At 32.9% G+C, this 234187-nt stretch overlaps 3 protein-coding genes, 2 long non-coding RNA genes and 1 pseudogene across 8 annotated transcripts; 1 reads left to right on the top strand and 5 right to left on the bottom strand.

The window, feature by feature from the left end:
• Positions 1-15422: 15422 nt before the first annotated feature.
• On the bottom strand, positions 15423-18857 carry LOC143233274 (uncharacterized). Its single transcript, XR_013018078.1, has 4 exons — positions 18704-18857; positions 17424-17479; positions 16511-16622; positions 15423-15530 (listed from the first exon to the last, which is right to left on the bottom strand). It is a non-coding gene; the product is annotated as an uncharacterized LOC143233274 (long non-coding RNA).
• Positions 18858-23318: 4461 nt separating this feature from the next.
• Positions 23319-48320, bottom strand: LOC143234805 (uncharacterized). 3 transcript variants are annotated; one of them, XM_076472448.1, is made up of 7 exons: positions 48236-48320; positions 39134-39189; positions 37490-37740; positions 30431-30622; positions 27950-28021; positions 27479-27541; positions 23332-23418 (listed from the first exon to the last, which is right to left on the bottom strand). In XM_076472448.1, the coding sequence occupies exons 2-6, from the start codon at positions 39174-39176 to the stop codon at positions 27530-27532; spliced, it is 570 nt and encodes a 189-aa protein (XP_076328563.1). In that variant the 5' UTR covers positions 39177-39189; positions 48236-48320; the 3' UTR covers positions 23332-23418; positions 27479-27529. The 3 variants fall into 3 exon arrangements, with proteins under 3 accessions (XP_076328562.1, XP_076328563.1, XP_076328561.1); XM_076472446.1 differs by having other exon boundaries at positions 37101-37740; positions 48236-48293; XM_076472447.1 differs by lacking the exon at positions 27479-27541 and having other exon boundaries at positions 23319-23418; positions 37101-37740; positions 48236-48293.
• A 50386-nt stretch (positions 48321-98706) lies between these two features.
• On the bottom strand, positions 98707-106634 carry LOC143234799 (eukaryotic translation initiation factor 3 subunit F-like). Its single transcript, XM_076472433.1, has 8 exons — positions 106449-106634; positions 105006-105076; positions 103896-103975; positions 101688-101825; positions 100843-100937; positions 100357-100493; positions 99980-100093; positions 98707-98820 (listed from the first exon to the last, which is right to left on the bottom strand). The coding sequence occupies exons 1-8, from the start codon at positions 106555-106557 to the stop codon at positions 98743-98745; spliced, it is 822 nt and encodes a 273-aa protein (XP_076328548.1). The 5' UTR covers positions 106558-106634; the 3' UTR covers positions 98707-98742.
• Positions 99700-99945, top strand: LOC143234800 (uncharacterized). The gene is made up of 2 exons (XR_013018805.1): positions 99700-99764; positions 99876-99945. It is a non-coding gene; the product is annotated as an uncharacterized LOC143234800 (long non-coding RNA).
• A 9902-nt stretch (positions 106635-116536) lies between the features above and the next one.
• On the bottom strand, positions 116537-214410 carry LOC143235811 (piezo-type mechanosensitive ion channel component 2-like; annotated as a pseudogene). The gene is made up of 30 exons (XR_013019376.1): positions 214263-214410; positions 213083-213232; positions 212037-212233; positions 211685-211833; positions 193651-193824; positions 192550-192686; positions 190832-191048; positions 188791-188992; positions 179493-179591; positions 178669-178825; positions 176511-176696; positions 175371-175428; positions 173649-173754; positions 172533-172704; positions 170308-170474; positions 168454-168584; positions 166425-166547; positions 158940-159069; positions 155903-156060; positions 153530-153594; positions 152901-152966; positions 151211-151472; positions 146381-146557; positions 132519-132591; positions 132011-132203; positions 131624-131788; positions 129629-130446; positions 120805-121036; positions 119501-119768; positions 116537-118881 (listed from the first exon to the last, which is right to left on the bottom strand). The product of XR_013019376.1 is annotated as a piezo-type mechanosensitive ion channel component 2-like (transcript).
• On the bottom strand, positions 132564-146617 carry LOC143234797 (piezo-type mechanosensitive ion channel component-like). The gene is made up of 7 exons (XM_076472432.1): positions 146381-146617; positions 140259-140384; positions 139297-139429; positions 137736-137775; positions 135720-135858; positions 135100-135147; positions 132564-132867 (listed from the first exon to the last, which is right to left on the bottom strand). Exons 2-7 carry the CDS (start codon positions 140292-140294, stop codon positions 132757-132759), a joined length of 507 nt encoding a protein of 168 aa, XP_076328547.1. The 5' UTR covers positions 140295-140384; positions 146381-146617; the 3' UTR covers positions 132564-132756.
• Positions 214411-234187: the final 19777 nt, after the last annotated feature.

Raw genomic sequence — 234187 nt, 5'->3', positions numbered from 1 at the left:
ATAATAGTAGCAAAGTTCTAGACAGAAAGTGATGATAATAATAGTAGCAAAGTTCTAGACAGAAAGTGATGATAATAATAGTAACAAAGTTCTATACAGAGACAGAAAGTGATGATAATAATAGTAACAAAGTTCTATCAAAGTGATGATAATAATAGTAACAAAGTTCTAGACAGAAAGTGATGATAATAATAGTAGCAAAGTTCTAGACAGAAAGTGATGATAATAATAGTAACAAAGTTCTAGACAGAAAGTGATGATAATAATAGTAAACCAAAGTTCTAGACAGAAAGTGATGATAATAATAGTAACAACAGAAGTGATGATAATAATAGTAGCAAAGTTCTAGACAAAAGTTCTAATAATAGACAGAAAGTGATGATAATAATAGTAACAAAGTTCTAGACAGAAAGTGATGATAATAATAGTAGCAAAGTTCTAGACAGAAAGTGATGATAATAATAGTAGCAAAGTTCTAGACAGAAAGTGATGATAATAATAGTAGCAAAGTTCTAGACAGAAAGTGATGATAATAATAGTACCAAAGTTCTAGACAGAAAGTGATGATAATAATAGAAACAAAGTTCTAGACAGAAAGTGATGATAATAATAGTAGACAAAGTTCTAGACAGAAAGTGATGATAATAATAGTAGCAAAGTTCTAGACAGAAAGTGATGATAATAATAGTAGCAAAGTTCTAGACAGAAAGTGATGATAATAATAGTAACAAAGTTCTAGACAGAAAGTGATGATAATAATAGTAGCAAAGTTCTAGACAGAAAGTGATGATAATAATAGCAAAGTTCTAGACAGAAAGTGATGATAATAATAGTAACAAAGTTCTAGACAGAAAGTGATGATAATAATAGTAGCAAAGTTCTAGACAGAAAGTGATGATAATAATAGTAGCAAAGTTCTAGACAGAAAGTGATGATAATAATAGTAGCAAAGTTCTAGACAGAAAGTGATGATAATAATAGTAGCAAAGTTCTAGACAGAAAGTGATGATAATAATAGTAACAAAGTTCTAGACAGAAAGTGATGATAATAATAGTAACAAAGTTCTAGACAGAAAGTGATGATAATAATAGTAACAAAGTTCTAGACAGAAAGTGATGATAATAATAGTATAAAGTTCTAGACAGAAAGTGATGATAATAATAGAAAGTTCTAGACAGAAAGTGATAATAATAGTAGCAAAGTTCTAGACAGAAAGTGATGATAATAATAGTAAACAAAGTTCTAGACAGAAAGTGATGATAATAATAGAAGCAAAGTTCTAGACAGAAAGTGATGATAATAATAGTAGCAAAGTTCTAGACAGAAAGTGATGATAATAATAGTAGCAAAGTTCTAGACAGAAAGTGATGATAATAATAGAAACAAAGTTCTAGACAGAAAGTGATGATAATAATAGTAACAAAGTTCTAGACAGAAAGTGATGATAATAATAGTAGCAAAGTTCTAGACAGAAAGTGATGATAATAATAGTAACAAAGTTCTAGACAGAAAGTGATGATAATAATAGTAGCAAAGTTCTAGACAGAAAGTGATGATAATAATAGTAGCAAAGTTCTAGACAGAAAGTGATGATAATAATAGTAGCAAAGTTCTAGACAGAAAGTGATGATAATAATAGTAGCAAAGTTCTAGACAGAAAGTGATGATAATAATAGTAGCAAAGTTCTAGACAGAAAGTGATGATAATAATAGAAAATAATAGCAAAGTTCTAGACAGAAAGTGATGATAATAATAGTAGCAAAGTTCTAGACAGAAAGTGATGATAATAATAGTAGCAAAGTTCTAGACAGAAAGTGATGATAATAATAGTAACAAAGTTCTAGACAGAAAGTGATGATAATAATAGTAGCAAAGTTCTAGACAGAAAGTGATGATAATAATAGTAGCAAAGTTCTAGACAGAAAGTGATGATAATAATAGTAGCAAAGTTCTGATGATAATAATAGTAGCAAAGTTCTAGACAGAAAGTGATGATAATAATAGTAACAAAGTTCTAGACAGAAAGTGATGATAATAATAGTAGCAAAGTTCTAGACAGAAAGTGATGATAATAATAGTAGCAAAGTTCTAGACAGAAAGTGATGATAATAATAGTAGCAAAGTTCTAGACAGAAAGTGATGATAATAATAGTAGCAAAGTTCTAGACAGAAAGTGATGATAATAATAGTAACAAAGTTCTAGACAGAAAGTGATGATAATAATAGTAACAAAGTTCTAGACAGAAAGTGATGATAATAATAGTAACAAAGTTCTAGACAGAAAGTGATGATAATAATAGTAGCAAAGTTCCAGACAGAAAGTGATGATAATAATAGTAGCAAAGTTCTAGACAGACAGAAAGTGATGATAATAATAGTAGCAAAGTTCTAGACAGAAAGTGATGATAATAATAGTAGTTCTCAGACAAAGTTCTAGACAGAAAGTGATGATAATAATAGTAGCAAAGTTCTAGACAGAAAGTGATGATAATAATAGTAGCAAAGTTCTAGACAGAAAGTGATGATAATAATAGTAACAAAGTTCTAGACAGAAAGTGATGATAATAATAGTAGCAAAAAGTTCTAGACAGAAAGTGATGATAATAATAGTAGCAAAAGTTCTAGACAGAAAGTGATGATAATAATAGTAACAAAGTTCTAGACAGAAAGTGATGATAATAATAGTAACAAAGTTCTAGACAGAAAGTGATGATAATAATAGTAGCAAAGTTCTAGACAGAAAGTGATGATAATAATAGTAACAAAGTTCTAGACAGAAAGTGATGATAATAATAGTAACAAAGTTCTAGACAGAAAGTGATGATAATAATAGTAGCAAAGTTCTAGACAGAAAGTGATGATAATAATAGTAACAAAGTTCTAGACAGAAAGTGATGATAATAATAGTAACAAAGTTCTAGACAGAAAGTGATGATAATAATAGTAGACAAAGTTCTAGTACAGAAAGTGATGATAATAATAGTAGCAAAGTTCTAGACAGAAAGTGATGATAATAATAGTAGCAAAGTTCTAGACAGAAAGTGATGATAATAATAGTAGCAAAGTTCTAGACAGAAAGTGATGATAATAATAGTAGCAAAGTTCTAGACAGAAAGTGATGATAATAATAGTAGCAAAGTTCTAGACAGAAAGTGATGATAATAATAGTAACAAAGTTCTAGACAGAAAGTGATGATAATAATAGTAACAAAGTTCTAGACAGAAAGTGATGATAATAATAGTGATGATAATAATAGCAACAAAGTTCTAGCAAAGTTCTAGACAGAAAGTGATGATAATAATAGTAACAAAGTTCTAGACAGAAAGTGATGATAATAATAGACAAAGTTCTAGACAGAAAGTGATGATAATAATAGTAGCAAAGTTCTAGACAGAAAGTGATGATAATAATAGTAACAAAGTTCTAGACAGAAAGTGATGATAATAATAGTAGCAAAGTTCTAGACAGAAAGTGATGATAATAATAGTAGCAAAGTTCTAGACAGAAAGTGATGATAATAATAGTAACAAAGTTCTATACAGAAAGTGATGATAATAATAGTAACAAAGTTCTAGACAGAAAGTGATGATAATAATAGTAACAAAGTTCTAGACAGAAAGTGATGATAATAATAGTAGCAAAGTTCTAGACAGAAAGTGATGATAATAATAGTAGCAAAGTTCTAGACAGAAAGTGATGATAATAATAGTAGCAAAGTTCTAGACAGAAAGTGATGATAATAATAGTAGCAAAGTTCTAGACAGAAAGTGATGATAATAATAGTAGCAAAGTTCTAGACAGAAAGTGATGATAATAATAGTAACAAAGTTCTATACAGAAAGTGATGATAATAATAGTAACAAAGTTCTAGACAGAAAGTGATGATAATAATAGTAACAAAGTTCTAGACAGAAAGTGATGATAATAATAGAAAAAGTTCTATACAGAAAGTGATGATAATAATAGTAACAAAGTTCTAGACAGAAAGTGATGATAATAATAGTAACAGTTCTAGACAGAAAGTGATGATATAATAGTAACAAAGTTCTAGACAGAAAGTGATGATAATAATAGTAGCAAAGTTCTAGACAGAAAGTGATGATAATAATAGTAACAAAGTTCTAGACAGAAAGTGATGATAATAATAGTAACAAAGTTCTAGACAGAAAGTGATGATAATAATAGTAACAAAGTTCTAGACAGAAAGTGATGATAATAATAGTAACAAAGTTCTAGACAGAAAGTGATGATAATAATAGTAACAAAGTTCTAGACAGAAAGTGATGATAATAATAGTAACAAAGTTCTAGACAGAAAGTGATGATAATAATAGTAGCAAAGTTCTAGACAGAAAGTGATGATAATAATAGTAACAAAGTTCTAGACAGAAAGTGATGATAATAATAGTAGCAAAGTTCTAGACAGAAAGTGATGATAATAATAGTAACAAAGTTCTAGACAGAAAGTGATGATAATAATAGAAACAAAGTTCCAGACAGAAAGTGATGATAATAATAGTAACAAAGTTCTAGACAGAAAGTGATGATAATAATAGTAAACAAAGTTCTAGACAGAAAGTGATGATAATAATAGTAACAAAGTTCTAGACAGAAAGTGATGATAATAATAGTAACAAAGTTCTAGACAGAAAGTGATGATAATAATAGTAGACAAAGTTCTAGACAGAAAGTGATGATAATAATAGTAAACAAAGTTCTAGACAGAAAGTGATGATAATAATAGTAACAAAGTTCTAGACAGAAAGTGATGATAATAATAGAAAGTGAATAATAATAGTAGCAAAGTTCTAGACAGAAAGTGATGATAATAATAGTAGCAAAGTTCTAGACAGAAAGTGATGATAATAATAGTAACAAAGTTCTAGACAGAAAGTGATGATAATAATAGTAACAAAGTTCTAGACAGAAAGTGATGATAATAATAGTAAACAAAGTTCTAGACAGAAAGTGATGATAATAATAGTAACAAAGTTCTAGACAGAAAGTGATGATAATAATAGTAACAAAGTTCTATACAGAAAGTGATGATAATAATAGTTCTAGACAAAGTTCTAATAATAGTAACAGAAAGTGATGATAATAATAGTAACAAAGTTCTAGACAGAAAGTGATGATAATAATAGTAACAAAGTTCTAGACAGAAAGTGATGATAATAATAGTAACAAAGTTCTAGACAGAAAGTGATGATAATAATAGTAGCAAAGTTCTAGACAGAAAGTGATGATAATAATAGTAGCAAAGTTCTAGACAGAAAGTGATGATAATAATAGTAACAAAGTTCTAGACAGAAAGTGATGATAATAATAGTAAACAAAGTTCTAGACAGAAAGTGATGATAATAATAGTAACAAAGTTCTAGACAGAAAGTGATGATAATAATAGTAACAAAGTTCTAGACAGAAAGTGATGATAATAATAGTAACAAAGTTCTAGACAGAAAGTGATGATAATAATAGTATGATAATAATAGTAACAAAGTTCTAGACAGAAAGTGATGATAATAATAGTAGCAAAGTTCTAGACAGAAAGTGATGATAATAATAGTAACAAAGTTCTAGACAGAAAGTGATGATAATAATAGTAACAAAGTTCTAGACAGAAAGTGATGATAATAATAGTAGCAAAGTTCTAGACAGAAAGTGATGATAATAATAGTAGCAAAGTTCTAGACAGAAAGTGATGATAATAATAGTAACAAAGTTCTAGACAGAAAGTGATGATAATAATAGTAACAAAGTTCTAGACAGAAAGTGATGATAATAATAGTAACAAAGTTCTAGACAGAAAGTGATGATAATAATAGTAACAAAGTTCTAGACAGAAAGTGATGATAATAATAGAAACAAAGTTCTAGACAGAAAGTGATGATAATAATAGTAACAAAGTTCTAGACAGAAAGTGATGATAATAATAGTAACAAAGTTCTAGACAGAAAGTGATGATAATAATAGTAACAAAGTTCTAGACAGAAAGTGATGATAATAATAGTAACAAAAGTTCTAGACAGAAAGTGATGATAATAATAGAAACAAAGTTCTAGACAGAAAGTGATGATAATAATAGTAACAAAGTTCTAGACAGAAAGTGATGATAATAATAGTAACAAAGTTCTAGACAGAAAGTGATGATAATAATAGTAACAAAGTTCTAGACAGAAAGTGATGATAATAATAGTAACAAAGTTCTAGACAGAAAGTGATGATAATAATAGTAACAAAGTTCTAGACAGAAAGTGATGATAATAATAGTAACAAAGTTCTAGACAGAAAGTGATGATAATAATAGTAACAAAGTTCTAGACAGAAAGTGATGATAATAATAGTAACAAAGTTCTAGACAGAAAGTGATGATAATAATAGTAACAAAGTTCTAGACAGAAAGTGATGATAATAATAGTAGCAAAGTTCTAGACAGAAAGTGATGATAATAATAGTAACAAAGTTCTAGACAGAAAGTGATGATAATAATAGTAACAAAGTTCTAGATACAGAAAGTGATGATAATAATAGTAGCAAAGTTCTAGACAGAAAGTGATGATAATAATAGTAACAAAGTTCTAGACAGAAAGTGATGATAATAATAGTAACAAAGTTCTAGACAGAAAGTGATGATAATAATAGTAACAAAGTTCTAGACAGAAAGTGATGATAATAATAGTAACAAAGTTCTAGACAGAAAGTGATGATAATAATAGTAACAAAGTTCTAGACAGAAAGTGATGATAATAATAGTAACAAAGTTCTAGACAGAAAGTGATGATAATAATAGTAACAAAGTTCTAGACAGAAAGTGATGATAATAATAGTAACAAAGTTCTAGACAGAAAGTGATGATAATAATAGTAACAAAGTTCTAGACAGAAAGTGATGATAATAATAGAAAGTTCAAAAAGTTCTAATAGACAGAAAGTGATGATAATAATAGTAACAAAGTTCTAGACAGAAAGTGATGATAATAATAGTAACAAAGTTCTAGACAGAAAGTGATGATAATAATAGTAACAAAGTTCTAGACAGAAAGTGATGATAATAATAGTAACAAAGTTCTAGACAGAAAGTGATGATAATAATAGTAACAAAGTTCTAGACAGAAAGTGATGATAATAATAGTAACAAAGTTCTAGACAGAAAGTGATGATAATAATAGTAGCAAAGTTCTATACAGAAAGTGATGATAATAATAGTAACAAAGTTCTAGACAGAAAGTGATGATAATAATAGTAACAAAGTTCTAGACAGAAAGTGATGATAATAATAGTAACAAAGTTCTAGACAGAAAGTGATGATAATAATAGTAACAAAGTTCTAGACAGAAAGTGATGATAATAATAGTAGCAAAGTTCTAGACAGAAAGTGATGATAATAATAGAAACAAAGTTCTAGACAGAAAGTGATGATAATAATAGTAACAAAGTTCTATACAGAAAGTGATGATAATAATAGTAACAAAGTTCTAGACAGAAAGTGATGATAATAATAGTAGCAAAGTTCTATACAGAAAGTGATGATAATAATAGTAGCAAAGTTCTAGACAGTGATGATAATAATAGTAGCAAAGTTCTAGACAGAAAGTGATGATAATAATAGTAGCAAAGTTCTAGACAGAAAGTGATGATAATAATAGTAACAAAGTTCTAGAAAGTGATGATAATAATAGAAAGTGATGATAATAATAGTAGCAAAGTTCTAGACAGAAAGTGATGATAATAATAGAAGCAAAGTTCTAGACAGAAAGTGATGATAATAATAGTAAACAAAGTTCTAGACAGAAAGTGATGATAATAATAGTAAAAAGTTCTAGACAGAAAGTGATGATAATAATAGTAAACAAAGTTCTAGACAGAAAGTGATGATAATAATAGTAGCAAAGTTCTAGACAGAAAGTGATGATAATAATAGTTCTAGACAAAAGTTCTATACAGAAAGTGATGATAATAATAGTAACAAAGTTCTAGACAGAAAGTGATGATAATAATAGTAACAAAGTTCTAGACAGAAAGTGATGATAATAATAGTAACAAAGTTCTAGACAGAAAGTGATGATAATAATAGTAACAAGTTCTAGACAGAAAGTGATGATAATAATAGAAACAAAGTTCTAGACAGAAAGTGATGATAATAATAGAAACAAAGTTCTAGACAGAAAGTGATGATAATAATAGTAACAAAGTTCTAGACAGAAAGTGATGATAATAATAGTAACAAAGTTCTAGACAGAAAGTGATGATAATAATAGTAAAGTTCTAACAGAAAGTGATGATAATAATAGTAACAAAGTTCTAGACAGAAAGTGATGATAATAATAGTAACAAAGTTCTAGACAGAAAGTGATGATAATAATAGTAACAAAGTTCTAGACAGAAAGTGATGATAATAATAGTAACAAAGTTCTAGACAGAAAGTGATGATAATAATAGTAACAAAGTTCTAGACAGAAAGTGATGATAATAATAGTAACAAAGTTCTAGACAGAAAGTGATGATAATAATAGTAGCAAAGTTCTAGACAGAAAGTGATGATAATAATAGTAACAAAGTTCTAGACAGAAAGTGATGATAATAATAGTAGCAAAGTTCTAGACAGAAAGTGATGATAATAATAGTAACAAAGTTCTAAAGTTCAAAGTTCTAGACAGAAAGTGACAGAGAAGAAAGTGATGATAATAATAGTAAACAAAGTTCTAGAAAGTGATGATAATAATAGTAACAAAGTTCTAGACAGAAAGTGATGATAATAATAGTAGCAAAGTTCTAGACAGAAAGTGATGATAATAATAGTAACAAAGTTCTAGACAGAAAGTGATGATAATAATAGTGAGCAAAGTTCTAGACAGAAAGTGATGATAATAATAGGTTCTAAAGTTCTAGACAGAAAGTGATGATAATAATAGAAACAAAGTTCTAGACAGAAAGTGATGATAATAATAGTAGCAAAGTTCTAGACAGAAAGTGATGATAATAATAGTAACAAAGTTCTAGACAGAAAGTGATGATAATAATAGTAACAAAGTTCTAGACAGAAAGTGATGATAATAATAGTAACAAAGTTCTAGACAGAAAGTGATGATAATAATAGTAACAAAGTTCTAGACAGAAAGTGATGATAATAATAGTGATGATAAAAGTTCTAGACAGAAAGTGATGATAATAATAGAAGACAAAAGTTGATAATAATAGAAAGTGATGATAATAATAGAAACAAAGTTCTAGACAGAAAGTGATGATAATAATAGTAACAAAGTTCTAGACAGAAAGTGATGATAATAATAGAAACAAAGTTCTAGACAGAAAGTGATGATAATAATAGAAACAAAGTTCTATACAGAAAGTGATGATAATAATAGTAACAAAGTTCTAGACAGAAAGTGATGATAATAATAGAAACAAAGTTCTATACAGAAAGTGATGATAATAATAGTAACAAAGTTCTAGACAGAAAGTGATGATAATAATAGTAACAAAGTTCTAGACAGAAAGTGATGATAATAATAGTAGCAAAGTTCTAGACAGAAAGTGATGATAATAATAGTAACAAAGTTCTAGACAGAAAGTGATGATAATAATAGTAACAAAGTTCTAGACAGAAAGTGATGATAATAATAGAAACAAAGTTCTAGACAGAAAGTGATGATAATAATAGTAACAAAGTTCTATACAGAAAGTGATGATAATAATAGTAGCAAAGTTCTAGACAGAAAGTGATGATAATAATAGTAACAAAGTTCTAGACAGAAAGTGATGATAATAATAGAAACAAAGTTCTAGACAGAAAGTGATGATAATAATAGTAACAAAGTTCTAGACAGAAAGTGATGATAATAATAGTAACAAAGTTCTATACAGAAAGTGATGATAATAATAGTAGCAAAGTTCTAGACAGAAAGTGATGATAATAATAGAAGCAAAGTTCTAGACAGAAAGTGATGATAATAATAGTAACAAAGTTCTAGACAGAAAGTGATGATAATAATAGTAAAGTTCAAAGTTCTAGACAGAAAGTGATGATAATAATAGTAGCAAAGTTCTAGACAGAAAGTGATGATAATAATAGTAACAAAGTTCTAGACAGAAAGTGATGATAATAATAGTAACAAAGTTCTAGACAGAAAGTGATGATAATAATAGTAGCAAAGTTCTAGACAGAAAGTGATGATAATAATAGTAACAAAGTTCTAGACAGAAAGTGATGATAATAATAGTAGCAAAGTTCTAGACAGAAAGTGATGATAATAATAGAAGCAAAGTTCTAGACAGAAAGTGATGATAATAATAGAAACAAAGTTCTAGACAGAAAGTGATGATAATAATAGTAGCAAAGTTCTAGACAGAAAGTGATGATAATAATAGAAGCAAAGTTCTAGACAGAAAGTGATGATAATAATAGTAACAAAGTTCTAGACAGAAAGTGATGATAATAATAGTAAAAAGTTCTAGACAGAAAGTGATGATAATAATAGAAACAAAGTTCTAGACAGAAAGTGATGATAATAATAGTAACAAAGTTCTAGACAGAAAGTGATGATAATAATAGTAACAAAGTTCTAGACAGAAAGTGATGATAATAATAGGAAAAAGTTCTAGACAGAAAGTGATGATAATAATAGTAACAAAGTTCTAGACAGAAAGTGATGATAATAATAGAAACAAAGTTCTAGACAGAAAGTGATGATAATAATAGAAACAAAGTTCTATACAGAAAGTGATGATAATAATAGTAACAAAGTTCTAGACAGAAAGTGATGATAATAATAGAAACAAAGTTCTATACAGAAAGTGATGATAATAATAGTAACAAAGTTCTAGACAGAAAGTGATAATAATAATAGTAACAAAGTTCTAGACAGAAAGTGATGATAATAATAGTAGCAAAGTTCTAGACAGAAAGTGATGATAATAATAGTAACAAAGTTCTAGACAGAAAGTGATGATAATAATAGTAACAAAGTTCTAGACAGAAAGTAATAATAGTAGCAAAGTTCTAGACAGAAAGTGATGATAATAATAGTAAACAAAGTTCTAGACAGAAAGTGATGATAATAATAGTAACAAAGTTCTAGACAGAAAGTGATGATAATAATAGTAACAAAGTTCTAGACAGAAAGTGATGATAATAATAGAAACAAAGTTCTAGACAGAAAGTGATGATAATAATAGAAACAAAGTTCTAGACAGAAAGTGATGATAATAATAGTAACAAAGTTCTAGACAGAAAGTGATGATAATAATAGAAACAAAGTTCTAAACAGAAAGTGATGATAATAATAGTGATGATAATAATAGTAACAAAGTTCTAATAATAGACAGAAAAAGTGATGATAATAATAGTAGCAAAGTTCTAGACAGAAAGTGACGATAATAATAGTAGCAAAGTTCTATACAGAAAGTGATGATAATAATAGTAACAAAGTTCTATACAGAAAGTGATGATAATAATAGTAGCAAAGTTCTAGACAGAAAGTGACGATAATAATAGAAGCAAAGTTCTAGACAGAAAGTGGTGATAATAATATAAGCAAAGTTCCAGACACAAAGTGATGATAATAATAGGAAAGTTCTAGACAGAAAGTGATGATAATAATAGAAACAAAGTTCTAGACAGAAAGTGATGATAATAATAGTAGCAAAGTTCTAGACAGAAAGTGATGATAATAATAGTAACAAAGTTCTATACAGAAAGTGATGATAATAATAGTAACAAAGTTCTAGACAGAAAGTGATGATAATAATAGTAGCAAAGTTCTAGACAGAAAGTGATGATAATAATAGTAACAAAGTTCTAGACAGAAAGTGATGATAATAATAGGAAAGTTCTAGACAGAAAGTGATGATAATAATAGAAACAAAGTTCTAGACAGAAAGTGATGATAATAATAGAAACAAAGTTCTATACAGAAAGTGATGATAATAATAGTAACAAAGTTCTAGACAGAAAGTGATGATAATAATAGAAACAAAGTTCTATACAGAAAGTGATGATAATAATAGTAACAAAGTTCTAGACAGAAAGTGATGATAATAATAGAAACAAAGTTCTATACAGAAAGTGATGATAATAATAGTAACAAAGTTCTAGACAGAAAGTGATGATAATAATAGTAACAAAGTTCTAGACAGAAAGTGATGATAATAATAGTAGCAAAGTTCTATACAGAAAGTGATGATAATAATAGTAACAAAGTTCTAGACAGAAAGTGATGATAATAATAGTAGCAAAGTTCTAGACAGAAAGTGATGATAATAATAGTAACAAAGTTCTATACAGAAAGTGATGATAATAATAGTAGCAAAGTTCTAGACAGAAAGTGATGATAATAATAGAAACAAAGTTCTAGACAGAAAGTGATGATAATAATAGAAACAAAGTTCTATACAGAAAGTGATGATAATAATAGTAACAAAGTTCTAGACAGAAAGTGACGATAATAATAGTAGCAAAGTTCTATACAGAAAGTGGTGATAATAATAGTAGCAAAGTTCTAGACAGAAAGTGACGATAATAATAGTAGCAAAGTTCTAGACAAAAGTGGTGATAATAATAGAAACAAAGTTCTAAACACAAAGTGATGATAATAATAGTAGCAAAGTTCTAGACAGAAAGTGACGATAATAATAGAAGCAAAGTTCTAGACAGAAAGTGGTGATAATAATATAAGCAAAGTTCCAGACACAAAGTGATGATAATAATAGGAAAGTTCTAGACAGAAAGTGATGATAATAATAGAAACAAAGTTCTAGACAGAAAGTGATGATAATAATAGTAGCAAAGTTCTAGACAGAAAGTGATGATAATAATAGTAACAAAGTTCTATACAGAAAGTGATGATAATAATAGTAACAAAGTTCTAGACAGAAAGTGATGATAATAATAGTAGCAAAGTTCTAGACAGAAAGTGATGATAATAATAGTAACAAAGTTCTAGACAGAAAGTGATGATAATAATAGGAAAGTTCTAGACAGAAAGTGATGATAATAATAGAAACAAAGTTCTAGACAGAAAGTGATGATAATAATAGAAACAAAGTTCTATACAGAAAGTGATGATAATAATAGTAACAAAGTTCTAGACAGAAAGTGATGATAATAATAGAAACAAAGTTCTAGACAGAAAGTGATGATAATAATAGAAACAAAGTTCTATACAGAAAGTGATGATAATAATAGTAACAAAGTTCTAGACAGAAAGTGATGATAATAATAGAAACAAAGTTCTATACAGAAAGTGATGATAATAATAGTAACAAAGTTCTAGACAGAAAGTGATGATAATAATAGTAACAAAGTTCTAGACAGAAAGTGATGATAATAATAGTAGCAAAGTTCTATACAGAAAGTGTTGATAATAATAGTAACAAAGTTCTAGACAGAAAGTGATGATAATAATAGTAGCAAAGTTCTAGACAGAAAGTGATGATAATAATAGAAACAAAGTTCTAGACAGAAAGTGATGATAATAATAGTAACAAAGTTCTATACAGAAAGTGATGATAATAATAGTAGCAAAGTTCTAGACAGAAAGTGATGATAATAATAGAAACAAAGTTCTAGACAGAAAGTGATGATAATAATAGAAACAAAGTTCTATACAGAAAGTGATGATAATAATAGTAACAAAGTTCTAGACAGAAAGTGACGATAATAATAGTAGCAAAGTTCTATACAGAAAGTGGTGATAATAATAGTAGCAAAGTTCTAAACACAAAGTGATGATAATAATAGTAGCAAAGTTCTAGACAGAAAGTGATGATAATAATAGTAGCAAAGTTCTAAACAGAAAGTGATGATAATAATAGTAGCAAAGTTCTAGACAGAAAGTGATGATAATAATAGTAGCAAAGTTCTAGACAGAAAGTGATGATAATAATAGTAACAAAGTTCTAGACAGAAAGTGATGATAATAATAGTAGCAAAGTTCTAGACAGAAAGTGATGATAATAATAGTAGCAAAGTTCTAGACAGAAAGTGATGATAATAATAGAAACAAAGTTCTAAACACAAAGTGATGATAATAATAGTAGCAAAGTTCTAGACAGAAAGTGATGATAATAATAGAAAGAAAGTTCTAAACACAAAGTGATGATAATAATAGTAGCAAAGTTCTAAACACAAAGTGATGATAATAATAGTAGCAAAGTTCTATACAGAAAGTGATGATAGTAATAGTAGCAAAGTTCTAGACAGAAAGTGATGATAATAATAGAAACAAAGTTCTAAACACAAAGTGATGATAATAATAGTAGCAAAGTTCTAGACAGAAAGTGGTGATAATAATAGAAAGAAAGTTCCAGACACAAAGTGATGATAATAATAGTGGCAAAGTTCTAAACACAAAGTGATGATAATAATAGTAGCAAAGTTCTAGACAGAAAGTGATGATAATAATAGTAGCAAAGTTCTAGACAGAAAGTGAGGATTATAATAGTAGCAAAGTTCTAGACAGAAAGTGGTGATAATAATAGAAAGAAAGTTCTAAACACAAAGTGATGATAATAATAGTAGCAAAGTTCTAAACACAAAGTGATGATAATAATAGTAGCAAAGTTCTAGATAGAAAGTGATGATAATAATAGTAACAAAGTTCTAGACAGAAAGTGATGATAATAATAGTAGCAAAGTTCTAGACAGAAAGTGGTGATTATAATAGTAAGAAAGTTCTAGACAGAAAGTGACGATAATAATAGAAGCAAAGTTCCAGACACAAAGTGATGATAATAATAGTAACAAAGTTCTAGACAGAAAGTGACGATAATAATAGAAGCAAAGTTCCAGACAGAAAGTGATGGTAATAATAGAAGCAAAGTTCCAGATAGAAAGGGTAAATAATAACAATTTAAAACTGATGATAAAAAGTTGCATGAATAGAACTATATAAATATTAAGAAACACAACGTGTTCTATTTTGCAAGTTTTAACCAATAAATAAACATTTTTCCTCACTTTTTATCTAAACTCTAATGTAGTCTGTGTGTTTGGAGGCCAGGCATGGCCAAGTGGGTTAAGACGTTCGACTCGTAATCTGAGGGTTGCGGATTCGAATCCCCGTCGCACCAAACATGCTCGCTTTTTCAGCCATGGGGGTCTTGTAATGTGACGGTCAATCCCCCTATTCTTTGATAAAAGAGTAGCCCAAGAGTTGGCGGTAGGTGGTGATGCCTAGCAGCCTTCCCTCTAGTCTTACACAGCTATATAAGGGCCGGCTAGGACAGATAGCCCTTGTGTAGCTTTGCGTAAAATTCCAAAAACAAACAAACTGTCTGTTTATCAATCTATATGCTTTCAGAAACACATATAATATGTGTGAAAGGGATACATTTCATGATACTGAATAATTATCAGTAAAGGTTTCTACATTTCCGCCGCTAGAGGAGACTATTATAATTATAATTCAATTGAGTGAGCTTACCTGAAGTAAAAGGGCGTGGCATACAAGACAAGAAGAGCGGTCAACAAAGATACGACACAGCTTATCGTTATGGAAGGCCCCAGCTCTTGGTTTTCAGCCCGGTGTTCCTGGAGCATGGTGTACAAAACCGTTCGTTACTATCAACTTCATTGAGTGTGTATAACTTATATAATTAGTTGTGACAGTTGTCTTTCGTTTGAGCGAAACAAATTCATAATTTTCGTTTTGTTCATTTACAACGTTCTAAGAAAATATTACACTGTACCTGCAGAATAGTGTAAGTAGCGTAGAAGACAACCTCCTTCTGGTAAGATATTAGTTGATAAGGGTTAATTAATTTACATAATATAACGATTTCATATTCTTGTTCATACGGTTTAATTAACTTATCATGAAAGTGTTTCATATTCTTGTTGATAGGGTTTAATTAATTTATCTGGAAAGGGTTTCATATTCTTGTTGATACGGTTTAATTAATTTATCAGGAAAGGATTTCATATTCTTGTTGATACGGTATAATTAATTTACCAAGAAAGGGTTTCATAATTTAAGAGATTCGGTTTAATTAGTTTACCACGAAATGGTTTTATGTTCTATAGATAGCCCAATTGATTCAATATTTTTTGTCGTGGTACAAGTCTGCCTCAGAGCTCGAGTTTAGCGTTAAGTGTCGTCAGGCCATTCTGGGGACGACAGATAAGATAGTTAAAACTGAACAAGAACCCAAAGTTTGTGGGTTTGGGTTTATTGATATTAATATATTTGTACACTAATATTAGAATTAGAACTAAACCTGAAACATCTACCTTTTATTAAACTTCCTTTTATATTTGCGAGTTTGTTTATAATTATTTCTTCTAAGGCTCCGTAACCTGTGATCGTTAACGTATATTATTATTTATTTTAATACTTAGTGAATGTTAACGTATATTATTGTACAAATAATAGAAATAAAACATGAATGTTTTTTCGTTGATTTTCAGATAGAAATGTGAAGAATGTGATAGAGAAGTGGAGAAGACAACAAAAGAAAACTAAAAATATTTAAAAATTAATTTGATTTGTGAATTCTAAGAAAGATCCGTACCGTGAATGGTTGTTTTCTGGCCACAACAGCAATTACAGAGTTTCTGGAACACGAACAAATGACATCTGTTCCTTTTCGTTCTTTAATCCAGCATATTCCAGTAATCCAGTTGCTATAGAAACATCTTTGTTAGAGATCTAGGTCTAACATTGACGACGACAGACAAATCGTGATGAACATAGCTACATCTGATTACATTTGTTAGTTATGTAACACTGTAACTTAATGATTTTTAGTTGGTAATGGATTTGTAATGAAGATAACTGAAACTGTTTTGTCTTTCTCCGTTATCAAGTTTCGGTGTTAATCAACTTCCGTTTCAACGTAGTAAACAAGAGAAATATTTTAAGGTGTTTGTTGTGTAGAAACAAACAGTGTGTGGAAACAAGGAGCGTTTTAGGAAACTGTGTTATGTATACAAAGAAACTTGTATATATATATAGGGGCTGCCGTAACACATTGAATTATATGGATAAACAGTTCATTAGGGCGTAAAATTGTGAATGTTATATCAAAAATACAGTTAGGTTTAACAACGAGAAAGGGTTTAAACAAATTGACTTTGTTTTGATATACATCGATTTACACACTGACTTAAATATAGAAGTAACAAGAGGTTTAACACATTATTCGTCATTGTAACGAGAAACCAGAAGAAAAAAATAATTTGTAACCGGTACATTTCTCGGCCTTGAACAATTTAAGATATGAAAAATTTTAGTCATTACTAAACAAGTAATATATAAACTCAACTGTATTAAACAAAAAACCTAAACAATAAATTAAGTTGAAATTTCTAAAAAGGACAGTTACGTATTACTTCAGTTCATTTACAAATAAACAAGTTATAAGATTCTGAACACAACGTTTGTAATACAAAACAGTTGGGATTTAGAAACAGATCAAATCTTACCTTGTGCCATTTGAAATCGATTCACATGCAATTTTAAACCCTTCTGGGATTTCTAGCTATAAGAAATAAAATATGCCCAAGTCAACTTGGAAACAATAACACCTTTATCGTAAGAGTAAACAAACTAACTGGAAACAATAGCACCTTTGTTGTAACAGTAAAAAACAAACTACAAACAATAACACTTATATTGTAACAGCAACCAATCTTACTACAAACAATAACATCTTTATTGTAACAGTAACCAATCTGACTCTTGAAATCCCTCTTGATTATTTACTTTAAATTAGAGGCGAAATGTTAAAAATAACATTTTAAATATTTACTCTGTATGTGACACGTCACTACTCAGGATGTCTTTCGTTTAATACTGTGACTGATCATTTGGGTCGGATGTGATAATAGACCAAAAAAAATCTTAAATCCAATTTTTATGAAGTACAAAATGTTTAATGTTACTGGTGAAGAAATAAAACCACGTAGTGTGAACAGTAATCCGGATATTCGGGATAATGACACAACAAACTTGTCGTTTGTTGATAGCGTCAGCGGCGTATGGACGAAAATAAAATATATTTCTACACGTTTCTAATTCAAAATACACAATAGAGTCAATTTGGAATATGTTGGAAAAAACATTTACAGTGTAGTGTGATTTTATTATTAATATTAGGCTTATCGGTTTCATTACTTCGCCATCTTCAGGCGATGGATGCTTTTATACAAAAATAAAAGTTGATTTCAGAACAAGACTTAATACACACACACAGCTTCTTCAGAATTTATGTTTTTTTTTACCAAAAACAGAAATGCTTTCTTAGGTGGCGCTTTCTGTGAAGAAGTACGTTTTAGAATTTCGACAAAACAAACCTTATTTTAGTTCCTGATGACGAGAAACCCACTTAAAATAAAAATGTATCTCAGAACGGCTGGTATGGGTATTAACACGTTTATTAATAAAGCAGAGAACAATGTTTTAAACTTCTTAAGTGATCTTCAAGTTAACAAACCTTATTTTAAGTCTTTACAAGACATGGTTATTTGTAAGTAACGTTTTCAACTTCATATAATCTGATTCAATTTGAAAAACAAAATCCCAGTTGTTGTTTTGTCCAGTTTACAAAAAGTGTTCTTTTAACTTACTAATTTTCTTAGTCACATAATTGGTAGTATTAAAGATGATTCATGTACCAAAATATTTTGAAAGGAAATATTAACTCACCACATTCAAAAATAAGTATAAATAATATTTAAGATAATGAAACAGAAGCGGTACGAACGTCATGGACTTTGAAATGAATATCATGTTCTATTTCTCCTTTCCTGGTGCTGCCCTCTGACGACAATGATGTTATGACAAGGTCACTCTTGACCAAAACATCTGCACGATTTAAAAGTTTCCCAGGCTGTTTAACCCTTATCACACATACTTTAAGTAAATAGGAATTATCTACAAGAAAGTAAAAATAACACATTTTTTCAGACGATTCATAAAGAAAATTGTATTCAAAATATGTTTTTATGTTAGGCCTAACTATTCTATCGTGAGAAGATATACGATAAAGTAACTCATTCCTACTTTCTTAATTAAACCATACCACTATTTTACTCTGTCAGAGTAATATTTGAAATATATTTTTCTATTAGTCCTAACTATTAAACTACAGCTTGAATAATAATAAAAAGTACAATAGAAAGAAAGCAAGTAAACAGGATATCGCTCGCTATGGAAACACGATAAATTAGAACCGACGCTGTATCATTTCGAATAGAAAGAATGTTGACCAGGATATCAATAACTATCGAAGCAAACAACAAAATAATAATATATGTCATCACGCACTGATAAAAATGAATTTATACAACAGGGTGTTTTGTTTAAAATATGTTTTTATTTTACAAACTAATTACGCAACAGACAGCGACTGTGGAAGAAGAACAGAAGATAAATCTGTAATCTTCTACATCATCAGCTATCTTCACATTTTTAGAAATGTGTAGACACTTGACACAAGCTACATTATCAAACGATTACTAGTTGGGAGTAAAACCTACCTACAAATAAGTGTAATAACTTGAAGGATTTGTTAACTTTAGCAAGCGGTGCGAAAGACCATTTTATCTGGTTTATTACGACTGACTGTTTCTGTAACTTTACCATTCAACAGTGGACGTCTGAAACAGAGTGCAAAGCATTTTCTCAGTTCTATGTTGGTTAACACAGGTGTACCACATGTTCTTCTGATAACCTTAACATAGTAGGTTTCTCTGGCGAGTTAAAATTTTCTACTACGTCAGTCAGGAATTCATAACTCTGATAGACCAGACATGTTGGCTTTGATTAAAGTTGTTCCGGATTTGAATTCAGAGCGAATTAGTTTCGTAACACAGCGAATGAAAAATAAACAGGGAATAAAATCTCGACCAGCGCTTTCTACTCAACAACAAACAGATTGTCATGACTTTAAAACCTTATGACTGGAAAATTCTTTAACGTATACTTGACAGTAAAACGACCCTCGCAATATCAGTTTCACTTCAAGTTAATAGAAATACAAATATATGAAGTGGATATAACTGAAACCTAATGACAGTCGCAAGGTAGCCAAATTAATTATTATGTTTTGCGTAAAACTGTAATATTGAATTATTTTCTGTGAAAGAACAGAATTACCAAGAAAACAGGAGAATCCCACAAGTTTCGGGGATGTTCGTTGGTGATATACGATGTTATGAAAAAACAATTTGGTCAGGCTCACTTATTTAACACTTACTATTACAAGTTTACAAAACACGGCTTTCTAGTTTCAATATGTGGAGAGAGTTTGTACTGTTATTACTGGAAACAGTGAATCTTAAAACTTACAGTCACATTTGACTGGCAGCTAAAACACACCATTTAAAATACGTTTTACAGTATTTTAGTGTGAAAATATGTAAATGATTTGAACAAAGTTCGAAGTTAGCTCCAAGAAACAGAAATAAAACAAGCGAAGTATTCACATTTTCCTCCCACTGGTTAACCGTAGAGTTCGTGTCTACAATATGTCACCGAAAGGATAAATGTGACTGTTGGTCGAATCCCACTACTTGGAGTAACCCAGTAGATGACGCTGACTGGTTGAGCGATATTCAATAATGAATCATTCCCTAACGGCAAGTTTGAAGGCTCATGACGTTAAAAATCGATTAAATCAAATAAAAAGCATGTTTACAAACGACAACATTAACATTATCTACAACATTATCTAAAACATTATCTGCATTATGTAAAACATTATCTAAAACATTATCTGCAACATTATCTAAAACATTATCTACATTATGTAAAACATTATCTGCATTATGTAAAACATTATCTACAACATTATCTAAAACATTATCTACATTATGTAAAACATTATCTGCATTATGTAAAACATTATCTACAACATTATCTAAAACATTATCTACATTATGTAAAACATTATCTGCATTATGTAAAACATTATCTACAACATTATCTAAAACATTATCTGCATTATGTAAAACATTATCTACAAAATTATCTAAAACATTATCTGCAACAATATCTAAAACATTATCTACATTATCTAAAACATTATCTACATTATGTAAAACATTATCTACAACATTATCTAAAACATTATCTGCAACAATATCTAAAACATTATCTACATTATGCAAAACATTATCTACAACATTATCTAAAACATTATCTGCAACAATATCTAAAACATTATCTACATTATCTAAAACATTATCTGCAACATTATCTAAAACATTATCTACATTATGTAAAACATTATCTACAACATTATCTAAAACATTATCTGCAACAATATCTAAACCATTATCTACATTATCTAAAACATTATCTACATTATGTAAAACATTATCTAAAACATTATCTGCAACATTATCTACATTATGTAAAACATTATCTACAACATTATCTAAAACATTATCTGCAACAATATCTAAAACATTATCTACATTATCTAAAACATTATCTACATTATGTAAAACATTATCTAAAACATTATCTGCATTATGTAAATACATTATCTACAACATTATCTAAAACATTATCTGCAACAATATCTAAAACATTATCTACATTATGTAAAACATTATCTATAACATTATCTAAAACATTATCTGCATTATGTAAAACATTATCTACAACATTATCTAAAACATTATCTGCAACATTATCTAAAACATTATCTGCATTATGTAAAACATTATCTACAACATTATCTAAAACATTATCTGCAAACAATATCTAAAACATTATCTACATTATGTAAAACATTATCTATAACATTATCTAAAACATTATCTGCATTATGTAAAACATTATCTACAACATTATCTACATTATGTAAAACATTATCTAAAACATTATCTACATTATGTAAAACATTATCTGCAACATTATCTAAAACATTATCTGCATTATGTAAAACATTATCTACAACATTATCTAAAACATTATCTACATTATGTAAAACAATATCTAAAACATTATCTACAACATTATCTAAAACATTATCTACATTATGTAAAACATTATCTAAAACATTATCTACATTATGTAAAACATTATCTGCATTATGTAAAACATTATCTACAACATTATCTAAAACATTATCTGCAACAATATCTAAAACATTATCTACATTATGTAAAACATTATCTATAACATTATCTAAAACATTATCTACATTATCTAAAACATTATCTACATTATGTAAAACATTATCTAAAACATTATCTGCATTATGTAAAACATTATCTACAACATTATCTAAAACATTATCTGCAACAATATCTAAAACATTATCTACATTATGTAAAACATTATCTACATTATGTAAAACATTATCTACAACATTATCTAAAACATTACCTACATTATGTAAAACATTATCTAAAACATTATCTGCAACATTATCTACATTATGTAAAACATTATCTACAACATTATCTAAAACATTATCTACATTATCTAAAACATTATCTAAAACATTATCTGCAACATTATCTAAAACATTATCTGCAACAATATCTAAAAAATTATCTACATTATGTAAAACATTATCTAAAACATTATCTACAACATTATCTACATTATGTAAAACATTATCTAAAACATTATCTGCAACAATATCTAAAACATTACATTATGTAAAACATTATCTACAACATTATCTACATTATGTAAAACATTATCTAAAAACATTATCTGCAACAATATCTAAAACATTACATTATGTAAAACATTATCTACAACATTATCTACATTATGTAAAACATTATCTAAAACATTATCTGCAACAATATCTAAAACATTACATTATGTAAAACATTATCTACAACATTATCTACATTATGTAAAACATTATCTAAAATATTATCTGCAACAATATCTAAAACATTACATTATGTAAAACATTATCTACAACATTATCTACATTATGTAAAACATTATCTAAAACATTATCTGCAACAATATCTAAAACATTATCTAAAACATTATCTGCAACAATATCTAAAACATTACATTATGTAAAACATTATCTACAACATTATCTACATTATGTAAAACATTATCTAAAACATTATCTGCAACAATATCTAAAACATTACATTATGTAAAACATTATCTACATTATGTAAAACATTATCTACAACATTATCTACATTATGTAAAACATTATCTACAACATTATCTACATTATGTAAAACATTATCTACAACATTATCTAAAACATTATCTACAACATTATCTACATTATGTAAAACATTATCTAAAACATTATCTGCAACATTATCTACATTATGTAAAACATTATCTACAACATTATCTAAAACAACAAATGAACTTTCCGATAATAACAACCTTGTGGAACGAAAATCTCGTCTTCTAAGTATGATGAATTCGTTCTTGATGGATCGCCTTCCGTCTTTCGAGCTGTTGCTACAAGTTCTGTGAAGGAAGAAACATGATTTCATGAAACTCGGTAATTAAGATGGAATTCAATCTACTAATGAATATCTGTCATTATCTTACATCTAAACATTTCTAATAATTATTACTATAACTTATTATCTCAGGATTTGAGATAATTAAACTTGTTTTTCGGAACCCAAATAGAAATTAATCATTTTTCCAATTATTTTTTTCCAGACCGTAATTAAAAATATATATTTTCCCTAATTCGTGCACGTTGTATAATTCCACAAGTTAAAAGGAATGGACCTATTTCTACGTAAATAACGCTTTATAACATTGTTCTCAAACAACAACTACACAAATGGTATGATTTAAATATATCTTTATAAAGTTGTTTGATATCTCTAGCTGTTTGGTGAATGATACGAGCCAGTTTTACTCAAACTAAACAGAGGAACTTACGTGTAGCCTCAAACATCGAGTTTTCCAAAGTCAACCAAGGGGTCAAAGGTTATTTCCTTTTTATTGTTTTAATAACAAGAACAGGGACTCACATTATCGTGTTGGTCATTACCAAAAGTCCTCCAGTCGAACGAAAGATCCGTGTGGGTAACAAAGATACCGTTACATAATGCCTCCAGGTGTCATCACGGTATGTCTGTTGACTTACAACGCTAGAAACCGAGTTTCGATACTCGTGGGGAGCAGAGCACATATAACCCATTCGGTACTCGTGGGGAGCAGAGCACATATAACCCTTTCGATACTCGTGGGGAGCAGAGCACATATAACCCATTCGATACTCGTGGGGAGCAGAGCACATATAACCCATTCGATACTCGTAGGGAGCAGAGAACATATAACCCATTCGATACTCGTGGGAAGCAGAGCACATATAACCCATTCGATACTCGTAGGGAGCAGAGAACATATAACCCATTCGATACTCGTGGGAAGCAGAGCACATATAACCCATTCGATACTCGTGGGGAGCAGAACACATATAACCCATTCGATACTCGTGGGGAGCAGAGCACATATAACCCATTCGATACTCATGGGGAGCAGAGCACATATAACCCATTCGATACTCGTGGGGAGCAGAGCACATATAACCCATTCGATACTCGTGGGGAGCAGAGCACATATAACCCATTCGATACTCGTAAGGAGCAGAGCACATATAACCATTTTGTATCTTCTGGCTTAACTTTCAACGAAACTTTTTCATCATACCAACGGTTCGTATGCTACGGCTATAAACAGTGAAAGGAGGGCGGTCTACACTCCTGTTTATATTGTGACTCTTTAAGGCTACAAACAGTGAAAGGAGGGCGGTCTACACTCCTGTTTATATTGTGACTCTTTAAGGCTACAAACAGTGAAAGGAGGGCGGTCTACACTCCTGTTTATATTGTTACTCTTTAAGGCTACAAACAGTGAAAGGAGGGCGGTCTACACTCCTGTTTATATTGTGACTCATTAAGGCTATAAACAGTGAAAGGAGGGCGGTCTACACTCATGTTTATATTGTGACTCTTTAAGGCTATAAACAGTGAAAGGAGGGCGGTCTACACTCCTGTTTATATTGTGACTCTTTAAGGCTATAAACAGTGAAAGGAGGGCGGTCTACACTCCTGTTTATATTGTGACTCTTTAAGGCTATAAACAGTGAAAGGAGGGCGGTCTACACTCCTGTTTATATTGTGACTCTTAAGGCTATAAACAGTGAAAGGAGGGCGGTCTACACCCTGTTTATATTGTGACTCTTTAAGGCTATAAACAGTGAAAGGAGGGCGGTCTACACTCCTGTTTATATTGTGACTCTTTAAGGCTACAAACAGTGAAAGGAGGGCGGTCTACACTCCTGTTTATATTGTGACTCTTTAAGGCTACAAACAGTGAAAGGAGGGCGGTCTACACTCCTGTTTATATTGTGACTCTTTAAGGCTATAAACAGTGAAAGGAGGGCGGTCTACACTCCTGTTTATATTGTGACTCTTTAAGGCTATAAACAGTGAAAGGAGGGCGGTCTACACCCTGTTTATATTGTGACTTTTAAGGCTACAAACAGTGAAAGGAGGGCGGTCTACACTCCTGTTTATATTGTGACTCTTTAAGGCTACAAACAGTGAAAGGAGGGCGGTCTACACCCTGTTTATATTGTGACTCTTTAAGGCTACAAACAGTGAAAGGAGGGCGGTCTACACTCCTGTTTATATTGTGACTCTTTAAGGCTACAAACAGTGAAAGGAGGGCGGTCTACACTCCTGTTTATATTGTGACTCTTTAAGGCTACAAACAGTGAAAGGAGGGCGGTCTACACCCTGTTTATATTGTTACTCTTTAAGGCTACAAACAGTGAAAGGAGGGCGGTCTACACCCTGTTTATATTGTGACTCTTTAAGGCTACAGACAGTGAAAGGAGGGCGGTCTACACCCTGTTTATATTGTGACTCTTAAGGCTACAAACAGTGAAAGGAGGGCGGTCTACACCCTGTTTATATTGTGACTCTTTAAGGCTACAAACAGTGAAAGGAGGGCGGTCTACACCCTGTTTATATTGTGACTCTTTAAGGCTACAAACAGTGAAAGAGGGCGGTCTACACCCTGTTTATATTGTGACTCTTTAAGGCTATAAACAGTGAAAGGAGGGCGGTCTACACCCTGTTTATATTGTGACTCTTTAAGGCTATAAACAGTGAAAGGAGGGCGGTCTACACCCTGTTTATATTGTGACTCTTTAAGGCTATAAACAGTGAAAGGAGGGCGGTCTACACTCTTTAAGGCTATAAACAGTGAAAGGAGGGCGGTCGGTCTCTTTACTACAGTGAAAGGAGGGCGGTCTGTTTATATTGTGACTCTTTAAGGCTATAAACAGTGAAAGGAGGGCGGTCTACACTCCTGTTTATATTGTGACTCTTTAAGGCTATAAACAGTGAAAGGAGGGCGGTCTACACTCCTGTTTATATTGTGACTCTTAAGGCTACAAACAGTGAAAGGAGGGCGGTCTACACCCTGTTTATATTGTGACTCTTAAGGCTACAAACAGTGAAAGGAGGGCGGTCTACACCCTGTTTATATTGTGACTCTTTAAGGCTACAACAGTGAAAGGAGGGCGGTCTACACCCTGTTTATATTGTGACTCTTTAAGGCTACAAACAGTGAAAGGAGGGCGGTCTACACTCCTGTTTATATTGTGACTCTTTAAGGCTACAAACAGTGAAAGGAGGGCGGTCTACACCCTGTTTATATTGTGACTCTTTAAGGCTACAAACAGTGAAAGGAGGGCGGTCTACACTCCTGTTTATATTGTGACTCTTTAAGGCTACAAACAGTGAAAGGAGGGCGGTCTACACCCTGTTTATATTGTGACTCTTTAAGGCTACAAACAGTGAAAGGAGGGCGGTCTACACTCCTGTTTATATTGTGACTCTTTAAGGCTACAAACAGTGAAAGGAGGGCGGTCTACACTCCTGTTTATATTGTGACTCTTTAAGGCTACAAACAGTGAAAGGAGGGCGGTCTACACTCCTGTTAAAATTGTGACTCTTTAAGGCTACAGGCAGTGAAAGAGGGCGATCTACACTCCTGTTTATATTGTGACTCTTTAAGGCTACAAACAGTGAAAGGAGGGCGGTCTACACTCCTGTTTAAGTTGTGACTCTTTAAGGCTGCAGACAGTGAAAGAGGGCGATCTACACTCCTGTTTATATTGTGACTCTTTAAGGCTACAGACATTGAAAGGAGGACAGTCTACACCCCTGTTTATATTATGGCTCTTTAAGGCTACAGACAGTGAAAGGAGGACAGTCTACACTCCTGTTTATATGTTACTCTTTAAGGCTACAGACAGTGAAAGAGGGCGGTCTACACTTCTGTTTATATTGTGACTCTTTAAGGTAACCAGAATAAAATGGGTTTGATGACAGCAGACGCTGGTTATTTTATTTTTCGATGTTAGTGTTGAAACAAAACAACAAAGTAAGAAACTTGAGTTCAACTGTGAGATTTCATTTATTCGGCAACTGTTCTAGTGTCTTTATAAAGATGCATAGTCCTGTAGAAACAGAAGCCAACTCTATAAACTCACCAACTGTAGAAGAAATGAAAGTGAGACGACAAGAGGTGCTGCTGTATGCCTTCACAATCCGAGCTGAGAATTCAGATAAACTTTCAACAAGGTGTACAAACGTTTCCTTCAGTTGAGTCTTGAAATAAGCCAACAGTAAAATCAGAAATTATAAACATGAACTGTTTAACCATATATCGCTAATACACAAAGTACATTCAACAACCGAAACATACTATATCTATCTGTTTAACCATATATCGCTACTACGCGAAGTACACTCAACAACCTAAACAGGCTATATCTATCTGTTTAACCATATACCATTACTACATGAAGTACATTCTATAACCTACATATGCTATATATCTCTGAACAAATGTGTACCATCATTAGGTGAATGTATACATTTGAGCATATGCTGCAACTACTGTACTCACCAGATAGTCTGTGGACGTTCTGTTTAAATCATGTGATTCATATACTACTCACCTGAGTGTCAGAGTTGACAGAAATTGACGAGTTTTGATTGGTCAGAAGTTTGTCGGTGCTACTCAGTACAACCTAAGACAGAAAAATTTGGAATAATTACAATAAATTACGTTGTGGAATTTAACTGGTATCAAATGCTTAAATTATACGTAAAAATAATACATATTTTCAGGTGTTTAAATAACATTGAAAGTAGAATTTAAGTAAAAAAAAAAACAATGTTACCAACCCTACTACTATAATCCATTACATCAGTTGGTACCGTGTATACTGAACCAACCCTTCTTCTATAATCCATTACTACTTTAATATAAACCTGCCTTAGCAACTAATACATAACGGTCATTTTGTTGTAAACCTTTTCCACTAGGTGGCGATTTAATAATGTTATAAAGCTTCTTCACTAGGTGGTTTCAGATTAAGTAATTGCGTTTTGCGTTTCCCTTATAGCAAAGCCACATCGGGCTATCTGCTGAGTCCACTGAGAGGAATCGAACCCCTGATTGTAGTGTTGTAAATCCAAAAACTTACCACTGTACAAGCGAGGGACTCAGATTAGGTAATAGGTAACTAAGGTGATCTCAAGTAGTTCTCAGATTAGGTGATAGGTAACTAAGCTGATCTCAAGTAGTTTTAAATACACATTCTATGTAACTTGCATTAGGTAATACGAGGTCTGTTCAAAAAATACGCGGACTGACGTCATAAAACAAAATGTACTTTATTTGGAAGTTACAGGTCTGGGACCCCTTCAAAGTACTCTCCTCCCCAACGCACACACTTATCCCGACGGTGTTTCCACTTGTTGAAACAATCCTGGTACGCTTCTTTTGTAATGTCCTCCAGCTCCTTCGTCGCATTTGCCTTAATCTCGGGAATCATCTCAAATCTTCTTCCTTTCAAGGGTCTTTGGGGAACAAGAAAAAATCGCAAGAAGCAAGGTCAGGTGAGCAGGGGGGGTGGGGAAGAACAGTGATCGAGTGTTTGGCCAAAAACTCACGAGTTCTGAGGGCTGAATTTCGCAGCAACGCGGTGCATCTTCAATTGTTCGGTCAAAATCTCGTAACAAGATCCAACTGATATCCCACATTCTTCAGCAAGCTCCCTGACAGTCAGACGTCGATTTGCCCGCACCAGGGTGTTGATTTTGTCGACGTGTGGGTCGTCAGTTGACGTGGAAGGACGTCCAGGACGCTCATCATCTTCAATGGACTGTCGACCATCCTTAAAACGTTCATGCCACTTGAAACATGCCGTACGCTTCATAGCAACATCACCGTAAGCCGTGTTAAGCATAGCAAAAGTTTCAGTCGCATATTTTCCAAGTTTAACACAAAATTTCACAGCAAGTCGTTGCTGCTTCAGGTCATTCATTCTGAAATTCGCCAAACGAAAAAATCGCACTTCACTTAAAACCGCGTAGCTAATACACAAATGAAGATATCTGCAATCGGGAAATGGCGTCGTAATCAGCTGATCTGTGCGAACCTAGCGACACCAAGCGGATTCCCCTGTAACTAACTGGAGCCGCACAATTCAAACAGTCCGCGTATTTTTTGAACAGACCTCGTACTTTTTAAATCGCTCTGAATGTTAACTGATAAGATATTTATAACTCCGGCATGGCCAAGCGTGTTGCGACTCGTAATCTGAGGTTATAGGGTTGGCATCCCCGTCGCGCCAAACATGCTCGCCCTTTCAGCAGTGTGGTCGTTATAAAGTAACGGTCAATCCCACTATTCGTTGGTAAAAGAGTAGCCCAAGAGTTGGCGGTGGGTAGTGATGACTAGCTGCCTTCCCTCTATTCTTAAACTGCTAAATTAGGGACGGCTAGCACAGATAGCCCTCGAGTAGCTTTGTGCGAAATTCAAAAAACAAACAAACTTTTTTATTTTAACTTGGGTGAGCAGTCACCTTCACACAACTGTCTGCAGGCAGTGAAGGGTGATATAGATGTAACATATTGTTATGTTCATATGACCTCATATGAAGTTATGATTGTCATAGTAAATACCCATTACAGATCAAAACAAACTAAGCCTATCGTAATATTACATCCCACGTCAAGCTAAGCCTAAATAATAGATTATTTTCAATCTATAGGCCACATTAAAATGTGTTTATATCCAAGGCGTTAAAGGCCTGGCATGGCCTAGCGCGTTAAGGCGTGCGCTTCGTAATCTGAGGGTCGCGGGTTCGCGCCCGAGTCGCGCCAAACATGCTCGCCCTCCCAGCCGTGGGGCGTTATAATGAGACGATCAATCCCACTATTCGTTGGTAAAGAGTAGCCCAAGAGTTGGCGGTGGGTGGTGATGACTAGCTGCCTTCCATCTAGTCTTACACTACTAAATTAGGGACGGCTAGCACAGATAGCACTCGAGTAGCTTTGTGCGAAATTCAAAACAAACAAACAAACCAAGACGTTAAAGCTTTGAAAATCTTAAAATCTAAAATAGCGTTTGTTAAATTATTTATTTTTACCTTGATGTATTCCTCGTCCAAGTAGCTGTTGGAAACAAGCTCAACATTAGCTTTCATGATATCAGATATCATACATATGGCGTCCAAACGATCCAGGAGACTGTATATTTTTTGGAATTTTAAAATAATTGATAACTCTTCCATCACTTGACGCAGTCCGTCAAATAATCTTTCCACCAGATGATAGTCAAGCTGGTAAAAAACAATAAACAAAATATATTTAAATTTTTGGACTTCAGGTTAAGCATAAATAAATTAGATAGACACCTATTGATAGACTACTGTTAAATAGTCAACTATAGAAACAAAACTGACCGAATAATCAGTGATTTTTTGCATATAAAAACTGACCGAACATTTGTCGAGAAAATCTGTAGAAGAAGAATACCGAAGAAGCGTTTCAGAAAATGACAGAAAACCACAGCATTTCACTAGATAACGAAGTAGTCTCTTCGTTCACTTGAACATGTACCATGAGCTAAATAACGACCCTATTAATTAATCAGACTATAATCTGAATTTTCATGGAAGTGGCTATATGTCTTTCATAGCGCACCTAAATAGAATGTGTGAAGTCTTGAGTATGAGGCTAGGCCCAATACGATAATGACAAAATATATGTATTTCTCAACAAAACAGAACAACCCAGGGTAAGACAAGTACAATACAGAATAACACAAGCACAAAACATAATAACACAGGATGAGACGAGTACAACACAGAATAACACAGGACAAGACTAGTACAATATACAGTACACCCCTTCTAATTAGTGGGTTTAGGTATTTCAACCACACTCATTTCTAACAGGTGCATAAAATCAAGCATACTGACATGTAATCTCCATAGACAAACATTGGCAGTAAAATGGTTTATACCGAAGAGCTCAGTGACTTTCAACGTGGCACTGTCATAGGATGTCACCTTTCGAACAAGTTAGTTCATCAACATTTTGCCCTGCTAGAGCTGACCCGATCAACTGAAAGTACTGTTATTGTAAAGTGGAAACGTCAAGGAGCAACAACAGCTCAGCTACGAAGCGGTAGGCCACACAAGCTCACAAAACTGGACCACCGAGTGCTAAAGCGCGTAGCACGTAAAAACGTCTGTCCACAGTTGCAACACTCACCATCGAGTTTCAAACTGTCTTTGAAAGCAACGTCAGCACAAGAACTGTTCGTTGGTAGCTTCATGAAATGGGTTTCCATGGCCGAGTAGCCACAGACAAGCCTAAAATCACCATGAGCATTGCCAAGCATCAGCTGGAGTGGTATAAAGCACACCGCCATTGGACTCTCTAGCAGTGGAAACGCGTTCTTCGGAATGATAAATCACGCTTCACTATCTGGCAGTCTGAGGGACGAATCTGGGTTTGGCAGAAGGCAAGATAACGCTACCTGCCTGAATACATATGCCAACTGTAAAGTTTGGCGGAGGAGGAATAATTGTTTAGGGTTGTTTTTCATGTTTTGGGCTGGGCTCTTTAGTTCCGGTGAAGGAAAATCTTAATGCTTCAACATACAATGACATTTTGTGGCAACAGTTTGGGAAAGGCTCATTTTTGTTTCAGCACGCCAATATCTCCTGTGCACAAAGCGAGATCCATAGAGACTGTGCAGACCAGTCAAGTTCTTCTACACCAACCTCGGTAAACCATATCTCTATGGACCTCGCTTTGTGCACAGAACCGTGACCTTAACCCCATCGAACACCTTTCGGATGAATTGGAATGCCGACCGAGAGCCAGGCCTTCTCGCCCAACTTCAGTACTCAACCTCACTAATGCTCTTGTGGCTGAATAGGAGCGAATCACCGCAGCCATGTTCCAAAGTCAAGTGAAAAGTGGAAGAGTGGAAGATATTATAGCAAGAAAGCTGGACCAACTCCATATTAATGCCCACGGTTGTGGAATTAGATGTTCAACAAGCATATGTGGGTGTAATGGTCGGGTGTCCACATACTTATGGCCATGTAGTGTAGAATAATACAAGAATAATACAATATAGAACGACACAGGACAAGATTAGTAACATATAGAATAACACAAGACAAGACTAGTAAGATATAGAACAACACAAGGCAAGACTAGTAAGATATAGAACAACACAGGACAAGATTAGTAACACATAGAACAACACAAGACAGGACTAGTAAGATATAGAACAACACAAGGCAAGACTAGTAAGATATAGAACAACACAGGATAAGATTAGTAACATATAGAACAACACAAGACAAGACTAGTAAGATATAGAACAACACAAGACAAGACTAGTACAATACAGAACAATACAAAACAAGACTAGTACAATATAGAACAGAAAACAAGACTAGTACAATACAGAACAACACAAAAAGACAAGACTACTACAATACAGAACAACACAAGACAAGACTAGTACAATACAGAACAGCACAAGACAAGACTACTACAATATTCAATAACACAGGACCAGCACAATACAGAAAAACACAGGACAAGACTAGTACAATGTAGAATAACACAGAACAAGACTAGTACAATACAGAAAAACACAGGACAAGACTAATACAATACAGAACATCACAGGATAAGACTAGTACAATACAGAATAACACAGGACAAGACTGGTACAATGCAGAATAACACAGGACAAGACTAGTACAATAAAGAAAAACACAGGACAAGACTAGTACAATACAGAACATCACAGGATAAGACTAGTACAATAAAGAAAAACACAGGACAAGACTAGTACAATAAAGAAAAACACAGGGCAAGACTAGTACAATACAGAACATTACAGGAAAAGACTAGTACAATACAGAAAAACAAAGTACAAGACTAGTACAATACAGAACATCACAGGATAAGACTAGTACAATATAGAATAACACAGGACAAAACTATTACAATTCAGAATAACACAGGACAAGACTAGTACAATACAGAACATCACAGGATAAGACTAGTACAATAAAGAAAAACACAGGACAATACTAGTACAATGCAGAATAACACAGGACAAGACTAGTACAATAAAGAAAAACACAGGGCAAGACTAATACAATACAGAACATCACAGGATAAGACTAGTACAATAAAGAAAAACACAGGGCAAGACTAGTACAATATAGGATAACACAGAATAGTACAAGTAAAGTATATAATAAGTATATTTAGATACAACAAAAAGACACAACTATTGCTATTGCGACAGAACAGTTTTATTGTTTGTTGATACCGTGTAAGAATATATGTTTCACACGAAATAATCCACATCTTTTTAATAAAAAAAATTAGTTAGTAATATATTACTGATAAAACAGAACTTATCGATGTAATAGTAAAATAGTATTTAGTGCTCCATTTGTCAGCAAAAGAAAACAAGTAACGTACAACGAAATTAGTCAAGACTTTGAACTTAAACACGGTTAAGGAAGGCTTATAAAAACAACAGCTAGAAGGCAAAATCGAATAATACAATACTAAGTAGAAAAATGAAAAAAAGATTAGCATACAGACCTGCTGGGATAAGAAAATGTAGGTGTTTATTTTCGATGTATCAATAAACAAACGTTTTGTTCGTTTGAAGCTAAGCTTCGCAAAGGACTATCTGTGCTCTGCCCATACAATACAAAATAACAAATACAATACAGAATAACAAAATATAAGACAATTTCTTGTGTTGTATGATTCTTTGTTTGTAGTTTAGCACAAAGGACTACCTATGCTCTGCCCCTACAATACAGAATAACAAAAGATAAGACAATTTCTTGTGTTGTATGATTGTTTGTTTGTAGTTTAGCACAAAGGACTACCTATGCTCTGCCCCTACAATACAGAATAACAAAAGATAAGACAATTTCTTGTGTTGTATGATTGTTTGTTTGTAGTTTAGCACAAAGGACTACCTATGCTCTGCCCCTACAATACAGAATAACAAAAGATAAGACAATTTCTTGTGTTGTATGATTGTTTGTTTGTAGTTTAGCACAAAGGACTACCTATGCTCTGCCCCTACAATACAGAATAACAAAAGATAAGACAATTTATTGTGTTGCATGATTCTTTGTTTGTAGTTAAGCACAAAGGACTACCTGTGCTCTGCCCCTATAATACAAAATAACAAATAAAATACAGAATAACAAAAGACAATTTATTGTGTTGCATGATTCTTTGTTTGTAGTTAAGCAAAAAGCAACACAAAGGGTTATCTGTGCTCTGCCCACCACAGGTATCAAAACTCGGTTTCTAGCGGTGTAACACTGGGGGTCTTTGTAGTACATCCGTCGATATAACGCTGTGGGGGTGGGTATAAACAAACGACTATTTAAATGTATGAAAATATAGAATTATGTTTGGATTAGCACGATTTAAATAACATGGCGGTTATCAAGATAAATCATTTAACGCTTGTTGTAAGCGTAAAATGTAGTATTGTTAAAGCTAGAACGCACTAGTGATTATTGAAATATTTCTATTGTTACCATGTTCTATTTCCATATTAAATTTATTACATAACAATGAACGTCATATTGTTAAAAAAACATATAAATACCAGTTTAACTTAAGGGCAATTTTTCGTCTTTCTATCAGCTTGTTGACTTCATGTTAATTATGTGTTAGAACGAAAGTTAAAATTGCTCTAACAGTTTTTAACTTTTTATTTTACTGTATTGAAAATGACATTTTGTTGAGAACATGGCAGCTTGAAATAGAGTCATGTGAAAAAGTTAGGACACCCTATCAAAGCCTGTGTATTTGTGTAACAATACTGAGAAATATAACTAAACAATTAAAACTGAAGAAAAGACTTTTCAAGATCTTCTGTAAAATGTAATTCTACAAAAATGCATATTCTAACTGAGGAAAAAGTTAGGACACCCTTTCCCCTAATAGCTAGTGTTACCCCCCTTGGCTGAAATAACTGCAATGGGACGCTTCTTGTAGCCATCTACCAGTCTCTGACATTGGTTTGAAGAACCTTTGCCCCACTTCTCAATGCAGAATTCTGTCAGCTGTAAGATGTTTGAGGGGTTACATGTACAGCCCGTTTCAAGTCACCCCACAGCAACTCAATGAGATTAAGATCTGGGCTTTGACTCGGCCATTCCAGGACTCTCCATTTCTTAGTATTCAGCCAGTCCTTGGTGGATTTACTGGCATGTTTTGGGTCATTGTCGTGTTGCAGGGTCCAGTTCCGCTTCAGCTTTAATCTTCGTACAGATGAACTCACATGATTCTCAATACACACAGTACACCCTCTGATACACAGTAGAATTCATGGTGGATTCTATGATTGTGAGCTGTCCAAGTCCTGCTGCAACAAAGCAGCCCCAAACCATGACACTTCCACCTCCATGCTTTACAGTTGGTATGAGATTCTTTTCCTGAAATGTTGTATTTGGAGAGCAAAGGTTTCTTCCTTGCACACCTCCCATGCAAGTTAAACTTGTGCAATCTCTTTCTGATTCCAGAGGCATGCACTTCCACATCAACAGTAGCCAGAGCCTGCTGTATGTCTTGTGATGAATGATATGTTAGGGTGTTTGGAGACCTTTTTTAGCATCTTGCGATCTGCTCTCGGGGTGAACTTGCTTGGACAACCAGACCTGGGCATGTTGGCAGTTGTTTGGAAAGCCCTCCACTTGTTGACTATTTTGCGAACAGTGGAATGGATGGTTTCAAAATATTTTGGGAATTTTTTTAAATCCCTTACCAGACTCATAAGCTGCTACAATTTTCTTTCTGAAGGCCTCAGACAGCTCTTTTGCTCTCACCATGATGCTCACTCTCACTTCAACAGTCAGGGGCACACCAAACTAAATGTCTGAGGTTTAAATAGGGCAAGCCCCATTCAAAATGCTGAGTAACGATCTTCTAATCATGTGCACCTGGTGTGATACACCTGTGTGTGAATTGAGCCATTTTAAGTGGGAATAAATATGGGGGTGTCCTTACTTTTTCCTCAGTTAGAATATACATTTTTGTAAAATTACAAGTCTTTTCTTCAGTTTTTAATTGTTTAGTTATATTCCTATAATTTCTCAGAATTATTGAAATTGAGATTAAATATCCATATATCCAAAAATGTTACACAAATACACAAGCTTTCATAGGGTGTCCTAACTTGTTCACATGACTGTATTAGAAACACATTCATTGATTTGTATTAGAGACGTTTAATTGATCAAGCTGAAAACTATCCGGTACAAGTAGTACACAAAAGTTAATTATAGAGACTGGGGTAAAGATTCTGTGTAAACTATTGAATGTTTCAACTAAATTTATACAATCGATATCTTAGTACAATTAATGTGCTTATCATTGGAGACTGTGAGAATCACCAAACACAACGCCAGATAAGATGGTATCTGAGACATAACACAGGGACTATTTGTATATAGCAAACCAATGTTGTACTGATAAACCAGTGTAAAGGCAACTAGCCAATAACACATCAACTTTCGTTTAGCAAGCGTAACTAGTATAATCCACTCTTTTCTCCAATTCTGATAAATAATCAGTATAGCCCACCCATTTCTGATAATTGACCTGTACATCCCACTCACTTCTCCAGTTCTGATAACTGACCAGTATAACTTACCCATTTCTCCAGCTCTGTTAACCAGTACCAATGTATTTAGTCATATTATATTAACGGTATAGATATTTCATAACGCTTACCAATTTCTTCAGTTCAAACAACTTTATAAAACGACAGTCATATAATTCGGAAAGTCCCCACTGTCCATTTGCAAAACACGTTCTATAAGCACTGCCTACGTAACCGACTGGACAAGGGGCTAAAACCACAGTTCCAACTACTGCCGAATTCCACACTATCTTACTGTCTTCTATTTCTTCACACGAAAGACGACTAAAATTTTGGGTCTCTGTTGAGTTCTGTAGGCTTTTATTTATAATACTGTGTTTTTCCTTTAAGAGCATTCCATTTTGAGAAATTGATATGTTGTTCACATTAAAAAAATGATCTTGCATGTGACCGAGACGAGAATTATCTGTCTTACTATGCCCCCAAATTTTATTCTTTTATCTCTAGGCTTAGTGGTTACCGGAAGTACAACAGTGACCTCAGGCGTGTTCGTAATCCAATCTTGGCCAAACGATTGTCGAAGTGTATTATCGTGTTGTATTAGCGATCCGTCAACTGTCTGTGTCTCGTACTGCTTGGGTTTGGTTGCTAGGAGAAACTTTCTTAGCCTGACATGTTCTTCAAACTTATGTAGGTTTCTTTGATCTTTCGCATCGGGTAGGAATATTTGTTCTGTTTTGTACTGGTGACTCGTAACGATGACTAGAAAGTCTGTATAGGAAAAAAAAAAAATTGTTTCAATTACTACAAAATACCCTATAAGCAAAGCAGAATCCAAGTCAGTAGGTTAAAGACTAAAATTGTGTAAAGCACATTTTGGTTTAGGGCAAAAAATAATGAAATAATAAAAGAAAAGGAAATTGGAAGTCGTATAACGAAAAAAAAAATATTCATTTATTTTGTTAAAACGCGTTTATGGGATGAGAAAATGATCTAAATATAAGCCAAGCTAATTAATAACTGACATGTAAGATATTAAACTAATTAGATTTCTGCCGCTAGAAAATGTCATCATTGCTAGGCCTAAAGTGTAGCATGGTATCCCATACTCATAATTAATATTTGTACGCAGACTCAAGTGGTAATTAAACTTCGTAAACAGCATTTCTTAGAGAGAGAAACTGGTGTAATAAATGTGACCATACATGTTGCTATTCACCCTTATGCACAAATAATATTTTAATAAATTATTCAAACTCGTTCACCCAAGGTTACAGAATAGGTCGTCTATATGTATTATTCAAGACCATCTGAATTTACCCGAAAGAACACTGTTCCGTAAAATTAATGTCAATATGAAGTTCTCTGTGCCTTTATTCAGAAAGAACATTTTGGTTGTTTTTCCTTAAAGGTAAATTTTATTCTCTAATGATATACTAACGTTTGTTTTCTTTAATGTATACTATAGTTAACTACGTGAATTTCGATTTAAATAATATATATATATAATCGTCCTTTATTTTGAGCTGATATACTAGAGAAGAGGCACCTAATTGATAGTACCTGCCGCCAACTCTTTGGCTAGTATTGTAGGTATCCAGAAGTAAGAAGCACGATTTTACAACAGCGGAAATCAAAACATACATGGTGTTCGGAAAGTCACTGTGCAGTTTTGTAATCATATTTTATTCAGTCTATTTCAAGCCAGCAACTGATAGCGGTGTTTAAAAACAAAATAAAAAGTATCCAAGCCTGTATTGATACCAACGGGGGTCATTCATATTTACCTCCTGTATTCTATATTGAAACATGTCTGTTAATAAATATATAAGTGCACAGTGACTTTCCGAACACCCTGTACATTTCAGGTTCATAGTCAAGCACGCTATCCACTAAGTTACGTCCAACCAAGATGGGGAATATTTTAAACATCTATTACAGTATTATGTGCTATATTATTCTAAGATTACAGACTTTCACTTGTAACCTAAATTACAATAGCCGTTTCACTGCTCTAGTCTAAAATCAACACGTACCATAATAACATTCTCCTAATACAAGTTTCCTCCACCCTACCCCTTACAGTACATATATAAATCCTGGAACGTATTATAAACTGTCTTCACTACAAGCGAATGTTAAGATATTTAGAAATACTACTTACAACCAAACAAATGGCACCTTTTCAATGTCTCCCAAGTTGTCATCTCTCTCTATCACCTGTAAAAACAGTAAACATATCATTTTACCAGAATAGTGTCTTTTCTAACGTTATTCTGTGTGGTTTTAACTCAATGACTTTTTTATCCTGAAAACTAATTGCTTTCGGTTGTATCTGTCTTAAGACTGAAACAATGACATGCACGACATATGGGCTGAGATAAAATGGCCTGTATTTTAAAGTGTAGCTCCAGCTGCAGTACTTATGTTGATATCTTAAGAGAACTATGGAACACCATGGAGACATGGGTCAGAAGGTCCATTAGTGTTATATCACTCGGTCTGGTCTAGATTAGAAACATTGCACACAAGGTGGAGAGAGATACATCTCAAACATTATTGAAAGTATTCACTTCTTGGATGTAATAATGAAAAATAGGGATTTACAGAGTTTAGGTTTATGAAAAGAAATGAGTTGTTGCTTATTAGTAAAAGGACAATTCATGAAGTTAGTAATAAAAAAAGAAACGTCCGATTGAAAAAGACAAGTGAAGCTTCTACAGATGTTTGAAAACGTATTGATAAAAGCAGGTTATGTGACAACCGATATAACATAATGTTCAGGGATCTATTGGTCCATCTAAGCTATTCCATCCTCTTAACTAAACTAAAGCTGCAGTCTTGACCAGAATGCTTGCCTAGTTTGTAACGTATAGGATCGTTACTATTAAAATGAAACACAAATATACTTAGTGCTGTCAAACATCTACACACGCAATTCATATAACGAGAAAGGTTTTTATGAACATCATGAACGATTTAATAAAAGTCAACAATTTTATCAGATACCTAGAGAAAGGTGTGTAATTCAGCATTTCATCCACTGTAATGTCTTCCTGGTCAAGAAAATTATGTACAATATATGTGTAATTCAGCATTTCATCCACTGTAATGTCCTCCTGGTCAAGAAAATTCTGTACAATATATGCGCTCTGAAAAGTGACATTTCAATCTTGGAACGAAATTATTGTTGAACCTTATTCTAGCATATGGTAGAAGTACCATTTCCGTGTGATACCTGTAGGAGGTACAGTGTGCATCGACATTTTCTTGTAGAATATGAAAACTAGTTTCTTCAACCACTGTGAATAATACCCAAACATGTACTGCACCACCTCCTGCGAGTTTTCTGTGAAAAGACAAACAAACAGTTTTTCCTAATCTATTTTTAAGGAAATTGATGAACACGAATCCTACCACCAACTTTAACAAACCGGAAGCAGGACTCATCTGAAAAGTGTCCTAACTGTAAGCTGGCATACTGTCTTGCCAAAATAGCACGATGACGGCGATAAATTCTGGTTATTATCGATTTGCGGATAGCTCTTCCAGTAAAGTATCCTTTTCAGTTCTTCTGGATACCCTGGAATTAATGTGTTCATGCAATTCCTGTCGATATATACTCTTCAAAAAAATAAACGCAAAAGGCAAAATTTGAGACAAATTGTTAACAAGTTTATTCCGGGTAGTTCTGTATGACATGTGTGAAACTTTGCACATTCATTGCTGAACATCCAAAGTCTGCAAAGGCGAAGTCCACGCTCACTAGTTGAAGTTTAACGTCACTCAACGTCAATAACGAGTATGCCCCCCGTGAGCATCAATAACTGCTTAGCATCTCCTGCCCATGGAAGCGATGAGATGACGAATCACATCCTATGGAATGGCTGTCCACTCAGCCTGCAAAGCTGCTGCAAGCTGAGGTAGAATCTGCGGTTGAGGTTGTCGCCGTCTCAGACGTCGATCCAACACGTCCCAAAGATGTTTGATGGGGTTTAAATCTGGTGATCTGGAGGGCCAGGGAAGAACGTTGATGTTGTGGTGTCTCAAGAAGACAGTGGTGAGTCGGGCTGTGTGAGGACGGGCGTTGTCATGTTGAAAAACGTCGTTGACGTTCATCATGATTGGTTGCACATGGAGCCTAAGAATCTCGTCGACGGTTGCTTACGGTCTGATCGGAAATCCTACGCAGCCCTGGTATGATTAAGGCAGTAGACGTCGCAGTGGTGGTCCTATCCCGAAGGTGACGTAACCGGATGTAGCGATCTTGTGCGGGCGTGGTCACACGAGGTCTGCCAGATCATGGACGGTCACAAGTTGATGGTGACGATTCCATAGCCTTTTGATGGTGCTTGGGTGGACATTCACAGCTCTGGCAACATCTGATCGAGATTCGCCTGCTTCCAAGCGACCAATGGCGTTGTTGCGTTGTGCGTCAGTCAGTCTTGGCGTAACTGTATTGCGTGTCGGTGGCTTAACACTGAGCTATAAAAACCGAGAACCCGTCACTTTTATAGGGATTTTGCACATGTTGCACTTGCAGAACATGCAGATCCCTCAAACTAATTTATTGGACACGAATGCGTTTTGGCGAAAAATCCGATATTTTCCTCCGTTTTCAAAGTGCACAACTTTTATTGTCATTGTCAATTTGGTCTGACAATTAGTGCCTTAATACGTGTAACATCACATACTCTGAGCTTGTAACGTTATTACATATATTTCTCTTTAAAATAACAAAAATATCCCTTTTGCGTTTCTTTTTTTGAAGAGTATATTTTGAAATACCTCTTTCGATCTTGATGTCTTAACTTGATAAAAATACGGTTATCTGGGACAGCTTGAACAAAGCGTTGGTTTCTTTTAAAATAGATTATTCCAGAAATACACCCTTTTATGTAAAATATGTGTTTGACAAATAACTACTCAGAACTATTTATAGCGACCAGAATATTTATACAAGTACAGTTTGAAGGTTTGTTAATAAATGACTGTATATCAGTATAGTTTGAAGGTTTGTTAATAAATGACTGTATAAGTATAGTTTGAAGGCTTGTTAATAAATGACTGTATATAAGTATAGTTTGAAGGTTTGTTAATAAATGACTGTATAAGTATAGTTTGAAGGTTTGTTAATAAATGACTGTATATAAGTTTAGTTTGAAGGTTTGTCAATAAATGACTGTATATAAGTATAGTTTGAAAATTTGTTAATAAATGACTGTATATCAGTATAGTTTGAAGGTTTGTTAATAAATGACTGTATATAAGTATAGTTTGAAGGTTTGTTAATAAATGACTGTATATAAGTATAGTTTGAAGGTTTGTTAATAAATGACTGTATATAAGTATAGTTTGAAGGTTTGTTAATAAATGACTGTATAAGTATAGTTTGAAGGTTTGTTAATAAATGACTGTATATAAGTATAGTTTGAAGGTTTGTTAATAAATGACTGTATATAAGTATAGTTTGAAGGTTTGTTAATAAATGACTGTATATAAGTATAGTTTGAATGTTTGTTAATAAATGACTGTATATCAGTATAGTTTGAAGGTTTGTTAATAAATGACTGTATATCAGTATAGTTTGAAGGTTTGTTAATAAATGACTGTATATAAGTATAGTTTGAAGGTTTGTTAATAAATGACTGTATATAAGTATAGTTTGAAGGTTTGTTAATAAATGACTGTATATAAGTATAGTTTGAAGGTTTGTTAATAAATGACTGTATATAAGTATAGTTTGAAGGTTTGTTAATAAATGACTGTATATAGGTATAGTTTGAAGGTTTGTTAATAAATGACTGTATATAGGTATAGTTTGAAGGTTTGTTAATAAATGACTGTATATAAGTATAGTTTGAAGGTTTGTTAATAAATGACTGTATATCAGTATAGTTTGAAGGTTTGTTAATAAATGACTGTATATAAGTATAGTTTGAAGGTTTGTTAATAAATGACTGTATATCAGTATAGTTTGAAGGTTTGTTAATAAATGACTGTATATAAGTATAGTTTGAAGGTTTGTTAATAAATGACTGTATATAAGTATAGTTTGAAGGTTTGTTAATAAATGACTGTATATCAGTATAGTTTGAAGGTTTGTTAATAAATGAATGTATATCAGTATAGTTTGAAGGTTTCTTAATAAATGACTGTATATAAGTATAGTTTGAAGGTATGTTAATAAATGACTGTATATAAGTATAGTTTGAAGGTTTGTTAATAAATGACTGTATATCAGTATAGTTTGAAGGTTTCTTAATAAATGACTGTATATAAGTATAGTTTGAAGGTATGTTAATAAATGACTGTATATAAGTATAGTTTGAAGGTTTGTTAATAAATGACTGTATATAAGTATAGTTTGAAGGTTTGTTAATAAATGACTGTATATAAGTATAGTTTGAAGGTTTGTTAATAAATGACTGTATAAGTATAGTTTGAAGGTTTGTTAATAAATGACTGTATATAAGTATAGTTTGAAGGTTTGTTAATAAATGACTGTATAAGTATAGTTTGAAGGTTCGTTAATAAATGACTGTATATAAGTATAGTTTGAAGGTTTGTTAATAAATGACTGTATATAAGTATAGTTTGAAGGTTTGTTAATAAATGACTGTATATAAGTATAGTTTGAAGGTTTGTTAATAAATGGCTGTATATAAGTATAGTTTGAAGGTTTGTTAATAAATGACTGTATATCAGTATAGTTTGAAGGTTTATTAATAAATGACTGTATGTAAGTATAGTTTGTTTAAACTGTCATTATATTAAATATTTTAATGATAGTACACTGGGCTCTCACAAAACACAAGATTTACATATATATGTTACTAGCTATTAGTAACCAATATTCATGGTGTGTAACTCAACATAACAAACAGAACTACACACGTATAGGTCAGTATGTTGTAAAGTAAGAAGAGTTTCTAATTATTACCATTTTTGCTAACCACTGCTTCATCATCCTTAAGTTTGAGGTTTTACTTACATATACTAAAACTAGTATATTATTAGTCTATGACGAAAAGTGGATTTATATAATAAAATGAGAGAACTGATTTGTAACTGAAGATTTCGGTATATTTCATTATCTTTCTATAAAGTGTAAATGAAAGTTAATTCATGTTATCTAAACAATTCCCAAATTCACATGAAGAAATATCTGTTTTTAATCAATTGATTTATAACTAGAGATCTTTTAAGATTATAATTACAAAGTTTACCAGTAATGTTCATTTGTGAAATTGTATTTGATGCTTTGGTAAACTGATACGTTAAAACAGTATTGTGTACATAGTTAAGTTTTGTACTGATGTCTTAGGAAACACTGTAACATTATTTCCGAAACCTGTCACTTTAGAAAAATTATTTTCTGAATCTCAAGGATCAATGAACAAATATAACATGTAATTATTAATATTTAAGTAAAATATAGACTGTTTCTTGTAGTCTAATGAGTTTGAACTTCTGACAGAGCTTACCAACAACAGAAAACCAATTATGTTACAATTCAAGTACATAATTCATCGTATAATGAAATCACAAATCTCATACATTTCACATGTTGATGTAGTGTTTTTGGTCTAAGTAGAAATCGAAATACTAAAAGTAGAATTAAATCTATTACAACCAACTTATCTTTCCTTATGAAAATTATTGTAAACTACATTTTCTGACTGATAGTGTCTTAAATAGTTCGTAGTAACAACACATTAACTGTAACAAATAATTTACTTGACTGTATAAATATTTCCTGTTTTATTCTTTGCTCGTGTGTGACTGCATGAGAGAGGACAACATTCATAACGAAAGATAAATACTAATCTTTAAATGATAAAGGATGGACTTAGAAAGCTGGGTTGGTATAAACCATTCGTTGATAATTAGTGTAGATCTTGTGAACTGCTTGACCCATTTAACTTGAGTAATTAATAACATCAGCGACAACCATCTTCGTTATTATTAACTTGGCAAGCTTTATCTCCTAATCATCAATTTCTCGTTCGTCATGTGGTTCGGACAGTTAAAAACACCCACGAGCTAGTCATGACGTGAAAACGTAGGTCATCTCTATGTGAACATCTGAACCAAAGGCGATAATTTGAAGAGAAGACAAGAAAAAATCCTATAACAATGGTTTTAAACTTAGAATTTAATGAATATCTTTCGAATAAAACCAAATATGAGTAATTTCAGTGTATCAGAAAATGGCTGGTGTGTTACAAAAGTAAACATCTGTGTCTTAACTGTTCAATACTTACATCAAAGTACTGGTGGTCTATAATAAATAGTAGAATTGATCATATTAAGAAGTCGTATCCGAAAGAACCAGTGATATTTCTTTACAAGTTATGGTTCTACATTTTTATATTATCTGTTTAATTTAAAAGGAAAAAACTCATAAAAAGAAGTGATATTGTACAGTACATATAGGGCTTTTAAAAACTATACATACAGTGTGAGAACATACACAAAATTTAGTTTGAAAACTATATAAACCACACACAGCACGAAAACAAACACAAAGCTTAGTTTTATAAACTATTTAAAACTATCCACACAGCTAAAACGCAAACAGAAAGTCTAGATTTAAAAACTAAAACATTTATTCTTGCCATATTAGCCCATCTAAGAATGTGACAGAATTAATATAAATACAAACATTAATACATGTTTTTAGAAGTTGTCCAAACGATATTGTACTGATAACATACTTTCTGTAAAGGGAAGTTTGGTCTCCACCACAAAGGTTTGTGTACTATAAAGTGAAGAAATATTCTATTCAAATGTTCTAACACAAAATATTTTATAAAACTGATATTAGTAACTACAAAAGCCACCACTAGAGTCGCCAACAATTGCCACACCCATTTGTTACAACCTTTCATTTATAAATTACAAATTATCTCTTTCATGTTTCACACCACATTATTTGTAACCTGTAGAAAGCCAGTGTTTCATTCTGCCAAATAATGTATTACATTACGTTGTTTTCTGTGTAAAAACGTTTCTACTTTGCATCCAGTTTGAAAATTTTTCTCATTTAAATCATATCGAGAAAGTTGACCGAATTTTTAAAAAAGTCCTGTCCTATCGTTACAAGTCATAACGAATTATGATAGTTTTAAGACGTTGTTTTATTTGTATTTCTTATTATTCAGTGTTTTCATGTGTATTAATTAATTAAATAAAAAACATTTAATGTAATATTACTATTACTACATAAAAGTAGGGTTAATTTTCATTGACGGGATATACATAGGTACTTTATTTGTTTCTAACAATCCTACTATACTTAACTACTTACTCAAAATACTACCATTATATCTGATTATCTACTGAACATAATATCGTTATAAGTTACCACTTACTAAACGTACATCACTGAAGGTTATGTCAGTACCAAATAAATACGAACTTAAGTCGATCGTAGAAAAATAACTTGTCAGGAAGCACCCCCTACTCTCAAATAAACCCAAGATGGTAGTAGTAATTAGTACATACTTCAGATAAACTCACAGTAGCAAATATTCATTCAAGATCAGTGGTTAATATGTGTAGTGTCGGTATATTAGAACCAGTCTCAGTTACTGGAGTAGTTATGTTGGAACCAGTTTTATTTACTGGTGTAGATATGTCAGAACTTTTCTTGGTTACTAGTGTTGATATGTCAACACTTTTTGCTTATTAAAGTAGATATGTTAGAACAAGTCTTAGTTACTGGAGTAGATATGTCAGAACCAGTATTAGTTACTGGTGTAGTTACGTCAGAACCAGTATTAGTTACTGGTGTAGATATGTCAGAACCAGTATTAGTTACTGGTGTAGTTATGTTAGAACAAGTATTAGTTACTGGTGTAGATATGTCAGAACTAGTATTAGTTACTGGTGTAGTTATGTCAGAACCAGTATCAGTTACTGGTGTAGATATGTCAGAACCAGTATTAGTTACTGGTGTAGATATGTCAGAACTAGTATTAGTTACTGGTGTAGTTATGTCAGAACTAGTATTAGTTACTGGTGTAGATATGTCAGAACCAGTATTAGTTACTGGTGTAGTTATGTCAGAACCAGTATCAGTTACTGGTGTAGATATGTCAGAACCAGTATTAGTTACTGGTGTAGTAATGTCAGAACCAGTATTAGTTAGTGGTGTAGTTATGTTAGAACCAGTATTAGTTACTGGTGTAGATATGTCAGAACTAGTATTAGTTACTGGTGTAGTTATGTCAGAACTAGTATTAGTTACTGGTGTAGATATGTCAGAACCAGTATTAGTTACTGGTGTAGTTACGTCAGAACCAGTATTAGTTACTGGTGTAGATATGTCAGAACCAGTATTAGTTACTGGTGTAGTTATGTTAGAACAAGTATTAGTTACTGGTGTAGATATGTCAGAACTAGTATTAGTTACTGGTGTAGTTATGTCAGAACCAGTATTAGTTACTGGTGTATTTACGTTAGAACCAGTATTAGTTACTGGTGTAGATATGTCAGAACCAGTATTAGTTACTGGTGTAGTTATGTCAGAACCAGTATTAGTTACTGGTGTAGATATGTCAGAACTAGTATTAGTTACTGGTGTAGTTATGTCAGAACCAGTATTAGTTACTGGTGTAGTTATGTCAGAACCAGTATTAGTTACTGGTGTATTTACGTTAGAACCAGTATTAGTTACTGGTGTAGATATGTCAGAACCAGTATTAGTTACTGGTGTAGTTATGTCAGAACCAGTATTAGTTACTGGTGTAGATATGTCAGAACTAGTATTAGTTACTGGTGTAGTTATGTCAGAACCAGTATTAGTTACTGGTGTAGTTATGTCAGAACCAGTATTAGTTAATGGTGTATTTACGTCAGAACCAGTATTAGTTACTGGTGTAGATATGTCAGAACCAGCATTAGTTACTAGTGTGCCTGTGCTAGAATAAGTTTATGTAACCAGAATTTGTGTCAGAACCAGTTTTATATTTCATGATTAACCAATGACATAGACTGGTTCTTTGCTATCAGAGGGAGACTTGTCTAATGTTTGACACTACAATAACTTTACCAATATAAACATTGTCAACTAATTTCGTGTAACGATAGATTGAAGCGCATTCCTAACAGACAAAAATGGTAAGTTTTAATGTTTGCCATGTACCTAGATGTTTATATAACAGGTTTTATAACCCCGATGTATGGAGCTAATTTTGTACATTATTAGACTGATAAGATAGTATCGAGATTAACCCTAATATAAAGCATGTAAACTTACCAGATGAATTTGAACAAATTGCGGCGAGCCGATGACGTCTGCTGTCAGTTAGGGTGTGAGCAGCTGGAGGTCTCGTGGCCGTTCCATGCAGGTTGCGTCGTGGACGTGCGCACGATTTGACGCCTGACTGAAGAACACGCCTTGTTAACCCCATTATTACTATTGATCAGGTTGCGATCCCGTGTCTTGGTATTGGAAACAAATACTACGAACCTGTTTATTGTTAATCTTAACTACGGTGTTGGCATTTTGGTCATGATACCAACGTCATATCTAAATAATAAAATATTACAATGCAGAAACTACTGGTTGATTGACCTGAACAGTTATCACGGTATGCTTATTAAACATGTAAGTTCCTCTAATATATATAATGATGTGTGGCCTTTGTCATGACAAAAATGTTCTATATATACACACATGCAGTATCTTATATTCTCATGTATAAAAAGTTTCTGAGTCTGCAGTCTCATAACGCTAATATTTTTCACTCGATACCCGGGGTGGACACATTACAAATAGCACATTGTGCAAATTTACACTTAACAGTAATCAAACACATTCTCTTAAACAATTTTATCAAAATATTTACAATCTAGTAATACCAGCGTTCTAGAAGAACATTCTAATTAGAACTATCACCATCCAGCTGGATATGTGGTAGTTTAAGGTGTTAAAAAGTCCCTTACTAATAAGTACCAGAGTTTAACACTTGGAAGTTTGAGATTTTGAAAAGTGACTTACTAATAAGTACTAGAATTAATCACTTGGTAGTTTGAGGTGTTAAAAAGTCCTTTACTAATAAGTACTAGTGTTTAACATTTGGTAGTTTGAGGTGTTAAAAAGTCCTTTACTAATAAGTACTAGTGTTTAAGACTTAGTAGTTTGAGGTGTTAAAAAGTCCTTACTAATAAGTACCAGAGTTTAACACTTGGTAGTTTGAGGTGTTAAAAAGTCCTTTACTAATAAGTACTAGTGTTTAAGACTTAGTAGTTTGAGGTGTTAAAAAGTGACTTACTAACAAGTACTAGTGTTTAACACTTGGTAGTTTGAGATGTTGAAAAGTCCCTTACTAATAAGTACTAGAGTTTAACATTTGGTAGTTTGAGGTGTTAAAAAGTGACTTACTAACAAGTACTAGAGTTTAACACTTGGTAGTTTGAGGTGTTGAAAAGTGACTTACTAACAAGTACTAGAGTTTAAGACTTAGTAGTTTGAGGTGTTAAAAAGTGACTTACTAATAAGTACTAGAGTTTAACACTTGGTAGTTTGAGATGTTGAAAAGTCCCTTACTAATAAGTACTAGAGTTTAACACTTGGTAGTTTGAGGTGTTAAAAAGTGACTTACTAATAAGTACTAGAGTTTAACACTTGGTAGTTTGAGATGTTGAAAAGTCCCTTACTAATAAGTACTAGAGTTTAACATTTGGTAGTTTGAGGTGTTAAAAGTGACTTACTAACAAGTACTAGAGTTTAACACTTGGTAGTTTGAGGTGTTAAAAAGTCCTTTACTAATAAGTACTAGTGTTTAAGACTTAGTAGTTTGAGGTGTTAAAAAGTCCTTTACTAATAAGTACTAGAGTTTAACACTTGGTAGTTTGAGGTGTTAAAAAGTCCTTTACTAATAAGTACTAGTGTTTAACACTTGGAAGTTTGAGATTTTGAAAAGTCCCTTACTAATAAGTACTAGATTTTAACACTTAGTAGTTTGAGGTGTTAAAAAGTGACTTACTAATAAGTACTAGAGTTTAACACTTGGTAGTTTGAGATGTTGAAAAGTCCCTTACTAATAAGTACTAGAGTTTAACATTTGGTAGTTTGAGGTGTTAAAAAGTGACTTACTAACAAGTACTAGAGTTTAACACTTGGTAGTTTGAGGTGTTGAAAAGTGACTTACTAACAAGTACTAGAGTTTAACATTTGGTAGTTTAAGGTGTTAAAAAGTGATTTACTAACAAGTACTAGAGTTTAAGACTTAGTAGTTTGGAGTGTGAAAAAGTCCCTCACTAATAACAGAGGTCTCGGGATCGAACTGAAGCCGAAGAATTAATAAAATTGGCATCATCAAAACAAAATCTGGCTTCTAACGTGTGGTCTTTCCAAGAACGTGAGGGAAAGTTTTCGAATGGGAGTGAGGTAAAATGTAGTATTTTAAGTTGTCAAGTAATGTCTTACTGGCATTTGGAGAGGTCAGAACAAAGGAAATGAATATTAGTAATTTATTAACAAAAGTCCGTGTAGATCATTAGCTGGCCGGGCATGGCCAAGCGTGTTAAGGCTTTCGACTCGTAATCAGAGGGTCGCGGATCGAATCCCGGTCGCATCAAACATGCTCGCCCTTTCAGGCGTGTGGGCGTTATAATTTGACGGTCAATCTCACTATTCGTTTGTAAAATAGTAGCCCAAGAGTTGACAGTGAGTGGTGATGACTAGCTGGCTTCCCTCTAGTCTTACACTACCAAATTAGGGATGGCTAGCGCAGAGAGCTTTCGAGTAGTTTTGCGCGAAATTCAAAACAAACAAACAAGATCATTAGCTTTCTTAAATATTGTTAACTGATCACTTTGTTAAACTCTCTTATTAAAACTAGACACTGGTAGTTTTATAATTAGTCATTTCGTTAAGGTGGTTTAATAACTGACCACTCTGTTAAGGTTGTTTGTTAAAGTATTACCTCTTCATTGTGGTAGTTTGGTAACTGATCAATGTCAAGTTAATTTTCTAACTATTTAAATTTTAAGGTAGTTTCGTATCTGATGATTTCATTAGCATATTTCCCCTCGGTGGACTCAGCAGATAGCCCGAAGTTGATAGCTCCACCAGTTTGAGATTTTAACATCAGGTCCCTTAGAATAAATAAAGGAAATGTCAGCTTCCCAGAAGTGAGGACTTTTTGAAGCCCTCTGCCGGTCTAATATAGAACTTGTGAAAAGAACAAACAGAAGAGTTATTTTGTAGTTCTACAAGTATTATGGTGAATGTGAGACGGGTAAAAAAACAACATAAAAATTTAATACATTACGTTTGAACTTGTAATTCTTGTAAATTACTTAAGCATTCAGGGTAAGGTTCAGCGAAAGTTATGTGTGTGTTCCAGAGGTCAGAGTTTCTTTAAATCAACTAAACATTACAGATATACACCACTCTATGTATTGTTATAATATCAACTCTACAGATGTACATGTAACATCTTATTTATTATTACAAACTAAACATTACAGATATACACCACTCTATGTATTGTGGTAATATATATTATAATTTTTTTATAAACCAAAACAAAACACATTAAAATTAAATAAAACACGTTGCATCTTTAAAGAAGATCCTGGTGTGAAATCTACAACGTGGTATTATAAAGTGTATCATTTATAACTGATGTTAAAACCTTCATATATAATTTTACACATAAAATATTGATTGATTTACAGATTACTAAAATTACTCATCAATTTATAAGCAATAATATTTTTCTTTGTAAAAACTTAAGACTTACTGTCAGTTATAAACATGAAGTTTCAATTGGTACATTAATATTATAAGTTTTTTAAGTAATTTAAATGTAGATGTTAATAATTTATCTTGTGAATGTGACAATAGTTTATTGGTTGATACTTTTCATAAACATATTATTACTGGTAATTTAGATATTATAAAATATTACATGAAATAATAAGAAATAAACTAAATACTGAATAGGAACAAAATATAATAATAGTAATATTCTAAAATATTGATGAATATATTTTAAAACTTTATTATATTACAGTTTATCCATCTAGATGGTTTATAGAACGGAAATTAGGTATACTTATAAAATAAAATAAAAATAAAATTTGTACTATTAGGAAAAATACATCGATTGAAAACTATGCAAATCCAGAAATTTTTAATTTAACTTGCAGATATATTGATGATGCAATTAGCATAAATAATGGTATTAACACCATTTATCCAAAAGAATTAGAAATTAAAAATACTTCAATATATAATACAAAAGTACATTATATAAATTTACAAGTTAAAGTAATTGATAAAAAGGAAACAATATAAATATTTTTGATAAAAGAAAATATTTTGATTTTCCAATTTATTATTTACCCTCCTTACATAGTAATGTTCCATACCAATCTGTTATAAACATTATAACTTAACAATTATTCAGATATTCTACAGTTTGTAATAAATTACAATATTTTATTAATATTGTTGAAATACTGATACGAAAATTAATAGTTATTGGATTTAATAAAGAAATGTTAGATTAAATTATTCTATAATATATACAAAAATGTATTTAATAAAAACAAAAAAATAAGGCCCGGCATGGCCAAGCGTGCGACTCGTAATCTGAGGGTCGCGGGTTTGCATCCCTGTCGCGCCAAACATGCTCGCCCTTTCAGCCGTGGGGGCGTTATAATGTGACATTCAATCCCACTATTCGTTGGTAAAACAGTAGCCCAAGAGTTGGCGGTGGTTGGTGATGACTAGCTGCCTTCCCTCTAGTCTTACACTACTAAATTAGGGACGGCTAGCACAGATAGCTGTAGAGTAGCTTTGTGCGAAATTCTAAAACAAACAAACAAAAAAAATAAAAATTAGAGAAATTTTACTAAAACTTACTAATAATTATTTTTAGTTTAAAATAAGGTCATCGAACAACTTGGCACTACTTTATGTGGATGTATACCTTGTGTTGCATATAAAAACACGTCAGTCACGGTAAACTTAGTACACTAATATGGTTTAATGTTGTGTTAATTAGTGTCTCTACCATAGTGGGGGAGGGATGCTGCCTCCAGATCAACTGTCTGGAGGCAGTGAAGGAAGACATAGATCAACTGTCTGGAGGCAGTGAAGGGGGACACAGATCAACTGTCTGGAGGCAGTGAAGGGGGACACAGATCAACTGTCTGGAGGCAGTGAAGGGGGACACAGATCAACTGTCTGGAGGCAGTGAAGGGGGACATAGCTGTGGCACATCTCGCTTTCCTAATTTCTGTTTTCCTCATGTGTGACTAGAGAATTGGAGGTTAAGACTGATAGACGGTGTGTCCTCACCGCAATGTGAGTCCAACTTCCATAGTCACCTCCATATCCTAGGATACATTTTATAATCCCACATTGTAGCTTGTACCATAGGATCTTTTTTCAAAATGCGGTGCATTTTGTTTATTTTTCTAACTTTAATATGTTATTTATTTTGTGTTTTTAAAAAGTTGTGGTTATAATATAATTAATCGGAGGCTTGGATTTCCTGTTTCTAAACACAATTTTTCTGCATGATTTTGTTTACTTAACTTCATGTAAATGTAATTATTTAATTTCACTAGCGTGTGTGATTATATTATATCTTAATCATTGTTGAAATCTAAACGTTACAGATGTACACCACTCCATACATTATTATAATATAAACACTGCAAATATTGTTACAAACTAAGAGTTACAGATGTACACCACTCCATACATTATTATAATATAAACACTGCAAATATTGTTACAAACTAAGAGTTACAGATGTACACCACTCCATACATTATTATAATATAAACACTGCAAATATTGTTACAGATGTGCACCACTCCATACATTATTATAATATTTTAAAACAAAAGTTTAATTATTTATAGCTCGTAACAAATGTTTGTTATTTGTTTATTAGTAGCTACTTGTTTTTAATTGTGATAGATACACCCGAGGAGTGCTGGTACCGTGGTACTTGAACAATGTTTCAAGCTACGAGGATATGTAGGAAAAACCAAAACCAAACCAGGTCACTTTTGAACAACTGTAAAACGGGCATCGTCAATAAAATATAATAAACAACAGTTTTATATGAAACGGCCTCTAGTTCAGTTCATGTACTAGAAAATTAACATTCTGAAATTTGTGTTTATTCTCTTGTCTTAGCTTTTACATTCTTACTGCTGAGATACCACGCACAAAATTATAGTAAGTGACGCTGAAGCAAGTATGTATGACAGATAACGCAGGAAGTAAACATTTATCTGAGTAACAAAGCTTTAGTCGATAACGTGTGACACCAAGGTAATTAACTTGAATTTAACAACACATGCCGCTGAAATTGCAGAATTTGACATAAAACAACTGGGTTTTGTCTAACAACACATGACACGAAAATAAATTGGTTTTGATTGTTCTTTCATACCTCACTGAAACTGACGTCTTGCACGTTCAGAGAACACTGGTTCGAGACAAGACTCTTTACGTATTTGTTTTATCTTTAGCTAACTGATGTATCAATGTTTTATGAAAGTCTTTGAACAAGCATACTTAACAATATGTCTATATTTATTATTTAAGTTTAACTGACCGATGTTATTTCTTTTAGTGTTGAAAGTAAGTTCGAATATCGTTCGTTTCATTTGTTTTTAGTGTTTTACATTTATGTAGGCTATCTCACGGGTGCGGGCTATCTCGTAGCTACATAGGCTGAAACAGTTTGAGTACCACTTGGTAGTTAGCGTTCTGGACTGTGGATCCGTGGTTTGGGTCCCTAAAACAAATTTGTGTTGCACAAGTTAGTGTCATGGATGTGTTTTAAGATAGGGAGTCAAATCGTATTATTCATTTAAAGTAACCCATAAGTTGTGGGTGGATAATTTTATGGGCCGTTTTCCCTCCAGGTTATCACTTACATTATGACAGATAGCCTTCAAGTTGTTTTGCTCGAACTTCAAAAAAACAAATGGTTGAATGTTTTTCGAAGGTATTAGAAAACGTCAATAACATAAGTTGATGAATAAAATGTTCTAATCGTAACAGGTTTGTTTTTATCCCTGTCGATTTCTGATTTTATGTTGTTGAAATTAACTGTTTTTTTACAGATAACTATATTACTTAAGAACTGTGATTAAGTTGAAAGGAATTCCTGTGTTTTAAAGCATTATTTGATGGTATTACATTTTGACTTTAAGAACTCAGAATTTAGTAAAAACTTCTTGTAATATGAATGTCTACATAACTAGCAGTAAAAACATGAACACAAGGTAAACATTAGTGGAAGAGTACTTTCGTGTGTGTGTTTAGTAATACAAAGATTTGTATTGCTTTGTTACCTCAGTATTGCTCTAGTAATAAAATAACGTATAAACTGCCATGCAATAAACAAACCTTTATATAACTAGTGTTCAGGTATTAGTTTATAGGTTAAACATACTTTAGTAACTGGTTGTTTACAATAACTTATAGTTATGTGCAACCAGAATTCCTTTATGTATTTGAGTAATACTAAAATATTATATAACCTTTAAAGTTTAAAATGTAAAAATAAATTTACTTCTCATAGATGTGGAAATTAGTGCTGTTAATAAATTAAAGTGGAATTTCTAGACTGCAAATGGTTATGTTAATACACTAATGACAATTATTATTGTAAATTAGAGACTTGTCGTGCTTATAACACATTGAAACATGAAACACTATATTGAAGGTGTAGCGAAACTTGTGCTTATAACACATTGAAACATGAAACACTATACTGAAGGTGTAGCGAAACTTGTGCTTATAACACATTGAAACATGAAACACTATATTGAAGGTGTAGCGAAACTTGTGCTTATAACACATTCAAACATGAAACACTATACTGAAGGTGTAGCGAAACTTGTGCTTATAACACATTGAAACATGAAACATTATATTGAAGGTGTAGCGAAACTTGTGCTTATAACACATTCAAACATGAAACACTATATTGAAGGTGTAGCGAAACTTGTGCTTATAACACATTCAAACATGAAACACTATACTGAAGGTGTAGCGAAACTTGTGCTTATAACACATTGAAACATGAAACATTATATTGAAGGTGTAGCGAAACTTGTGCTTATAACACATTCAAACATGAAACACTATATTGAAGGTGTAGCGAAACTTGTGCTTATAACACATTGAAACATGAAACACTATACTGAAGGTGTAGCGAAACTTGTGCTTATAACACATTGAAACATGAAACATTATATTGAAGGTGTAGCGAAACTTGTGCTTATAACACATTGAAACATGAAACACTATATTGAAGGTGTAGCGAAACTTGTGCTTATAACGCATTCAAACATGAAACATTATATTGAAGGTGTAGCGAAACTTGTGCTTATAACACATTGAAACATGAAACACTATATTGAAGGTGTAGCGAAACTTGTGCTTATAACACATTGAAACATGAAACACTATATTGAAGGTGTAGCGAAACTTGTGTTTATAACACATTGAAACATAACACTATATTGAAGGTGTAGCGAAACTTGTGTTTATAACACATTGAAACATAACACTATATTGAAGGTGTAGCGAAACTTGTGTTTAAATATCGTTCTAATTTTTGCAATATAAAAGCTCAAAATACAGTACAAGTTTATAAACTTGTAGGAGATTGTAAGCCATATTTAATTAATAGTAAATGAACTGTTAAGTTTTAAAATGTTCCACATAAGGTTTTCAAACAACATTCGACCTACTGGTTGATCTTAGTTGTTCCAACACCTAATCTTAAATAAATAAATAAAAATGTTAAATCGTATAGTTATCAAGCTTTCTCATAAAATTAATTAAACTTATTGGCTCCACAACATCCAAAGACAATCCCTTCTAGAGGCCAAGAACCCTGTGATAAAAATAAAACTATCTTTGCTGAAGATCACTCGTACTCCTGGTCCTATTATTCTGTGTTAAATATGGGAAAAGATGATACATCAGCATCATAAATTCTCTTCACAATCGTAAACACTTCAATCAGATATTCTGTAAGATATTCTTCATTTTTCAATTTGGGAAATAATCCACCTCTACTCGTTCGGCAGCCATCCCTGGCACCATTATAGTAACCCTTCTCTGAACCGTATCTAACAATCTTGTGTCTTTTCTAAGGTAAGGAGCCCAAGACTGAATACAATATTGTAAATGTGGCCTAAATTATAATATCGTTAGATTTCTACTCGATATTTCTGTAGATACAGCCTAACAACAGCACACTACTTGGATGGTTTTATAAATTTTCTACTCGATATTTCTGTAGATACAGCCTAACAACAGCACACTACTTGGATGGTTTTATAGATTTTCTACTCGATATTTCTGTAGATACAGCCTAACAACTGCACACTACTTGGATGGTTTTATAGATTTTCTACTCGATATTTCTGTAGATACAGCCTAACAACTGCACACTACATGGATAGTTTTATAGATTTTTTACTCGATATTTCTGTAGATACAGCCTAACAACAGCACACTACTTGGATGGTTTTATAGATTTTCTACTCGATATTTCTGTAGATACAGCCTAACAACAGCACACTACTTGGATGGTTTTATAGATTTTCTACTCGATATTTCTGTAGATACAGCCTAACAACAGCACACTACTTGGATGGTTTTATAGATTTTCTACTCGATATTTCTGTATATACAGCCTAATAACTGCACACTACTTGGATGGTTTTATAGATTTTTTACTCGATATTTCTGTAGATACAGCCTAACAACTGCACACTACATGGATGGTTTTATAGATTTTCTACTCGATATTTCTGTAGATACAGCCTAACAACAGCACACTACTTGGATGGTTTTATAGATTTTCTACTCGATATTTCTGTAGATACAGCCTAACAACAGCACACTACATGGATGGTTTTATAGATTTTCTACTCGATATTTCTGTAGATACAGCCTAACAACAGCACACTACTTGGATGGTTTTATAGATTTTCTACTCGATATTTCTATAGATACAGCCTAACAACAGCACAGTACTTGAATGGTTTTATAGATTTTCTACTCGATATTTCTGTAGATACAGCCTAACAACTGCACACTACTTGGATGGTATTATAGATTTTCTACTCGATATTTCTGAAGATACAGCCTAACAACTGCACACTACTTGGATGATTTTATAGACTGAAACTATTGCACCTTTCTTTCACAAAACTAACATTATTCACATTTATAATTTACTTGTAATTCAAATTATGATAATCCACTGCCATTATCTTACAATTATTATAACTAAAACCCATCTATAATTTATTTCTCCAAATAAAAAAAAAATCTAAATCCTTTTGTAAATCAGTAGCATTCTTTTCACAGCTAACAACAATCAAGACTAATATCATCAGTACATCTTATGTATTGACCATTCCTTCATCTGTCATTGATGTAAATCAGTAGCAACCTCTTCGCAGCTAACAACAATCAAGACTAATATCATCAGTACATCTAATATATTGGCTATTTCTTCATCTGTCATTGATGTAAATCAGTAGCATTCTCTTCAAGCTAACAACATTCAAGACTAATATCATCAGTACATCTAATGTATTGACCATTCCTTCATCTGTCATTGATGTAAATCAGTAGAATCCTCTTCACAGCTAACAACAATCAAGACTAATATCATAAGCACATCTAATGTATTGACCATTCTTTCATCTGTCATTGATGTAAATCAGTAGCACCCTCTTCACAGCTAACAACAATCAAAACTAATATCATCAGTACATCTAAGGTATTGACCATTCCTTCATCTGTCATTGATGTAAATCAGTAGCATCCTCTTCACAGCTAACAACAATCAAGACTTTAATATCATCACTACATCTAATGTATTGACCATTCCTTGATCTGTCATTGATGTAAATAAAAAGGACCAAAGGTCTTAAGACTGAGTCCTGATGTACCCCAGTTGTGACATTTAATCTTGTTTGACTGAACTCCACTTGTTACAACCCTGTGCTTTATTACATCCAGCTATCTTTGTATCCAATTAACTGGCATATCCCTTACATATGCAGAGAAATTTTTACAAGCCTTTTATATGATATCTTGTTAAATGCTTTCTAATAATCCAGATACACCAGATCTGCACCTTTACCCTCACCTACATAATTAGTTACCTTTTGAAAGCATATTTAAAGATTTATAAAGCAAAATTTTTCCTCAGTGAAATTATTTTGGCTGTCCAATAAAATTGTAAACTTTGTTAAATAACTTTCCAAAACTTCTTATAAACGACCTTCCAAAACTTTTTCCTGATGCAGGACTAATGGATCTATAATTCCTTAGAAAGAGGAGTTCCATTATGTTAATTTTCATCCCCTGGTACCTGCTTCTATTAAAAACAAAGAATAGGAGTATGTGGCTCACGTCTCCAATATTTAATCTGCTTCAAAACTGTTGTGAGAAATACAATCTGAACCAGGAACATTATAGTTTTTAAACTTCCCAATTTTTTTTTTTTCTGATGCACTCGGAATTAATGCTGTCATCTTGTTTGATCTGATTTCCATCTATCAACTGTTTAAGATATGGACTATTACTTAAATATTCGTTAGTAAAAACTGAAAATTTAATAACACAACCATCTCAGTCATCAGTTGATAACCTTTCTTTATCATCCTTGACGGTTCTTACCCTCATTTTAACGTTTTGTTTACCCTTAATGTAAGTAAAAAAAACCTTACTGTTATTGTTTAAATTATCAGCCAACCTTTTCTCATACATCCTTCTTGATGTCCTAATTTCATGTTTTATTAGTTTTTTAAATCTACAATATTCCTAATCTTCTGTCATATCAGTCATTATAATGTTTTTTTAAGTTTATGATGCTTTTCTTTAATGTTATCGCATAAACTCCGAGTGATCCAAACTGGTTATTTACTAACATCCAGCATTTTTTTTTATAACAAATATATTTACTTTGAATATTTAAAATTTATCTTTAAACTGTTTCCACATGTAATCAGTGTTTTCAGATAATACAGCTGTCCAAATCACAACAGATTACTCTGGTGATATATCTTCAAATTTTCTTTTTTGAAATTTGTAACCAAAGTATCACTTTCTTATCTCCATGTGTATCAGATCATCAAACTTGACAGTAATGATGAATTACATCCACATGTTTCTCACTTTCTACTCTCTGTATCATTTGTAGTTAACAATAAATATAAAATAACCTTGTTTTTAGAAGGTTATTTGAATAAGTGGTGAGGAAACCTATCTTAAAATGTTTCAAAAAAACCTTTTTACTATCATGGTTTGACTCTTAAGAGTTTCCCAATCTAAATGTCTGAAATTAAAATCATCAATAATTTTTATTTCGTTTACAACTGAAATCTTAATTTAATTATAAAGTTTCTCACTAATTTCATCAGTATCATTTGGTGGTCTGTAACAAATTCCCACTAAAAGCCTTTTCCCTTTAGGTCCAGTAAAAAGAAACCCAAATGGATTCAATGTCCTTGCTGTTATCTTTGACATCCTCATCTTCAACAAGATGTAACTCACATTGTGCATGTAAAGTAACTTGTACTCTACTCTATCCATATTAAATATTTCCATGTATTTCAAAGACATTTCTGTCATCAAAATCATCTACATTTAACTGTGTTTCAAGGTATTCTTATTATATCAAAATCCCACATCCCTACCAGTTCCCTAAAGTTGTCTATTTTATTTCATGTATCATTATAATACAGTTAAGCCTATCTTTATATAACTACTTCAATACTGATTTCGTATATTAAAGTCTCTGTCTCTTATTCTTTTTACATTTAGTTAGTCCTAGTCTAAAACTTCCCTTAAAGTTAAGTTAATAGCTTTAGCAAAACAAGCCATCCTGTACCCTGTTTAAATATAAACAATCCATTCCAGAAAGCTCCTTTCTTTTAGTAAATGGATCTTACAAGTCCAACCAGCCTACTGCTCATCCTTACATACCAGTATAAACTTAGCATGTGATGTACTTCTAGCTTCATCCATACAGTTAATTCTGGACAGTATTTATAATAAAATTAAGTTATGGTCTTTATCTTTAAATGCCTTTTATCAACTACTTGTAATTTATTAATTAGCTCATCTGACTTACCTTTATCATTATGCACCACATCTCTGCTAGCCCTCTTATCTTTTTATTCTGTCAGTCATATCCTAAATAATGTTTATAAACTTAATTCGTATTAAGTGTTTCTAAACTGACTGTCATCCGTTTAACTTGTTCCACTGAAAAGTTTTAGATGCGGTCTTTACATGCTCAAACTCGGAGTCTGAGGGTTAATAGTTCTAAGCCCACTGTTGTAAAAACGTACTTCGTAGGTACGTTATAAGAGTCACTGTTTAGAAAACACTAGCCGAATAGTCGGCAGTAAGTTGTATTAAGTTCTTAAGTAATAGCTAGAGTATCAAAGATTATATATATATATATATTGATGTTAACTGAGACAGAATCCTTTGTTAAAACATGACTGTCTTAATCCACCACATTTTATCCTTTCGGTATATTTACCTACGTATATCGACTCTTCCCAGTTCACATTCCGCACATTGTTACCTTCAGCACAATTCCATATATTCACAGTCCAAGTCTCATTAAGCAAAATAATGGAACATTGAGTTCTGGAAAATACACTCGCAGAAAGATAAGTGATATTAAATAATAACTGACAAAAGGTATTACACAACAAGAACTACACAACGATGTAGTCCAATTCTACCGTGTTTCTCCGATAATAAGACCTACCCATAAAATAAGACCTAGTGTGATTTTTGGGGATAGTTTTAATATAAGCCCTACCCTTAAAATAAACCCTAGTTAACAGTGGCAGGAAGAGAAAAGAAATAAAAAAAAATAATTTATTAATTAGTTTAATAGTTAGTTAATTAGTTTGTTTAAGTATTGATCAAATTGAGTTTCTGAATGTTTTTCGTAATTTCTATTTATTTAGAGGTCTTATAATTTTTACTTTGTAACTTCATTTTTTTAATATATCAAAATAAGACATCCCCCGAAAATAAGACCTAGTGTCATATTTTGGAGTGAAAATTAATATAAGCCCTGTCTTATTTTCGGAGAAACACGGTACTTCGTGTACACTAACTGTACGTTATTGTAAACCAGTCACTGGAGTTCGTTTAACCTGTAAACTACTTCCTGCACACTAACTATGACGTTTGCTTATTACATAGTGGTTTATAGAAATTCTATAAAACATTAAGACTTCATTTCTGGATTGTTTTCAGGTTATTCTTCTTGGCTTATTTTTCCTTTTAAAGTGAAGAACATGAAATGATTCCATGTAGGATTCTGATGTTTAAACATTTTTCGAGGTCTCATATCGATGTAAAACGCTTGAAACCCACTGCCTCCAAACGAAGATACAGTGGACTTCATTAACCCTGTAGAGCAAAGAACAGTGATATAAATTCGAACACTAGAATAAATGCATGGTTGAAACATTTTTTCTTTGTTTTTCTATAACTTGAAACGATGCTTTGGGTACGGCTAACCTGGCTGGATTACGTTGTTGTAATCGAGGGACTGTCCGTAAGTTTGTATCCTCATAACTATAAAAAATATGGGTTTTGATACCCGTGGCGGGCAGAGTATTTTGTAGCTTTGTGGTTAATAATACACACAACATTATTGGATGTTTGATTATCTGGTAAAAGAAAGATAACTCATCTCTCTAGTAAGGTCCTTACTCATACGAAGTTCGCCCCTTGGTTCGATAACGAACTTAGTCGTGCGGCACCGAAGGAAATTACGAACTGATGGAGTTCTTGATAAGGTTCTCCATGAGTGGGAGCCCTAATCATGCGTGGTGAAAGCATGACAAATTACTTGTCCGTGTGACCCGCCCACGTGCCAAAATAACTTTCTAGACAACTAGTTTACTTTGATTGCAGCTAAATATCACCTTCTCGCACTGTCAAAGAGAAGGAAAAGTTGCACAGCAACGTCTGACGTTGCTATAAGAAATGTTTGAGATTCTGTTAAACTCTTCCTAAGTTGTTTCTTACTGTGAAATTATAGTTTTTTACTACGTTACAGTTTATTCGTTTCTAAGCACAATGGTTTAACTGGGCTCTCTTCACTGCGGGAAGTTAAGTCTCCAGTCTTAGTGAATAAGGGCCCGGCATGGCCTAGCGCATTAAGGCGTGCGCTTCGTAATCTGAGGGTCGCGGGTTCGCGCCCGAGTCGTGCCAAACATGCTCGCCCTCCCAGCCGTGGGGGCGTTATAATGTAACCGTCAATCCCACTATTCGTTGGTAAAAGAGTAGCCCAAGAGTTGGCGGTGGGTGGTGATGACTAGCTGCCTTCCCTCTAGTCTTACACTGCTAAATTAGGGACGGCTAGCACAGATAGCCCTCGAGTAGCTTTGTGCGAAATTCCAAAAAAAAAAAAAAAAAAAACAACTTAGTGAATAAGTTCGTAAACTTGCTGATAAACCACTAGAGACACTAAACTTCAGATAATTAGCAGAGGATTTCTGTGGGTTGAGGTGTTTTATTCGCAACTGAGTTTCTTTAATAAGAAAAAGACTTTACAGAGCCAAAACTAACCCGTTTAGCAATTAACTTAATAGTTACAAAAGCAGTTAAAAATCAAATTTATCCTGTTCATATATATATAAAAAAATGCTATGTAAAGTTGTTCATAAACTTAACAGAACCATTTCAAATGTTCTTAGGCTTAAACTAATATAGGCTTCATGACCCCTCGCTACCCCAAAGTGCACAGTGAGTTTTCCGCTAATAGGAGGCAAAGGATTGTTCTGGATGTTCGCTGTAACGGTACTTAAAAACTGTTCTATTTTTAACAAAATAAATTACAGGCATAACTTAAAAACTAGAATCTCAATTGCATAGAACTTGGAAACTAATTTCAAGCAAACAAATAAGCTAAGAGTTTAAAGTGGGCATAACTTACAAATCAGAGTTCCAGTACAAACTGGAGGTCTGGAACGGACATAATTTACACTTTCAATAATAATTGGTACATGTGTAGACGTTTTTCTAGCTTTTTCAACATAACTAATGTTAAGACTAGTTAGACGACTGTGACCAGTTTGTGTTAAGTCTTAAGGGTTCTCAGAATTTGTTTTGTTTGTTTGTTTTTTGAATTTTGCAACAAAGCTACTCGAGAGCTATCTGTGCTAGCCGTCCCTAATTTAGCAGTGTAAGAATAGAGGGAAGGCAGCTAGTCATCACCACCCACCGCCAACTCTTGGGCTACTCTTTTACCAACGAAGAGTGGGATTGACCGTCACATTATAACGCCCCCATGGCTGAAAGGGCGAGCATGTTTGGCGCGACTGGGAGGTCCTAAGGGAAACAAGTTGGTGTTTTTACTTACTAGATGTGAAGACCTGTCAAACACACTAGTAATTCATCATAAAAAATGAACTGAACTGTGAAACAACTAATCACGTGTATTGTTTCCTTTTCATCACATTTATATCTGCACAAAACAAATAGCGTTATTACTTTCAGAAACAACGTTGTACTATAGGATAGGAAAGATCTAACTAAACCAGGCTCGAATACGTTTTATCTCAAAACCGTTTCACTATAGAAGATTAAAGATCTTTATGAACTGAGCTCGAACTGTGTTATCTAAACCGTTTCACTATAGAAGATTAAAGATCTTTATGAACTGAGCTCGAACTGTGTTATCTAAAAAAGAAACATTTATAATAAAGAAAATTAAAAATCTAACTGAACTAGGCTTGAACCATTTTCTTTAAGAAACAATGTTCTATACTATAGATTATTAAAAAATCTAACTGAACTAGGCTTGAACGACATTATTTGAAACGTGTCAGGTCACTTACATCATACATAGCATCTTAAATCGTTCTCTGTAACTGTTTTCATGAATTATTTTGGCAGATCATAGTCTGTGTTATTTGTATAAATATTTATTTGTTGAGAGGCTCAGTCATTTCCATGCTGTAATGAATTGTCTTCAAAGCATTAACGACAATAACTTAGTCGTCTACATTACATCTCTTTACATAGGGATCAAAGTATTTCTGTTTCATTCTGCATCGCAAGTGGGAGGTTCCTCAGGCAATACCAGGTTAGGATGTGTATCCTTCGAGTATATGAATAAAATGTACTTATTTTGTACGCCTGTGGAATAATCAGTCAAAGAAACGTGTGAAGCTAGGGTGGAACCTCTATTTAACGTGTTTATCACTCTTTGTATTAACAAAATTAGCCTTATCTGCTTTCGAAAAAATAAGTAATAAAAACAAACAGTAAAACGTGTGTTTTCAATCCGCAATAAAAGTGGACATAATTGGACTCTACAAATCTACATTTGTTTTAAGCTCTTCTGTTAAAGATACGTGTTTCGAAACCCATCTATTGAAATAAGTATAAATGTTGTGTTACATCACTACATTCCACAACGTATAGCTAAACACCTCTTGTTACATCAAATCCCACTATTTTAAATCTTCATTTGACCACCAATTTCGTGCTTCATTGTCATAGCGACTAATTAAATTTTTATTAACCATTATAACAGGGCTGTTAGTAAGTAACACAGTAAACTGAAATGTTACTGGTGGTTCGAGCTCCCGTATTAGTTGTGGTTGTAGCTTCTAAACGACACTAAGAAAGGAATAAGATATTCTGTATTCCAAGAGAACCAAATGTTATAAAACATAATTTCGGTGTTTTGTCATCAAGTTTAATAGGTGTTCCTGTTCTGATAACATTACACGAGCTTTAACTTGATAACAGACGAGACCCGAATCTTTACAAGAACAACCTGTTATTTAGACGTGTTAAAAGACCTTTGATATATTGTTTAGACAGAGTATTCATGATGAAACTTTGTAGAATGGACGGCAACCGCCTGTTGTGGAGACACAAGTGTAGAGGACGACATTTCGAAAATCTTTCGTCTTCAAGTCAGTGTATGTGTTATTTCTTGGTAGGTATTTGGGTTAAGTTGTTATTTTGCTACCCGAAGGTGGGCAGAAAATAATCCGGGGCGATCAGAAACTCCTGTTTCTCTTCGCCCCACACGTGGCAGGAGTTAATGTAGCACATAATTTGAAACTTATTAACTGAACTGCAGTAACACTTAGTTACTGAACTAGAGTGGTGATAGTACATTAGCTTGGTTATCGTTGACAGTTTTATGATCTGTGATGATAGAAGAGAAAACTATATTTAAAAACTACTGGTATGAGTAGAGTAAGCACTATGTAGAGGAACGAACAACGTTTCGACCTTCTTCGGTCATCGTCAAGTTCACAAAGAAAGAAAGAGTTACTGACAACACCATTTCAAAAACACTTTATTCCTGCCTACACAAGACTGACTCACGCACATCACAAATATACGACATCCCCAAACCTCATAAACCAGATTGTCCATTATGACCAATAATGTCTACATACGAATCGTTTAATTTCAATCTTGGTAAATACATAGCATGGGCATTCTCCAAATATGTAACATCAGCCAGCTCATTCATCAAAGACTTTTAATTTCAAGTCTAATCTAAATCAACTTAATCATAAAGCCTTAATGGCCAGTTTCAATGTTATATCATTCTTTACAGAAGTTCCAACCACTGAAGCCTGCAAGATAGCCTTAGAACTCTATATTCGAGACCCTAACCCAACTATAGACATTCCCAGCAACCAATTAGCAACCCTCATAGAATTCACCACGATAAAGACAAACTTCATGTTGAACAACCACAACTATATACAAACAAATGGACTCAGCATGGGCAACACAGTATCACCAGTTCTAGCCAATATTTGTATGACACAAGTTGAAACAAAAGCAATTAACACAGCATTACATCCACTACTATACTGGTACAGATATGTAGATGACACGGTTGCGGGATTCAAATCTACAGAACACATACTTAATTTTTTCAATCACATTAACTCTATACATCCCAACATTAACTTCACATGTGAACAGGAAGAAAGCAATCAAATATCATTCTTAACTTCAAAATTACAAGAACCAATACACAATTTAAAACGGGAATCCAGCGAAAGATCACCCATACTGGACTATACATTCCTTAGGACTCAGCAAATAAAACAAAACAAAAACTCAACATACTAAGAAACCAAATAAACACAGCCATAAAACTATGCTCACCTGATAAAATTAACAACGAATTAGACAAAATAAAGCAATACTTCATCAACATCAATAAGTTTCCTCCACAAAGTGTATAAAACATTATACGCACACACCTAGACAAACAGCAAAATGAACTAAAAATAAATATATCCTACGATTTAAAAAAAGAAATCACGGAACCATATGCTGCTGCATACCATATATTCCCGACATCAGCAGAAAAATAACCAACATTTAGCAAAAACTAGTAACAAAATATGACATTCCTGTTAATACCAAATTTATTTAAAAACCAGGCACAAAACTGAGGTCTATACTATATAAAAACTACACTGACAAACACCACACCAACATTATTTATAAAATACAATGTGATAACTGCCACGACTTCTATATTGGAGAAACAAGTAGAAACATGGAAACTAAAGAACACAAAAAGTCACCTTCCCATGTTTTCGAACACTGCAAATCAAATAAACACATCATAACCATAGAAAACATCCAAATACTAAATAAAGAAACAATTAAAGAAGCCTAAAATAAACCAACACAAAGGAACACCTTTATACCAATATTAATAAATATATCCAACTTTAAGCACGCCCTCTACATTCTTACGCTCAGTTACACAACCACCTTGAAACATATGGTCAGCTACCGGTCAGTAACCCTTTCATTCTTTATGAACCTGACGATGTTCGCTTCTCTACTGGTGCTATCTCCACCGATACCAGCCGTTTTTAGATATATAAGGTTTATGATATCTTTGAGGCGCGTCGGTCGAAGCTGTGAAAATGGTCGGCGAGTTGGAAAGTGTATGAAGAGTCAGACGAGTATCTGCAGTTTACAATCTCTCGAAAATATCTGTTGGTCGCAGTGGAAAGAGCGGGGAGAAGCAAAGTCAGCACAGTTAACACACATGTTCACGAAAATTTCGATACTTAAAGACGGGCCTCTTTTCAGGGCTGGGATCAATAGAGCCAATGAAACTGAAATGTTGCTGTGAGTGCCCCGAGAAAACCCACTTTCACTGGTAGGGCGCTGAATAATCTACCCTACCAGTGCCCAATACTGAAAGCTAAATGACGTATATGATTAGATACTTGTTTTCATTCAGGGCGTGAATCAAGTTGTAAGGAGAGAGGTATCACTGCCATGTTCGCAGGGTGGCGACTGGTGCTGGAAGTTACTTTGTTAACTGATTACAGTTACTTGCTCTCTTGTAGTATTGTGATGCTAAGAAAACTAGTCTCCTTGACGGCTGGGATGTTGATTACTTTACGAGATAAGCAATCGGTGTGTATGCAGGGGGACGCTAGGCGAGATAAGTAATCGGTGTGTATGCAGGGGGACGCTAGGCGAGATAAGTAATCGGTGTGTATGCAGGGGGACGCTAGGCGAGATAAGTAATCGCTGTGTATGCAGGGGGACGCTAGGCGAGATAAGTAATCGGTGTGTATGCAGGGGGACGCTAGGCGAGACAAGTAATCGGTGTGTATGCAGGGGGACGCTAGGCGAGACAAGTAATCGATGTGTATGCAGGGGACGCTAGGCAAGTCGAATGGTGAGATTCTGGGCTTCTTGCAGTTTTTTTTATATGTTTAAAGGACGCGTTTGCTGTAATCGTGTTTCCGTATTCTATGATGGGGCGAATGTGTACCTTGTAAATGTTTAGGATAGTTTGGGCTCTGCAGCCCTTGACAATGCTACTGATTCTTCTTAAGTAGAAGATTTGTTTGTAAACTTTTGTGAGAATGTTTTTGAAGTGGTGTTAGTTTTCTGTTGAATGTGATGTCTAGAAATGTTATTGTGAGGGAAAACTAAAGCAATTTAGTCATCATTTTAACCTTGACTTTGAAATGGATTTGTTTTTCCTGGTGATTTTACGTTTAAAGATTATGGCCTGAATTTTGGTTACGTTGAATGCTACCCGCCAGGTGTTGCACCAGGCAGTTATACTATTAAGGGTGGTTTGAACTTTCGAGGTCACTGTTCCAGGCTAGTACAGCGATATGTCTGTGGATTTACAACGATAAAATCAGGGGTTCGATTCCACTCAGTGGGCGCACCAGCTAGTCTCATGTAGTTTCACGTTTCTCACTTGCACCAATGGGCTTCAAGTGTGGAAACAAGTTCATGATGAAGTTACCACCCGATCTACAAGACTACAGCTAACAGTTTCCACGTATACCACCAACATAGTTCATCAGTTTTGTTTTTTTGTTTTGTTTTCTTCTTCTTCTTTGTTTGTTTTGTTTCTCTTTCTACCCAGCTACTTCCGGGCACGGTCTGGGTAGATTATTCGGCGCCCAGGCCGTGAAAGTGGGTTTTCTCGGGGTACTCTCTGGCATCGGACCTGTAGGTCCCAGCCTCATTCTGAAAAGGGCCGTTTAGCCAGTCAAGGGTATCTAATCAATCACAGTAAAGTTCAAAAATCAATTCGCCAGCCGCCAGTGTACTCCGTCCTCGAGCCAAGGTCTGGCTCACTTCACTTTCGCTGCTTTCGTCCAGTTCTCCCGTCCTTCCTCTCACTCACAAATACACCACTCCATTTTTTGAAATGTTAAAAATAAAAGTAAAAACCCCACGGATATTTTAAAACATTTCTCATGTAAAGGGACGAAGAGGAACTACAAAGTTCCTGAACACCCCAGTTGGAGAGAGAACTCTTCTGATTTCTCTCTCTCTAAACTGAACCCCTGCCACGTTAGTTTAGTTTAGTTTCGAGGTCACTAGCACGGGTTCACGTGACGTGCTCTATAGTGATATATCGTCGGCAAATTGAGATGCATAGGTATACGTTAATTTCGGGAACTGAATGTTATTAACAAACATGACATATAAAAGGGGCTGAGTGCAGATCCTTGGGGAACACCTGCCGAGAGGTGAACCGTGTGAGATGTTGCATTGTTTATTTTTTTAGCTGTTCTGTTATCTAGGAAGCTTGAGATCCCTCCTGTTAAGGTTGACGGGAGTTCTTGAGGCCATACTGAATCGAAGGCTTGTCTCATGTCTAGAAATAAGCTCACCGTGGTGTAGTTTTCATTAAAGCTCTGTATGATTCTGTTAACCTAACTAAGTGATCAGCGGTATCTCTCTACGAGAGGCGTTTCGTGTTTCAGAAAGTAACCATATGATACGCGCGGTTAGTAGTTTTTCCCAGTAATTTACCTATAATGTTGTTAAGACTGATAGGTCTATAATCTTTTGAATGCTGGGGTTGTTTTTGGTATGATTTTTATTATTGCGGTTCTACACTGAGATGAGTAATACTCTGAATACAGTGTTTGTTTGTTTGTTTTGGAATTTCGCACAAAGCAACTCGAGGGCTATCTGTGCTAGCCGTCCCTAATTTAGCAGTGTAAGACTAGAGGGAAGGCAGCTAGTCATCACCACCCACCGCCAACTCTTGGGCTACTCTTTTACCAACGAATAGTGGGATTGACCGTGACATTATAACGCCCCCACGGCTGGGAGGGCGAGCATGTTTTGGCGCGACTCGGGCGCGAACCCGCGACCCTCAGATTACGAAGCTAGCGCCTTAACGCGCTAGGCCATGCCAGGCCCTCTGAGTACAGTGAGAGGTTAAATAAGGCTACTAGACGATAAGTGAGGTTTTTGAAGAATGATGTTACGTATGCCATCTTACCCTGGGGCAGTATTTTGATAGCCTGATTTCCGCGTGTGTTATTGGTTTAATTAGTAGCTGGATGTCGGTAAGAAGTTCATTGTTTGCGCATGGTTGGGAGCATGGGAAGTCGTTACAAAATAAGTTTTGTATTATTTTTGATAAAGTTTTAAATTGTGCAAAAACGGTTATTGTCGAAGAGTGGCGAGTTCGGAGTGGTGAATACCTGTTTGTAGTATTCGGCTAGTAAGTTGACTTTTTCGAGGTCAGATGTTGCTGTACTGTTGTTCCAGTTCTAGGATAGGTATACTGTTGTTGTGATAGGTATACTGTTGTTTGTGTTATCACTGCACATATTTTTGAATTTTCTCCAGAATGTGGCGGGGTATATGTGTGAATTGTCCAGTGATGCACATAGCTCAGACCAGTTGTGTTCTTTTTGTTAGCATGAGTCACGATATCTGGTAAATTGTGTGTTTCGGAAGAAGTTCCAGTCAGTGGCGGAGAAATAGAAAATTCTGGGCGGGTTGATCATTGTTTGAGTGCAGATACAGTGGATGAATATAGATATGGGGTTGTGATCGCCACCTATGTTATTATGCACTCTGAAATTCTGTATTGAAGGGGATATGCTTGTTGTGTATAAAGTAAGGTCTAGGATGTCCTAACTCCCATCATAGTGTATATGGGTTGGGGTATTGTTGTTGCCTCCTAACTCCCATCATAGTGTATATGGGTTGGGGTATTGTTGTTGCCTCCTAACTCCCATCATAGTGTATATGGGTTGGGGTATTGTTGTTGCCTCCTAACTCCCATCATAGTGTATATGGGTTGGGGTATTGTTGTTGCCTCCTAACTCCCATCATAGTGTATATGGGTTGGGGTATTGTTGTTGCCTCCTAACTCCCATCATAGTGTATATGGGTTGGGGTATTGTTGTTGCCCAGAATAAGATTATGATCGGAGATAAAGTTATTGGGAATATAGCCCTTCTTGTTAATTCTACAGTTGAAATTGCGGTGTTTGGAATTAAAGTCACCTACAATTGCATGTGGTACCAGTTTCTTAGTTGAAGAAATAAATTTCCATCTGGTATGGTTGAAGGGGAGGTATGAATTGCGAGAATAGCTATTTTCATTCTATTTGGTTGTTGTATTATTCCTGAGATATGTTCGTTGGTTGAGTTAAGGTTAGTATTTGGGAATGATACGCTGAATGTTGTAATGTGTAGCACGGCGATACATCTACAATTAAGACCTTTAGGTTTAGAAACACAGTTGTAGCCTGACAGGCTGTTATTATTACTATTATTGTTAATTAATGTTTCACTTATAATTACTACATCGATATTTTCTTATTTACATAATTCAAACAATTCATACGAGGGCTGTTTAAAAAATACGCGGACTGACGTCATAAAACAAAATGTACTTTATTTAGAAGTTACAGGTCTGGGACCCCTTCAAAGTACTCTCCTCCCCAACGCACACACTTATCCCGACGGTGTTTCCACTTGTTGAAACAGTCCTGGTACGCTTCTTTGTAATGTCCTCCAGCTCCTTCGTCGCATTTGCCTTAATCTCGGGAATCGTCTCAAATCTTCTTCGTTTCAAGGATCTTTTGAGTTTGAGGAACAAGAAAAAATCGCAAGGAGCAAGGTCAGGTGAGTAGGGGGGGGGGAAGAATAGTGATCGAGTGTTTGGCCAAAAACTCACGAGTTCTGAGGCACAAATTTCGCAGCAACACGGTGCATCTTCAATCTTTCGGTCAAAATCTCGTAACAAGATCCAACTGATATCCCACACTCTTCAGCAAGCTCCCTGACAGTCAGACGTCGATTTGCCCGCACCAGAGTGTTGATTTTTCGACGTGTGGGTCGTCAGTTGACGTGGAAGGACGTCCAGGACGCTCATCATCTTCAATAGACTGTCGACCATCCTTAAAACGTTCATGCCACTTGAAACATGCCGTACGCTTCATAGCAACATCACCGTAAGCCGTGTTAAGCATAGCAAAAGTTTCAGTCGCAGATTTTCCAAGTTTAACACAAAATTTCACAGCAAGTCGTTACTCCTTCAGGTCATTCATTCTGAAATCCGCCAAACGCAAAAAAAATGCACTTCACTTAAAACCGCGTAGCTAATACACAAATGAAGATATCTGCAATCGGGAAATGGCGTCGTAATCAGCTGATCTGTGCGAACCTAGCGACACCAAGCGGATTCCCCTGTAACCAACTGGAGCCGCACAATTCAAACAGTCCGCGTATTTTTTGAACAGACCTCATACTTTTTAAATCGCTCTGAATGTTAACTGATAAGATATTTATAACTCCGGCATGGCCAAGCGTGTTGCGACTCGTAATCTGAGGTTATAGGGTTGGCATCCCCGTCGCGCCAAACATGCGCCATCCAAAAACCTCGCTACCAATCTAACAAGCGGCAAAATGATTGTTTTTGTTTGTTTTTCGAATTTCGCACAAAGCTACTCGAGGGCTGTATGTGCTAGCCGTTCCTAATTTAGTAGTGTAAGAATAGAGGGAAGGCAGCTAGTCATCACCATCCACCGCCAACTCTTGGGCTACTCTTTTACCAACGAATAGTAGGATTGACCGTCACATTATTACGCCCCCACGGCTGAAAGGACGAGCATGCTTGGCGCGACGGAGATAAGAACTCAGATTACGAGTCGCACGCCTCAACACGCTTGGCCATGCCGGGCCAAAATAAGAAAAATAAACATAAAAAGATGTAAAAATAAAATAAATAGATAGTGATATTAAATCCCAACACTTTGATATTCCACAGAAGGAACATTAAACTTCCAAGATACTCTGACTTTTAAAACTTGTCTTCCCTTTCCTGAGTACCGAAATAATCTAGTCCTAAAGATGTAGCTGTAAATGGCCTACTCCTAAAACTAATGCTAAAGCTCGACACAGATTTCTAGGTTTAATATAAAAATATTAGTTATTTTTCTTGCAGCATGGAGTTTCTAATATCGAAGATTATAAGTGTCTGCTTCCATTAAGAAAATATTCTACTCTCCAATCCGAGTTCTTAAAGTGCTCTTTCTTAAGAACAGGTAATAAAAGCAATAACTTGTTTAATTTTGATTCCATATACACTACTAAAACCTAACCCTCTCAATTCGAACTGTAAAGGTTGACCACAAAAATGGACTATCGTCATAGAGTTATAAATAGAGAGAAGGTTCTGGTTGCGCGACCATGTGTCTACATAGGTCGTCGACGCCGTTGACAGATAATTGCCAACTTCTCAAACAATGCACGAGAGCTGCGCTTGTTTTAATTATACAAATAAGCGTAAAAGGCCTCGGAATTTTTTTTCCATAAGTAAGTATTCACATTTATGAATGTTTCTTTCAAAATGAAGGCTTTGAAGCTCGAATAATTGCAAACTGTCGTCTGCTTTGCGTCTGTCAAGGCCCAAAGAACCAAATTGTATCTTAATGTATTAATTTCTACTAGATTTGCTGGACTATACACTGTTGGCCTAATTGAGATATTGGACGCCAGAATTGAGCTTGATATGGTACTGATTTAAACTGAAGTATTATATGTACCAGTATTTAGGTATGAATAAGCGATCAAGCAGCCAAATCATGAATGGTAAAGGTTGCTGGTGAAAATTAGGCGCAGACTAAACACGTTTTTGGTCACAATGTTGTTGTTTCTTCTCCGATTTTAAAATTTGAAAAAAAAAAGGTTTTAGATAAACGTAGAGGAAAGATGTCGGAAAATGTGACCTCAAAATCAGTTACAGTACAATTCCATTTTTAGGTTCACTACTGATGAAGCAGTTCGTCAACAATGTAATGCAAGTCGTGAAGGATTTGAGCCATCGAGGATTCACAGGGTGCGCAGTGAACACTTTCTGACAAAAGATTATATAAGAGATATAAAACCACTTGATAATACTATCAATACTTATTAATATTTGTTGAAAAAAAAACTCGTATTTATATCTTTGAAAAATACAATCAGCGACTTTATAACCTTTGTAAAATACATAATAATGACTGCCTATGTTTGTTACTGTTTATAGAACATGTATATTTAATCTCGGGTCTGTTTAAAAAATGAGATAACAAACTATCAGTGGCTTTATTTGTGAAAACATGCTGCAATCGCAAAACCCCCAGCCGTGGGGGTGTATAATGTGACGGTCAATCCCACTATTCGTTGGTAAAAGAGTAGCCCAAGAGTTGGCGGTGGGTGGTGATGACTAGCTGCCTTCCCTCTAGTCTTACACTGCTAAATTAGGGACGGCTAGCACAGATAGCCCTCGAGTAGCTTTGTGCGAAATTCCCAAACAAACAAACAAACAAACAAAATCGCAAAACTTAAAAAATAAAGTTTTAATTTATTTCCAGGAGTGCACCCAAGAGAAATAAACGATGACATCTTGAAGTATGAACTAGCACTTCTGGCATTGTCTACCATTTTAATAAGTCATCATTGACGTAAGCAAGTCGTATGAACACAAAGTAGACCACTTCAAAGAAAACGAGTCCCTGAAATCAAGGAAACGTGCCCAGTACCTGCCAAGAGGCCCGGCATGGCCAGGTGGTTAAGGCATTCGACTCGTAATCCGAGAATCGCGGGTTCAAATCTCCGTCACACCAAACATGCTCGATCTTTCAGCCGTGGGGGTGTTATAATGGTACGGTCAATCCCACTATTCGTTGGTAAAAGAGTAGCTCAAGAGTTAAAGGTGGGTGGTGATGACTAGCTGCCTTACCTCTAGTCTTACACTACTAAATTAGGGACGGCTAACGCAGATAGCCCTCGTGTAGCTTTGCGCGAAATTCATATTGTTCAACTGACTCAGTGGTAGATCAGCTCGAAGCAGCGAAGGACAAGCTATGAAAAATACAAACCGATTTGAGAGTATGCAACAAAAAGTAAAAACTGAATCTAATCACAAAGTTTCTACAAATCCTAAAAGAAAAGAATGTTCTAACTAAAGCGCAAGTTGATTTGATGTCACTAAACTTCAGTGATAAAAAACTATTGATCTTACTGAGAACGAATTGAAGGCACGTGAGACTGATCCCAAGGGAATGCGTTACTCGTACGTAAATAAAGACTAAAGTTTTACGGAATTAGGTACGTTGTGATGTCCACCGGCCGTTATTAGACAATAAGGTCAGCAATTTGCTTCATGCACGCAGACATTTTTAGTCAATCATATAGTTTTCTTAGGAAATTCTTGCCCGCTTCGAAACTCGCATGTGCTAGTGTATTGGTGAGTTTGTTCACGTTTTGAAACTCCCATTACGTCACAGTCTGTGATTGGTCAATGTACGAGAGTGTTCTCTTTCTGTTTATAACTCTCTGACTACCGCTAATCAAGCATATATAAAACGCACAGTGAGTCGGACATGAACAATCATTACTACAAAAAAATAAACAGCCACGTAACAAATAACATAAAATTATATAAACCACACTTTCCAGTCAACATTCAAAACAGCAACACTAACAATACATATGACTACAATACCCAACTACTCTCTAAAACAATCACACTAAATGAACTTGAACAAGCAATCCAAAATTCAAAAAACAAAGCACCGAGAAATGATGGAATACAAACAATATTTCTCAAAAAAAAGGCACTCCAAAATTATTTGACCACCTATTAGCAAAATTTAATTTATCTCTATACTCTGGATACATCCCAGTTTCTTAGAAGCAAGTTAATATTTTTATATTCCACAAAGAAGGAAAACCAGCCAATAAGCCAAACAGTTATCGACCGATCAGCCTGACCAGCTGTGTAGGCAAAATTCTTGAAAGAATAGTAAGTAACAGATTCTCCACATTTTTGGAGATTAATTCAAAATTACCTGAGGAACAAAACGGATTTAGAAGATATAGACAAACAACAGATCACTTAATTAGGTTAATTGAAACAATAATAAACAGCTTTAATAAAAAAGAATGTACTGTCGCCTGCTTCCTCGATATCGAGAAAACATTCAACACTATATGGTACAATGCTCTACGGTTCCGTACGAATGAAGTGGGACTACAGCGAGAAATTATTAGCTGGTTATCTAACCTTTAGGAAAAGAGAAAATGTAAAGTAAACGTAGAAGCTGGCGTCCCTCCAGGAGGGGTGGTTAGCCCTATTCTCTTCATCATGTATGTGAATAATATGCCACTTAAAGACCCAAACCATGGATACACGTCTCAAATTGCTGGTGATGTAGCAATTTGGAAAAGTGCCCCTACACCAGAAATAGCAGCCACTAACTTACAAACTCAACTAAAGAGATTATGTGAATATTGCGAAAAATATAGAATCAATATAAATACAGCGAAGACGCAATTAGTAATATTTTCAAAATCTGCGAAATATCAAAAAAGTTCAACCCCAAATCTTCATGAACAGAGTTTGGTTTGGTTTTTGGAATTTCGCACAAAGCTACTCGAGGGCTATCTGTGCTAGCCGTCCCTAATGTAGCAGTGTAAGACTAGAGGGAAGGCAGCTAGTCATCACCACCCACCGCCAACTCTTGGGCTACTCTTTTACCAACGAATAGTGGGATTGACCGTCACATTATAACGCCCCCACGGCTGGGAGGGCGAGCATGTTTCGCGCGACGCGGGCGCGAACCCGCGACCCTCGGACTACGAGGCGCACGCCTTAACACGCTTGGCCATGCCAGGCACATGAAAAGAGAGCTCCTCCAGACTGCTACATCTGCAAAATTTTTAGGATTAATATATGATTCGAAACTTACATGGATAAAACATGTAAATAACGTAAAAACTAAAATTTGGCGAAGAATAAACTATGCTAGGAGTCTAACCGGTAAAAAACTACGGAACAACACCAGAAAACATCATTAAAATATACAAGTCATACGTTACACCTGTAATAGACTATGCAGATCCTGCATGGATCAATGTAAGTGTAAAACAATTTCAAACCAAACTCCAAACATTACAGAATACACTAATTACATCATCATACAGAATACCTAAAACCACTTCTTCAAAGTTCATGCATAATTACTCAAACACACAAACAATACCAGATAGACTTCTACATGGTACAATAAAATATTTTGATAAAAATTGGCGAAAAAATGAGTTGTTATGTGAACTAGACAGGTATTGCATATATGATGAAGAGAGACCTAAACACCTCTCCCCGTTAAATTTGTACATCAGATCATTAAGATAAAATCATATGAAATAATAATAACAGTAGTATTAGAATATAGATAAAATAAAACAGGCCACCTACCTTCTAGACTTATTAATTTAAATAATAATAATAAAAAATCAAGAACAATGTAAATGGACATAGTACTGAAAAGGACCAGACTAAACTTATGGTATCACTCCAGCCATTCATTATATAATTAAAATATATTAATCTGGCCACTTCAACAAAATAATGGAAGGAGGAAGAGGTCTAGTGTACCTAATCCTCCTGGGTATACAAATATATATAAACCCAAATACCTAGAGAAAGAGATCGAAACGCTTTGAGTGATTTCTCAACAACTAAAATATCAACAAGTTTAAATGAATGTTATCGCGGCACGTGCCCCCAACCAAAACGTTCATCCTCGTATCCGCTCCCAACTAAAGCCAAGAAGTGTGGAAAAATCAAGTATTTCCCAGATTTTGTATGGGAATGTTGTCATGGCGACAACAAAAGTTTTGAAAATTTATAAAACGTACTACAATACAGAACTTCTGAGGGGCACTTCAACAGGCCTTCTATTTTTCCGTATTCAGCTAAATCCAGTTTATTCTTTAAGTCTTCAATAGGTAGTAATCGACAAGAGAAACTCAGTGCACGGCTCTTATCGAGAAATTATATATTTAAAGAGAAGCAATAAATTTATATGAGAAGTGACGTGTGTACCAACTGTTTCATACAATAGGTAGTCGTGTACTTGGCGGAGGAAACTTGTATACCTCCACCAATAATGCTGGTCTTTCTGGTTAAGACTAAAGAAGTCCTTGTATTAGGTAGTTATACGGAGTTTTATAGTTCTGTCTCTGTAACAAGCTTTGGTATTTTTCTAACACATTTTATGGTCTTTTTAACGATTTTCTTGTCACCAATAGAAACAGTTCGTGTTAGCAGCTCCATTTAAAATTCCAGGTTCATATAACAGTTACCAGTTAGTTCTGCATAAAATATAAACTTCTTTAACATAAACCAGTTTTATTTCCTTGCGCCAACTACTTGAATGAGATTATTTAAATTATCCTTTCTGCTGACATTGGATTAATTAATGAGAAATCCAACGTTTCTGACGATGAGCGAAAAAGATCGAAACGTTGTTCGCTCCTCTACGCAAAATATTTTCTCAACCCAAAAGAGCTGTTTTTACATATATATTCTTCATCTAGAGTTGTATCTAGAGTTCACTTAACTAAATTATTAATTTTCTCTAATATATTTGTTATACACACTGCTGGCCAAAATCTTAAGGCCAATGGATATAAAGAAAAAATATGCATTTTGCGTTGTTAGACTCAACCACTTATTTGAGTAGAGCTTTGGAAGATGAAAATGGGAAAAGGAAAAATAAAAAATAAACTTTTTTAGCATTTAATAGGAAAAATGTGAACACTATGAAATTAGCCTAAATACTAGCTCGTCAAAAGTTTAAGACCATACTGAGATGAAGCAATAATCGGTAAACACGTAACGAAATTTGGTCATTTGTGTTCAAGCATTAGCGTTGTCAACATGTCCCACTGACATCTTCTGTGTTATATTGAGCGAAAATATGGTAAAGGCTAAAAAGCTGACAGAGTAAGAAAGTGGAAGAATTGTCTAGCTACAAAAGCAAGGTCTCTCTCAACGTGCCATCGCTGCTGAGATTGGGCGTAGTAAAACTGCTGTTGGATTTTTCTTAAAAGACCTTGAGGGATACGGAACGAAAATTTCAAGTGGTCAGCCCAAGAAAATGTCGTTGGCGTTGAGCAGGAGGATTTGACGGGTTGTCCAGCAAGACACCAGCCGATTGTCGAACCAGATTAAGGTCCTTACGAACGCAGTATGCAGCTCAAGAACAAAAAGAGGGCATCTACGAGAGAAAGGCTTTACAAACCGTAAACATCTTCAAAGGCCATTCCTTCTTCCACACCACAAAACAGCTAGGTTAAACTTTGCTACATGACACAGTGGAGGGGGTTCTCATCATGATCTGGGGTGCTTTCTCCTTTTATGGAACAATGGAGCTTCAGGTTATACAGGGACGTCAAAAAACAGCTGACTACATTGGCATGTGGGAGAGAGCATCCTTATTGACTGAATGCCCTCGCTTGTGTGGAAATGACTGGATCTTTCAGCAGGACAACGCTGCAATCCACAATGCCAACAGGACAAAGGACTTTTTCATGGCGAATAATGTGATTCTTTTGGACCATCCAGCATGTTCGCCCAAACTGAACCCAACTGAAAATGTTTGAGGGTGAATGGCAAGGGAAGTCTATAGAAATTGACGTCAATTCCAAACAGTGCATGATCTTCATGAAGCCATCTTCATCACTTGGAATAACATTCCAACCATCCTTCTACAAACGCTTATATCGACCATGCCAAAGTGAATGGTGCACTTATTCGCAATGACGGCTGTGCAACTCACTACTGAGATCTCTTGTTGGGCATTTCCTACTCTGTTTAGGACTTCTTTTTGGTATGGTCTTAAACTTTTGACCAGCTGGTATTTAGGCTAATTTCATAGTGTTCACATTTTCCCTAATAAATGCTAAAAAGTTCTTTATTTTTATTTTTCCTTTTCTTATTTTCATCTTCCGAAGCTCTACTCAAGTAAGTGGTTAATTCTAACAACGCAAAATGCATATTTTTTCTTTATATTCATTGACCTTAAGAGTTTGGCCAGCAGTGCATATAACGTCTCCTAGTCATCGAAGTGGCATCTTTTTGATAGTTGGGAACTAAAAGCCAAATCTTAAACATTATTCTTTCTCTTTAAGTAGTAACGTTGATTAAATATATCTACATTAAACAAAATCCTTTTCTTTATTTCCTTTAGTGTCTTCAGTTTCTTCGTAAAAAAACAACAACAAAAAACAAACTGGATCCCGTAGTTGCTGAAAATAAACTGTTTGTTAAACTTCGTGCCGTCCTTAAATTAGAAATGACAGAGTAGAGGGGAGGCAACTGAATAGTCGACTCCAACTCTTTAAGTACAAAAAGTGGGATTATATGTTATATTATTATGCTCCCATAGGTGACGTTATTTGAGCCGAGAAATTATCAAATTCGTAAAAGAAGCAAATTACCAGAAAAGGGCTGAGAATTTTCAATATGAGCGACAGTTCATGCTCTTAGCAGGCAGTTTAGACGTTCGACTATGAACATCTGCAATTTGTATGTCCCAGTGGCTAAAAACATAGTTTCGATACCCGTGATGGGCAGAGCCCAGGTAGCTCCTTGTATAGCATTAATTCTAAACAAACATACAATTTTGAACACATGACGACAGAAGATAGAAACAGTCAGAAGCCTCAACGTATGTACAACTAAACCTGTCTGTCCCAGCTTAAAAACACCACCTGAAAAAGATCGGCATATTATCGAACTGCTACCCTTTTCACCTTTAACCCAACCACACCCAAACAAAACTGGAAAGTTGCCGTAATTTACTAACTGAAATAACTCGTGTGTAATTAAAGTCATGAGACCTTAGACCCCAAAAGCAGTTAATATCTTACGGTTTACAAGAAGTATGAATAATTTATAATTTACTCTAATTTTGTTAAAAACTAATCTAAATCATAGTAAGTTTAAACAGTTACTGCTAAATAAAATTGTTTACTTATCAAATTATCCACAAAAATAATTAACGTTCCATCTTTTAACCCCCCGCACGCACTTCACTCACTTTATTTCTATAGAATAATGTGTAAAATATTAACACTATCTGTTATTATGCCCTCAATTTTCCTTTAAAAAATATTTTCTGTGTCAAGAACTTTATTTTCAGTAAAACTTACGATTGTTTCAGCCTTAATTTGAAATTTTTTTAAATTTTATTTTCCTTTAATTTCAATAGAAAGATGCCCTTAGTGTACGATTCTGAAAATGTTCCTTAAATTTCAATAGAGAATTGATATTCTTTCGTTAAAATTTTCACACTATAATCCCTAACATGTATTCACATTTTCACCAAGCTTCAATTTTTACTATTTTCTCAAGACACAGAAAAGAAGGGGATTTAGAACTAAGAATTTAACCATAATCGCTTGATCCACGAGACCGTAACATATTTCTGTTAAATGCACTCCAACTTTTCAACTGTTACTACTCTGATTAGTAGCGTTTTTGTTTTTTTTACTTCTAAACAAGATGTTTTTCGTTAATGTGATAATATCGCGATCTTACGTTTCTTTACGAACAAACTATAGAATATTTATTCATTTTACAATATGTATTTTGTTTTTCTATGTTTCAAAAATTGTATTTTCACCAAACTACTAAGGTCGTAGTCTTTATAAATTTTTAAATAATTTGATTTTTCCTGATATTTAAATACCCTTGGTGTACAATTCTCAAAATAGATATCCTTTCACAAAAATTCCCAAGCTTCGATTTTTTTCCAAACTATATTATAGAAAACAACTTTAAAAAATAAGATCATTTTACCAAAATCACTAAATTTAAGATACCATAACGTCTTTTTGCCAAACGCACTCCAAACTTCCAGTTGTTATTACTCTGTTTAGCTAAGGTTTTGTTTTAACTTTAAATAATTTACTGTCTTTTCTTAATCAAGCACTATATTTCTAATCACTAGGTTTCTCCTGCAGGTATAGAAAATTGTTAAAGTTTCTCAATGCTGTTTTATCGGCTCTTCTGAATGTTTTTGGAATAACAGCTGCTGTAAAAATGCTGCTCATTCCTATTTTTAACGTAAAACACTTCACTGAGGGATCTTATAGATCTCAAAACCAGAGTGGGCCTTTTACTTGTTGACAAATCAATCGCTACTCGCAGTATCATAACATTAAATGTACGTGTAAAAATAGAAACAACGATAGTTGGTACACTTCATTCAGTATTTCCAGATGTTGTTTACTTAGTAGCTCCTTCTATTGGTAATTAAATGAATAATAAACGTAACTGAAGGTAGTTATTATCAGAACCCTATGTTTGACTATTTCCACCAGGTTGCATCACATTTTTGCTATATATAAAAGATGGTGTTCACTGAAGATGCTCTGTTTGGACTAACTTTCAACAACGTAAGTTTAGAGTGTTTGGCCAAAAACTCACGAGTTCTGAGGCACAAATTTCGCAGCAACACGGTGCATCTTCAATCTTTCGGTCAAAATCTCGTAACAAGTTCCAACTGATATCCCACACTCTTCAGCAAGCTCCCTGACAGTCAGACGTCGATTTGCCCGCACCAGGGTGTTGATTTTTCGACGTGTGGGTCGTCAGTTGACGTGGAAGGACGTCCAGGACGCTCATCATCTTCAATAGACTATCGACCATCCTTAAAACGTTCATGCCACTTGAAACATGCCGTACGCTTCATAGCAACATCACCGTAAGCCGTGTTAAGCATAGCAAAAGTTTCAGTCGCAGATTTTCCAAGTTTAACACAAAATTTCACAGCAAGTCGTTACTCCTTCAGGTCATTCATTCTGAAATCCGCCAAACGCAAAAAAAATGCACTTCACTTAAAACCGCGTAGCTAATACACAAATGAAGATATCTGCAATCGGGAAATGGCGTCGTAATCAGCTGATCTGTGCGAACCTAGCGACACCAAGCGGATTCCCCTGTAACCAACTGGAGCCGCACAATTCAAATAGTCCGCGTATTTTTTGAACAGACCTCATACTTTTTAAATCGCTCTGAATGTTAACTGATAAGATATTTATAACTCCGGCATGGCCAAGCGTGTTGCGACTCGTAATCTGAGGTTATAGGGTTGGCATCCCCGTCGCGCCAAACATGCTCGCCCTTTCAGCAGTGTGGTCGTTATAAAGTTACGATCAATCCCACTATTCGTTGGTAAAAGAGTAGCCCAAGAGTTGGCGGTGGGTAGTGATGACTAGCTGCCTTCCCTCTATTCTTACACTGCTAAATTAGGGACGGCTAGCACAGATAGCCCTCGAGTAGCTTTGTGCGAAATTCGAAAAACAAACAAAAAACAATCATTTTGCCGCTTGTTAGATTGGTAGCGAGGTTTTTGGATGGCGTACGAGTATATCTGTTGTGTGTGTGTACTTTGTTCGCTATTATAACCCCAACCCATGCCACATCAGAACTGTTTCATACAGTTTTGGTTTATTTGTTGTTGATAAATAAGAGTTTTAAACTACAACTCAATTCTTCTCTCCGCTTTCTAACATTCAAACGAAATATTTCTTTTATAGACACGTAAATAGCGGTAAGTTATCTGATTACTTATTCATGGGATTGAAATACCCCAATTATGAAACGAAATACTATAGTTTACAGGCACGTTTATAATTATATATATATATATATATATATTATATTATAACACATTAACATTAAATAAAATAAGCTGAATATCTTTAAAAACCAACCTGTGGTACAAGCTACAACGTGAGATTATAAAATGTATCCTAGGATATGGAGGTGACTGCGGAAATAGGACCAACATTGCAGTGGGGACACATCGTCTGTCAGTCTTAACCCCCAATTCGCTAGTCTCACATGAGAAAATTAAAAGAGTGAGATGTGGGTACTCAAGCCCACAATATGTTACATCTATATCACCCTTCACTGCCTGCAGACAGTTGTGTGAAGGTGACTGCTCACCCAAGTTAAAATAAGAAAGTTTGTTTGTTTTTTGAATTTCGCACAAAGCTACTCGAGGGCTGTATGTGCTAGCCGTTCCTAATTTAGTAGTGTAAGAATAGAGGGAAGGCAGCTAGTCATCACCATCCACCGCCAACTCTTGGGCTACTCTTTTACCAACGAATAGTAGGATTGACCGTAACATTATTACGCCCCCCACGGCTGAAAGGACGAGCATGTTTGGCGCGACGGGGATAAGAACTCAGATTACGAGTCGCACGCCTCAACACGCTTGGCCATGCCGGGCCAAAATAAGAAAAATAAACATAAAAAGATGTAAAAATAAAATAAATAGATAGTGATATTAAATCCCAACACTTTGATATTCCACAGAAGGAACATTAAACTTCCAAGATACTCTGACTTTTAAAACTTGTCTTCCCTTTCCTGAGTACCGAAATAATCTAGTCCTAAAGATGTAGCTGTAAATGGCCTACTCCTAAAACTAATGCTAAAGCTCGACACAGATTTCTAGGTTTAATATAAAAATATTAGTTATTTTTCTTGCAGCATGGAGTTTCTAATATCGAAGATTATAAGTGTCTGCTTCCATTAAGAAAATATTCTACTCTCCAATCCGAGTTCTTAAAGTGCTCTTTCTTAAGAACAGGTAATAAAAGCAATAACTTGTTTAATTTTGATTCCATATACACTACTAAAACCTAACCCTCTCAATTCGAACTGTAAAGGTTGACCACAAAAATGGACTATCGTCATAGAGTTATAAATAGAGAGAAGGCTCTGGTTGCGCGACCATGTGTCTACATAGGTCGTCGACGCCGTTGACAGATAATTGCCAACTTCTCAAACAATGCACGAGAGCTGCGCTTGTTTTAATTATACAAATAAGCGTAAAAAGGCCTCGGGAATTTTTTTCCATAAGTAAGTATTCACATTTATGAATGTTTCTTTCAAAATGAAGGCTTTGAAGCTCGAATAATTGCAAACTGTCGTCTGCTTTGCGTCTGTCAAGGCCCAAAGAACCAAATTGTATCTTAATGTATTAATTTCTACTAGATTTGCTGGACTATACACTGTTGGCCTAATTGAGATATTGGACGCCAGAATTGAGCTTGATATGGTACTGATTTAAACTGAAGTATTATATGTACCAGTATTTAGGTATGAATAAGCGATCAAGCAGCCAAATCATGAATGGTAAAGGTTGCTGGTGAAAATTAGGCGCAGACTAAACACGTTTTTGGTCACAATGTTGTTGTTTCTTCTCCGATTTTAAAATTTGAAAAAAAAAAGGTTTTAGATAAACGTAGAGGAAAGATGTCGGAAAATGTGACCTCAAAATCAGTTACAGTACAATTCCATTTTTAGGTTCACTACTGATGAAGCAGTTCGTCAACAATGTAATGCAAGTCGTGAAGGATTTGAGCCATCGAGGATTCACAGGGTGCGCAGTGAACACTTTCTGACAAAAGATTATATAAGAGATATAAAACCACTTGGATAATACTATCAATACTTATTAATATTTGTTGAAAAAAAAAACTCGTATTTATATCTTTGAAAAATACAATCAGCGACTTTATAACCTTTGTAAAATACATAATAATGACTGCCTATGTTTGTTACTGTTTATAGAACATGTATATTTAATCTCGGGTCTGTTTAAAAAATGAGATAACAAACTATCAGTGGCTTTATTTGTGAAAACATGCTGCAATCGCAAAACCCCCAGCCGTGGGGGTGTATAATGTGACGGTCAATCCCACTATTCGTTGGTAAAAGAGTAGCCCAAGAGTTGGCGGTGGGTGGTGATGACTAGCTGCCTTCCCTCTAGTCTTACACTGCTAAATTAGGGACGGCTAGCACAGATAGCCCTCGAGTAGCTTTGTGCGAAATTCCCAAACAAACAAACAAACAAACAAAATCGCAAAACTTAAAAAATAAAGTTTTAATTTATTTCCAGGAGTGCACCCAAGAGAAATAAACGATGACATCTTGAAGTATGAACTAGCACTTCTGGCAATGTCTACCATTTTAATAAGTCATCATTGACGTAAGCAAGTCGTATGAACACAAAGTAGACCACTTCAAAGAAAACGAGTCCCTGAAATCAAGGAAACGTGCCCAGTACCTGCCAAGAGGCCCGGCATGGCCAGGTGGTTAAGGCATTCGACTCGTAATCCGAGAATCGCGGGTTCAAATCTCCGTCACACCAAACATGCTCGATCTTTCAGCCGTGGGGGGTGTTATAATGGTACGGTCAATCCCACTATTCGTTGTTTAAAGAGTAGCTCAAGAGTTAAAGGTGGGTGGTGATGACTAGCTGCCTTACCTCTAGTCTTACACTACTAAATTAGGGACGGCTAACGCAGATAGCCCTCGTGTAGCTTTGCGCGAAATTCATATTGTTCAACTGACTCAGTGGTAGATCAGCTCGAAGCAGCGAAGGACAAGCTATGAAAAATACAAACCGATTTGAGAGTATGCAACAAAAAGTAAAAACTGAATCTAATCACAAAGTTTCTACAAATCCTAAAAGAAAAGAATGTTCTAACTAAAGCGCAAGTTGATTTGATGTCACTAAACTTCAGTGATAAAAACTATTGATCTTACTGAGAACGAATTGAAGGCACGTGAGACTGATCCCAAGGGAATGCGTTACTCGTACATAAATAAAGACTAAAGTTTTACGGAATTAGGTACGTTGTGATGTCCACCGGCCGTTATTAGACAATAAGGTCAGCAATTTGCTTCATGCACGCAGACATTTTTAGTCAATCATATAGTTTTCTTAGGAAATTCTTGCCCGCTTCGAAACTCGCATGTGCTAGTGTATTGGTGAGTTTGTTCACGTTTTGAAACTCCCATTACGTCACAGTCTGTGATTGGTCAATGTACGAGAGTGTTCTCTTTCTGTTTATAACTCTCTGACTACCGCTAATCAAGCATATATAAAACGCACAGTGAGTCGGACATGAACAATCATTACTACAAAAAAATAAACAGCCACGTAACAAATAACATAAAATTATATAAACCACACTTTCCAGTCAACATTCAAAACAGCAACACTAACAATACATATGACTACAATACCCAACTACTCTCTAAAACAATCACACTAAATGAACTTGAACAAGCAATCCAAAATTCAAAAAACAAAGCACCGAGAAATGATGGAATACAAACAATATTTCTCAAAAAAGGCACTCCAAAATTATTTGACCACCTATTAGCAAAATTTAATTTATCTCTATACTCTGGATACATCCCAGTTTCTTAGAAGCAAGTTAATATTTTTATATTCCACAAAGAAGGAAAACCAGCCAATAAGCCAAACAGTTATCGACCGATCAGCCTGACCAGCTGTGTAGGCAAAATTCTTGAAAGAATAGTAAGTAACAGATTCTCCACATTTTTGGAGATTAATTCAAAATTACCTGAGGAACAAAACGGATTTAGAAAATATAGACAAACAACAGATCACTTAATTAGGTTAATTGAAACAATAATAAACAGCTTTAATAAAAAAGAATGTACTGTCGCCTGCTTCCTCGATATCGAGAAAACATTCAACACTATATGGTACAATGCTCTACGGTTCCGTACGAATGAAGTGGGACTACAGCGAGAAATTATTAGCTGGTTATCTAACCTTTAGGAAAAGAGAAAATGTAAAGTAAACGTAGAAGCTGGCGTCCCTCCAGGAGGGGTGGTTAGCCCTATTCTCTTCATCATGTATGTGAATAATATGCCACTTAAAGACCCAAACCATGGATACACGTCTCAAATTGCTGGTGATGTAGCAATTTGGAAAAGTGCCCCTACACCAGAAATAGCAGCCACTAACTTACAAACTCAACTAAATAGATTATGTGAATATTGCGAAAAATATAGAATCAATATAAATACAGCGAAGACGCAATTAGTAATATTTTCAAAATCTGCGAAATATCAAAAAGTTCAACCCCAAATCTTCATGAACAGAGTTTGGTTTGGTTTTGAATTTCGCACAAAGCTACTCGAGGGCTATCTGTGCTAGCCGTCCCTAATGTAGCAGTGTAAGACTAGAGGGAAGGCAGCTAGTCATCACCACCCACCGCCAACTCTTGGGCTACTCTTTTACCAACGAATAGTGGGATTGACTGTCACATTATAACGCCCCCACGGCTGGGAGGGCGAGCATGTTTCGCGCGACGCGGGCGCGAACCCGCGACCCTCGGACTACGAGGCGCACGCCTTAACACGCTTGGCCATGCCAGGCACATGAAAAGAGAGCTCCTCCAGACTGCTACATCTGCAAAATTTTTAGGATTAATATATGATTCGAAACTTACATGGATAAAACATGTAAATAACGTAAAAACTAAAATTTGGCGAAGAATAAACTATGCTAGGAGTCTAACCGGTAAAAACTACGGAACAACACCAGAAAACATCATTAAAATATACAAGTCATACGTTACACCTGTAATAGACTATGCAGATCCTGCATGGATCAATGTAAGTGTAAAACAATTTCAAACCAAACTCCAAACATTACAGAATACACTAATTACATCATCATACAGAATACCTAAAACCACTTCTTCAAAGTTCATGCATAATTACTCAAACACACAAACAATACCAGATAGACTTCTACATGGTACAATAAAATATTTTGATAAAAATTGGCGAAAAAATGAGTTGTTATGTGAACTAGACAGGTATTGCATATATGATGAAGAGAGACCTAAACACCTCTCCCCGTTAAATTTGTACATCAGATCATTAAGATAAAATCATATGAAATAATAATAACAGTAGTATTAGAATATAGATAAAATAAAACAGGCCACCTACCTTCTAGACTTATTAATTTAAATAATAATAATAAAAAAATCAAGAACAATGTAAATGGACATAGTACTGAAAAGGACCAGACTAAACTTATGGTATCACTCCAGCCATTCATTATATAATTAAAATATATTAATCTGGCCACTTCAACAAAATAATGGAAGGAGGAAGAGGTCTAGTGTACCTAATCCTCCTGGGTATACAAATATATATAAACCCAAATACCTAGAGAAAGAGATCGAAACGCTTTGAGTGATTTCTCAACAACTAAAATATCAACAAGTTTAAATGAATGTTATCGCGGCACGTGCCCCCAACCAAAACGTTCATCCTCGTATCCGCTCCCAACTAAAGCCAAGAAGTGTGGAAAAATCAAGTATTTCCCAGATTTTGTATGGGAATGTTGTCATGGCGACAACAAAAGTTTTGAAAATTTATAAAACGTACTATAATACAGAACTTCTGAGGGGCACTTCAACAGGCCTTCTATTTTTCCGTATTCAGTTAAATCCAGTTTATTCTTTAAGTCTTCAATAGGTAGTAATCGACAAGAGAAACTCAGTGCACGGCTCTTATCGAGAAATTATATATTTAAAGAGAAGCAATAAATTTATATGAGAAGTGACGTGTGTACCAACTGTTTCATACAATAGATAGTCGTGTACTTGGCGGAGGAAACTTGCATACCTCCACCAATAATGCTGGTCTTTCTGGTTAAGACTAAAGAAGTCCTTGTATTAGGTAGTTATACGGAGTTTTATAGTTCTGTCTCTGTAACAAGCTTTGGTATTTTTCTAACACATTTTATGGTCTTTTTAACGATTTTCTTGTCACCAATAGAAACAGTTCGTGTTAGCAGCTCCATTTAAAATTCCAGGTTCATATAACAGTTACCAGTTAGTTCTGCATAAAATATAAACTTCTTTAACATAAACCAGTTTTATTTCCTTGCGCCAACTACTTGAATGAGATTATTTAAATTATCCTTTCTGCTGACATTGGATTAATTAATGAGAAATCCAACGTTTCTGACGATGAGCGAAAAAGATCGAAACGTTGTTCGCTCCTCTACGCAAAATATTTTCTCAACCCAAAAGAGCTGTTTTTACATATATATTCTTCATCTAGAGTTGTATCTAGAGTTCATTTAACTAAATTACTATTAATTTTCTCTAATATATTTGTTATATACACTGCTGGCCAAAATCTTAAGGCCAATGAATATAAAGAAAAAATATGCATTTTGCGTTGTTAGACTCAACCACTTATTTGAGTAGAGCTTTGGAAGATGAAAATGGGAAAAGGAAAAATAAAAAATAAACTTTTTTAGCATTTAATAGGAAAAATGTGAACACTATGAAATTAACCTAAATACTAGCTCGTCAAAAGTTTAAGACCATACTGAGATGAAGCAATAATCGGTAAACACGTAACGAAATTTGGTCATTTGTGTTCAAGCATTAGCGTTGTCAACATGTCCCACTGACATCTTCTGTGTTATATTGGGCGAAAATATGGTAAAGGCTAAAAAGCTGACAGAGTAAGAATGTGGAAGAATTGTCTAGCTACAAAAGCAAGGTCTCTCTCAACGTGCCATCGCTGCTGAGATTGGGCGTAGTAAAACTGCTGTTGGATTTTTCTTAAAAGACCTTGAGGGATACGGAACGAAAATTTCAAGTGGTCAGCCCAAGAAAATGTCGTTGGCGTTGAGCAGGAGGATTCGACGGGTTGTCCAGCAAGACACCAGCCGATTGTCGAACCAGATTAAGGTCCTTACGAACGCAGTATGCAGCTCAAGAACAAAAAGAGGGCATCTACGAGAGAAAGGCTTTACAAACCGTAAACATCTTCAAAGGCCATTCCTTCTTCCACACCACAAAACAGCTAGGTTAAACTTTGCTACATGACACAGTGGAGGGGGTTCCATCATGATCTGGGGTGCTTTCTCCTTTTATGGAACAATGGAGCTTCAGGTTATACAGGGACGTCAAACAACAGCTGACTACATTGGCATGTGGGAGAGAGCATCCTTATTGACTGAATGCCCTCGCTTGTGTGGAAATGACTGGATCTTTCAGCAGGACAACGCTGCAATCCACAATGCCAACAGGACAAAGGACTTTTTCATGGCGAATAATGTGATTCTTTTGGACCATCCAGCATGTTCGCCCAAACTGAACCCAACTGAAAATGTTTGAGGGTGAATGGCAAGGGAAGTCTATAGAAATTGACGTCAATTCCAAACAGTACATGATCTTCATGAAGCCATCTTCATCACTTGGAATAACATTCCAACCATCCTTCTACAAACGCTTATATCGACCATGCCAAAGTGAATGGTGCACTTATTCGCAATGACGGCTGTGCAACTCACTACTGAGATCTCTTGTTGGGCATTTCCTACTCTGTTTAGGACTTCTTTTTGGTATGGTCTTAAACTTTTGACCAGCTGGTATTTAGGCTAATTTCATAGTGTTCACATTTTCCCTAATAAATGCTAAAAAGTTCTTTATTTTTATTTTTCCTTTTCTTATTTTCATCTTCCGAAGCTCTACTCAAGTAAGTGGTTAAATCTAACAACGCAAAATGCATATTTTTTTTTATATTCATTGACCTTAAGAGTTTGGCCAGCAGTGCATATAACGTCTCCTAGTCATCGAAGTGGCATCTTTTTGATAGTTGGGAACTAAAAGCCAAATCTTAAACATTATTCTTTCCCTTTAAGTAGTAACGTTGATTAAATATATCTACATTAAACAAAATCCTTTTCTTTATTTCCTTTAGTGTCTTCAGTTTCTTCGTAAAAAACAAAAAAAAAACAAACTGGATCCCGTAGTTGCTGAAAATAAACTGTTTGTTAAACTTCGTGCCGTCCTTAAATTAGAAATGACAGAGTAGAGGGGAGGCAACTGAATAGTCGACTCCAACTCTTTAAATACAAAAAGTGGGATTATATGTTATATTATTATGCTTCCATAGGTGACGTTATTTGAGCCGAGAAATTATCAAATTCGTAAAAGAAGCAAATTACCAGAAAAGGGCTGAGAATTTTCAATATGAGCGACAGTTCATGCTCTTAGCAGGCAGTTTAGACGTTCGACTATGAACATCTGCAATTTGTATGTCCCAGTGGCTAAAACATAGTTTCGATACCCGTGATGGGCAGAGCCCAGGTAGCTCATTGTATAGCATTAATTCTAAACAAACATACAATTTTGAACACCTGACGACAGAAGATAGAAACAGTCAGAAACCTCAACGTATGTACAACTAAACCTGTCTGTCCCAGCTTAAAAACACCACCTGAAAAAGATCGGCATATTATCGAACTGCTACCCTTTTCACCTTTAACCCAACCACACCCAAACAAAACTGGAAAGTTGCCGTAATTTACTAACTGAAATAACTCGTGTGTAATTAAAGTCATGAGACCTTAGACCCCAAAAGCAGTTAATATCTTACGGTTTACAAGAAGTATGAATAATTTATAATTTACTCTAATTTTGTTAAAAACTAATCTAAATCATAGTAAATTTAAACAGTTACTGCTAAATAAAATTGTTTAGTTATCAAATTATCCACAAAAATAATTAACGTTCCATCTTTTAACCCCCCGCACGCACTTCACTCACTTTATTTCTATAGAATAATGTGTAAAATATTAACACTATCTGTTATTATGCCCTCAATTTTCCTTTAAAAAATATTTTCTGTGTCAAGAACTTTATTTTCAGTAAAACTTACGATTGTTTCAGCCTTAATTTGAAATTTTTTTAAATTTTACTTTCCTTTAATTTCAATAGAAAGATGCCCTTAGTGTACGATTCTGAAAATGTTCCTTAAATTGCAATAGAAAATTGATATTCTTTCGTTAAAATTTTCACACTATAATCCCTAACATGTATTCACATTTTCACCAAGCTTCAATTTTTACTATTTTCTCAAGACACAGAAAAGAAGGGGATTTAGAACTAAGAATTTAACCATAATCGCTTGATCCACGAGACCGTAACATATTTCTGTTAAATGCACTCCAACTTTTCAACTGTTACTACTCTGATTAGTAGCGTTTTTTGTTTTTTTTACTTCTAAACAAGATGTTTTTCGTTAATGTGATAATATCGCGATCTTACGTTTCTTTACGAACAAACTATAGAATATTTATTCATTTTTACAATATGTATTTTGTTTTTTCTATGTTTCAAAAACTCGTATTTTCACCAAACTACTAAGGTCGGTGTCTTTATAAATTTTTAAATAATTTGATTTTTCCTGATGTTTAAATACCCTTGGTGTACAATTCTCAAAATAAATATCCTTTCACAAAAATTCCCAAGCTTCGATTTTTTTCCAAACTATATTATAGAAAACAACTTTAAAAAATAAGATCATTTTACCAAAATCACTAAATTTAAGATACCATAACGTCTTTTTGCCAAACGCACTCCAAACTTCCAGTTGTTATTACTCTGTTTAGCTAAGGTTTTTGTTTTTAACTTTAAATAATTTACTGTCTTTTCTTAATCAAGCACTATATTTCTAATTACTAGGTTTCTCCTGCAGGTATAGAAAATTGTTAAAGTTTCTCAATGCTGTTTTATCGGCTCTTCTGAATGTTTTTGGAATAGCAGCTGCTGTAAAAATGCTGCTCCTTCCTATTTTTAACGTAAAACACTTCACTGAGGGATTTTATAGATCTCAAAACCAGAGTGGGCCTTTTACTTGTTGACAAAACAATCGCTACTCGCAGTATCATAACATTAAATGTACGTGTAAAAATAGAAACAACGATAGTTGGTACACTTCATTCAGTATTTCCAGATGTTGTTTACTTAGTAGCTCCTTCTATTGGTAATTAAATGAATAATAAACGTAACTGAAGGTAGTTATTATAAGAACCCTATGTCTGACTATTTCCACCAGGTTGCATCACATTTTTGCCATATATAAAAGATGGTGTTCACTGAAGATGCTCTGTTTAGACTAACTTTCAACAACGTAAGTTTAGAAATTTTTTAACAGTTGAGCCTTTTAGATGATAAAAATGTTTCATCTCAGTAGGATATTTATATCAATACGTAGCTGAAAACTAAGATTTGAATGGATCTGGAGTTGCACTGGAAGACAATAAACATAAACCCTTGGAAGCATGCTACATTGGGCTAAATGTACTGCTAATAACGTAACCACCAGACTTACTGTAGGTGTTAAATCCCATCGAGACTCGCGTTACTCATTCATGCATCACATGGTATTTCAAACTCTTCATTCAATCAAGTCTTACTTGTTACTAAATGAACTAATGGTCAAATTTTAAAATTTTCAAACTTGTTTTCCCACTTCATAACTCACTTTGGAAATAAAAAAGACAATATGTCCTCTACATTATCTCTATTCTAGTTCACTGTAGCTTCAAATAATTTAATCTTAAGTGGAGTAAATTAGATTTGTACTTGACTCATAACAAAAACAGGGATGACCCTAATACTGTGACGAAATATACCTCGATATAGTTGTTACAAACCAGACAGTTAAATGTGTGAAATAGTTGGACTTTTATGAACGTTTCTTTAGTATGTGCAAAACAAGGGTATCAAATTGTGGATCTCAAACTTATCTCTCTCAATTATCACAGAGCCGTTGCAAAACTTTGAAAGTAGCCCCTTGCATTGTAACATCTCATTTTTTTAATTAACTATATAAATAATGGTCTACGTTTCACATTTACTTGGCACGTCCCAGTTACTTTATATTCACTTGAATGTGTCATGTGTTCTGTGGAATTTACTAATCTCGTCCTTTATATGAGTGACATAGATAGACTTGTCTTACTGATAATGCTCGACTTCTTTAACTGTTTCAGCACGAAGCTTCACAATGGTACATCCAGACTGCTTGCACCAAGATGTTAGAGAATGTCTTTGTGCAACTGACTGCAACATAAAGTGAAAGAGTGGTTTCTTTTTAGTAGGAAACCTCGAGACACAGTATGACTTGGTACTTTCCGAGATTATTCGCAGATTTTCAACTCTATCTGGTACACAACTACAAAGGTATATGTACTTCTGATGCTCCAAAAACCAATTTATTAAAACCTTCATTAAAACTTCACAGCGGTTCCTCTTGTGAAATCAGTTAGAACATTCCTCTAAGAACATTTTAGCTGTTACTTTTTAAAATAAACAAATTTTTTCACAATAGAAAATTTATGAAAACAAATCGAATCATTAAGATGGTAATGTGACAACTTTGGACTAGCTCTGTTTGGTACATTTTCAGTAAAACAAAACTAAACTGTCTTTAATAACGTCAACAGTTCCTCTTGTGAAATCAGTTAGAACATTCCTCTAAGAACATTTTAGCTGTTACTTTTAAAATAAACAAATTTTTTCACAATAGAAAATTTATGAAAACAAATCAATCATTAAGATGGTAATGTGACAACTTTGGACTAGCTCTGTTTGGTACATTTTCAATAAAACAAAAACTAAACTGTCTTTAATAACGTCAAACAGTGATCACTGAGGAGAAAATGTTTTAATCCAAGGTTAAGCACGACTAAAAATCAACAATAAGAACTTGGACTTGAAATGATGGACAAGTTGTTTTTAGTTAAGAATAGTAAAAAATAATAAAGTAATAATTCATACACTGTGTTAATACTTAAATGTGTTACCAGGGGCTTGCTTATTAGGTCCTGAATAGCCACACTTAACTGTTCTTTTACACTGGATGTGAAAACCGCGTATTGGCTTTCCCACTTTACATTTTTTGGCACAAAGTACAATAAAAATCACGTTTAATTTCTGTCTTCTGGTTATTCTTTCTTTTTTAGCTAAAGCCAATCCTACTGGTGTGGTGTTTGGACTGTATGATACAGATAGATGGAAAAAATGTTGTCATGGGATTTAGTAAATCCACTTAATGATTACTTGGTCCAAACAGAACAAAGTAAACAGAATAGAAACATTTTAAATCTTATTCCTGGGCAGAACATGTTATTTCCCAATTACTTTTGCCTAAAGTAAATGGAAAAGACATTTTTTCTTCAACCTTTGCTTTTGTCAGCTGGGTCATGAGATTTTCAAATTTACCCATTTTCCAGAACATTCCAGGTAGATTGTACTGAGTAGCTGATAGAGAATTTTCTCAAACTTTCTAGAATGTTGCACAATTTAGGGAAATTTCTAAAACTTTCCATAGTAATTCATATACAGGGGCTCACCACTCACCAGTTCAGTTCTTGTTGCCTAAGTGACCATAAACCTATCTGATTTTATCAGAGATGGCATCAAGAAGCTGCAAGCATTATCCACATGCATTCTGCTATGTACGTGACCAATTTATCATGACAAGAGCAAAAAGGTACTCTGTCAGCATCTGATAAAATGTGTGAAACCTACAAGGCATATTTCGGCATGCCTGTTGGGGATCAAGACAAACCCTGGGTACCTAATTTTGCGAGCACTGCAAAACAACTCTAGAAGGTAAGATGGACAATTTTTGCTCGCTTGAATAGTAAGTTTTTTATATGATAGAAATTTCAGACCTGTCCAAATTTCACTTTATTTCCAATAGTATAGAAAAGATATCAAAATATTTTGCATGAACCTCTTCCACATTAGTTGTGAATGAAATACATTATTTCTTCATAATTTTATTTTGCCTTTTTGCAGGATGGTAGAAAGGAGAAAGAGATCCCTGAAGTTTGTTATCCCAAGAATTTGACATAAACCCACTGACCACTTAAGCAACTGCTACTTCTGCAAGTTGGATCCTTCCAAACATTGAGATGGCAAGAATACATCTATCATGGATCAGGACCTTCCATCATTCATCGCCCCAGTGCCACACTCTCCTGAGCTCCCTATACCCACTCTGCCAGAGAGAAAGCAGCCATCCTCGGAAGAGAGCAGCAAATCAGAAGAGGAGGTAGATGTTGGAGATCCAGATTACAATTTCAGAGGTGCAGCTGCTGAGAGAAACCTATACTACCCCCACCAAAGAGACTTCAATGGCTTGATCAGAGATCTTGGTCTAATAAAGTTGAAGGCCAAGCTTTTGACAACTAGGCTCAAGGAGTGGGATTTGTTAGATGAAAGTGTGCAAGTCACAAGTCAGAGGAAGCATCATCAACATTTTTCAAGTTTCTTCACACGTCAGGATGGGCTCTGCTTCTGCCACGACGTATCCAGTCTGTGTGAGGCAACTGGAAGGGCCTGTAACCCGAATGAGTGGCATCTCTTCATTGATAGCTCATCCAGAAGCCTCAAAGCTGTGCTGCTCCATAATGGGAATAAGTATCTATCTCTTCCCCTGGCTCATTTGGTGCACCTTGAAGACCAAGGCAAGTGCTCCCACCAAGATATATAGGACTTTGAACGCTGCTACCAAGGAGCATATAACGAAAACATGATGGGAAACTATATTTGGGGGCTGATATGTGAAAGTGATTTACGTCACAGTCGCAAATCTACTCACTTCTAAACATTTTTATATAACTTTAGTATAAATACATCTAAATCTTGATTTACTTACATAGGGTTTGAATAAAACAACAAATGAAAGTGTGCAGATTTGCCCGTGTTCACACAGAAAATAGGTTAATTTCTAAATTTCATTATCCAGGTCACAGATAATGACCTGTGCAAAGTTTGAAGGGAATAATGGCCATTTTATGTAGTTTTACAACAAACACTATTGAGACATAACACACTATCCAGGAACAAAATGTGTGTTACATAGTATGATAGACATTACATAGTGTTATTTAAGTTACATTTATATGATACAACCTTAAAAGTAATCTTTCTTCTTCCAATCAGACTGAAGTTTGTTATATTGAAAGACAGTATGCAGTAGCAGGATTTAATATACACATGCTTTAACTAAAATTTCATTCAATTAGGTAAATAAAACATTGAAAGTAAGATGTAGGAAGTGGATGTGGTAGACTAACTAAGTCCTGAAATAAGCATTTACTCTATCAAAGTTAAGGGTGATGTACTCCTGTTAGAAAATGATAATTAAACTGTACTTATGGAACCCTATTTTATTCAATATAGAGTTGTAGAGGAAATGGTCAACTTACCATCAATAACAATGGCTAATACTAAATTTACAGCTAATAAAACATCACGATGTTACTACTTGTGAAGGTGGCTTGCTTCATGACCTGAAGGTTTGGTATTGTGGGAAACTAATGTTTAAATAAAGTAAGACTTACTACATTAAAAGTGAACAATCGGGTAATTTTATTCTGTATTTTACACATATGTAAGTTTTTCATGAAGGCTCAGCTGGGTTTTGGTCAGTTGAGATAAATACAGTACCATCAACAGATCCTACAAGAGAAAAGTAAAAATGACAAAAGGTTTTACAACATATCCATTAAACCAGTGGTTCCCAACTTTTCCTTCCAAAGAAAGGTCAGCTACTTCCAAAATCACACAGACTGCTCTTCACAGTATTACCTTTTGAAACTAATTTTATTATGAACTAGCATAATTCATTGACTTTACTTTCAAAAGCATATATTTCTTTCAATCAACTTGTAACCTCTTTATGGACTGTTGGTTGGAAACCACAACATCAGCTAATATCACAACACACAAAAAAAGCATTTCTATAAGACCCAACAAAAAATTACTTAACTGTAACTTCCTAATCAGTGAAATCATAGGGATTTTAAACCACATTCTCTGTACATACACAACTTTGTTAAACTAAAATAACAAGTACCATTAATACTCCAGTTACTAGTGGGATAGTTTATGTCCATTACACCAAAAATCCATGTCCTCATGTTTTAGTCAGTTTCTTACAGTGACTAACTCAAAACAAAATAAAATAGAGTCCTACCTTTAGTGAACAGTAATAAAACAACACAACATAGAGTCCAACTGTAATGACTAGTAAAACTGCAAACAAACAACACAACATACAGAGCTCAATAGTGATAATTTATCTAAACCTGCTATTTTGGTAATGACTCGAAAGAGTTAAGATATTTGTATTGTGTATAAAAGTAGGTTTAACAATTATTTTTCATATCTGCCAACAAATTACAACCTTTTCTAGATACACCGCTCTCCTGAAGTATTAATTAAAAGAACGGCTACCTTCAGGTTTATGGAGGTGTTAGTTAAGGAACGTCGTTACCTTCATGTTTACGGAGGTGTTAGTTAAGGAACGTCGTTACCTTCATGTTTATGGAGGTGTTGGTTAAGGAATGTCTTTACCTTCATGTTTATGGAGGTGGAATGTCTTTACCTTCATGTTTATGGAGGTGGAATGTCTTTACCTTCATGTTTATGGAGGTGTTGGTTAAGGAATGTCGTTACCTTCATGTTTATGGAGGTGTTGGTTAAGGAATGTCGTTACCTTCATGTTTATGGAGGTGTTGGTTAAGGAATGTCGTTACCTTCATGTTTATGGAGGTGTTGGTTAAGGAACGCCGTTACCTTCATGTTTACAGAGGTGTTAGTTAAGTAACGTCGTTACCTTCATGTTTGAGTTCAACATCTCTTGAAATTCCTCTGGATTCATCTGAGGGACACTCTGTACCATGTCCATTAGAGCTCTTCCAACACAGTTATCACCCTGAGTTCTTCCTGTCTGTATAAATATAAAACCAAACTTAACAGAACGCAAGTACATGGTTAAGTAACCATAGCTTTTATGAGGAAATCAACTTGTAGAATTAATTTGTGCATGTTAAATGATGCATTATGACAGGGAAATAGTAAGACAGCATTTACCGTATAACCTTACAAATATTTATTAATTTTATCAAAACCACAAAAAGAAAACTACACAATATTTGAAAGATACATATCTCCATATTCCTTTATGAGCTGAGAAATAATCATAAAACTTACCAAGACATCATCTACATATCCAATGACAACATCTAAGAGTTCTTGGGTGTTCCGGGTTGATCCACAAATCTGATCAAAGTCAGACTTGCATTCAACACTCCTCTGTTTGTTGAACTTTGTTCCCTGGCACACTTTCACTGATGGAATATATAACTCTTAGTGTGGAATATCTTTTAACTTCAACAAGCAACATATGTACATGCTGGGTTATGAAAACACCAATGTTATTAAATAAAATACGTTTTGTTTTCCCACATCACTTTACAGTATTACATTGTGACTTTGTGTTAAATGTGTATAAGAAAAGGTTTTGATCAGGTAAAATAAAACTTACAATTTAATTTTGTAATTAATTCATTCATCTTTAAGTTTTAGTTTCTATATAATTAAAATATTCACTAGCCTCTCATCTTCAGTAAATTATTTTTTTCATGTGTTATAATTTCACTGTCACTAAAAATAAAACTGCTAGAAAACAGAACTTACATGAAACCATCTCAGGTTCATAACCAATAATTTCAAGCTTACAAGGTGAAAACATTGTTCCTGTATGTTCCTTTCCTGGCACTCCAAATGTAATACTGGAATAAAAATATGTCAAATTATTATATATAATTCTAAGTCTGGCCAATCAAAGAACCTATGCAAACATATAATTTTTTACAACCAGCACGAGCTATATTCTAAACCAATATGTCTATTTCTAATAAATATCATAGACTGAAAATGTTTTGTTTTCACATTCCAAGTATGTAAAAAAAGCATTTATAATTTGCCATTTGTTTAGCATAAATCCCTTTCAGTTGGTTCAAAAAGTCTGAGGTAGATTGGACAATTATTGACACACTAATCTGTTCAATGTGCAGTAAAAGATTTACCGTATAAATCTGCGACTTTCAAATAACCATTCACATCTCTTTATCTAATAAATGTTACATCTTACACACTACATTTATCCACATTTAATGTGAAATACAGACTAGTAAAACTAATGATGTATTAAAGACAAACATCTGTAACCTACGTGATTATTAAAGACAGACAAACATCTGTGATAATCATTCTTCATTCTTTGACCGACTTCTGGCAATCAAGACGTATCCAATACACTGTGTACAGTTAATATTCACCAGAATGATTATTAAAGAGAGACAAACATCCGTGACCTACGTGATTAAAGACAGACAAACATACATAACCTACGTGATTATTAAAGACAGACAAACATCTGTGATAATCATTCTTCATTCCTTGACTGACTTCTGGCAATCAAGACGTATCCAACACACTGTGTACAGTTAATATTCACCAGAATTAACATTATACTGTACCTGGTGTACGGTTTGATGCTAAGGTGGCCCTCAGTCAAACAGGTGTCAACAGTCAGATGAATTGGGTTGTTAGCTTCTCTGCTGTAGTAGTCATGAATTAACACTGAGTGTTCTGTGACATCAGGGCCTGTAGCATACCTGGAGAGAAATAACATAGGAATACATTTAACAAATCTCTAAATACTAATGTTATTCCTCAAAATTGTTCACTAACCAGTTACAATTCAATGATATGATAATGTTATTCCTTAAAAGTGTTCATTAACCAGCTGCGATTAAATATTATAACAATGTTATTCCTTAAAAGTGTTCATTAACCAGCTGCGATTAAATATTATAACAATGTTATTCCTTAAGTGTTCACTAACCAGCTGCGATTAAATATTATAACAATGTTATTCCTTAAGTGTTCACTAACCAGCTGCGATTAAATATTATAACAATGTTATTCCTTAAGTGTTCACTAACCGGCTACAATTAAACATAATGTTATTCCTTCACTGTTCACTAACCAGCTACAATTAAACATAATGTTATTCCTTCAGTGTTCAATAACCAGCTACAATTAAATGATATTATAACAAGCTATATACTTATAGGTGTATCACACCTGAGTAACATGTTCACTTAAAGAACTTTGATGACTTTCACTGATTTCACTTAAACCGTATATAACTTAAGCTATATATGACTATTGGGTTAAAGCAATTGAACATAACAGTTTAACATTGAAGCCTCATGATTATTTGCTAAGTATGGTTGACCATAGTTATTTAGAAATTAGTATGTAAACATTTACTGTTCCTGAAAACGTGAAAAAACACTGTGGTTAAGTATATGGGAGAAACTTGCATAGCTACCACGATACTATAACCCTTGCTGAACTGTTATTCAGCTACCATAATACTATAACCCTTGCTGAACTGTTATTCAGCTACCATAATACTTTAACCCTTGCTCTACTGTGTGTGTTTGTCAATCACATATCTTGATTTTTAATTTTGTCATGGTAGAAATACTTACCTAAATAGCATGAAACCTAGGACCAACTTAAGTAATATATGATTTACACTTAATTCTATCATACATTGATGGGTTTTAAATTACAGAACTGATTTGAAAAATCATAAAATAAGTCTGTAGTAATTTTTCTAAATATTAAAGAAATTATTCAACAAACAATTCTCTAATTTTATATACAAAATATTTTTAAGAACATACAAATTTTGATCATCAAGTCATTACACAAACAATATTAGTGATTATGAATTGAAGTTTTTCCGAGCTAAATGTGATCTAAACACATCATTGTTCTAAACCATGGTTATCATGATCTAATGTAACTACATATATCAGTTTCAGGAAGTCACTGGCTAGTGATCTAAATACATCATTGTTCTAAACCATGGTTATCATGATCTAATGTAACTACATACATCAGTTTCAGGAAGTCACTGGCTAGTGATCTAAATACATCATTGTTCTAAACCATGGTTATCATGATCTAATGTAACTACATACATCAGTTTCAGGAAGTCACTGGCTAGTGATCTAAACACATCATTGTTCTAAACCATGGTTATCATGATCTAATGTAACTACATATATCACTGGCTAGTGATCTAAACACATCAAAAAACTTATATGCAAATGAGCCGTTTTTGCATATAAATTTCTCAACAAGTGGGTTTCTCGACTCTCACATCAAAAAACTCTTTCTTCTGTTATTTTCAATTGAAAATCCAAAAAGTCTTTCATTTCAGTGCAGATCACATAAGATGTCAGAAAAAGTGAACACTCAACTTGATGAAATGTTGTTATAAATAAAAGTTTATAAACAAATAAAACAAAAGTAACTTCTAGATTTTGTTAAAATATTGTAAAGAATTTCCTTTATCATTTTGTATTGTTTAATTTTTTTACAGGAAATGTTTTTATGCTACAAGTTGAGGTAGGCTTAAGTAAGTCATTTTACACCTGACCATATCATAAAAAAAAAGTTTTCATTAGGCCTAAGTTACTGCTTGAATGACCAAAGAATCACTGAAAACATAGATAAATGAATACAAAACAAGTTTAAAAAATTATTACTTATATAAAACATAACCTTCTGAGATAATTAGTAAGTTTTCAGTTCTGTCATAACATTAGATTGCTAAAACCTCAATAAAATTAAAGTGTTATTTATACAAGTGAAAACATACTAACCATCCAACAATCACTTCACTGGGATTAACTCTTCGATGAAATTCAAACATATCCTTAGCAAACTCCATATTAATGGCTACCTTAAAACAGATGATATAATATGTAACTAAAGGATCCGTAGAAAAACAAACTGACATAAATTACGTAAACATGAAAAACTACCATTCTGCAAGATCCAAAATACTGTTTAATATTAACCCCAAGAAAAAATATTACCATAGAATATTTCTCAGAACTCATTTACAAAACATGAGATATTTACAGAACTTCTACCATCCACATTAACAAGAACAGTCAACTATTCATACTTACAGACTGATAAAAGTTTCTTAAAATGTAACAACAGAAAGAGAAAACACACATCTTACACAAAAAGGTTGTATGTTTTGTGCAAGGTCACACTAAAGCTATCCATTGTTAATTATGAAGTAATAAAGTAGAACAAAAGCAGATAGTCAATGGAACCCACCACAAAGCTTCACTACTCCAACCATATCATATGTATCATATATCCATGGGCTCAAAATGCAGAGCACAAAGATGCTGCAACATGATATGAACCACAAACCTTCAGGTCTTCAATCCAACCCACTGACAACAGTCATATTCAGGTAAAAAATAAATGGTTGGTTTTTAAACAACCTCTATTGTGATTATCATTTTGTTAGATAAATTACAATTTTTATATAAAAACAGCTACAATTTAGAACAGTCTAAAACTAATGCAAAGAAAGAACACCAAAATTAATAGGTAGAATAAATGTTTAAAACTAAATAAATAATTTGTAAAGTTAATAAAACCCCATAATGAACCAAAGTTTTGAAAAAAGTTCAAACTTGATAACCAAAATAAAAATATTAATTTCCAATACTATTGTTAAATTCATTATCCTAAATTATCAGAAATGAAATAAATTCTATTATCAATAGTGAAATCTATACTTGCACAAAAATAAAAAAGACCCTAATAGATTACTTAACCTAATAAACATTCACTGAATTTTAACATTTCAAGTTATCTGTTTTCCTCCTAATGTATTCCTACGAGGACTAAAATTTAAATCAAAAATATGATGCAACAGATTGTTGCTAGCCTCCTGGTGGACTTACTTCATCTTCCAGCTCATTATGTGGCACACAGAAGCAGTTTGTTACCTCTACTGCTCCTTTCTCTTGTATGCCTAAACACAATATGAAACTAATTAACAAATGTATCTCTTACAATATTAGTCAACTAACATTCTATTAATACTTAGTACACGTTATTCATTTAACAAAACTTATCTCTTACAATATTAGTTAACTAACATTCTATTAATACTTAGTACACGTTATTCATTTAACAAAACATATCTCTTACAATATTAGTCAACTAACATTCTATTAATACTTAGTACACATTATTCATTTAACAAAACATATCTCTTACAATATTAGTTAACTAACATTCTATTAATACTTAGTACACATTATTCATTTAACAAAACATATCTCTTACAATATTAGTCAACTAACATTCTATTAATACTTAGTACACATTATTCATTTAACAAAACATATCTCTTACAATATTAGTTAACTAACATTCTATTAATACTTAGTACACGTTATTCATTTAACAAAACTTATCTCTTACAATATTAGTTAACTAACATTCTATTAATACTTAGTACACGTTATTCATTTAACAAAACATATCTCTTACAATATTAGTCAACTAACATTCTATTAATACTTAGTACACATTATTCATTTAACAAAACATATCTCTTACAATATTAGTCAACTAACATTCTATTAATACTTAGTACATGTCATTCATTTAACAAACATATCTCTTACAATATTAGTCAACTAACATTCTATTAATACTTATTACATGTTATTCATTTAACAAACATTTCACATTTTGTATTACAATTTTGACAAATTTTATTTTCATAAACCAAAACTGTGCCTGTTATTTGTATTCTCAAGATGAGTAATATGGGTATTAAATTAAAATAAAGCACAGAACAACATTTCGAACTTCTCGGGTCATCTTTAGCTTAACAAATAGGCCTTAAATCTCATCATCAAGAATTACTGTGTCTGTTATTATTAGCACAAATGTTCACCATTTACAAGCTTTCAAATGCACAATTAATCTAGATACCTAATATAAATGTAGGGCTATATATACAAGAGACAGTACGCGAACTTTGAACAACCTCCTTGTAAGTGACATTTGTTAGTTCTTTTAAAATAACTTTTTGGAAATTGTAGATTTTTCCGAACTTCAGGATCATGTTCTAAAATCAAATAAATGTTACTTCTAGCTAGTATAAGAGAAACTGGAATACGTTATGATTTATACTTATAGCACAAAAATCTTAACTTAGATTTAACACACCTCAGCAGATATACAAGTATCGTAACAAACGTTATTGGTAAAAACAGTTTAAAGCCTACTTTAAGTTCTGTTACAAGCCATATTGGTGGCGGTGCGACAGTTCAGTTATAAATATTGTTAGTCTATCTATTTCTTTTAATGTAAATATTTACACTCCCTACCTAGTAAAGTTCCAATTACACGATTAGCACCTTCGTGTCTTCTTTCGTAAGAATCGACAATGCTAAAGAGGACAACAGGATGAACTTTAACAAGTAAATTCGGAGACATTTTCACAATGTGTGTGAGAGATAGCGTTGTAATTGCAACGTGCAACTCAGCGTCTCCCTACACTCAATAATTTCTAGATTCTGGCGTTTTGTATAAAATTCTTGAAAAATTCTCTAGCTATTATGAGTTATTAAAATACATTTTTAATAGTTTTAAAACATTTCTTTTCAGTTTTACGACTAGTAGTATTAGTTAAATTAATTTTGTTAATTTTTAACATAAAACATAAAAAGGTGATTAAAACAACTGAAGAAAAGTATCACATGCTATTATTAGCAAAGATAAAGTAAAATATTTAAATCGCAAATTGTGACGTGCTTTTAATTCTAGTCCTAGTTGTAGCTGTTCAGAATACGTACTTTTATGTTAAATTAAATGAATTTTAGTGCCAATAGAGACCCGGCATGGCCAAGCGCGTAAGGCGTGCGACTCGTAATCTGAGGGTCGCGGGTTCGCATCCCCGTCGCGCCAAACATGCTCGCCCTTTCAGCCGTGGGTGCGTTATAATGTGACGGTCAATCCCACTTTCGTTGGTAAAGAGTAGCCCAAGAGTTGGCGGTGGGTGGTGATGACTAGCTGCCTTCCCTCTAGTCTTACACTACAAAATTAGGGACGGCTAGTACAGATAGCCCTCGAGTAGCTTTGTGCGAAATTCCAAAACAAACAAACAAAAGTGCCAATAAAAGTGAGTTTATTCTAATATCTATATATATACAGGGTCATTATAAAGTCCTTTTGCAGTTTTGAATTTACATAACTTAAATTCTTTACACGATAAAGTCAACCTGTAAAGACCATTGAGAAGCGTGATGCATTTGTTTTATCATGATTTAGCATTAAATTGGTTATTATTTTTATTTTATTAATGTGTTTATTATTTTATTTGCAGAAATAGGATTGACCCACAGCATCAATAGAAGAGAAAGTGAACCGTGTTTTGTGGTTAGCCAAGCTAAAATCTGTCATAGTCGTCCAAAGATGAATTAGAACCAATTACAATAGAAATGCACCACACACGAATTCCATAACTAACTGAATGAATAAGTTCAAAGACAAAGGTTCTGTCAGTGATAACCCACGATCTGGAAGGCCAAGTGTAAGTGAGGAACATGAAGCAGCTGTAGAACATCCTTCATTCAAATTCCACGGAAATCTGTAAAACTGGCATATTTGGTATTTCAGACTCAACAGTGCGTAAAATTCTCAGAACGAAACTAACAGATGGATTGGCCACTCTTCTGGCCACCAGGTCAGCAGATTTGTTTTATGGAGACACGTAAAGACTAGTGTTTATTCAACAAAACCTTACTCCTTAGATGATCTGTGGACTAGGATAACCAACGTGATTCGGGATATTACTGAAATTCAACTGCAAAACGTATTTGTAGAACTTCGGAATCGCATCAAGGTTTTTATACGTAACGATGGTGGACATGTTGAAAATTAAACTCTCAAGAATAAATCTGAGTAAAATGTAATAAATTATTTCATTAACCATTTTTATACATTAATTTTATCATTATAGAACTGAAGTTATAAAAATTTAAAACTACACAAGGACTTTATAATGACCCTGCATACTTTGCATTCTCAAAGGACATGCAAAAAATATCGCTAAACCGTAAATCATAGTTCATCTTTAATATTAATTTCATTTGCAATCTTATATGCGCGAAACATTATTTGTTATTTTACGTCATATCAAAATTGCTGTGAAAACAAATTCATTCATAAAAATAAAACAATAAGTCAACATATTCTCCATATTGTATGTTCAAGTTAAACAGATTTTTCTTAGAGCGATAGAATCGTTCAGCGGAATAATATAGGATTCAACAAGATATTTGTTACAAAACATACTGTTTCTAGGTCTGACATCGTAGTTTGATGTTATGGATCATGAAATCGAAATCCGTCACGAAACATGCTCGCACTTTCAGACGTAGGGCGTTATAATGTGTTAGTAAATTCTAGTGTTCATTTTTAATGAGAACTCTAAAACCGGCGATGGTGAAGAGGCGTAACCAAAGGGGCCCATTTCAACTGAAAATCTTTGCATATTTATCACATATTATTTTTCAGGTTTATATTTAATAAACTCGTTTTGCATCATTTAATTAAAAAACAACAACAATAAACTGTATAAATCAGGGGTCGGATTCTACTCGTAGACACACAGATAGCCAATGTGGCTTTGCTATCAGAAAACAAATAGGCCTTCTTTCTATATAATTTTACTAGCTAATTAATGAATCGGCCCGGCATGGCCAAGCGTGTTAAGGCATGCGACTCCTAATCTGAGGGTTGCGGGTTCGCATCCCCGTCGCGCCAAACATGCTCGCCCTTTCAGCCGTGGGGGCGTTATAATGTGACGGTCAATCCTACTGTTCGTTGATAAAAGCATAGCCCAAGAGTTGGCGGTGGGTGGTGATGACTAGCTGCCTTCCCTCTAGTCTTACACTGCTAAATTAGGGATGGTTAGCGCAGATAGCCCTCGAGTAGCGTTGCGCGAAATTTATACACAAATTAATGAATCTTGATTAATTTTATGTGTCTCATGTTTTTATCATCTATTTTCAAGTCTGTTAGCGTGGACTGTGTTAAGATACCTGGATATACTTTGTTCAGAGCCAAATACTCATGTTCTTTCCTTTTTTCAGCAATCATAATGTCATCAACTAATTCAGCTTAGCTCAGCATGAAAATAGTTATAATTACTTCGATTATTTCTATATGTAGTTTGGAGAAACGTAGAGTATCACTTTAAAAGAAAATGTTAAACACAGTTACGACAGAAAGTGTTCGTACCCCTCCGTCTCGAGTGGTTTTTTGATCATAACTTAAAAAGTATCACGAGTAAGCTAATAGAAGTATGGTATGATATATTATAAATATTATACTAACACATATCTACATAAATTTTTATGTAAATTAAACGACAAATAAATCGTTTATAAACAAATAACCAAAAATAGGAGGAGCAGAAAGTGTTCGTACAGTTCAGAACGTGTGAAAAAACTGTTATTCCCGTTAAAATTTTGTTTAGTTTGGCGAATAAACTGCATTATACCATTTAAAAACTAGACACTTGGTTCATAATTATTGGAATTTAGCCAGCAAAACATCCGGCAATTTAGCGCCATCTCCGTCATTATCTGCTTGGTCATCATGGCGAACAGGAAACAACTGTCTAGTAATTTAAAAAACCGAATTTTTGTAAAATACAAGTCTTGTGTGTCTCTTTTCGGTACACAACTTAATGTGCCGAAATATATTGTTCAAAGCATAATTGCTAAGTTTAAGCTTACAGGATCAACTGCTAACCTCCCTCGTTCCGAACGCCCCACCAAAAGTCCAGAGAGAACCAAGAGGAAGGTTCTCAGAGAAGTTAGTAAGAACCCTCATTTAACACGTAATGACATACAGAAACTGGTAAGGGAAACTGGGGTTGAAGTAAGCACCTCTACAGTTAGTAACATGTTATGCTCTTCTGGGTTCAAAGCATGCCGTCCTCGTAGAACTCCATATTTAAAGACTGTTCATTTAGAAGCACGATTGAGGTATGCAGGAAAGCATGTAAATAAACCCTTTACCTATTGAAAGAGTATTCTTTAGTCAGACGAGACTAAAATCGAGCTTTTCGACCACAATTAAGTTCGCTATATTTTCGTAAGAAATGGGAAGGAAATCTTCCAAAGAACACCGTCCCTACAGTTAAATACGGAGGTGGCTCGATCATGCTATGGGGTTTCTTCAGCTCTTCTGGTGTAGGCAGCCTTCACCGCGTCAACTGAATCATGAAAAAAGAAGAGTACATTGATATATTAGGCACTTATATCAAGAATGATGCTTGGAACTTGCAGCTTGGGCGTCGTTGGATCTTCCAGCATGACAATGATTCTAAGCACACATCGAAATATGTGCAATTCTGATTGCAGAGGAACCATATAAGCGTTCTGGAGTGGCCACTGCAGTCACCTGATCTCAACCCAATTGAAAGCGTTTGGCATGAGTTGAAGACCAGGGTTCATCAGCGTCATCTGAAACACTTGCAAGAGTTGGAGGCCTTCTGTACAGAAGAATGGAAGAAAATACCAGTTGATTACTGTCAAACGATCATGGAGAGCTATGAGGAGAGATTGCACCAAGTTATTCACCTGATAGGCTACACAATTGACCATTAAAGTACACACACGAACACTTTCTGCTCCTCCTATGTTTGATTATTTGTTTATAAACAGTTTATTTGTCGTTCAATTTATATAAAAAATTATCTAGATGTGTGTTGGTATGATATGTATAATATACTACACTTTCATTATCCTAATCGTGACACTTTTTAAGTTATAAGGAAAAAACTACTCACAACGCAGGGGTACGAACATTTTCTGTCGTAACAGTAATTTGAGCAATTCTGTTAATCATAACTTTCAAGTACAGTTTTGTAACTGGGAAAGAAGAATTAATTAAATCTCTTGATATGTGTAGAATCTTCAAAGATAACTGATGTGTATAATTTTGATATACAAATAAATCACTAATCATATAGTGTGACCATGTTTTTAAACTTAAAAGTACTGAATATTTTTGTTTCTCAAAATTTGTAGCCCATATACTAGATGAATTGACATATTTTAATAAAAGTTAAGAAAATGACGTTTACACTCCAAATAGGTATAAAAGAATATACTTTTATATTTATCTAGAGTGTAGATGTAATATTTTCTTAATTTTTACTAAAATTACTGAACTTCCTTTAAAAGCTCTTTTTATTTAATGCTAGAGCCAAAGTGGTTATACATGCCTTTTAGAAGGTCTTCAAGATTAATCATAGCTTACAGTGATGGAAATGCCCCACATCATATACCAATGATACCCAGATGCTACTCTGGTAGGAAGGACCAAAGAATCTGCTTTGGTTTTGGTGTGGTATAGCCCTATAAAGTGAACTGTTAATCACAACTATATAAGAAAATTGCCAATTCTCTGCAACTGTCAGGAGATTCATGAGGGTTATAGTAGCTATGCAAAGACAGGTAGTAAGAGACAATTTTGTAGAGCTAAGCTGGGTTCTAAATCCTTCTAGGCTTGTCCTCAATAATAAAAACAACTTTTATCAAAACTAGATCTCTGAAGACTCTTAGCAGTGTTAATTGTGTATTCCCTTACGTAATGTGTAACATTCCAAATGGTACCAGACAATAAAGAAAAATAAGAATACGAAATCTGATATTACTCCCACTTATGCATCTGTGACATCAGATCATCTCTTTAATTTCAGCCTTGTGGTACATGCTTCTTTACCTTCATAGTTATGTACTTAACAAGGAAGTTCCACCTGTTTTGATTTTTAGGGGGTTTTTTTGTGAGCACTTTTCATTGTAAACAAGATATTTCATGCTAAAGTCTGAGTATAAACTCTTCTTCTTGGTACTGACTTTCTTTGTGATTCACACTGTACATTGTAGTGTAGATGTAGTATTGTGAAAATTTATCAGTTTGGAATATCAGAGTTTGGTAGTTTTCCTTCTGTCTAGTATTTAAGTTTTATTTGAGTTAAAAATTTTGAATTTACCAGAATCTTTCTTCAGTGAAAACAAAACAACAAACTAAATATATATACTTTTATTCTTAGCTCAGTTTTCTAGATAATCTGATTTCTGGATCTAAGCTTTTGGCTTCTTCCTTTTAGTTCTTGTATCGATCAGTCTTGATTTTATCTTGTAAAGTTTCATCCATACGCCCATCTATATGTTTAAGTTGGCTTTATGCACATGCTGTTTGTAATCCATAACTTATTTTTATAAGAATTTTCACCATGTTTCACTCAGAAGATGGCTACCATCAGGAGTTCTTAAAGATTGTGATGTCAAGAAAAAACATTAATGTCATAGCTTGCGAGGCCCACGGAGTTGAATGTTGATGTCCACGAAATGATTTTAAAAATAGAACAGTATCACTGTTAAACTAATAAACATATTGGTGTAATCTCTCTTTATACAGATGTTGGAACATCAAAACTTTTTAAATAGAAGTGTTTTTAACTTTGTTGATGTTTAGGTATAGAAAATGTTATGTTACATCAGCTATGGTTTTAACACATACACTGGGACTCTTCTGGTGACTTCATTCAACATTATAACAACTTTCATTAACTATTTTCATTAATCCAACTGGCTGATGTGGATTTATGTTTTTGGCACAAAAGTTATCCATTAACATACTTCAACAGGAAGCCTAGAAATATTTTAGTGTTTTCTGAGTTAAAATTTTAAAATGTTCACATTTCTTCACTGTGTTAGAATATCATTTTCTCTTACTATATCACAATACCATGTTCAGACTCCAAACCCTGAAGTATATACTTTAAATCTATATCTATGATGAGATAATGTAGTTGTAAACCATGTTTTGAAACACTTGTACTGTTGTTTGGAGAGGAGGAGGTTTGACATAGCATATTTGGTGTGGAATAGTTAAACACTTGTACTGTTGTTTGGTGAGAAGGAGGTTTGACATAGCATATTTGGTGTGGAATAGTGAAAAGAACCTATTTGAAAGCTTATGAAATTATTTAAGAAGTACAAAAGATAAACTAAGTTAAAGTATATAGATTACTGAGTAAGTGTTTTCAGTATATTGTGCATTATTGAGTTTTGCTTATTTAGTATGTTACAATAAATATAATGATGTAATCACTGAGTCTAGATTTCAACAAAGGAACAAGAGAATTAGAAAGTGAAATTATTGTATATGCATTTTCTGTGTTTTATGCCTGTCATTGAAATCAGATGCAGAGCCTGTATTAAAAGAAATAAAACTCTTTTGTTATCATTACATATGTGGACTTGACATTCTTCTCTTTAGTCAATAGTGCAACTTCCTAGCAACAGAAACTATGACAACATGCATTGAGTGTTACACCATGTATTTGTGGCCAATAACAAAAACTAAAATTAGTCAACTAGATTTATGCAAAAAAATTTTATTTATTACTTGTTCTCTACAACATCTTGTAATAATAGATTTCAAACTTTGAAACACTCCAGAATATCTACATTTCCAAATTCCTAATTCTACAGTTTTGTAACTTAGTGATTTAAAATATTATAGAATAGATTATTGTTAAGCCTAGGAAACATTACTGTGGAAACCGTATTTGCACTACTCTAGTGGCACCGTGCATTCTTCCATAATTGCTATACATTTCTGATAACTCAGATATTTGATACTAATGAATTAATGTCAGTACACAGAGTGTAGATAACTTAGATGTTTGATACTAATAAGCTAATGTCAGTACACAGACTGTAGATAACTCAGGTGTTTGATACAAATAAGCTAATGTCAATACACAGAGTGTAGATAACTCAGGTGTTTGATGATAATGAACTAATGTCAGTACACAGAGTGTAGATAACTCAGGTGTTTAATACAAATAAGCTAATGTCAGTACACAGAGTGTAGATAACTCAGGTGTTTGATGATAATGAACTAATGTCAGTACACAGAGTGTAGATAACTCAGGTGTTTAATACAAATAAGCTAATGTCAGTACACAGAGTGTAGATAACTCAGGTGTTTGATGATAATGAACTAATGTTAGTACACAGAGTGTAGATAACTCAGGTGTTTGATGATAATGAACTAATGTTAGTACACAGAGTGTAGATAACTCAGGTGTTTGATGATAATGAAATAATGTTAGTACACAGAGTGTAGATAACTCAGGTGTTTAATACAAATAAGCTAATGTCAGTACACAGAGTGTAGATAACTCAGGTGTTTGATGATAATGAACTAATGTCAGTACACAGAGTGTAGATAACTCAGGTGTTTGATGATAATGAACTAATGTCAGTACACAGAGTGTAGATAACTCAGGTGTTTGATGATAATGAACTAATGTCAGTACACAGAGTGTAGATAACTCAGGTGTTTGATGATAATGAACTAATGTCAATACACAGAGTGTAGATAACTCAGGTGTTTGATGATAATGAACTAATGTCAGTACACAGAGTGTAGATAACTCAGGTGTTTGATGATAATGAACTAATGTCAGTACACAGAGTGTAGATAACTCAGGTGTTTGATGATAATGAACTAATGTTAGTACACAGAGTGTAGATAACTCAGGTGTTTGATGATAATGAACTAATGTCAGTACACAGAATGTAGATAACTCAGGTGTTTGAATCAAGTAAGCTAATGTCAATACACAGAGTGTAGATAACTCAGGTGTTTGATGATAATGAACTAATGTCAGTACACAGAGTGTAGATAACTTAGATGTTTGATACTAATGAACTAATGTCAGTACACAGAATGTAGATAACTCAGGTGTTTGAATCAAGTAAGCTAATGTCAATACACAGAGTGTAGATAACTCAGGTGTTTGATACTAATGAACTAATGTCAGTACACAGAATGTAGATAACTCAGGTGTTTGAATCAAGTAAGCTAATGTCAATACACAGAGTGTAGATAACTCAGGTGTTTGATGATAATGAACTAATGTTAGTACACTGAATGTAGATAACTCAGGTGTTTGATACAAATAAGCTAATGTCAATACACAGAGTGTAGATAACTCAGATGTTTGATACTAATGAACTAATGTCAGTACACAGAGTGTAGATAACTCAGGTGTTTGATACAAATAAGCTAATGTCAATACACAGAGTGTAGATAACTCAAGTGTTTGATACTAATGAACTAATGTCAGTACACAGAACAAAACTAGCCATATAATGCATAGACTTAAGGAAATGTAATGTATCACTTCATATTCATAGCTTTAAAAGCCCATATTAATCCTAGAATACATCATATAGCAACATATAAAATTATTGCTTGCTACTGACAGTTTGGTAGTGAAGTAAAGACGGAGTCATGTGTTACATAATACAGTACTCTACTATTTGTGGAGAGGTGATGCATGATGGTTTGAATGAGAAACGTGTTGGAACTTTGGATTCCAACACTGGGATGATGAAGGCTTGTGGCAAATGTTCACAAACAGAGGACAGTACAGAATGAGAAGAGCCAATCTTGAAAGTGAAATGTGAGTACTGTGTGAGAAACATTGTCTCTATACAAGATCTATGTCACAAACAGAGGGCAGTACAAAATGGGAAGAGCCAATCTTGCAAGTGGAAAGTGAGTACTGTGTGAGAAACATTGTCTCTATACAAGATCTATGTCACAAACAGAGGGCAGTGCAAAATGAGAAGAGCCAATCTTGCAAGTGGAAGGTGAGTACTGTGTGAGAAACATTGTCTCTATAAAAGATCTATGTTACAAACAGAGGGCAGTGCAAAATGCAAAGAACCAATCTTGCAAGTGGAAGGTGAGTACTGTGTGAGAAACATTGTCTCTATACAAGATCTATGTTACAAACAGAGGGCAGTACAAAATGAGAAGAACCAATCTTGCAAGTGGAAGGTGAGTATTGTGTGAGAAACATTGTCTCTATACAAGATCTATGTCACAAACAGAGGGCAGTGCAAAATGAGAAGAGCCAATCTTGCAAGTGGAAGGTGAGTACTGTGTGAGAAACATTGTCTCTATACAAGATCTATGTCACAAACAGAAGGCAGTACAAAATGAGAAGAGCCAATCTTGCAAGTGGAAGGTGAGTACTGTGTGAGAAACATTGTCTCTATACAGGATCTATGTCACAAACAGAGGGCAGTACAAAATGAGAAGAATCAATCTTGCAAGTGGAAGGTGAGTATTGTGTGAGAAACATTGTCTCTATACAAGATCTATGTCACAAACAGAGGGCAGTGCAAAATGAGAAGAGCCAATCTTGCAAGTGGAAAGTGAGTACTGTGTGAGAAACATTGTCTCTATACAAGATCTATGTCACAAACAGAGGGCAGTGCAAAATGAGAAGAGCCAATCTTGCAAGTGGAAGGTGAGTACTGTGTGAGAAACATTGTCTCTATACAAGATCTATGTTACAAACAGAGGGCAGTGCAAAATGCAAAGAACCAATCTTGCAAGTGGAAGGTGAGTACTGTGTGAGAAACATTGTCTCTATACAAGATCTATGTTACAAACAGAGGGCAGTACAAAATGAGAAGAACCAATCTTGCAAGTGGAAGGTGAGTATTGTGTGAGAAACATTGTCTCTATACAAGATCTATGTCACAAACAGAGGGCAGTGCAAAATGAGAAGAGCCAATCTTGCAAGTGGAAGGTGAGTACTGTGTGAGAAACATTGTCTCTATACAAGATCTATGTCACAAACAGAGGACAGTACAAAATGAGAAGAGCCAATCTTGCAAGTGGAAGGTGAGTACTGTGTGAGAAACATTGTCTCTATACAGGATCTATGTCACAAACAGAGGGCAGTACAAAATGAGAAGAACCAATCTTGCAAGTGGAAGGTGAGTACTGTGTGAGAAACATTGTCTCTATACAAGATCTATGTCACAAACAGAGGGCAGTGCAAAATGAGAAGAGCCAATCTTGCAAGTGGAAAGTGAGTACTGTGTGAGAAACATTGTCTCTATACAAGATCTATGTTACAAACAGAGGGCAGTGCAAAATGCAAAGAACCAATCTTGCAAGTGGAAGGTGAGTACTGTGTGAGAAACATTGTCTCTATACAAGATCTATGTTACAAACAGAGGGCAGTGCAAAATGCAAAGAACCAATCTTGCAATTGGAAGGTGAGTACTGTGTGAGAAACATTGTCTCTACACAAGATCTATGTTACTGTAGTGAAGTTCCTTCTTAATTAAAAAGGTTTTTTATTTCTCTACCTTTGATCTATTAAATTTGATGGATGGATTTCTCAACAGCATTGAAAGCTACAAAACCAAGTATCTACAAAGTAAACTGATAACATAGGACAAATCAGGACTAAAGTGTTGACAGTACAAGTACAGAGAACTAGTCAGGACTTAAATGTAGACAGACAAATTAGAGAAGTAGTCAAAACATAAGTATAGACTGTAATAATACAGAGAGAACTAGTCAGGACTTAAGTTTAGACAGTACAAATACAGAGAACGAGTCAGTGTAGATAGTACAAATTCAGAGAATTAGTCAGAACTTAATGGTAGACTGTATAAATACAGAGAACTAGTCAGGACTTAAGTGTAGATAGTATAAATATAGAGAACTACTCAGTGTAGACAGTACAAGTACAGAGAACTTGTCAGGACTTAAGTGTAGACAGACAAATTAGAGAAGTAGTCAAGACTTAAATATAGACTGTAATAGTACAGAGAGAACTAGTCAGGACTTAAGTTTAGATAGTACAAATACAGAGAACTAGTCAGGACTTAAGTTTAGATAGTACAAATACAGAGAACTAGTCAGGACTTAAATGTAGATAGTACAAATATAGAGAACTAGTCAGTGTAGACAGTACGAATACAGAGTCATTGTCCACCATGATAAAAATTTAGATTTGTTTCCTTTTATATAGATTTAACATGCTGATACAATCTCATCAGCTAACTTAATCCAATAAGTTTGTTTGTTCCAAGCTGATCCATAGATCGATTCCATAGATAAACTCCAAGTGAAAAGCACAAAAACTGCATTATTTATAAAGTTGTCTAAGTAGGTGTACATAGTGCAGAAGTTAACAAGCATTGAGACATGTCTTGACATTCCAAGAACCATGTAGTAACTTTTAGTTGATTATACTTTAAGTTATCCAAAAACAGAAGTATAAAAACCATTTTCTCTTTACTTTCTTTCTTTCCAAAAAAAAGGTTAACAAATACATAATTAGGCTTCAATTAAGTTTGACTCGAGTGTTAATCAGATATTAAGTCAACAACTGGAAATTGTGTTGTAAGTAAATACAAGGTTATCAATGTACAAATATGGAGGTTCACAAACTGGATTTCTGAGGAACATATATCAGATATGTTACAAAAAAACTCTGCTTTTAGTCTTCTACTAAAATCTATGAAATATTTAAATGAATTTAATTTGAAGAAGCTATTACCAGAACTATTTATTAGTATCTTTATTTTAAACACTAAGAAACTATTTTTCCAAAATATTTTCTATATCCTACCAAGCATTCTCTTTACCTGTTAGGTATTTTTCAGTATAGAGGATAATTATACACTTAAGTAAGTTACTTTAGACAGAATTATGTAATGTTCTTCTCTCTAAACAAATTAAACTATGCTTTTCCAGAGACAGCTGAGTTGAATACATTTGGAGAATCGTGTTCAAGTGACAACTGTGCTCATTATATGAAAGGATGAACTTCAAGTGATTGAGAAAATGAAATGAAACTTTTCCAGGCAGCATGGCTCACCTTCTGTTATTCTGTGCAGTTGAGAACTGTATATAGAGAATCAAAAAGTACTGGAAACAATTTTGAAAATACCACAAACAGATGAAGAACAGCAGCTACTGAAATATTTGTTTTAATTTTTCATCATGATCAAAATATGCATTATTACTCAGTTAAAGTATTTGTAATCTTCATTACAGAAATAATAAGGTTTGAAATTGTGGCAAAATGAAAAATAAAATGGACACTTCTGTTTACAAATAATAATAAACTGTAAAAAAATTGATTCTAGATTAGATGTAAGGAATAATAAAAGTTAAAACATCAATGTTAATTATCAGAAATAATAAATTATAGAAAAATAAAGTTAGGAGAGAGAGAAATAATTAAAGCATCAGAGTCATATATTAAAAGTAATGAACTTTAGGATATGATGGTTAAATATCAAAGTTAATATTACATCCAAGAAATGGTAAAATTTAAAATATTAAGAGTATATTTCAGAAACATTGAGCTTTATAAATGTTTATAGGACAAAAACAAGCAGCTTTACAACATTATGATTAGAGGTTCTTGATAGTGAAAACATCACTTAAATGTTCAGATTAAATGAGTTGTTAACAGTTCTAATAATTTTAAGGCCTCTGATTAAAGTGTTTGACTTACGTTAATTTGGACCTGGGTTAAGTTGTGGATACCGTGTCCATGCTATTAAGTTTTCAGGAGATCTGTACAAGAAGAGCAACTTTGCATAAAGATCCTCCTCCAGTGAAAACTCTCGACTCTCACGAACAAGATAGATGTCGAGACAGAGTTGAAGGACACGGTCCACGTAAGGCATGTCACTATATATGATCTTGAAGCTGGTGCCTGTCACAGCACCACGAACTACTCTAGACACCACCAACACAAGGTTGTGTACATTCCAACAATCCTAGAACAAAATAATTTCTAAATGAAGTCATAAAGAATAATTATAGAGCTTTAGAGTGAATGTTTAACCATCTATAGCTGTTTTCTCATAATTCTACTGATTATTCAAAGAACACTGCATGTGGATGGTTGCACAGTAACAGTAACCATAAGCTGTGTTTATTTCATTCATGATTCACAACTAACACTGCTCTTTTTAACGTATATTTTAAGGTTCCTCTGCGAGCAGAATGAACTGGCAATTGACAAAATGGAAGTCTAACTGGTTGTCAAGCTAATTTACCTAATTTATACTTCAAGAACAATATATAAATAAAACATGGGGACAACTAAGCTAAGTGTGGTCCACCATACTGGACAGAGATGACTTCCAACAAGGTACTCAGAAGACACTTGTTTTCACCATACAAACAATCACTGCCAATAGCACTTTAACCAACTTAGGTTTACTGAATAAATTATCTTTGAATTAATGTGAAGATTTATAATCAAGAAAATCTAGCTAAGTTTTAAAACAAGAAATTAAGAAACTATTATGGCTAAAAACAAAACAGAATACACTAGGTTCATTTGATTAATGTAATTCCATAGAGTTCAGTAACTGTAAGAACACAATAGTGGATATTGATGGCTTCACAAAACTCTTAAGTCACATACTAGATTTATACTATTTATAACACCAACAAAATACAAAGTTTATATACCTAACACATTTACACTACTCACCACAAAATATCACAACAGAAATTGAGCATCTAAAAAATTAAGATAATTAATTTTTTTAGAAACTTTTTATTATTAAAACATAACAAAAGTAAATATGTAATTTAAGTTTGTTTGTTATCAAGTACAAAACTACACCCCACAAGTATCAAAACCTGGTTTCTGGTGGTGTAAGTCTGTGAACATATCACTGTGATACTGGAGGAATGTAGTTCAGGGTTCTTGAAGGAGTTTGTTACATTACAGTCATTTAGATTTGTTTTCAGAATTTGGAAATTCACTACAATATAAAACTTGTTTGTTAGAAATCATACCCATATCCTGAAAGAGCAGAGAGCTCTGAGGGAAAAATCTTTTCACTGAAAGCAATCAGCTGCAAGTACTGGCAGTTTCTTGGTGAGAGAAATGAGTAAGGATAGCCACTATTGGAGCACTGTTCCTGTACCTCCCACCACCGTGATTCAACACTAAGGTTACCAAATGATACGTGTCTGAGACGTAGGGAGAGATTTCTGTAAAGCTTCTCATCTGTATCAGGCTGGAGTTCTGAAAGTAATATCATTATCTGTATCAGGCTGGTGTTCTGAAAGTAATATCTTTATCTGTATCAGGCTGGTGTTCTGAAAGTAATATCATTATCTGTATCAGGATGGTGAAGTAATATCATTATCTGTATCAGTCTGGAGTTCTGAAAATAATATCATTATCTGTATCAGTTTGGAGTTCTGAAAGTAATATCTTTATCTGTATCAGGCTGGTGTTCTGAAAGTAATATCATTATCTGTATCAGGCTGGAGTTCAGAAAGTAATATCATTATCTGTATCAGGCTGTAATATCATTTCACACAGATACACATCTTATTTTACATGTAACATATATATACACACTTTATTTTATCTCTCAGAACATGTTCTTGATTAATGAAATGCCTTGAGTTAGAAGTGTAACACAATAATACAAAAAACATTATTTCATGTCTGTACAGATTGTTCTAGTATAACTTCTTTTGTTGCACATACGTTTGAACAAAGTTATAATTTTCATATCATCAGTCACAGGCCTCAACTTTACTTAAATGCAAAGTAGTTATTGTTATGGCTACAACAAAGGTTATTACAAATACAAAAAATACTTAGACCTGAGCTGTACCCATTGTAATCAATACAATAACAAATATTACCAGTACAATCAACATTTATACCTGAGCCATATCCATTGTAATGGATACAGTTTATTATCAGTACAAACAACATTTAGACCTGAGCTGTACCCATTGTAATGGATATAATAAAAATTATTACCAGTATAAAAAAAACATTTAAACTTGAGCTGTATCCATCGTAATGGATACAATAAAGGCTATTGCCAGTATAAACAACATTTAGACCTGACTTGTACCCACTGTAATGCATACAATACAGGTTATTACCAGTACAAACAACATTTAGACCTATTGTAATGAATACATGTTATTACCAGTACAAACAACAATTAAGCTTGAGCTGTACCCATTGTAATGGATATAATACAGGTTATTACCAGTACAAACAACATTTAAGCTTGAGCTGTACCCGTTGTAATGGATACAATACATGTTATTACCAGTACAAACAACAATTAAGCTTGAGCTGTACCCATTGTAATGGATATAATACAGGTTATTACCAGTACAAACAACATTTAAGCTTGAGCTGTACCCATTGTAATGAATACAATACATGTTATTACCAGTACAAACAACATTTAGACCTATTGTAATTAATACAATACATGTTATTACCAGTACAAACAACACTTAGACCTGAGCCTTACTCATTGCTACAGTTACAATAAAGGTAATAATAAGTACAAACAATACTTAGACCTGAGCCTTACTCATTGCTACAGTTACAATAAAGGTAATAATAAGTACAAACAATACTTAGACCTGAGCCTTACTCATTGCTACAGTTACAATAAAGGTAATAATAAGTACAAACAACACTTAGACCTGAGCCTTACTCATTGCTACAGTTACAATAAAGGTAATAATAAGTATAAACAACACTTAGATCTGAGCCTTACTCATTGCTACAGTTACAATAAAGGTAATAATAAGTATAAACAACACTTAGACCTGAGCCTTACTCATTGCTACAGTTACAATAAAGGTAATAATAAGTACAAACAATACTTAGACCTGAGCCTTACTCATTGCTACAGTTACAATAAAGGTAATAATAAGTATAAACAACACTTAGACCTGAGCCTTACTCATTGCTACAGTTACAATAAAGGTAATAATAAGTACAAACAACACTTAGATCTGAGCCTTACTCATTGTAATGAATACAATACATGTTATTACCAGTACAAACAACACTTAGATCTGAGCCTTACTCATTGCTACAGTTACAATAAAGGTAATAATAAGTATAAACAACACTTAGACCTGAGCCTTACTCATTGCTACAGTTACAATAAAGGTAATAATAAGTACAAACAATACTTAGATCTGAGCCTTACTCATTGCTACAGTTACAATAAAGGTAATAATAAGTATAAACAACACTTAGACCTGAGCCTTACTCATTGCTACAGTTACAATAAAGGTAATAATAAGTACAAACAATACTTAGACCTGAGCCTTACTCATTGCTACAGTTACAATAAAGGTAATAATAAGTACAAACAATACTTAGACCTGAGCCTTACTCATTGCTACAGTTACAATAAAGGTAATAATAAGTATAAACAACACTTAGACCTGAGCCTTACTCATTGCTACAGTTACAATAAAGGTAATAATAAGTACAAACAACACTTAGATCTGAGCCTTACTCATTGCTACAGTTACAATAAAGGTAATAATAAGTACAAACAATACTTAGACCTGAGCCTTACTCATTGCTACAGTTACAATAAAGGTAATAATAAGTATAAACAACACTTAGACCTGAGCCTTACTCATTGCTACAGTTACAATAAAGGTAATAATAAGTACAAACAATACTTAGACCTGAGCCTTACTCATTGCTACAGTTACAATAAAGGTAATAATAAGTACAAACAATACTTAGACCTGAGCCTTACTCATTGCTACAGTTACAATAAAGGTAATAATAAGTACAAACAACACTTAGACCTGAGCCTTACTCATTGCTACAGTTACAATAAAGGTAATAATAAGTACAAACAACACTTAGATCTGAGCCTTACTCATTGTAATGAATACAATACAGACCTGTTATTACCAGTACAAACAACACTTAGATCTGAGCCTTACTCATTGCTACAGTTACAATAAAGGTAATAATAAGTATAAACAACACTTAGACCTGAGCCTTACTCATTGCTACAGTTACAATAAAGGTAATAATAAGTACAAACAATACTTAGACCTGAGCCTTACTCATTGCTACAGTTACAATAAAGGTAATAATAAGTACAAACAATACTTAGACCTGAGCCTTACTCATTGCTACAGTTACAATAAAGGTAATAATAAGTACAAACAATACTTAGACCTGAGCCTTACTCATTGCTACAGTTACAATAAAGGTAATAATAAGTACAAACAATACTTAGACCTGAGCCTTACTCATTGCTACAGTTACAATAAAGGTAATAATAAGTATAAACAACACTTAGACCTGAGCCTTACTCATTGCTACAGTTACAATAAAGGTAATAATAAGTACAAACAACACTTAGATCTGAGCCTTACTCATTGCTACAGTTACAATAAAGGTAATAATAAGTACAAACAATACTTAGACCTGAGCCTTACTCATTGCTACAGTTACAATAAAGGTAAAAATAAGTATAAACAACACTTAGACCTGAGCCTTACTCATTGCTACAGTTACAATAAAGGTAATAATAAGTACAAACAATACTTAGACCTGAGCCTTACTCATTGCTACAGTTACAATAAAGGTAATAATAAGTACAAACAACACTTAGACCTGAGCCTTACTCATTGCTACAGTTACAATAAAGGTAATAATAAGTACAAACAATGCTTAGACCTGAGCCTTACTCATTGCTACAGTTACAATAAAGGTAATAATAAGTACAAACAACACTTAGATCTGAGCCTTACTCATTGCTACAGTTACAATAAAGGTAATAATAAGTACAAACAATACTTAGACCTGAGCCTTACTCATTGCTACAGTTACAATAAAGGTAATAATAAGTACAAACAATACTTAGACCTGAGCCTTACTCATTGCTACAGTTACAATAAAGGTAATAATAAGTATAAACAACACTTAGACCTGAGCCTTACTCATTGCTACAGTTACAATAAAGGTAATAATAAGTATAAACAACACTTAGACCTGAGCCTTACTCATTGCTACAGTTACAATAAAGGTAATAATAAGTACAAACAATACTTAGACCTGAGCCTTACTCATTGCTACAGTTACAATAAAGGTAATAATAAGTACAAACAACACTTAGATCTGAGCCTTACTCATTGCTACAGTTACAATAAAGGTAATAATAAGTACAAACAATACTTAGACCTGAGCCTTACTCATTGCTACAGTTACAATAAAGGTAATAATAAGTACAAACAACACTTAGACCTGAGCCTTACTCATTGTAATGAATACAATACATGTTATTACCAGTACAAACAACACTTAGATCTGAGCCTTACTCATTGCTACAGTTACAATAAAGGTAATAATAAGTATAAACAACACTTAGACCTGAGCCTTACTCATTGCTACAGTTACAATAAAGGTAATAATAAGTACAAACAATACTTAGACCTGAGCCTTACTCATTGCTACAGTTACAATAAAGGTAAAAATAAGTATAAACAACACTTAGACCTGAGCCTTACTCATTGCTACAGTTACAATAAAGGTAATAATAAGTACAAACAATACTTAGATCTGAGCCTTACTCATTGTAATGAATACAATACATGTTATTACCAGTACAAACAACACTTAGATCTGAGCCTTACTCATTGCTACAGTTACAATAAAGGTAATAATAAGTATAAACAACACTTAGACCTGAGCCTTACTCATTGCTACAGTTACAATAAAGGTAATAATAAGTACAAACAATACTTAGATCTGAGCCTTACTCATTGCTACAGTTACAATAAAGGTAATAATAAGTATAAACAACACTTAGACCTGAGCCTTACTCATTGCTACAGTTACAATAAAGGTAATAATAAGTACAAACAATACTTAGATCTGAGCCTTACTCATTGCTACAGTTACAATAAAGGTAATAATAAGTACAAACAATACTTAGACCTGAGCCTTACTCATTGCTACAGTTACAATAAAGGTAATAATAAGTACAAACAACACTTAGATCTGAGCCTTACTCATTGCTACAGTTACAATAAAGGTAATAATAAGTATAAACAACACTTAGACCTGAGCCTTACTCATTGCTACAGTTACAATAAAGGTAATAATAAGTACAAACAACACTTAGACCTGAGCCTTACTCATTGCTACAGTTACAATAAAGGTAATAATAAGTACAAACAACACTTAGATCTGAGCCTTACTCATTGCTACAGTTACAATAAAGGTAATAATAAGTATAAACAACACTTAGACCTGAGCCTTACTCATTGCTACAGTTACAATAAAGGTAATAATAAGTACAAACAACACTTAGACCTGAGCCTTACTCATTGCTACAGTTACAATAAAGGTAATAATAAGTACAAACAATACTTAGATCTGAGCATTACTCATTGCTACAGTTACAATAAAGGTAATAATAAGTACAAACAATACTTAGACCTGAGCCTTACTCATTGCTACAGTTACAATAAAGGTAATAATAAGTACAAACAATACTTAGACCTGAGCCTTACTCATTGCTACAGTTACAATAAAGGTAATAATAAGTATAAACAACACTTAGACCTGAGCCTTACTCATTGCTACAGTTACAATAAAGGTAATAATAAGTACAAACAACACTTAGACCTGAGCCTTACTCATTGCTACAGTTACAATAAAGGTAATAATAAGTACAAACAATACTTAGATCTGAGCCTTACTCATTGCTACAGTTACAATAAAGGTAATAATAAGTACAAACAATACTTAGACCTGAGCCTTACTCATTGCTACAGTTACAATAAAGGTAATAATAAGTATAAACAACACTTAGACCTGAGCCTTACTCATTGCTACAGTTACAATAAAGGTAATAATAAGTACAAACAACACTTAGACCTGAGCCTTACTCATTGCTACAGTTACAATAAAGGTAATAATAAGTACAAACAATACTTAGACCTGAGCCTTACTCATTGCTACAGTTACAATAAAGGTAATAATAAGTACAAACAATACTTAGACCTGAGCCTTACTCATTGCTACAGTTACAATAAAGGTAATAATAAGTACAAACAACACTTAGATCTGGAGTTGACTTGTGTAATGTTAAAGCTATACACTAAAAGTTAGTATCAATAATGAATATCGTCCATCAAGATAGTGGTTCATAATAGGATTCACCCTGAACAAATGAGAAAAAACATCCTAAAAAAGCAGACTTATTCTTGAAACAACACTCAAGACCTATTATCTCAGTGCTTAAGGCTGCTAACATTTTGATAATAGCTAACAAAAATTGATTTTATAATAGACACAATTTGTCAATTTGTTCTTCATATCATTCTTATTTCCCTTGAGAAACTTTACAAACCTACTAAGAAAACTCCTTTGCAGACCATAGGACAACTTCTGTGATGATTATTGAAAAAATGGAAGAAAGAGGTTTTCAGTTTTTATCATCACTATTGGCTAAGTTTCTTTTCCAAAAACCAAATTCTTCAGCAAAGATGGCTAGGTATACTATGCAAAATTCTATTTACAGCTATTAAACTTCTGTGAAGGTTGTAGGGTTATTTGTGAGTTAAATCTCGAAAATTAAGATTTCATAGAATCTTTCAAAGTCCTTCTTTACTATAAACATAAACTCTTTAAAGCAACTCAAGCTTTGTTATAATAGTGAGAAACACTTAATTTTATTAGAATATACAATGTGTACATTTATAACAGTGCTTCCATGATTGGTTATAGTTTTTATAAACTGCTTAAGATAAAATGGCTAAGAATATTTTACTGAAACTCAAACAGTAGTAATGAGCGCAGTATTGAGTACATCATAGGGTAGTTTTAAAATTAATTTCAGCTCCTTCATTTTCTTACCTGTAAGAATGTCACTTTTTCCATTCAAAAAATCAGAACGGTGTTAGATACATTAACACAGCCCATTAATTAGAAACTGCCACTTTGATGATTCATCAGTTCTCGAAACTGCTGTTCTTCATTATATCTTGGGTTCACTGTTGTACTTTGTTTCTACTTGGGTTTTTGTAATTGTTTCATTGAGTTTTCTAACAGTAGGTAATTACCATAGTAGATTTCTATACTTTTGTGGGTAGCGATTTATTCTACTGATTTTCATAATTTGATAAAATTGTGAGTTTGTATTTTATTATTATTATTCATATTTTTGTTTCACAAGCCTACAGATATAATGTATGAAGCCTAACATTTACAGATATAGTGTATGAAGCCTAACTTACTTAAAAATGTGATTATTTTTCATTGGATGTTGATTTGCATGGCTATCAATACACAAAATGTGATGTTGTTGTGACTAGCTTTCTTTGTAGAGGACACTCATTAAACATGTGTTCATAAGAAACCTCAGGCAAAAGGCCAGTTTTCTCCGTAAATAATAGATGGGTAGAATAAAAGCCAGTTCAGCAGTAACTGGTAAAAAAACCTGTACAATTCAACTCAATACATATGTACGTATATAGTTTAAAATTTATTCTCCATAAGTGGGAATAAAAAACTTAAGAAATATGAGAAATAGAAATATTTAATTTAAACAGATAATATGGATTGTGAATAACATCAGAAATAAGATAAACCTAAATTGAAAGATTATATTTACAAGCCTACAGCTAGGGACTCTTAAATAAGTAAACAAATCAAGATGGAAATAATGTCTTCTTTATTTTATCAAGCTAGAATCCATATTTAATTATCTTATACTCACATTACTTGTTAAGTATTTAAAATGTTTCAATTCTTCTAAAATGAATAAGTACTGAAGACATAGAATCAAATTATCTTGTACTCACATGACTTGTTAAGTATTTCAAATATTTTCATTCTACTAAAACTGATAAGTACTGAAGACATAGAATCAAAGTATCTTGTACTCACATGATTTGTTAAGTATTTCAAATATTTTAATTCTACTAAAATTGATAAGTACTATAGGCATGGATTCCAATTATCTTGTACTCACATGACTTGTTAAGTATTTCAAATGAAAAATATTTGATAAAAATGACTGTAATGAAACATAACTAAATTATTGAGAATTACAGCTTTGTTTTACATATATATGTAAACTACTCACTTAGTGATGTCGAGAAAACCCACTTGTAGAGAAATATAAGTTTTACATATAATAAAACTACTCACTCAGTGATGTCGAGAAAACCCACTTGTAGAGAAATATAAGTTTTACATATATATTAAACTACTCACTCAGTGACATCGAGAAAACTCACTTGTAGAGAAATATAAGTTTTACATATAATAAAACTACTCACTCAGTGATGTCGAGAAAACCCACTTGTAGAGAAATATAAGTTTTACATATATATTCAACTACTCACTCAGTGATGTCAAGAAAACCCACTTGTAGAGAAATATGTATTAAACTACTTACTATTTCATAGAATTATAGAAGTAACATTAAAAGTTGTAACAGTTGATCAAAAGTGTTTGGAAGAAAATCATCCATTAACTTTTATAATGAATTAATCACACACATTGCTGGCTTTTATATTTGATTTCAATATATATAAATCAATATAAATTAACATGCAATTCTAATAAACTGTCTAATTAAACTGGGTTCATCAACCAATCTCAAGTTATTTAAACATTGGTAAATATTATGTTTTTTGGGTATTATGAAAACCTAAAACCATACAATCAATTCTTCTGAGAAGGTACTTATATCTATGTACAATTTTAAGTTGTGTTAACTGTTGAATTCATTGTTTTACAGGTATTAAAGTTTTAAAAATCTGAAAGTAATTGCAAATTGTTTCAACTCACCACTGCTACTGACTAAATCTTTGATAAGAGAAGGTTGACCTCGACCAGGAACTTTCAAGTACTTGGGGAACAGATATGGAAATTTTATTTCATGAACGTCATTCCCACTATTCAGCACATCGGCCAGCTTCTCTCGGAGCTCTCGATGTTCGATATTATCCAATTTAATAATATGTTCATTATGGACAGTCTTCTCTATGTCTGAAGCCTTTGATTCTCTGGAAAATGACCAAGATAGCTTCACGTTCAATTCAGTTTCATTAGACAACAATTCAGCAATTAGAGCAGACTGACTAGGAGGGCTGATGCTCCACACTGAAGTGGAATTTCCATTTAGTTCAATCAACGTAACATCTTTGACATCATAGTTGGCAAGAAAAGACTGAGCAGATGAATCTGATCGGTAGTAATACAACATTTTGTCCCAGTCATTCTTTGTAAAAGGCTTGAGTGAACTTCGCTGGGCACTCATTTTAAAAATGGGTTCATAGCCTTCAACAGTAATCTCCACTGTACAATCATATGGAGTATTTGGCAACCTCACAGTGTTGCCTAGGGCAAACAGCAGCAAAGGAAACCAGATGATTAGAATAATAAGGAACAGTAGCAGGCCTCCGACACCATACTTAATTAAGGCAGCACGATTAACTCCCCGTGGGGTGGGGTATTCAGCTTCCACTCGACGGATACACTTCAAGAGATAAATGTTTGTGAAAATATCTTCCATCTTCAACCAGTTACTCACATTCAAGCTGGTGTCTGTCCAAATCCAGTCCATCAGTGAGCGCAATTCATAAAGAAAGGGAATCATCATGTAACTGGAAACATATTTAAAGATAGACTTACAAAATATTTAATGTTATTAAAATGTTACTTAAAAATATTTAATGTTATTAAAATGTACTTAAAATATTTAATGTTATTAAAATGTTACTTAAAAATATTTAATGTCATTAAAAAGTTACTTAAAAATATTTAATGTTATTAAAATGTACTTAAAATATTTAATGTTATTAAAATGTACTTAAAATATTTAATGTTATTAAAAAGTTACTTCTTTCTTTCAAAACTTCTTTAAACATGAATCACATGTACTTCAGATTTCACAATGTGCTGTTTCATCATCAATATTTTACCAACATTCGTTCTAATACAGTTTTCATTTAACAATCTGTCATCAGAAGTAAATAGTTTGTTAAATTCAACAAGGTATAATAACAATCTATAACTACTCTATCTATAATATAGATATCTGTACATGTGATATCTGACAGGTTTTATGTATTTATAACTACTCTATCTGTAATATGTATATCACTACAAGTGATATCTAACAGGTTTTCTGTATTTATAACTACTGTATCTATAATATATATATATCACTACAAGTGATATCTAACAGGTTTTATGTATTTATAACTACTGTATCTGTAATATATATATCACTACAAGTGATATCTAACAGGTTTTATGTATTTATAACTACTGTATCTGTAATATGTATATCTGTACATGTGATATCTAACAGGTTTTCTGTATTTATAACTACTGTATCTGTAATATGTATATCTGTACATGTGATATCTAACAGGTTTTCTGTATTTATAACTACTGTATCTGTAATATGTATATCAGTACAAGTGATATCTAACAGGTTTTCTGTATTTATAACTACTGTATCTGTAATATGTATATCAGTACAAGTGATATCTAACAGGTTTTCTGTATTTATAACTACTCTATCTGTATTTATAACTACTCTATCTGTAATGTGTTTATCAGTGCATGATCCACAACATAACTTGTTTTATGTTTAAGACTCATGGAGAGAAGTAATACATACAGCGATTTTGTCAATTATGTTCTCTCCCAACAATAACAATAAACAAATGCATCACCATATCTAAAGTTGTACAAAATTAACAACTTTGTAATATAAACACACAGCTAAAAAAAATGTTCCAAAGAAAACAGGGGTTTCAAGTGAATATTTACCCTTTGAATAGGAAGTAATTAATGTAGTTGTATTCCTTGCAGAAGAGAATTCCAAGAATCCGTGTTGGATAACCAGATCGAATCTGATAAGCTGACAGCAAGAGATAGATGCACTTGATGAAGTACCACAGTTTTGGAGGTAGTCTAGCAGGACTTGTGAATTCTCTGTAGAAATGAAAAAAACAGAATGGAAGTGACTGAAAGCAATGAAACATTAAGATAACTCAGTTTAGCTATTATAGCTTTTAATCCATTATGAATAACTTTAATAAAACAACAGATAAAATGTTGGTGTTGAACTTTTATAAAATAAAAACTACAGATTTTTAACACAATTTAATAAACAAAATTTAATAACTTGATAAAAAGTTAAAATGTGGTACACACCTCTCAGTTACCGCTGGTAGAATGAAGAACATCCACATGTGGACAACAAACACGAGGATAATCTGAAATATGAGTTTTCCCAAGATACACTTACGAAGGTAGAGAGCTCGATCAATCACAATCAGAGCAAACTGAGCAATTAACATTATCAGGAAAGGAACAGGAACCTGGAAATATTGAACAATATTTAAAACTTACTTCTTAAAGATGAGTTTTCCCAAGATACACTTACGAAGGTAGAGAGCTCGATCAATCACAATCAGAGCAAACTGAGCAATTAACATTATCAGGAAAGGAACAGGAACCTGGGGATATTGAACAATATTTAAAACTTACTTCTTAAAGATGAGTTTTCCCAAGATACACTTACGAAGGTAGAGAGCTCGATCAATCACAATCAGAGCAAACTGAGCAATTAACATTATCAGGAAAGGAACAGGAACCTGGGGATATTGAACAATATTTAAAACTTACTTCTTAAAGATGAGTTTTCCCAAGATACACTTACGAAGGTAGAGAGCTCGATCAATCACAATCAGAGCAAACTGAGCAATTAACATTATCAGGAAAGGAACAGGAACCTGGAGATATTGAACAATATTTAAAACTTACTTCTTAAAGATGAGTTTTCCCAAGATACACTTACGAAGGTAGAGAGCTCGATCAATCACAATCAGAGCAAACTGAGCAATTAACATTATCAGGAAAGGAACAGGAACCTGGGGATATTGAACAATATTTAAAACTTACTTCTTAAAGATGAGTTTTCCCAAGATACACTTACAAAGGTAGAGAGCTCGATCAATCACAATCAGAGCAAACTGAGCTATTAACATTATCAGGAAAGGAACAGGAACCTGGAGATATTGAACAATATTTAAAACTTACTTCTTAAAGATGATTTTATCATGAATAGCGAACACTTAACATTATCAGGGAAAGATAATAGCTTAGAATGTTTACACGTATTGTATCATGAAGAGAATATCCTAGAAGAGACTGAACCCAGTCAAGTTGATGTTAGATAATAGCTTAGAATGTTTACATGTATTGTATCATGAAGAGAATCTCTTAGAAGAGACTGAACCCAGGCAAGTTGATGTTAGACTAGCAACTCACATGATGTATAGGATCTCTTACAATAGAATAAACTAAATCACATTAAAGTTAAATTATAAACTCACATGATTTCTAATGTACTTACAATATGCATTAAAATAGACTGAAATGATTCAAGTTTTTTTTAGAACACAAAAAGACAGGTTGGCTGTACCTTGTTTTCCTCAACATATAGCAATAAACATAATAGGTATTTTGCACTTTGTTTTCTTCAACATATAACACTAAACAGGATAGGTTGACACACCTCGTTTTCTTCAACATATAGCAATAAACATAATAGGTATTTTGCACTTTGTTTTCTTCAACATATAACACTAAACAGGATAGGTTGGCATACCTTGTTTTCTTCAACATATAGCAATAAACATAATAGGTATTTTGCACTTTGTTTTCTTCAACATATAACACTAAACAGGACAGGTTGGCTGTACCTCGTTTTCTTCAACATATAGCAATAAACATAATAGGTATTTTGCACTTTGTTTTCTTCAACATATAACACTAAACAGGATAGGTTGACATACCTTGTTTTCTTCAACATGTAACAATAAACATAATAGGTATTTTGCACCTTGTTTTCCTCAACATATAACACTAAACAGGATAGGTTGGCATACCTTGTTTTCTTCAACATATAGCAATAAACATAATAGGTATTTTGCACTTTGTTTTCCTCAACATATAACACTAAACAGGATAGGTTGGCATACCTTGTTTTCTTCAACATATAGCAATAAACATAATAGGTATTTTGCACTTTGTTTTCTTCAACATATAACACTAAACAGGATAGGTTGGCATACCTTGTTTTCTTCAACATATAGCAATAAACATAATAGGTATTTTGCACTTTGTTTTCTTCAACATATAACACTAAACAGGATAGGTTGGCATACCTTGTTTTCTTCAACATATAACAATAAACATAATAGGTATTTTGCACTTTGTTTTCCTCAACATATAACACTAAACAGGATAGGTTGACACACCTCGTTTTCTTCAACATATAGCAATAAACATAATAGGTATTTTGCACTTTGTTTTCTTCAACATATAACAATAAACATAATAGGTATTTTGCACCTTGTTTTCTTCAACATATAACAATAAACATAATAGGTATTTTGCACTTTGTTTTCTTCAACATATAACACTAAACAGGATAGGTTGGCATACCTTGTTTTCTTCAACATATAACAATAAACATAATAGGTATTTTGCACTTTGTTTTCTTCAACATATAACAATAAACATAATAGGTATTTTGCACTTTGTTTTCTTCAACATATAACACTAAACAGGATAGGTTGGCATACCTTGTTTTCTTCAACATATAACAATAAACATAATAGGTATTTTGCACTTTGTTTTCTTCAACATATAACACTAAACAGGATAGGTTGGCATACCTTGTTTTCTTCAACATATAACAATAAACATAATAGGTATTTTGCACTTTGTTTTCTTCAACATATAACACTAAACAGAATAGGTTGACATACCTTGTTTTCTTCAACATATAACGATAAACATAATAGGTATTTTGCACTTTATTTTCTTCAACATATAACACTAAACGGGATAGGTTGACATACCTTGTTTTCTTCAACATATAACAATAAATATAATAAGTATTTTGCACTTTATTTTCTTCAACATATAACACTAAACGGGATAGGTTGACATACCTCGTTTTCATCAACATGTAGCAATAAACATAATAGGTATTTTGCACTTTGTTTTCCTCAACATATAACACTAAACAGGATAGGTTGACATACCTTGTTTTCTTCAACATATAACAATAAACATAATAGGTATTTTGCACTTTGTTTTCTTCAACATATAACACTACACAGGATAGGTTGACATACCTTGTTTTCTTCGACATGTAGCAATAAACATAACAGGTATTTTGCACTTTGTTTTCCTCAACATATAACACTAAACAGGATAGGTTGGCATACCTTGTTTTCTTCGACATATGAAGCAACACCTCCATCAGCTCTATCAGTCTAGACATAACAAATATAAAGAAATTTTCTAATTTATTAAACAGTTATGAATTAGGTATGCAAGGAAAACTGAATTTTTATTATAACATGTTTAGTTTCATAAACACTCTTTATTTATAATTCTCAAGGTTTCAATAAGATAAACAGTTAATCTGAAATTTTTCACCACCTGAAGACTGTAATTTAAATATAGCTTTTGTAGATGCTACATTTCAACTATAAGAATGATAAAAACAGCCCTGTTTACATCTACGTAATCATTTAATTTAAAACTTATTACTGACGTATAAAATATTTATTTCAATTTAATAATTAATCCTTGTTTTATTATGAGGCTTATAATTTGAAAAATGTTTTATGCAATTTTTCCAGTTACTAATTAAATGTAACAAGAAATTCTTACTTCTGTCAGGTTAGTCTGTTTATGTACAAAGATAACTCTTCCATTAAAACTTTCTACTGTTTTCAATATTTTGTATAATGTCTAAATATCAACAGGTTTGTTAGATAAATAGTCAAGTTAGCATGCCCCCCAAAAAATGTACATAAACTGTGAGGCTGTTTGTACTTACACCAAATGCCCAGTATCCAAACACAACTATTAAGAAGTTGACAAATTCACAGAGAAACATAAGTGCATATACATCCACAGTTACCCGATACTCTGGACTCAGCAGGTTCACAAAAAACTTTCTGAAAAGCCCTCTACAACTGTAAAATTAAAAAAAAAGCTTTTATTGAAGGAAATAACTGAACCTGTTTGTATAAATACCTTTAACAGATAATTTCTACTTGAAAACAACTGCAAGCTACTTCAATATATTCTTGTAACATTTTCTTTTTTTTCAGAAAATTCGTTTAGATTATTTGCCAAAACAAATATTCAAACTCAACAAAAACATTTTGTTTCCTCTTCTATGGGTATTTCACATACTAACTTAATATGCACTGAAACATTGATCTAGCTTACAAAAACATTTTGTTTCCTCTACTATGGGTATTACACATACTAACTTAATATGCACTGAAACATAGATCTAGCTTACAAAAACATTTTGTTTCCTCTACTATGGGTATTACACATACTAACTTAATATGCACTGAAACATAGATCTAGCTTACAAAAACATTTTGTTTCCTCTACTATGGGTATTACACATACTAACTTAATATGTACTGAAACATAGATCTAGCTTACAAAAACATTTTGTTTCCTCTACTATGGGTATTACACATACTAACTTAATGTGCACTGAAACATAGATCTAGCTTACAAAAACATTTTGTTTCCTCTACTATGGGTATTACACATACTAACTTAATGTGCACTGAAACATAGATCTAGCTTACAAAAACATTTTGTTTCCTCTACTATGGGTATTTTACATACTAACTTAATATGCACTGAAACATTGATCTAGCTTACAAAAACATTTTGTTTCCTCTACTATGGGTATTTCACATACTAACTTAATATGTACTGAAACATAGATCTAGGTTACAAAAACATTTTGTTTCCTCTACTATGGGTATTTTACATACTAACTTAATATACACTGAAACATAGATCTAGCTTACAAAAACATTTTGTTTCCTCTACTATGGGTATTTCACATACTAACTTAATATGCACTGAAACATAGATCTAGCTTACAAAAACATTTTGTTTCCTCTACTATGGGTATTACACATACTAACTTAATATGTACTGAAACATAGATCTAGCTTACAAAAACAGTTTGTTTCCTCTACTATGGGTATTACACATACTAACTTAATATGTACTGAAACATAGATCTAGCTTACAAAATCATTTTGTTTCCTCTACTATGGGTATTTTACATACTAACTTAATATGCACTGAAACATAGATCTAGCTTACAAAAACATTTTGTTTCCTCTACTATGGGTATTTTACATACTAACTTAATATGCACTGAAACATTGATCTAGCTTACAAAATCATACCAAAAAAGCATTTACTTTCTAATTTGCTCTTGTAATCACCAAGACATAAACTCAGAATCTGCAAATTGACTAACTGGCTGAAAGTAACAGACAAAGTGATAAATGTATTAACTCAATAGTTAATAATAAATCAATTAAAGTGTAAGTTGGATTTTATACTGTTCAAACCGTTTAAAAAGTTTGGTCTAAATTTAAGATGTTAAGTCACATCAGTCATGTTACATTAACTCTCCCTCCAAACATTCAATGATACAAACCTCTAGAAATATCTAGATTAAAAACAACAACAAAGCTTCAACATAATAAAATAAATAGGTAATGATAGCTTTTCTGTGTAGTAAGAAAACATCTTACTGCATATCTGAAAACATTTTACATCAAAATAAATTTCAGTATTAAACTTGTAAATAAGATGTGACTAGACAAATCATACTAACAAATAAGTTATGAAATAAGTTTCATAAGTTGTATGAAAACTACATAACATTAAAGGTTCCCCATTTTTATTATTCAAGTATAAATAGTTTATTCAAACAAACTCTGCTAAACCCCCTTACCAGAACACAATTATACAAACCATTTGTTAATAGTATAAAAGAATTTAAGCTAAGAGAACTCACAAATTTGAAGATGTTTTTCTATCTTCTGATTTTTGTTCATCTAGAATCAAAAAGTAATATTTTAGTTGGAGATACAGTGTCTTCCAAAACTATAGTTATAACTAAGTTAAGAACAATTCTTGTTAAACCTATTCAACAAGACATGTAACATGAAATTCTGTTTATGTATGCAGTTAAATAAGTGAGTACTTGTGAATAAACATTTATACCAACAAGTATATTTGCAACTGTGCACTTATCAAATTAATCAATTTATTTTAGAGAACACCTGACCATTTTGTTTAATAGAAATGTGAACTGACCATTTTGTTTAATAGAAATGTGAACTGACCATTTTGTTTAATAGAAATGTAAACTGACCATTTTGTTTAATAGAAATGTAAACTGACCATTTTGTTTAATAGAAATGTAAACTGACTATTTTGTTTAATAGAAATGTGAACTGACTATTTTGTTTAATAGAAATGTGAACTGACCATTTTGTTTAATAGAAATGTGAACTGACTATTTTGTTTAATAGAAATGTGAACTGACCATTTTGTTTAATAGAAATGTGAACTGACCATTTTGTTTAATAGAAATGTAAACTGACAATTTTGTTTAATAGAAATGTGAACTGATTATTTTGTTTAATAGAAATGTGAACTGACCATTTTGTTTAATAGAAAATGAACTGACCATTCTGTTTAATAGAAATAATAAAATCATCATTAATGTCTACTATCAACTAATAATAATTTAGATACTGTCAATAACAGACACAATTAACTACAAAACTTTCTGTTAAGATATCATCAGCCACAAATCTCTTGGTTAAGACACCATCATCCACAAATTTTTTGATTAAGCCACCATCATCCATAAACTTCCTAGTTAAGACAACATCAGCCATGAATTTCCTAGCTAAAACACTATCATCCACAAACATCCTGGCTGGCATGCAACTGTCCACAAACCTTTTGATTAAGACACCATCATCCACGAATTTCCTAGTTAAAACACTATCATTGGCAAATATCCTGGTTAATACACAATTGTCCACAAGCCTTATGATTATTACACCATCGCCCACAAACCTTTTGGTTAAAACAACATCATCCATAAACTTCCTGGTTAAGACACCATAAGGTAAAATCCTACTGGTTAAGACACCATTGTCTACAAACTTCCTGACTAAGACATCGTCAGCCACAAACCTTCTGATTCAGAAAGCATGAGCCATAAACCTCCTGGTTAAGACACCATCAATCACAAGCATCCTGGCTAAGACACAATCAGGTGTAAACCTTCTAGCTAAGACACTATCAGCCACAAACCTTCTGACTAAGGCACCATCAGCCACAAACCTTCTGGCTAAGTCACCATCAGCCAAAACCTCCTAGTTAAAACATCATCATCTAAGAAACTTTCACTAAGAGGTAATATAAACAACAAATGTTTACCCTAAGGCAGTGTCAACTACTAAACTGCTTCTTCATGGCAGCATCAAGTACATTTTGCTTCAAGAACTTTGAATTATAAGTCTTCCTGACATGTTGTAAAAGAAGTTATTAATAATTACCTGGCTTACATACGTCACCATACTGATTAATGGACCCTAAAAGATCTTCACTGTCTTGACTTCTACCTGTTTCATCAGTCTTTCTGTCTGTTGCTTCTTGTTGCATCGCTTTCTGGCCTTCTACACAAACAAGCTGTTGGAAATTAATTACATATAGCTTTAGAGATGGACAAATGCATGTGATATTACATCATTAGTAGTTCAACTGTAACACTAACTTGTAAATAATGTAAAACAATAAACATGTGAGATGTGTCTTTCACCATTTGCCTTAACAGTATAACTCTTGAGATTGAACTAACTTAAGGTTGATAACATTATACCATAATTACTAACATGGAATTTACATCAACTATTTACCACAATTATAATAACACACTTTGTCTTTTAACACTTAAGTTAAGGTATGTTATTATTTATTTAGCTCATTGTTTAAACCTTTCATGTTGTGGTTAATAAGTAGCAGCATAAGAAAAATGCTTTTCATTACGAGAAAACATTTCACATTGAGAAGTATGGAGTGTATAACGTTAAATGTTCAAATGTTTTGTTTGTTTGATGTTAAACAAAAGATGCACAATAGGCTATCTTTGCTGTGCCCATCATCTCAAACATCAGGACCTGATGTTTAATATCATAAAGCCTCAGACTTAACACCGAGTGTCTAGGGGGAATAAGTGTAAAATAAAACGTTAAGGAATGAAACTACAATCCACGACTTTTGTGAGAGAGCACACAACTTGTCCTAACATAATGTATAATTCACTTGTCAGTTGTCTTACAGTATGTACCATAAGAGGCCTGAAATCCAACATTTACCACTTTCTTGAACACTTTTCATTTAACATATTAATATCTTCTTGACCTAAACCCTTTGACAACTTTATTATTTATATTTCAATAATCAATAAAATTGAAATCTGGAATTACTAAAACAGAACATATAAAAGTGCAAAACATACCAACCAGTCTCTGTCTGACTCAGGTCTGTCTGCCATCAGTTCCGAAGATAAAACATTAGATTTCTCATCCAAGACTTCTCTAGAAGAACTCTGAGCATTCTCTTCATCTTTCCACAATCCTAAACTCTAGATATCACAATCAATGTGCTAGGTTCCTTATGAAACACAGCTTTTATCTTTCCAAAACTGTTCTCACTTCTCACACAATAAAGAACATTTTACTAACATATGCCACATAATTCATACCCTGTGTTCTTCTCACACCATTAACAACATTTTAGTAACATATATGTCACATAATTAATACTCTGTGTTCTTCTCACACAATAAAGAACATTTTACTAATATATGCCACATAATTTATACCCTGTGTTCTTCTCACACCATAAACAACATTTTAGTAACGTATATGTCACATAATTAATACTCTGTGTTCTTCTCACACCATTAACAACATTTTAGTAACATATATGTCACATAATTAATACTCTGTGTTCTTCTCACACCATTAACAACATTTTAGTAACATATATGTCACATAATTTATACCCTGTGTTCTTCTCACACCATTAACAACATTTTAGTAACATATATGTCACATAATTAATACCCTGTGTTCTTCTCACACCATTAACAACATTTTAGTAACATATATGTCACATAATTAATACTCTGTGTTCTTCTCACACCATTAACAACATTTTAGTAACATATATGTCACATAATTAATACTCTGTGTTCTTCTCACATCATAAAAAACATTTTACCAAGATATATGTGACATAATTAATACACAGTACTCTTCTCACACCCTAAAGAACGTTTAATTACCATACAAGGTCTGTTGTTGTTGTTTCACTGTGTCGGTATTTGGGTATTGATGTTGTTAAATACCCAGGAGGGTCTGGTACATTTGACCTCTTCCTCCCTCCCGAACGATTATAGCGTCTGTCTTTAGGTGTTTTTTTTTTTTTTATTTATTTATTTATTTTTTTTTTTAAGCTTTGGGCCAGAGTAATAGAATGACATCATACGCAGGCCCATTTCAGGGCTCAGTCCATGCATGGACGAACAAGAATTTTTTTTTGTTTTTTTTTCCTTCATTTCTTTTTTTTTTTGGTATTTTCATATATATTTTTTTTCTCCTTTTTCTTCATAGAGAGAATGCTACTACTACTTGTAGTAACACACACACAAAAAAGAAAGTAATTATAATAATTGTTATTCAATAATTGAATGATAATTCAATAGGAGAGAAAAAAAATGATTACAAAAAAACGAAAAAAGAAAATAATAATTATAATAATAAAAGAAACAAGGACTAAGTGTCTAGTGCATAGTGGCCAGCTTGTGTTACATTTCTTAAATATATGTTAAAAGGGGAGAGGTATTTAGGACCATTTACATCATGTACGTGATATCTGTCGAGATCACACATTAAGTCATTTTTATGCCAATTCTTATTGAAATATTTTACAGAATTATGCAAGAGATATTCAGATATTGTGTCTATGTTTGCATACTTGTGCATGAATGTGGTTGAGGTGCTACGTGGTACTTTATATGCTGAAGTTAGTACTGAATTTTGTATACGTTGAAGCTTCTGTACATGTGTGGGTGCTATGTTAATCCAGGCAGGTGATGCATATTCTATTGTTGGTCTAATGTACGTTTTGTAGATTTTAAGTATGTTGTCTGGTGATGTTCCTTGGATTTTACCTGAAAGACTTCTTGCATAGTTTGCTCTTTTCCAGATTTGTATCAGTACATTTTTAATATGTGGTAGCCACGTAATTTTGAGTCATAGGTTAGACCTAGAAATTTAGCAGAAGTAGCAGTCAGTAAAAGTGATCCATTCATATAGAGTTTTGGTGGATCTTTTTTCAGCTTATTCAGTCTGCTGAATACTATGACTTGGGTTTTTGGAATATTGATTTTGATTCTGTATTTCTGGCAGTATTCTTCGATGTTATTTAGGACTGGTTGTAGGTTCGTTGCTGCTATTGACGGAGTGGGGGCACTTTTCCAGACTGCTACATCGTCAGCGAACTGTGATGCATAACCTAAATTTAGGTCCGACAGAGGCATATTACTCACGTAAATGATAAATAATATAGGGCTAACAACCCCTCCCTGCGGGACTCCTGCTTCGGGTGAAAAGGACCCTGAGTGGGCCCCATTTACATTTACTTTACACATTCTGTTATCCAGGAAGTTGGACAGCCAGCGAATAGTTTCCTGGGGTAATGCCATTTCAAGCAATCTATGTCGTAAGCCGTTATGCCACACTGTGTCAAATGCTTTCTCAATGTCGAGAAAGCAAGCTACAGTGCATTCTTTTTTGTTGAAGCTGTCGGTAATTGATTCTGTAAGTCGAATCAGGTGGTCTGTAGTTTGGCGGTTTTTTTCGAAATCCGTTTTGAATTTCTGGTTATTTTGAATTTTCTTCTAAGTAAACTGACAGACGATTACTAATTATCCTCTCTAATACTTTGCCAATACAACTGGTTAAGCTAATCGGGCGGTAGTTGTTTGGTTTATTCGCTGGCTTTCCTTCTTTCTGGAACATTAATATTATTGCTTCCTTCCAAGAAACGGGGATATATCCAGCTGATAGTGAGAGATTAAATAACGCTGTTAGGTGTTCATATAATCTCTGAGTGCCTTGTTTTATGAGGATAGCTTGAATACCATCTTCTCCAGGGGCTTTGTTTTTTGTGTTGTTAATAGCAGTTACGACTTATGTTACAGTGATATGTTTTATCAGATGATGAGTGCTCCAGTCTTTTGTTTTTTCTTGGTGTGTAATAGTGTTGACTGGAAATTTAGGTGTAAAAATGCTTCTGTTTTGATCAATAAAGTTTGTGACTGTATTATAAAAGTATCTGTTCATGTCTGGTTCATGATGTGTCTTGAACGTGTTTTCTAGGTGTTTTTTAAATATCTCGGCTTTTTCTGTGTTAGTGTATGCTGTTTCTCCATCCAGTTCCAGTGGTGGATATACTGTGTTTGTTGTTCCTGTATTTGTAAATCTTTTCAAGTGTGTCCAGAATTGTTTAGGATCAGTTTTGTGATTTAGATCGGAACAGAAGATGTCCCAGTTTTCTTGTTTCTGTTGTCTGATTAAGTTTCGTATTTTATTCCTTATTGTGTTTATCTGAGTTTTAAGTGTGGGGTTGCGATTTTATATGTACTGTCTGCGGAGTATACGTCTGTTTTTAATTAAGTGTAATATGTCTTTATGTGGTTGCCACGAATGAGTTGTTGTGAAGTGTTTTTGTTTCGGTATCGAACTGTTGGCTGCATGTTTTAGACACTCAGAGATGATATGACAGTATGCATCTATATCTGATGCGTCCGCGGCAAAATGTAGTACTTCGGGAGGTAAGGTTTCATTTAATATAGTTTGAAAAACTGGCCAATTAGCTTTTTTGTAGTTCAGTTGGTCTCTCACTATGATTTTATTTAAGTGGGGGGTGAGATTGAAGATACACCAAACTGGGAGGTGGTCACTATCTATATCGTGACCAACATGAAAATTTACGAATTTGCGACTCATATTTGACGAACACAGGCATAGGTCCAGTATTTCACTGGTGCCGTGTGCGTACGAGATATGTGTCGGTGTTGCATCGTTTAATAAAGTCATGTTTGATTCATCCAAAAATTGAAAAAGTAAATTGCCATTTGCGTTTGTACTACGACAGTTGAATGCTATATGTTTACTGTTTAGGTCGCTGATAATAATAAGATTACAGTTGCTATTATACAATATATTCAATAGATTTACATCTAACACTGTACTAGGCGAGCAGTAGATGCCCGCCACAGTAACGTCTGTATGATTTTGCGTTTTTACATTAATAATTATAGATTCATTACTGGAAGAGATAGTAAGTTCCTGAACTATAAGTTCAGTCTTATACAATAATAAAAGACCTCTGTTTGGGTCTCTATTATCCTTCCTGTCATGTCTAATAATGGAGTAGCCGTTTAGTTTAAATCCATGGTAGTTGTATAAGAGAGTTTCACTAATTATAATTACATCAGGTTTTATGGAGCTTGTTGTATCTTCAATATCATGTTTCTTGGAAGCAAGAGCACCCTGGATATTGATGTGTAGAACTGTGAAGTTATCCATGTTTAGTAGAGTTTATGATAGAGGTTAAAATTTGCGCCAGGAATTTGTGTATGTTTTTCAAAATGATTTTAACTATTATGTCTGTGAGACTGTCTGTTCAAAAAATACGCGGACTGTTTGAATTGCGCGGCTCCAGTTGGTTCCATGGGAATCCGCTTGGTGTCGCTAGGTTCGCACAGATCAGCTGATTACGACGCCATTTCCCGATTTCTTCATTTGTGTATTAGCTACGCGGTTTTAAGTGAAGTGCGATTTTTTCGTTTGGCAGATTTCAGAATGAATGACCTGAAGGAGCAACGACTTGCTGTGAAATTTTGTGTTAAACTTGGAAAATCTGCGACTGAAACTTTTGCTATGCTTAACACGGTTTACGGTGATGTTGCTATGAAGTGTACGGCATGTTTCAAGTGGCATGAACGTTTTAAGGATGGTCGACAGTCCATTGAAGATGATAAGCGTCCTAGACGTCCTTCCACGTCAACTGACGACCCACACGTCGACAAAATCAACACCCTGGTGCGGGAAAATCGACGTCTGACTGTCAGGGAGCTTGCTGAGGTGTGTGGGATATCAGTTGGATCTTGTTACGAGATTTTGACCGAAAAATTGAAGATGCACCGCGTTGCTGCGAAATTTGTGCCTCAGAACTCGTGAGTTTTTGGCCAAACACTCGATCACTGTTCTTCCCCATCCCCCTACTCATCTGACCTTGCTCCTTGCAATATGTTCTTGTTCCCCAAACTCAAAAGACCCTTAAAAGGAAGAAGATTTGAGACGATTCCCGAGATTAAGGCAAATGCGACGAAGGAGCTGGAGGACATTACAAAAGAAGCATACCAGGACTGTTTCAACAAGTGGAAACACCGTTGGGATAAGTGTGTGCGTTGGGGAGGAGAGTACTTTGAAGGGGTCCCAGACCTGTAACTTCTAAATAAAGTACATTTTGTTTTATGATGTCAGTCCGCGTATTTTTTGAACAGCCCTTGTATACGTCCATAATTCATATGCTGTACTCTACTCACACCATAAACATTTTACTGACATATATGACACATAATTAATATCCAATACATTTCTCACAACCTAGACAATATTTTACTAACATATATTTGTCATATAATTCATAACCTGTGTTCTTCTCATACCACAAACAACATTTTACTAACATATATGTCACATAATTAATACACAGTACTCTTTTCTTGGCCTAAACAACACTTTCTCAAAGAAAAGCTGTAAGCAGAATAAAATTTATTAATTATTTACTAAATAAAAAAAATTAAAACTTACATTTGAGAGAACTTGACATTTATTTTAACATTTTTTTTACATATTTTCAGAAGATATTGAAATATGCTCATAAAAGTAAGACAACTGTTTTAAATCACTTAGAGTAGGATGTATTTACATTAATAATTTCTTAATGAATCTTTAATTATGCCAAGATTACTTGAAATTTTTATCTTTAATTATCCTGAAAAATAAATTTTTTACAGCTCACATGAAGCATCTTGTTCCAAATTGGAGTTGTAACTTATATCACCTGAATTTTTAGCATCGTAACTGAATAAGTTCTGTTTGTTTTTGAGTTTCATGCAAAAGTGCACAAGGACTCTCTGTGCTAATTCCTAACTTAGCAGCACAAGACTAGAGGGAAGACAGATAGTTATCACTACCAACGTTTGAGCTACTCTTTTTCAAACAAAAAGTGGGATTGACCATGACATCATAATGCCCCCAAGGCTGCAAGAGCAACCATATTTGTTGTGATTGGGATTGGAACCCGTGACACTGAGATTATGAGTTAAGTGCCTTAACCACTTGGCCTGACCCGAATATTTCACATGTATAAAACAGGTAGTAACTGAGCCTGATCATTTCAAAATACCCTCACACTGTACCTCACTGAGATATTACTGATGAGTATTTAAATTATAAAATGTAGGGTATTTTTGGATTAAAATTAGTAGTGGATATTTACCTTTAACACAAAACGATGGAAGAAAACTACAAGAAGAAGGGCCAAATCATACACTGCATAGTTGTTTTTCTTTTCAATGCCCAAAATTCTTGGTGCCCAGAAAGGAGCATTGACATGAGTTTCTACGTTCCAAGGGAAAAAGTCAAACTGGAACAGGTATTTGATGAGTACCACAACCTAAACAGTAAAAAGTCAAACTGGAACAGGTATTTGATGAGTACCACAACCTAAACAGTAAAAAGTCGAACTGGAACAGGTATTTGATGAGTACCACAACCTAAACAGTAAAAAGTCAAACTGGAACAGGTATTTGATGAGTACCACAACCTAAACAGTAAAAAAGTCAAACTGGAACAGGTATTTGATGAGTACCACAACCTAAACAGTAAAAGTCAAACTGGAACAGGTATTTGATGAGTACCACAACCTAAACAGTAAAAAGTCAAACTGGAACAGGTATTTGATGAGTACCACAACCTAAACAGTAAAAAGTCAAACTGGAACAGGTATTTGATGAGTACCACAACCTAAACAGTAAAAAGTCAAACTGGAACAGGTATTTGATGAGTACCACAACCTAAACAGTAAAAGTCAAACTGGAACAGGTATTTGATGAGTACCACAACCTAAACAGTAAAAAAGTCAAACTGGAACAGGTATTTGATGAGTACCACAACCTAAACAGTAAAAGTCAAACTGGAACAGGTATTTGATGAGTACCACAACCTAAACAGTAAAAGTCAAACTGGAACAGGTATTTGATGAGTACCACAACCTAAACAGTAAAAAGTTAAACTGGAACAGGTATTTGATGAGTACCACAACCTAAACAGTAAAAAGTCAAACTGGAACAGGTATTTGATGAGTACCACAACCTAAACAGTAAAAAGTCAAACTGGAACAGGTATTTGATGAGTACCACAACCTAAACAGTAAAAAGTCAAACTGGAACAGGTATTTGATGAGTACCACAACCTAAACAGTAAAAGTCAAACTGGAACAGGTATTTGATGAGTACCACAACCTAAACAGTAAAAAAGTCAAACTGGAACAGGTATTTGATGAGTACCACAACCTAAACAGTAAAAGTCAAACTGGAACAGGTATTTGATGAGTACCACAACCTAAACAGTAAAAAGTCAAACTGGAACAGGTATTTGATGAGTACCACAACCTAAACAGTAAAAAGTTAAATCTGTAATACAGCTAAGACACAACATTTTGGCAATGTAAAATAACATAATACACAAGTCATTTGTGGCTGCTATATGCACCTCTTAAGATAAGCACACTGTTTGGCACTACCCATCATGTTTAACTTAGAGTGACATAACACTACCCAATGTACTTTCTAACTTGTTTCACTGTTATATTAAACCTACTCTGACATAATATTATCCACTGTACTGTTGGACTCACTTCATTGTTATATTAAACCCACTATGACATAACACCACCCTGTGTACTGTCAGACTCACTTCATTGTTATATTAAACCTACTCTGACATAACACCACCCAATGTATTGTCTCACTCACTTCATTGTTATATTAAACCTACTCTGACATAACACCACCAAATGTACTGTCTGACCTACTTCATTGTTATATTAAACCTACTCTGACATAACACCACCCAATGTATTGTCTTACTCACTTCATTGTTATATTAAACCTACTCTGACATAACACCACCCAATGTATTGTCTCACTCACTTCATTGTTATATTAAACCTACTCTGACATAACACCACCAAATGTACTGTCTGACCTACTTCATTGTTATATTAAACCTACTCCGACATAACACCACCCAATGTATTGTCTGACCTACTTAATTGTTATATTAAACCTACTCTGACATAAAACCACCCAATGTATTGTCTCACTCACTTCATTGTTATATTAAACCTACTCTGACATAATACCACCAAATGTACTGTCTGACCTACTTCATTGTTATATTAAACCTACTCTGACATAACACCACCAAATGTACTGTCTGACCTAGTTCATTGTTATATTAAACCTACTCTGACATAACACCACCCAATGTACTGTCTGACCTACTTCATTGTTATATTAAACCTACTCTGACATAACACCACCCAATGTACTGTCTGACCTACTTCATTGTTATATTAAACCTACTCTAACATAACACCACCAAATGTACTGTCTGACCTACTTCATTGTTATATTAAACCTACTCTGACATAAAACCACCAATGTATTGTCTTACTCACTTCATTGTTATATTAAACCTACTCTGACATAACACCACCCAATGTATTGTCTTACTCACTTCATTGTTATATTAAACCTACTCTGACATAACACCACCAAATGTACTGTCTGACCTACTTCATTGTTATATTAAACCTACTCTGACATAACACCACCCAATGTATTGTCTTACCCACTTCATTGTTATATTAAACCTACTCTAACATAAAACTACCAAATATACTTTCTAACTTGCTTCACTGTTATATTAAACCTATAAACCTACTCTGACATAATATTATCACATGTACTGTTGGATTAACTTTATTGTTATATTAAACCTACTCCGACATAACACCATCCAATGTACTGTCTCATTCACTTCATTGTTATATTAAACCTAATCTAACATAACACTACCCAATGTATTGTGAGACTCATTTTATTGTTATATTAAACCTATAAACCTACTCTGGCATAATATTATCCAATGTACTGTCTCATTCACTTCATTGTTATATTAAACCTACTCTAACATAACACTACCCAATGTATTGTCAGACTCACTTCATTGTTATATTAAACCTATAAATCTACTCTGGCATAATATTATCCAATGTACTGTCTCATTCACTTCATTGTTATATTAAACCTACTCTGGCATAATATTATTCACTGTACTGTTGGACTCACTTCATTGTTATATTAAACCTATAAGCCTACTCCGACATAACACCATCCAATGTACTGTCTCATTCACTTCATTGTTATATTAAACCCACTATGACATAACACCACCCTGTGTACTGTCTGACCTACTTCATTGTTATATTAAACCTACTCTGGCATAATATTATCCACTGTACTGTTGGATTAACTTCATTGTTATATTAAACCTACTCTGGCATAACACCACCCAATATATTGTCTCACTCACTTCATTGTTATATTAAACCTACTCTGACATAACACCACCAAATGTACTGTCTGACCTACTTCATTGTTATATTAAACCTACTCTGACATAACACCACCAAATGTATTGTCTTACTCACTTCATTGTTATATTAAACCTACTCTAACATAACACCACCAAATGTACTGTCTGACCTACTTCATTGTTATATTAAACCTACTCTGACATAAAACCACCAATGTATTGTCTTACTCATTTCATTGTTATATTAAACCTACTCTGACATAACACCACCCAATGTATTGTCTCACTCACTTCATTGTTATATTAAACCTACTCTGACATAACACCACCAAATGTACTGTCTGACCTACTTCATTGTTATATTAAACCTACTCTGACATAACACCACCCAATGTATTGTCTTACTCACTTCATTGTTATATTAAACCTACTCTAACATAAAACTACCAAGTATACTTTCTAACTTGCTTCTCTGTTATATTAAACCTATAAACCTACTCTGACATAATATTATCACATGTACTGTTGGATTAACTTCATTGTTATATTAAACCTACTCTGACATAACACCACCCAATGTACTGTCTGACCTACTTCATTGTTATATTAAACCTACTCTGACATAACACCACCCAATATATTGTCTCACTCACTTCATTGTTATATTAAACCTACTCTGACATAACACCACCAAATGTACTGTCTGACCTACTTCATTGTTATATTAAACCTACTCTGACATAACACCACCCAATGTATTGTCTTACTCACTTCATTGTTATATTAAACCTACTCTAACATAAAACTACCAAATATACTTTCTAACTTGCTTCACTGTTATATTAAACCTATAAACCTACTCTGACATAATATTATCACATGTACTGTTGGATTAACTTTATTGTTATATTAAACCTACTCTGACATAACACCATCCAATGTACTGTCTCATTCACTTCATTGTTATATTAAACCTACTCTAACATAACACTACTCAATGTATTGTCAGACTCACTTCATTGTTATATTAAACCTATAAACCTACTCTGGCATAATATTATCCAATGTACTGTCTCATTCACTTCATTGTTATATTAAACCTACTCTGGCATAATATTATCCACTGTACTGTTGGACTCACTTCATTGTTATATTAAACCTATAAACCTACTCCGACATAACACTATCCAATGTACTGTCTCATTCACTTCATTGTTATATTAAACCCACTATGACATAACACCACCCTGTGTACTGTCTGACCTACTTCATTGTTATATTAAACCTACTCTGGCATAATATTATCCACTGTACTGTTGGACTCACTTCATTGTTATATTAAACCTATAAACCTACTCCGACATAACACCATCCAATGTACTGTCTCATTCACTTCATTGTTATATTAAACCCACTATGACATAATACCACCCTGTGTACTGTCTGACTCACTTCATAGTTACATTAAACATACTCTTACATAATATCATTTAGCATACTGTCTGACTCACTTCATATTTATGTTAAACCTATTCTGACATAATACATGCATATTGCAGCTATTCACTCTCACATCACACTTCTTAATTTAAGTAACGGTTATAATGCAAAAGTTCTACCTTAGTATAAGTAATGACAGTAATCCAAAAGGTCATGTAAGGGTTACCTCAGTATAAGTAATGATGGTAATCCAAAAGGTCTTGGAAGGCCTTGGAACAGATAAGGTTCCCCAAAGAAAGACCATAATGGGCAATGGTAGAGACAACAAACTTGCAGATTTCAGTTGATTGATTACAATAATGAAATAACACAACACGTCAGAATGAGAGACAATAGCATAGTAACATGCTACCAGGAAACGCAAAATAGTTGGTTGGTTCTTCTCAAAATCTCTCTTTATAGCATCTAATGTACTGAATCGCCCAGGGCTGAAATAAAAGTTAACATGAAAGACAAGTTTATCGTTTAAAATAAAACATGTTATAGTGTAAGAATTAATACATGCAATTCTATTTCCCTTATGAAGAATGTTTTGTTTTTTAGTTTATTCTTATCTTTATTAATCAGGAAATTACTTATTATGTTACATTCTCAATGTTCTTATGTGTCTTATCTTTCAGTACAAGTATTATGTAAAAAAAGATGTGTATTCTGAAAAAAGAAACAATTATATGTTTTAATGACGTGAAAACTGTAAACAGATATACTCTACTCTTTGTATAAGGCTACATTGAGTAATAGTGTTTGTTGGAATGTTTCTGTTTATTTTATATATATTCTAATTACATAGACTACTATACACAGTTAGTTTATGGATTTAAGACTGGCTTCTTTGGAAGAGTTAGTCCAGTCCTAAATCCATAATTCTGTTTTACTTGTAATGTTTTGAATAAGAAAACCAGTTTGAATATTTAGGTTTTAATCTTCGTGGGGAACTTGCAGTGTTCAGAACTTAATTAATTAGCTCCACTAGATATAAGGAAGTTGAAAACATTGGATCTTCCAGGTAAAAAGCTACATCTTAAATATTAAGAAGAAAAATAAACAAAAGTTCCTAAATCTTACTGTGCATCATAAGCAGATTAGGTGTAAATACTACAAATTCTTAAGATGGTTCTTCAAATTTATGCAATAAATGTCATTTTTAATATGGCATTATATGCTAAACCCATGTTTAATGTACTTAATTTATATTTTGTCAACAGTAATACCTTACTGAAGAGTAGGTATTACTGATCATCAACAATAATACCTACCTTATAGTAAGTCCTTTACAGTTAAACTACAATAATACCTACCTTTTAGTAAGACCTTTACTGTTCTTCAACAGTAATACCTTCCTTTTAGTAAGACCTTTACTGTTATTCAAGAGTAATACCTACCTTTTAGTAAGACCTTTACTGTTCTTCAACAGTAATACCTTCCTTTTAGTAAGACCTTTACTGTTATTCAAGAGTAATACCTACCTTTTAGTAGGACCTTTACTGTTCTTCAACACTAATACCTTCCTTTAGTAAGACCTTTACTGTTTTTCAACAGTAACACCTACCTTTCAATAAAACCTTTATTGTTCATCAACAGTAATTCCCACCTTTTAGTAAGGTCTTTACTGTTCATCAGAAATAATACTTCTTAATAAGGCATTAACTGTTCATTAACAGCAATACCTACCATTTAGTAAGACCTTTACTGTTCTTCAACAATAATACCTACCTTTCTGTAAGGTCTTTACTGTTTTTCAACAGTAATACCTATTTTACAGTAAGACATATCTTTTAGTAAGACCTTTACTGTTCTTCAACAGTAATACCCATCTTTTAGTAATACCTTTATTGTTCTTCAACAGTAAAACCTACCTTTTATTAAAGTCTTTACTATTCATGTAAAGGTCAATCCAAATTATAGCTGTTTCTTTACATGTTCTAAATAAGAAATACAAAAAACAAATTGTTTCAGAATACACTAATTCCATATTCAATGACATCTGAAAATTATGTTAAAAAGAATCATTATTAACTGAATCCATAATAGTTTATTTATTTAAGAAAAGTGATAAATAGAAGGTTAAAACAGTTGAGTTTTAAGAAGATAAATTTGAATAATTTTAGCTCTGAAGAGTTTTTTGAATTGATAAGTGTGAAATATTCTTTGATGTAGAGTTCAAGTGGTGAAGATCCTATAGTAATGACAAATAAATTATTAAATGAAATATTGTGACCAGTTTCAGAATATGAGTGGATGAGTGGCTGTGTTTAATTAACTGAAGGTCTTCCAGACCAATATACAGACTCATTAAAAACTCACTTCGATACCATTATAAAATACGTAAAATTCTACATTCAGGGCTGATGAATAAATATACATGTAGTGATTGTAAGGTCAAGTACATGGGCAAAACAAAATGTCATTTGAAAACTAGAGTTGGTGAACTTATAGGAGTACCCAACAGAAAGAGACATATAAACATGTTTTGAAAGATACCTACTCTAATACATTAGGTTCTTTCAATTCTGGTTTTTTCAAGCTTCCATTTCGTTGTCTCTTCTGATGCTACAAATAAATAAAACATTAACTCTTTAGAAAACCTTTTAAGTGGTAGACAATTATCCATATTCAACAATCTAATGATCCTGAGACCAAAACGTTAAAAATGTAAAGACCCTGAAGACTAAGACATTAAAAATGTAATGTTCCTGAAGACCAAAACGTTAACAATGTGATGTTCCTAAAGACCAAAACGCGAACAAGGTAATGTACCTGAAGACCAAAGCGTCAACAATGTAATGTTCCTGAAGACCAAAGCATTAACAATATAATGTTTCTGAAAACCAAGACACAAATAATGTATTATTCCTGAAGTACAAAACATTAACAATGTAATATTCCTAAAGACCAAATAATTAACAATGTAATATTTCTGAAGACCAAAACGTTAAGAATGTGATGTTTCTAAAGACCAAATCATTAAGAATTTAATGTTTCTGAAAACCAAAACGTTAAGAATGTAATGTTCCTGAACACCAAAACGTTAAGAATGTAATGTTCCTGAACACCAAAACGTTAAAAATGTGATGTTTCTGAAAACCAAATCGTTAAGAATGTAATGTTCCTGAACACCAAAACGTTAAGAATGTGATGTTTCTAAAGACCAAATCATTAAGAATTTAATGTTTCTGAAAACCAAAACGTTAAGAATGTAATGTTCCTGAACACCAAAACGTTAAAAATGTGATGTTTCTGAAAACCAAATCGTTAAGAATGTAATGTTCCTGAACACCAAAACGTTAAGAATGTGATGTTTCTAAAGACCAAATCATTAAGAATTTAATGTTTCTGAAAACCAAAAAGTTAAGAATGTAATGTTCCTGAACACCAAAATGTTAAGAATGTAATGTTACTGAAGACTAAAACATTTAGAATATAATGTTCATGAAGATCAAAGCTTAACAATTTAAGGTTCCTGAAGTCCAAATATTAAAAAGTAATGTTTCTGAAGACAAAAACTTTAAAAATGTGATGTTCCTTAAGACCAAAATTTAAAAATGTGATGTTCCTGAAGACCAAAACAGTAAAAATATAATGTTCCCGAATACCAAACTTTACAAATGTAATGTTCCTGCAGATCAAAACTTTAATAATGTAATGTTCTGATGACCAAAACATTCTGAATGTATTGTTAGTGAAGATCAAAACAATAAGAATGCAATGTTTGTGAAGACAAAAACATTAGGAATGAAATGTTCCTGAAGATCAAAACATTGAAAATGTAATGTTACTGAAGATTAAAGCATTAACACTTAAAATGTTGCTGAAGATCAAACATACACAACTTAATGTTTCTGAAGAAGAAAACGTTAAAAACGTAACGTTCTTGAAAAACATAACATCAACAAGGTAATGTTCCGGAAGACAAAAAGGTGAACATTGTAATGATGTTGAAGACCAAACCTTTAACAATGTGACATTCCTGAAGACCAAAACATTGATAAAGTTCCTGAAGACCAAAACATTAAGGGTGCAATGTTCTTGAAGACCAAAACATTAAAAATATAATGTTCCCAAATACCAAAAATTTACAAGGTAACATTCCTGAAGAACAAAACGTTAAAAATATAATTTTCCTTAAGACCAAAACATTAAGAATGGAATGTTCCTAAAGACAAAAGCACTAAGCATCTAATATTACTGAACAATAAAACATTTAGAATGTAATGTTACTGAAGACTAAACTATTGACAATGTAATCTTGCTGAAGATCAAACGAAAACAATGTAATGTTCTTTAAGACAAAAAAAATAACAAAGTAATGTTCCTGAACACCACAACATTAAGAATGTAATAATCCTAAAGAGAAAATATATTAAGAACGTAATGTTCCTGAAGTCAAGTACATTAACAATGTAATGTTCCTGAAGACCAAACGTGAACAATTTAATGTTCCTGAAGACCAAAACTTTAAAAATGATGTTCCTGAAGACCAATAACTTAAGAATGTAATGTTTGTGAAAACCAAAACCTTAAAAATGTAACATTCTCAAGATCAAAAAGTTAAATATAATGTTCCAAAACATTAAGAATGTTTAATATTAAACATTTTAGAAGATATACTTTTGAGTCAGTGGTAAAAGAATACAAAAAACAATAACCATCAATCACGTATTAAGTTCTACTATATATATATATGTATATGTATGTGTGTGGAAACATTTTTAAAAATACAAAACCAAAAACCATTAATCGTGTATTAAATTCTACTATATATATATTTATGTGTGTGTGGAAACATTCTTGAAAACGTACATGCATATTAAGTGTATCAATAATTATAGAGCAATTTAACCTTATTACAGAAACTCACCTCTTTTTTCAAATATTTTTTTTTAAGAGAAAGTTTATAGGCAACATAGCGATAATCCTTAGAAATATGGTTGAGTTTGGCAGTGGCACTAATTAACAGAGACAGGAGAAAGGCAATTCCAAATTCCACCCATCCACCAATTCTCTCTAAGATACTTTCTACGTCAAAAGACATTAGGTGTTAGAATATTATATGAGTTGCAATAACATAAACTAATTACAAATACTTAAATTTATTAATTAAAATAATAAGTCCTAACACTATGTTAAAACATTAGACACCATGCTTCTATATAATAATGGTCAGGTTTTATAGGGAAAGACTTTTTATTGTAGGTGTCTGTTAACCTTGTTGGCAATACATTTTAAGAAGAAATGGAAATCACCTAATACACATGTTCAAATATAATATATTTAAAACAAATAAAAAGTGTATGTACAAAAGTGTTTACACTAATGTTTATCATATTTGTAACCAGTTTTAAATAATTGTCTCTTTTCAATTATCATCCACAGAGAAACATTAGAAACTCTCTGATAATATAAAAATTCTTCTCTAACTCTGTTACTACAATACAAGTTGTGAAACTCATTTTTAAAATCACTTATGTATGCTCTATATGGCTAAGCACACAGTCATGCAGCCTAACTTCACTTTTCTCACTTTTATTTTACTCTTACTACAATGTATGTATTTCCCAACTAAGGCCTAAAACATTATAGAAAAAACAAGAATTTATGAAGTAAAAATACACATTTACAAATTGAGAAAGTCTGTATAACATCAATCAACAACAACTGAACAATGCAACAAGTTATTTATAAACATTTATGTAATCAAACCTACAATAAAGTAGCAATTCTAAACAAAGACTAAATTCAACATCTATGCTTTATAACTATGTTAATTATAACTCTCTTATTAAATTTAAAAGAAACAGTCATGTATGTCTAACACTAATGTTGTTGCTGCTAAAATATACCAGAACTATAAATTCTAATAACAAACTAATTTTTATTCTACTTAATGGGTAAAACATTTTACCCAACTTTGGTGTTAGACATACATGACTGTTTCTTTTAAATTTAATAACAAGCTAATTTTTATTCTACTCAATAAGTAAAACACTTTTCCTGCATCTAAAATTTCTTGCATTATAAAAATGAAACAGCTATGGTAAAAACAGTAGCACAAATCTATCGTGTTTAGGAAGTTGATTGTTGAACATTTTTTTAAAATACAATATGTGCAATGTTGTAAATTTTTATATCTGTAAATAATGTACTCATTTTCAGTATGTGTATATTGAATAAAGTCAAGTGTGTGGGAAAAGTAAACTTATAAAAAGATTTATCTTAGTTTCTTGAAACTAATTATATGGCATAATTTACTATAGATCACTCATATAAATATAAAACTGTTTAATGCCTGTTACTTAGACACTTAGTGTATCAAAGACAACATATCTTCAACAAAGAAACTAATAATTTCTTCAAAACTATTACTCGACAACTTCTGTTTCATAACCTTGCCTTGTAATGTTACTTCTAGAGAAACTACTACTTAATAACTTCTGTTTCATAACCTTGCCTTGTAATGTTACTTCTAGAGAAACTACTACTTAATAACTTCTGTTTCATAACCTTGCCTTGTGATGTTACTTCTAGAGAAACTACTACTTAATAACTTCTGTTTCATAACCTTACCTTGTAATGTTACTTCTAGAGAAACTACTACTTAATAACTTCTGTTTCATAACCTTGCCTTGTAATGTTACTTCTAGAGAAACTACTACTTAATAACTTCTGTTTCATAACCTTGCCTTGTGATGTTACTTCTAGAGAAACTACTACTTAATAACTTCTGTTTCATAACCTTACCTTGTAATGTTACTTCTAGAGAAACTACTACTTAATAACTTCTGTTTCATAACCTTGCCTTGTAATGTTACTTCTAGAGAAACTACTACTTAATAACTTCTGTTTCATAACCTTGCCTTGTAATGTTACTTCTAGAGAAACTACTACTTAATAACTTCTGTTTCATAACCTTGCCTTGTAATGTTACTTCTAGAGAACTACTACTTAATAACTTCTGTTTCATAACCTTGCCTTGTAATGTTACTTCTAGAGAAACTACTACTTAATAACTTCTGTTTTATAACCTTGCCTTGTAATGTTACTTCTAGAGAAACTACTACTTAATAACTTCTGTTTCATAACCTTGCCTTGTAATGTTACTTCTAGAGAAACTACTACTTAATAACTTCTGTTTTATAGCCTTGCCTTGTAATGTTACTTCTAGAGAAACTACTACTTAATAACTTCTGTTTTATAGCCTTGCCTTGTAATGTTACTCCATGATAAACTATTTTTGACAACTTGTTTTTCATTACCTTACCTTTTAGTGTTACTTCATCATAAACTATTACTTGATAACTTCAGTTTTATTACCTTACCTTGTAATGATACTTCGTTAAAAATTATTACTTGACAACTTCTGTTTTATAACCTTACCTTGTAATGGTACTTCTTTATAAATTATTACTTGTCAACTTTGGCTTTCTAACTTTACCTTGTAATGTTACTTCTTTATAAATTATTGCTAGACAACAATATTTTTTATATCCTTATCTTCTAATAGTACTTCTTCATAAATTATTACTTGACAACTTCTGTTTTATAACCTTCCCTTGTAATGTTACTTTATGATATACTATTTTTGACAACCTGTGTTTCATTACCTTACCTTGTAATGTTACGTCTTGATAAACTATTCCTTAAAAACTTCTGTTTTATTACCCTACCTTGTAATGTTAATTTTCCTTAAACTATTACTTGAGAAATTCTGTTTTATAATCTTATCTCTAATGTTACATCTTAAACAAATGTTACTTGACAACTTCTCTTCTGAAACCTAACCTTGTAATATTAGATCTTCATAAACTATTACTTGAGAAATTCTGTTTTATAATTTTACCTTGTAATGTTACTTCTTGATAAAAAAATAATAGATAACTTCAGTTTTATAAGCTTACCATGTACAGGTATCTCCATCTGTACTTGTCTTTTGAGACTAATGGTATTTATTCCACTATTCTGTGTTAATTGATGTTCCATATCTTCTGGGGATGACAGATGCAAATGAAGTTGAGAAACTGGTTGGGTCTGTTAGAGGAAGATGTGATTGGAATTGATGTTTCAGAACATTAGAGTTCCAGGTGAAATGAGAAGATGATCTTCAAAATGTTATATACACAAAATATATCACTAAAATATGACTTAAGCACAATGAAACAACCAATAATACAATGTTATATATACAAAATATATCACTAAAATATGACTTAAGCACAATGAAACAACCAATAATACAATGTTATATATACAAAATATATCACTAAAATATGACTTAAGCACAATGAAACAACCAATAATACAATGTTATATATACAAAATATATCACTAAAATATGACTTAAGCACAATGAAACAACCAATAATACAATGTTATATATACAAAATATATCACTAAAATATGACTTAAGCACAACGAAACAACCAATAATACAATGTTATATACACAAAATATATCACTAAAATATGACTTAAGCACAACAAAACAACCAATAATACAATGTTATATACACAAAATATATCACTAAAATATGACTTAAGCACAATGAAACAACCAATAATACAATGTTATATATACAAAATATATCACTAAAATATGACTTAAGCACAACGAAACAACCAATAATACAATGTTATATACACAAAATATATCACTAAAATATGACTTAAGCACAATGAAACAACCAATAATACAATGTTATATATACAAAATATATCACTAAAATATGACTTAAGCACAATGAAACAACCAATAATACAATGTTATATATACAAAATATATCACTAAAATATGACTTAAGCACAATGAAACAACCAATAATACAATGTTATATATACAAAATATATCACTAAAATATGACTTAAGCACAACGAAACAACCAATAATACAATGTTATATATACAAAATATATCACTAAAATATGACTTAAGCACAACGAAACAACCAATAATACAATGTTATATATACAAAATATATCACTAAAATATGACTTAAGCACAACGAAACAACCAATAATACATTGTTATATACACAAAATATATCACTAAAATATGACTTAAGCACAATGAAACAACCAATAATACATTGTTATATACACAAAATATATCACTAAAATATGACTTAAGCACAATGAAACAACCAATAATACAATGTTATATATGCAAAATATATCACTAAAATATGACTTAAGCACAATGAAACAACCAATAATACAATGTTATATATACAAAATATATCACTAAAATATAACTTAAGCACAATGAAACAACCAATAATACAATGTTATATATACAAAGCAGATCACTAAAATATTTTTGGTTACTAAGGTAACAACAATTAATACAATGTGAATTATACAAAGTAGATCACTGAAATATGATGGAGACATGAATGTAACAATGAATAATACAATATTATATATATATATATATACAGTAAATCATTAAAATATTACTTAGATATTCATGTAAACACAAATAACACAATGTTATATTCTCAAAGTAGATCAGTAAAATATTCCTTAGACACTCATTTAACAAAAAATAATAATATGTTAAATATACAAAGTAGATCACTGAAATATTACTTAGATACACATTTAACTGCAAATAATATAACATTATATTAACAAAGTAGATCAGTAAAATATTACTAAAAGACTCATGTAACAGCAAATAATACAATATTAAATATATAAAGCAGATGAGTAAAATATTACTTGTACACTAAGGAAACGACTAATACTATAATTTTATATACACCAAGTAGATTAGTAAAATATTACTTAAATACTCATGTAACAACAAAGAATACAATATTAAACATACAAAGTCATATTTTTGTGATCTACTTTTTTATTTAACATGGTATTGTGTTTTGTTACAATTTAGTAATAGCTTTGTGATCAGCTTTCTACATTTAACATTGTATTATTTGTTGTTACATGAGTATTTAAGTAATATTTTACTTAAAAGTAAAATGTCAAAGTAGATCACTAAAATATTACTTAATTACTCATGTAACAACAAATAATACAATGTTAAATATACAAAGTGGATCACTAAAATATTACTTAATTACTCATGTAACAACAAATAATTGTTTGTTTGTTTTTTGGAATTTCGCACAAAGCAACTCGAGGGCTATCTGTGCTAGCCGTCCCTAATTTAGCAGTGTAAGACTAGAGGGAAGGCAGCTAGTCATCACCACCCACTGCCAACTCTTGGGCTACTCTTTTACCAAAGAATAGTGGGATTGACTGTAACATTATAACGCCCCGACGGCTGGGAGGGCGAGCATGTTTGGCACGAGTCGGGCGTGAACCCGCGACCCTCAGATTACAAAGCGCACACCTTAACAAGCTAGGCCATGCCAGGCCCAAAAACAAATAATACAATATTAAATATACAAAGTGGATCACAAAATTATTACTTAATTACTCACATAACAACAAATAATACAATATTAAATATACAAAGTGAATCACAAAATTATTACTTAATTACTCACATAACAACAAATAATACAATGTTAAATATACAAAGTGGATCACTAAAATATTACTTAACTACTCATGTAACAATAAATAATACAATATTAAATATAGAAAGTGAATCACTAAAATATTACTTAATTACTCATGTCACAACAAATAATACAATGTTAAATATACAAAAAGGATCAATAAATAAGACTTAGACATTCATGTAAGAACAATAATACAATATTAAATATACAAAGTAGATCACTAAATAATTTCTTAAACAGTCGTCTAACAACAAATAATACAATGTTAAATATACAAAGTAGGTCAATAAAATATTACTTAAATACTCATGTAACAACAAATAATATAATGTTAAATATACAAAGTGGATCACTAAAATATTACTTAAATACTCATGTAACAACAAATAATACAATGTTAAATAAACAAAGTGGATCAATAAATATGACTTAGACATTCATGTATCAACAAATAATACAACACTGAATATAAAACGCAGAACACTAAAATATTATTTAGATACTAGGGTAACAACAAATAATACAATGCTGTATATAAAAAGTAGATCACTAAATTACTACATAAACACTCATGTAACAACAAATAATACAACGTTAAATATATAAATCAGATGAGTAAAATATTAGTTATACACTAACATAACAACTAATACTACAATTTTATATACACCCAATAGATCACTAAAATATTACTAAAATACTCATGTAACAACAAACAATACAAAGTTAAATAAATAAGTAGATCACTAAAATATTACTTAGATATTCATGTACCAACAAATAATACAACGGTGAATATACAAAGCAGATCACTAAAATATTACTTAGATACTAGGGTAACAGCAAATAATACAACGCTGTATATAAAAAGTAGACGACTAAAATACTACATAAACACTCATGTAACAACAAATACTACAATGTTAAATATACAAAGTAGATGTCCAAAATATTAGTTAAATACTCGTGTAACAACAAATTACACTATGTTACATATAGAAAGTACATCACTACAATATTACATAGATACTCATGAAACAAATAATACAATGCTTAATAAATAGTGAAAAAGCTGTAGTCTTGACTTAAGCCTTTTTTGTCTGTTCTTTATTAATCACTACTCTTATACAGGTCATTTATTGTGGTTTAATTTAGAGCATGGATATAAAAACATTAAAATTATGGAATAAAATAACGTGATCTATACATTTCTTTCTAAAGGGTAATTATTTGTTTTTACAAAATGACTAAAACTAATTTTAAAACCTAGTCTATTAATGTATTATGAAATAAACAGTAATAACTTTTGTATATATGTGCATTTCTTACAAAAAATGACAGCATTTAGTACTTTAATTCACATTACTTACAAAGTGAACAAAAACAAACATTTTAAGATTTGATATACATGCTTTTGCCAAAGGTAATAATGATAATAAAAATAATGAATCTTGCTTAACTAGGTTAACAGTAACCAAAATTACTTAACTATGTTAACTATGAAAAACCTACTTAATGATGTTAACACTACAACAAACTTAGTTAACTAGGCTATGAATAATCGAACTTTTTTAATTTAGTTAAACTAAGTTTCTTAGTTTAAGTAGGTTTCTTATCAAGGAAACAATAATAATACTTTTATTGGTTTAAATCCATATTAAAATCTTTATTAAAATGAAATAATGAAAACCTACTATACAGAAAGTGTATTTGTTGGCCAAGTATTACATATATATATTTGTTTTCTTTTTTATGATCACCAATTTTATGTTTACATTAGTTAAGAAAATACATTCTGTTCCAACAGTCTTGCATATATGTATGTGTTCTCCTGATACTAAATATTCTAATATACCTCAGCTAGTCCAACAGTCGGGCACATATACACATATTCTAATACACCTCAGCTAGTGCAGCAGTGTGGCACATATACACATATTCTAATACACCTCAGCTAGTGCAGCAGTCTGGCACATATACACATATTCTAATACACCTCAGCTAGTGCAGCAGTCTGGCACATATACACATATTCTAATACACCTCAGCTAGTGCAGCAGTCTGGCACATATACACATATTCTAATACACCTCAGCTAGTGCAGCAGTCTGGCACATATACACATATTCTAATACACCTCAGCTAGTGCAGCAGTCTGGCACATATACACATATTCTAATACACCTCAGCTAGTGCAGCAGTCTGGCACGTATGCATATATGCCTCATATTCTTATACACCCTTGCTAGTCAAACTATCTGGCACATATATACATATACCACATATTCTAATACACCTTAACTAGTCCAACAGTCTGGCACATACACACATGTACTACATATTCTAATACACCTCAGCAAGTCCAATAATCTGGCACATTTTCACATATACCACATATTCTAATACTTCTCAGCTAATACCTTAAGTGAAACTGTGTTAGAAATACTGGCTAACAAAACATTACCAGAGCTAGAAACCCACAGTAATATTAGTTCCTCACAAAGACACCCTCACACGTTTTTGAAGGTTGGTTGATGGTTAGTCATGTTGGCATCATATTTGTTGTTGGCACCTTAGTTTATCTAGTTTTTGTTGTGGCTAATCCTCTTTTTCTTGCTGTTCTTACTATTTAGTTGATTGATGTTGCGTTGTACGAGTCCACAAATGTCTGGTTGAATGCAGCAGAACAGTTAATAGTTTAGATTCACTTTTTGTTTCTGCAAGTCATTTAGTTCTTTATATTTCGAGTTTAACATAACTTTCAGTAGTTTTTTCTGTAAATTATGGATAATGTTTTTTACACTGATTAAAATTTTTGAATAGTTTTATCTTCACAAAATTAGATATTAGTTTTTCCTTTAGGCATTGTTGGATGTAATAAATGTCATTTCTTCTGTTGATAATATTTTGGTTTATGTTTCTTGGTTTCATTAGATTCGCATGAGCGTGTATGGTTAACGAAGGCATAATGTGGGTAAGTTCAGGTATGATGGAGATTAAACAGATAACAGAGTAAACAAAGAAACACTACAGATAAACAGATAACACAGCACACAAAGAAACACTATAGACTTACACTTCTCATATAATTGCCATGGTGAAGTAATTTGTGATGATAAGAAACACAAAAAAAATTAATTAGAAACTGTTGGCTAAAAAAGCATTACCAGAGATAGAACTCCACAATAATATTAGTTCCTTCTGTTAGAAACTGTTGGCTAACAAAACATTACCAGAGATAGAATTCCACAATAATATTAGTTCCTTCTGTTAGAAACTGTTGGCTAACAAAACATTACCAGAGATAGAACTCCACAATAATATTAGTTCCTTCTGTTAGAAACTGTTGGCTAACAAAACATTACCAGAGATAGAATTCCACAATAATATTAGTTCCTTCTGTTAGAAACTGTTGGCTAACAAAACATTACCAGAGATAGAACTCCACAATAATATTAGTTCCTTCTGTTAGAAACTGTTGGCTAACAAAACATTACCAGAGATAGAACTCCACAATAATATTAGTTCCTTCTGTTAGAAACTGTTGGCTAACAAAACATTACCAGAGATAGAATTCCACAATAATATTAGTTCCTTCTGTTAGAAACTGTTGGCTAACAAAACATTACCAGAGATAGAACTCCACAATAATATTAGTTCCTTCTGTTAGAAACTGTTGGCTAACAAAACATTACCAGAGATAGAACTCCACAATAATATTAGTTCCTTCTGTTAGAAACTGTTGGCTAACAAAACATTACCAGAGATAGAACTCCACAATAATATTAGTTCCTTCTGTTAGAAACTGTTGGCTAACAAAACATTACCAGAGATAGAACTCCACAATAATATTAGTTCCTTCTGTTAGAAACTGTTGGCTAACAAAACATTACCAGAGATAGAATTCCACAATAATATTAGTTCCTTCTGTTAGAAACTGTTGGCTAACAAAACATTACCAGAGATAGAACTCCACAATAATATTAGTTCCTTCTGTTAGAAACTGTTGGCTAACAAAACATTACCAGAGATAGAACTCCACAATAATATTAGTTCCTTCTGTTAGAAACTGTTGGCTAACAAAACATTACCAGAGATAGAACTCCACAATAATATTAGTTCCTTCTGTTAGAAACTGTTGGCTAACAAAACATTACCAGAGATAGAACTCCACAATAATATTAGTTCCTTCTGTTAGAAACTGTTGGCTAACAAAACATTACCAGAGATAGAACTCCACAATAATATTAGTTCCTTCTGTTAGAAACTGTTGGCTAACAAAACATTACCAGAGATAGAACTCCACAATAATATTAGTTCCTTCTGTTAGAAACTGTTGGCTAACAAAACATTACCAGAGATAGAATTCCACAATAATATTAGTTCCTTCTGTTAGAAACTGTTGGCTAACAAAACATTACCAGAGATAGAACTCCACAATAATATTAGTTCCTTCTGTTAGAAACTGTTGGCTAACAAAACATTACCAGAGATAGAACTCCACAATAATATTAGTTCCTTCTGTTAGAAACTGTTGGCTAACAAAACATTACCAGAGATAGAACTCCACAATAATATTAGTTCCTTCTGTTAGAAACTGTTGGCTAACAAAACATTACCAGAGATAGAACTCCACAATAATATTAGTTCCTTCTGTTAGAAACTGTTGGCTAACAAAACATTACCAGAGATAGAACTCCACAATAATATTAGTTCCTTCTGTTAGAAACTGTTGGCTAACAAAACATTACCAGAGATAGAACTCCACAATAATATTAGTTCCTTCTGTTAGAAACTGTTGGCTAACAAAACATTACCAGAGATGGAACACCACATTAATATTAACTAAACAAACACACCTGAGAAAATCCTGAAGCAGTGGAGTTATTTTCAATGGACTGGTGGTCCTCAAAATCACTAGAACTTTTTTTAACTTCATCCACATCTCGTTCATGATTATTCCTCAACGTCTGACTCAACAACTGAAAGTAAGATGTTCATTTGTAGAAGAGCAAAATAATAATAGGTCTTCATGAAATTAGAGAAAAGATGTTAATAATTTTATTTCAAATAATTATATCTACTTAGTAGCGAGGAGTTGTGCTATAATATGTAGCAAACAACTGGGTTTTCACAAGCCTCTACATGTTGTCCACACTTGACAATTGTGAAACATAATTGCCAAGGTGATTTTCACACTACATCAACACTCCCTTTCACTGAATTTCACTGGTAATAAATTATTGTTTTTGAAGGTGGTAGTAAGTGCTGTAAAAAGCCTTTTTTACTTTGAACAGTTAATAGTAAGTGACAAATGGAAGGTCTACCAAGGTAAAATTTGTTTTAACAGATTACTATGGAAACAACATTGATAGACCTATTCAACACTATTCAAAAACAAAGCTTTTTTAAGCGTATTTTATTTGTTTTCATCCAAAATGCAACAACAAACTTTTAAAAAATATTCTTTGTAACCAGTGATATATGATAGAATATCCATAATACACTTTTACAATATCTTCTCAACACTATTGTTGGAAATAGCCTCTAGTTCTAGATTTCTTTAGTTCTATGAAAAACTAGCTCAAGAAATTGGGTATAGTTTGAACTTCTAACATCAGTGTACATGAAAACATCATCCCATATTCATTCTGTTACTCTTATTGCAAACTAGACCAGGAAATAGGACTGTATCTTGAACTTCCATCATCAACCTTTGAGAAATCGTTAGTCCAGGAAATGAACTGTATACTAGGAATGCATCACCAACCTATATGAAAAATTTAGCCCACAAGACTGTATGTCATTCTAAATTCTACCAATAAAACAATAATTAAAAAGTAAGTAATAAACTTATTAGCTGATGAAAATGTCTTCAATATTAATCTTTGGTTTTTCTCTACAATGTAGTGGTATATGATCATATATACTGTTACTCTAGCAAATGATGGATATCTTATATTACAACCTCAAGTGTCTACTCTTCAACCTTATATCTCAGCTTGGGACTCAGTTTTGATTTCATCACAATCTTAGGTGTTTAGTATACAACCTTGTATCTAATCTTGGGACACAGTTTAAATTTCAACACAATAGTAAGTGTTTAGTATTCAACGTTTTATCTAATCTTAGGACTCAGTTTAGATTTCAACACAATTCTAGGAGGTTAGTCTTCTACTTTTTATCTGATCTTAGAACTCATTTTCGATTTCAACGCAATTGTAGGTGGTTAGGCTTTAATAATTTTTTGATCTTGGGACTCAGTTTTGATTTTATCACAATCTTAGATGTTTAGTCTTCAACTTTTTATCTAATCTTGGGGCTCGGTTTTGATTTCAACACAAGCTTAAGTGTTAATAATCTTTGTCTGTCTTTGATTTTAAGAAGATTACAACTTGTGTTTACTGGTAAGATACATACATTTTGTTGCAGAAAAAGCACACAAAAAATCTGTTAGCTGCTGGAGATAAAACTTTAAATTATTCTGATATTAAATATATACATATTCTGTATGTAGAAGATTATGGTTCTCTGTTGCCTGTAGAAGATTATACCTCTCTAGGTTCTACAAAGAAGTTAAATGAAAAAAAAATTGATGTTAGAAAACATCGATGCTGTGAAGAATGTAAAATAAAAAGTTACCAGAAAAGGAGGCTTTAGCGCTAATAAAGTAAGTTGCAAGAAGAATAGATACAAGGCTGTGAGAGAAGGTAATGTGATTGATGATCAGTTATACAGTTGTTATCAATATATGATGCAAATATTGTAAGAAAATAAAAAGAATGTTAAAAGAAGATGATGCAAACAAGTAAAAAGGATGCATGTGTAATTCACTGTCATGTTTATAGTTAACAAAGACACTATAGTACATCTAACAAATAGGTTTACAGCATTCAGGCCTTTCTTCTTCACTTCAGGATCTTCATCTTCATCTTCATTAGTCTTAGAAGATAACAGTTCTAAATCTAAATCTTCATCATTCACATCTTCGAGCATGTAATAGTCTCCAGCCCGGATAGCTAATGTTAAAACAGAGACATTACAATGTAGATTTATTTATTTTAAAGTAAACTGTTTTCAATTGTCGAAAAAAGGAAACAAACAAGACAACAAATAAATAAAAACTTTTAAATTTCAAAATATATGTAATGGCATACATTATAATTGTTTATTAGGGTGTGTGCAGTAAAACTTGTGTAAGTCTGAGAAATAACATTATAAACTATCTGTACTAAGTAGAATGAGAAAACAACAAATGCAAATTTGTACATCAAACATGTAGTAAAGCTCATAAGTTACAAGGGAGAACGAAAAACAGCAACAGACTATTGAAGTCCTTGAGTTGAAAACAACAACACTAACTTAGGTAGAACAATATCAACATAACATTATTGCATCTCCTACTTGTTAGTCCTTTAGGTTAATTAAACAAAAACAGTAACTTAAGTGATAACAATATCAACAGTACATTACTGAATCTCTTACTTATTAGATCTTCACTTGAATAAAACAACATTAACTTAAGTAAACCAATATTAACATTACATTACTGAATCTCTTACTTATTAGATCTTCACTTGAATAAAACAACATTAACTTAAGTAAACCAATATCAACATTACATTACTGAATCTCTTACTTATTAGATCTTCACTTGAATAAAACAACATTAACTTAAGTCTTCAAATAAAACAACATATCAACATTACATTACTGAATCTCTTACTTATTAGATCTTCACTTGAATAAAACAACATTAACTTAAGTAAACCAATATCAACATTACATTACTGAATCTCTTACTTATTAGTCCTTGAATAACTCAACAACAGCAGCTTAAGTAAAAACAATATCAACATTACGTTAATGAATCTCTTACGTATTAGACCTTGGGTTGAATAAAACAACAACAGCAGCTTAAGTAAAAACAATATCAATATAGATCTAGTTAATTATCAATAAAGTCTGTTTTATAATACACTTGTAAACTTAGTTACTTATCAATAAAGTCTGTTTTATAATACACTTGTAAACTTAGTTCATTATCAATAAATCTTGTTTTGTATTACAATTATAATTCTAGTTGATTATCAGTAGAGTTTCATTAATATTACACATAATTCTAACTGATTATCAATAAAGTCTGTCTTGTATTACAAATATAATACTAGTTGAAATAAAGTAAGTTTTATAATACACTTATAAACTTAGTTCATTATCAATACAGTCTGTTTTATAATACACTTATAAACTTAGTTCATTATCAATAAAGTCTGTTTTATAATACACTTATAAACTTAGTTCATTATCAATAAATCTTGTTTTGTATTACAATTATAATCCTAGTTGATTATCAGTAAAGTCTGTTTTATATAACACTTATAATTCTAGTTGATTATCAGTAAAGTCTGTTTTATATAACACTTATAATTCTAGTTGATTATCAGTAAAGTCTGTTTTGTATTACAATTATAATCCTAGTTGATTATCAGTAAAGTCTGTTTTATATAGCACTTATAATTCTAGTTGATTATCAATAAATCTTGTTTTATAATACAATTATAATCCTAGTTGATTATCAGTAAAGTCTGATTTATATTACAATTATAATTTTAGTTCATTATCAATGAAGTGTTTTTTATATTACATTTATAAATTTAGTTGATATCAATAAAGGCTGTTTTATATAAACATTTATAATTCCAGTTCATTATTCATAAACGCTATTTTGTTGTGATGTACCTTGAAAATGACTTTCTGGTTCCTTGTATTGTCCTCTTGCCTTCTGTTGATTTGCCCGAGATAAAATCTTGTCCATCTTCTTTTTGATCTTTTCCATGATTTCACTCTGAGCTGCATGTTGTTTATGGACCTCCTTTATCTTGTTTTCATTGATGAGTATAGCTCCTCTGTTATATGATACACATACAAATTAGATAGTAAACAAATCAATATAAAGGCAGTTGAAATTAAAGTAATTCGTTTAAAGTGTATGATATAATTATATAATTAAATACTGTTTGTCAGTACTGGCACAGTACTCGTTCTGGTGGGATCTTTGAAGCAGGAGGATGACATGCAAGGGGGAATAATGAAATTAGAAAATGGAAAAGCAAGAGATTTTAGATTTAATAACTCCCCTTAAGAATGTCTGAAAGTTTCACTGGTATCAGAGACTGAGAAAATTTAAATTATCAACAAACATACACAAGCCTCTTCAAAGTACATTACATGATAGATGTTAACATTTTCCTTATAGAGATGAGTTACTTAAACACATTAATAAATAGCATCTCGAAAAAGCGTTTCTTAGTATACAAACTTAATGTAGCTTTTAACTTACCTACAAATGAACCTTGATCCAAAGTTAAAAATGATTTTGTTTCATTACTTTGAAGAGAGAGAGTAACTGAGAATAAATATTTTTGCTGAATGTCCAAATTAAACAAACACTTAAAGATACAAGCATGATAGTCAAACTATGGGAGAAATTTTAGTAACATTGTAAAATACACTGTCAAAATTATATATAATGTACACCAGACAACCAAGCTCAGTAGTAATTATGCAGTATTCATTAAAAACATTGATCACCAGACAAACCAAGTTGAGTAATAATTTTGCAGTATTCATTATAAACAATGTACACTAGACAAACCAAGTTCAGTAATAATTTTGTAGTATTCATTATAAACTAGATCACAAACGTTTAATGTAATTTTAATGTTTAGACAAGTGCAGACATAGGTTTACAGTTTAGAAAAAAACATATAATAGTGTAATCTTAAAAAGTACTTTCTTCTGTATACTTTACTTCCAAACAAAAGCAGTTTCATTTCACACCTGTTAGGTATTTAATTTCATATTGAAGTTGTTACCTGTTAGGTTTGTGAGTTCTTATGGTATTTGTCAACAGCTAGGTTTTAAGATATTATTGTATATTGTTAATATTTTTAGGTTAATTATCTGTAGGTATTATTTAAATTCTTAGGTTATTTAAGTATTTGTCATCTGTAGGTTATTTAAGTTCCTATGGTATTTGTCATCTATTAGGTTATTTACTTTCTTTTGGTACTTGTCATCTGTTATTTAATTTCTTATTGTATTTGTTATCTGTTAGGTTATTCACTTTCTTTTGGTATTTATCATCTGTTGGGTTTTTTAATTTTTTATTGTATTTGTTGTCAGTTAGATCATTGAAGTTCTTATTGTATTTATCATCTTTTAGGTTATTTAATTTCTTACAGCATTTTTCATCTCTCAGATTACTTAAGTCTTTTTGTATTTGTCATCTTTCATGTTATTTATTTTATTATTATATTTGTAATCTGTTATTTGATTTAACTTCCTATTGTGTTTGTCATCTGTTAGGTTATTTAAGTTCTTATCATATTTGTCATTTCTTAGGTTATTTAATTTCTTATGGTGTTTGTCATCTATTAGGTTATTTAATTTATTATATTTGTTGTCTGCAAGGTAATTTCATTTCTTATGGTATTTCTCATATGTTACATTATGTAATTTCATATTGTATTTGACATCTATTAGATTATTTAAGATCTTATTGTATTTGTGATATGTTAGGTTATTTAATTTATTTTACCTTTTCTCATTTGTTATAATATTTAAGTTCTTTTTTATTGTGGTCTGTTACGTTGTTTAATTTCTTATAGTCTTTGTCATCTGTGCAGTTATTTAATTTTTAAGGTATTTCTCATATGTTAGATTATTTACTTTCTTATGGTATTTGTCATCTCTTGTGCTATTTTAATTCTTATTGTATTTGTCTGATGTTAGAGTATTTATTTGCTACTGGATTTTTTATCTGTTATATTATTTAAGTTCTTATTGTATTTCTCACCTCTTAGGTTGTTTAATTTCATATGGAAATTGCTATCTGTTTGGTTATTAAATTTTTTGTGGCATTTGTCATCTGTTATAGTCTTACAAATGTTAGTACAACCTACCTTGATGCAAGTAATTTTTGAACTTCAGTTTCCACCACAAGGTGTTGAAAGTAGTAACTGCAGAATATTCGCTTCTGTAGAAGCAAGAATACAAAGCATATCCCATCCCAAAGTAGTCCAGCCTCATCAACAGGTGCAGTACACCCATCATTTCGTACTACATTGTTGGTATCTAGAAATATAACAGCCTACATATTGAGCTGTGAAAATTTATTACTGATATTACAAAATAATAAATTACAAAATAATGTATGTGCTAAGAGTAAAAACAAAAACGAAACACAACTTATTATTCTTTGTTACAAAAAAATTCACTTCACTAGTCCAACAGACAGAAACTCCACATCTTAATTTATGAAACAGTAAATACTATATTCTATGTTACATCTACAGAAACTCCAGCTAATAATTTATAAAACACTAAATGCTACAAAATATATTACATCCCCAGAAGCTCCAGCTAGTAATTTATAAAATACTAAATGCTATATTGTATGTTACATACCCAGGAGCTCCAGCCAGTAATTTATAAAACAGTAAATGCTACATTGTATGTTACATCCCCAGGAGCTCCATATAATAATTTATAAACCATTAAATGCTACATTGTGTGTTAAATCCCCAGGAACTCCAGGTATTAATTTATAAAACAGTAAATACTACATTTTATGTTACATCTAGAAACTCCAGATAATAATTTATAAACCATTAAATGCTACATTGTGTGTTAAATCCCCAGGAACTCCAGCTATTAATTTATAAAACAGTAAATACTCCATTGTATGTTACATCTAGAAACACCAGATAATAATTTATAAAACAGTAAATGCTATATTGTATGTTACATCCCCATGAGGTCCAGCTAGTAATTTATAAAACTCTAAAGGCTATATTGTATGTTACGTCATCCCCAGGAACTCCAACAAGTAATTTATTAAACACTAAATGCTATATTGTATGTTACATCCCCAGGGCTTCCAGCTAATAATTTGTTTGTTCCAGTTAATTATGTGTCCTGTCTGGCATATGTGGTGAAGTTTCAGTAACTGTATACTTTCATTGAGAGGATGTTTGAATTGTTTTTCTTTTGTACATGTTACATGTTCTGTCTCTTACCTGATTTTGAGTCAATACTCAATTTCTTTATACAAACAATTCCAAGAAGCTGGACTAGCCAACATAAATTCTTATAGAGACTGGAGAGAAACACACAACTAATCACCTGTAGAACAAATACTAAAATATTAACACTGTCTTGTTAAGACTAGAACAGAAAATACATTTTCAAGTTGCACAAAATAGATTGTTAGTTTTAATGGACCACAATTTCCTGTTGAATGAAAAGAAGACAATGTTTCAGTACAGGAGACCATAACTTATCTCTTATTCTTTCAGCAGGAAGCAGTAGTCCACTAAAGTTTTCATATAAACTATATTTTGCAAAAATCAAAACACGTTGAAGAGATATTTGTTTAGTAACCTAGAGAGGATAATACAGCTATCACATTCCACATAACCTTATTAACATGCACCGAGCTAGTAGAAGGAAATACAACTACCATAGTGCTCCAGTAAAGATATATTAACTAACTGCTCTAAAGAATTTGAGTACATTATTCTAAAATGATTTGAATTATACAAGTTAGCAAGTCACATTGGAAATATTCCTGATATAAAGTGAAATGACTGCCTTTGAGAAGTGTATGCAACAGCACTTTTCACAATGTACAATTATCATACACGACTAGTACTAGTACCAGTGACTTTGCTGTCACACAAAATTAATTTTCGGAGGCAATATTTAACTTATATTACTAAGTGTTTACAGCATCAATGAATTACAGCTGATAAATTTTCTATTATATTAATATCTAATACACTGTTGTTAAATATCAAAAAACAATCTATGTGTTTGTATATGACAAATATTTTATTTTTAAAAATTAATGAAGTTTTGACAGTTACAAACCAAGGTATTCAGCTAACCATGATATAAACATACATACAACTACTAAAAGTTTTTCTTTCTGACTGAAACTTCTAGAATATTATGTTAACTTTCTATTTAAATGGATATTTAATAATAATATTAAGCACTGCAGACAATGGCTCAGTGCAGGTAAACTGGCTAAAGCACAGCCCAAAATGGACCTCCATCCGAGGTCTTGTCAAGTGTTTGGTGGGATATTGTTGGTGTGATCCACTTTGAGTTGTTGCCACTCAATGTAACAATTACATCAGCTTTCTATTGTCAACAGTTAGAGAGCTTGAATGTTGCACTGAAAGAAAAGAAGCCTGCTTTAATCAATTACAAACATGCTGTGTTACAGCAAGATAATACACAATTCCATACAGCAAGGATCACATCTGCAAAGACTGGGAAAAACTTCCACATCCTGCTTATTCTCCAGACCATGCACCATCTGGTTATCATCTATTCCAAAGTTTGCAGAACTATCTTGATGGAAAAGAGCTTGGAGCACATAAAGATATCAAGACTACCCTCTCTACATTCTTTTCCTCTTAACCCCAAAAGTTTTATAAAAGTGGCATTCTGCAGCTTGTGAATCATTAGCAGAAAGTAATTAATAATGAAGGAACATACATTATTGATTAAATAACATTAAAAGCATTTGAAATCCTTTCTCATTTTCTGAACCTAGAATCAGACATTACTTAAGAGACAATCTGATACTTTTAGTTTTAGAACATCAATTATTGTTGGCATGGATAACTCTGAAAAACATAATATTTTTGTTATAATAAATACACAGTGTAAAAGAAAATACATCATAAAGGATAATGTAAATCTCAATCTAAAATATAATATAAAATTACCTCCAAAATGGATTTGAGAAAGATGACAATAACATTATATGCTAGTAAACAATTCCATCTGAAAAACAAAAGAGCAAGAAAAGCATTTAACAACTCTATGATGGAAAATAACCAATCATTGTTCTTCTAGTTTAATAACTAGATGCTAGAAAGTAATCACTCATTGTCATTCTGTTTTAACAACTTCATGATAGAATGTGTGTCTATCATATGCTACCAAACAGGTATATGATAACATATGCTACCAAACCAGTACATTCTAACATATACACCACAGAAATAAATTTTGCGTAAATTTTATTTAACATTTAATTTTGAATGTATATTATAGAACTCTTCATTTATAGATCAAACCTCACACACACATAAAATATATCCAGAGTTAGAATATAACATATGAAAAAAAAGTATGCATAGCCTATCAAATAAAATTTAATGTGTAAAAAACTCACATAATAATAATTATATGTAAAATAAGATTAAACTAAAGTTAGTTTTCTTTGGGTAATTTGATACATAGAAGGGGATCTTTTTACCCTTTATATATTATATTGTTGTTTTTTTCTGTAGTAGTATCTTTCATACATCAATGTAAATCATATCACATTAATAAATGTAAATGAATATTAAAACAAATTAAACATAATATTACATACCACTTATCCTTCAAATTCCAATATTTGACAGGGGATGATAGATGATGGAGGAGAAGTTAAGATAGGCTTATAATGTTTGTGTACAAGATTATATAAATATTTTCCATAACAACACCATATTTCTTCTTGCCAATGAAGGACAAAAATTATACATGAAGAAGTACTGAATTAAAACAGGTTCAAATTTTACAGTAAAAAAATCAAATTTAAGTTTTGATGTTGTTTTCAAAAATTCACAAAATATATTTTACCAATTAAAAATAATTTGGAAAACAGAAACACAGAGGATAGGGTTTTATTCTGAAAATTTGGAAAACAGAAACACAGAGAATAGGGTTTTATTCTGAAAATTTGGAAAACAGAAACACAGAGAACAGGGTTTTATTGTGAAAAATCTGTCATTGACATCTAACACTGTTAATATGTTAATAATATAAAAGTATTTGGAAGCTATCATACAGTTCTAGCAAAATCAGAAACTTACATCCTGAGAAGGGTTTTTAATGGCTTTAAATAAAATTCATTTCCGTTCCAAAGAAACAAGAAGCAGCCAACTACATAGCCCATTCCAAAAAGACTAACTCTGCTGGTCCCAGCAAGAAAAACCACTGAAAGTGTGATCCAGTAAAATGAGAAGAAAAACAGCACCTTTAACATATCCAAATATGACCTGTAAAGTTAAGATAACCACTTTGGTCATTCTTGTCAAAGTTTACTGTCTGTAAAGTTAAGATAACCACTTTGATTATTTTTGTTAATTTTTACTGTATGTAAAGTTAAGACGACCACTTTGGTAATTCTTGTAAATGTTTATTATCTGTAAAGTTAAGAAAATACTTTGATACTTCTTGACAAAGTTTACTGTCTCTAAAGATTAGATAACAACTTTGTTAATTCTTGTCAAGGTTTAATATCTGTAAAGTTAAAATAACACTTTGGCAATTCTGGTCAACTATTACTATATATAAAGAACAGATAACACTTTGATAATTCTTGTCAAAGTTTACTCTCTTAAAGTTAAGATATCCACTTTGGTAATTCTTGTCAAAGTTTACCACCTGTAAAGTTACAATAACCACTTTGGTAGTTCTTCTAAAACTTTGCAATCTGTAAAGTTAAGATATCATTTTGGTAATTCTTGTAAAAGTTTACTATCTCTGAAGTTAAGATAAGACTTTGGAAATACTTGTCACATTTTATTGTCTGTAAAGTTAAAATAACACTTTGGTAATTCTTCTCAAATTTTACTGTTTATAAAGATAACATAACATTTTGGTAATTTTGTGAATGTTTACTATCTGTAAAGTTAAGATAACACTTTGGTAATTTATCTGAATGTTTAATACATATAAAGTTAAGATAACACTTTGGTAATTCTTGTTAAAGTTTTCTATCTGTAAAGTTAAGATATCACTGACAATTTTTGTCAAAGTTTATTGTGTCTAAAGTTCAGATAACAACTTTGTTAAATCTTGTCAAAATTTACTATCTGTGAAGTTAAGAAAACACTTTGGTAATACTTGTCAAAGTTTACTATCTGTAAAGTTAAGATAACACTTTAGTAATTCTTTTCAACGTTTACTCTCTTAAAGTTAAGATAGCCACTTTGGTAATTATTATCAAAGTTTACTATCTGTAAAGTTAGGATAACAGCTTTGGTAATTCTTGTCAAAGTTTACTATCTGTAAAGTTAGGATAACACTTTGGTAATTCTTGTCAAAGTTTATTATTTGTAAAGTTAAGGTAGCCACTTTGATAATACTTTTCAACGTTTACCGTCTGTAAATATAAGATAACACTTTGATAATTCTTGTGAATTTTTAATATCTGTTAAAATAAAATAACACTTTGGTAATTCATGTCAATGTTTGCTATCTGTAATGTTGAGATACCACTTTGATAGTTCTTGTCATCTTTACTTTCCGTAAAGAAAAGATAACCACTTTGGCAATTCATGTCAATGTTTACTATCTGCCAATGAGATAATATAACTTATTACAAGTATCTGCCACTGAGAAAATATAACTTATTATGAGTATCTGCCACTGAGGTAACAGAACTTATTGTATGTTTCTGCCATTGAGATAACATATCTTTTTATGTATATCTGCCACTAAGAAAATATAGCTTATTACGAGTATTTGCCTCTGAGATAACATAAAACTAGAAACTAACCTTTTAACTAGTAGCAAATGTTTGTCATTTATTTAAAATAATACTTTAAAAGTATTGTTGAAAATGTAAAAACAGTTAGTGAGACTGGTGTAATTAAAAACTTTTATGAATTTCCTATAAACATAATGTTTACTTAATATATTTTAATGCTATTAAAATGTACATATATTTTAGTAAAAATAATACCATTTCCTAATAAGAAGTAAAAATAATGATTAGATACAAAAGCCCATTATGCTACTTATGGTAACAATGAAATGAAATTTGATTAAACATAATATTAAATTTCCAGTAAAATAAATATATTTAAGGATTGGTTCCTAGTAATAACTTTTTGGATAAACTATCTACCATATTTCTTCCTACCATTTAAATTAGTTTTAGGCACTTTTTATATTTTAATGTATATTTTCACCAAAGTATTGCTACATTTACTGATTCTATTTCTAGCTTTCCAACTCACTAACTTTGTATAAGTGACAAAGTCTGGTATAGGGTTGACGAGATCTTTAGGATCAGTGAGAAGCCATATTTCAGAATTATTTCCTCCATTCTCCTCAGAGTTATTCTCAATGGCAAATACATGTAACTGACAGCAAGCAAACAGAAGTTGGAAGAAGTCCACTGAAAGTTATAAAGTAGAAAATGATCACCACAAACCTTCACAGAAAACATTTAGAAGAATAACTGACATTTCTTTTAAATTGCTTGTATTTATGACATAAGTAAGTTTTTGTATGAAATCCATGACAAACATCTATGTCATCTATTTCCTGTACCTTTCACACTCTTAAAATATGTCCAGCTGAATACTAATTCAGGATATTTTAACTAAATTGTGATACACACAATATTACTTATAGACCTATCATTAAACAGTTCAAAACAAAACTTGTTAAATTAATTGCATGCCAACACTACCAATAAACACATCATAAAATAAATCTTATTATCTTATTCCTCTGTCAGTTTAATACAAACTGCTTACAACTTTGATGTTGACTGTATACAAATAAAAAAAATTCATACGTTAGTTTTACACCAGTGGTAACAAACGTGATGGACTCAATTAACTCAAACAACAACTTTAATGAACAATTCGTTAAATATATCTAGCAGTCCTGATACTTTCACTCAAATAACTATTACCACTAGCTAACTTGTTTGTATATGTACAGAAAGGTATGTAAAAATATATATCTTTATTTCTAGATGTAAGTAATCCATATTAAAACATGAATTACATTCATACTAAAACCACTTTGATAATAATTAAACATAAAGCACTTACCAAGTATTTTATTTGAATCAGGTGGTGATTTAAAATCAGGAAGATAGAGCCATTCCCGCAATTCCTCATTAAAAACAGAGCTAATACTCCAAGGATATTCTGTTGAAACAGAGAAAGTAAGTAAATCTGCCAATGACATCACTGGTAGTCATGCTTCAATAGTTAGCTTATGTTTAAAAACTTGCAGTAAAGAAAAGTACATGTTATCACTACAGATATTCTGTGTCGCTGGTTCAGCTATAATACAAAGTTAATATTTAAAACTTTTTGTCTTCAGGTGACCAAACCGCTAGACACTGAAAACATCTGAGAGGGTTTGAAATGTATGACCATACCTTGCAGTTAAGATAACCCACCTTGATGGTGGCAGGTGGATGCAGTGATGTATATGTTAAAATGAGGACACTTGTTGGCATCATAATTCCATTTTTGCGAGTAGAGATATGCCTCACTGCAGGAACTCCTTGAGTGGAGAAACCAGTGAGAATCTCTGACTCTAGGATGTTGTTCAAATCCCTCTCAACAATAACTCCTTGTGATAAATTCAAAGTAGCATGAGGTGTAACCTCAATATGTATATCCCCAATCACCTTTGAATGTAAGAGGAGTTCACTGCATTGAGATGTGAATGTTTCCACTAATATGTTGCCAGAGCAAAGCTTTTTACTAACTTTGGAGAGCCAGCAAGTCCCTCTAGTCTCTTCTGAATGAAAAAGTGAGGCATTTGCCCTGAAGGTTTGTCTGAAAGAGAATGTAGTGCAAGAAAATGAGGTACAACAGGTGTTACAGATGTTGAAGATTGCTGCTCAGAATCTTCAAGATGTGGTCGTTTACCTTTGGAATTTTTTTACACTATTTTATTTGAGTTTTTATTTGAAGGATCCATAATAAAAAAGAATTTTCTGTGCCCATTGACCACACCCACAATGAAGCCCTATGAGGGAATGCACTACAATGCCAAACAAGGACACTGCAGCAATGCCAGGGTTTTGTGAGCACTATACCCAAACATCAGCTTAAGATTCAATGTCCACAACACCTGTCGAGATCATCCAGCACTGGTACTTGGTTGACCCTGGCCCAAGTGGACCAGCCAAATGACCCTCTGGGGACCACCCCAAGGCCAGCTGTCTACAGGAATTTAAGGCCAAAGTGGTGTGTTTGGATTGGACCCCTCAACCATAGGATCTTCTCCTCTCTTTCACAGGTAACCATGCACAGAAAATGCGTGGGTGGATGTTTAGATCCCAAACGAGGTAAATTGAAAGAACAGAACCTTCTCTGGGAGGTTTCCTCATCACGTACAAGAATTCACACTGAGGGGCAATTCTGAATATAAATTTGAACTTCTTGCAATATATGGAATATGGATTATCCACCAGCATGACCAACTTTCTATTATTTTGTTGTTCAAAGAAAATAAAATCAAAGAAATTCTATTAAAAATTACTAAACATTTTTAGTTAAAAATAAGTTCATATAAGAACTTGGCACTACTTTATGTGGATGTACACCTTAAGCTGCATATAAAAACATGACAGTCACAGTAAACTATCACTTTACTGATGTCGTATTAATTAGTGCCTCCACCATACTGAGGGCAGGAATGCTAACTTCAAGAGGTAAGGTTTATCTTAATTACCCCTAAATTGTAGTACCTTATTTTCATTACGTATTTATTTATTTATTATTCATTTTTCATCTTTTTATGTTTATTTTTTTCTTATTTCAACTTAAGAGAGCAGTCACCTTCTTACACTGTCTACAGGCAGTGAAAGGTAATATAGATGTAGGATATTGTGAGCTTGAGCACCCACATCTCGGTCTTCTAATTTTCTTATGTGAGTCTAGTAAATTGGCGATTAAGACTGATAGATGGTGTATCCCCACCACAATGTGTGTCCTATTTCCTTAGTTACCTCCAAAACCTAGGATATGTTTTATGATCCCACATTGTAGCTTGTATCTTAGAATCCCTAATTTTAAAAAACGTGCAGTGTATTTTAAAACTTTTTAAAAAACAATTAAAATAATTTCATGTTAATGTGCTTTAGTTTATGTCTTGAATATTTTATAGCTATAATTAATCAGAAGTTAGGATGTTTTTAATGCAGTCCTTCCTCATGATTTGGTTTATTCATTTCACTTCATTTAGATATAAATTATTTAATTTCACTACATGTATATATATATTCATATAATCAGAAAACTTTTCTCATGCAGTACTTCCTAGAAAAAAAAAACTTTTTTTTGAAACTGTTCACTACTGTTTTTACAATTAGGTATTAATACTATGTTTTGTACTTGTTTGCACAAAGAGCCACCCATAGAGTAGCATTTCTGCTGGTAAGTATAATTTAGATGTGATGAACTTCTACAGTTACAAAAGAAAAGGATTTTGATGTAGTGGTTGATTAGTCTCTTACGACATCCAAGCAGTGTACGGTTACTAGTGGTAGAATAAATAAGAATTTGTGTTGTAACTACAGAAATATATAAAAAAAGTCTACAGAAGTTAGAATATTATTGTACAGGTCATTGGTTAGGACACATTTTGAATATTTTGTTCAATCTTGGATTCCTTTCTTTAGAAAAGACACTGAATTATTGGAAAGGGTACAGAGAAAGGTTACTACAATTGTGCCTGGGAAGGTAGGGATGTCATATCAGGAGAGGCTGAAATCTCTCAGATTATTTTTTTGTGACAAAATAAGAGTTGGAGGGGGGACTTATTTAGGTGTTAAGATTGACAACAGAACTGACATTTCAACTGCATCTTTTTTAGATATCCATCACACACAATCTATATAAGTAACTGAGATACAACATAAAGAACAGAATCTCACTTTTGAAGTACATTCCACCACAGACACAATTCAAGCCAAGTTTTAGTCCATAATTCACTATTTTAGAGTAAATATTTTCCATCAGTTCCCTTCTTGTTGTGTTCAGTTTAATAAAAATAACTTCAATTTTTACCATTGTAGTTACTCTTTCAAACTAAACCAATGATCTGGCATGGTTAATTTTTTCATGTTATGTATTTAACATAACATTAAATTTCAAATTGTCTCTCACCTGATGAAGAGTTTATAAATTAGCCACATAAACTGCATTCAATAAATACATAATTGAGTTCACCCGAAAGTTTATTTAATGGTGTTACAGTCTTTCTTATTACACATCTTTATAAATGAAAATTAAATTCCAAAAAAATATCAATCTGGAACTACATGACAGACATTGAGGGTATTTCTTGTATTTACTTATAGTTTGTAAGAATGTATTTATGGTGAAACCATGAAAACTTCTGTGAATTATATAACATTTACAAATATACCTTTTAAAGAAATCGATATTACTTCATGAGAAGATTAAAACTAGTAAACATCGTACTGCTTACACATCAAGTGTCTCTAAGGACAGAAAGAAAGAAACAAAGATAGTGTTAACAAAATACTATCTAACACACATGTTCAACATAAAGATGGAAGCTGATAAAAGACTATCTAACACACACGTTCAATATAAAGATGGAAGCTAATAAAAGACTATCTAATGTACATGTTCCACATAAAAATGGAAGCTGATAAAATACTATCTGACACATACATCCAACATAAAGATGGAAGCTGATAAAATACTATCAAACACATACATCCAACATAAAGATGGAAGCTAATAAAATACTATCTAACACATACATCCAACATAAAGATGGAAGCTGATAAAATACTATCTAACACATACATCCAACATAAAGATGGAAGCTGATAAAATACTATCTAACACATACATCCAACATGAAGATGGAAGCTAACAAAATACTATCTAACACATACATCCAACATGAAGATGGAAACTAATAAAATACTAACACATACACCCAACATAAAGATAGAAGCCAATAAAATAATATCTAACACACTCATCAACATTTTCATTGTAAAGGTTAATGCCATCAGTGTACAACTCCCTTCTAAAGTTGCAAATGGACAAGGTTTATTGAGTGGCAGCTACAGACTGCCCTCAATTGTTTACTTAAGTGGACTGCAACAAATGGTTTTACTTCCTCTCTCTCAAAAATTGTTTGTGTGTACTTTGCCACCAACAGGGTATTCATCCCAGAAACCCACCAAAAAATCACCCATACTGGACTATACATTCTTTAGGACTCAGCACATAAAACAAAACAAAAACTCAACATACTAAGAAACCAAATAAACACAGCCATAAAACTATGCTCACCAGATAAAATTAATGATGAATTAGACAAAATAAAACAATACTTCATCAACATCAATAAGTTTCCTCCAAAAACCATAGAAAACATTATACGCATACATCTAGACAAAAAGCAAAATCAACCAACAAAAGTAAATATATCCCACGAATTAAAAAATCATGAAACCATATACAGCTGCATACCATATATTCCCAACATCAGCAGGAAAATAACCAACATTTGGCAAAAACTAGTAACAAAATATGACATTCCAGTTAATACCAAATTTATTCAAAAACCAGGCACAAAACTAAGGTCTATACTATGTAAAAACTACACTGAGAAACACAACACTGACATTATTTATAAAATACAATGTGATAACTGCCACGACTTCTATATTGGAGAAATAAGTAGAAAAATGGAAACCAGATTCAACGAACACAAAAAGGCACCTTCCCATGTTTTCGAACACTGCAAATCAAATAAACACAAAATAACCATAGAAAACACCCAAATATTAAATAAAGAAACAAACATAAAAAATGCAAAATTGAAGAAGCTATGCCTATACAACAACTCAAGCCCAAAATAAACCAATACAAAGGAACACCCTTATACCTGTATTAACATATAATAAAACATCAAAGCATGCCCTCTACATTCCTACACTCAAAAACACAACCGCCTTCAAACATGTGGTCAGCTAGCTATCGGCCAGTTACCTCTTTCTTTCTTTGTGAACCTGACAATGACTGAAGAAGATCGAAATGTTGTTCACTCCATAGTGCTTTCTATAACCATACCAGCTACTTTTACATATATAATCAAACACATTTGTTCCACTTATGTATTTTTACAATGAATTCTAAGTTCCAACTTTGGGTGATATATTATAGCACTATTTTCACAGGCTTCAAGTCAGGAAGATCCGGATCTCTCTACTATTATACATTATGTGATTAATAGATATGTGGGTAAAACACCTGAAAGTTGAACCTATTCAGACTAATGAAAGTTTGATAGTCTTTTTACACCACTGAACATTCATTTGTTTTTCCCTACCTCTCCTGCAGAATCAACTAGACTTAATTTTTCTACATGTATTCTCAGGTATCTTACATTTTATTCAATTCCTTATTTTTCTGTTTTTCCTTATTTCCTCCATCTTGGCTCATTTGCCATCTTTGGTTCTCACTTTACACACACGTTTCACTGCAGTTGGAATTTTTAAAATAATTATGTAATCTTGTATTTGCTTCCTCTTTCTTTTTGAGATGTCTCTTTAGTCTTTTCATTTGTTTTTGCTGTGACTTTGGAATCTTATGTGTAATATGTGTGTCATTACTTGATTGTTTCCTCTTTGGTTTCATGTTTGTTACAGTTGGAGTCATGGCACTCCCATTTTCAGTTCCATCCTGTTCCTTATCTACTTCTCCTGTCATCCTTCTAGGGGTTCCTTATCTTGTTATTTTATTCAGTATTAATGGGCACATTGCCAAAAGTTCTGGTGGAGACTAACCAGAGTGTCCTGGTTCAATGAGAGTTTGACTATTCTATATTGTTACCCTTTGGCAACCTTTCATTACAATTCTATAAGCTTTGACCATGTCACCAGCCTGCATCTGTCCAAGGCACTACAATATTTTCTGTCTATACAGACTGTTGCACCTCTTTATCATCTTATTCCAGACTGTTTGTTATTCTCACACCAAACAAGAGACTAGTGGCCTGTACTAGGTTTGCCATACTTCATTCTAATTTTTAATCTGTCCTGTTTTACGTTTCTCATCCTTAGGCCTATCAATGAAAAGGACGAATGCTTAGTTGTATATCCCAACATTTCATTACTCGCAAGCCTCTCTTTAGTTTATTCTCCACCAGATGATTTCTCTGTTTTATGTTCTGTTAATTGAACTAGATTCAGCCCTGTATGTTTTGTCAGGTGTTCAGATCATTTGTTCATCACCTACATGTTCTTGAATTGTGCTTTCATCTTTCTATGGTCAAGTGGATATTATTTTGTCTTTCCAAACAGGAGGCTGACTATTACCTATACAGTTACTCCTGAGAATGGCTATAATGAGCCATTAATCAACTTGAAGAAGTCCTCAGTGCAATCTGTTCATTATCTTGTTCATTCAGGTATAATCTGTTCATTATCTTGTTCATTCAGGTATAATCTGTTCATTATCTTATTCATTCAGGTATTTTTCTTATCATACACACATCTCAACCCTTTTCTTCAATTCTGATTGATTTTCAGTTTAAGTACAACTCACAACGTTCTATCACTTTTGGTGATGTGATCTCCCATGGTATTCCTAGTCTCTTAGGTCAAGCTCATATGTGGGATCTTCTATGGGCCTTCCATGAAAAGTGGTATTTCAAAGGGATCTTTTATTTGCTCTTACTACCATTCCTCCTACCCTTGGCATTTATCGGTGTTGATGGTTAGGTATGAGTGTCCCTCTTCCTCCTCAACTGGTTTTCCTCATTTCAGGAATGGGGGGCATGGGTTGATATACTAGAAGATTTGGGTTTTTCTTCTACAGCTATAAGGTCTTATCCTATTAACATCCTAAAGCATCTTACTGTAGGTTGTGTTTTGGTTAATTTTCTCAATCTGTCAAGAACTCATTCGATCATGATCCATTCCATCTTTTATTCAGTGGATGATTGTCCCAATCATCAGGGTAGATCCATTCTCTATCCATCTGTATTCACACATTAATTCTCCTTTTTTGTCCCACATATTTGATATTCCTATCACTGTATATTGTGTCCAAGTGCTTTTGCTCTTGTCATGGATTGGATTCCTATCCAGATAACATTTCTCTGATAAGTGATCTCTCAATCCTTTCCCTCTTCCAGTGGATTAGTTTCATTGGAGTACCTCTGACATTGAGGCTTCTGCTACATCCGTTAACCACAAATTTCCTCGGTTTTGACATAGTTTTTCTTCTTCTTGCTCTGTCTAGTGATGTTTTTAGCCAGGATTGGACCGACACATTTGTTTATCTGCCCATTCTTCTTCTCTGGGTGATTTCATTCATTCTTAACACTGTCTTCAGTCCTTCTGATACCTTTTTCCTGGCCTTCTCAGGTGTGGTTTTTGCAGCTTTTCCAGCTCCAATTTCCTCCACCATTACCTTTTCCTTTGCTTTCAGTCACCAGTGTTTCATCCAAACCTTCCTGTCCTCTGTCTTCTTGTCTAGTTTTCCTCTATTGGCAAGGTGATCCACTTTAGTCCAACAATCAACCTCTTTCCTGGTTTGATTCATACATGAAACTTTCTCACTGTAAATATAATTTTTCTGTCTTTGGTTTCTGGATCCAAGAATTTCTCCTGATGAACCCACTGTTCTTCATTGTGCACATTTCATCTCTTGATTTTGGATCAAGAATCTTCTGTCTCTTCAGTCTCAGATTTTCAGGTGGTCTTCTCCCATGCCTTTTATTTTTCCAGATCCCACAGGTATTTCACTCTCCTACACCTTAACCATGGATCTGTTCCTTCTGGATTTCTCATCCACTGCAACAGGTTGCCCTTCCTGATGTAGATATTAATGTGGTTCTGCACTGCCTCACGTTGCCTATGTTCAAGCCACATTCCTGGTGCTCCTTGTTTCAACTTCTCTTTTGTTCTCCCTCCTTTTTCTATACACTTGTGTATATTGATGATCCATTTGTTTGCCAACAATAGTTCATGCACTCTTTATCCTTCTATATATCTTCTTCTACCAGATAGTTTTCCTTCCTCACACCTTGATAGCTGATGAGGATAACTCCTATGTTTAGCCACTTTCCCTTCATTCCATTTCAAACCTTTATCCTTGTTCTGACCTGGATCGACTTCTACATCCTGTGCATGCTCTTCTCCATCATATTTCCTCTACAGCTTCCTTTTCACCTCTTTCTTCACTGGCAACCATCATCTGTTTATGTTCTTTGCCAGTTAGATTTGACTTTTCATTCGATTGACTTGGCTTCTTCCTCTTTATTGTCTACCTTCTGTACTTTGTTCTGAATGCCTTCCCACCCAATTTGACTTCATACCTTTTCATTGGCATGCCATTTTTATCATTGTTTGGAGACACTTCTTCAATCAGAAATATGGAATAACCATAATACTTTTGTCTCTCATTATTGGTTTGCAATTTTCTTCCTCTTTGGGTTATTGTCTTCTGCCTGTAGCCATTCTAGAATATTAAAATTCATGAAACTTTGACTAGATAAGAGTTTCTTGTTCTTTTTTCCTTTTCAAGGACTCTTTTCTCTTTTGACAGGTAATGACTTGCATGATACGTTGCACTCTTGTTAGTGGAGGGTTGACAGGTAATGACTTTCATGAGAGAAGCATTGGAATCAGTCAATTCCAATGTTCCAGACATAGAAGGGTTTTGGCAAGTGGAAATGTTTTTTCATATAGAATGAATCACTGAACGATAACAGATATTTATGTGAGGGGTGGTAAGTACCTATATAAAATACATTTTCAGTGAAGAAAAATTATTACATCATCTTTCAGAAATATCCTGTAGCAATATGCACTTTAGTGATGTTCCACTTCTGATTATGACGTACATATAACACACAACACACCGTTCAACTAATATGAAACACATATAACACACTTACTGTTCAACTAATATGAAGCACACATAACACACTTACTGTTCAACTAATATGAAGCACATATAACACAATGTTCAACTAATACAAAGCCGATTTTTCGATTTGTAAAACAAGAACAAAATACCTGTTTATACAAAAGTTATGCCTACTTTTTTGGGCAAAACTCTTAAAAAATTCAATACTGATACTTAAGCTAAGCCTATTTGGGTTTTATATGACAAGTTTCCTTCACAACTATAAAAGTGTTGCTCATACTAAGAGTATTCTGTAATCTACACAAATACTCACTAGAAAATATCTGAATACTAAAGCAGCATTTCATTTGAATTAAGTTTCACTGTTTTATTTTCAAACTTATTAATTACTAACAATTACATAGTTATTGTTAATAAAATTATATAACTTCTTACAGCAGTCGCCCCACAATGAACTTACCAATACAAAATCCAGCAGGTATTCCCAAACACATCAAGTACTGTATAGGTAAAATAATGCACTGATATGCCACATAAAAGGGCCAGACAAGGTTCATAACCTTTCTTCTCAGCAAAAAGAGACCACACAGCCACAGTGCTGATATAACAGCATACACATCTAGTCGAACTCCAATACAAATCACGATAGTCACAAAACAGACCTGGAAAAAACAAACAAAGTTATTAATACAAGAGACCCATAAGAAACAACATGTAAATCTCTAAAACAGAATGCAAAACAAACTGTCCTCATGTATAAAGACCTCAGCTTGCAATTTGTGAGTTATGAATTCAAATCCTTTCATCAAACATGCTAATCCTTCCAGCGTTATAGTATGATGGAAAATCCTCCTGGTCACTGGTAAAAGAGCAGCCCGAGTGATAGCAATGGGTGTGTTGAATAGCTGATTTCTCTTTAGTGTACCACTTCAAAATCAGTGACAGCTAGTACAGGTGGCTTTTGAGTAGCTTTGCACAAAATTCAACAAAGAAAACAAGAAAGATAAACCATAACAGTCACAAAACAATTATGAAGTAAAAACAACATTGTCAAAAAAATGTACATGAACAATAATCAGGGTATACCCAACACAGAACTTCAGTCATAAAATGGAGCTTCATTACAAATTCTGTTACTTACAAAAAATATGAAGCAAGAGAAACTATGAGAAACAAGAAATGTTAAGACATATCCAAGTAAATTTTGTTATATTTTCATGTAGCATTCTGAATAATGTTCTCATTAACCAGCTGTAGAATAGTTATAAACATGTTTAGGTAAACATTAAAGATGCCAAAAACTAGAAACTCTTATCATTTTGAAACTGTGTTTCTCCTGCCATCTCCTGAAGAGTGACCCCATCTCAAAGGATGACACAGATACTTGTAAAAAGTGGTATGAATTAGCAGTTTTCTTTCCCATGAATGATGATTGAAATAGTCAGTTTCATATGCAGTAATACAAACCAATGTATAAACAAAAGAAAACTTCAATACAAATCAATGCATGAGCAAAAACATTAATAGTACTGTAAATATAATTCACATCAGTAACAAAAACCACAACTGAAACTGAATCCACTCAGAAAGGAATCTTGATCCAGAGTTTTAACAAAAACTAAAACTAGAATTCATTCCACAATAATAACAAAATACATCTACAAATACAGATTCATTCATAATCAGTGATGTCGAGAAAACCCACTTGTAGAGAAATATCTATGCAAAAACGGCTCGTTTGGGTTGAGAAAATATTTTACATAGAAGAGTGAACAACGTTTCGACCTTCTTCGGTCATCGTCAGGTTCACAAAGAAAGAAAGAGGTAACTGACCGGAAGCTGACCACATATTTGTAAGGGGTTGTGTAGCTGAGTGTTGGAATGTAGAGGGCGGTGTTAGCTGTTTGAATATATAATAGCTGTTTTTGCATAGATAGATTCATTCATATGGTCACCTTAGGAACACCTTATGCACTGCATGGGCTAAAGGGCAAGGTCAGGGACTTCTATTTTCTCTATAGTGTTACACTTAAACTACACTTAGTAGTTTTGAATTGTAAAAAGTTTTATACTGTAAATGGAATATATCAACAAATTGCATTAAGAACTAAACCAATAAATCCTTTTACATCTTCAGAAATGACATTTGATAAACAGGGTCAATCTATGTCTTTAAGATTTGTAAATAAGTGAACAGTCTCTGATGAAATTCATGAGATTTTGTCTATGAAATAAATATCTCAAATTAATGGCCTTCACAACTGTTTCTTGTTCATTCACCTTTAAGAAGCTTTCACAGAAAGAGATAGAACTATTAAACCTGGTTACATGTGTTATTGCTTTTTCAAATCAGAGTAGAATTTGTCTAATTGCAGTTAAACATATATCTAAAAAAATCTAGTTTGCTTCAATGTTTGTATTTTTTCGAAGTACCTTAATTTTAAAATATGATGGTAAGTGAATTAATTATTTTAAAAAATATATCAAATTAGTTTACCAACCTCAATTCCAAACTTGTAGAAAGCATAGTTGGAAAGAAACTTAAAGCATTCTAATAAACCGACATCTGCTTTTGCACGAGTTACTCCTGGAAACATTACTTTTTCAAGTGGTTCTTTCTCATTTTTATGAAAACGATGTAACTTCTGACGAACTTTTACAACAGCTTGAAGGGTTAGGATCAAAATCACTCCTATATAACCCTGAAGTATAAGAAAACTTTGAAATTAGTAAGGAACATTGTGTACTTTTATTTCAAATTGATGTTATTTTAAGTTTAAATTAAATAAGTCATCAAATTTCGTTTCATCTATTTCATATGGTGCTCTGTACAAAAAAACAAATATGTAATATCTATGATACTTTAAGTCTATTTTACTTCACCATAATTAATTTAGGTATGTGAATAATGTCAAGACATTTCACAGAATTTATTATCTAATATTATACAGTGAAACAACTGTTTAATGATTTTGTGTATATTTATATGTAAAAGATTTCTTTCTTTTTAACATGATTTTTAAGAGTCAATTACTAGCAACTCATATTATAGTAGTAAATGACAACTGCTATTAAAAATACATAAAGAAAAAATATTCTTTGTCAGATACAACAAAAATTATATTCCAAATTATTTCTTATAATTCTCAAACAGTTGCATGTCAGGTTTTATAGAGCCATCACTCTTTACAGTAGGTATCTGTGACTTGTTGATGACAAATTTCAACAATAAACAGACAGTACACAATCCACTTGTTTTAAAATAATATATATACATTGAAAATAAGTCATATTTATGTACAAAAATTAATAACACTCTTGATTATCAGAGTTCTATCTGAGCTTTAAATGATTTTATCTTATTCATCAATGGTTCAATTACTTTAGAACACCCTTTCTAAAGACAATTTCCTTTTCTCTATCTTCTTATTACAATAAAGGCTGTGACACTCACTTTACAAATTACTCATTATGGCTAAACTAACAATCATACAGCCTAACTTCACTGTCACTAACTTAACTTTCCTTCCTGTATCTGCATGTATTTATAACATGTGACAGAAAAATCTAAAACATGTAGTCCACTATTAACAACAATATGACACATAATGAGAAAAATTTAGAAACTTTTGAGTAAGATGTAAACAGCATTATAAAAGCCTAGTACAACAACTAAACTATATGTACAACGTATGACTCATGCAAAGTTACATAACGAAACTTGTCATAACTATCACCTTTAACACTCGCTATGAAAACTAAATAATAACTCTTAAATAGAACATTCTTGTATATCCAACAATATATTTAAGCTTGAGGTTTGGTTTTCGTACATATACTTCTCATATTTAAAAGGTTTACAAAACAAGCAATATTTTAGTTAAACATAACTGAGTTGTGTTTTAAATTTTAGTTTACTATATGCCATTCTTATACAAATAACAGATCACACTACCTCATTCTTATACAAACCACGGATTACTGTACATCATTCTTAGAGAGATTAATCCATATGAATAATTTCTTACATTACACTTATTATTCAACATGTATTGTTGTAACCCTAGATTTTTTGTTTTGATACATTAGTTTATTACACATACAAAACAGATGCAAACAGTCAAATGAAATATCTTTCTGACAATTACACCTGATATTCAAAAAGCTTGGATGGAAGTACTAGGCTTATAGAAACAAATTAATTTTTTTCTCTATCTACATAATTAATATTATACTTCCCTTGCAATAACCAAGCAAGTTATCTGTTTTCCTGAACCCAACCCACTTTCTGTTATCAACAGTTTCAGTCAACAGGGATGGATGGACACTGGTGTTCTGGTCCACGTAATTCATATCCTGAAATGATGAATTGTGAGCAACAAGTTTTATGCTTATTTTTGGTACAGTTTTTTACACACTAAGGAAAATGTAATTATTAAAATGAATAAATAACAGAAGAATTCTTGACAAAACATACAGACAAAGACCATAATTTATCCAATGACAGATATTACTGAACAATCATACAAAGAGAGATTCAGAGTTGAATTAATATATTTTTACTTTAAATTTCTGCTGTTCTTTCAATTTGAAAGAATCCAACTTTAAAATTATGCAAGAGATTAAAACAGAACTATGTTGAAGTTACTGAACTGAACAAATTATTAAAAAGTTTCTAGTCTGGAAGTATTAATTAATGTATCCATCATTGGATAAATCATGCTAGTATTAGATCTCAGGTTTCTCTTGCACATGCAGCAATCAAATCAACATCCTTCATTTTCATTGAAATTATATATTATCTTCCAATTACTGTGTTGATATGTGGAGTGCATTGTGTATTAAACATGGTGTTATTATTATAATGTACCTGTGGTATCTCAGCTGTTAAAACCTATAATACTGATTTAAGTGAGAGATATATCACTTGTATTTTTGTAAACTTCATATGATTAGTTCTAAACTTTTTTGTGGTGTACTGTTTACTACATAACACCTGTGTCCTCATCTAAGATATAAAGATATACTCAAAAATATAATCCACAAATGATTTCAAGGTCTAACAAATAACATGAAAATTTCAAAAGTATTTCTTACAGAGATAATTTTATCTTTATCACCATATTTCATACACCTCAAAATTCTGAACTTTGTTTTCCACAAATAAATTAAAGTTTAAATGTCTTATATACTGACAAACAATGAATTCACATGAATAAACTTTGTCCACAATTAGTTCTTATCTCTGAGAAAATATATATTCATTTGGTGCATAACTTTTAAACTAAAGTTCAAATGAGTAAAAATTCTAAGAACTCACAGAACAGTTAACCATCCAACCATACTGGTCCACAAACTTCAACTGGTAAATCATTTTGGTCAGTAGTAAGACAGCAGCCCAGACAGAACAACAATGAGAAAGAAAGGTTTCGAGAGCTTTGAAAGGAAGTGCCACAATGACAAATATCATGAAAAGCAAGTGAACAGCACAAACCTATAAAAAATTAAATAAAGGAAAAACAAGATATTTTTTTAATGTTAGAATTACTAGAGAGAGAGGATTTATCATACATGTGAAAATATGTTATCTGAAGATTCATTAAATTGGAAACATTAATATATCCTACATTATGAATATCTTTCATTTATGGGATTTTGAGTTTTCTTTTCTCTCACCAAATATCAATTAAATATTTCAGCTAAAAAAAAGATTAAAAATTATAAATATTATACACATACCACAGTTATAACAGGCCTAATAAATATTATACACATACCATATTTATAAAAGGCCTAATAAATGTTATACACATAGTACAATTATAAGAGGCCAAATAAATATTATACACATATTACAATTATAAGAGACCTAATAAATATTATACACATATTACAATTATAAGAGACCTAATAAATATTATACACATACCACAATTATAAGAGGCCTAATAAATATTATACACATACCACAATTATAAGAGGCCTAATAAATATAATACACATACCACAATTATAAGAGGCCTAATAAATATTATACACATACCACAATTATAAGAGGCCTAATAAATATAATACACATACCACTAATATAAGAGGCCTAATAAATATAATACACATACCACTAATATAAGAGGCCTAATAAATATAATACACATACCACTAATATAAGAGGTCTACTTTAGGTTTGCTCTTTATTAACCAAACTGTGGTAACAAACATAATGGATAAAATTTAAATCCATATCAAAAAGTGTCATAAATCAAAAAACACATTAGACCTCTACATCACAGATTGTCAAAAAACACATTAGAGATCTACATCACAGATTACATTTTCAAAAAGAAGAGAAAACAAATGTGAAAATCAATATTTTATTCTTCAAATCTTAGTTTATAAAGAACCAGAGTAAGTACAACAAGTTTATATATAAACAATACAAGTACAACTGTATGAAAGAGCCAGTGTAACTCGAAAAAGTTTATACAAACACCAAACTACTACAAATGTATAAAATGGCCCATGTAACAAGAACAATTTTATATACCAACCAAATAACTACAAGTATATAAACTGTCCAGTTTAAATAGAACACGTTTAACTACCAACCAAAGAATTACACTGTATAAAATGGGAAGTGTAAGTGGAAAATGTTTATAATCCAGCATAACAAATGCAGCTGTATGAAAAGGCCAGTGAAAGTAGAATATGTTTGTATACAAACACTCCAACTATGACTATATGAAATTGCCAGTGAAATAACAAGTTTATATACCAACCAAACAACTACAACTTTATGAAATGGCCACTGTAAGCAGAAAAGGTTTATATATAAACCAAACAACTACAACTTTATGAAATGGCCACTGTAAGCAGAAAAAGTTTATATATAAACCAAACAATTACAACTGTATAAAAGGGCCAGTGTAACTAGAGAAAACCACTAGAACTGTATAAAATGGCAAATTTAACTAAAATAAGTTTATATACTAACAAACAGCTGTAACTGTATAAAATCGGCAGAGCAAATAGAACAAGTTTATACACCAACCAAAAACTACAACTGCATAAAATGGCCACTGTCAATAGATCTGATTTATATATCAACAAAACAACTACAACCATACAAAATGTCCATTGTAAGTAGAACAAGTTCATATACCAACCAAACAACTACAACTGTATAAAAAGTCCAGTTTAACTGGAGGAAGTTTATATACAAATCAAACAACCACAAGTATATAAAATGGCCACAGTAAGTAGAACCAGTTTATATACCAACCAAACAACTACAACTGTATAAAATGGTCAATGTGCAAGATTATATACCAACAATACAACTGCAACTGTCAGTAGTGGCACCAGGATATTTTCGTTAGGGGGGGGGCTGTGGTAAACTGTGGAGGGGCTTCGCAAAATGCCATCAATATGAAGTATAGGTGGTAAATTATAATAATGTAAATACCAAGGTACATTTCATAAAGGTGTGCAATTTTGAACTACGTTTTCAATGCAGTTTTCATTGGAAACTCATGCTCTGATTAATAATTCATTGTTACAAATTAGAAATAATCTGTTTATGAAAATATACATATATGTAAAAGAGGAAGCTCACCTAAATTCCACCCAAGGTAATACATAATAATAAAGAAAATCAAGATTAGCTTAGATTGAACATTTAATATACCATTAAGAGTAAAGCTACAAATCAAAAGAAATATAACATAAAGACATAGTTTACATAGCAGAAACGAATTATCCCACGTGAAGTTAATGCACTTTGAGGAAAAGTAAGATCACTATCAGGCTAACTATCTTTCATTATGTTGTGTTTATAGTCAATATTACTTCAAAACAATGCACCTGTTCTGGTGATTGACAGAAAATGCATCTATAACAGTATCAATATCAAGTTGTTTTGCCCTCCTGGAGTTTACTGATATGACAGCAAGGTTGCTGGTGTGGTTGTTACCACTGCTGTTGTGCAAGTATGTCTTAAGAAGCTTCAGACATGAGAATCTTCTCTCACAGGCAGATAAAGTGACAGGCAGGGTCACAGCGATGCATACAAGTTTGTGGAGATCCATGAAGGCATCCTTGCATGGCTCCAGCATGGTTGCAAGCTCCAATGGTGTGGATACTTTCTGTCCCTTGTCTTTCTTCCTGGCAATTAGCCAGTTCAACTGGTGGACCTCCACTGCGAGGTTATCCTCTGCCACACCATAGTTTGCTGCCATTCCCAAGAGTGCTTGCTTGTCCAGAAATGTGGAGTGTTTGGGGTTCAATACAGTTGCACCCATCAGAATTCTGCAGGCATCAGAGGATAATCTTCTATTCAGCTCATTGAACATCCTGTCTATGATGGCATAGAAGGTGTGTCTCCTGACATCTGGTGTTGGTTCATCTCTTTGGCCAGTACTAGATGTGATTATGAATTCGTCCAGGTGTCTGGGGGCAGATTGCTGTCCACCTTGATGCACCATCTCAGTGCATATTCCCACTTTCTTACATATATCCTCAGCAGACTCTTCCAAGTCTTTCCATGCTGCTTCAGTTCTCATTTCTGAGAGACCAGAGATGACAGATTGTACTAGGTCCTCTGCAGAGGCTGGCTGCAGGTCAGGTGACTGGAGGTGGTCTGATAGCTGTTTTGTCATCAGCAGTAGTTTCTCTATGGCCACTAGACTGGTTATGAACTGCTGATGAAGAAGGATGCACAGGCCCTTTGATTCAGTGGCTCTGTGGACATTGTCCCACTCCACAAGATGCTTTAGGGTTATCACAATGGCAGGGAGAGTTCTTTTCAAAGCCAGACAAGCAACATGTTGGCAGGCCCATATTCTATCTGACAGTCACTTCAACTCTATGTGCTGGTTCACGGGTTCAAGCTCCCATACCTTGAGAAATTCTTCATGCACAACTGATGTAGAGAAGAATTTGTACAGCTTCTGGATTGTCACAAAGAACTCTGCTGCAGCCTGGACATTGTGCACACAATCAACTAACACAAGGTTGAGCCTGTGTGCATAGCAGTGGACATACACAGCTTGAGACACCTCTCTCCTGAACCTCTCCTGTACACCACTCATATGCCCTGACATGGCTGCAGCTCCATCATAGCACTGGCCAATGCAGGCATTATGGTCAATACCACATTTAGCCAGAGTCTCCGTGATTTTCTTGAGCAATGAATCTGCATCCAAACTCTCAGCAGCTGTGAAGTTCAGGAACTCCTCGTGAAGGCTCTGTTGGTGGAGGTACTTTACCACAATGGACAGTTGTTCTTGTTTGCTCATATCCTTTGTTTCATCCACCATTATAGCAAAATGCTCAGCTTCCAGACCCCTTTGCTGATATCCTTCCTGATCATTCCACCTATGATGTCAAGCAGTTCGTTTTAGATAGCATGGTGCGTGTACTTGGCATTGCCAGGACCACTCAGCTTCTTCACGACTTCATCATACCTGGAAATCATGTCATGAAGTTCCAGGAAATTGACCCTGTTATCTGACTGACTACCTTCCCTGTGACCTCTCTGGGCTTCATTCTGGCAGGCTGTGTAGAGCAGTGCATCTATCACAGCTCTTATGTAATGTCAGTTTTCCTCCACAGTTTTAGCATGGATTGCATCGAGAGCATGTTGGATCCTTGCACCCTTTGTTTTCTGCAATTTAAACTCTGCCCAAGCTTGCATGGCAAACTTGTGTCCTGCAGAGTTATCATGGGACTTCAGTGATGTGGTCGCCTTCTTCCACTTCCAGGAGCCTTCATGGGTGAAAGACTTCTGAGTTTTACTGAAGTGTGTGTGAGTGAAAAGATAACATGCAAAGCAGAAAGCAGCATCTTGGGTCACAGAGTACTCCAACCACGAGTACTGATGACGCCAATTCTTGTTGAATGACCTTGACTGGCCACTGTATTCTGTGGCTGGATATCTCTTCAAGACTGGACAGGTAGGACCACTATCTCAAAGCTGGCTCAGGTCCTTGGGTCCTGGTGGTAGTTTTTTACCCTGGGTGTGAGTGGTGCCCTCTTGCAGCTGGGATTCCGCACTAGTCATGTGCGCATTCTCACCATCACAATCACCACTGTCCTCCTCAATTGCACTACATGTGTTTGTATGACCATCTACTCGCTGCCTCTTCTTGGGTAGCAGGTAGTGTTGCATAATCAACCTTATGTGTAGTATGACCGGTTTATGTTTTGGTGGGTGATGTCTGACTCTTGTCTTGTGTGTTGGTGCCCTTGTTTGAAAACGAGTTGCTGATTTTGATTTCCTTTTATTAATCCAAACTGAGTATGTGTTCCAGTGTAAGGCCGAGTACCAGAAACAGCGAGAGCCACGTAAACAAACATAACTCCCTTTTATACAGAGCATGCAAACGTCAAAGTGACCCCCGAGCAGGCTGACTGTTAGTACCACTTTTTACTTCCAAGTTGTGTTAGTTTATATGAAACGAATGGAAATTTCTCTCTTTATATTGGCATTAGGGCTTACAAAGGATATTCATTTTAAACATCGAAATCTAAGGAAACAAAGCAAACCTGCAGCCTGGATATTGAATGGTCATAGTAGCACCAAAACAAAATGGCTAAATTGTAGTTGACCTTCACAGAAAGGTTGGTTTCTTCATAAGTTCACATTATTCATACAGGCCAAACTGTGATTGTGATATTGTTCTCATTATCACAAGTGTGACAAGCACATGTTACAATAATGTAACTACTACATTACATTAAATTAGACACTTCTAAATAGTCCAATGACAATTTCAAAATTCATTCTAGAATTGTTTAGAAATATTATTTGATCAGTTAACATGTAAGGTTAATAACTTATCATAAGTATAACATTAATTGATTGTAAGTCACAATTTTAAGTGTATGCCACAATCATCAGTACATGATTGTACTGATATAGCAGCAATAGAGCACATGAGTTTCAGTGCATTCAGTACGTTGCTATGGGACTCATGACCCATACTTCCGTTTTAATGAAGACGTTAAGTTCTACAGATCTATGTCTCTTTGATGTTAATTGTTAAGCAACAACGACAATTGTGTTTTCAATATTTTATTAATATATGTAGGTAACAATATTGGGGGTGCTGAGGGGATATTGGGGGTGCTTGGCTCATTGGCGGGCTCAAGCCCTTTTCTGTATAAGAAGGCCAGTGCAAGCAAAAAAAAAGTTTATATACCAACCAAGCAAGTACTTCTAAGTAAAATGGCCAGTATAAAAAGGACAAGTTTATATATCAACAGAAGAACTAAAACTACTATATAAAATGTCAAGTGTATGAAGAAAAAGTTTATATATCAACCAAACAACTACAACTGTATAAAATGGCCAGTGTAAGTAGTGCAAGTTTATATATCAACAAAACAACTACAACTGTATATAATGGCCAGTGTAAGTAGTGCAAGTTTACATATCAAGAAAGCAACTACAACTGTATAAAATGACCAGTGTAAGTAGTGCAAGTTTATATATCAACAGAAGAACTACAACTGTATAAAATGGCCAGTGTAAGTAGAACAAGTTTATATAACAACCACAGGGCTACAACAGTATAAAATGGCGAGTTTAAGTAGAACATGTTCATTTATCAACCAAACTATAACTGTCAACTGTACAAAATGACCAGTTTAAATACCAACCTAACAACTACAACTGTACAAAATGTCCAGTTTAAATACCAACCTAACAACTACAACTGTACAAAATGTCCAGTTTAAATACCAACCTAACAACTACAAATGTATAAAATGACCAATTTAAATACCAACCTAACAACTACAACTGTACAAAATGTCCAGTTTAAATACCAACCTAACAACTACAACTGTACAAAATGACCAGTTTAAATAGCACAAGTTAGTATACCAACCTAACAGCTACAACTCTATAAAATGACGAGTGTAAGTAAAACAAAATTATATTTCATTCAAACCCCGAGAACTGCAATAAAAAGCTGGTGCAAGTGGAACAAGTTTATATACCAACCAAACAACTGCAACTGAATAAAATGTGCAGGGAAGGTTGAACAAGTTTATATATCAACCAAACAACTAGAACTGAATAAAATGGCAAGTTTAAGTTGGACAAGTTTATATACTAAACAAATAACTACACCTGTATAAAATTGCCAGTGCAAGTTTATATATCATCAAACCACTACAACTGTATAAAAGTTGTAAAGGACTTTGTGTAGCATAATGGTAAATATCATAACCTGCCAGAAAGACTGTAAAAAATTGATACATGGCATTTAAAACTAAAAAAAAGAAAAACTTAAATGGCTTTATCAAGGTGGACAGTGTCACCATCATCAATAACACTGTCTAACTTTATAAACAAACCTTTGGACAGAACATGTTTAAAATGGTGCCATCGTTGAGAGTCGTTACGATGACAAGAAAGTAAAATGTGGCTTATTGTGATCAGAGTATTACACAAACTACACACTGGTGCATCAGTTCCAGAAAGAGGAAAACGATGAGTTAAAAAACTGTAACCAATGAGTAGTCTAGTTAGAAGAACTTCCTCCTTCCGATCCTTACAGAAGCAAAATGGCCTAATTCCAATATAGGGTTTTATTTGGAAAAGCTAGTTTTCGCATTGCTCACTCCAAGTCGACTGCCAGCTGACACGGATTTGAGCCTTGAATACAGGACCATAGTCCATGTATGGAATAGGCACAGTGGTGATAGTGTCAGAGCAGATAGATTTAGCTACTGTGTCTGCGAGCTCAATCCCGTGAATACCAACGTGGCCCGGTATCCAGAAAAACTGGATAGAAATGGGCCAATCGATTTTGAAGAGCAGTGAGAACAAGGTGTGAACCAACGTGAAGCAATTCCAGGACCAGTAGAGAACTAAGCGAGTCAGTATAAATCATGCAGTTCGAGTACTGCTTTGCTTCTGTGTGATCCAGGGCAAGAGAAATGGTGTACAGTTCAGTAGTGAACACAGAAGCTGAAGAGGGGATTCAGTGTGCAACCACCAATCTGCACAAGCCATGGCAGAACCCAAACAGTCACCTGATTTTGAACCATCCATATAAATAGGAATGGCAAGATTGTTTGAAAGATGTTCTGTAAATAAAAGACGGTACTTCCAATTGGGAATATCTGCTTTTCTCAGATGACTTTAAGAAAGGTCACATTTGGGGACTGTAATAAGCCATGGTGGGATGGGCTGACCAGTGGTTACTGCAATGTTATCCAAAGACAGACCCAATTCATCCAACTGGATACGAAGGCCAAAAGGAGCAATGGCAGATCTTCTGTTCTAATAAACTATGGCCCACAGAGGAAGGAAAACACAACCCCAGGTGGGATGCTTTGGTAAGGAACAAAGTTTCGAAGTATATGGTAAAGACAGTTGCAAATGGTGGAGGTGCAAAGAAAGTTCATGAGACTCTGTGTATGGGCTCAGAACTGGGGAAGTGTGGAAAATGCCAGTGCAAAGTCGAAGTCCTTGATGATGAATGGGGTCCAGCGTCTTTAAGGCCGAGAGTCTGGCAGAGCCATAGACCAGTGATCCATAGTCGAGGTTCCATCGAATAAGAGCACAATATATCTTTAGCATAGAACACCAATCTGCTCTGTAAGTGGTGGAAGAGAGGACATGGAGGATGTTTAGTGCTCTTGTACATTTGACCCATAGCTGCTTAATGTGTGGTATAAGATCAGCTTACAGTCAAAGATAAGTCCTAAGAACTTGATCTCAGGACTACAGGCAGTGCAACTTCGCTGACACAGAGTTCAGGATCAGGGTGAGTACCCTGTTGGTGGCAAAGGTGCATGCAGACGGTTTTAGAGAGAGAGAAATTAAAGCCGATTGCCGTGGTCCACTTCCATACACGATTGATGGCAATTTGTAGCTGCCACTCAACATATCTCATGTTCGACGATTGACATGAGATGTAAAAGTCGTCAACATAGAGCCCGTTTGCAATAGTGAGAGGGAGTTGTTCAATGATGGCATTAATCTTTATACTGAAAAGTGTGACACTCAAAACACAGCCATGAGGGACTCCAAGTTCCTGCAGAAAAGAACAAGAAAGTGTCGAACTCACACAATTTTGGAATCTCCTGTCCATTAAAATTTGTTCAATAAAAATGGGCAAATGGCCACATAACCCATATATATATGGAGGTCTCGAAAAATGCCATACCTCCATGTTGTATCATAAGCCTTCTAAATGTCAGAGAATATTGATACAAGATGTTGTCATATGAGAAAGGCTTTTCTGAGTGACATTTCTAGTCAAATCAGGTGGTCCAAGGTGGAGCACTGTCATCAGAACCCACACTGGGTGGGCGAGAGGAGGTTGTTTAATTCGAGGAACCAAACAAAACAAGCATTAACCATCCTCTCTAAGGTCTTACAGAGATAGCTCATCAAAGCAATTGGACGGTAGTTTGAAGAAATCTTGGGATCTTTCCCAGGTTTAGAGAATGGTAGGAAAATAGCCTGGTGCCAGGCATCAGGAAAAACATTCTCCAGCCAGATCCAGTTAAAAACAACCAGCAGGATAGCAAGAGAAGCAGGAGATAGATGGTGCAACATGTCATATCTTTCATCATCTGGTACAACTTATGTACTGCCAGACCAATGAAGGGCCAGTTTCAATTCCACCAGTGTAAAGAGGCGATTATAGTCATAGAGATAATTAGATCAAAAGGAAAGACGTGATCGCTGTGCCCGAGTCTTGATGACTAAGTAGGTGGAGGAAGAAGCAGCAGTGCTAGATACCTGGCAAAAGCTTTCACCTAGAGTGTCATCGATGCTCCAGATATCAGTTACTTCCTGGCCATCAGAAAGTAATATCAAGAAAAGGACAGAATTGTATTGCCCACTAGCTTTTCGATTCTTGTCCCATATGACTTTGTAACTGGTGGTAGAGGATATGCTGGTTGTGAGCTTAATCCAAGATTCCTTCTGGCTTTGACATCTTATTCACTGAGCCTGCTGGAAGTATGGGATATCTATGGAAAGTATCCCAGGCTCGTTTTTTAGTCTTCTGTATCATGTGGCAGGCAGGATTCCACCACGAACGAGGACATAGTGGAAAACGTGTCATGGTTTTAGGAATGCATTGAGCAGCTGCTTGTATAATACAGTTATTTACTACTGCCACACAATCGTCTATTGATGGCTGACAGACGATGGCAGGATCAAGTTCTGTGAGAGCAATGAAAGTGGGCCAGTTGGCCTATTCTAGCTTCTACCAGGCTATGCGGGTTGGATGGCATCAACTACGGCCAGCCTCTCTCAAAATTATAGGAAAATGACTACTGCCACATGGATTATTGTCAACCCTCCATGATTAACAAAAAATGGGAGAATAATGAAGGGGAGGAAATTGAGAGATCAATAACAGTAAAGGACTGACTAGGTGCGTGATTGATCATATGTCTCTCCAGGTGACAGGAAGAGAGAACAAACAGTGAGGGTATGACCCAAGGAAACACGGATGGCTACGGCCTCCAAGGGTGTGTTGAATGACAAAGACAGGGTGGGAACATGTTGATCAACCAACAGTGACACTCCTCCATGCACTCGGCCATCACACAGCCTGTCATTTTTGTACAAAGAAAACTGCCGAAAGGTGACTGTATCGGCAGGTTTGAGAAATGTTTCCTTAAGGAAAGGTATGCAGGATGGTAGGAAGCAATCAGTGTTTTGATGTCATCCAGATAAGAAAATTAAACCTCGACAGTTCCATTGTATCAAGGTGGCCATTTATAATTACGTGTCGGCGAATTGGCTGGAGAACCCTTTTGTTTTCGACCACGTCTTTTTTCCTTACTTTCCTTATTCCAGGGAAGTCTATCGACCTCCATGGATCCTGCCCTGGATCGACTGAGCAGGTTTTTGTTGTTGGAAGGGGATTCCAGTGACTGAGGATGTGAACAAATGATTGGTTTGCATCTTGGGGAAGGAGAAGAAGATGTATCTGAGAATGCCTGTATCTGGAACCAAAGGATGTGAAATTTGGGGTTTGGTGGAATGTTTCGAAGGACAGAGATGGGTGAAGAAGTTGATTCATCAACTTTGTTATCCATGGATGTTAAAAGGCTTTTCATTTGTTTTGAGAACGATTCTCTTGGAGGCACAGAGAGACCTGTCTGCATCCCACTGTAGTTGTGGTGGAACGAAGTGCAGCAGCATACATCCAAGATGAAGTGGTGGACAGCAATTTTCGAGCCTTGGGATAAATAATGTTATGAATCGTTTTCAAATGCTGCACCTCTTTTTCTTTCAACCATTTAGGGCAAGAACGAAAGTAGAACAGGTGAGAGTCATTGCAACTGACACAGTTTGGGTCCGTTTCACACTCATAGGCATCGTGGTCCTTGCTACCACAATGAGTGCATCTCAGGGAACCACGACATGACATATTTGAGTGACCGAACAACTGACACTGGAAACATTGGAGAGGGTTTAAAATGTACGGCCATACCCTGTAATTCTCTCCGGTGCTGCCTTTGCCTTGGTCTAGGATAACATTAAGAATGGCCTCCTTCACCCAAAAAAAAAAGAGTCAAAAATTATTTAATAAATAATTAAATAAAACTAAACCTAATAACCTTTCACGAAAGGGGACGAAGAGGAACCACAACGTTCCTGAACACCCCAGTTGGAGAGAGAATTCTTACGATTTCTCTCTCTAAACTAAACCCCTGCCACGTTAGTTTGCGTTTGCGTTTTGTGTAATTAAGATAACCTGCCTTCATGGTGTCAGGTGCACGTGGTGATGTAAATATCAGAAGCAGGATATTAGTCGGCACTATAACTCCATCTTTGCGAGTAGAGATATGCCACACTGCAGAAATTCCTTCTGTGGAGAATCCAACGAAAATCTCTGACTCGGGTATGTTCTTCAAATGCCTCTTAATAACTCCTCGTGATGAATTCAAAGTAGCATGAAGTGTAACCTCAATAATTATATCCCCAATTGCCTTTGAATGCAAGAGGAGTTTATTGTGATGAGATGTGGATGTTTCCACCAATATGTCTCCAGATCGAAGCTCCTTTACTGACTGTGGAGAACCAGCAAGACCCTGCAGTCCCTTCTGAATGAAAAAGGGGACATTTGCCCTAAAGGTTTTTATGAAAGAGAATGTAATATAAGAAAATGGGGTACAGGTGTTACAGATGTTGAAGGTTGCTGCTCAGAGTCTTCAAGATGTGGTCGTTTACCTATTGACTGTTTTTCTCACTATTTTACTTAATTTTTTTATTTGGAGGATCCATAGAAAAAAAGGAAATTTCGGTGCCCACTGACCCCACCCACCATAGATCCCTCTGAGGGGATACACTACAATGTCAAGCAAGGACACTGCAGCAATGCCAGGTTTATTAGCACTATACCCAAACAACATCAGACACAATGTCCACAACACCTGTTGAGAACTTCCAACACTGGTATTTGGTTGACCCTAGCCCAAGTGGACTAGCCAACTAACCCAAGGTAACCCACCCAAAGGCCGCTTGTCTACAGAAATTCAAGGCCAAAGTGGTGTGTTAGGGTTGGACCTCTCAATCACCAGGATCCTCTCCTCTCCTTCATGGGTCGCCACGCACGACAAACACGTGGGTGGATGTTTAGATCCCAGAGGAGGTAAACTGAAAGAACAGAACCTTCCCTGGGAGGTCCCCTCACCTAGTACAGGAATCCACACCAAGGGGAATTTAATTGGAAAACGTTTATATATCAACCAAACAACTACAACTGTATAAAATGGCCAGTGTATGTAGAACAAGTTTATATACCAACCAAACAAGAACAACTATAAAATAGCCAGTTTAAGAAGTTTATATTTTAACCAAACATCTAAAAACTGTATAAAATGACCAGTCTAAGTGCAACAATTTTATATACCAACCATACAACTACAACTACATAAAATTGCCAGTGTATGTAGAACAAGTTTATTTATCAAATAAACCAGTACAACTAGCCATTTTATATAGTTGTGTTCCCCAAACAACTGCTACTGTATAATATCGCTAGTTTAAGAAGAACAAGTTCACAGACCAAATAAACAGCTACAACTGTAAAAAATCGCTAGTGTAAGTAGAACAAGTTTATATACTAAACAAATAACTACACCTGTATGAAATTTCCAGTGTAAGTAGATCGAGTTGATATACCAATCAAACAGCTACAACTGTATAAAATTACCAATGTGAGTAAAATAAGTTTATATATATGAACCAAACAAATATAACTGTATAAAATTACCAGTTTAGGACAAGTTTATAAAATCTATACTAGATATTCTGTTAACACAATTGTATAATAAACATGTATTTAAAACACTTTTGGTACAGCAGTGAGTAATGGTATAATAAACAGGTAGTAGGTATAATATTACCACCACAGTGAGTAATGGTATGATAAACAAGTACTAGATATAATACCGAGTTTCTCCGAAAATAAGACAGGGCTTATATTAATTTTCACTCCAAAATATGACACTAGGGCTTATTTTCGGGGGATGTCTTATTTTGATATATTAAAAAAATGAAGTTACAAAGTAAAACTATTAAACTAACCATTTAAAATAAACAATTATTAAACTATTAAACTAAGGGATTAATACTTACACAAACTAATTAACTAACTATTAAACTAATTAATAAATTATTTTTTTTATTTCTTTCCTCTTCCTGCCACTCTTAACTAGGGCTTATTTTAAGGGTAGGGCTTATATTAAAACTATCCCCAAAAATCACACTAGGTCTTATTTTATGGGTAGGTCTTATTCTCGGAGAAGCACGGTATTACCATCACTGTGAGTAATGTTATAACAAACATATATTAGGTATAATGTTACTAGGACAGTGAGTAATGATGTAACAAACATGTACAAGATATAGTGTTACCATGGTTGTAAGTAGTGACAATAAATATCTCATTTCTTTAAACACGTCTACAGGATATAATGTTACCATGTATGTCAGTTAATTAACTTCATTTATGTGATCCAATATCTTACTCATTCCTAACACTTCTTATTTAGACTGTCCTTTTAATTAACAGTCACTTTTTTCATAAATGCAGAGTTAGACATAGACAAACCACTTCTTATTTAGTAGTTCGACTGTCCTTTTAGTTAACAGTCACTTTTCTCATAAATGCAGAGTTAGACATAGACAAACCACTTCTTATTTAGTAGTTCGACTGTCCTTTTAGTTAACAGTCACTTTCCCCATAAATGCAGAGTTAGACATAGACAAACCACTTCTTATTTAGTAGTTCGACTGTCCTTTTAGTTAACAGTCACTTTTCCCATAAATGCAGAGTTAGACATAGACAAACCACTTCTTATTTAGTAGTTCGACTGTCCTTTTAGTTAACAGTCACTTCCCCATAAATGCAGAGTTAGACATAGACAAACCACTTCTTATTTAGTAGTTCGACTGTCCTTTTAGTTAACAGTCACTTTCCCCATAAATGCAGAGTTAGACATAGACAAACCACTTCTTATTTAGTAGTTCGACTGTCCTTTTAGTTAACAGTCACTTTCCCCATAAATGCAGAGTTAGACATAGACAAACCACTTCTTATTTAGTAGTTCGACTGTCCTTTTAGTTAACAGTCACTTTCCCCATAAATGCAGAGTTAGACATAGACAAACCACTTCTTATTTAGTAGTTCGACTGTCCTTAGACATAGTTAACAGTCACTTTCCCCATAAATGCAGAGTTAGACATAGACAAACCACTTCTTATTTAGTAGTTCGACTGTCCTTTTAGTTAAGTTAACAGTTAACAGTCACTTTCCCCATAAATGCAGAGTTAGACATAGACAAACCACTTCTTATTTAGTAGTTCGACTGTCCTTTTAGTTAACAGTCACTTTCCCCATAAATGCAGAGTTAGACATAGACAAACCACTTCTTATTTAGTAGTTCGACTGTCCTTTTAGTTAACAGTCACTTTCCCCATAAATGCAGAGTTAGACATAGACAAACCACTTCTTATTTAGTAGTTCGACTGTCCTTTTAGTTAACAGTCACTTTTCTCATAAATGCAGAGTTAGACATAGACAAACCACTTCTTATTTAGTAGTTCGACTGTCCTTTTAGTTAACAGTCACTTTCCCCATAAATGCAGAGTTAGACATAGACAAACCACTTCTTATTTAGTAGTTCGACTGTCCTTTTAGTTAACAGTCACTTTCCCCATAAATGCAGAGTTAGACATAGACAAACCACTTCTTATTTAGTAGTTCGACTGTCCTTTTAGTTAACAGTCACTTTTCTCATAAATGCAGAGTTAGACATAGACAAACCACTTCTTATTTAGTAGTTCGACTGTCCTTTTAGTTAACAGTCACTTTCACTTTCCATAAATGCAGAGTTAGACATAGACAAACCACTTCTTATTTAGTAGTTCGACTGTCCTTTTAGTTAACAGTCACTTTTCCCATAAATGTTAACAGTCACTGTCCTTTTAGTTAACAGTCACTTTCCCCATAAATGCAGAGTTAGACATAGACAAACCACTTCTTATTTAGTAGTTCGACTGTCCTTTTAGTTAACAGTCACTTTCGACTCATAAATGCAGAGTTAGACATAGACAAACCACTTCTTATTTAGTAGTTCGACTGTCCTTTTAGTTAACAGTCACTTCCCCATAAATGCAGAGTTAGACATAGACAAACCACTTCTTATTTAGTAGTTCGACTGTCCTTTTAGTTAACAGTCACTTTCCCCATAAATGCAGAGTTAGACATAGACAAACCACTTCTTATTTAGTAGTTCGACTGTCCTTTTTAGTTAACAGTCACTTTCCTTTTAGTTAACAGTCATAAATGCAGAGTTAGACATAGACAAACCACTTCTTATTTAGTAGTTCGACTGTCCTTTTAGTTAACAGTCACTTTTCTCATAAATGCAGAGTTAGACATAGACAAACCACTTCTTATTTAGTAGTTCGACTGTCCTTTTAGTTAACAGTCACTTTTCTCATAAATGCAGAGTTAGACATAGACAAACCACTTCTTATTTAGTAGTTCGACTGTCCTTTTAGTTAACAGTCACTTTTCTCATAAATGCAGAGTTAGACATAGACAAACCACTTCTTATTTAGTAGTTCGACTGTCCTTTTAGTTAACAGTCACTTTTCTCATAAATGCAGAGTTAGACATAGACAAACCACTTCTTATTTAGTAGTTCGACTGTCCTTTTAGTTAACAGTCACTTTCCCCATAAATGCAGAGTTAGACATAGACAAACCACTTCTTATTTAGTAGTTCGACTGTCCTTTTAGTTAACAGTCACTTTCCTCATAAATGCAGAGTTAGACATAGACAAACCACTTCTTATTTAGTAGTTCGACTGTCCTTTAGTTAACAGTCACTTTCCCCATAAATGCAGAGTTAGACATAGACAAACCACTTCTTATTTAGTAGTTCGACTGTCCTTTTAGTTAACAGTCACTTTTCCCATAAATGCAGAGTTAGACATAGACAAACCACTTCTTATTTAGTAGTTCGACTGTCCTTTTAGTTAACAGTCACTTTTCTCATAAATGCAGAGTTAGACATAGACAAACCACTTCTTATTTAGTAGTTCGACTGTCCTTTTAGTTAACAGTCACTTTTCTCATAAATGCAGAGTTAGACATAGACAAACCACTTCTTATTTAGTAGTTCGACTGTCCTTTAGTTAACAGTCACTTTCCCCTCATAAATGCAGAGTTAGACATAGACAAACCACTTCTTATTTAGTAGTTCGACTGTCCTTTTAGTTAACAGTCACTTCCCCATAAATGCAGAGTTAGACATAGACAAACCACTTCTTATTTAGTAGTTCGACTGTCCTTTTAGTTAACAGTCACTTTTCTCATAAATGCAGAGTTAGACATAGACAAACCACTTCTTATTTAGTAGTTCGACTGTCCTTTCAGTTAACAGTCACTTTCCCCATAAATGCAGAGTTAGACATAGACAAACCACTTCTTATTTAGTAGTTCGACTGTCCTTTTAGTTAACAGTCACTTTTCTCATAAATGCAGAGTTAGACATAGACAAACCACTTCTTATTTAGTAGTTCGACTGTCCTTATAGTTAACAGTCACTTTCCCCATAAATGCAGAGTTAGACATAGACAAACCACTTCTTATTTAGTAGTTCGACTGTCCTTTTAGTTAACAGTCACTTTTCTCATAAATGCAGAGTTAGACATAGACAAACCACTTCTTATTTAGTAGTTCGACTGTCCTTTTAGTTAACAGTCACTTTTCTCATAAATGCAGAGTTAGACATAGACAAACCACTTCTTATTTAGTAGTTCGACTGTCCTTTTAGTTAACAGTCACTTTTCTCATAAATGCAGAGTTAGACATAGACAAACCACTTCTTATTTAGTAGTTCGACTGTCCTTATAGTTAACAGTCACTTTCCCCATAAATGCAGAGTTAGACATAGACAAACCACTTCTTATTTAGTAGTTCGACTGTCCTTTTAGTTAACAGTCACTTTTCTCATAAATGCAGAGTTAGACATAGACAAACCACTTCTTATTTAGTAGTTCGACTGTCCTTTTAGTTAACAGTCACTTTCCCCATAAATGCAGAGTTAGACATAGACAAACCACTTCTTATTTAGTAGTTCGACTGTCCTTTTAGTTAACAGTCACTTTCCCCATAAATGCAGAGTTAGACATAGACAAACCACTTCTTATTTAGTAGTTCGACTGTCCTTTTAGTTAACAGTCACTTTCCCCATAAATGCAGAGTTAGACATAGACAAACCACTTCTTATTTAGTAGTTCGACTGTCCTTTTAGTTAACAGTCACTTTCCCCATAAATGCAGAGTTAGACATAGACAAACCACTTCTTATTTAGTAGTTCGACTGTCCTTTTAGTTAACAGTCACTTTCCCCATAAATGCAGAGTTAGACATAGACAAACCACTTCTTATTTAGTAGTTCGACTGTCCTTTAGTTAACAGTCACTTTCCCCATAAATGCAGAGTTAGACATAGACAAACCACTTCTTATTTAGTAGTTCGACTGTCCTTTTAGTTAACAGTCACTTTCCCCATAAATGCAGAGTTAGACATAGACAAACCACTTCTTATTTAGTAGTTCGACTGTCCTTTTAGTTAACAGTCACTTTCCCCATAAATGCAGAGTTAGACATAGACAAACCACTTCTTATTTAGTAGTTCGACTGTCCTTTTAGTTAACAGTCACTTTCCCCATAAATGCAGAGTTAGACATAGACAAACCACTTCTTATTTAGTAGTTCGACTGTCCTTTTAGTTAACAGTCACTTTCCCCATAAATGCAGAGTTAGACATAGACAAACATACCACTCTTTACTTACATCGTGAAGTGCTAGCCAAAGAACTGAAAACAGAACAATCTTAATGACATGGATGTCCAGGAACTGCCAGGTCATGTCACTAACATCCTCAGTAATGATCACTGCTCTCTCCAGAATCAGGTGAAACCACCTCTTTAGGGTTTTAATATCTGAAAAATGGCAATAATAATATAACATATTATAATATTGGATAAACTGTGAACTCAGGGAACTCAAAGTTCGTAACAAGTCGGTAATTGTAAGTTTTTAAAATTCTCTTATAAAGTTAGTTGTACTTTCACAATAAATATCCTCAGATTAATGTATTTCTCTATAGATTAATTAACACAACAGTTTTCTTTGCAGTTCTTACCTTCATCACCTCCCTTCTTTTCATCACCCATCTTTATTGAAGTAAATGATGCATCAGCCAAAGATGTTGCTGCAGAAACAGTGGCATACTCTTCTGTTTCTGTTTCATTAATTTCTCTCATTACAATCTTGGTAGCATCAATCTCAGGTGATGTGGCTAAGTTTGTCTGGTTTATGGAAGAATCAGAAATCTCGTTTCTGTGAGAAAAAGAAAACTGAAAAAATCACTGAAAAACGTAAACTACAAGTTCAGCTGGAGAATCGTGAGTAAAAGTGAAAGTAGGGGAAGTTACCAGTTCAACTGAAAATACACTCAAAAGTTCAAGTTTAAGTCAAAGATAATCATAATTACATAAGTAACTGAAAGAATCTTCAGGTACAGGTTTAACAAGACAAATATTGAATTTACGTTTTAAATACAACAGAGTACATCTTAAAGAAATGATAAATACAAATGAAGGGCAGCTACAGGTTTAGAAGGAGGACAGCTACAAATATAAGTGACAGAAAACAATATGTAGCAGAAAAATAACTAGAAACTTAACTAAATAGTTGACAGTTTAACAGGAGAGGTGCTTGTAATAATAAAACTGAAATATAGTTTCATATCACTGATAAAAAATGACTAGAAGTTGCTATAATATGTACTACAATGTAAGTACAAGGTGCTATTGTAAGTACTATAATGTATGTACAAAGGTGCTATCTTAATTATATTAAGGTAAGTACAAAGTGCTATAATATGTACTACAATGTAAGTACAAGGTGCTATCTTAAGTACTATAATGTAAGTACAAAGTGCTATAATATGTACTACAATGTAAGTGCAAGGTGCTATCTTAATTATATTAAGGTAAGTACAAAGTGCTATCATAAGTACTATAATGGAAGTACAAAGTGCTATCATAAGTACTGTAATGGAAGTACAAAGTGCTGTAATATATTTATTATCTATTTCAGCTTTACATCATTTTGTGAGCACCAGACTAGTCTATTTGAAAGAAGAGTTACTTTCTAAAGGTTGGTATCAACATATCTCTAACTTACCTACAATCAAAGCCACTGATCAGAAGGAATTCCTCGTGGAAGTAATGTAACTGTATGATAGTGATAATGAGAAAGAACGTCGGAATGAGAAGTTTGAGGAACAAAATAGCTGGATTGTCGACGTACTTCTCTAAACCAATATCTTTCTGACTGTGAATAAAACAATTCAAGGTTACATCTAGAGGTCATTATATTAAAAAATAAACCTGTTGTTTATCTTTAATATCAAAATGAATGGTCTTAATAACATATAATAGTATTCACTATTACTTGATAATACAGACACTATACTGATGTTACAGACATTACTCTGATGACACAAATACTACCCTGATTATACAAACATTATCCTCATGATACAAACACTACTTGATAGCACAGATAGTGATAATATAAACACTACTCTAGTGATACAGACACTACTCTGGTGATATAAACACTACACTGAATATATGACACCACCCTGATAATATAAACACTGTCCTGGTGATACAGACACAACTCTGATTATACACGACACTACCCCCGGTAGTGATATAAATGCTATACTAATTATACAGACACTATTTTGATAATGCAAATACAAAACTAATTATACAGACACTTCTCTGTTGATGCATGAACTATTCTGATATAGGAGTTTTAATATTTTTATCATTTTTTATCAAGACTTGTTGAACCTACATGTTTTACTGAACTACAGTGACAATACACACAATAATGTCACACAGTGCAGACTATATTGGTCATGTGTAATAAAATATATTAAAATAGATTCACCTTCTCGACATTCTGTGATTATTAATTACAAACGTTCTTTTACACATTCAAAATACCAAGAAAATGTGACAGTTTACATCACACATGTAGTTACCAACTATTTACATATGTGTGTAGTCACCAACTATTTACATAAGTATGTAGTCACCAACTATTTAGATACATATGTATGTAGTCACCAACTATTTACATACGTATGTTTAAAGCATTCACCAACTATTTACATATGTTTGTTCAATTTTACAAATAATAATACTGATGAACGACAGTAAATGGTGTCAGTAAAATGGTGGAACCTAAAAAAAATAACATTTTCTCCTCTCTACAAATTATCTCTTTCACTTTTAATGTTTTTGCTTCTTACTTTGTAGTCTTTAAGGATCTAAGAAACTAAACTCACTATTGCAGGGAGATTCCTAGATAGTTTGTCCAGTAGTTTTCAAAGTTTTCAAACTGATACGTGTATATCATGATAAGAACTAACATGGAGTACACAATGACTGTTAGCCAGAAACTATACATGATCTTCCTCCACAGACTGTACGAGAACTGGAGAACACATAAACATAGAGTCATAGTGAAAACAATTTGAATGATCACTGTTTTATTATCCAAGATTTAACTCAACATTTTCATTAAAATATTTTTCAATATCTAAAAATACACATTAAAGATTTAATAATAATAATAATAAAAAGCTAATTACAAGGAGACCAAATTTTAAAGGATGTTTAATACTATACATATGAAATACCATCTATTTTGATCAAGAAAAAATAAGACTACAAAGTGAATACCATACTTGAAGTAATTATACTGATGAAATATATGCAGAAATATCATGTGATGAACAAATACAACTATATATCCAATATATATATAATATATCCAATATATTACTTAATAAAATGAAGACAACTTCTTGTACATTGCAATAATATTTCATACTTGCTTTATGCAAGAGAGTTTAGTTTATGTGTCCAAAACCTTAACAATGTATAATTGGTAAGTACTGTTCCAAGTGTCATGTTTTGCATACTAGCCATAAATTAATTGAATTGTTTAGTTCACCATCTCAGTTTTCTTATAAATCCAAGCATTTAACACTTACAACATAAACTGAGTCATGACTGGAAAATAAATATTTATATATATACTTATAAATATCTGACAAAAATTAGTATGATTAATTTACAAAAATGGAACCAATTAGCAAAAGCAAATATAATTAACCTATAGAAAGAAGGCTGGTTAGACGAAATGAGTGTAATTAATCCATAGAAAAAAGAACAGTTAAAAGTAAAGAGAGTAATTCACCTATAGGAAACACACTATGTAGAAGGAATGTGTGTAAATAACCTACATGAAAAAGAAGAGTTGGAAGGAATGAATAAAATTACTCTATAGGAAACAGTCTGATTAAAAGAAATAAGTGTAAATAACCTACAGAAAAAAGAAGAGTTGGAAGGAATGAATAAAATTACTCTATAGGAAACAGTCTGATTAAAAGAAATAAGTGTAAATAACCTACAGAAAAAAGAAGAGTTGGAAGGAATGAATAAAATTACTCTATAGGAAACAGTCTGATTAAAAGGAATGTGTGTAAATAACCTACAGGAAAAAGAAGAGTTGGAAGGAATGAATAAAATTACTCTATAGGAAACAGTCTGATTAAAAGAAATAAGTATAAATAACCTACAGGAAAAAGAAGAGTTGGAAGGAATGAATAAAATTACTCTATAGGAAACAGTCTGATTAAAAGAAATAAGTGTAAATAACCTACAGGAAAAAGAAGAGTTGGAAGGAATGAATAAAATTACTCTATAGGAAACAGTCTGATTAAAAGAAATAAGTATAAATAACCTACAGGAAAAAGAAGAGTTGGAAGGAATGAATAAAATTACTCTATAGGAAACAGTCTGATTAAAAGGAATAAGTGTAAATAACCTACAGGAAAAAGAAGAGTTGGAAGGAATGAATAAAATTACTCTATAGGAAACAGTCTGATTAAAAGAAATAAGTATAAATAACCTACAGGAAAAAGAAGAGTTGGAAGGAAGGAATAAAATTACTCTATAGGAAACAGTCTGATTAAAAGGAATAAGTGTAAATAACCTACAGGAAAAAGAAGAGTTGGAAGGAATGAATAAAATTACTCTATAGGAAACAGTCTGATTAAAAGGAATAAGTGTAAATAACCTACAGGAAAAAGAAGAGTTGGAAGGAAGGAATAAAATTACTCTATAGGAAACAGTCTGATTAAAAGGAATAAGTGTAAATAACCTACAGGAAAAAGAAGAGTTGGAAGGAATGAATAAAATTACTCTATAGGAAACAGTCTGGTTAAAAGAAATAAGTGTAAATAACCTACAGGAAAAAGAAGAGTTGGAAGGAAGGAATAAAATTACTCTATAGGAAACAGTCTAATTAAAAGGAATAAGTGTAATTAATATACAGGAAAAAGAATAGGTAGTAGGAATGAGTGTTAATATTCTATAGGAAACAGACTAGTTAGAAGGAATGAGTGTAATTAATCTATAGAAAAAAGAATAGTTAGAAGGAATTAGTGCCATTAATCTATAGGAGGAGGATAATTAGAAAGAATGTGTGTAACTAATCTATAGAAAAAAGAATAGTTAGAAAAAATCAGTCTAATTAATCAATAGGAAAAAATATAAGAAATGAATGTATTTAATCTAAAGGAAAGAAATCTGTTAGAAGGAATGAGTGTAATTAATCTATAGAAAACTGACTAGTCACAAAAAAAATTAGTGCAATTAATCTATAGAAAGGAGGATAGCTAGAATGAATCACAGTAATTAATCTATATGAAACAGACTAATTAGAAGGAATGAGTGTAATTAATGTATAGAAAGGAGACTAGATAGACAGAATGAGTATAATTAATATATAGGAAACAGACATGATAAAAGGTTGGTTGGTTGATTTAGTATTTTATGGCACAAAGCAGCTAAGCTATCTGTATCAAACATCTAATAAAAATGTAAAAGTAAATTCAGTAAAATTCATAAAAGAAAATTAAGGTAAAACAAAGCTAAAAAATAAATAAATAGCATAAAACCAGTGTTTACATCTAGTCTACAACGTCAAGAGAAAAACAATAGTAATTCAAGTTGTAAAGGACTTTCTGCAGCATAACTGTAATAATCATAACTCACCAGGAAGACTAACAGGTAAGTACAAAAACCATGATCAGTCACCTGAAGTTGGCCTTTCCAATCCTGTTTTTGAGATACTTAATCTTATGGTCAGTTTCTAATTTGAAATTGAACTAGATGAGCTGTGATTTTTGAAAGGGAGCCACATTAAAAAGTTATGTAAAGTATATATTAAAAACTTAAATAACATTAAAAAGTTGTAAAGTATACATTAAAAACTTAAATAACATTAAAAACTTAAATAACATTAAAAGATGTAAAGTATATATTAAAAACTTAAATAACATTAAAAGATGAAAGCATATATTAAAACTTAAATAACATTAAAAAGTATATATTAAAACTTAAATAACATTAAAAGATGTAAAGCATATATTAAAACTTAAATAACATTAAAAAAGATGTAAAGCATATATTAAAAACTTAAATAACATTAAAAAAAGATGTAAAGTATATATTAAAACTTAAATAACATTAAAAAAGATGTAAAGTATATATTAAAAACTTAAATAACATTAAAAGATGTAAAGCATATATTAAAAACTTAAATAACATTAAAAGATGTAAAGTATATATTAAAACTTAAATAACATTAAAAGATGTAAAGCATATATTAAAAACTTAAATAACATTAAAAGATGTAAAGCATATATTAAAAACTTAAATAACATTAAAAGATGTAAAGTATATATTAAAACTTAAATAACATTAAAAGATGTAAAGCATATATTAAAAACTTAAATAACATTAAAAGATGTAAAGTATATATTAAAACTGTAAAGTATATATTAAAAACTTAAATAACATTAAAAGATGTAAAGTATATATTAAAACTTAAATAACATTAAAAGATGTAAAGTATATATTAAAACTTAAATAACATTAAAAGATGTAAAGTATAAATCAAAAACTTAAATAACATTAAAAGATGTAAAGTATATATTAAAAACTTAAATAACATTAAAAGATGTAAAGTATATATTAAAACTTAAATAACATTAAAAAGATGTAAAGCATATATTAAAAACTTAAATAACATTAAAAAGATGTAAAGCATATATTAAAAACTTAAATAACATTAAAAAGATGTAAAGCATATATTAAAAACTTAAATAACATTAAAAAGATGTAAAGTATATATTAAAAACTTAAATAACATTAAAAAGATGTAAAGTATATATTAAAAACTTAAATAACATTAAAAAGATGTAAAGCATATATTAAAAACTTAAATAACATTAAAAAGATGTAAAGTATATATTAAAAACTTAAATAACATTAAAAAGATGTAAAGTATATATTAAAAACTTAAATAACATTAAAAAGATGTAAAGCATATATTAAAAACTTAAATGGCATTAAAAAGATTAATAGCCTTTAAAAAACTAAAAAGATTACCAAGGTAGACAATGTCACCATCACCAATAACACTGTCCAACGTTATGGGCAAACTTTGGGACAGAAATGCTTAAAATGGTGCTGTCGTTGAGAGTCGTAACAACAACAAGAAAGTAAAATGTAGCTTACTGTGATTTGAAAGGTACACAAACTACACACTGGTGCATCAGTTACAGATAAAATAAAACGATGAGTTAAAAAACTATGACCATTGAGTAGTCTAGTTAGAACAATTTCCTCTTTCTGATCCTTATGGGAACGAGACGGCCAAAGTCCAGTATAGGGTTTTATTTGTAAAAGCTTGTTTTCATGTTGCTCACTCCAAGTCGCCTGCCAGCTGGCATGAAGACAATGATAGTGATAGGCACAGTGGTGATAGTGCCAGAGCAGATAGACTTAGCTGCAGTGACGGCGAGCTCATTCCCGCAAATACCAACATAGCCCGGTATCCAGAAAAAAAGGGTAGAAGTAGTTGTTAAAGAGAAATGGGCGAGTCGGTTTTGAATAGTAGCGACAACAGGGTGAGAACTAATGTGAAGCAATTCCAGGGCCAGTAGAGAACCAAGCAAGTTAGTATCAATAGTGCAATTTCAGTACTCCTTAGCTTCTATGTGATCCAGGGCAAGAGAAATAGCATATAGTTCAGCAGTGAACATAGAATCTGTAGAGTATTCTGTACATAACCACCGAATAACAACAAACCATGGCAGAGCCACACAGTCACCTGACTTTGAACCATCTGTATAGATAGGAATGGAAAGATGGTCCAAAAGATATTCAGCAAATAGCAAATGGTATTTCCAATCAGGAGTGTCTACTTCCAATTGGGAGTATCTGCTTTTTTCAGATGACTTAAAGGTAGGTCACAATTGGGGACTTTAAGAAGCCATAGAGGGATGGACTGACCAGTGGATACAGCAATGTTATCCAAGGACAGACCCAATTCATCTAACTGCAACTGGATACAAAGGTCTAAGGGAGCAATGGCAAACAGTTTGGTCTGAAAAAGCATGGCCCATCGAGGAAGGAAAACACAACCCCACGTGGGGTGCTTTGGTAAGGAACAAAGTTTCGAAGTATATGATAAAGACAGTTGCAAATGGTGGAGGTGCAAAGAAAGTTCATGAGACTCTGTGTATGGGCTCAGAACTGGGGAAGTGTGGAAAATCCCAGTGCAGAGTCGAAGTCCTTGATAATGAATGGGGTCCAGCATCTTTAAGGCCGAGGGTCTGGCAGAGCCATAGACCAGTGATCCATAATCGAGTTTTGATCGAATAAGAGCACAATATATCTTTAGCATAAAACATCAATCTGCTCTCTAAGTGGTGGAAGAGAGGACATGAAGGATGTTCAGTGCTCTTGTACATTTGACTCATAGCTGCTTGATGTGCAGTATAAAGTTTAGCTTATGGTCAAAGATAAGCCACAAGAACTTAATCTCAGAGATCACAGCAGCATAACTTCACCAATACGGAGTTCAGGATCAGGGTGAATATCCCTTTGGTGGCAAAAGTGCATGCAAACAGTTTTAGAGAGAGAGAAGGTAAAGCCATTTGCTGTGGTCCACTTCAACAAACAATTGACGGCATTCTGTAGCTGTCACTCAATATAAGTTATGTTCGACCACTGACATGAGATTTGAAAGTCGTCGACAGAGAGCCTGTTTGCAACAGTGAGAGGGAGTTGTTCAGTGATGACATATTTTTTCATACTGAAAAGTGTGACACTCAGAATACAACCCTGAGGGACATCAAGTTTCTGTAGAAAAGAATGGGAAAATATCGAACCCACATAAGCTTGGAATTTCCTTTCCATTAAATATTTTTAATAAAAATGAGCAAATGGCCACATAACCCATATATATGGAGATCTCGCAAAATGCCATACCTCCATGTTGTATCATAAGCCTTCTCAATGTCAAAGAATATTGAAGCAAGATGTTGTCTTCTCTGAGTGACATTTCTAGTCAAATCAGGTGGTCCAAGGCGGGGTGCTGTCATCAGAACCCACACTGAGTGGGCGAGAGAAGGTTTTTCAATCGAGGAACCAAACAAGATAAGCATTAACCATCCTCTCTGAGGTCTTACAGAGACAACTCATCAAAGCAATTGGATGATAGTTTGAAGGAATCTTGGGATAATTCCCAGGCTTAGAGAAGGGTAGGACAATAATCTGATGCCAGGAATCAAGAAAAACATTCTCCAGCCAGAAAACAACCAGAAGGATAGCAAGATAGCAAGATGGCACAGCATCTCAAAGTGTATATCATCAGGTCGAACCGAGGTACTGCCAAACCAATGAAGGGTCAGTTTGAGTTCCATCAGTGTAAAGGGACGATTATAGTCATAGAGACAATCAGCTTGAAAGGAAAGAGGTGATTGTTCTGCCCGAGTCTTGATGGCTAAAAAGGTGGAAGAAGAGGCATAAATGCTAGATACTTGGCAAAAGGTTTCACCTAGAGTATCGGCGATGCTCTGGGTATCAGTTCCTAGCCATCAGAGAGTAAGATCGAGAGAGGGACAGAATTGTATTGCCCACTAGCTTTTCGATTCTTGTCCCATATGACTTTGAAACTGGTGGTAGAGGATATGCTGGTTGTGGGCTTAATCCAAGATTCCTTCTGGCTTTGTCGTCTTACCCATCGAGCACACGCATGGGCCTGCTGGAAAGCGATACAGTTCAAGAGTGTGGGATATCTACGGAAAGTATCCCTAGCTCGTTTTTGAGCATTCCGTGCCATGTGATAGGCATGATTCCACCATGAATGAGAATAGTGGAAAACGTGTCGAGATTTTAGGAATACATTGAGCAGCTGCTTGTATAATACAGTCAGTTACTGCTGCCACACAGTCGTCTATTAATGGCTGACAGATTATGTCAGGATCAATTTATGAGAGAGCAGTGAAAGAAGGTCAGTTTGCTTGACCCCATTTCCACAGGGGCAATCTGGTCGGGTGGAATCGACCATGGCCAGTCTCTCTTAAAATAAAAGGAAAATGATCACTGCTTTGTGAATTATTGTAAACCCTCCATGAAAATGGGGGAATAGTGAAGGGGAGCAAACTGTGAGATCAAAAGCAGTAAAGGACTGACAAGGTGCATGGAAATAAGTGGAAGAACTAGTATTGAAAAGAGAAAGGTTGTGATCAGAGAGCATATGCTCTATAGAGCGACCCCTCCTATCAATAACAGCACTTCCCCAGAGGGAATGATGTCCATTAAAGTCCACCAGTATTAAAAAAGGAGATGGCAACTGTTCAATGAGAGCATCAAGGGCTGATTGATCATAGATCTCTCCAGGTGACACATAGAGAGAACAAACAGTGATGGTATGACCCTAGGAAACACGAATGGCTGCAGCCTCCAAGAGTGTGTTGAGTGACAAAGACAAGGTGGGCACATACTGATCAACCAACAGCGCCACCCAACCATGCACTCATCTATCACACAGCCTGTCATTTCTGTACAAAGAAAACTGCCGAAAGGTGACTGTATCGGCAGGATTTAGAAATGTTTCCTGTAAGGAAAAACATAGAACATGGTAGGAAGCAATCAGTGTTTTGATGTCATCCAGATAAAAAGTAAACCTCGACAGTTCCATTGTATCAAGGTGGCCACTTTTAATGACATGTAGGCGAATTGGGTGGAGAACCCTTCTGTTTACGACCACGTCTTTTTTCCTTACTTTCCTTATTCGAGGGAAGTCTATTGACCTCTATGGATCCTGCCCTGGATCGACTGAGAAGGTCTTTGTTGTTGGAAAGGAATTTCAGAGACTGAGAACGTGAACAAATGGTTGTTTTGTATCTTGGGGTGAGAGAGGATGATGGATCTGAGGAAATGCCTGTACCTGGAACCAAAGGATGTGGATCTTGGGGTTTGGTGGAATGTATATAAGGAACAGAGGTAGGTGTTGAAGTTGATTCATCAACTTTTTTAACCAAAGAGGTCAAAAGACTTTTCATTTTTTGGAGAACGATTCTTTAGGAAGCACAGAGAGATCTCTCTGCACTCCCTAACTGTGGAACGATGTGCAGCAGCATACATCCGAAATGAGGTGGTGGACAGCAATTTTCGAGCCTCGGGATAGATAATGTTATGAATCGTTTTCAAACACAGCACCTCTTTTTCTTCCAACCATTTAGGGCAAGAACGAAAGTAGGATGGGTGAGAGCCATTGCAATTAATGCAAAGAGGGTTTGTTTCACACTCATAGGCATCATGGTCCTTGCCACTCCAACGAGCACATGTCAAGGAACCACAACATGACGTCTTCAAACTGTTGATATTGGAAACATTGGAGAGGGTTTGTAATGTATGGCTATACTCTGCAATTAAGATAACCTGTCTTGATGGTGGCAGGTGGGCGTGATGACGTAAATGTCAGAATGAGGACATTAGTCAGCTCCATAATTCCATCTTTGCAAGTGGAGATACATCTCACTGCAGAAACTCCTTGGGTGGAGAAACCAGCGAGAATCTCTGACTCAGGATGTTCTTCAAATCCCTCTCAAAAATAACTCCTAGTGATGAATTGAAAGTAGCCATAGGTATATCCCCACTAGCCTTTGAATGCAACAGAAGTTCACTATGTTGAGATGTGGATGTTTCCACGAATATATCACCAGATCAAAGCTTTTTTACGGACTTTGGAGGTCCAGCAAGTCCCTCTAGTCCCTTCTGAATGAAAAAGAGAGACATTTGCCCTAAAGGTTTGTCTTAAAGTGAGTGCAATATAAGAAAATGAGGTAAAACAGGTGGTACAAATGGTGAGGATTGCTGCTCAGAATCGTGAAAACGTGGTCGTTTTCCTATAGAGTGTTTTTCACTATTTTATTAACATTTTTATTTGGAGTATCCATAATAAAGAAAGAAAATTTCGGTGCCCACTGACCCCACCCACCATGGAGCACTATGATGGGACGCACTACATTGTCAAACAACGACACTGCAGCAACGCCAGATATTCGTGAGCACTATACCCAAACAACATCAGACACAATGTCCACAACACCTGTTGAGAATTTCCAACACTGGTATTTGGTTGACCCTAGCCCAAGTGGACCAGCCAACTGACCCAAGGTAACCCACCCAAAGGCCGCTTGTCTACAGAAATTCAAGACCAAAGTGGTGTGTTATGGTTGGACCCCTCAACCACCAGGATCCTCTCCTCCCCTTCACGGGTCGCCACGCACAGCGAACACGTGGGTGGATGTTTAGATACCAGAGAAGGTAAACTGGAAAAACAGAACAACAGAGTGGATGATAAAAGAAATGAGTGTAATTAATCTATAGGAAAAAGAATAGTTAGAAATAAACAGTGTAATAAATCTAAAGGAAACAAACTAGAAAGAAGAAATAAGTATAATTAATCTATAGTAAAAAAAATACTTAGAAGGAATAAGGGTAATTAATCTACAGGAAAAAAATCGTTAGAAAAACTCAGTTTCATTAATCAAGAGGAAAAAAATTAGAATGAATAAATGTAATTAATCTATTGGAAAAAAGAATAGTTAGAAGGAAAAGGTGTAATTATACTATAGGAACCAGAAACTGGCTGGAATTAATGAGTGTAACTATTCTGTAGGAACAAGACTAATGAGTACAAATGAGTGTAATTATTCTGTAGCAACAAGACTAAATACAAAAAATGAGTGTAATTATTCTACAGGATAAAGACTAATGAGTACAAATGAGTGTAATTATTCTGTGGGAACATGACTAATGAGTACAAATGAGTGTAATTATTCTGTAGGAACAAGACTAATGAGTTCGAATGAGTGTAATTATTCTATAGGATAAAGACTACTTAGCACAAATGAGTGTAATTATTCTGTAGGAACAAGAATAATGAGTACAAATGAGTGTAATTATTCTATAGGATAAAGACTAATGAGTACGAATGAGTGTAATTGATCTAAAAACAGACTAGATAGAGATAATGAATGTAATTTATCTATAGGAAAAAGAATAGTTAGAAGGAATGAGTATTATTAATCTATAGGAAAGTGACTAGTTAGAAGTAATGAGTGTTATTAATCTATAGGAAAGTGACTAGTTAGAAAGAATGAGTGTTATTAATCTATAGGAAAGTGACTAGACAGAAGGAATGAGTGTTATTAATCTATAAGAAACAGACTAGTTAGAAGGAATGAGTGTTATTAATCTATAAGAAACAGAATAGACAGAAGGAATGAGTGAAATTTATATATAAAATCCAGAGCAATGAAAAGGAATAAGTGTAATTAATGTATACAAACCAGTATAGTGAGAAGGAATTAGTGTAATTATTCTATAGGAAAACAAATAGTGAGAAGGAATCAGTGTGATCAATCTATAGAAAAAGACTATTTCGAAGGAAGGAGTGTAACAGGCCTATAGAAAGGAGGCTAGCTAGAAGGAATGTATGTAGTTAATCTATAGTAAAAAGAATAGATCCAAGGAGACAGTGTAATTAAACTATAGGAAGCACAGTATTTAGAAGGAATGAGTGTATATAATCAGTATGAAGAAAGTAGTCACAAAAAATGAATGTAATTAATATATAGGAACATGTCTACTTAAAAGGAATGAGTGTAATTAATCCATAGCAAAAAGAATAATTAGAAATAAGCATAGTAATTAAACCATATGAAACATGCCAGATGGAAAAAATGAGTGTAATTAATCTATAGAAAGGAGGCCAGTTAGAAGGAATAAATGTAATTAATCTACAAGAAATAGAGTAATTAGAATGAAAGAGGGTAATTTTTCTATGGAAAACAGACAACTTAAAAGTAATGAGTGTAATTAATCTATAGAAAAAAGGCTACTCAAAAAGAAATTAGTGTAATTGTTCTATACGAAAATAATGAACTTAAAGGAAAAAAGAATAGTTCGAAGGAAAGAGTGTAATTAACCTATAAAAAAGTTAGATAGAATGAGTTTACTTTATCTATAGTAAACACACTATTTAGGAAAAATGAGTGTAATTAATCTCTAGGAAAACACACTATTTAGGAAAAATGAGTGTAATTAATCTCTAGGAAACACACTATTTAGGAAAAATGAGTGTAAATAATCTCTAGGTAACACACTATTTAGAAAAAATGAGTGTAATTAATCTCTAGGTAACACACTATTTAGGAGAAATGAGTGTAATTAATCTCCAGGAAACACACTATTTAGAAAATGTGAGTGTAATTAATCTATTGAAAACACACTATTCAGGAAAAATGAGTGTAATTAATCTCTAGGTAACACACTATTTAGGAAAAATGAGTGTAATTAATCTCTAGAAAACACACTATTTAGGAAAAATGAGTGTAAATAATCTCTAGGAAACACACTATTTAGGAAAAATGAGTGTAATTAATCTCTAGGAAACACACTATTTAGGAAAAATGAGTGTAATTAATCTCTAGGTAACACACTATTTAGAAAAAATGAGTGTAATTAATCTCTAGGTAACACACTATTTAGGAAAAATGAGTGTAATTAATCTCTAGGAAACACACTATTTAGAAAAATTGAGTGTAATTAATCTATTAGAAAACACACTATTTAGGAAAAATGAGTGTAATTAATCTCTAGGAAACACACTATTTAGGAAAAATGAGTGTAATTAATCTGTAGGAAACACACTATTTAGGAAAAATGAGTGTAATTAATCTCTAGGAAAACACTATTTAGGAAAAATGAGTGTAATTAATCTGTAGGAAACACACTATTTAGGAGAAATGAGTGTAATTAATCTCTAGGAAACACACTATTTAGAAAAAATGAGTGTAATTAATCTCTAGAAAACACACTATTTAGGAAAAATGAGTGTAATTAATCTCTAGGAAACACACTATTTAGAGAAAAATGAGTGTAATTAATCTATTGAAAACACACTATTTAGGAAAAATGAGTGTAATTAATCTCTAGGAAACACACTATTTAGGAAAAATGAGTGTAATTAATCTCTAGGAAACACACTATTTAGGAAAAATGAGTGTAATTAATCTCTAGGAAACACACTATTTAGGAAAAATGAGTGTAATTAATCTCTAGGAAACACACTATTTAGGAAAAATGAGTGTAATTAATCTCTAGGTAACACACTATTTAGGAAAAATGAGTGTAATTAATCTCTAGGAAACACACTATTTAGGAAAAATGAGTGTAATTAATCTCTAGGAAACACACTATTTAGGAAAAATTAGTGTAATTAATCTCTAGGAAACACACTATTTAGGAAAAATGAGTGTAATTAATCTCTAGGAAACACACTATTTAGGAAAAATGAGTGTAATTAATCTCTAGGAAACACACTATTTAGGAAAAATGAGTGTAATTAATCTCTAGGAAACACACTATTTAGGAAAAATGAGTGTAATTAATCTGTAGGAAACACACTATTTAGAAAAAATGAGTGTAATTAATCTCTAGGTAACACACTATTTAGGAAAAATGAGTGTAATTAATCTATTGAAAACACACTATTTAGGAAAAATGAGTGTAATTAATCTCTAGGAAACACACTATTTAGGAAAAATCTAGTGTAATTAATCTCTAGGAAACACACTATTTAGGAAAAATGAGTGTAATTAATCTATAGAAAACACACTATTTAGGAAAAATGAGTGTAATTAATCTCTAGGTAACACACTATTTAGGAAAAATCAGTGTAATTAATCTCTAGGTAACACACTATTTAGGAGAAATGAGTGTAATTAATCTATAGAAAGGAGGCCAGTTAGAAGGAATAAATGTAATTAATCTACAAGAAATAGAGTAATTAGAATGAAAGAGGGTAATTTTTCTATGGAAAACAGACAACTTAAAAGTAATGAATGTAATTAATCTATAGAAAAAAGGCTACTCAAAAAAAAAAAATTAGGCTACTCTTAAAAAAAAAATAGTTAGTGTAATTGTTCTATACGAAAATAATGAACTTAAAGGAAAAAGAAACACACTAGTTCGAAGGAAAGAGTGTAATTAACCTATAAAAACACACTATTAGATAGAATGAGTTTACTTAATCTATAGTAAACACACTATTTAGGAAAAATGAGTGTAATTAATCTCTAGGAAAACACACTATTTAGGAAAAATGAGTGTAATTAATCTCTAGGAAACACACTATTTAGGAAAAATGAGTGTAAATAATCTCTAGGTAACACACTATTTAGAAAAAATGAGTGTAATTAATCTCTAGGTAACACACTATTTAGGAGAAATGAGTGTAATTAATCTCCAGGAAACACACTATTTAGAAAAGGTGAGTGTAATTAATCTATTGAAAACACACTATTTAGGAAAAATGAGTGTAATTAATCTCTAGGTAACACACTATTTAGGAAAAATGAGTGTAATTAATCTCTAGGAAAACACACTATTTAGGAAAAATGAGTGTAATTAATCTCTAGGAAACACACACTATTTAGGAAAACACTGAGTGTAATTAATCTCTAGGAAACACACTATTTAGGAAAAATGAGTGTAATTAATCTCTAGGTAACACACTATTTAGGAAAAATGAGTGTAATTAATCTCTAGGTAACACACTATTTAGGAGAAATGAGTGTAATTAATCTCTAGGAAACACACTATTTAGAAAAGGTGAGTGTAATTAATCTATTGAAAACACACTATTTAGGAAAAATGAGTGTAATTAATCTCTAGGTAACGCACTATTTAGGAAAAATGAGTGTAATTAATCTTTAGAAAACACACTATTTAGGAAAAATGAGTGTAATTAATCTCTAGGAAACACACTATTTAGGAAAAATGAGTGTAATTAATCTCTAGGAAACACACTATTTAGGAAAAATGAGTGTAATTAATCTCTAGGAAACACACTATTTAGGAAAAATGAGTGTAATTAATCTCTAGGTAACACACTATTTAGGAAAAATGAGTGTAATTAATCTCTAGGAAACACACTATTTAGGAAAAATGAGTGTAATTAATCTCTAGGAAACACACTATTTAGGAAAAATGAGTGTAATTAATCTCTAGGAAACACACTATTTAGGAAAAATGAGTGTAAATAATCTCTAGGTAACACACTATTTAGGAAAAATGAGTGTAATTAATCTCTAGGAAACACACTATTTAGGAAAAATGAGTGTAATTAATCTCTAGGAAACACACTATTTAGGAAAAATGAGTGTAATTAATCTCTAGGAAACACACTATTTAGGAAAAATGAGTGTAATTAATCTCTAGGAAACACACTATTTAGAAAAAATGAGTGTAATTAATCTCTAGGAAACACACTATTTAGAAAAAATGAGTGTAATTAATCTATTGAAAACACACTATTTAGAAAAAATGAGTGTAAATAATCTCTAGGTAATATTTAGAAAAAAGTGAGTGTAATTAATCTATTGAAAACACACTATTTAGGAAAAATGAGTGTAATTAATCTCTAGGAAACACACTATTTAGGAAAAATGAGTGTAATTAATCTCTAGGAAACACACTATTTAGGAAAAATGAGTGTAATTAATCTCTAGGTAACACACTATTTAGGAAAAATCAGTGTAATTAATCTCTAGGTAACACACTATTTAGGAGAAATGAGTGTAATTAATCTATAGAAAAAAGGCCAGTTAGAAGGAATAAATGTAATTAATCTACAAGAAATAGAGTAATTAGAATGAAAGAGGGTAATTTTTCTATGGAAAACAGACAACTTAAAAGTAATGAATGTAATTAATCTATAGAAAAAAAGGCTACTCAAAAAAAAATTAGTGTAATTGTTCTATACGAAAATAATGAACTTAAAGGAAAAAGAATAGTTCGAAGGAAAGAGTGTAATTAACCTATAAAAAAGTTAGATAGAATGAGTTTACTTAATCTATAGTAAACACACTATTTAGGAAAAATAAGTGTAATTAATCTCTAGGAAAACACACTATTTAGGAAAAATGAGTGTAATTAATCTCTAGGAAACACACTATTTAGGAAAAATGAGTGTAAATAATCTCTAGGTAACACACTATTTAGAAAAAATGAGTGTAATTAATCTCTAGGTAACACACTATTTAGGAGAAATGAGTGTAATTAATCTCTAGGAAACACACTATTTAGAAAAGGTGAGTGTAATTAATCTATTGAAAACACACTATTCAGGAAAAATGAGTGTAATTAATCTTTAAAAAACACACTATTTAGGAAAAATGAGTGTAATTAATCTCTAGGAAACACACTATTTAGGAAAAATGAGTGTAATTAATCTCTAGGAAACACACTATTTAGGAAAAATGAGTGTAATTAATCTCTAGGAAACACACTATTTAGGAAAAATTTCTAGGAAACACACTATTTAGAAAAATGTGTAAATAATCTCTAGGTAACACACTATTTAGGAAAAATGAGTGTAATTAATCTCTAGGAAACACACTATTTAGGAAAAATGAGTGTAATTAATCTCTAGGAAAACACACTATTTAGGAAAAATGAGTGTAATTAATCTGTAGGAAACACACTATTTAGGAAAAATGAGTGTAAATAATCTCTAGGTAACACACTATTTAGGAAAAATGAGTGTAATTAATCTCTAGGTAACACACTATTTAGGAGAAATGAGTGTAATTAATCTCTAGGAAACACACTATTTAGAAAAGGTGAGTGTAATTAATCTATTGAAAACACACTATTTAGGAAAAATGAGTGTAATTAATCTCTAGGTAACACACTATTTAGGAAAAATGAGTGTAATTAATCTTTAGAAAACACACTATTTAGGAAAAATGAGTGTAATTAATCTCTAGGAAACACACTATTTAGGAAAAATGAGTGTAATTAATCTCTAGGAAACACACTATTTAGGAAAAATGAGTGTAATTAATCTCTAGGAAACACACTATTTAGGAAAAAGGTAACACACTGAGTGTAAATAATCTCTAGGTAACACACTATTTAGGAAAAATGAGTGTAATTAATCTCTAGGAAACACACTATTTAGGAAAAATGAGTGTAATTAATCTCTAGGAAAAATGAGTGTAATTAATCTACACACTATTTAGGAAAAATGAGTGTAATTAATCTCTAGGAAACACACTATTTAGAAAAATGAGTGTAAATAATCTCTAGGTAACACACTATTTAGAAAAAGTGAGTGTAATTAATCTATTGAAAACACACTATTTAGAAGAAATGAGTGTAATTAATCTGTAGGAAACACACTATTTAGGAAAAATGAGGAAAATGAGTGTAATTAATCTCTAGGAAACACACTATTTAGGAAAAATGAGTGTAATTAATCTATAGGAAACACACTATTTAGGAAAAATGAGTGTAATTAATCTCTAGGAAACACACTATTTAGGAAAAATGAGTGTAATTAATCTCTAGGTAACACACTATTTAGGAAAAATCAGTGTAATTAATCTCTAGGTAACACACTATTTAGGAGAAATGAGTGTAATTAATCTATAGAAAACAGGCCAGTTAGAAGGAATAAATGTAATTAATCTACAAGAAATAGAGTAATTAGAATGAAAGAGGGTAATTTTTCTATGGAAAACAGACAACTTAAAAGTAATGAATGTAATTAATCTATAGAAAAAAGGCTACTCAAAAAAAATTAGTGTAATTGTTCTATACGAAAATAATGAACTTAAAGGAAAAAAAAATGTAATTAATCTACAAGAATAGTTCGAAGGAAAGTGTGTAATTAACCTATAAAAAAGTTAGATAGAATGAGTTTACTTAATCTATAGTAAACACAATATTTAGGAAAAATAAGTGTAATTAATCTCTAGGAAAACACACTATTTAGGAAAAATGAGTGTAATTAATCTCTAGGAAACACACTATTTAGGAAAAAAATGAGTGTAAATAATCTCTAGGTAACACACTATTTAGAAAAAATGAGTGTAATTAATCTCTAGGTAACACACTATTTAGGAGAAATGAGTGTAATTAATCTCTAGGAAACACACTATTTAGAAAAGGTGAGTGTAATTAATCTATTGAAAACACACTATTTAGGAAAAATGAGTGTAATTAATCTCTAGGTAAACACACTATTTAGGAAAAATGAGTGTAATTAATCTTTAGAAAACACACTATTTAGGAAAAATGAGTGTAATTAATCTCTAGGAAAACACACTATTTAGGAAAAATGAGTGTAATTAATCTGTAGGAAACACACTATTTAGGAAAAATGAGTGTAAATAATCTCTAGGTAACACACTATTTAGGAAAAATGAGTGTAATTAATCTCTAGGTAACACACTATTTAGGAGAAATGAGTGTAATTAATCTCTAGGAAACACACTATTTAGAAAAATGAGTGAGTGTAATGAGTAATCTACTAGAAAACACACTATTTAGGAAAAATGAGTGTAATTAATCTCTAGGAAACACACTATTTAGGAAAAATGAGTGTAATTAATCTCACACTATTTAGGAAAAAATGAGTGTAATTAATCTCTACACTATTTAGGAAAAATGAGTGTAATTAATCTCTAGGAAACACACTATTTAGGAAAAATGAGTGTAATTAATCTCAAAAAACACACTATTTAGGAAAAATTAGTGTAATTAATCTCTAGGAAACACACTATTTAAAAAAAATGAGTGTAAATAATCTCTAGGTAACACACTATTTAGGAAAAATGAGTGTAATTAATCTCTAGGAAACACACTATTTAGGAAAAATGAGTGTAATTAATCTCTAGGAAAACACACTATTTAGGAAAAATGAGTGTAATTAATCTGTAGGAAACACACTATTTAGAAGAAATGAGTGTAAATAATCTCTAGGTAACACACTATTTAGAAAAAGTGAGTGTAATTAATCTATTGAAAACACACTATTTAGGAAAAATGAGTGTAATTAATCTCTAGGAAACACACTATTTAGGAAAAATGAGTGTAATTAATCTCTAGGAAACACACTATTTAGGAAAAATGAGTGTAATTAATCTCTAGGAAAACACACTATTTAGGAAAAACTATGAGTGTAATTAATCTGTAGGAAACACACTATTTAGAAAAATGAGTGTAATTAATCTCTAGGTAACACACTATTTAGAAAAATCTCTGAGTGTAATTAATCTATTTAGAAAACACACACTATTTAGGAAAAATGAGTGTAATTAATCTCTAGGAAACACACTATTTAGGAAAAATGAGTGTAATTAATCTATAGGAAACACACTATTTAGGTAAAATGAGTGAAATTAATCTCTAGGAAAACACACTTAGGAAAATTTAGGAAAACACTATTTAGGAAAAATGAGTGTAATTAATCTCTAGGAAACACACTATTTAGGAAAAATGAGTGTAAATTAATCTCTAGGTAACACACTATTTAGGAAAAATGAGTGTAATTAATCTCTAGGTAAACACACTATTTAGGAGAAATGAGTGTAATTAATCTCTAGGAAACACACTATTTAGAAAAATGAGTGTAATTAATCTATTGAAAACACACTATTTAGGAAAAAAACACACTATTTAAAAAAAGTGAGTGTAATTAATCTAAAAACACACTATTTAGAGTGTAATTAATCTCTAGGAAACACACTATTTAGGAAAAATGAGTGTAATTAATCTCTAGGAAACACACTATTTAGGAAAAATGAGTGTAATTAATCTCTAGGAAACACACTATTTAGGAAAAATGAGTGTAATTAATCTCTAGGTAACACACTATTTAGGAAAAATGAGTGTAATTAATCTCTAGGAAACACACTATTTAGAAAAATGAGTGTAATTAATCTCTAGGTAACACACTATTTAGAAAACACACACTATTTAGGAAAAATGAGTGTAATTAATCTCTAGGTAACGCACTATTTAGGAAAAATTAGTGTAATTAATCTTTAGAAAACACACTATTTAGGTAAAATGAGTGAAATTAATCTCTAGGAAAACACACTATTTAGGAAAAATGAGTGTAATTAATCTGTAGGAAACACACTATTTAGGAAAAATGAGTGTAAATAATCTCTAGGTAACACACTATTTAGGAAAAATGAGTGTAATTAATCTCTAGGTAACACACTATTTAGGAGAAATGAGTGTAATTAATCTCTAGGAAACACACTATTTAGAAAAGGTGAGTGTAATTAATCTATTGAAAACACACTATTTAGGAAAAATGAGTGTAATTAATCTCTAAGTAACACACTATTTAGGAAAAATGAGTGTAATTAATCTTTAAAAAACACACTATTTAGGAAAAATGAGTGTAATTAATCTCTAGGAAACACACTATTTAGGAAAAATGAGTGTAATTAATCTCTAGGAAACACACTATTTAGGAAAAATTAGTGTAATTAATCTCTAGGAAACACACTATTTAGGAAAAATGAGTGTAAATAATCTCTAGGTAACACACTATTTAGGAAAAATGAGTGTAATTAATCTCTAGGAAACACACTATTTAGGAAAAATGAGTGTAATTAATCTCTAGGAAACACACTATTTAGAAAAATGAGTGTAATTAATCTCTAGGAAACACACTATTTAGGAAAAATGAGTGTAATTAATCTCTAGGAAACACACTATTTAGGAAAAATGAGTGTAATTAATCTCTAGGTAACACACTATTTAGGAAAAATGAGTGTAATTAATCTCTAGGAAACACACTATTTAGGAAAAATGAGTGTAATTAATCTCTAGGAAACACACTATTTAGGAAAAATGAGTGTAATTAATCTCTAGGAAACACACTATTTAGAAGAAATGAGTGTAAATAATCTCTAGGTAACACACAATTTAGAAAAATGAGTGTAATTAATCTATTGAAAACACACTATTT

The sequence above is a fragment of the Tachypleus tridentatus genome, chromosome 12 (genome assembly GCF_004210375.1).
Source record: "Tachypleus tridentatus isolate NWPU-2018 chromosome 12, ASM421037v1, whole genome shotgun sequence".
NCBI classification, from domain to species: domain Eukaryota; kingdom Metazoa; phylum Arthropoda; class Merostomata; order Xiphosura; family Limulidae; genus Tachypleus; species Tachypleus tridentatus.
This window is presented reverse-complemented; position numbering and strand designations above follow the sequence as displayed.

What these genes read in the sequence shown, in the direction of transcription:
- LOC143234805 (XM_076472446.1), bottom strand. Translation starts at nt 37,415, where the DNA reads ATGCAAGATCATTTTTTTAATGTGAACAACATATCAATTTCTCAAAAT. An exon ending in TGTTTGAACTGAAGAAATTG is followed by an intron (nt 30,623 to 37,100) that starts GTAAGCGTTATG and finishes GTTTTTTACCAG; the next exon opens with CTTGACTATCATCTGGTGGA. An exon ending in TGGACGAGGAATACATCAAG is followed by an intron (nt 28,022 to 30,430) that starts GTAAAAATAAAT and finishes TTTCTGTCTTAG; the next exon opens with GTTGTACTGAGTAGCACCGA.
- LOC143234799 (XM_076472433.1), bottom strand. Translation starts at nt 106,557, where the DNA reads ATGTCTCCGAATTTACTTGTTAAAGTTCATCCTGTTGTCCTCTTTAGC. An exon ending in TGTAATTGGAACTTTACTAG is followed by an intron (nt 105,077 to 106,448) that starts GTAGGGAGTGTA and finishes TATTGTGTTTAG; the next exon opens with GCATACAAGAGAAAGGAGCA. An exon ending in TGTTGAACTCAAACATGAAG is followed by an intron (nt 98,821 to 99,979) that starts GTAACGACGTTA and finishes TTTCTCTTGTAG; the next exon opens with GATCTGTTGATGGTACTGTA.
- LOC143234797 (XM_076472432.1), bottom strand. Translation starts at nt 140,294, where the DNA reads ATGGCAGACAGACCTGAGTCAGACAGAGACTGGTTG. An exon ending in TGGTGACGTATGTAAGCCAG is followed by an intron (nt 137,776 to 139,296) that starts GTAATTATTAAT and finishes TTTTGATTCTAG; the next exon opens with ATGAACAAAAATCAGAAGAT. An exon ending in TTGGATACTGGGCATTTGGT is followed by an intron (nt 135,148 to 135,719) that starts GTAAGTACAAAC and finishes TGTTATGTCTAG; the next exon opens with ACTGATAGAGCTGATGGAGG.